General features: G+C 47.7%; 1 protein-coding gene across 4 annotated transcripts; it reads right to left on the bottom strand.

Moving 5' to 3' along the window:
- Positions 1–3724: 3724 nt before the first annotated feature.
- On the bottom strand, positions 3725–221113 carry ANK1 (ankyrin 1). Of its 4 annotated transcripts, XM_042983382.1 has the most exons (45): positions 220908–221113; positions 102003–102104; positions 81238–81336; positions 76701–76799; positions 75522–75620; positions 74390–74575; positions 73236–73334; positions 72439–72537; positions 72046–72144; positions 68392–68589; positions 66900–66998; positions 66395–66493; positions 65763–65861; positions 64046–64243; positions 63390–63488; positions 62803–62904; positions 62236–62280; positions 58936–59133; positions 56562–56660; positions 56340–56438; positions 55996–56094; positions 54776–54868; positions 54269–54341; positions 53192–53215; positions 52230–52323; positions 50725–50803; positions 48622–48719; positions 48297–48521; positions 46864–47018; positions 46351–46562; positions 45563–45767; positions 45144–45240; positions 44661–44889; positions 43358–43483; positions 43119–43238; positions 41776–41854; positions 41422–41496; positions 39552–39683; positions 38587–38733; positions 19846–20404; positions 16589–16886; positions 12421–12504; positions 11341–11406; positions 10873–11006; positions 3725–4809 (listed from the first exon to the last, which is right to left on the bottom strand). In XM_042983382.1, exons 1-44 carry the CDS (start codon positions 221031–221033, stop codon positions 10908–10910), a joined length of 5811 nt encoding a protein of 1936 aa, XP_042839316.1. In that variant the 5' UTR covers positions 221034–221113; the 3' UTR covers positions 3725–4809; positions 10873–10907. The 4 variants fall into 4 exon arrangements, with proteins under 4 accessions (XP_042839316.1, XP_042839317.1, XP_007097109.1 ...); XM_042983383.1 differs by lacking the exons at positions 10873–11006; positions 62236–62280 and having other exon boundaries at positions 62803–62901; XM_007097047.3 differs by lacking the exons at positions 16589–16886; positions 19846–20404; positions 38587–38733; ... (36 more) ...; positions 102003–102104; positions 220908–221113 and adding an exon at positions 13077–13295.
- Between the last annotated feature and the right edge of the window lie 22084 nt (positions 221114–243197).

The raw sequence follows: 243197 nt of genomic DNA, 5'->3' as shown, positions 1-243197 counted from the left end.
CGAAACCCACACGGGCCTCACATTGGCTTTTCCAAGACAAATTGCACTTTGAAAGATTGACTGTAAAATCAGCCAGGGTGTGTGTGTGTGTGTGTGTGTGTGAGAGAGAGAGAGAGAGAGAGAGAGATTGAGAGAGAGAATGAGCTCTGGAAGCTCTGTTCATTCTCAGAGGGTCTTTCTGCTCCTGATCCCCCAAGTCAGCTCCTGGTCCCCCAAGTCCAGCTTCTAGGAAAAAGTGGCTGTGGGGGGCCTGGGGCTCCTGAGGCAGCTGGAAATCCCAGTTCCAGCAGCTGCTCCCCTGAGGGTGAGGAGGCCAGGCTCAGGGGTCGCTGTCCTGGGGTACACGAGCCCCTTTACATGCAGATGCCCAAGCCACTGTGGAGTGTGGAGTCTGAGTGTGGATGCTTCTCTTCCCTCCTCCGAGCTGGAACGGGTAAGTGGGGAGGCTGGGCTTTGGGGTGGTGGGGGGTGGGGGTGTGAAGTTCTGTGGCCCGCCTGAGAGCCTGGCAGTGGGGGTCTGCCAGGCAGATTGGGGCAGGCGGTGGGAGTGGAGCAGCACTGCATGTGTACCTCTGCCTCCGAGCAGCCTTCCCTGATTCCCTCTGTCATCCCATCTTCCTCCTCCAAGGAATCACCTGTGCATCTGCTGGAGCTATGGCCATGTTCTGTCTGGCTTGGCACCTGGGTTGGAAAGCTTTGGTGGCTGAGATGGCTGTTGATTCAGTGGCGGGTCTCCGTTGCAGGCACTTTGTTAGTGCTCAGTCACTATTGGATGGATGGGACTAGGCTGAGTTGCAGAGCACCCATATGTCTTTTATTCTAATGAATTTTTATAACACACAAGGCTCTACTGGGGGCTACCATCCATTGTACAAACAGGGAAACCAAGGTAAATACCCAGTTGTTTCTGTATGGGGCAGCATCCTTTCTTGTGGTCCTTGTGGTGGTGGTTGTTTTGTTTTTTGTTTGTTTTTAGTAGAAACTAACATGCCACTGGTCTGAACATTTAAAATGACAGGAAAATAGTGATTGCCAGATAGATTAGATAGACTTCTGTCCCTTCTCTGCCTGGCAGTTCCAAATCCTTTCCTGATCAGGCCGTGGGCTCCTTGGTTCTCTCACCACCCCCTGGTCCCACTTTGGCAGGTGGGACCTGCCTATGAGGGCCTTTTCCTGGACCCAGAACTCCGGGTGGTGGTGTTCTCCTCTCACACAGAGCCACACTCTCCCTGAGCTGCTGTTATCTGCTCCGGTAGAACTGGCTGCTCTGGGCCATGTTCTCTGTAGTGTAAATGATGTAGGTTAATTCGAGAAAGATCTCACACAGGCTATGGAGGTTATTTCTCTGGAAGTTTAGACTAAAAACAAGAAACAAAGTTCTTATTCATCTGAGTTGGCTGTGTTACCAAGCTGCCTGGAGTTCAAGGAAACTTTAATTCCCATTCCCAGCGTTGCTGCCTGGCCCCACCCAGACAACTGTGATCCTGAAAATGTGATTTTGAAAACCCTCTGGATGATGCGGTGGCACAGTCGGCTGGTCCCTTGGCCTGGGTGGCTTTTCTGATACTGAGAGAGAAGCTACAGATTCAGAGCGAGGGCTGGCAGTGCTCCTAGGACCCTGTGACCGTGACTTGGTCACCCCCTAATGATGGGAACGTATGAGGAAGAAAAGCTACAGCAAACGATTTGATCCTTATTTACTGCCAAGCTTGCCAAAGGCTTCGTGTTTGGGAATCCCAGGATGACAAAATGAAGAGACTTTAGCAATTTTTTTAATCCATTCCCCCATTTGACAGATGAGAAAACTGAGGCCAGCTTGGTGACCAGCCTTGCTTGAAGTGTTAGGAACTAGTTAGGAACAGGACGATTTTCTTAAAAGCTCTTGAACTTTGGTGGCATTGAGTGCAGGGGCCAGATCCCTTCACAGGGGGGTCCTGGGGGAGTCCCCCTTAGTGCATGCCAGCTGTGGGGTCAGCCATGCACCCTGGGAGTTTGTGGTACCCGCCTCCATCTACCTTGGACTTGCCCCCATCTCAGGGTAATGCTTAGGAGACAGAATTCTGTTCTTTCAGCCCCAGGGGTTTGAAGCCTCTGGGCTTCTCCCAGAGTGGGCGGTTCTGATGGAGGAGCTGCCCAGGTATCCGGGGAGTGGGCACCTCCCCGAGATGCAGGTCTCTCTGATGACTGATCCCACCCCCAGACTCCTTCGGGGCCCCAACCCAGGCTTCACTCCTGTCCCAGCACCTCAAATTCCCCCAGGACGAGCCGGGAAGGAGAGATAGAGCCCTGTGCCATGAGTCAATTTCTTTATTAATTTTGACATTTGTTCAGCTGGTGTAGGGAGAATGGTCTATACATCAGAGTGGGGGGGGGGGGGGTTCTCTCCCCATAACAGAGCATTTGGGAGGGAGTCAAGAAAAGAGTCATTTTCATAACAATTAAAAAAATCAAGGTAATTCCAAAACTTCTAAAAAGCGTCTAATGTGCAGACTGCAGCATTCTCTAGGCATCGTGTGGAGACCCCAAACTCCTCCCCTAACAGCTCCTACTAGCAACTGGAGCGCGCAGCCATGCCGCCGAGGGCCTGGGGCCGGCGGGCCAAGCAGCCATGCCAGACGCAGCGGAAGGTGCCAAAGCATAGCCTGGAGCCGCGGGGCCCACGCTGGGCTCTACGAGGGGCCACGGGGGGCGGGGGACGGGGACGACGGCCTGCGGGGGACGGCGCGGGATCGAGGACTGGAGGCGAGCCCTGCGCCTGTCTTCCCGGGGCGAGCGGGCGCCCGGCCGACGCGGAGAAGCGCCGCGCTCCTGCGCCCCGCCGCGGGGTCGAAGGCGTGGGGCGCCGGGGCCGCGCCTCCCGGGACACAGCCCTCGGCGCACGCTTGGCGCCCCCTGCGCCCGGGCCGCCCCTCCGAAAGCAAAACGCAAGCCGCCCGGTCCAAGCGGAGCGCCTCGGCCGGCCCCGGGCGCGTGGGGCCTGCGGCCTCCGCCGGGAGACCTGTGCGCTGGTGACAGGCACCAGGGCCGTGGGAGCTCGGTCGTGAGGGAGCTTCTGTGCTACTTGGAAGGTTTGATGTGTCTGAGGACACCTCAGAGGAGAGGCAGGGAGGAAGGTGACAGGACGTCCACAAACAAAGGCTCTTGTGAGCGAGAAGAGCCTGCCAGTCTCTCTCCGGGCCCTAGAGGGCGCCCGCCGCGCAGGGCGGGGCGGATTGTGCTGATTCGGGCCTCGCTCTGCCAGAGGCTCTAGTGTATCTTTAAGGCTCTTCCCTGGTGGCACCGAGGCGAGGAACAGCCAGCTGTCTGCTTCCTTCCTGCTCTGACCGAGGGCCTGGCCTAGGAGGAGCTCCGTCCTAGCCCGGGGCCTCCAGGTGGCCAGCTGCTCTCTCCTCCTCCGGCTCTCCTCCCCCTGGGCCCGTGGTCAGGAGTGGGCCCCTCGCCCACCTCTCCGAGTGGGGCAGAGGGGCTTGGTCAGAGTGGGGGCACTGAGGCTGTCCGGCCTAGGCCCCCCATCCTGTGGGCTGCCTGGACTTAGAGCACCAAGTTGGCTCTGGGAGACCTTGGGGGTGGTGGCTGACTTCTAAGAACTGGCAGATACATTCAACTAGCCCTACTCCCTTCCTCTTTCACTGAAAGACAGGCTGTAGCTCCTTCTCCTGCAGCCTGGAGAAGTCCTCAGGAGCTGAGCTGTTAGTGCTTTGTACATACTGCTAAAGTGTTTCTATTGGTTTGCATAGTATTTATTGTTTTTCATATACACAAGGCTGATTACTGTACAGTTTACACTTTGAACACAGACTATGATATAAGTGCTTGAAGATATAGAAAACCTCCTCTCTATTGAACATGCTGGTGCAATCCTGGGACAGCCACCGGCCCGCCCCCAGCTGAGAGAGAAGACCCTTGCAGATGGGGCACTGGCTCCCTTTGAGCCCTACAGCTAAGCCTGGGGGTCCTCGCCTCTGATTCTTAAGTCCCTAACACAAGGAACCCTGAATGCACTCTAAAAGTAATGATTTTCCATTGGAAGATGATTAATACTGAGACTGGCAGAGAGAGAGAGAGAGAGAGAGAGAGAGAGAGAGACAACATAAAAAAAAATTCCAGTTTATCCACAGGAGAGTCTATACAGCTTCGGACGTCACAGTAAAATCTGTGTGTACACTGAGGAGAGGGAAGAGGTGCTTGTGTGTGTGTGTGTGTGCGTGTGCCTATGTGTGTGTCCTGAATGTCATATAGAGCTTTCTGGGAGGAGCGGCCCCCTGGGGAGGCGGAGGGGACATCACAAATGGAATGGAGGTGTGTGGCGGTGGGGAAGGCTGGCAGGTGGGGACATGGGATTAAGGTGCCAAACTGATTTTGTGCCTTTTTTTTTCTTTCCAGGAAGCCCACATGGATTTCCTACAGATAAGGTTGAAAAAAAAAGTACCCTGTAACAAGTCAAAATTAAAATGATTTAAAAAAATATATCATCCCCAGCCACAAAAGAGCCCTTGTTCACTTTTGCGTTCATGTGCTCTCTCGAGCTTGTTTTCTATCACTCTCTCTCTCTCCCCCCCCTTCTTGAGGCATTTGTCCTGATTCCCAACAGAGATCCATCGTTGCTAGAGGCAGGATTGAGGACTGTAGGTCATGCGTCTACAGTCGGCCGTTCATGCGAATAGGAGACTAAAGGAAGTCCCTTACAGAGATCATGCCGTTAGCCTAGAGGAACAGTGCGCCACTCCTGCAGCCCTCTGCTCCAGCTCTCCTCCTGTGTGCATGGCAGAGTGTGTGTGAAGTTCAAGGGTTGGGTGTCGAGGTGTGATCCTGAGGGACACAAAGAGAGAAAGAGTTACTTAGAATGTAAAGATGCAGCTCCCAGCAAAACCCCCAAATGCTGAATATTGTGCTGGCTGCTTAGGCAGGGTCAGATTCAGGAGAAGCGGCCAGCCGCCCCCAGCAAGGCAATGCGGTGAAAGGCGTTGAGCTCAGAGCCCCTGACCTTCCTGAAATACCAGCCTGCCTACTCTCACTCCCCAGTCCAGAGGCTGCCTCTTAGGCGTGGTTGCCCAAGCCTGCCCTGGTCCCCTGCCAAGTGGGCGAGCTCCCCAGAAAGCCCTCCTGTGTGTGTGCTCTGTGCCTCGGAGAGGAGGCAGAAGGCTCCCATGCCCACAGTCGCCTGGGGAGAAATCCCCATGAGTAGATCCTTGTCCCTAGGAAAGGGGCCAAATTCATAAGCCAGGGCTTCTGCTAAAGAGGGTAGCGAGCCGTGCCCTCCATATTTTCAGTTCAGTTCAGCCAACACGCATTGATGTCTGTAAGTGCCAGTCCTGGGGACCCAGAGATGGAGCAGACATGAGCCTCAGGAGCTCATGGCCCCAAGGGATGACAGTCTACAAGCTTTCACTGTCAAGTGCCTCTGGCTCCACTCCCCATGCCCCTCGGATGGACCAGCTCTGCAGCGGCAAAAGAGATCTTTGAAAAAACAGGTGCGTTCTCCCTAGGATATCATGTATCTTAGGCTGGTGGACAGCAGCTCTGCCTGCAGAGTGAAGTCCCAATTCTGCAGCCCAGGATTCACAAGGAGACACCACTCCTGCCACCCCATGGCGCCTCCTCTTCCAACCTGGGGTGAGAACTCTGTGTTTCCAAGACTGGCCACTCAGGATTCTGTCTGCGGGACCTTGGGATGGATGGCGAAAAGGAGCACACATAAATAAGGCGGAGCTGACCATCTCCTGGGCAGGGTAGGAAGTGACAGAGAAAGGCAGAAACTCATTCTGCGGCAGAGCTGTCCCCAGACAGGGAGCTGCCCTGGACGCTACAGGTGATGTGGTTAGGGAGGAAGCTGGAGGCGGTCAAGGTGAACTCAACCCTGAGTGGTTCTCCAGGGATGGGAGGGTGGTGCTAGGTTCCATGCCAGAGGCTGCTACAAAGCAGAACAGCAGGCCTTCTAACGCTGTGGCTCAAAAGCACTGTCACCCTGGAGGGCAAGACTCTTCCATCACTGCCTGGGCTTCCCTGTCGGCCAAGCTGGTCTCCTCGGAGCCCTCCAAACCTACAGTGCCCTGCAGCTTCCTGCCTAGTTCGAGGCTCATGGATGCCATCCAGTTCCCTCTCTGCTGAAGCTCTGCTCACCGCCTTCAAGACCTCTCCTCCAGGGAGCCTCCCTGATAACTCCAGCACCTTCTCATTTCTCTCCCCTCAGCTCTGGAAGCTCCCCGCTGCCTCTGCTACCTTTTATTCAGAGAGATCACAGGGTGTAGTGGTTAAGAGCAGGAACTTTGAAGCCAGCCAGGTTGCCTGAGTTCATATCCTGTCTCTGCCAATTTCCTTGGTCATGTTACTTGCACTCTCTGTGACTCAGTTTCCTCTGCTATAAAATGAGGGCAATAATAGAATGTACCTCATTAGATTGTGGTGATGTTTCAAAGAGCTACAAAATGCTTGGGACAGTGTATGTGGATGTCAACCCTGACTAGGCTCTCTGGAAATGCCGCTGTCTTCGTGCTCTTTCCTGGGTCACAACTGCAGCATCTCCCTGGCTGGGGTAGAAACACTCTTAGGATAAAGGCCAGGCCATACCCTTCCCAGTGGTTTGTCCCCTAGCATCACCCCAGTGCTAAGCACGCCTCAAACAAGAGACATTTTAAAGTCTTGAGCCTAGGGAAAACAGCTTACTACTTCCACTTTTCTGCCCAGACACAGAGCAGAGGAGACAGGTGAGGCCTTAGAGATGATTCTATGGCAAATGCTTATCTAGTCTTTGGGTAAACTGAGACTCCGGGAGGAGCAGTGAGGGGGCAAGCAGGAGTACCCAGTGGTGGCAGGCGGTAGGACTGGAAGGCAAGTCTCCTGGCTGTGCCCTGGACCTTCCACTGCCCTGCACCTCTTGTTCCAGGGGTGCCCGAGGGAAAGGTCTCACCTTCTAGAGCGCAGAAAACAGCCCCCGCCCACTCCCAGTGACAGTGCTGCTCAGTGCCTGTCCCAGTCCATCTGCCCCCACCCTACCCAGTGTCTGTGGCCCTCCCCTCCAGCTTCCCCAGCCCCAGACTCATACCCCTGCAATGGCTAGGGAGTAGGGTGGACTGTAACTTAAAACAGCAAAATGAAACATGACCCTTTGCCTTCCTGCCCCTTTGGCCATTGAGATTGCTAATTGCTTAACTTTTAAACTTCCTAAAACACTCCACTGTCAGAACTAACACAAGTTCTTGCAACCACAGTGTCTGAATGGAAAGCGTCTCTTAAAAAAAAAAGACAAGAGGGGAGCCTGGGTGGCTCAGCCTGTGAAGCATCCAACTCTTGATTTCCGCTCTGGTCATGATCTGTTTGTGGGTTCGAGCCCTGCATCGGGCTCTGTGCTGACAGTGCAGAGCCTGCCTGGGATTCTCTCTCTCTCCCTTTCTCTCTGCCCCTTCCCTGCTGACTCTCTCAAAATGAATAAACTTAAAAAAAAAAAAAAAAAGGAAAACAAGAAAAAGCAGCAGTCGTGTGCCACAGCTTCCTGAGAGTCCCAGAAGCCAGAGCCACACAGACACAGAGGAATGCCAAGCCCCGGTGCCTGCCCAGGATGCGGGCAGCCCAGAGTGTTACGGGCTGCCCCCGCACAGCCTTCCAGCCACCCATGCCACACTGTTGCTCTCGCACAACTGACACCCAATTCTTGGACCTACATACTTGGGCACAAAGCAAAACCCACTAGCTGCTACTGTCACGCACAGTCAGGCCTTAACTCTACAGCAGTTCTGTGGCTTCTTACCCACCTCCAGGAAGCAGCCCCCTCCACCTGCCAGGCCTTAGATACAGAATCCTTCTCAAGATGGGAGTGACTGGGGGGAATCAGACGGGTAAGGGGGGGTTGATTCAGGTCTCACCTGGAATGGGGGTGTTCTGCTATCTTTGAACAAACTATAAACCATCATTCCTTTTGGCCCATTTTTCAATATCATACCTACAACTGTGCTGCATCACCTCTAGGAGATTTGGAAGGAAAACCAAAACTGGTCAGATCTCATTCTTCCATACACATAAAAATTACTTGAGAAGTTTGACACAGAATCCTGAGTTCCAGGATTTTAATTCAGTAGGTCAGGGGCAGGACTGGGAATGCACGTTTTAACCTGCCTCTCAGATAATGGTGACGCAGGATGTCGGTGACACTTTGAGACACGGTTGGGTGTACATTTGACAATGTATATGGCCTTTCACAAACATGAAAGGCCCCCTCCATCATGGTCACCATCCTACGAGAGAAGAGTGGCATCACTACTATGCTGTGGCTAAGGAAGCCAAGGTGTGGCGAGACCGGCTGACCTGCTACGTCATGCTACGGTCCCGTCTGCGCTGACTGAGCGCAGGTGTCCTTCACCCTTCACGACAGCCTGCCCAGTTGCCATGACTATTTCTAAACCTTTCTACTGAGGTGAAAGGGACTATGTGCAATCTCCCTCATGGGGGTGGAGGCTCAGGACAGTCAAATGACTAATGCAAGGCATCGGACCTGGAGAAACAGGATGAGTCAGGCCGTGAATCTAGACTCCTAAGTCCCAGCTTTCACTCTCTCTGAAACAAAGAGTCAGTTCTTGCCATTTGCAGTGGTCATGTTCCAGAAAGTTGCCAATACTGATCCACCGCTCTCAAGGAAAATGCCTAGTTAGGTTCCTGTGAACCTCTAGTGGCCACATCTTTGTTAGAAAATGAATACGTAACCTTGATTTATGCTTCTGTATAGGCACCTTATTTAATACATATTGTTGATTCCTTAACGTTGAACTCACCACCAAAACAGTGCTCTAACTCACGGCCAGTGAATCCTATCTAACGTACGTCTTTGTCCCTGTAGGGCACATCACAGCCTTCTTGCTCTTAGGAAGACCATTTTAAACAGCAAAATCAACAACAAGCACAAAAATGCAAAAAACATGGCACTCAACAACAGCCTGCAAAAAGGACACCCGTTCATAGCATGAGAGCTCCATTAGGGGGGCAGACTGGCGTCTTGTTCGCCCTCAGCTGGGAACGTGCGCCAGGGCGACTCCAATTTCTTGCCACGGTGTGTGTGTCTGTGAGCGACCGTGAAAGCACCGTGAGTGTGGGTTTGGGGGTTGCCATAAATATTCGCCAGTAGGCAAATTTGCCAGTGTGGAATCCACGAGTCCCAAGGGCTGACGGTACATGCATGTGAGTGGGTGGCAGTAAGTACTGAGGGTCAGCAGACCGTCTGCCCTTCAACGTCTGCTCTGCAGTCCTAGTCTTGCTGGGGCCGGGTGGAGGGGCACTGCAGGCCACTTGGGACCTGGGCAGGAGCCTGACTCCACACCGGCTCCCTCCCCACTGTCCCCACCCAAACTTCCCTTGCCGGTTCTTAGCAGAGGCCCCGGCACTGTGCTGGAGCCAGGCTGCCCGGGTCTCCTGACACCCACGTGCAGTGGTACAGAACCGTATCTCCTTTGGGAGTTTCAGCCACCCTTGCAGATCATGTACAGAAAATTAAAATGAAGAAATCTTAGGCTCCTCCCCTCCCCCTAAAAACCGGAGCCAAACAGAAGCTGAAAGGTAAGGCCACTGCTGCCGCCACTACCATAGAGAAAACAAGGCGCAAGAGGACACTTTTCCTTCCACTCTCCGCTCCTTCAAATTATTTGTACTTTTGTATCCTTTCCGGGGCTCATCACGGCTAATCCACTAAGCCAGCAGCCTGGTGGGACCCCCTCGGCAGTGCCAGGGTTAACACTGTGACCTCCTTAAGCTGCTGAGGAGTCAGGTCTAATTTTATCCTATAACTGGATCTGTAGTCCTCTTTTTTTGCCCAAGTGCTGAGGTGTGTTGGGAAGCCCAGAGCCAGCACTTCTGGCAGCTTGGGAGGCAGTGGCCCTGCTTTTTGCTGAATGCAGAAAGCCAGAGCCTGCTTTCCTCTTGGCCCAGAGCCACCACACCCTGGGGGTTGAAATGGCAAGAGGCTGGTTAGTGCTGTGCTGGGGCCAGAACGCTTCCTTGCTTCCTGCCGACTCCCACCCCGATGCATCCTGTACTGAGCTGCCCCGAGCTGGGCACAGCAAACGGCCTCGGGGCAGCTCAGTACAGGATCCCTCAGGGAGGACGGAGGTCAGAGCTGGCCGCTGAAGCCCCCAGCACCGCACGGGCCCACTGGAGAGCCTTCGCTGCAGTGTCTTCACGGCCCTCCCTCATTGCAAATCACCGCACACCCCTGCTCCTCGGCCACACATGCTCACGCACGCCATGCACCCATCCCTGACAACCCTCCTAACTGGCTGGGAGATCGCCATCCACCCCCCGGGCCTGTTTGCTTCACCCTTTCCTAGAAAGCAACAGAGCGACGTGTCTCAAGAAACATCACAGAGAACTGGTGCCTTGGGTTCACAGGATTTTTGACGGGTTCCAGGTTCAAGAGTCAGTGTTGTTCTAGGTCTATCACTGCTGGAGTTCTTCCTGCAGACTTGCGTTGAAATGGCATAGCCTAGGCAGACTCTGCTGTGCTCCCCGAGACCTGTCCCCCCTCCTCCAGATCCCCATAGCTTGGCTTTCAGGATAATATCAGCTACTGAGATTTACTGAGTGCTTTCACTCATCAAGGCATTTTTTCAAATCTGTATTTTTTGCACCCCCAGAGAGGTAATCAGCAGATGGTATTGTTTGCTGTTTTCTTGAGGAGGACAGGGATTCAGAGACACAGTTAGTAGGTTGGGAAACGAGAATCTGTGTCTCGAGGCCACAGCACCACTGTTCCTCCTGCATCATGCTGGGGGTGGCGGAGGGGTGAGCTCCCCTGCTGAAGGGGGAGACATGAGCAAGTGAGCAGCCATTCTCAGGACCAGCCACTCCACGAGGACCAGGCCATGCAGAAAGGATGCAGAAAGACAGTGTTACCTCCAAAGAGGCCATTTGAGGGGAGGGGCTAGAGATCACTGCTTGCCCCTTTTCAGGCTGGCCCGCTTCACTATCTGAGCCCCCTTCCTGCTCTCTATCAGGTCCGGCTGCAGGCTACTCCCTCTCAGCTCCACCTGGAGACAGCAGCAGAGACAGAACGCAGGACAGATCACACAGAGAGACAGGCAGAAAGTAGGCATGAGAACGACAGCACTTCCGGCAGCCGTGGAAACCCTGCCTGCCATGGAGGACAGAGGCACAGGGGAGACCAGAGGAGGTGAGCATGGTGCAGACTGGAGCCCAGACAGGGTGGGTGCACAGGTGAGCAGTTGGGAGAGGTGACAGGCACTCAGAAGGGCGAGAGCCTCCGGGAGGCTGCAGCCGCCACAGTACCTTGGCATGTGTCATAAAGTAATCAATATCAGCTTCCATCTCACTAGGGTCCTCCAGGGGCCCCTCAGCAATCACCTCCTCATGCTCCTGGGTGTCATCAGCACCAGATGAGTCTATCTGCCGAACAACTTTGCGAATGATCTGGAAGAGAGAGGGAAGGGAGAAAAGGCCCGTGAAGCCATTGAAACAGAGGATGAGAAGAGCAGGTCCCCGGGAGTGAGATCTGGGGGACAGGCAGCCTTTGTCCTTTGTCCTAAGGTGCCCTGCCATGAGTGGCCAAGAATGGGGACTGGTCTGTGACCACCACCCCCACCCCCATCACTGTGTGGAAAACAGGCTCTGGGCAGCCTCAGAGGGGCTAGAATTTGCAAATGGGTCTTAGCCGATTTCATTAATGATCAGTTTGCCTCTTCATATTGTTGGAAGTCACGCTGTCTTCCGTGCATTGTGAGCTCCTGAGGGCAAAGTGTATTTCCTTTTCATCTATGGTATTCCATGCAATTATGTTCCCTTATTCAGTCACCTGAATATTCCAACACTGTTTCCTCTGCACCTCCCATGTACTGGGACTGGGAGATGAAAACAAAATAAGACACAGTTCCTGTCTGCCTGAAGCACACTTTGTAAGAGGAAAGATGGCCACCTGAGTGGTCTTGCTTCAATAGCAGGAGCAGCACCACAGTGGAAACCCATACAAGGTCTTCCCTTTGCTCCTCCTCTCCCTTCTGCCCATGCCTATTACGGTGCCCAAAACCTGACAGGCAAAATCAGGTCTACTGAACTAAAATCTGCTACCCATTCAATGCACCTCCACAGCCCTTTTGGTTTCGCAGGCCCATGGTAGTTCGGGGCCACCACCTTTCTGTCTTACAGCTGTTTTCAGGGCTAGACGTTGCTGGACTAGGTTTGGGCTGTTCCATGGAGCCTGGTCCTTCTGGAACACAGTAGCAGGAGCTGAATTCAGGCTGAATCAGTAAAGTACCTTTGAGGAATGTCATGCCGGACCTCAGAAGACCAGAGCTCCCGGCACCTGAACCTGTCTCTTTGGAGCCATGTTTACCCTCTGTTAGGGCAGCAGCGAGAAGCTGGGAGGTGAGTCCAGCACCATCTAGCCCCCCTGTGTCTCTCCAGCTCAGGAGGACTCTGTGCACCCACCTTCTTGGTGACAATGTTGCCCTGCTCATCTGTGAACTGTTCCTCTGTCACCTGCTCCCCTGGAATACTCTGAAACTCATTCCCCTAGGATTGGAGAAAAGGAGAAAATTCAGTATTCGTAAGCGGGTAGTCTGGGAAAGAGGTGGCGGATGAAGAAAAGAGTGGGAGCCAGCAGCCACAGGCGGACAAATCCCCACTGCGGCAGGAAACTCCAGCTCAGCAAGTGGTGGCACACAAACCGAGAGCTCCAAGCGCGAGCAGTGCCCCTGGGGGCCGTGGGGCCCGAAGATGGGATGGAGCCCCAAGCTTGCAAGATTGATACCCTCAACAGGGAGCAGGCAAAACCAGGCTGATTACATAAGTTTTACAGAGGAGGCCCTGAGGCAGGAAGCGAGGCACCTAATTTCGATTTCGACAGCACTTTCCGGTGTAGAAAGCCCTTCCACAGACACTGAGGCCGGGAGTGTGGCCTCCCAAGTCCCGGAGCTGAGCCTCCGGTGCAACCGCGGCGCAGTGGGCTGTGCAGAATCCACACCCAGACCCGCTCCTGCGGCAGCGCCCAGCCCCTGACGTGGGGTCCCGCACCGCCCCCCCAGCTGCTGCCCGCGCACATGGCAGTGCCGTGCCCTCAGCCCTGCCTCCTGCCTGGTGGTTACCTTCAGGAAAACCCGACGCCGGACCACCCTCGTGGAGATGGTCTCCTCGTCGTCACTCACGCCCTCGCTCTCCCCCAGCTCCTTGTCCAGCTCCTGGTGGATGTGCTTCAGCACAAAGCACAGGGAGCCCTTGACAATGTGCATCACGTTCTGACAGCTGACCAGAAAGAAGCCCAGGAGCACTAGGGTGACCAGGAGCTGGGTGATGAAAGTCCACATCCTCACCTCCTCAGCAGCTGGGCCCTCCAGGGACTAGCAGGACTAGGGGTCCGGCCACTGTGGGGGTCCAGTCTCTCATTCTCCTCTGGGACTCCTGAGTGCCCCTGGGGCCCCTTCCATTCTCTCTCCGCAGGAGACTGGACAGCCCCTCACCACAACTGCCCCGCTGAGTGCCCTCCTGCTGAGCTGCCCTAGGCTCTGCCCTCACGCCTGGGTGACATCAGGCCTCGATAATTTTAGCTCCCCAAACCAGCTGCTGGGGCTGTCCAACTGGGCTAGAAGGGAGCTGGCAGGTGCGCCTGTCCTGGGCACTGAAAGCGCATGTCAAAGTCACTCTGTGAGTGGCTGGTGCCCCACCCTGTGCTCTTGCCCTCCAGGCCTATGTGAACTACAGGCAGTGCTGCCCAGGAACATGTTCCCTTTCGGGGACTCCAGGAAAGCTGTTTGAGAACGTGGCTACTTGTGTGTTTCCCTGGTCTGTTACTGCCGTGATGAGAATGGAGTTCACCCCCATGTGCAGGGATGGGACTGGCTAATACCCTGGACAGACAGTTAGGGGTTTCTTTCAAAAATAGCCCTGGGACGAGTGATTTGCTCAGGCCTAGCCAAATTAGCCCAGTGGGGTCCACACTGGTGGTGGGGCCCCCTGGAAGCCCTTGCAGTTCCCATCAGCCCCGAGGGCCCTCTGCACTCCCCGCCCCCTTTACCGGGCACAGCAACCCTAAACGTAAGCGTGTAACTGGTGTGTCTATTTAAGGCCTGTCCTCAAAGGCTCTTCCCATGCCGGGCTGTCAACGCCCACGAGCAGGAACCATGCGCTTTAAGCTTGTCTTTACAGAGCTGATTCACAAATGCAGAGGGCAGCAGCTGCCGCAGAGAGGAATTTCACTTTCGGGATCAAGCTGTTCCTCTTTGAGTAACAGGGAACAAAGATCTGGGACACAGCCAGCTGACCCTGCAACTCACTCACTGTAAGGGCTTGGGAAACCTGGGTACCTTCTCTGGGCCTCAGTTTCCTCCTTCTGTAAAACAGGGACGACTAGGAGTGAGTACTGCTGGCAGGCAGGATTCTACGTGCATTTCATACACTAACCCAGTTAAGCCTTCCGACGACCCTGCCATTTTTCCATTTTACACAGAGGAAATAGAGGCACAGAGAGGTTAAATAACTTGCCTGGTCAAAGAGTAAGGAAATGACTCAAGTTTCAAACTCCCATCACTACACAATACTGCCTTGTTTCAACAAGGAAGCACCTGGAAAAAATAAAAGCCCATGGCACATGCAAAGGAGCTGGGCACTGGAGGGCATTCATTGTTAGCCCAGATAAGAGTCCAACTTCAGATATTTCCATCTGGGGTCTCAGAGGAGAATGTCCTACAGTCATCTCAGGCTTGCCTTCCTGGCTCCAAATTGGAGGGCATCTCTCTGTCAGTGTTTCCAGAGACTTACTGGAAATACTAGTAAATGGGCTCTTTGGAAACCCTTGCCTTCAATGGGCCTCATTATCATCTCTGGGGTCCCATCAGATGACGAGGACAACAGCTCACCCACAACATCCAATCCTGTCCTAGATTTGGAAGGCATCAGGCCTGGGGGCCCTTCATAGCCACTCATTCCGACTGGGAAACGGGATCCGGACTCCCCTGGCCCTGACACTGGTTCACTGTGTGACCCTGGAGAAGCTTCTCTGGAACCTCAGTTTCCTCAATGATAAATGAGGCAGTTGGACCCTATGACCTAGAAGGTTTCTCTCATGATCCCCTAGAGTGCCCTTGCTTTTTCCCCAGTCCTCCCATGACCAAAGGCTGACTGCAGAGGGGCCATGCATAAGAAGGCTCCTGGTGTCCTTCTCTTTCCCAAGGATTCAGGATCATAGACCCAGTTAAGAGCACCCATGCTCTCAGCCCAGTGCTTGCTATTAGGAGCAGTAGAAGTGCCAAAGGCTAGCCTGATGGCCAAGAATGCACATGGTGGTCTGGGGTTAAAAATGGACACAGCTGCCTATCTTGTCCAAGTCACATACTTGGAGGGAAGTATCTAAATAAAACCATATTGGATTCCTAGCAGTTCTTTGCAGCCAGCAGCCCAGCATTATTGTGCAGCTAACCTGGTCGTGGGGGCCCCAAGGTGCCTGCTAGGGCTCAGGTTCAGGTAGGGCAGAGAGAGAAGAGAAAGCAGCAGAGGGGAGAGAGAAGAGGAAAGGGCTCCCAAATGAGGAAACAGTGCTGACTGAACCATAAGAAACCAAATGAGACGCAGAACACATCATTTATGCACACGCTAAAAATGCATATGCACGGAATGGCCATGCAGATTTTATAAAAGAGCATACATTAAAAAGACACAGCTTAATAAGGTATCTGGGATTTGTTTCAAAATAATATGTTGGGGGAGAGAAAAGTGGAGAAGGTATAGATGAAACAAGATTGGCCATAACTGGGTAACTGTACAGCCTGGGTGGAGTGTGCATGCAAATTAATATGCTATTCTGTTTTTGTATTTATTTGCGATTTTTCAAAATAAAAAATTTTTCCAAAAACACATTAAAATGGATGTCTACGGGGTGGGAATGTTTGGGGGCAAGAGAATGTGAAAGGGGAGTGAAGCTAAAGCAAACAGATAATAAGTACAGCCGGGCAAACTCAAACAGAGGAGGGAGGCCTGAGGTAGGCAGAGACCAGAAGTCAGGAGCGAGGCCAGCAGGCCTCTCCTGGTCCACCTGAGGAGCCCCCCACAGGATCACAGAACTCCTGAGCCAGTGCACCTTGGTGGTAATCCATTCATTCCTCCTTTACCAATGAGGAAACCCAGATGCCGAGAAGAGAGTGGCTTGTCCGTGGCCACACTGACCATGGTGGGACCAGGATCAGTCTAACACTCAGGTCTCTCTGCTCTACACCCTTCCTAAAACACACCACGGAAAAAGAAAACAAACAAAAACCATGGCTTGGGAATCAGCCAGACCTAACTGCAAAGCCTGCCTCTCATCCTGTGACCTTGGACAAGCGGCTCGACTGTCAGCTGCCACATGGGAATGACAACAGAGACCCGAGGCAGTGTGAGCATGACATCATAGGCCGTGTGCCTGGGATGCCCCGTGAATGTTACTTCCTTCCCTCAGCAGAGACCGGGGCTTTGTATCCTTGCTTCTAGAGAAAGTGAAGTCACAGCCACAACTTTTAAAGAAAGGAAGCATGCTTGGCCTAGGGCTTGATAGAATGAGAGGCTACCCTGGGCCTCAGGCCCCTCCAGTGCTGGCAGGCATCAGCAGGTGCCTCTGTGGGCGTCTCACCTCTGCCATCTGGGAGAAAGTGCTCCGAGCCTCCTGCACCCACTCCTGGTGGCTTTGTCGTCTCCGTTCCCTGTCGGCCTGCAGGCTCTCAGCCTCTGGTTGCTCCTCCCAAATGTGCTCAGTTGCAGACATCAGGACCTTCTCATACTCCTGAGATCCACTGGGCTCCAGCTCTTTGATGGTGGTGACCGTACTCTGGAATGAGTGTGGGCCACGTACGACCTCCTCTTGCCAGGAACTTTGTGCAGCATCTTGTAGGTATGAGACAATGGAGCCTTCTTCCTCCCAGTCCTGCAATCTGGGGTCCAGGAAGAGAGAAAGGGCACTGGGTCGCCCTTCAGTCTCTGGCCGCTCAGATACCCTCCCCCTCCAGAGCGCTGGCTCCACGTCCCATACTGCACACCCGAGGGACGGGACTGCATGAGCAATTACACATGGTCAGCACATAGCTGACTGCCCTGTCCAGAGAGGCACAAGTGGCCCATTCCTGCTGTCCAGGTGGAGAGGGCCACGGGTACCAGTGCCACTGGCCCATCCCTTTAAGTGGCTGGCTTTTCACCCTGGGCTCCTGAGGCACTTGGCTCACACTGATGGCTGTCACCCAGGTCTCCATGCCCATCACCTCCTCTGCCTCCCTCCAGCCCTCCAGGCCACCTGCACTCCACAGTCCTTATCCCAGTGCTCATCCAATAAGGCGACCACTCTCTCCCTGTGGAAACACAATCTTCTATGGCTTCTGGATACCACATTTGCCTGGTTTTCCCCCCTCTCTCTGGCTACCACTTCTCAGTGTCCTTTGTCAGTTTCTCCTAATTTCTCTGACTTCTGAGCACTGGGCCACCCCAGGGCTCAGTTCTCAGACCTCATCTCTACCTACATCTACCTCCTAAGTGAGCTCGTTCAATCCATGGCTTCACATCCCACCTGTGTCCTCATGATGCCCAGGTGTGCACACAGAATCTCTTCCTCAAGCTGCAGATGTATATGCCCAGCTGCCTCCTGAATGTCTTTGCTCTGGGGGGCTCTAACAGGCATCTCAGGGATAGCACGATCAAATCCATACTCCTGACTTCCCCCCCCCCCTCCCTGTTCTGCCCAGTCTTCCCCACCCTGCACTACATAGCCTCTTCATCCTTCCAGTTGTCAGGTCAAGGACACTAGGGAACTCTTAGACTTCTCTCTCTCACACTCCATGTCTTATTTGTCAGCAAACCTCGTTTGTTCAACTTTCAAGCATATAACCTGAACACAATCATTTCTTACCACCAGCACTGCCGCCATCTTGGTCCATACTAGTAGCAACTCTTACCTCCTGGCTCATCTCCCTGCCTCTGCCTGACCCCTGGCCCTGTCAGGCTGTTCTCAAGGCAGCTGCCACATCACCTCACTCCCTCTGCTCAAAACCCTCCAGTGGCTCACCATCCTACCCAATGAATGCCAAAGTCTTTCTAGGAACTCAAGGCTGGATGTGTCTGGCCCCATTAGCTCCTTCCATCACTCTGCTGTGATCAGTGACCTTCTCACTGGTCCTTGACTAGGCCATGCATGTTCTACCACAAGACCTTTGCACTGGCTGGGTCTTCTGCTGGATATGTCCCCTCTGGTATTCATACGATTCACCCCTTAATTCCTTCTGGTCTTCACTCCAACGTCACAGACTCAGGCCTCCCCTGCTACCCAATCCCTCATTTTGGCCATCCCCTCTCCACACAGGTATGTGCATCCCATCCTCTTCCCTCCTTTATTTTCCTTTTTAGCACTATCATCTAACTTTCCCCTTTTAAATACTTCCCATTTATTTGGCTTTATCTCATTTATTGTCCATTTCCTCACTAGATCACACACTCTCTGCAGATGGGAGACTTTTCTGTGTTTGGTTCAATGCCACATCTCCAGCACCGAGGCACGTTTATAGGTGCCTGGCACACAGTAGGCACGCAATACATACTGTTGGGTGAGTGAACGACATTCATCTGTCCCCACCGGAGGGCTGACCAAGGATAGAGAGCCAAGCTGTACCACATCCCGCACTGTCACCAGGCCTTCCGGTTCCCCATTTGGTGGCCCTGCTGGGATAGTGGTGCAGGGGCTGGCACATAGTGTGCCCTCAATGCCTGCTGAATGAATGGTTACCACAGGTTGTTGGGTGATGGCCTCTGTCACAGGCATGCCAGTATTTCACTCTACTCAGTCTGTCCAATTCTCCCCACTAAACAAAGGATTCGTTTAGGAAACCAAACCAAACCAAAATAAATCCCTGCTGTCTCCTCTTGTAAATGGCTTTCTCTTCCCTCCTACATCGGTACTTGGGTCACACTGAGTGGACCCGGTCAGACTGGGCTTCTGAGAGGGTCTGAAGGGGGATGTGGGTGGGAAGAGGAAGTGGCCAGACCTGAGCAACCTGGGTGTGCTGGCTGTGCACAGCCTTCAGGGAGCATGTAAACTCTCTCCTTGCGTTAGGGAAAATATGGAAGAAAGGGCCACTGTGCCCCAGTTCCTATGCCAGTCCAGGAAGGCCAAAGTGACCCTCCACATTCTGCCCAGCCCTAGGGTATGGTGGGCCCACTGCCATGGACGTGAGTCGAGCCTGTGGCTTCTACAGCATCTGCAGAAGGCCCTTCTGCCTGAACCATCCAAGCTGCTGTCCCGCTACAGGCACAGGAGCAGCCCAGGAGAATCACCCGTCTCTCAGTAGATGAAAGCTCTGTCCTGCCCCAATAAGCCCACCAGCCTCACACTTTCAAAGGGGGACAGTTTCAAAGGGGGCGCCATTATCAGCTCGGTCACACTCAAGGTGTGAGACTGCCTGAATAACTTCCCTGGGCCCTGCTGCTTCTGCGTTTCTAAATATGGTCTTCAACAGCAAGCACCCAACAGAAAGGGCCCAGAGCACCTACCCTCAGCTGCACTTTGGAGAGGTAGCTCTACCAAGCCTTACAATCTCTCTCTCCTAGCGCCCTTCCCTGTCCCAACGACCCGGCCTCTCCCCTGCTGGCCACACCCAGGGGCATCCTGGGCGAGGACTGGCCTTTACAGATCACTGTTCCACTCCTACAGGACAGAGGGCTGAGCGAGGGCTGGGTGACTTCACAGGCCAGCTGGCGCCACACTGAGCTGCTTTGCTCCTGGGCAGTTAGAGCGCAGGGTCAAGGTCAGCGGCAGCACCTAAGCATTCCCTCTGTACTCACTGTCAGGCACCATCTCACCCGAAGCCCAGGAAGACGAAACGTATCCTGTCATGGCAGCCCGGCCCTTACCTGTCCTGGCTGGTCTCCATCACCCGACTCACGCTGGGGGATTCTGTGATGTGGGCTTGCACCCTCTGCTGGCCTGAAACAAGAGACACTTCATTCTCTGAGTCCTGACCTACACCTGTGGAGTCCTCCTGACTCTTATGACCTGGCAGCTTCTCTTCTGACCTCTGACCTTCTTCCTGGTCAAGCAAATCGATAAGGCCATTTGTGGCATCTGAATCCACTGTGTCATCCTCCACAAGGTCCAGAGAGCCCAGCGTGGGGCCCTGGGGTCCCTCGGAGAGCACCCCTTCCAGCTTCCACTCATGGCCGGTGGCGTCAGAGTCCTCGGCCTTGCTGCACTCCAGAGAGGAGTCCTCAGCAGTGACCAGGGAGGGTGTGAGGCCTGCGGACCACACCTGCATGTCAGACATCTCCAGCATGGTGTCATGCTCCGTGGCCGCCAATGGGATGGCATCTATGACGGCCACCTCGTTCCAGTACTGGTCTGCACGCAGCGGAGAGGGAAGTGCGTACTGCAGGGAGGCAGGGGACAGCAGCTCGTCCTGCAGCGAGGAGTAACCTGGATGGGCAGACAGAGGGCAACATGCTCCAGAAGCGATTTTTGTCACACACACTTACGTGCAAATCCACACACACGCACACGCCTGTGCGTGCACGCACACGCAAACACACACACACACACACACACACACACACACACACACACAGAGGCACAGCCATTGAAAATGCATGCACATTCCGGGGAGGGGGCTTTCCAAGCTCCGTGTCCAATGCTCAGGCTTGTGGCTGCTGCCCGGGGCACCAGGGCAGGAGAAACAAGGCTCTGTGGGGGACAGCCAGGAAGTAGGGGGTGGAGACGAGGGATCCTTTGCTGAATGGCAAAGAGAAGAGATTGGAATTCTTTCTTGTCCAGTTCAGAGCGCTAGATCAAGAAGCCTTGAGTCAAAGGATTTGTGCTCCAATCTGTCTAACCAGAGGAAAGCCCACTTCTTGATGTCTGGGCAGAAAGAAATGTTGCTCTTTCTTTGCTTGAAACATTCCTTTAGCACAGTCCTTGGGGTATCAGTCAGGAATGTACCTTCAAGGGAGGGTACTGCCCACCCAGGTCTGGGGGCAATAACCAAGCTGCCTTGGAGGGGTCTAACGGGGTGCACCGAACACCCACCCTCCGAGCGCTGGTCAAATGGCAAACCATTTGGTGCCAGATGAAGTAACTTTTCCTCAAGTTGCAGACTGGTTCTGGAAATGCTGAGTGCTCTAAAGTGGCACAAGGGAGAGTTCTAAGCATTCAAAATAGGAGGCCAGGTCAGAGGGCAGCAGGAGGCCCCGGCACATCTGCCCTGACGCTCCTGGCCCTGCTCAGTTCACACCAGCTCCAGGTCAGCAGTCAGCCAGCTCAGGCCGCTGCATGCATAGCCCGAGGGTCACCACAGCCTGTTCCTCTGGCTACTCCTTGAGACTGGCTCAGACAAGAGGCCCTGCTAGCCTTCTGGTTGGCTCCGGCACTGGCTCCCTGACGTTCAGCAGCAACTAGGAGCCTGGGTGAGTGGCACGTGCACGTGTATGAGGAATCTGAGTGCGAGCTGAAAGGGCACGTTCTGTCAGTTGGCCCCTCTGCTCTCCTCCAGCCAGGAGTGGGGGTCCATGGATAGGGCAAAGAGGGCCTCTGCCTCCCCTTCAGAGCTGGTACCCATCTGTGGGTGGGAGAAGGGACCGGAACACAAGCTTCTCCAGTCAGCTCAGCTCGTCTGGGGAACTGGGGTTTAGAGCAGGACCCCTGGGGATGGGCGAGGCCGCCCCTACAGCGTCTCTAAGGACCTCCCTGTGCCAGAGAGGCCCCTAACCTAGCGTTCAGACTCTCCATCCCGCCGTTCACCCCTCACCACCCCACATCCAGCTCTTCCCAGGGCCTGGCCTTTCTTCCGGCCACATGGACCCTCCTATCCCAAGTCTGGAACTCAGCTCCTGCTCTCCCAGTTCTTCTCTACTTGACACAATACCATCTGCTGCTCTCCTCATTAACTCACTTGTTCAACCAAAAGGTGTGAACTGAGGCCCGCTTACGTGCCAGGTACCGTGTGAAGGGCTGAGGATTACAAACACACCAACGCACACAAACAAGACAGGTTCCCGTCATCCTCTTTTTTCATGACGTTTTCCCTGAGACTTGAGCTCACCTTGTTTTGGCAATCTCTGAGCCCATCCTATGTTCTCTCACTGAGCTGGCTCATGGGACTGTACACCCTTTGAGGGCAGGGGTGGTGTCTCCCTCCTCCTCCCACTTTCTTAGAACAGGATTGGGAATCCGTTGGCCAGAGCGCTCCAGAGTGTGAGGAGGGTACAGGAGCCAGAGTGGATGACCTCAGCCATATTTAGCCAAACCACAACTGCTGACTTAAAGATGTGTTCCAGGAGCCAGGAGCCATGCTGTGTGATTGACATACAGCCTCCCTTAATCTTCCCAGGAGAGTTCTCTCGCTGACCGATCTCTACAAGTCTATGTGATTCCAGGTCCCAAAATGAGAAGGAGGACGCAGAGACCATCAGGTGGTGGGGTGGCTGGGAGGGCAGGGCTGCGTTTGCCAAGACTAAAGGACTCCCCTTTCAGCTCTGGCCAAAAGAGGAGGAACAAAGAGGAGGTGGGAAAGTAGGAAAAATGGGCAGAACAAATCTTCCCATGTTAAATCAAAGTGACTGTATGTGAAACCATGACCCATTGGGAAACCAGGGCCAAGGGCCTTCAAACCATCCACAGTAATCTCTCTGGAATATATGTGAGCCGAACATTTTAGAGTCAAGTGATTATTCTCTTCTTATTCTTGAAGGCATTATCGTATTATTGCAGTTACTAATTGAGCATCCATTTTGTATAGAACATACCAAATATGTTATTTTTAATTGTCACAACAACCCTGTGAGTAAGGCAATATCACTCCTACTTTATAGATTAGGGAACTAGAGGTACAGCAACTAGCTCAGGGCACATAGTAAGAGTGGTCTGGTCTACTAGATTTTGCCATTAGCATCTTTTAAAATTGCTTTATTGAGGTATAGTTGACATACAGTAAGTGCGCATATTTAAAGCAGATAATTTGATGAGTTTCATGAAACCATCACCACAATGAAAAGAGGGATATTCATCACCCTTGAAAGGTGTCTTCATGCTTTATAATCCTTCCTTCTGTGTCCGTGTTCCCAGGTAGCCACTGATCTGCTTTCTGACACTATACATTAGTTTGCATTTCCCAGAACTTTATATAAATGGAATTAGACAGTATGTACTTTTTTTTTTAATCTGGCTTCTTTCACTTGGCCTATTTGGGTAACATCCTTGCTGTTGGATGTATTGATGATTTATCCATTGTTACTGCTGAGCTGTATTCCATTAGATGCACCACAGTTTATCCATTTACCTGTTAATCGACATTTGAGTTGCTTCCAGTCCGGGGCTGTTACAAATAAAGCTGCTTGTCTATATGAACATATGCTTTGTTTCTTTAGGATACACACCTAGGAGTAGCGTGGCTGGATCATATGATAGGTGTACTTTAACGTCTTAAGAAACAAAAGTGCTTTCCAAATTGGCTGTTTCATTTTACATTCCCACCAGCAATGTTATGAGAGTGCCAATTCCTCCCTATCCTCAGTAACACCTGGTATGATCAACCTTTTTCATTTTAGCCATTCTGACAGGGGTGTAGTGGTATCTCCTTGTATTTCCCTAATGGGTATTAGTGTTGAACACCTTTTTATGTGTTTCTTTGCCATCTTTGTATCTTCGGGGTTAACTGTTCAAATCTGCTCTGCTAAAAACTGGGTTGTTTGTTTTCTTATTATTGAGTTTTGAGAGTTCTTTACATATTCTGGATACAAGTCTTATATCAGATGATTATTTCCAATATTTCTTCCCAAACTGTAGCTCATCTTTTCACTTTCATAATAGTGTATTTTGAAAAGCAGGTTTTTGTTTCTGAAGAAGCCCAATTTACCAATTTGTTCTTTGACAGATTGTGCTCATGGAGTTGGGGCTAAGAAATCTTTGCCTTACCCGAGATTTCTAAGGTTTTCTTTCATGTTTTCTTCTAGAAGTTTTAAGGTTCTATGTTTATTTCTAGAAGTTTTTATGTTCAGTTTTACATTTAGTCTACCATCCCTTTTGAGTTAAGTTTTGTATATGCTGATGCAAGGTAGGAATCCAAGTTCATTTTTGCTTATGAATATCCAATTGTTCCAGCCCCACTTGTAAAAATTATCCTTTATCCACCAAACTGCCTTTGTACTTTTGTTGAAAATCAGTTGTTCATATATATATATGGATCTGTTTCTGGACTCCATTCTGTTCCACTAATTCATTCATCTTTATGACAGTACCACAACTGTAATAATTACTGTAGCTTTGTAACGAGTCTTGAAGTCAGGTAGTGTGAGTCCTCCAATTTTGTTCATTTTCAAAGTTGCCTTGGATATTCTAGGTCCTTTACATACGAATTTTAGAATGACTTTGTTTACAAAAAAAGCCTATTGGGGTTTTGATCAGGATTGCATCAAACATACAGATCCTTTAAAGGACAACTGACAATATCAAGTCTTCTGACCCATTAACAAGGTGCACCTCTACATGTATTTAGGTCTTCTTCAACTGCTTTCAGTAATGTTTTGTAGTTTCCAATGCATAAGTCTTTCATTTTATCAGATTTTTCTCCAAGTATTTCAATGTTTTCAATGTTATTGTAAACGATATTCTTTTCAAAATTTCAATTTAAAATTGTTCACTGCTAGGATAAAGAATATAGAAATTCAATTGATTTTAGATACTGAACTTGTATCCTGCAACCTTACTAAACACACTTATTAATCACTTTTTGTAGATTCCATTAGATTTTTTATATTGGTGATCTTATTGTCTGTGAATAGAGACAGTTTACTTCTATCTTTCCAATCTGGTTGCTTTGTATTTCTCTTGCTTATTGTACTGGCTAGCATCTGTATTTTTTTTTTTTTAATTTTACTTAAATCCAAGTTAGTTAACATATAGTGCAATAGTGGTTTCAGGAGTAGAATTTAGTGATTCATTGCTTGCATATAATACCCAGTGCTCATCCCAACAAATGCCCTCCTTAATGTCCATCACCCATTTATCCCATCCCCTCACCCAACACCCCTCAAGCAACCCTCAGTTTGTTCTTTGTATTTTAAGAGTCTCCTATGGTTTGCCTCCTTGTTTTTATATTATTTTTCCTTTCCTTCCCCTATGTTCATCTATTTTGTTTCTTAAATTCCACACATATTTATTTTTGTCTGAAAAATATAATTTCTCTGAACCATATATTTATCTTTCTCTGATTTGTTTTGTTTAACATAATACATTCTAGCTCCATCCACCTTGTTGCAAATGGCAAGATTTCATTTTTTTTATCACCGAATAATATTCCTGTGTGTGTGTGTGTGTGTGTGTGTGTGTGTGTGTATACCACATCTTCTTTATCCATTCATCAGTCGATGGAAATTTGGGCTGTTTCCATAATTTGGCTATTGTTGATGGTACTGCTATAAACATTGGGATGCATATGACCCTTCAATTCAGCATTTTTGTATCTTTTGGATAAAAACCCGGTAGTGCAATTGCTGAGTCATAGGGAAGCTCTATTTTTAATTTTTTGAGAAACCTCCATACCGTTTTCCAGAGTGGCTGCACCAGATTGCATTCCCACCAGCAGTGCAAAAGTGTTCCTCTTTCTCTGCATCCTTGCCAACATCTGTTGTTTCCTGAGTTGTTAATTTTAGCCATTCTGACAGGTGTGAGGTGGTATCTCATTGTGGTTTTGATTTGTATTTTCCTGATGATGAGTGATGTTGAGCATCTTTTCATGTATCTGTGAGCCATCTGGATGTCTTCTTTGGAAAAGTGTTCACGTCTTTTGCTCATTTCTTCATTGGATTATTTGTTTTTTCAGGTGTGAGTTTGATAAGTTCTATATAGATTTTGGATACTAACCCTTTATCTGATATGTCATTTGCAAATATCATCTCCCATTTCCATTTGGTTGCCTTTTAGCTCTGTTGGTTATTTCCTTTGCTATGCAGAAGTTTTTATCTTGAGGAGGTCCCAATAGTCCGTATTTGCTTTTATTTCCCTTGCCTCTGGAGACATATCTAGTAAGAAGTTGCTGTGGCTGAGGCCAAAGAGGTTAGCATCCCTAATGTTGAACAAAAGCAGTGAGAGTAGGCATCATTGTCTTGTTACTATGTAACATTCAGTTCATCAATTCATAAGCATTGAGTCTCTTACCATTAATGTAATGTTAGCTTTAGGTTTTTTACAGATATGCTTTATCAGGTTGAATGAATTCCTTTCTATTCCTACTTTGCTAGGAGCTTTTTGTTTGTTTTCTAACAAGGAATGGATGTTGGAATTGTTAAATACTTTTTCTGCATCTATTGTGGTAATCATATGCTTTTTCTTTTTTAGTTTATTAATCTGATGACTTACATTGATTTGTCATTTATATTCTTTTAAATTTGTTAAGGTGTGTTTTATGGCCCAGATTATGGCCTACTTTGGTGAATGCACCATGTGAACTTGAGGAGAATGTGTATTCTGCTGTTGTTGGATGAAGTAGTCTATAGATGCCAGTTACATCCAGTTGATGATGGTAGTGTTGACCAATTCTCTGCCTACTGGGTCTGTCCATTTCTGATACAGGGTTGCTGAAGTTTCCAACTCTGATAGTGGATTCATCTATTTCTCCTTGCTGCTCAGTTTTTGCCTCTCATAGTTTGATGCTCTGTTGTTAGGTACATACATGTTAAGGATTATTAGGTCTTCTTGGAGAATTGATCCCTTTATCATTATGTAATGCTCTTCATTATCTCTGATAATTTTCTTTGCTTTGAAGTCTGCTCTGTATGAAATTAATCTAGCTTCTTCTACACTCTTTTGATTAGTGTTAACATGATGTATTTTTGTCCATGTATTTACTTTTAATCTACATGTGTCTTTATATTTAAAGTGGGTTTCATGTAGACAAGATGTATTTTTTGATCCATTCTGACAGTCTTTTAATTGGTACACTTAGACCACTGACACTCAAAGTGTTTACTGATAGTTGGATTAATATCTATCATATTACTGTTTTCTATTTGTTGCCCTTGTTCTTTGTTCCTATTTTTATCTTCTACTCTTTTTCTGCCTTTTGTGGTTTTAATTGAGCATTTTATATTATTCTATCTTTTCTCCTTTCTTAGCATATTATTTATGCTTCTTTAAAAATTTTTTTTAGTGGTTGTCCTAGAATTTGCAATATACACTTCTATAGTCCACTTTCAAATAGCACCATAGCACAGGTAGTGTGAGTTCCTTACAACAAAATTATCTTAATTCCTCCCTCTCATCCCTTCTACCATTGCTGTGCTATCACTTGTTCATTTCACTTATGTATAAGCACATATATATGTGTGTGTGTATGTGTACATGCATAAGATATGTACAGAAGCATACATAATTGAATACATTATTGCTATTAAACAAACTGTAGATCAACTAAGAGCAAGAAAACTTAAATTTTTATTTAATTTTCACAATCTTTCTTTGATGCTCTTCCTAACTTTATGTACGTTCAGGTTTCTCACCTATATTGTTTTCCTTCTCTCTAAAGAACTTCTTTTAATACTTTTTGCAAGGCAGGTCTGCTGGCAACAAATTCCCTCAATTTTTGGTTGTCTGGGAAGTCTATTTCTCTTTCACTTTTGAAGTATAATTTTATAGGATACAGAATTCTATGTTGGTGTTTTTTCCTCTCAACACTAAATATTTCACTCTACTGTCTTCTTGTCTGCATGGCTTCTAGGAGAAGTCAGATGTAATATTATCTTTGTTCCTTTATGGGTAAAGTGGTTTTTTTCACTATCCCCACCCCCCCCCACCCCAGAATTTTTTTCCTTTCTCTTTGACTTTGTGTGATTTGAAAATGATATGGAAAAGTATAGTTTTGGGCATTTATCCTACTGTATTCTCTGAGCTTTCTGGATCTGTGGGTTGGTGTCTGATACTAATTTGGGGTAAATTCTCAGTCATTATTATTTTTTCAAATATTTATTCATTCCTTTCTTTCTTCCCCATCTGGTATTGCCATTATATGTATGTTATACCTTCTGTAGTTGCCCCAAACTCCTTGTATATTCTATTCTTTTTTTTTTTTTTTTTTTTTGGTCTTCGTTCTTTACTTTTTGGTTTTGGAGGTTCCTGTTGACAGAGCCTCAAGCTCGGAGATCCTTTCCTCAGCTGTGTCCAGTGCACTAGTAAGCCCATCAAAGGCATTCTTCATTTCTGTTACAGTGCTATCGCTAGTATTTCTTGCTGGTTCTTTTTTAGGATTTCCATCATTCAGCCAATCTGTTCTTACATGCTGTCTACCCATTAGAGCTTTAGCATATTCATCACAGGGGTTTTTCCTATTTTTTAAAATGTTTAGTTACTTTTTTTGAGAGAGAGATAGAGCATGAGCAGGGGAGGGCAGAGAGAAAGGGAGACACAGAATGTGAAGAAGATTCCTAGCTCTGAGCTGTCTGCCCAGAGCCTGACACAGGGTTTGAACTCACGTACCATAAGATCATGACCTGAGCCAAAGTCAGACACTTAATCGACTGAGCCACCCAGGCACCCCAATCATAGTTGTTTTAAATTCCCAGTCTGGTAATTCCAACACCCCTTGCCATGTCTGGTTCTAACGCTTGCTCTGTCTCTTCAAACTGTGTTTTTTTGCCTTTTAGTACATCTGACACCTTTTCCTTGAAATCCAGATATGATATCCTGGATAAAGGAACTGCTGTAAATAGGCCTTTAGTAATGCAGTGGTGAAGTGTGGGGGAAGGGGAAGCATTCTATAGTCCTATGATTAAGTCTCAGACCTTTAGTAAGCCTATGCCTCTGGACTGTGAACTTGACAAGTATTACAAAAATTTCCCCTTTACTTTAGATGGGAAAAGATGGCTAGCATGGGCTGGAGTTAGGTATTTTATTTTCTTTCTCCCAAGAGGAAGGCTAGGTGACCGGAGTTGGGTAGTTCCCTCCCCCAGATCAGTTAGGCTCTGATAGTAACCCCAGGGTGTTAAGCTCTCCTTAAGTAGTTTCCCCTGAAGGCAGGCCTTGTTAAGAACAACAGTGCTCTGGCATAATTAAAAATAGTTCCTTTTCTCCTCCCCCTGCTGGAAGCACAAGGGGATTTTCCTGATAATTTACTGTGGGAAACTGGTTGAACCTCCTGGAGGTAAATCTCACAAAATTATGCACCGCCCCCCTCCCCAGACCAAGTCCCCCTGAAGTTTTTAAACTCTCAGAGTTGTCTACACTGAGCCTCCAGCAATTTGTCAGTTACAGTTCTGGTTTTCCTACTCCAGCATGGGCTCCTGAGGTGGTTTCCACTCATGAGTCTCTGCTCTGGTAAATTCATATTCTCCATATCCCCCCGTCAGACTCCAGTTTTGGGGGCAGCAAATTTGCCTTGTGCCCTTACCTCTCTTACAGATCCTAGAAGAATTGATGTTTCAGTCTATTCAGCTTCTTACTTGTTGGCACATACAGAGTGGCAGCTTCCAAGCTCATTACATGGAGAAGCAGATATTGATATATCTTAGAATGTTAAACCACCCTTGCATTCCTTGGATAAACCCCACTTGGTCATAATGTATTATCCTTTTACATATCCTGTTGGATTTGACTTGATAAAATTTAAATTTTTTGCATAAATGTTCATGAAGCATATTGGTCTATAGCTTTCTAATAATATTTCCCCCCCTAATATCAGGGTAATGCTGGCTTCATAGAATGAGTGGGCAAGTATTATATTCTTTTACATTTTCTACATGAAATATTTCTTCCTTAGATGTTTGGTGGATTTTACCAGTGATGCCATCTAGGCTTGCTGTTTTCTTTGTAGAAATTTTAAGTATTAATTTAGTTTAATATATATAGGGCTATTAGGGTCACGTATTTCTTTCTATGAGCTTTGATAACATATCTTTCAAAGATGTCAATTTCATCTATGCTTTCAGTTATTGGCATAAAACTGTCATAACCATCCCTTATCATCTTTTTACTATCTATAGAATTTGTAGTGACATGACCTCTCTTATTCCTGATACTGGTAATTTTTGTCTTCTCTTTTTCTTAACCAGTTTGGCTAAAGGTCTGTCAATTTTATCAATCTTTTCAAAGAACCAAAGTTTGATTTTATTGATTTCTCTAGTTTTTTGTTTGTTTTCTTATTATTTCCTTTCTTCTGGTCATTTTGGGTTTAATTTGTTCTTCTCTTTCTAATATCTTAAGGTAGAAGCTGAGGTCATTGATTTGAGAATGTTTCTCCTTTCTCATGTGGACAGTTAGTGACATAAATTCCCCCCTAAGTACTGCCTTACTGGTGTAGGATAAGCCCTGACTGGTGGGTTTTGTTTCCCTTTTTTTTCCTTTTCCTTTTTGTAATGCAAGTGTCTGACCTAAGCTTTGATTGCCTATATTTCCATTTCAAAGATGGCTATCTCAAATAAACACATTGCCAACCACATGACTAGATAAAGGGCCAGGCCACCCTTCCCCACTGAATCTCCCTTGTTATGGAGACCTCAGTTGATTTCAATGACTGACCATTTGGGCCACTTGATTTTTCTTTTCTCATGCTTTAAATTCCCACTCTTAGGTTTTAAATTTACCAATAAAGAGTGAGTCCATGAAACTCTAGGCCTCCACTTTCAACCCCCAACATAGCAGAACCCTAGCCCTGAGCTTGTTCTCTTCTCTCTTTTTTTCCCCTGACAACCGTGCTGTGTGGCCCTAAGTATGCTGTGTAATTTTCAGGTTCTGTAACTAATAAATTTTTTCCCCCTGAAGTTTCTTGGTGGTTATTGCTAACGGGCATCTTGCAGTCATAACAAGAACCACATGGGCTGGTCCAGCCACAATATTAGCTATTGATAGGCTGAGTCCAACACACAAGAACTGGAATCCTATAAATTTTGATATCTTTTGTTTTTCTTTACATTCATTTCAGAATATGTTCTAATTTCTCTTTTACTCTCTTGTTTGACCCATGAGTTATTTAGAAGTGTATTATTTGGTTTCCAAATATTTAAGATTTTCCAGATTTTTGTTATTGTTTTCTAATTTAATTTCACTGTGGTCAGAGAACATGCTTTGTATATCTCAAATGCTTTTAAATCTAAGACTTACTTTATGGTCTATAATATGGTCCATGTTAGTGTAAGTTCCAGATGCAACTGAAAAGAATATGCATGCTACTGTTATGGAGTGGAATATTTATAACTGTCAACAATAAAGGTCATGCTGGATGGTAGTGTTTTTCAAATCTTCTATATGTTTACTGATTTTTCTACTTGTTCTATCCATTATTAAGACAGGGGTACTAAAGTCTCCATTATAACTGTGGTTTTGTCTACTTGTCATTGCAGTTTTCCCAGATTTTGCTTCATGTATTTGAAAGCTATCTTACTAGGTGCATAAGTATTTAGGATTGTTATGTGCTTGAACTACTTATGAAATTATTTTCTTCATCTCTGGTAATACTCTTTGTTCTAAAACCCACTTGTTTGATATTAATACAGCCATTCCAGTTGTCTTTTGATTAGTGTTAGCACAGTTTATCTTTTCTCATCCTTTTAAGGACTTTGTGTTTGAAGAGGATAGTTGAGACTTACCTATATATTCATTATGACTATCTCTGCCTTTTCATTGGGGTATTCAGACCATTTACATTTAATGAGATTGTTAGTATGGTTAGGTTTAGGGGTGCCTGGGTGACTCAGTTGGTTATGCATCCAACTCTTGATTGTGGCTCAGGTTGTAATCTTGAGGTTCATGAGATTAAGCCCCATGTCGGGCTCTACGCTGACAGTGTGGAGCCTGCTTGGGATTCTCTTTCTCCCCCTCTCTCTGCCCCTCCCTCACCTGTGTGCACATGTTCTCTCTCTCAAAATAAATAAATAAACTTTATTTAAAAATGTGTTTAGGTTTAAATCTATTACTTGCTAATTTCTACTTTCTTTGTCCCATCTTTTCTTCTTTTTTCTTCCTTTATGTCTTTTGAATTAATTGAAATTTATTATGACTCCATTTGATCTATTTGGATGAATTATTAGGTACAATTCTTTGTTTTATTATTTCAATAGTTGCTTTAAGGCTTATAATATACATCCTTGACCTATCACAGTCTACTTTGAAGTGAAATTATACCACTTGGTATATAGTATTAGCACCTTACAATAGTACACTTCTATTTTTCCCCTCTTGACTTTTTGACTTTTGTACTATTGTCATACATTTCACTTTCACATGTGTTATGAACCCAACATTATATTATTGTTATTTTTGTTTACACAGTTATCTTTTAAAGAGATTTCAATAATGAGGAAATAATGTAACTAATTAGAAAATTATGTATTTATCCTTGCAGTTAATGTTTTTGGCATTGTTAATTCCTTCTTGGAGATCCATATTTCTGTCTGATATCATTTTCCTTCGGCCTGAAAGACTTTTATTATTTTATTTATTTATTTGTTTGTTTATTTATTTTTAAAGTAGTCTTCATGTCCAGGGTGGAGCCCAATGTGGGGCTCAAACTCACGACCCTGAGCTCAAGACCTGAGCTAAGATCAAGAGCTGGATGGATGCTTAACTGACTGAGCCACCCACATGCCCCTATTGTTTCTTTTTTAATATTGCTTGAAGCATGGGTCTCCTGGGGATGAATTTGCTTTCATTTTTGAAAGCTACTTTTGCTAGGCATAGAGTTATAGGTCAGAGATGCTCTTTAAAGATTTAGTCTACTTTAAAGATGTTTCTCCACTGTCTTTGGACTTGCATTGTTTCCAACAAGAAGTTTGATGTCATTCTTATCTTTTTAAAAAGTCTTTTTTACGTTTATTTATTGAGAGAGAGACAGAGTGAGAGCAGTGAAAGGGCAGAGAGAGAGGGAGGGAGAGAATCCCAAGCAGGCTCTAGGCCATCAGCATGAAGTCCAACACAGGTCTCAATCCCACGAACATGAGATCATGACCTGGGTCAAAATCAAGAGTCAGATGCTCAACTGACTGAGCCACCCAGGCACCACTGATGTCATCCTTACCTTTTGTTCTTTCATACATAATATGTCCCTTTTTCTTTGGCTGCTTTCAAGACTTTACCACTAGTTTGACCAATTTGCTTAAAATATGCCTTGGCATCATTGTGTCCATTTTTCTTGTACATGTGGTTCACTGAACTTCTTGGATTTGTGTAATCTTCTTGGATTAGTTTTTGACAAATTTGGACATTTTTCAACCCTTATTTATTCAAATGTTTTTTCACCCATTCTCTGTTGGAAACTATTTCCACATATATAAGGCCACTTGAAATTGTCCCATAGCTGATTGATGCTTTAAAATTTTTTTCTTGGGGCACTTGGGTGGCTCAGTTGGTTGAGCATCCAGCTTCGGCTCGGATCATGATCTCATGGTTCGTGGGTTTGAGGCCCACATCGGGCTCTGTGCTGAAAGCTCAGAGCCTGGAGCTGCTTTGGATTCTGTGTCTCCCTCTCTCTCCGCCCCTCCCCTGCTCATGCTCTGTCTCTTTCTCTCAAAAATAAAGATTAAAAAAAAAACTCTTTTCTTTCTGTGTTTCATTTTGAAGAGTTTTTATTGCTATGTTGTCAAATTCCTTAATCTTTTCTTCTGTGATGTCAAATCTCATTCAGTGTATTTTTCATCCTACACATTATAGTTTCATCTCTAGAAGACTGGTTTGAGTCTTTTAAAAATATTTTCTATGTCTCTCCTTAACTTTTTGGACACCTTAAATACAGTTATAATAACTGTTTTAACATTCTTGTATGCTAATTCTAACATCTGTTTCAGTTTAGAGTTAGTGTTGATTGATTTTTCTCTTTATTACGGGTCACACTTTCCTGTCTCTCTGTATGTCTGGTAATCTTTAACTGGATGTCAGACATTGTAAATTTTACCTTGGTGGGTGTTGGATATTTCTGTATTCCTATAAACATTCTTGAGCTTTGTTCTGTTATGCAGTTAAGTAACTTGGAAACAGTCTGATCCTTTTGAGGTTTGCTTTCAAGGTTGATTAGATAGGGCTGGAGCATTGATCAATGTAGGACTAGTTACTCTCCATTTCCAGGTAAGGCCCTTTTTTGTTTCCTCTGCAATGTTTCTGAATGATCCATCTGACTGTCGGGAATAGCTGATTAATACTCAACCAAAACTTGCAGGGGACCCTCTGAAGAGCTCCAGGATTCTTCAAGCAGCTATGTTTTCTCTGGCACTGTATATCTTGGCAACTCTAGCTGCTCCTTTCTCTCTGGATTCTCAACGTCTCCTCAACCCAGGGAAACTTCTTGGATTTCTCTGCCCTATGTCATGACCTAGAAACTAGCAATTACAGAGTTTCCCTCAATTATTTCCTAGGTCCCATAGATCACTGCCTTTTGTTCACTGTGTCTAAAGTCTTGAAAACCATTATTTCCTATATTTGGCCCATTTTTTTTTTTTGGCTTTTTTAAGCAGGAGGGTATATTCAGTCCTTAATACCTCATTTTGGCCAGCAGTGGAATGCATCCTCTTTTTTAAAAATTCATTTAAGTAACCTCAGCACCCTCGGTGGGGCTTGAAATCATGACCCCGAGATCAAGAGTCACACACTCCACTGATGGAGCCAGCCAGGTACCCCAGAAGTGGAATGCATCTTAAATAGCCCCTCAAATAATAGCCAAGTGAGTATTCTGTAACTTTTGGGAATCTCAGTAAGACCTGATAAGGACCAGGAGAGGGTAGCTCTACTGGCCACAGAATACTGGAGGCTCTTTCTTGGGTATCCTTTGGGACTTATCCTCCTTAAAACTTCCATGGTGGTCACTTCATGGAATGTCACACAAATGAAATGTGTCCACGAAGAAAACGCATGCACATCCTCTCCCAGGACTTCCTGCCTTTTCTTTATTCTGGGGCCTCTCCTCTAGTAATAATGTTTAGGGTGTATGCCTTGCTTCTCCCTCTCAGTCTCCAGAGGACACCCACTGACCTATCCACATCCTCACAAGCTTGGATCTGAGACCATAGATGGTCATACTCAGTGCCAGTGGTGATTACTATTAAGTCAGAACAATGTTCATAAGGCCTGAGCACATCGTCATGAGGATTATCTCACAAGATCTGGGATGGATCAGACTATAATAAGGTCTGCTGTGTCCCCTAGTTGAATTTTAGAAGTGCCTGTCTTTCTCACAGTCACACGTGGCTCTGCCACATGGGAGCCACCAGCCCACCCTTCAGTCTAGAGGTCTCCTCTCCAGAGTTGCATTTTGGGGAAATCAGGTAAGAGGCAACTATACATACTGCTTTGGGGCAGAGCACAGACCAGCAGTTCCTCCCTAAGTCTCCATCTCAGGTTATCCTGCTGGGTCTCTGCTAACCAAGACATAATGATCACCCTCATAGTTTAATGTTAGTAGCCAGCTAGACAAGGAAGGGCAGCCAACCTGGCCTCAGACAAAAGCCATACTCACTAGTTGTGATCAGGAGCTGACAGAAGTAAAACACATTTTCTTTCTAAGAAGACATTACTATGTGTCCAATTTATCAAACCAATGGACCTGACAAGTGTGGATGTGAGATGTCCATTTTTTTTCCTTTTATATGAGAAATCTGATTTCTCTTTTAGAAACATGTTTTTCATTCATTCATTCTTTCTTTCTTTTTTTTTTTTTTTTTTTTTTTTGCTTTATAGGCAATTTTTTTCTTTATGTATATTACCCAAGGGCCCAGGGCAGTTCCCTCTTGTGTAGGGGAAGAAAACTGGCCTTTGAACTTAAGCCCCCTTATGCTCTGACCAGGCCAGCCAGGTGTATATGGCAGGAAGAGTCAAGAAGGAAGGAAAACAGACCTCAAGTTTCTGTTTCCCTGACAGCACAGAGCACTCAAGCACTGTCCTTTGTCCCCATGGCTTCATCAGGAGGCTCAGAGAAGCAGAGAAGCGAGGTCAGGTGCAGAGAAGGCCACGTACAGCTGTGACATCAGTGCAGAGGGCCGGGCAGGCACCCAGACAAGCCAGCATGGGCCCCTGCCCAGGAGGACACTGGAGGAACCATGGAAGGCTACTGCCTCCCTACCCTTCTATCTTTCATCCCTCCTGCTCCTTCTTTCCAGGCCAGAACCGTCTTCCCAGGACAGAGAAGAGGGCAGGATAAACACATAGAAGCCAATTCTAGTGCCAGAAAAGGAAGAGTAGACCGAGCTGGGCATCTGCTAATGAGTGTCTGCTTGGGCCATGGTGGGGAGCATGCACGCAGGGCACACAGCCTGTGTTCATCAGCAGACCTGTTGGAGGGGGGTCTCTGAAGGGGTGACAGGGCCACACAGAGAAGCCAGGAAGCACAGAAGCATTCAGTTTGTGATGGTCTAAAAATCAACAAAGCAGGGAGAGGAATCCTTTGAAAACTTAAGTTACATTATGTTACTCTTTCCCTCCAGAGCCTCCAGTGGCTCTCCCGCTTGCTACCAGTAAACCCAATATCCTTAGGGTAGCCTGTAAGAACTGGCCTCCTGTTGCCCTCTGACCTCTGCTCCTGCTCCCTCCCCCTGTTAGCACTTTAGATGCTTCCCTCACAAGTTATGCAGTTGTTTGACTCTCCAAACAGAAGGTAAGTTCCACGAGGGCAGGGCAGGGCGTTAAGGGAGATTTGTGTGTGTGTGCTTGAGAACTGATTTATCTCCCCTGCCTAGACCAGCGCCTGGCCTGTGGTAGGTGTTCAAAAAGTACTTGCTAAATGAGCAGACCAACTAAAACAGAGCCCATTTCACCTGTCACAGAGCATGTAGAGACCCAGTCAGTCCCACAGAGGGATTCTGAACTCTGGTTAGGCGTTGGGCTCTCTAGGCTTGACTGTAGTTGTAAGTCCTGTGGCCAGTGGGAGATTCTTTTTTTTAACTGCAGTAAGAACACTTAACAGGGGATCCACCTTCTTAACTTATTTTTAACGGTCATAACTTCCTTGTTTATACTCGTGTAATTCTACGGGCCTGTGTCGTCTAGGTACATGACTGGGGCACAGAGAAACAAAAACTTGCAGATTTGACTTGATAGAAACAGCACTGGGAATATTAAGAAACCCAACCAAGTGATCAGATATCACAGAGAAAAGGAGATGCATTTTGTCACTTGGATTTCCTGAAGCTTTCAGCATTTCCTCAACTGTCCTCCCTTTCTCCCTCTGTGAAAGGGAGCTGGTCTACTCAGCAGTCCCCGCAATGCTCCGGCCAGGTCCCCAAGGGACATGGGAGGGGACCACGGCCTTGAAGCCTTTATGCCGGGCCTGAAGAGTGAGAGACAACTCCTCAGGCACTCGCAGGCCCTCGTGCATGCGCACACACACGCCCTCGCACACGGCCATGAGACTGGTGGGGAGGAAGGGCTAGAAGTCTTTCACGACATGCATCTGTGGAGGCAGACGGCTCCTGAACACCCGGCCGAGGTGGAGACAGTGGAGATAGGCAGTGCGAGAGAATGAGCGGACTAGAGGTCCAGGTGAGGTCAGAGGCAGAAGAGAAAGATGACAGGACGTGATCAACAGAGGAGCCCTGCACCCAGCATGTTTCAGGAGACACAAGACACGGGAGAGAGAAACGTGTAAGGGGCTTGGCATGCACAGGCCCCACCTGGCAAAAGGAGGCCCCGTGCCCAGACTGACTTAGAACTTACCGGCTCATGGCAGGTCCCCCCCGTGCCACGGGCACCTGCCCAGCATGCACGTGAGTGTGTGGCCAGGGATGGCCAGTAAACTAGCCGCTTGGGAAGCACAGACAGCGCGATGTCGCCGCCTAGGGTGACATATTTAGGCACCACAAGAAGATAGTTCATAGACTTAAAATTGTTTCTTCAAGGTCTGTAAGGAATCTTGGGAATCTGATCTAACCTGCTGACTCTAAAGAAGAGGAGATAGTTCCAAAGAGCGGGGCCTCTGCTGTTTCTGTGCCCAGTGGCTGGAGAGAGGGCAGGTGAGGGGGAAGGGGTGGGGGACCCCCAATCCCCTCTCCTTCATGCAGGTGGCTAATTTCACTGCTGCTGCAACGACACTGGTGCACAGGAGGCTGCTGTGTGGGTACTGGGGGCAAAGGTCAGGGGCCTCCGGGCTTCCTCCCCTAGGGCCTGGTCACACTGGGGGTCTGTGCCATGCTGAAGCACATTAAAAAGGATGAGAGGAAAGAGATGGAGTGAGAAAAAAGGGAGGGAGAGAAACAGAGAGACTAGACTCAAAGGAAAGAAGCCCACTTAGCCTCATAGGACTTCTAAAACACCTGCCAGCTTCACCACATCAGATCTTGGGCCAGAATCTCCATGCCCTTTGCTTCTCTACCACTGACTGTTTTACAGATGGGGACACAGGCCCCAAGAGGTAGGGCCACTGGTGGCACAGAACCATGGAGAGCCTCTGCAACATGCAGGGGTGACTCCAGCTGTTCCCTGGACTGCAGCAGGAGCCTGGAGCCTAGGGGAGCATCCGGGAGCCCCGCTGCACAGGAGTGCTCCCCTGTCTCTTTTGCTTGTCTCTGCTCTCAGCACCACCAGGGAGGGAGTTCGAGGAGACCAAACCTCCCACCAGAGGGAAAGATGGTTTCACGAAGTGTCCTGTGCTGGTGCCTGGAAGGTGGCGCTCAGCGCAGCCCCACCTCCTTCCAGGAGACACTCACCATTCATCTGGGAGGGTGACGAAGAGTAGTCCCGGTCCCTGTGTCTCCGGTCGGGTTTCAGATTGCGGCTCTGTCTGCCCGAGCCCTCCAGCATGTTCACGATCTCACTCCGGTCAATGTTGCGCAGGGCTGCGTACAGATTGTCCACTGCAGGGGGAGAAGGGAAGAAGGGGCGCTGGCCAAGGGGGCTCCAATCCTCATAGACAGTGTGGGAATGTTGTGGGGTGTGGAGAAGGGAGGGAAGTGGGGGATGATTTGTTTTCTCAGCACCCCTCCTTTGTCAGAATCAAAACTACCTGCCTCTGGGGGGTGGGGGGGAAGCTTTTGTTACCCTTTGACAGATCTTTTCCAAACCCTAAGGGTAGTCAACTGCAAAGCATGGGAAGACTGTTTTTTTTGTAATCTGAGAGGAATTCTGCAAGAAATGAGAGTGAGGAGAAGAGGATACTGTCCTTTTGAGATCCTTGGTCCTCACCAGTTGATTTGAGATCCAAATGCAGACACCCAATTTCCTCTCAGTGTTTCTGAGTATGGGAATTTAGTTGAGAAAGGGCTGAAAACAGGGCGACGGATCTTCCCTCCAGGTTGGAGGAAAAGATGTTCCTGTATCAGGCAGGATTTGCTCTGTTCTGAGAGGACAGTCCTCATTTGTTTGAGAAACTCAGTGAAAAGTCACATACCCTACACCTGTGCTGTCATCTCGTTCTGGTGTGGCTCTTGTCTTATTCGGGGGATGGGAAAAAGGCCAAGGCCAAGACCATCCTATCCTCTTATGATAGGACTCCCCGAGGACCCCAGGACCCTGACAGGTGTGTGTGTGAGGGGCAGAGAGACAGAGACAGCAAAAGGGATTGGCTCCAAGGCAAAGACGGCAACTGGAGCTAGAAGGCAGAAAGGCTCCGGTGAAGGGGAGGTCCTGCACGGGCTTTGGACAGAGGACGCTTCCTTAGCTTAACGGTACTGACTCTTTGCGTTTTTGCCTTCGCGGGTGACCCAGAGATTCAACAAGGCTGCACTCTGCTCCAGCAAGGAGTTGGGGTTTTCCACACGGATCCTGTTGATGTCTTCCACGCTGAACTGAAGCTCCCGAGCCAGCTCTGCAGGCAGAGAAGCAAGACTGGATGTGAGCCCACCTCCGGTCCCCCCAGCAGGTGCTGTGCCTTGCATCTGGCAGGGAGTACCGGGAATCAAGGAACAGTGCCCCCTGGGTTTTGGTATTCCTTCTTACCAGGAAGCAACTAGGGGAACACAGACACCTACATCTTCCGACATCCAGAAAATAGGGCAGGGATAGGAATGCTCAAAAAATCGGTATTGAATGAACGAATGAAGGAATATCTTTTCTTTCTTTCATCAATTCACATATTATTAGATGACAAGGCTGAGCCTCTCAGCAAGGTTAATGCTTATGCAAGGTCGTGGCACAAGCTAAGGCCAGAGCCAGGAGTAGGCTGAGCCTGCGGACGCCCACTCCAGTGCCGTCTGTGCCACTAACTTTCCACCAGGAAGCAGTTATCACGGGAATGCTTTTCTGTATTTACGTTTCTTCAGGGAAAGGCACTAATTACATTTAAAATGAAAATATAAGCTCCCATTTAAATGCAAGGCAATAACACAGAATGTTAGCTTTCTCCCTCCCGTTATTATTATTTTTTTAATGTTTATTTATTTCTGAGACAGACAGAGCATGAATGGGGGAGGGGCAGAGAGAGGGAGACACAGAATCCGAAGCAGGCTCCAGGCTCAGAACTGTCAGCACAGAGCCTGACACAGGGCTTGAACCCATGGACCATGAGGTCATGACCTGAGCTGAAGTCGGACGCTCAACCGACTGAGTCACCCAGGCGCCCCACCCTCCCATTATTTTTATTGTTATTTCTCACAGGTGCTTTGGAAGGGAGAACAGCCTCAGAGTCTAATTTCAAGGATGAGGAAGACCAGAGGGAACAGTGATGGTAAGGATCAGAATGCACAGGTACACACACACACACACCAAGAAGCAGCAGTAGGCGTTCTTTTTTGGCTTAAGAACGAACAGCTCCTGAATTTCTGTCGTAAATTTCTGTCACAGAGCCTTTCAGTAAGCCTTATTGCTAAGGCTTCTGAGTTTCTCTGAAGTCCTCTCCACAGGGTGACTGAGTAAAGGCAGTCCATTCATATAAAAGCTAACATAACAAGGCGGTGGCGGGGGGGTGGTTAAGTTATAGGTCCTGTGACTGAATAAAACGCATTTTGAGCTTTCACTTGTATTTTCCCACACACAGTGTCACTTCAGATGTGATCTACCCTTTTGTTGTGGGACTTCTGGCAGACCTCAGGTACAGCCAGAGATTACAAGTGAACAAAATGAGCCATCTCCTTTTCTTCCTTCCTTTCCTTCAACAAAGTCAGCCTTTGAGAAAGGGCAACGTGAGTACAGGGAGGAAGAGAAAGGCAGTCATAGAGACATAGTTTTTTGTTTCTGTGCTTATTTGTTGGCTGGTTTTCCAGGGCTCTGTCACTAATTAGAGCCACTCTATTCAGCTGGATCTCAATTTTCCCATCTGTAAAATGAGGTGAACCAGATCAATTCTAAGGTCTCTCGTAATCTCAAAAGTTAATTCTTTCTTATAAAGTAAACCCAGGCAGAAAAAAAAAGAAAAACCGGGCAGGAATGGAGGAGGGTGGGAGCTTACTTTCCATGGGTATACCCAAAGGCACTGCTTGGGCAACAGACTTGCACAAGACAATCACACATCAGATGCACCGAGGACAGTAGGAAGAGGTAGAGGCAAGAAGCCGGAGGGGTACGTGTAGACTGGCAAGGTGCCTTTTGCCCCCGAGTCCCCGACTTACCCGCCCAGCTGAGGCCAAGGTGCTCTGATATAATAGCCATCTTCATATCTGCTCGGTCGGTCCCACTGAGAAAACCTAGGGAGAAGCATTGGGTTTCATTTAGCAGCCTTGGCAGGACACAGAATGGGCAGGTGTGGGTAAATGACCTCAGATGGATGTTCTGGCCCCCGGCGGACCTCTGTATGCTGGCCTGCAAGCATTCCGTGGGGAGCAGGGCCAAAGGCTCTGCATGCTGTGCTCATAACGAGTTAAGGAAATCGCATCAACGCAGAGCTCTTGAAGGAGTGAGGGGGAGTGATGTGACCCACAACCTCCTGGGAAGGCAGTGAGCACATATCACAAAGGGGTTCATACCCAGTGACGATTCGCTGAGAATGCTGTATCTCAGGGCCAGGGGAGTCAACGTCCTCTTCCTGTCATCAGCTCCGCTCCCCTGCAGAAGAAAGATGAGGAAAGGGTGCTTTGGGCTTGGGGTTACCCCCTTGGTGGGAAGGTGCTCGGAGCCCGGGGGCTATGGGGTGGGCATGACGCCAATCCCGGCCAACAATAAGTAGGTCTGTGTCTCTGGAGCCGCAACACAAAGAGCAGATGTGTGCGAAGAGGTGGGGGTCCAGAGGGAGTGATGAGAGTCACACACTTTATCACTAATAGTAATGGCAAGCTCACATGGCCTTTACCACGTGACAGGCCCTGTTTGATGCACACAACAGCCCCTGGGCAGGTACAATTACTATTCCCATCTCATCCATGAGGACACTGAGGCCTAGAGGGGTTAAGTAACTTGCCCAAGGCAGCTCAGCTAATGAGTGGCAGAGCTGGGGTTTGAACTTAAAAACCAGTGTTTCTTTCTGGGTTCCTTTATACTCAAAAGACCTATTTTTGGCACCAGTCCGAGGCTTAGCACTCCAGCCCTACAGAGAAGCACCCAGATGCTAGCTCTGGGTGCAGGAAATCCTCTTTTGAAAGAGAAGTGCACTCATACTCTCCCCAGACAGTAAAGAGAAATCGAGCCACGACATATGGATGTAACCTTGCTTTCTCCCTAGTTGGGCACGGAAGGCTGACAATTACAACGATGGCAGCAGCCAAACGACACCAACAAGAACATGGAGACATATGATCCCTCCAAAGTCCCTTGCGCAGTGGTGACTCGGATGCTCTTACAGGTATGGATAAATCAACATACTTGGTCAAGACGCTTTTGCTGAGCTCAAAAATCTGGGTGTTTGCAGTGGCTGAGACACCAGGGCTCCCTTCTCTGAGGGCCTGGCACCCTGGGGAAGATAAGCAAGTATATGAAAAGGAGGCCTGAAAAAGCCTATCAAACAGCTGGGTCACCTTGAGCAATGTGACACCCAGTTCTAAGCCTCAGAGAGCCCAGACGAGGGGTGCTCAGGTAGACATCTTTTGGGCTCCTTCTAGCCTTCGAAAAGGAATATCCTAGAGGGCTCAAGGCCCACAGTGAGAACATGCAGACCACTGTCTGACACTGGCATCTGGTCCTAGCTTTGCAGAAAGGGCCAGGGCACACTCTCCCTGCCAGGCCACCGTCAACTGTCCAGAAGACGGCAAAGAGCCTTCAAAGGCTGCTTTGTGACGGTAAGAGGTCCTTGGGAAGCACGCGCCCTTGCGTCTGTTTCGGGACCTCCTCAGGGAACCCCATCTCTGGTGAGGGTCCTCATCGGAGGGCAGCTCACCTTGGTACAGGGGGGCATGGTGATGTTCAGGTGACAGAGAATGTGCTGGGTGTCCTCATACTTCATCGCCTTGCGCAGAAATGACAAGGACCCTGCTGGTTCTCGACTGCTGTCCCTCACCTAAATTCAATCACACAAAAGCAAGATTCGGGGGGGTGCTGTTCCAGAGGCCACCAGGCTGGTTGGCTTAGAGACTTCTGCCTCCCAGAACCTTGTAGACCCAGAGGAGAGATTGGCACCTTTACAGGTATGGCCAAACGGTTCTCCCGAAATGACTGGAAGAGGAAACTCCGTTGCTGGGCAGCTTTTTTGACGGGCACCAGGTTCCCAAAGAGTTCCGCGAAAAGGGGCATTCCTTCCAAAACCTGTAGGAGAAAAGCAAATGTCATGTCCTGCCTTCAGCTTTGGTCATCTCTTTGCCAGATCATACTCATTCTACAGCATGAGACACAACCCGCCATTTGTTTTGAAAAAGGTTTTGTTCCCAAGGCTGAAATGAGGGAGGCATGCTTCCTTACATCAGAGGAATTTTTTTCAATGTTTATTTATTTTTGAGAGAGAGAGAGAGAGAGAGAGAGAGAGAGGCAGAGCATGAGCGGGGGAGGGGCAGAGGGGCAGAGAGACACAGAATCTGAAGCAGGGTCCAGGCTCTGAGCTGTCAGCACAGAGCCCGACGTGGGGATCGAACTCATGGACTGCGAGATCATGACCTGACCCAAAGTTGGACACTCAACCAACTGAGCCACCTAGGTGCCCCCTTACTTCAGAGGATTTTACAACAAGCAGGAATCTTTACCTATCCCTGGGTGGCTGATCAGGGTTGATATCAGAGTACTCTAGAACTCCACTGAAGTATCAAAATATGGCTTCCCCCCAAAAGCTGGATCTCTTTTCACACTTGTTCTGCAATGTTTAGTTTATGAGAAGTGTTGGAAGGACCATGTTATAGCATAATCTCACCCATTATTATAAGAATCCCTATTGTGTATATAATGCTTTCGACTGAGAAGTTATCATGACCCCATTTGATAGGTAAGGAAATTGAGGCCCAGAGAGAGTCAGTCCTTTGTCTAGTTTGTCCTTGAATCAGGATTAGGGGTAGGGCTCCATAGTTCCGGCCTTGTGCTTTTCCTTCTGGGCCCTCAGCCCCCCAAGAAGGCTCAGAACAGACTCCAAGGCCAGACTTTTGGAAAGGTCCTCGCTTCTTACTTGTCTTAACATGATGAGTCTCCTAGGGTCAGTAATAGGTTCAAATCTAGTCCCTGTTCCTTACCTCCTTTGTCCAGCTGCCCTCCCTGCCGCATTGGGGCGTTCCCAGAACCCTGGCATAGTGGGTAAAACTGTGGGCTCTGGTGTCAGACTACTTGGACAAATCTTTTCTCTACCCTCTACTTAGTCATGTGACCTTGGGCAGGCTACTTAACCTCTCTCAGCCTCAGTGCCCACATCTGTAAACTGGGGATGATAAAAGCACACACGGGTATGAGGATCAAGGGAGATGATGCTAGTCAAGCACTTTCACAGTACGTCCAGCCATGGTACCTCTATGTCCCTGCTCCGAGCCACCTCAATGAAGTTCTCATGCTGCTCCAGGGTCTTGTCCACTTTATCGTCTGTCATGCAGTAGCAGCGCAGACGCCCTTCCCGGGGGTCATTCATCTTGGCAAAAATGACGAACTTGGCCATGTAGGGCACTGCGGTGAGCTCCTTGTACAGCAGGGTGGCGAAGTTCACGGCTTCAGCAGTGCGAGGACAGTCTGACAGCCAAAACCTAAAAAGAGAGGGCTGATTATAAGCACGTTTCTATGGGCCAGATGGAGCACTTCATGTCCGTGCAAACAGAAGGAGCCCATAAGCCATGGGGACGGCTGCTCTAGAAAGCCTGGTGGTCAGGGTGGGGGCTTCTGTGTGGAAAGGGGAAACGGGGGGCCCTAAGCACGGGGTGGGCGGGTCAAGGCCTGGGGATAAGCCATGATCAGGGCAGCGCTGACCGCTCGGTGCAGGGCCCAGGGTTTCTGGGCTCACCTGGCAGAGACGTTGGTGGTGAAGGCGGCACACTCGTTGGCATACACGAGCTTGGTCGTCCCCGTTATGTCTTCCCACTGGGCTTGGTCTGTTCCTCCTGCAACAGGAACAGAGGTGGGCTGGGGGACAGTGTTCAGGTGGCACACACACGGCTTGCCGAGCTGCCAAGGGCTGGGCATGAAAGGGCAGAGATGGGCACATCTGTGTGGCCCTGAGCACATCTCTTCTCTCACACCCTCCCCCTCCTCGAGCTATTCCATGGAGGCTCTAGTCAGACGGACTGCCCCTCCCTCCCTTCAAAGAGCACATCGCCTAGGGAAGCCGAAGCAAGGTGATGGCCGGCTTCCCCTTCTGTCTCTCCTTCATGTGGCCAGAAGGAGCTGCTGCTGCCCAGAAGATGGGACAGGGGCACCTCTCACCAGTGACACTGCAGAGTAGGCGCAGGCTGGTGGTGTCCCCCTCCCCGCTGTCCCTCGGGTTGTCTGTCCAGGAAGGAGGGAGTGGGATCCGAAGGCCAATGGGGCGATAGAACTTCCGGCGCCGTGGCTCCACGGTGACGATGGGGCTGAACGTGGCCTGGTTGCCCAGGAGTTTGGTGACAAGCTCATCTGGTACAGGCTGGGCCTGCAAGGTAGCAAAGGCAGGCACTGAGCCTCCAGCAGCAGGGGGGGCTTGTTCATGAGGGCCAGCACATCCCCAGAGGGAGAGCAGGCTGTTTATACAGAAGGCAAAGGCTCCCAGGGGGTGCAGCGGTCCTTCCACTGTTGCACCACACAGATCTGTTTTGCTGGGCATGGAGCCCATCCTGGGGCTGATATCACTGCTCAGCTCTCTTTCCGGAGCCCTTTCTCCCCATCTCCTGCTGCTCCCATTCCGTGGATGGCACCACCCTTGCTCACCATTAGTTACCTCTCCAGGATGCCCCGTGGAATTCTCTCACATCGAGCATGCGAGCATGCTGGCGTTGTGGTTTAATGCGTAATCTGGGGCTTTCTGCAACTTACCAGGGAGCGCGCCTGCCCTACCCCATTCACCCGACTTCTGAGCTTTAAGGTCACATCTCTAACTGGGATTTTAAGGCATTGGACAAAAGTGGGGGATGTGCTGGGGAAGTCTTCCTGGGGGCCTTGAATTCCTCCCACCTTCCATAAACTGAGTTGGACGGTGGGGGGGGGGAGCAACTGGTGAGGAGGGAGGGCTGTGTCACCTGCAGAGCCAGCTTCACTCTCTTGGTGACAGCGTTTTCTGGGAACGTTGCCTGCACCAGGGGGACCAGCTTGCTCTTCAGAAAGCCCCCTTCAGGGCCGATGGTGTCGTAGTCCTGGCAGAGCCGTGACATGATCACGAAGTACAAGGGGAAGTCGGTGGTGATGATGCGGCAGACCCTCTTCTTCTCCAGCTCCTCCAGACTCCCCAGCTCTGTAATCACATGGCACGATGCCACCCACCCCAGTCATGCTGTCGTGCCAGATGCAGGCTCAACCACTGTGTCCCCAGAACCTCCTCATCGCTGGCTCCTGATGTTTGTCCCCTCCCCAGGCACCTAGCAGCACCCCTCAGGTGCCCCAGGCACCTGGGACTGGACCTGATGGGGCCATCCCCGGTCTCTCTGGCTTTCCCAAACTCCAGGCGGTCCTAACAACCCACCCAAAATTGCAAGTTCAAGTCCCACCTTCCAGAAGGAGGGCACCCTGCTCTGGGATCCCTGGGGCTCAGTTACCTTCATCCATCCCGTTGAGGATCTGATCCAGGTAGCTTTCTCCATAGCGGCTCTTGTGTTCCTTCCACACGGAGCCGTTTTCACTGCGCAGCACCACGAGTTCACGGTCTCCACGGCCTTGGGAGGCAAAGTGGGGGATCTCCACGATCACAGGGCTGAGGGGACAGAGCAGATGGTGGGCAAGGTGTGTAGATGTGGGCGTGGGTGCCTGTGGGCGGGTGGCTGTGCACGGGGAGGAAAGAACAGGGAAAGGGGGGGCAGTCGGTCCCTGCTGGGAGAAAGATGGGATCCTGTAGCCAGAGCGAGGCCCCACCTTGGGGCAGGTCCGGATGGGGAACAGACCCTCCTTGAGTTCCTGAGATGCTCTGAGGGTCCCTCACTCACTGCCAGGCCCCGGAGGAACAGTAAGCACAGGACCCAATCTCACCTCACAGGGGGATCTCCTGCCATGGCCATGTAGTGGACGCTCAGCTGAGTAACCCAGCCCTTGGACCTGATCCCGAGAACCTGCCAGCCATTCCTAGATATCCCTAGGCAGGGGACCAAGCCTTAGCTTTCTCCTCTATCCAATGATGATAAAGCCACTTCCTTCAGAGGGAGGCTTTGATGACTACATTTAAAAAGGAAAATCGGGGCGCCTGGGTGGCTCAGTCGGTTGAGCGTCCGACTTTGGCTCAGGTCATGATCTTGCGGTTCATGAGTTCAAGCCCCGCATTGGGCTCTGTGCTGACAGCTCAGAGCCTGGAGCCTGCTTCGGATTCTGTCTTCCTCTCTCTCTGCCCCTCCCCCACTCATGCTCCATCTCTCTCTGTCTCTCAAAAATGAATAAACATTAAAAAATTAAAAAAAAAAAAAAAGGAAAATCAACACAAAAGCACTCTGCAGGCTGCTTTCCAGGGGTGGATGGAAGCTCAGAGGTGGGGACAGGCAGGGGACAAAGGCAAGAAGGCCGGGCCTCCCTGGACACACCTGTCCCAACAAAGCTCAGGTAGAACCCCACTCTGCTTCAGTCTCAAGCCCACTAATCTTGTCCTTGGGGGCAATGCTGTAGGGCTGTCTTTTAGAAATACCATTTTAAAGCTTAAATAATTCAGCCCTTGAAGGCCCCAAGGTAGCCAGCCCAGTCTTTTCAGTCCCCTTCTCTAGTATCATACAAGATTTGAGAGGAGTAAGCTCCACCCTGGGGCTGTGGACTCCTTAGTGTATCTGGGAGACAGGGACTAAAAGTTCCTGGTTCTGTTACTCTGTCAGGACAGCAGACAAACAAGATTGCATGGGGCTCTGGGACTTGGCATTTCCTCTTCCCTGTGGCTGGGGTGGTTCTGGGTAGTTGCTGCTGAGGTGGCAGCGATGGACCATCAGGGGCAGAGGCAGGGGCAGGGGCAGAGGCAGGTTAAGGACACGTGTCGCATCCCATGTGAGTGACTTCTCACCTTAAGAACTGGGCCCCAGCGGGTCCCAGAGCGATGATCCTGCTGGCAAGGCCCTCCTCCTCGGCCAGTGGGGGCGGCGTGCTCAGCTTCTGGGGCTTGACCAGGCGGCAGGTGATACGAGTAGGGGCGGCACATGTCCGGGGCGGGATCACCACCCTCAGGCCATTGTGACGGCTCCCCCTCATGGAGCCTCCCCGGGCATCCACCATGAAGCTCACCAAAAACCTAAGGCACAGGCAGATCCATGTTGGGCTTCTATACGCCTTCTCTGAGACAGGGAGAGTGAGACTCACGCCCATAACCCGTGAGTCACGGGGTCACTCACCCTGTGTGGACGGGGCTGGCCACTGGGCTGATGTTGTCTGAGGTCTCTGTGGCCGGGCTGCTGGGGATGAGTGAGTCTTCATCATACTCCTTAGACGCCTGAGGAGGAGAGAAAGGCCAATTGTCCCAGCACTTCCTGGGCCACAGGAGCTAGTCTTGGCCAGGTTGGTGTCGTTCTGGGCTGGGGAGGCTCAGGAGCGTCTCGTTGCCAGAAAGCAAGTGACCCAAATCCTGCACACTCACTACTGACCCTTTCTGGACAAGGCTTTTCTGGAGTCTAAAAGGAGGCATAGACTTCTTCCTACCATCATGGCTGCTCCTTGGCTCCTTTTAGGTCCAACATCCACCGCACAAACTGCAGACCTACCCGCTCTTTCCTCCAGCCCTTCTCCAGTGTGAAACCTCTGCTCTAGGGAGCTCAGTTTTCGCAGACTTGGTACTGGAACCCTGCACCATCACCTACTAGCTGCTTAGCTCTGGGCCAGCGACTCATCCTGTGGGTATCTGAGGTACAGGAGGTGAACGGGGCACACCCTAACCTTGGGGGACTTCCTTCCTCATCTGCAAAAGGGATGGTCCTTGCCCCTCAATGACACTATAGCTGCGGAGCCATGGGGCTGCCTCCCATGGGGCGTTGCATATCACAAGCACTCATGAAAGCCAGCAGGGTCTGAATCTGGGTTTACTCCCAAGTCCCCTCTTGCTCCCATGGGTCCTGACACCCCTGTCCTTCTCCTTCACTGGCCTGCTCCACCCACCGTCACACCTTGCCTCCTACATGAAGCTTTCCCACTACTCTAATCCAGAAGGCTTCACACAACATGATCTGGGGGGGACATTGATTCTTTCCGCAATCTGTGAGAACTGGCTTCACATATCTGAGCCCACCCTTCCCAGCTGGCCCGTCTGCTCTTAGGGGTCAGGCTTGGGTCTCACAGTCCTCCTACAGGGCTCACAGTAAGAACCCAGGAATGCCCACTGTCTTGAGTGCATGACTTAAGCAAGGAGCTGAAGAGAATGGGTTGGTCAAGGAACAACAGGACACAGGTTGACGCAGTGACTTTCTCATTGTTGTTGGCAGCATCCAGGGAATATGCCACATCTGTACCAGGACCATATTTCACCATATCTCCCAAAGGCCTCCCAGTGAGTGACTCCAGTATCACAGCACTAGCATGGATGGCTAATTGGACAACTTCACAGCTGGCTTGTCCCTGCATGCCACCCTTGGGGTCCAGGGCTATGGCTGCTGCTTTCAGACATCTAGCCCTTTGGTGGAAGAGGAAAAGACCAGCCTTAGCTGGAAAACAGGCCAGGCCCAGTTCAGTTATCAGGCCTCAGGGCAATCATTTCCAACCTCCAAACATCACACTGCTTTTTATCCTAGAAAATCTCATTCCCTTGGTGGCGGTAGTGGTGGTGGTGGGGGGGGGGGGGGTGTGCCAGATAGCATAAAATTAAATTAAGGAGAATTAACTTGTTTGAAACTATCCCACCATTTTTTGGGACAAATTCAGATGGCACCCAGGGAAGCCACAAAATAGGGGACTATGATGAACAAGAGTACCGCCTGGGAACAGCTCTCTCTGACATCCCTTTCTGTGTTGGTATTTTAACTTCTTGATAATCCCTTGAGGAAGGGGAGGCAGAAACTGTCCCCATCTCTAACGGATGTGAAATAAAGGAGTTCGGTGACTGGGCCCGCAGCTCAACCTCAGCTCCCTCTCCAGCACTGTGACCCACTGTCCCGGGCACGCAGAGAGCCTGTGCACAGGGAGTGTGGCCATGAGGACATGGACTTTGGAGCCAGAATTTCTGGCGTCAGGTCTCAGCCTCATTTGTGACTGGACGGACTAGCATAATGGTATTTCACACACCCTTGGGCTCTCTGAGACTTGTATCATTAATATCTGGGATAATAAGAACTCTGGCAGCACAGGGGACTGCAAAGTGCATGTGGAAGCCTGGATTGAAGGGCTTGGTAAATGCTACAGGCATTTAATTCTTAGTTCCTATCATACTGTGGATCATTTCAAAACCATCGTTGTCCCAGGGGTACCCACTCGCTGCAGATGGGAACAAAAAAACAAAAGGTGCTTCTTACCTGTTCTGGCTCCTCAGATCTAATCACCACTGTCTCAGGTGTGACACATGGGATCCTGGGGATGGCTGGAGATTCCACCCTAGACACCCAGAACATGGGGAAATCAGAGGGATGATCCTTCTAAATAGCCCCTGGCTGCCATGGGAGGCCTAATGAAACACCTCCGTACCCCCATAATAACCTAACCTACCTGCCCCCCTTGCCACAACCCGACATGCACATCACACAAGCAATACAACTCAGCGTCACACACTGACCAGCCTCTTCCCCTCACCTCAAAGCCTTTCCTCGGGTCCAGCTGTCCTTCACAAGCCAGGTGAAGGGGCTGCCTCCCACATGAAGCCTTCCCTCACACTTACCACCCGCTTCTCAGCCTCGGAGCCCTTGTTGATCGGATCCTCGCTCTGGCCTTAACACCTTATCCTGTACTGCTCTGTGACCTCTTGGGGTGTGTGTGTGTGTGTTTTAATTTTTTTAAATGTTTATGTATCTTTGAGACAGAGATACAGAGAGAGACATAGAGAGTATGAGGTGGGGAGGGGCAGAGAGAGAGAGAGAGAGAGAGAGAGAGAGAGAGAGAGAGACATAGAAGGGAGACATAGAATCTGAAACAGGCTCCAGGCTCTGAGTTGTCAGCACAGAGCCCTACGCGGGGCTCAAACTCAGGAACGATGAGATCATGACCTGAGCCAAAGTTGGATGCTAACTGACTGAGCCACCCAGGCACCCCCTGGAGTGTATTTTGATCCCACCAAATAAATTGGTAGGTTCTTTATGAGGGGCCAAGTCTTGTACTTCTTTCTAACTGATATGCAGTAAATAGTAATGATTTTGAGTTTGGAGATTCATATCTTATACAGTGAATACTCACTGGTGAAATACCCTTGGGCCTTCACTTCCTGCTGTTCCACTGCCCTGTTTTGAATGAGCCCTGGGACTAAGATGGCACATGTTTGTCTTTTCAGAAACCCTGAGGACTAGGTGTTTCTACAAAGTTGTCACGTTTAGATTTATTCACCAAATCTCTCTGTGTGCTGATGTACCCACATGGGAATAATTCACAGCACCCCAAGGTGGTGGGGGGAGGAATGTGTTGCAGGCAGACACAAACCCTTTGTGGGTTTCTCTAAGGTGCCGTGCTGGCAGACAGCCATGGTCAGTGCATGAGCTCAGCTTGGCAACAGTCGTTAATGTGAATCTTCCTCAGTGGACTTTTCTGGTGAGAAGCTGGGAGTGCAGGAGAGGGAGGGGCTGTGAGGAGGAGACAGAGAGGGAGCAGGGACACTGGCAGAGGCAGAGAGAGGCCCCTGTGACCCCGCCTGGCGGTCAGGGGACAGGGCTCACTGATCCTAAAGTGCCGGGCCCACAGTCCAGCCAACCAGCACTCTCTCCCTGTCCGCAGCACACGCTCTGCCTGGCCTTCTTGTGACTTTTCCCTGCTGGGGAACCCCTCCACCCCGAGCTCCGGGGCCCGCCTGCCCATCCACGGTGTGCACGCTCCTTACACTTGGTCTAGCTTCGGCACAAAATCCAGCAGCTCCTTCTCTTCATCGATATCCCTGGAATCCTGTTTCTCAGCCTTGGAGACGAGTTCTTCCCCTGAAACCACACAAGTCTACATGAGTGACAGGATGGAGGTTTCCTCTTTCTATTTAAGAAGTGCTTTCCTGCTCCTCCTCTCAATGCTGGCCCCCGAGGGGCAGAGCAAGGCCCTTGCTGCTCCAAGGGGACCACTAACAATGTCTTGGGCCAGCCCCGTTCCGTTCCTCCAGCCCGGTGGCACAGAGCAAGCCAGCCAGCTCCCAACAGCTTAGTCTATACCAGCCTTTGCAGAAGACAAAAAATACAGCCAGAAGAGACTTCTTTGGCCTGAACAAGCTCCACTTCAAAACAGCTCTTGCTGGGGACACAGACGCCAAAGAAAAGAGTTATTTCTGTCCTTTGCCACACCACACACTATGGAAGAGTAAACTATAATGGGACTGAGCCCATTCATTTTGAAGGGCTCTAGCGTTTTTTTATAATCATTGCAGCTGAAACCTTATTATTTCCTAAGTCCATTACAAAGTGGTTCAAACTGTCTGCAGCCCCGACTGCCTCTTTGTTTCTCTTTCCTTGCTTGAACTGAGCGGGAGCCCTCGACCTTGCGGTGTCATTTACTGTCACTTAGCAGTGAGCATCCTGGCTCTGTGATCTGGAGCTGACAGAATGGAATAACAACAGCTCATGCAGTTATGATCACAAACACAGTGGCATGGGCACAGACACGGAAATGGACAGGCAGGAGCTACCTGCCCAGGCGTGGATCTTATGGGTGTAAATCTCCTGTTATAGTGAAGCTCCTGGCTCCAGATTGTTAGCCATTGGAGGAGGGTGGAAAGCAGGAATGGATTAGTGAGAGCTGGGATTGCTTAGGGTGAAATGCACTCGTGAGAAAGGACCACAGGGAACAGAAAGTGTTTCATACCCATGATAGTTATATGAGCAGTTCCTGGAAAGCAAAGAAGAGCCAAGTTTAAGAAAGGGCAGGATAAATTTAAAGAAAAAAACCAAACACTTATTTAGGGGCACCTGGGTGGCTCAGTCGGTTGAGCATCTGACTTAGGCTCAGGTCATGTTCTCACAGCTCGTGAGTTTGAGCCCCACATTGGGCTCTGTGCTGACAGCTCAGAGCCTGGAGCCTGCTTCGGATTCTGTGTCTTCCTCTCTCTCTGCCCCTAACCCACTCGCATTCTGTCTCTGTCTCTCTCAAAAATAAATAAACATTTAAAAAAATTAAAAAAAAAAAAAGAAAGGGCAGGACTGAAGTCAGTTAATGCAAGAGGCATATTATTAACGGGGACACAAAGGAGCTTTAATCACCTTGCTGCCATGGTTAAGACACCAGGGACTAGAGAGATAATCCAGAACAATCCCATGATTTTACATCACAAGGGCTCCCCTCAGACCTAAGTGAGGAGATAGGCTTATGTGGGGCAGGAAATATACTACAAACACTCCCTGGCTCACAGAAGTTGAAACTATAGTGATTTCATAATAATGGTTGCACCCCAAAACTTACTGACCCACTATGTGGTCAGAAGAGTAGCTTAATTAAAAAAAAAAATTCTTACAGATTTTAAATAAACAGCTTGTTATTTGTTCAAAGCACAGGAAAGTATCAGGCAGAATTTTATTGCAGTTCTCAACAGCTCTGAGAGTTGATCTGAGTAGAATCATACTCCATGTATAATGGACAAACACACATATATTTAGGAAAGTTCAAGGCATTTTGTATTTTAACTCTGAGAAGTAGGTTTTTTTCCTGTTCCTAAAATTACACTAAAGGAATATTTTTGATAATGGAAAACATCATTAAAAAGCAGTTCTCTCTGACTTTGATACAGCCCTGCAGAACACGTGTGTGCATGTGTGTGTCTGTGTGCAAGAAGGGCCCTTGAATGCACTATGGCAGGTGCCAGGAGGCACCCAGGGACAGAGGGCTCCTAGGTGTGCTCCCTTCGGACTGACTTTCCCCAGACTTTTTGTTAATCCCAGACGTTACCTTCATCTTCAGAGACATCCAGGATCTCATCTACCGTCTCAGGGAAACTCAACCGGTGCTTGTCACTGGCTAACTAAAAGAAAAAGCAGAGAATTCAACTCAAATAGAACAGTAGGCCCTTTCACAGATTCAGCAGGAAGGAGGTGGGAAAGAAGGTTTGTCTTAAAGGAAGAGAATCAAAGCTGAGAGGCCCTTCTGCCTGAAAGCTGTCTGGCAAGGGGATAAACAGGAAATGCCAGCTTCCTATTGCCATGTCTCCGCCCCCCACCCAGCTTGCTATTTGCCCCCTTAGGTCTGGGCACAGCCCTAACTCTTTTCACCACTAGGTGGCAGTACAACTCCGCCTGATAGAGGAGAACACCCTCTTCCTGTGGCCCCAGCCGGCCACGGGTGCTGTGCTTCCTATCCCGTCCCAGAATGTGCTCCTCTTCCCATAGTAACCCATAGGGGCGCCCTGTCAGGCTGTGTGTATCTGGAGTGGATGGTGCAGCAGAGAAGCCGACATACCACAAAACTGGTTTCATCCGTGACAACCTTGAGCACGTCTGTTACAGAGATGTAGCCTAAGCGCTTGGCTATTGCCAGAGGTGTGGTTCCATTCTGGGAAAATTAGCAGAGACAGAGTGAGATCAGATAAGGGAATGGCATCTGGGGGGAAAGCACTGCCCCCTTTACGTAGACCAAGCTCACATTCTAATTGTTTAGAAGAGTGTAGGTGGGCACACTGCACCTCAGAGCCCAGAGCAAAACCCCCGCACACTTGTGAGCCCAGACAGGTGTTAGGAACAATGCTTGCAAAGATGGGGTATGGGAGAGAGAAGGGCAGTGATACTTTAAGTCTGTAGCACCGAATGTGGGAGTTTTGAAATGAGAACAGGGGAAATCTTGCCAGGACAAGTCAAGAACTGCCAAGAGGGAACCAAACCAACTGGAAGGAATGGGTCAGGAAGGCACCATATGCAATTTTGGAATAGGAAAGTGGAGGGCAGTGCTGCTCACAACACCAGTTCTTTGGGTATCCGTGACTGAGTGCTAAAATAATCAAAATAATGTATACATACTTCAGTTAACTGTTTAGGCCAATTAGAAATCACAAATCACCACCAGAAACAGGGGAGGGGCATATTTTCTACTCTGAAGAGACAGAGCTAAGTGGAAGTAGAGTGATATTGAGGCTTTATTTTCTTTTAAGTTCTCCAGTCCCAGGGATGTGTTCTGGGCCCCATACACATTCAGCTCCAACCAGTTATAGGTTTAGCAGCCACATCTACAAAGGTCCAGATGCCTTCAGAGCTGGAAGCAGCCATGGAGAAAATCTAGGAAAACCTGCCCATCGTCAAATGAGGAAGCCCCTACTCAGGATTGAGCATATTGCTCAAGACAACCCCGAAGCCCTGAAACATCATGAACCACCCAAGACATTTGGTTTTTCTACTTGTACTATTACTAAAAGTGGCATCACACATGCACAGAGAGAGTTTCAACAGCACTATTTAAACGAAGGTAAAGAGGGAGGGTAAATGATATTTAGAGGATAACCTAGAGTTCACCAGAAAGAGAAATCAATCACAGCACCCATGCCCTGGGCTACTGATGCAGCTGTGACTTTATGGTCCAGGCCCCGGATGTGCAGCAAGGGTAGACCGAGCCTCTGTGGTGAATAGGGGTCTCACGGGACTGCCCATCGGGACCACTTCTCCAAAATTGGGAAACTGATGGGTACTTACCGAGCTGACCTCGTTTGGGGAAGCACCATTTTTGAGAAGCAGTGTCACGATGTCTGTATGTCCCTGTTGGGCCGCCTGGTGCAAGGGACTGTATCCTTGCTGTAAAGCAAGGTAACATTTTGGCAGGATTAACTAGCTATGAGAGAGAGAGAGAACTGCCCACATATTATAGAGCCTGGCTTCTATGTGCAAGACAAAAAAGGCATTTTCCCCATTTCCGCCTCTAGGGTCAAAGCTTAAAATTGTGGCACAGCCCCAAGTGCCCCAGGGTTAACTCTGACTGCACCCTAATTTGGCACCTAAGAAGTGATAGTATAGAAGTCAGCTCTCAAGTGTTTCTGTACCTTCGTCTTGGCATTGACGTCTGCCTGGTGCTGTAGCAGAAACTTTACCAGCTTGATATTTCCATAATGACTGGCCACGTGGAGTGGGGTATAACCCATCTGAAAAGCAAGAGGTGAGAATGGGTAAGCAGCAGGGCTTCGGGGCAGGGCTAAGGGTGCACATAGGGGAGAAGGGTGGGGAAGCCCACATGGGCAGAAGCACAAACTAACTGCCTGCCTTACCCGGGTGGTGGCATCCACCATGACACCGTGTTTGATCAGCACATCTGCCACTGGAACGTGGCCTTCTTGTGCTACCAGATGGAGGGGGGTGAGTCCGCTCTGGAAGGAAACAGAAGTTCATCATCTTGTAGCCAATAAAGATTTTCAAGCCACAGAGAAAGAGCACTGGGGTTTGGGAGCCCAACCTAGCTGTGTAGCCACCGAACAGGTGTGTGACCTTGGACAAAGCTCTTCCAGCTCTGGGCCTCTATCCTTATCTGAAAAATGAGGTGGCTTAACTAAAGTAGAGGTTAACAATGTTTTCTGCTAAGGGCCAGATGGTCAGTATTTTAGGCTTATGTCTCTGTCACAGCTTCCCAACTCTGCCAGTTATAGTGAGAAAGCAACTATGGCCAACATGGAAACAAACGGACATGGCTGTGTTCCAATAAAACTTAATTTACACCAACAAGTGGTGGGCCGGTTTTGGCCCATGGGCCGTAGTTTGCTGACCTGTGAACTAGAGAAACTTTATGGAACTTTCCACTTATAACATCCCCTATTTCCATAATTTGGGACAAGCTTCAGAGTCCTTATCTAGACCTATCTAGACCCTAAACCTATCTGGTTTCCTTATCTGGAAAATAGGGGTTATCACTGACATATCTTGAGGGCAAAGTAAGGTTGAGAAAACACTGATGAAAACATGCTGGAAAGCATGACGTGCCACTTCAGTGTAGCATGTTATTAGCACCTCACAGCCCGTGCCGCACTGTCGAAGGATGGATGATCCTACAGGGACCGAAAGCACCATATTCTTGGAGTTCTCAGCACAGCTTTCTCAGGACAGTGATGCGCTGGAGGGGTCATCTCATATGCGCACACTCACACAAAAATGCCAGGAAAGTCTTCTCTCCCCTCTCCCCTACTCAATATGCTTTGCTAACTGTGGGACCCACAGAGCTGTGATTCCTCTGCAGCCAGAGGCAGGGGGGCAGGGCCTGTCCCCTCTCCAGGGACTCCACTTGTCCTCCTCTGCCTTCTGCACTTCCCGGCAGGCTGCCCAGAGGCCCAGGAGCAGTAACCCTCCCAGCAAGGCCTGAGCAGGTGGGCGGGTGGGGCGGTGGCGAGTACAGGCTGTGACATGGAGAGGTCCTACGTCCGTCACAAGCCTCCAGGCGCTCGCCTGATTCTTAGGATAACACAGTAATTTGCCCCATGTAGTGCCATGTGGATGAGTGAGGATGACTCCAGTACTGAGAATCACCACCACCCTATGGCTCCTCACAGAGCCTGCTTGAAATGGCACAAGGCAGAAACCAAGAATCCACTCAGTATAATGGTCCTGCCCTAACAGGTCCCTCCTGGGGATCACTTGTCCACACCTGTGCAAAAAAGAACCAATGGATCTTTTAACAAATCTGTTTATCCTTAAAATGCTTGCCTTTCTGAAACTGTTCCTTTATCATCTAAAGGAGTAGCTCTTTGTATTGATTTCACTATATGAAACATCCAGAATATGCAAATTCAGAGACCGTAGATTAGTGATTGCCGGGGACTGAGATATTTGGGGGAAATGGGAAGTGGCCACTAATAGGTATAAGGCTTCTTTTGGGGTGATGAGAATGTTCTGGAAATTAGATAGTGGTGATGGTGGCCCAATTCTGTACATATACTAAAAACCACTGAATAGTACAGTTCAAAAGGCTGAATTTTATTGTATGTAAATTGTATTTCAATAAAACTACGATTTTTAAAAAATAAGTGATTCTTGGTCTTTCTTGGGTCATGTGTTCCTTTGAGAAGCTCCTTTGAGAACTACGAAGACTTCACCTAGAAATACACTCATATGCCCATCCTCTCAAAATGCTGTCTACAATCTTGGAAGGACCCAGATTCTTCCATCAATAGCCTGGATGGAGAACTGCTAGTTTAACGTACGGGTGGGCATTTAAAAATATTCTCCCACAGAAAACGAATGTTTAGTACCAAATTACTTACTACATTCCTGAATGTAGACACTGGCCTATATTTGGGAAAGTGTACTGTGGATTTTAATATTGATCTTTTTGCAGATTCTTGAGTTAATCTATCTAGAAAAGGCTTTGGTGTCAGGGAGGCTCAGGGTCATGCAACCCTGGGAACAAGCAACTTTTCTGAATCTGTTTATTCATTTATAAAACTGAGATAAAACCTACACAGGGCTGTGGCAAGGATTACATGCTCATGCATGGGCACGTGCACACACACACACACACACACACACACACAGACACACACCTAAACTCAGTGCCTGAGCACCCAGCAAGTACTCCATATTCAGAAAGAATATCTACGTAGTTACCACTAAAACATTACCGCGACTACAGGGTAAATCTGGAGAAGCCATATTTACCTTGTTCCCCAGATTGCCATTGGCTTGTTTCGAAAGTAGCAGAGCCACCATCTCTGCGTGACCCTCTTGGGCGGCCAGGTGAAGGGGTGTCACACCTTGCACCGACTCTGCATTTGCTGACCCCCCATACTGCAGCAGGCTGCGGGCCACCTCAATCTGGTTCTGCTTGGCAGCAATGTGCAGAGGGGTGTAGCCATTCTGAAACAGAAGAAGCCACCCGGAGCCCGGTTACAAGAATGCTGAGTTGACAATATGAACACATGCCTTAGATTTTAAATCCTCTGAGGGAGAGTTAGGCCAGGTTCTTGGCCTGCCGGACACTCAGCGACACTCAGGGAGCAGAGCTGGTGTCACCAAGGAGAGTGATTTAAGTCAACAAACAAACCAACCAAATCCCTTTGGTTTGGAGCCCCCCCACCCCCACCCCCAGCCAGCATGACAAAGTGCTCTGCTGGAGGTGCTCTGTCACCACAAAAGCCAGCAGCTCACAGAAGAACTAGAAAGCTAGGTAAATAAATGAAAGGCTCCTGTCTGTTACCCCCACCCTCCCCGGGCTTGTGGGCTGAGGCAGGGGGTGGAAGAAGGGTCAAGCCCAGCAAGGAACTTGTGGACAGGGAGGCAAGTCCTCTTTCCACGTGAACTAGCTGTGTGACTGGGGGCAAGATATTCAATGTCTGTGAGACATCCTTTTATATTTTTTGAAGCCGTTTAAAGTGGATAATAACATCTAACTTGTTCTTTTCTCACAGCTGTTGGATGGAGCAAGTGCCTTATCCTGCTGCAGACAGCTGACAGCCTACTTTGGTCATCACTGTTATAAACCACTTTCACCTACATTATCCTTTGTACAGCAAACAAGGCAGGCATTTTTATTATTGTCTCATTTTGTGGCTTAAAGAAGTTAATTCTCGGCAAGGTTAAGGGCCTTATCTAATGTCACCTAGTAAATGAACAACAGATAACCCAAGCTGGCCTTCAGACTCCAGATCCCAGGTCCTTTCATCTGGAACATTGCTTCTCAAACCACAGTGTGTACACAAAGCACTCGGGATCTTGTTAAAATGTATACTCTGACTCAGAAGTTCTTGGCAGGCCCCAAATTCTGCATTTCTAACAAGTTTCCAGATGATGCTGATGCTGCTGGTCCAGGGACCACACTTTGAGTAGCAAGGCCTCCACACATTCAGGACTAAAAGAGATGCCAGGCCTCAGGGCCTCTGAGCAGGACCCATGACTTCCTAGCACATGCCCGCCAGTCCCGGAGCAGATGGCATAAGACATACGGTTTCCCCACCTTGGCCAGCATTCCTCTGTCTCTCCCAGAGATCTGAACCTCCCCGCCAGCCACTGCCTTACTGTGGAAACCAACATTTCTGATTCTGCCAGGATCACTGATCAGGAAAAGGAAAGAGGAAAAAAGGGGGCTGACAATATAGTAACATTCCAGGGTCCTAACATTGGAGGACAAGGAAAGAGCCATTAGGAAGGTGGATATCGTGGGGAAAATGAGAAGTTGTAATTTACCCAGAGAATTAAATTGAATAAAAAGATTCAATTCAATTGAATAATTATGTAAGATAATTCACTTCTGGGTTCCTTTTTAAAAAAATATGTTATGAGAATACATCCGCTTTAGGTTGTGTTCCCACAACAAGATCAACACTTTGATTATAATATTAATTAAACGAAACTCTTTTTGTGTTGTATCAACAGAAAGCAAAGAAAGAGGTGTGGTTTGCTAGATGGAGCTTGGGATCTGGAGCCATCCCACAGGAGATGGCTCTCTGTAAGGAGAGCCTCAGAGAACATCTGCTTCTCAGTGCCGTCCCCAGGATGGGTGGGATGACCTAACTGAGCACCCAGCCAGGGCCCGGACCATAGCAGGTATTCACAGCAGGAAAGCAACGATTATTAGGAATTCCAATAGGTAAAGGACAGTAACAGGGAAGTCGAAGTATACTCATGGCAGTCTAATCAGGAGTACGGGTCACCTGGGCAGCTGGGCACATCCATACTGGCAAACACAGCACCCTGTCCTCGCAAAGGGCACATGTACTTTGGCAGCAACTCAGGCCAGGTGATCCCTGGTTAAACCCGACGTACAAGGGCAGCTGGCAGTCTCGGAACAGAGACTACCCCTCTGGGCTTCCCAGAAAGCAGGACTAAGGGGGATGAATTACCTTCTGTAGGTGACAAGGACAAGGGGCAGCTAGGTGGAGTGTTTAGGGAGGGGTATGTGCTACGGAAAGGTCTTTTTTTCCCAAGGAAATGAGCTCATCCAAAAGAATGCACACTGGAGAGAAATCTGCCTAAATGTTAAAACAACATTAGCATCAAAATGAGAAGGGGGAGGGTTTGGTTTGGGTGCAGAGAGATTTGCATGTGAAATTCTACAAAATTGCCAGACTACTTGGGAAACTATTTTTTGCCATGGAAACAAACCCCATCTGTACAAGGTTTGTGCTTGGATAAGGCTCTCTTTAAATACCATGAACCTGGCTCCAATTTCTTTTATATAAGGAGGGGAGTGAGGAGGCGGGGAGTCCAGCTTTTTATTTTTAGAGGCAGGAGTAAGTCACATCTTAGCGGGGCCGCATGCTCTGTCTGCACAGTGACGTGGGCTCGCTACAACAGCGGCAGGGACAGGAGCCCAAGGAGACAGAGGTGTCTGGGAGACGCTGTGTCTCCAGGGAAGGGAGGCTGTAAAATTCAGATGAGCATCCATTCTGAGGAGGGAAGACAAACTGAGGCCTGCACGGATTTTCCCGGACTTGGCTCTGTTCCCGCTGCAGTCAGCAGGTGTCAGCTATAATCACACACCAACCCGCCCTGGTGGCTCCCTCTGCCGTGGCTCCCTCCACCGTGGCAGCGCTGAGCCTCCTGCCGCGTGGCTGAGCATCGGGCGGGGCGTGCTCTCTCAGAAACGGTCCTGTTTTCCGAGTCCTGGCTGCCCTATCAGTGAGCAACCTGATAGGTTTGTTTGTCCTTTGTAGCAGAGCCCTGCCCCTCCCCCCACTCATCTCCCCTCCTCCCCTGCGTGGCCATCAGCCCCCTCCCCTCACAGACAAACACTGTGCACCCTCTGGTCCCACACCAGGCAGCCTGTCCCCGAAAATGATCCTCACTTCCAGCTTTATCCCTCCACCTTGCACTGCCTGCCCCCACCCCCAGTCTGATCTTACATAAGCGAGCCGGCTCAGCTTCCCTCACTTGGTTCCCTCGAGAGGCCGTGAACCTGCCACTCTGAGCAGCATGTTTCAGGGGCCGGCACTCTGGACTTATGTCCACCATGTAACATACCTGGGTGTGCCTTGTTAAAACACTGCCATCTCCAAGTCTGAACTCCTGAGAGAAATACATTTGGGGGTGACTATTCACGTCCAAAACAGGTCCCTTCCTTCAAGGTTATGACAGCTTCACCCTCAGCCCTAAATATTTTGCCAGGTGTGGCCATTGTGCTGCCAGCACCAAATGGAGTGAGAACCTGACAAGGCTCACCGCTCCTGGAGATTCCTGGACATGCTGACTTGTGACCACCAGCTGACAAAACTCAGTTGACACACAGCACTTTGGGGAACACATTTGTTGTGTAAAACGAATCCCACCTCTGTGAGGGAACCTGTGGCTGAGAAGTGTTACCCATTTTCCACCCCACTCCTGATCTCCAAATAGTAGCAATTACCGCAGGTAACATTTGTGTAAGTGAGGTGAGATTTCAGAGGTAAAAATAAAAGCAAAACACGAAAACCCTCCAGCTGCTCCTGGAACAGCCCTTCCTGAAGGAGAGGCAGGCAGCCTGCCTTCTAGAGGCCCAGGCTCTGAGGTCTGGGGCCAGGGCTCCCAGTATATGGACCCAGGCAGGCTTACCCAAGCGGGGCTGTGTGGGGAGCCGCCCCGGGGAAGCAGCAGCCTGACGATGTCCAGGTGGTTGTGATGGACGGCCACGTGCAGAGGGGTCAAGCCATTCTGCTGGGGGCAAGATGGACAAAGAGAACAGCCTTCACTCAACTGGCTTTCTACTAGTGATCCCTTTAGCTACAAGAGGTGCCATTTTGGGATGTGTATCACTTCTTTTACAGAGTTACAATCTGGTTAAAAGGTCATTCCAAAGCCAGTCTTGATCTGAAGTCACCCGAGAGCATAACCAGCCAGACCCGGGGCTACCCCTACCTCCCTCCTACTCTCCCCCCGTTCCTGCAGGGCCTGGTGGACAGTACAATTAACGCACTCGCTCAGAGGAGGCCACCAGGTTTTCCTGAGGGGACAAGGCCTTTGTCAGAAAGACAGTCTTTCCAAAACCCCTTCCCCCAAGATGGCGGCCCATTCAAAAGATGGACACAATAGGCATGGGTAAGAGAGGTCATTCCCAAGTAGCAAAGTTTATCCTTTGCTCTGGCCTCTCAGGTGAGAGAGGGGCGGGGGGGGAGGGGCGCGGTGGTGGAGTTCAAACTCACTTTTCCAGCAGCATTTGGATGTGCGTCCCGTTCCAGCAGCACCTCGGCCACCCTAACCTTCCCATACTTGGCAGCCACATGGAGAGGGGTAAATCCTTTCTGAGGAGAAACACAGGCTGTCCGAACCAGGGGGCATCAGAGCTGTCTCCCCCCCACCCTCCAGAGAAAGGGCCCATGGCAAAGGAGGTATCCTGCCTTAACTGGAAACGCTGATCAAATAAAGGACACAGCAATTTCTGATCCTTTCAAGAGGCCAAGGCCCCAGAAATTAGCAGGCTTCCTCTGATTGCACCTGCACCTCTCGTGATGGAGCATAAAACCACCTTGTGCTGTTATTCGACTACTAGCAAGTTGAGGGCAGGGGTTGAGCCTTAGCCCTTCTTGTATTCCAGAACCAGATTTGTCCAGACCAAACAGCTATTTCATGATAAAGGGATGAAGGCTGGGTGGGTGGATGAGAAACTACAGTTTACCACCTTTCTGGGGAAGGATGACACATCAGGCTCACAGATGGCAGCCAGGCTGGGGGTGCTGGTCCTCCCGGCTGCTTTCAGCATCATCAAGGCAACACAGAGGAACAGGAGGGAACGCCCAGCCCACACCCCAGGCCCGCTGTAGCCAGCTGCCTCCAGAGAACAGGAGGAGGAAGGCTGTACCTTGGTCATGCATGCCTGGGATGCTTCCTTTTCCAGGAGGGCCAGGACCGTCTCCACATGGCCCTCTCGGGCTGCAATGTGCAGGGGGGTGTGCCCAGCGGTCGTGGCCAGGTTGGGATTGGCGTTATTTTCCAGCAGGAGCTTCACCATGTTTGTGTGGCCAATGCGAGCTGCACAGTGAAGTGGGGTCTGGTCATCCTGGAACCCAAAGTGAAACCAAAGAACAGGGAAGTCTTCTTAATCCAACTTCTCACTTTACAGAGAAGGAAGGTGAGACTCAGAGGGGGTAAGTGACTTTCTCAAGGCCACACAGCTAGTATGATGAAGAGCTGGGATTCAAATCAACTCTCTGAGTTACAGAAATAAATATGCTCTCTTGTGGACTCCTCACAACTACCCTTCAACTTAGCTGTTATTTCTATTGAATTGCCCAAAGGCTCAGCCTTCCCATCTCTAAAATGGGAACAGTAATATCTACCTCTTGGGCTATGGCGAGGATCAAGCAGGTAGTGCCTAGAAAATGTTTTGCACAGTGTTTGGCACAAAACACGCACTCAGTATGTTGTATTTGTTCTTACCGTCTTCCAAGTCATGTCTGAGTGGATGTTTGCCTTTCTGTTTGAAAGGGGTCATGGGAAAGTCTAAATGGCTGAAGGGGAAAGATGACTTTCTTTTCCCACCCCTGTTCCTCCTCCTCCCCTGATACTGAAGGGGTTCAAGGGTGAGGTCTCTGTGCTCTTGGGCCCATTTGGGAGACTCCTCGTGTGGCCCAAGCACAAACCACTGTTCCAACTGTAAACACAGCCGCTGTCTTCTGGGATGTAGGCAAGCCCCATCTCGGTCAAAGCCAATCACCTTGCAAATTCAGTAGCAATTCTTTCTCTCATTCAGCTGATTCCTTGAGAATACCTTTTACAACAAGGAGGAATCTTCCATTTTTAGATCAAGTAATTCGGACTGATTCTTATTGGCAACATAGTCTCCAAAAAGTTGCTTCTCGGGGTGCCTGGGTGGTTCAGTCGGTTAAGTGTCCGACTTCAGCTCAGGTCATGATCTCACGGTTTGGGAGAGTTTGAGTTGGGCTCTGCGCTGACAGCTTGGAGCCTGGAGCCTGATTCAGATTCCGTGTCTCCCTCTCTCTCTGCCCCTCCCCCACTTGTGCTCTCTCTCTCTCTCTCTCTCTCTCTCAAAATTAAATAAGTAAACATTTTTAAAAAGTTGTTTCTTTTCTTACGCCACAACTGTCACCAACATGAAACTCTTTCAGCCCAAAAAACTCTGCAACCTAGCCATGTTCTTTAGACTTTCATTATCCTAAAGAAACATAGATCTGGTTCAGTCGGTTGAGAGTCTGATTCTTGATTTCAGCTCAGGTCATGATCTCACAGTTTGTGGGATCGAGCTCCATGTCGGGCTCTGTGTGTAGACCCTGCTTGGGATTCTCTCTCCCTCTCTCTCTGCTCCTCCATGCACTCCCTCTCTTTCTCTCTCTCAAAATAAATAAATAAACATTTTTTTAAAAAGAAAAAGAAACATAGGTCTGGTCTTCTCAGAACCCCTGCAAAGCAGAATCTGAGCAGTTAGCACAGACAATGTGGGAATGACAAGGAGTCTTTGTGCCACAAGCAGTACAGCCAGGCCTCTAACAAGGATGGATTTCTCTTCAATGCGCTTGAATTACTTACATTCCAGAATCCTTCCCACCTCCAAAACTCACCTTGGCCTTGGCATTGACTTTGGCTTTGTTCTGGAGCAAATATTTGGCCACTTCCGTGTGCCCGGCTCTGGCTGCCATGTGCAGTGGGGTCTCCACTTTCTGTAAAATAACAGAGTTATAGAAATGTTCACACGTGCTGAGTTTCCAAAAGGACACATGCACGGTTCCAAAATGACAGCCTGGAGTAACTTGGTGGCCTTTTGTCCAAAGGTGGAGTTGCCCCAGCAAGCAGCTCCGTTGGCCTTTAGCCTGCTGATGACTGGTATCTGTGTGTGTGTGTGTGTGTGTGTGTGTGTGTGTGTGTGTGTGTATGTATGTATATGTGTGTTTTCTAGGTATAATTGAAGGTAAACCCCAGAGCTAATGAATGTTAAAAATTATAAATGTATTTCCAGATAACACAGAAGTTCCCAAATTACTGCCTAACATAAAATTCCTAGGACTTACAGATGTGTGATAAATTTAATTGGGAACGCATCAATATACACACATGTTCTTCCCAAATCTAAAGTCTCTCCTATTCTGAGAATTCTAGCTCTGTTCCCAGAGAGGAGATCTTAGGATCACTAGCTAAGCTCCTCTCTGAGCTCTCGGTCCAGAGGAAAGAACCCTTGCCCTCCCCATGGGCTTACCACGTTGGAGACGTTGGGTGATGCCCCCCGCTGCAAGAGGTTCTTCACGATGGGCAGGTGCCCCATGAAGGAGGCCACATGGAGAGGTGTCAAGCCAGACTGGAACACACAAGAGAGGAATGAGAACAGAGGAGCCTTTTCTGCTCCTACAAAGAAGAGAGCCAGATGAATCTAATGCTTTCTTGCTTCTAGGTGCTCCAGAATGGTTTTCCAAGAAAGGGGAGTTAAATGAGATGGGTTTGCTTCCAGGAAAATGACTGGCAGAAGAAAAAAATCACTGCAGGGTCATTCTGTCTGCTTTACAACTCAAAAAAAAAAAAAATTGTATCTGATCTTGGAAAGGTCCCTGAAATTCTACACATGTTCTCTTATTTGGTCACCCAACTGATCCCTTCAAGAAGCCCAGGCTTGTACACACATGTGGCTAAGAACAACGAGTCTCAAGACAGCTTCTGGATGAAGACCAGGGGCAGAGACCATGTGCCCATCTGCAGAATTCTCCTACCTCGGTGACAGCATCAATGGAAGCTCCCGTCTTCAGCAGCAGCTCCATGACACGGATGTGGTTCTTCTTGCAGGCGATATGCAAGGGGGTAAAGCCATTCTGCAGCCCCGCACATAGGGAGACAGACAAGCAGGAACTTACAACACTGGCCCAAGGAGCACCCAGACCACCCATCAGTGATTCCCAGTGGCCGGACCATCAGTGACTGTGAACCACGCAAGAGGCAGGCGTCTCTCGCCTTCTGCACCATGTATGTTCCTGAACAAGTTGTCTATCAACCCTTTTAAAAATTTTAATCATATTTTTGAATGCACAAAAAGAGCCTGCTGTTTAACGTTTCCTTAAGGGGAGACTGACAATAAAGAGTACTTTTGTGAAACAAATCATGTTCCCTCTCCCCTGAAACCACCAATCATTTTTAGTAAAGTGGATCTCCATATAGCAACTCTGCTGTAGATGTAAATTCCACAAGGGCATGGATTTTTATTGTTTGTTTTTGTTTGTTTTTTCAGTGCTTTATTCTATTAGGCAGTGGTTCTCAAAGTTAGGGGAGGGGAGGGGACTTTGTCCCACCCACCCCAGGGACACTTGGCAACATCTGGAGACACTGCTGTTGTCACAACCAGAGGAGGAGGATATTAACATGTAGAGGGTGGGGGCCAAGGACACTGCCAAACATCCTACCAGGCACAAGCCAGCCCCCCACAACAAGGAGTATCAGACCCAGAATGTCAATAGTGCTGAAACACAGAAATCCCCCAAGTACCCCCAAATAGTCCCTGGCATGTGGTAAAAGCTCCGTGACAGCTTTCTGAATGAATGAAGGGGCCATCCTTGTCAGACTGGAAGCTCTCCTGCCTTCTAAATTCTCCCCTCTGGGAGTGGGCAGAGAGGACATGGTGGTCAAGGCCATGCTCTGTGCAGAGTTCTGGCCCCACCAGATCCCTGATGCTGTGTCCTCAAAGTGCCAGGCCTGGGGAAAGAGGAAGAGGAGCCATAGTCCCAGGGGACAATTGGCTTTAGGCGAGAACTTTCACCAGCACTGTGAAAACTCTAAGTCCGTCAGCAGAGGAAGGATGTTTAGCTCAGCCCATTGCACTCACCCCGCCAAAGCAGGCAGTCTATAGGCAGTCTATTCCTCAGCATTGGGCTGTCTCAGATGGAGTGGCTCCCCCAACCCACATACATACCACGGACACGGCTTCTTAGCCAGATCTCCGGGGCTCAAACCCACCCCTGACCTCAGCCCGTCACCAGGGCCATGGTCATCAGGGTGCAGAAGGCGATACCCAGCTGAATGTGGCAGGGAGTGTGGGGGTTACCATCCTGCCTCCTGGGCCCTAGAAGGCACTGCCACTATCCAGACCCCAAATCTCAGGGGTACCTCCAGGCACCAACAGGTGCCCTTCTCACCAAGCTCAGCCACACAGCTCAGTCCCACCTGCCTCAGCCTTTGACCCTCTGGCACCCTCTCCAATAGCCTCCCACTCACCAGGGCTCTGGAATTTGGTTTGGCTCCTTTATCCAAAAGGACCTTGGCTACTCTGTGATGGCCGCAGTGGGCTGCCACATGGAGTGGGGTCAGGTGGTCCAGGGTGATGTCGTCTATCTCCGCGTTGTATTGCAACAGAAGTCGGACACAGTCAAGGTGGTCTCCCTGAGCCGCCATGTGAATTGGAGACAGGCCATTCTGGGAGAAGAGGGAAGAGAAGCAGTTGTAAGGGAAATGAACACAGAAATTCAAGGAGATAATTCCAACCTCATTCCTACTTCTTCCCTACACGATGCTTCCAGGCAGCTCCTAAGTGAGTTTGGTTCACTCTGGCCCCTGTGGTCATGCTGGTCTCTGACTACACTCTCCTTTCTACCTCATCAAATCCTCCAAGCCAGCTCCAGCCAGGCCCACCTCTCCCAGGAAGCCTTCCTTGACCACCCTAGACTTCTGTGGGCTTTTCTTACCTGTCACTCAGACCTTACTCATAGATTTGCTGAATTGTATCTATAACTAACTTACCAGGTGTGTGTATCTTCACTCCTTACTTATCAGCCTCTTAAGACCAGTGACTATGCTTCATATCTCTCATATGCCCCACAATCCTCATATATGCATGTAACACACATAGTGATCCTTAATTCAGGTGGTTAGGAACGAATGAATGAATGAATGAATGAGCACAACATGGAACTCGCATCTAAATCCCTCTGTTCTTTGCCCCTAACAAATCTGTATCACTTAAAAAACTTTGTTAAAGACTCTCATGGTTTCTTAGGTGGCAATCTATTTTAAAAAACATTAAAGACAGAGGAGCCTCTTCACTCATTCATTCACAGATTAATTCAACAAATATTTATTAAGGGATTAATGAGCACCAGGTATGGGTTAAGCGCCAAGGAAACAAAAGAGAACAGATATAATCCCTGGCCTAAAGAATTTTATAGTCTGTCAGGTAAAAGAGTGGAAACAGATACATTGTTGCTGTTCAGTGTGGTAACATCAGGAAAGGCAAGATCAAAGCACAGAGGTCCACAGCAGGGAGGATGGGGAGAGACGGCTTTCAGGAGGAGGTGGTCCTGAGCTAGGACTTGGCCAGGAAGACAAAAGGGGAAGAATCTGCCAGCGAAGGGAGCAGTGTGTGCTATACCACAGAGGCAGCCATCCTTGGGGAACTCAGGGAGCTCAATGCAGTTAAATCCCAAAGGAGGGCAAAGTGTGATGGGGGCTTGGAGCTGGGTGGGGGGCAGGCAGGAGTTGGATCATGACAATCCATGAGCTCAGGAGCTGGGATGTGAGCTCTAAGAAGAGGATTTTCAGCAAGGGAGATACACAATCAGGCTGCAGGACAGCTTGTATTTGTGTACTAGGTTGCCCTGTGTCACCTCAAAATCCACATGTTGGTGGCGCCAGGGTGGCTCAGTTGGTTGAATGGCCAACTCTTGATTTCAGCTCAGGTCATGATATCACATTTGTGAGATTGAGTTCTGTGTTGGACCCTGTGCTGAGCATGGAATCGGCTTGGGATTCTCTCTCTCTCTCTCTCAAAACAAATAAACTGAAAGAAAGAAAGAAAGAAAGAAAGAAAGAAAGAAAGAAAGAAAGAAAGAAAGAAAGAAAGAAAAGAAAAGAAAAGAAAAGAAAAGAAAAGAAAAGAAAAGAAAAGAAAAGAAAAGAAAAGAAAAGAAAAGAAAAGAAAAGAAAAGAAAAGGAAAATCCACATGTTGAAGTCCTAACCCCAGGAGCTCAGAACATGATCTTATTTGGAAATTGGGTCATTGCAGATGTAGTTAGTTAAGATGAGGTCGTTAGTGTGGGCCCTGATCCAGTATGACTGGTGTCCTCCTAAAAGGGGGAAATTTGCACACAGCCCCTCACACAGAGAGAGAATGCCTCTGAAGGCAGAGGTCAGGGCAATGCATCTACAAGCCAAGGAATGCCAAAGACTGTGAGCAACCACGGGAAACCAGGAGACAGGCTTGGAACAGATTCCCCTTCACAGCTCCCAAAGGTACCAGCCCTGCTGACACTGATCTCAGATTTCCAGCCTCCAGAACTGTCAGGCGATGGGCCTCTGTTGTTTAGGCCACCTAGCGTGTGGCACTTTGTGACAGCAAACCAACACAGCTCGTTGCCACTTAGTGAGTTTTACGGAGGTCCTAACTTATTTCCCAGTTGAAGAGTCGGAAGTTCTCAGTGAAGAATTTTCATGACTGCCTTTTTAAGCCCCATCCCCATAATCTGGGTAATATAAAATCATTACCAACTTAGGAACCTTTATGTAAGTTTAAACACAGGACCCCTGTGGGAAAACGCTGAGAATTTCCTGATCTGACAACAGAAGGTAGCAGTTCTACCTTCACTTATCCGAGGATTTTTACTTTTATATTATCTCATGTGATCATCCCAACAACTCTAGAGACGGGTAGAGCTCTACAGATGAGGAAACAGAGGCAGAGACAGAGTAAGGGACACACTCAAAGTCACACAGCAACTCAGCCGTGGATGGAGGTTTAAACGAGAAATAAACTGGCTTAGGAGAGGATACATCCTGCCTCACCCCCAGCCCCCGACCAATCACACACGGACACACACAAAGCCAGCTTGGTGCTGTGAGTCATGACCCAAATTACAGGTAGCTGTGTAGAAAGACTCCCATGATGATCTGTCACGGAACGGACGGCTTTCATGGTTATGGGCTATCTGCAACTGCCCACACAAGACCTCTGGGGAGGCTGTGAATGGGCCTGGTTTCTCCCTTGTTCTATTCTCACACCCTTCCAAATTCACCCCAACGAAGTGGGCAGAAGGCCTAGGGGAGGTGTAAGCAGTACGAGGTGGTCTGACAGCTTTAGCCCCAGGAAGACTCAGGAGCTGAAGGAGGGGCCTTTGCTCTGGCCCTTCATGGACCTTGAGAGGAGCTATTCTGTTTTCTTTTTTAACTTCACTTCAGTCTGGCCCAGGCTCTAAAGACTTCTTGGGGTGCTTAGAGTCTGTCTTTTCTTGGAGCCAAGATAAAAGACACAAGGGTTAATCTAGAGCTGTAGCAGGCAAATGACAGTCTGTGGGTCAAATCTGGTCTGCTGCCTGTCTTTGTAAATAAAGTTTTATTGGAACATGACTGCTAGTTTGCATATTATCCATGGCTGCTTTCCTACAACAATGGCGGAGTGGAATCATTGCAACAGAGATCATGGCTTGCAAAGTCTATCTGGCCCTTTAGGGAAAAAGTTTGCCGTGCCTGAGATAGATAATAGTTAGAGCTATACTGGGGCTCCTGGGTGGCTCAGTCACTTAAGCGTCCGATTCTTGATTTCGGCTCAGGTTATGATCTCAACAGTTGTGAGTTCCACCCCCACATCGGGCTCTGTGCTGGTGATGTGGAGTGTGCTTGGGATTCCCTCTGTCTTTCCCCCCTGCCCCTCCCTGGCTCATGCTTTCTCTCTCAAAAATAAAATCAAATAAACATTAAAAAAATAATTAGAGCTATACTGAGTGTCTCCTGTGTGACAGGCATCAGGGTACACATCACTGGTTCTGCGAGTAGTATTAGCATCTCTGTTTTTCAGAAGTGGGATTTGATCCTGGGTCCCCCTGACCTGGACCCCTGGGGAAAAGATGTTCCTCACAGGAGGGAAGCAGGGAAGCACAAACCTTGGTTTTAGCTTGGATGGGTGCCCCGTGGTCCAGCAGGATCTCTGAGATTCGCACGTGCCCATTCCGAGCTGCACAGTGGAGAGGTGTCAATTCATCCTTTAAAAGACAGGGTCCAAAAGAGAAAGCCCCAAAGGCACCTATCAGAGCCACTGGAGGGAAGACTGCCCGCAGTATCACTGCAGCCACAGAAGCGGGGATGCTTCCTGGAAGACCACCTCAACTTCAGCACATCTCACTATGTCTCCTGCTGCATCCTGGCTCCCACTGCGAGCTAGTCCAGGATGATGGAGGCCCATCACTAGCTGGTCCCTGAGAGCCACCACTCCAGCTGTGGCTCTGGAAGGCAGAACTCCCTCCCTGGGCCTTGCCACGGAGCTCGCTGGCACCCACCTTGGTCCTTGTTTCTATCTGGGCCCCGCGGTCTAGCAGGAGCCGCACCATGATCACGTTCCCCCTGCGGGAGGCGATGTGCAGTGGCGTGATGCCGTTCTGGAAGGGAGGAACAGGAACCAGTGAGGGTTTGGCACCTCCCCCTCCAATGCCGCTGCTATGCTCCCCACTCCCCCTGGCTCCCAGCCTCAGCCTGACAGCGGCAGCAACATAAGAGGCCACGCTAAGCCTACCATTAGTCCATTTCTCACTAAGAAAGGTTTCAAAATCTATGAGGATGTGACAGCATGGTGGTTAATCTCACCAATCTGACCGAGCCATGTCTCCCAGAGTCATCGTAACAGATTGGAAGAAAGCCCTGCCCTCCAGGCTTGCCACCTCGAGAATGGGCAAACAGAAACTGATATGCAGGTGATCAGAAACCCATCCATGAGGGGCACCTGGGTGACTCAGTGGGTTAAGCGTCCGACTCTGGATTTCAGCTCAGGTCCTGATCTCACAGTTTGTGAGATCAAGCCGTGCAATGGGCTCCGTGCTGACAGTGGGGAGCTTGCCTGGGATCCTTCGTCTCTCCCCCTCTCTGCCTCTCTTTCTCTCTCAAAAATAAATAAATAAATGTTAAAAAAAAAAAAAAGAAACCCATCAATGAGCAGCCTCAATAAACACCAGGCGGTCCTACCCATGGTCACTTGTGCCATAAGGAGGAAATTCATGGTGTTAAAGCAAGAGGCAGAAGCCCAGAGGCCAGACAAGCCCAAACCCCTGGCCTGAGTGCGGGGTCTGCCAGAGCACCTTACCTGTGGCGTGAAGTTGACACTGGCGCCCCTGTTGAGGAGTAGCTGGGCCACGTTGAGGTTCTCGTAGTGAGCTGCGATGTGGAGGGGGGTGAATCCCGTCTGAAGCACGACAGAGGGGGAAACAACTTGTCACAAGCCTCGCACTGTCATTTTCCATCTCAGAATCAGCACAGGGATTCTGGAAATGTTGGCAGGGCCAGAGGACCCGATGTGGAAAGATTTTGACTGATGAGAACATTTGCTGAAGGGATCAAGGAATGCTTTCTGGCAAGTCATATTCAAAGCTAGGTCCTACCTCTGAGGGACCCACGTTCTTTGTACTGTGGTTCACGTGGACAAACCATGCACTAGCATGACCTCCAACTCTGCAGGGCCCACTCACATGAATGGTTATTTACAAAGCGATTTGAATGAATGAATGAAAAGTGCTTTGGGGTCCACGATCTGAGCTCTAGAGATTGTTTCAGCCCTCTAAAGGGGTGTTGTGACTCAGCTGCTGGCCAAAGGCAGCCCTTGGACCCTTCCGGGTCATTGTCATTATTCTGTCCTATAACCTGAGACCATGCCTAATCTGGTCAGCAGTTTTCAGACAAAACTCAGCGACCGTGGGCTGGAGGGACCGTGTGAATAGCTCAGTGCAATCCATTCCCACTGCAAGAGAAGTAATTAACTTATAGATAGTGGATCAGTAGTGCCTCAAAACATCAGACAGCTAGCTGTCCAGGCCCCTGGGGAGCCCTCCCAGTCTTCATCTCCCCATGTGGGGACACTTCCCTTCCTCCACTAGGGGCCAACCAGGAAAAGAGGGGTATAATTCTAGAACACCACCCGCTAGATTCTCAAGTTTCACTCCGGCCAGAGACCCAAGCTGCCCTGGACACTCCTCTGGATGACCTAGAGCAACAAGAACCATTCCTGCTCCACACCAAGCATATCTCTCCTGGTGTTCACCAGGGGTTTAAAGTGAGGCTGTCCACTGTAACTCCTACGGGTCCCAGCAGGAATCTGAAGGCCCTGTGGGAGCTGGTGTTCAGTGTGCATGGCTGGTACCACCTCTGGCCTCGGCTCATTCTTGGGGAGCCTCTGTAACCCATACGGCTCCGTGGTCCAGGTACTAGCCTTCTCCTGGTCCTCCTGGGCCTGGCTGCTCTCACCTTGGAAAGCACGTCCGGGTTGGGGTCATTCTGCAGAAGCACCGCAGCTGTCCGGGTGTCATCATTACGGGCTGCGATGTGCAGGGCAGGGAGGCGCACCTTGCCCTTTGTCCCGTAGTTGATGAGGTGTGCCACCACGTTTTCATGGCCCTGCTGCAGAGCCACGGCTAGAGGAGTGAAGCCGTCCTGGCCAGAGGAAAGGAGGAAAGATGCATTTGCTCTGACCGTATCTGACCACTTGCTGTCCTCAAGCCAGGACCCACGCTTTCACACCTCAGGGCTCTTGCTCATGACGGGCCCTCAGCCTGAAACGACTTTCTTACAACCCAAAGCCCTCTTCATCTGTCAAGCTCAGTTTAAATGCCACCTGGTCCCTAAAGCCTTTCTTGGCCCCACTTTCTTTCTCCGTAATCCCACAGAGCCTACAGCCACTAATTTTCCTTTGTAACTCGCTCCCAGTCTCACTGCGTGCTCTGAGGGCTTTTCACTGCCCTCTGTTTCTCTGCCTACCCTTTCTGTCACCCGATCCACTGGTGCCAGGCCAGTGCCTTCAACATGGCAGAAGATCACTCATTTATTCATTTCATGAGTATTATTAACACCTACCAAATGCTAGAAACTATGCCAGGCACTGAGGATTTGATTGTGAGCTACTGTCATTAATCCCCTCAGTTGTGTGCTAAGGGGAACAGGACCCCGTGGACTGGCAAAGCAGAATGAGAACAAAGTCATGTAATTGTTGGCTCTATCTAGTTCAATTTCATCACTTCATCAATGACAAAACTCAGGATCAGAGCTGAAATGACTCATGGTTTATGGCAGGATCCTTTCTCATTAAGGTCCAGCCTTCAGTGGTGCTTAATGTGGGAAGGACAAGCTTGACTCTGATGTCATTTCTCTGGTATGTGTCTGGGCATTCCTCAAGACCCATGACTTTGTCCCTCACTCCCTTGAAGAGCCCGATGGCACCCAGGATGAGTGCAGTGATCAGAAGGTAGAGAGCACTCTGTGACACTTTACGCGGATCGTGACTGAGGAAGCATCTTAAGCCTTGTCCCAGGAATGCACGCCCCTGGCAACGTCCTGTCTCTGGAGATGTCCCACAGTGAGGCCACTTGCCCAAGGTACTTACTTCTGTGGCTACATTCTGATTAGCTCCATTTTCCAGTAAAAACTTAACCACTTCCAAGTGATTCTCTTGTGCTGCCATGTACAAGGGTGTAAAGCCTTTCTGTAAACCAAGAGAAAACGTCATTAAAATTTACCCACAAAATTAGGGAGACATGCTAAAACCGGGGCAAAATCCTCATAACTGGAGGACAACTCTCTCTTCGTTGTATTTTCAGCTAGCCCACAGGGCCATGTCCCCACCAGTATCTCCTGTTGTAAAAACTCATGGACACTTTGAAACGACTTAGTTGGGGGGAAGGGGGGCATTGAGCCTGGGTGGCTCACTTAGTCAAGCAACCGACCTCGGCTCAGGTCATGATATCACGGTTCTTGATTCAAGGCCCACATCAGGCTCTGTGCTGACAGCTTGGAGCCTGGAGCCTGCTTCAGATTCTGTGTCTCCCTCTCTCTCTGCCCACACCCTGCTCATGTTCTGTCTGTCTGTCTCTCTCTCTCTCTCTCAAAAATAAACATTTATGGGGTGCCTGGGTGGCTCAGTAGGCTAAGTGTCCGACTTCCGCTCAGGTCATGATCTCGAGGTTCCTGAGTTCAAGCCCTGCGTCAGGCTCTGTGCTGACAGCTCAGAGCCTGGAGCCTGCTTCCCATCCTGTGTCTTCCTCTCTCTCTGCCCCTCCCCACTCATGCTCTGTCTGTCTCTGTCTCTCAAAAATAAAAAATAAAAATGTTTTTAAAATAAACAAACATTTAAAAAATTAAAAAAAAAAATAAAAAGAAATGGCTTAGCGGGACTTATTACAAAAGGGCACCAAACTGCGGGTTGACACTCTATGGAAGTCAGCCTCTTACAAACACACTCCCCCTCTATTTTCACTCCCTTCTTTGTGAACCCCCTATGTCCCATGTCCTACCCACCCCTAAACACAGTCTCTCTCCCCAAAGGAGCCATAGCTAGATATATTATTTGGCTGGTTTCACTGAACAGAGATGGGGTCCACAATGATCAACCACATCGTGCTTAGAATGCATAACAGAAGCATGAACAAATAGTAAGGGATGCCTTTGTTATTGCTTGGAGACACATTGCTGATTAAGCTATTCAGTGCACCCACTACATAACAGAAATACAGGTGGAAAAGAAGGGCAATGCCCTCTGGCCCAGGACCCGGGAGAGAGCCGTCACCTGTGACTGGGCGTTGACATTGGCGCCATAGTTGACCAGCTCCCGGACCACCTCATCCTGACCTGCGAGGGCGGCGATGTGCAGAGCTGTGTTCCCTTTCTGAAACACACGGGGAGAGGAAGCAAAGATTTCCCACCAGGCTGCCAACAATATTGTGACCATCAAAGGTAAAGTCGCTGTTAAAGGTATACTAACAAGGGTGCTGGTTGGGGTGGGGGACAGTGGGCTTTCTTTAGACCCAAAATGGGTAGACAACACACATGAGTGTGCCTGACCCATTATACACCTTGAAATGGTACTGAAAGCCCAAGGAGGAAAATTCTTGCTCTCCAAAAACAAAAGCAAAAAACAAAAAAAAAAACACCTCACGCTAATGGATAAAAAAAACACTTCTCAACACCTAATCTGCTGCATGCAGACATAGCATTCTGTCATCGGCTGACAGGCCCGTCAGCATTCCTCAGGACACACACTGAAAGATTTGCCAGGCGAGCCGGCCTCCTCAGACTTCCAGCTCCTCACATCCAGCTGTAACTCTGCAGGGTGACACAGAGCCCCCTGCCGTGAGGCCTGGAGCTCTGGGGAAGGAGGCCGGCAGGACCTGTGGACTCAGCACCCTTAACCTGGGGACAGAGGGAGGAAAGGCAAAGAGATTTAAGGGTAGCAATATGTAAAGGGGGGGGGGTAATAAAATGAACTATATAATGCATCTAGGGAAGGGAAGAAGAATATGGAACTAAAAGGGGGAAAATAAATAGGAATGAATTCTTACTACAAAAAAACAAAAACAAAAAAAGACTATTTGACATATTAATCAGTAAAATACATATAATGAGCCAGGGCTTCTCCAGATTAGAGAGGAGACAAAAGTGAGAGAGAATAGTGCACAATTGTTTTAAAGTCAACTTTTTTGGGCACCTGGATGGCTCAGTCGGTTAAGCATTCGACTTTGGCCCAAGTCATGATCTTAGGGTTCGTGAGTTTGAGCCCCATGTCGGGCTCTGTGCTGACAGCTCAGAGCCTGGAGCCTGCCTCAGATTCTGTCTTCCTCTCTCTCTGCCCCTTCCCTGCTCGTGTTCTGTCTCTCTCTCTCAATAAAAATAAACATTAAAAAAATTGTAAACTTTTTCAAAGCTAAAACCCTTAACAGGGACTAAGAAACCAGGCAGGTTGTGAGGAGGTGACTGGAATACTGAGATTTCTTTGTCCGGATTCATCCCACGTATTTAATAATTGCTAGATGGGGTTCAGGTCTAGCAGGCTTCTTCTGTTCAGGATGCCGGCCTTCCTGCCAGGCTCCTTCCTGCCTCCCGGATATCCTGGGGCTGGAACACAGGCACATTCTCTGACTCACCTACGTGACCCCACTGGCCCCCCAGCTCAGTGAGTGGCAGGCAGGACAGGCCTCACCTGCCAGCTTCAGTCAAATAGGGCAGGTGGGAGAAAACAGGACCCATGTGGGCCCATCTGTCCCCCCTGCTACTTAAGGAGCAGAGACCTCAAATGAACTCAGTATTTTTGCAGTTCATATGGTATATAATTTACCTAAACTACAGAAACACTTGCTAATCCATCTCAGACAACTCAAGCCCCAACAAGTCAGGACTTCAAACTCCATCTATGCACCGGGGCCATCTGTCACTGGGAGAAAAGTGTCCTCACCCAGGCGGAACTGAGTAGCACGGACACCGAGCTCTGGGCCCCCCAGCCACCACTGTCCCAAGCACCCACAGGTGGGTGAAGAAGCCCCACTGAAAGCTCCTGGGGGCTTCAGGGGCTCAGGTCTCTGTTTCCAAAGTGTGGCCTGTATCAGGCAGGAGTAACCTGCTTCTTGCCTCCCAAGTTGTCTTTTTGATTTCTCCTGAAGTCCCATTTGATAAACAAAAGGGTTCTTCCTCCAATATCCATCAGAGAATAAGTGCCAGAAATGAATGTATAGAGGCTAATTAATCATTTTTCATAGAAGTCCAAAGAGCTTACATTTAGAGGCCTTGGCACCTGGGTCCGACTCACTCACTGTACTAAGTGGAACATGGCTGTTGGCAACAGAACCTTCTCTAGAAATCAGACTCAGAACTCCAAGTCTCCCTATTTAGAAGCAAGTGTGCTGTGCCCATTCATGCGTTTGTTTGTTATACACTGAGCACATGTGTGTCAGGCACCGGTCCCGGCACGGGAGTACAGAGATGATTGAGACTCGGGCTCCTTGACCTCAAGAAGCAACATCAACTGTTTCTTTCCATCTGCCTCTTTCTGCTCGAAATCACAGTCCATCAGAGCTCTCCCCCATAGAAATGCATCGGGGGGCAGCTGGACCCGTGCGGAACCCTGGCTGTGGATCCTGGCCCATGCCACCTTCTGGATCTGGGCTGAGGGCAGCACTGATGAGGGGTAAGAGCAAAGGGGAGACCCTGGTAGCCAGACCGCTCCCCCCCAACACACACACCTAGACACACGTGCACACACTGCGAACTTCAAGGCCTCTGGCCTTGGGTCAGGGGCACAGGGCAAGGAGCTGGGGCCTCTATTTTTTCTACCCCTCCCTCTGCATGAAAGAACATGGCCTGAAAGAAGCAAGAAAAATTTCTTAGCTACATCTGATCCACAAAGACCCACCTTCTCCAATTTGCAGGGAGTCCTAGAGCTCCTGGAAGGGGGGTGGGGAGGGAGGGGGCTTCATTGAAGCAGGAGCCCGGTAGATGCAAGCAGAGAGATTAGGGCTTTCTCCCTCACTACCTGCGTTGATGCTGAGCACAGGCCTCTAAGAGGCAGAGAAGGGAGGATGGGGACAGATGCTTTTGTTTTGTGCTTTAAAAACATTTAAGCACATTTAGGAAACTCTACTGGTTTTGGCTTTTTACTCTTTTCTTTTTTTAATCTTTCTCATGCTCGCAAGACCCATTATAATTCCCCAATCTGCTATGACTGTTGCTCAGCCCACGGTTTCTGCTTCACCTTTTTTCCTCCCTCTGTACAGCATTCAGGAACCACGCTGGCTTATAAAACATCTATAAATAACAAAGACACACCAAGCATTCGCTTGCAAAATAACAATCAAAGGGGGAAATGCGGAGAGTGCAAAAATGCTGAAGCGTCATGTTTGCACAGCTCTTGAGGACGCGCCAGGGGAAGAAAAGCCACCCCAGCCCACATGGAGCCTGTCAGATGGCGCACTGCTTGCAGCCAGGTATGTGAGAGCACAAGAAGGAAAAATAATTGCATCCCCTTCATCCACAAAGAAGGGTGGAAACCACTGGTACTCGTCATGGGGTTGGGGAAAAAAATGCCCCACATACATTCAGAAAGAGCAACTCAGTCTATTTTACCAGCAAGATCTTTTCACCTTCGGGAGGTGACATGAAAATTACAGAATTTTACCTCAAGGGATGATTGTCCCTTCATAATATTTTGGTAATGCACTTCACAACTACATATTATATCTCTACTTATTGTTCTTCTGGTTCTCCGCTGGAGAGGAGGCCCAATGTTTGCAGCACAGAACTGAAATCGAGGCTGGGTATAAGACCATGCTGAATACACAGCAAACAAAAAGAAAGAGGCCGGAGAGACAGAGCCAAGAGGAAAACCATGGGAAGTAACCAGGAAGGAAGAGAAGAGAACGCTGTGCTCAAGTTAGTAGAGAGAGGTGAGTTTTTTGGTTTAGTTTTGTTTTGAAATGCTGGCAACACCTTGTTCAATAAATAAACAAGGCGGATGCATGTGAGAATTAAAATTGATTTTACAACCTACAGATGCATAATTTCATGACTGTGGTTTCTGGACTTAAGTCACTGGCACTTCTAATCTATGGCTATGGGAAGAGCATGCTGGCGTGGGAGGTGTGACGTCAGCCTTGGCCAAATGCCTCCTCGGAGAAGAGAAGGCTGTTCAAGGTAATTGGTAAGGAGAGGAGGTAAGTGTGCGGCTGACCAAGGAAGACTCACTGGGGAAGGATAAATGAGAGGGGTCTGGCTCTCTTCTCTACGCCTCAATAGCAACACAGTCACCGACATTTACCGATTCCTTCCTTCGCACCAGGCATTTGACACACACGATCTCAGTTTGTTTTCATACGAATCCTGAAACCAAGTATTACAGTCCCCATTTTATAGATGAGGAAATGGAGAGTTATCACCAACTAACTTGTTCAGAAACGGAGTGCATTGCCTCCGCTGGGAGCCGGACCCAAGGCACCTGACTGTAGAACTGCTAGAGCTCTCAGACCCTGCACTCAAGTCAAGGACCCTAAGAAAACATAAAGCCATAGCGAAAAGGGTTCTCTTTCTAGATTTATAACCTAATCATGAGAATAAAGTAAAAGCCCACTGACTTTTATGGAAACAGGGTCCTCTGCCTTTCAGGTGACTTTGGGGACGCAGAGAACTAGGAAGTGATTGGAAACACAAGAGAAATTCAGAAACACACTTGGCTTTCTCTCACGAAGGGCTGGTTTCCATGTCAGGGTCTGGAATGATACACGAGGGACCTGAACACTTGAATTATCAATGAAAAGCTCCCCATTCCCTAAGAGACGTACCTTGGTTGTCGTTTCTAGAATGATTTCTTTGTGCAGAAGTTCAACCACCATCTTCACATGGCCTTCTTTAGAGGCCAGGTGCAAGCCGTTCAGCCCATTCTGTAAAGAGCAGAGAGGCAGGAAGAGTGTGGTTAGGAGACTATGCATTCTGTTCCACACACCCCTTCCCTGTGAAGAGATGTGTGAAGAGCCAGACGGGAAGAACAGGGGGGGCCCTGAGCGGGGCCGGCCCAGCCTCTCCGGGCACTTTTCTATAGAAGCATCAGATGACAGAACAACAGGGCAAGAGCGAGACCACCACTCCCCAGATTCATATCCATATTAAGTGTGGAGACGCTCTCACAGAGCCAGTGGGTGACCTTACTTGGAAGTTTAGATCTTGGCCAGGCTTTAGGCAATCACTTCCTTGAAGTGATATAGCTTCAACTCCCAATGCAGCTAATTTTCATGGCAGCAATCAGTAAAGGCAAAGAGGCAACACCAGTACATCCTAGACATTTGTAAGGATAGACACATATTTGGTAGAATAACAAACTCTGAAATGAGGTCTTCTGAGAACTAAATACTGCCAGTCACCCAGCTAGAAGATTTCGACATCAGAATCAGTAAAATAGCCCCATGGCCACCTTGCCATTTCAAATGTGGCCAAAGCTGGTCTGACAGTTCAATTGCAGGGGGAAAAAAAAATAAAAGAACCAACACTGTCCATGCCCAATCGTCCATCCACGGAAGCAGATCTCTCACCAACCACAGAAAGTTTACGCTGTACTTGGTGAGGTTTGAGAGAAAGCTGCCTAGCTCAGGTTTTACTTTGTATTCTTGCACGTCCTGTCTTCCGATCCTTGCACTTGGATGCCTGAGTACTTTTTGGCAAAAGCTGACTTCAAAGAGCGCTACTTAGAACCACAAATAATTCTGACAATATGATGGAACTCATTTCACTTCTGGTGATGAGCAGATCTTGGCTCCATATGGAAAATGATGTTAGTCAATCAGCACTCCCCATGCCCTACTTTTGTGTTCTCTTTCTCTCTTCCTCCTTGCCCACCCGCAACCCCTCCCTCTTGTCCCATTCCTTCCTATCTCCTGTTTCAGTCAACTCTGTTCTAGCATGTTCCCTTTCAGGGGATGCCCCAGAGCCACTGCAGACTTTAGCTAATAAAAAAAGACCCTTGCCACCGTGATGGAGGCACTTGGCCCCTGAAGGTGTGACTTCTCCCCAAACACCTCTACAGCTCCACCATGGGTCTCCAAAACCCCCACTCTCCCTGTGTGTCAGGGCATCCAGGACCAGCGAATGTTCACGGAAAAGACACAGCTGCTCACGTTAGCACCAGAGTCCCCGCAGTCAGTATCAGGAGATTCCAATCAAAAATACAAATATCCCATCTGGGAGTGGTAGCACATTAATCCTTAACAGGTGAGTTCTGTTGGCGTTGCTCAAACCAGCAGAAGCAGTAGGCAGAAACACTGGAATAATGAGACATAAGACAGGTATCTCATGATGGGAGAATGGAAGGTATCTAAAACTTTACATCAGAGCCTTGAACAGGGAAAATACAACAGGTACCCGAGGCCTCAGAAAAAAAAGAGAAAGTGGGCTCCAAAGGGAACTTTGCCTAATCTCCATTCAATCAGGCCCTCCCCGCACCCCAGACATGCAGAGCAAAGTAGGCCAAATCTTTGCACGTTAGCACTGCCAGCCTTGGCAAGCTGTGTGTGTGGGTGGGGGGTGATGGGAGGGCCCTTTCACGCAACATTTCCCCCATGCAAATGCCTAGAAATCACCATTGGATGCTTTCCTCTTGCAGATTTTGTACACCATTAAATGCAGAGTCCAGAGTGGTGTTAATTATTCACACCCCGGTGTGAATGGGCTTATCAGATAAAGACTGGGTCCCAGTCAGTTTTGATAACAGAAAGGGAGAAAGCAATCTGTTGGAACAGGAACCTGGGGGAGGGAGAAGAACACTGGATGGCAGTAAACCAGTTCCCCTCAAATCAATGTACAAAACACAAATTCACTAAAAAGCAATTCGTCCAGTGACTGGGGCTCTGGAAGCCTGGAGCCACGCCCTTCAGCTCTGTGTCCTCAGCTCTGCCCTGGGGCAGGTCTGCACCCTCCTCCCTCCCAGAGCACTGGGGTCTGCAATCCCCTCCCAAAAACCCAGCAGTGTCTGGAAGATTCCCTGAGTGATCACTCGGGAACCGTGATGGTGTTTGCGGCTGTGGGAATCTCAGCAGCTGCTGCAGTCAGCTTTCCTCAGGGGACTCAGCTGTGGCAGCAGCCAGGGTAGCACGGTGCTGATCGCTGTGGTTTTAGTTCTGACTTGGGCAGCAAAGTACCTTTCCGTGAGCATTCATTGATCCTGAACACCTCAAAGCTGGGAAGTTGGCAAGTCTACAAGGAAAACACGTAAGTTTACTGCTAATGCTCTGGGGTGGCTGTCCCTGCCCTTTGGACCCAGTGTCAGGATCGCAATCCAGAGAGATTCTAGAAGTACTGTCTGCCCGGGGAATGCTGGAGTGGAAAAGGATGTCAGAGATCCCCGAATGCTGAGGAAATCAAGGTCCAGAGTAGTCAAATGACTAGCTAGAGTCACACAACCTTTCTAGGGCATAGCCACATATAGAACAAATCTGGATTCCTCCCTTGCCCCCACCACCAAAAAAGGATTTGGGTTTTGTTTTGTTCTTTTTGCCCCTAGGAACTAGTATGTTTCTTTTTATCAGATGATAAAGTACATTTCTCCTTTTTAAAAAAAATTTTGTTTATTTATTTTGAGAGAGAGAGAAAGAGCATGAGCAGGGGAGGGGCAGAGAGAGAGAGAGAGAGAAAGAATCCCAAGCAGGCTCCATACTGTCAGCACAGAACCCAGTGTGGGGCTCAATCCCATGAACCATGAGATCATAACCTGAGCCAAAATCAAGAGCAGGACACTTAACAGCTGTCCCCATTTCCCCCTTTTTTTTTGATTACCGGGCAGCTTAGAGCTAATAGTCACAATCACCCATAAGGGTCTGGTCATGGCCACTATATTTTGATATCCAGGATTTTATTCATTGCCCTGGTCCATACAAAGTCCCTCTGCTTCCCTCCCTGCATCATAGCCACCCCCCCCCTCCAAAAGCTACACTCTTGGCAGAAGGTGACCACATAAAAGGGATCATCTGAATAGATCTGTATCTTGAATTGGTTTACTTAGATTCTACCCCAGATCCTGGTTCGATGTTCTCTTTCTTCTTTATGGCTTTGTAGCTTTCTGACTCTATTTTTACTTTGTTTGTTTGCTTTCAACATAATCACCCTAAGTTATGTCCAAGTCTATCATTGTGGTGATCTGAACTCAAAGCCCTCATCAGAGCCACAGAACCTAGCCCCACTTGGCCTAGCTGTCATGTGCAAGGTGCCTACGGCATGCACATATGATGTGCAAGAAGGCCCAGCATTGATCGCAGAACAAGATCACATATGGAACATGGCTGGACCAAACATTTGTCTCAACTACACATAAGAGTCACGGCAGTTACCTAATGCAAGCATTGACTTAATCCAATTGGGAAAAATTTACTGGGAACCTATTCTGTACCTGGCACCACACTAGAGATGAATAAGACACAGACACTTATCCTTGAAGATCTCAATTTACTAGAGGAAATAGATGCCTAAAAAATAAATGCAAAATAATGTGAAAATGCCCCCAACGGCAGGCATGAGATTAGAAGTAGCGCAGAGGAGAAAGGAGTTGCTCTGCCGAGAGGGTCATGAAGCCTTCCCAAAGGCCTTTGCAAGGCAGCCTGTGCACAGGCAGGGTGACAAGTTCATTGACAATGGCAAGATGAGAAGCTGTCTCTGAATTTAAATTTTAAACACAGGAGCTAACATTTTAGAGACTATGCTCCCAGCCCTTCTCATCAAGCGCCTTCCTCCATCTTCCAGGAAGCACTGAATTCAAGAGATGCACAAACACCCAGACCCACAGAGGCAAGCTTTCTCCAGCAACTGGCCTTAGCAGGTGGATAGCTGGTCACCATCTAGCAGCTGAAGTCACTGAATGCCTGAAAACTAAATTATGGCACATAAACACTAAGGAATTGTACAACTGTCTAATTAAATACATTACTAGCCAATATAGGAGATCAATTCCAGTATTTCAAAAGAGTGTTTCCTGGATAAATACTATATTTAACACTTTTTTTTCTTTTTTTTTAGCTTTATTTATTTTGATAGAGAGCTCATGCAAGTGGGGAGGGCAGAGAGAGAGGGAAAGAGAGAATCCCAAGCAGACTCTGTGCTGTCAGTACACACCCTGACTCAGGTTTGAACCCACAAACTGTGAGATCATGACCTGAGCCTAAATCAAGAGTCGGATGCTTAGCTGACTGAGTCACCAGGCACCTCAACACACTCTTTTTCTTTAAAGAGATTTATTTTTATTGCTCAAATGCAAAAGGGGTAGGGGTACAAATTATGTGAGCTATTTGTTCGTAGCTATAACTATGGATAGAGATGAGCCATAATCTACCAGCTCTTCAAAACCAAGATCCATGTGTTTTATTTTAGTTACATCAAGTTTAAGTTGTTTCCTAAAAGGAAAAGGCAGGCTGCTATATCTTGCCTTGCATCTTTTCACTACTTTAGCTAACTTTCCCAGCCCCTCCTCTTGACGCAGAATGGCAGACAGACTGCTGAGGGGGATGATGGAGAAAAACGTGTATCTCATACTCCAAGTAACTGAGTGTAGAAGATAAGCAAGAAGGGGGTAGAAGAGTATGAGAATAAATGCCTCAATTAAATTAGAAGCTGGATTGCAAAAGCAGTAACTTCTTGTGGCCATTAAAAAAATTTTTTTTTAATGTTTATTTATTTTTGACAGAGAAAGAGAGAGCATGAGTGGAGGAGGGGCAGAGAGAGAGTGAGACACAGAATCCAAAGCAGCCTCCAGGCTCTAAGCTGTCAGCGCAGAGCCCAACAGGGGGCTTGAACTCACAAACTGTGAGATCATGACCTGTGCCAAAGTCGGATGCTCAACCGACTGAGCCACCCAGGCGCCCCATCTTGTGGCCATTTTTGAACCACATGCCTTCCTTGGGAAAACACCAGCTTGCCATACTCCTCTTCTTAGATTTCTCCTTCTTGGTCTCCAATTACATGTACATTCGATTAACTGAGATTCTCCCACAGCTCTTGGCTGCTCAGTTCTTTTTTTCCTTTGCCTATTCTTTTTTCTCTGTGTCTATTTTGATCATTTCTATGGACTTATCTTCAAGTTCTTTGATTCCTTCCTCATCTGTGCCCAATCTACTGACGACTCTATTAAAGAAATGCCTTACTGCCAAAAACACTGGGGCTTTTAAAATTTCTAGCATTTCATTTGATTCTTTCTTATAGTTTCCATCTCTCTAATTCCTCATCTTTTCATGAATGCTATCCATTTTCCCTACGAGATCCTTTAACACATTAATCACAGTTATTGTAAAGGCCATCTGATCATCTCTGAGTCTGGTTCTGTTTATTGCTTTGCCTCTTGACAATGGCTTTGTTTCTTTCGTGTGTGTGTGTGTGTGTGTGTGTGTGTGTGTGTGTGTTGCAATTTTTAATCGAATGCCAGACATTATGTGTAGAAAGGCAATAGAGGCTGAAGTAAATAGCATTTATGCCTCAAGTGGACCTACCTCTACTGTGAAGTTGTTAGTATGGGGTGGGGAGATCTGAGCCAATCAGTCAGAAACTGACTTAGGTCTGAGTCTTGTTACCTTCAGGGCACCACAGCCTTCAAATTCCTCTAGATGGAGGCTGCTGTCACCTTAAGCTTAGAGTAGAAGCTGGGTGTTGGAGGGATTCCTGAGTTCCTGATTTCCCTTCAGCTCTCAGCCAGCCCTGCATGCCTGCACCTCAGCTGGGGTCTCTCTCCATGCTCCTGCCCCCCTCCCAGCAATAATATGCTTGTCCTTGTCATGGGGGAGGGAGGCAGCAGGGAAGTTCTCCTTCGTCTTGGCCCAGCTCCAGTCTTATAACCAATACCTCAAAAGCTCTTGCACCTGGATCTCAAAGGTAGGATTCTTGTTTTAAGTAAGTACTCTTTCCCCTCCTGTCTGTGGCAGCAAGACACACCATATCTTTATACTTGGGCTTGGGTGGGAGTCTCTTGCTCCTCCTTCAGCAGTAATAGACCTCTCTGTTCATTATTGGCACATGACAGTTACTGGGCCAGGACGATGGTCTCCTGCCCTCCCCCCAGGAGTACAGGGGTTTGGGCTCTACCTTTCCTGTGGCACCACTGGGTCTGTGATGTAGGAAATATTCTTACCTCTCCCCAGGAGCAGAGGTAGTTTGTTTCAATTCCTCTGCACAAAGAATGGATTTTTGCCCATTATCTGAAGATGAGAGGGTCTGTTTTTGCTTCACCTGAGGGAAGGTGTCTGTTCCTGCCTCTACCCCTGCCTGTCTGTTCCTGCCTCTACCTGTCTGTTCCTGCCTCTACCCCTGCCTCCAGAGCCACCTAGTGTCTCCTGTATTCCTGTGTCACCGAGGGAGACTCTCTCTGGTCTCCTGACTTTCCCCAATATTTCTCATGGGCACCCATTGGAGGCATGTGGTTCCAGACCCACTGCAGTTCACACTGACCTTTAAGAATTTGTTAACATTTGGCTTGCACAGTGCTGCTTCTTTCTCCCGTACTCTGCCGCAGCTAAAATGGTGGCCCTTTCCTTGGAGGGGCTTATCCCTCTTTGGAATTCAGTTAACTTGGTTGCACAGTGTGGTCTCAGCCCTCTGATGGGCTCAGGACAAATTACAATTTTGTAGATTATCCAGGCTTATCTCATTGTAGGAATAGGAACAATGTTTTTTGAAGCTTTTTACATCCTACATACTCCCTTTACTAAGTCTCTAAGACTACCCAGCCCCATATGATCTCATTTCACATGGTCTTAATAGAGCAGACAACCCTTTTATGATCCTGTTTGGTAAAAAATATTCATGCCAAGCACACACACCTGGAGTTTTTCATGTGCCTTTGCTCTTTTTCAGGTAAAATGTCAACTTAGAGGATTTTTCTGAGAGGCAATCTGTCCAACAGGAGGGAGAGGAGATCTCAGCCAGGCTGTGTTTCTTTTAACATTTTTAACAAGAAGAAAAAGGGAAAAAAAAGTCACATTGAGCTTGAATGATTTAATTTGGAGTATTTTTCTTTTACCAACTGTGAGAAATTCCATTGGCAAAATACACAATTCCAGACATTTGTTCTCAGTAAATTGTTCCTCTGTTTAGCATCTCTGATTGCCCCAATTACACTAATTGATTTCTAAATGTACAAATACAGTAGACATGTCACAAGAAATTTAACTCTTATCCTGTCCAATGCAGAAGGTGGTTTCAAATAGAAAAGCTATGGGGTCCTGAGATCTTGTATCTCTTTAAAACTGCAAGAACATCTCAAAAGTGGCTGCTTACTATCCCATGTGGACACACACAACCCTTCTATCTCCTTTTCTCACAGCTGTTTATTTTACCCACAGAGATAGCTAGACCCTGCCCCTCCAGAGCAGGCAGCCCCAAGTTGTGTCCTGAGGACTTTGAGGCCCACCTCCCCCCCACACCCCACCATGTGTTCTGAAACTTACTGTTTCAGTCCCCCATCCTCTTTCTTTGAGCCAAGCAGTGTGTTTCTAGAGGACTTAAGCTAACATGCTAATGTATAGTATCCAGGAAGCATGATTTTTTAAAAATTCATGAACACCTACTAGTTCAGCTCATCAGATTACTTAGCTACCATCCAGCCAGGCCCAGAGGCAATGGAGCGCTGGCCAGGAAAAGTTTTGATGGTGAAGGAAAGGACTGGAATCTTGGGAAGAACAAGCCAAGAGCAGTGGCAGAGAAAGGCAAGAAGTCTGAGGGCCCCAGAACAAAAAGAGAGGTAGGCGAGAGGGGCTTCTATGTAACATTGCCTTCCTGTAACACTCCACTTTACTCTTGTGGTCAGTGAAGAACTAATCAGAAGATCTTGCCCATAAGGACAAGGATGTATACGTAGAAGGTCATACACTTAGGTTTTTATACTTAATGTCCCACTGTCCTATTCAGTCTGGGTTCTCTATGATTTTGCTACATCTGTCCAGAGATTAGGATCAGACTCTATGTCACAGAAGTTTAAATCTCCAAATAACACCAAGCCTGTACTCTTTGCTCTATTATTGGTCCCCATTTGTGGAGCAAGATAACTGACATTATATATTTGCAAGTCTGCCGCCCTGAAACAGAACAGGAAATAAGAATCTAAACAGGGCTTGTGGAAAGAAAAAAAGATTGAAATGGTTGCCATTTCTACTCCAAATCCTGAGACTGACAAGAAAGCAAGTAAGGGAAGAAAGAAAGGCAGACTATGGAGACCAAAGGCAGAGACAATGAGGACCAAAAAGAGGTGGTAGAACGGGAAAGAGGGAGTGACTATTGCTATAGTCTGACTATATGAGGAAAGGAATTAAGCTGCTGGCAAAAAAAGATCACTAGAACACTATAAATTTTGATTCCTTTCCCCAAAGTTCCTGCATTAAATTTTCAGCCAAAACAGAAATGAGATCAAAAGTGAATGGGAGTTTTCTTACCTTCCCTTCTCTTCCTCTTCCCTTCCCTCCCCTCCCAGCTCAGAGATGCCATTGTCTGAGGAAGCAGGGCAGTGAACCAGAAGGGTGCCTTACAGATGTGCTGATAGCAGCATGTCTGCTCTGAGAAAGAGGAGGGGGCTGCTAGAGTGATTGGAAGATTGTTACACTGAGCAAACAAGTGAACAGACTGAGGATGATGGAAATTAGTGGCAGTCATGTTCCTGACTGTCTGAAGAGATTTACAAACATGGGAAGAGGAAGGGCTAGATAGAAGTCTGAGGTGTTGGACTAAACCTAGAAGTACTGACGTGATCTCATGGATTTAAAAATATATATACATAAACAGATGCAGAACTAGATATAGATGTATAGATACAGACACATGACAACCAGTAGCAATGAATGCATCAAGTGACCAGATTTTGGTGTCTAAATACCATCCTCCACTAAAAGGAACCTTGGAAAAATGGCTGATCCAAGGTTGGGGCAAGGGAAGTACAAAATCACCCTGGGACAAACAGGTGCCAGAAAGGAAGGACATGATGAGGACATGTTAAAGAACAAAGAAGCCAGCCTATTGAAAGCACTCCTACTGGCCTCATTTAGATTTGAACATCAAAGTAAACCATGAGAGTATCGGCATATAACCCATCAAATAAAATAGGAGCCCATGAGTATGAACAGGTATAAACAAAGAACGGAAAGAATCAGTGAGGGAGTAGAGGAGGAGGAAAAGCTTAACCTTTAGTAGAATACCAGCTAATCAATGTAGAAGAAATGATAGAGATGGAGAAGCACTCTCTGGAATCATCATAGTGGTAGCTGATACAAGTAGAAGGTATCAATGTATGCCAAGGTTGGTGGCTGGAAGTTTGATGAAGAACAGGATATTGGCATTATATCAGAATATCCCTCCCCCCACCCCACACACAAAATACTGATCAACTGCAAACAGAAAAATCAATGACACCAAGAGATGACCAAGGTTAACATCACCAGGGATGGAAAGGGAGGATGATTTCTATGGTACTCCTGCCAACAATGCGTCACCCTGGTCTTGCCATAAGGAAGCACCAGCAGACACAGGTTCAAACTACAGAACGGAAACTGTCAAAAACATGCAAGACAGGCAAGGACTTGAGAAGCATTCCAGACTGAAGAAGGCTGGTGAGAAATGACATCTAAATACAGTCTGGAAAGACTCTTAGAGAAAGAGAAAGAAAGAGAAGGGGAAGACTGGGGGCAGGTGGGAAGGGAAGGAGAGAAAGAAGACTGGGGGAAAGTCAGGAAGGAAGGCAGGAGGGAAGAGGGTGAGAAAAAGAGTGAGGGAAAGGGAAAACAATTTCTCCTTACCAGGGCAGTCAGCAAAATTTTAATGGAGTCTGTAGATGGTTGTGTGGCATCCATGCTGATTTCATGATTTGAAGGCCTGGAGGGTGGTTATGTGGGAAAGTGTCCTTACTATTGGGTGGCACACACCCAGTGTATGTTTAGGATGATGGAGAATTATGTCATATATAGTAGATACTATAGATAGACACAGACAAGAAGAACAAATGCAGTAAAATGGTAACAGAGAGTCTAGGTGAGAGAGATGTGAGAGTTCTTTGTATTGTTCTTGTAACTTTTTTTTACAGGTTCAAAAGTATTTAAAATTTCAGAAAGAAAAGCAAGAGATAGGGGGGAGTAGTGGTAGAAAAAAAGGCTGTGGGAGGAGGGACCAGCGCAGTGGGAACTCTGGGCTCTGGCCATGGTGGGAGGAGGGTGGCGGGTGCATTAGAAGCTGAGCGCACACACCCTCCTGTTTCTAAAGAACCCGAGAGGTGCAAGTTTTACCGGAGGTCTGAGATTACTCCAAGATGGAAGTCCCAGAGTGCTGCCAAACCATGGCAACCCCACATGGGAACCAGCTGATGGGGAAGCCTCTTCCGGAGGGCAGGCATCACCTCTGGCAGGGCCACCCCACCTGATGCCTCTGTCTAACCCAGATATTGAATGGCTCCCAAGAGACTGCTTGGTGGGAAAGGTCTGCTAAAAATACAGGATCCTGGAATGTAATCAATCAGAAGCCAAAGAGGGCTGAAGCAACTGCCATAAGCCTGGTAGAAAATCACTCCCATGTCCTTTGTCAACCTGTCCTTGTCCCGGGACAGGGAAGATAGACTAGGAGTAGAAACTGAGGGCTGGTGCACACTCAGAAAGAGGTGGCACAGATGGAAAGGAACAAGACTGGCTCTGAGCACTTTCCCCTCCTCTGCTTCATTACAGCCTAGATTTAGCTCTCCTCCCAGGTAGCTGTGATCCAGTGAAATAGGTATTCATGAGGAAGGAAAACACTTGAATGGTTTTCATTATCTTAAAAAAAATGGAAAGAAAAAGAAAAGAAAGAAACCCACACTACTCAGAGCCTTGCAAGGAGATGAGTCAACCCGGATCACCTTCTCTCTACTCCCGGGACACAAGGCGAACAGCCCCCGCGCTGAGCAGCCCTGTGGCTCCGCAGCAGATCCGCTGCAGGGGCTGAAGGCCCTCTGGGAGCCTGGAGGAGGAAGTGTGAGCTCAAGTTAATGAGAAAAAGGGACTCTGTAATTCGGCTCAGTAGCTAAGAATATCTACTGTGGACTAGAAAGAATTTCTATGCCAGAGACCTTGGCATTCCTTTAAAAAGTTAAAAAGAGCCAGACTTTCCAAAGAAGGGCAGTGGGGGGGGGGGGGGGGGGGAGAGGCAGGTGGGAAGGTCAGAGGACAGAGCACTGAAGAAGGAGTTGAAGCCCTAAACTGTCCTCCTGATGTGTCACCTCACTTCTCAGGCCTCAGTATACATATTTTCAAAATGGTAGAATTGCTCTGATGCCCTGGCTTCCTCTTAACTCGCAATTCTGCAGTAAAACAATGTAACAGCTCTCAGAAAACAGTTAAGATATGCATGTAGGGAGATGCACAGAGAAAGGAATGACAGGATTCACACCTAATTGTTCACAGTGATTGGGGGGGAGGTGGGGAAATGGGGGGGGAGCCTCACAGAAGGCTTTACATATTTCTGTATAGCATAAATTTTGAAACAGCTACCCTGAACTCATTGTATTGCTAAATTAAAAATCACACCACAACGAAAATCAGGGATATGAGTTGTCAAAAACAACATAAACATTTATAGTAAAAAGTTCATAATCAAAGGAGAATAATTCCAGGCAAATTCACATGCATAGTCTATTCCAATGAGAAAGAACTGGGATTGTATTTAGCATTTCCTGTAATAACCAGAGAGGCAAATCCTCCTTCGAGGCCCAGATCAAATGTCATTTTTCTCTGTGACTTACCCTGTCCCTTTCTCTTTGCCACACCATGCCCTGTTTCCAACCCTTCAGAAGTGAATTGTTCAATAAGCCATGTTCCCAAGGCACTGGACAATAATCTATCAAAGCCCTCATCCCATGGAATTGCCTTTATCTGCTCTTGTGTCTGTGTCTCTCAAAGTGGGACATTCTGAGGTCTGATGTTTCCCTGCCTTTGGATCACAGGTCCCAGCATGGGGCCTTGGCCATTGCGTGTGCTCCGTAGGGTTTGTGGAATCGAACGCCCCTTCATGCAACCTCACACACACACAGAGCTGTCATTTTTCTCTCAGTTTCTCAAGACTAAGAATATCGCAACTGTTTTTCACGTCATAAATCTACGGCAATCAAAGCCTAAAGTGGAGCTTGGGGGTGTACTTTCCTTAAAATACGTTCTAGATCATTCTTAATGATGCCATTCACCTTTTTCCTAGTCTCTAGGATCCCAGAGATATACCTGTTAATGTCACTGGTCGGGTTAACTCTTCCTTAACTAAAGGGAAACTAAAAATGAAACCAGCACAAGGAAGGTCTCCCCAGAGGAGTAACCAGCCCTGCTGAACGGCTCAGCTCCACATGGGGAGTGCAAGGGCAGATACCGGGGCTGGGAGCTGGGAGATCCTGGCCCTAGTCCAGGAAGACTCTCCACCTCTTTGTCTCTCTGCCCACCCCACAAGGGAGAAGTGAGGTCATGGGTTGGAAAGGGCTAAGGAAAGCAAAGACACAGCAGAGCTGGGATCTGGGATTATTAAACACTGTAGGTCACTCTGACTCATGACAGATAATCAACTGACTTTAAAACTACAAATTAGTCATTAGAATTACCCAGATGCACATCAAATAGCTTCTTTCTGCTGAGATGCAAAGGGAATTTATCTGTTTAAATTAACTCAGAGAGTGGGGTTTTCAAGTCCTGTCTTTCACGAATGCCTTTTCTAGAAGGAATAGGGGAATCAGGTTACTTCTCTTGCTCAACCACATACTGCGGAACACCACTTCCCCATGTGAGGGCTGTGATCATATATTCTCTTCCTTTCTTCATTGCTATTCCAGAGCCGCAACCTGGCAGCAAGTTTTAAGAGGCTGGATATTCCCATACCATCATATGGGAAGGCTCTCTGTGTGAACTGGGGGTGATTACTCGTAGCATTAGGGGGACTGTGGAGTTGAATGCAAGAAAAAGATGACAGAGAAAAGTAACAGACTCTGTATCTACACTGATCTAGATGTAACCCCCTTGGCCTGATCGACCACCACCCTCACCTTCTTTCATTTCATTTACCCCAACATCACCGATCTCCCTGCTGCCCTGTGCCCCCCACTGCTCCTGCCTCTGCCTGGCTGTTCCTTCACACTGCAACTGCCTGTTACACTTCTCTACCTGGCAAACTCCTACTCTTTCTTCGAAGCCTTTCTTTCACTCATTGGTCTTAAGTTTATTTATTTATTTTGAGAAAAAGTGAGAAAGTATAAGTGGGGAAGGGGCAGAGAGAGAGGGAGAGGGAGTCCCAAGCAGGCTCTGCACAGTCAGTGCACAGCCTGACTTGGGGCTTGATCTCACAAACCTGTGAGATCATGGCCTGAGACGAAATCAAGAGTTGGACACAACCGACTGAGCTACCCAGGCGCCCCAACTCATTGGCACTTTAGTCTCTGCCCCAGACCAGAGGCAACAATGACAGCAGTCACAGGGACTCACTCACCTTTGAGAAGCCAGCACCTGGCATGTTAGAGAAGCTCAATAAAGGTTTGCTCAGTGCATGAATAACAATGAAAACATCCTGTGCTTGTTCTGGCTGGCACCTAGGACCCTGAATTCATAACCTTCTATTTACAAGCTAGACTTCTTTACCTGCCTCTGAGTTCTTCGACAGAAGGGGATGAATGAATTTAGCCTCCAGCAAGGAACTTGGCTCATTGTAAGTGCTCAATACATGTTTGTGGAATCAATGAAGTTGCAGAGAAACTTCAGGTTGTCTTCTTACCACCAACTCACCGAATCGAAACTCATAAAGCCCAGAAGATGTTCCAGGTAACCTCTGGACCCCAGTTTTCTGAGTTACAAAATGAGAGCTGAATGCCATGACCTCCTTCTAGCTCTAAGGCCCTTTAATTTAGAAAGGTAATAATCACCACGATCACCAGAGTCCAACAAATCCTGATCAAAAGACTTGGCATGTGGCTACTGTAGAAACGATCACTCTGTAGCAGAAACTATTGGTATAGGTGCTCCATTTATTTGAAACGCCTAAAACCCTTTACCTTCATGATAAACCAGTACCCGGCAGCGATGGGACATCGCTTTGTACATGTGGAAGGTACATGTGGAAATTCAGAGAACACCAATGGAACTAGCATGATTTCACATGCTTTTGTTGGCTGTGTTTGGGAACTAGAACTTGTTTATGTTTTCGTGATCATTCAGACGGTCTTGCTTCTGATCCTTCAGCAAATATTGCCACATACTTAACTGTTGAGGCTGGTGCCAGCATCTGAACCATCATCGTGCAAGAGAGTCATTATCCCTAAGAACGACTATTTCACAATGCTCTTAAAAGTGACAGCAGTCAGATGGGCTAAGTGTCAAATATATAGGTTGAATCATTGCTGGATACAGCACATTTAACATCTACTGGCTGTATTTATAGAACACATACTATACTCCAGGCAGAATCTTGATAAGGAGCACCAAGTAAATCAAAGTCCTCTCCCCTCGAGTACCTACATTTTAGTGGAGAAAACAGGGAAAAGTGAAGAGACATGTAGATGCACAGTAAGTCTGGTGCTACTAAGTACCACAGGGATAAATGAAACAGGTCAAGGGGACAGAGGCTGTCTCTAATGCTCCCGGAAACTTCTCTTCGCTGCCTTATGCCAGTGCTGTGGACAACAAGGCTTCTCTTTTGGGTGTGAAACTTTCTCCTGTGGTCTCAAGTAACTTTCTCTCCTATCAGGAAGGCCAACAGAGCAGTGTTTGTTAGAGTTATAAGAACAGAAGAGAAAACAAACAGTGAGGCTGTTTGCCTATGGAATTACAGCTTGTGGTTCCCAGTGGTACATCTATGTTCACCCAACAATTCTAGGAATTCAGGAGAACACAGACTCTGACTCGCTCTCCTCTTGTTTTCTTTTTATTTGGCTAACTGGTAAATATGTAAAGTCAATTAGTTCATTCCAGAAAATATGTTTTGTAATTGCTATGGCCTCTATAATAAAATGTTTTGACTTGCTGTAAGTAATAATTCTGGAAATTGGACATATGAAACTGACATTGGCACGTGATCCTAGGCTGAGCAGGTGGGCCCTGGCTCTTACAGGCCCCTGTGCTGATGCGTTGAGACCACAAACCAGGGCAACCACACTCCACAAGGCTAGGGAGGCAAGTCCTCTGGCTTCAACACCTCCCCTGTCTTTCCCTTATTCCAAGCCACCATGTGGATTCACCTGGTCCATTGCATGGGACTCCCGGCCAGCCTCCCTGCTTTGGTCTCTGTGCCTCAAGTCTATTCTCCACCCAGGAGCCAGGGTGATCATTTAAAAACCTAAACTGGATTGAGGGTCTCTCGTGTAATAGCTTCCAATGGCTTCCCATCATCTTTGGAGGAAAATCCAAGTCCTCACGATGGCCTCAAGCCCTTCAAGATTCAGTCTTTGCTATTCCCCAGACACCAAGCTTACTCTTGCCCCCAGGGCCTTTGTACCTCTCTGCCCCTCTTCCAGGATTGCTCTTCCCAGAAACCACGTGACTCTTTCCTCCTTTTAAATCTCTCAAAAATAATCTCCTCAGCGAGGCCTTCCTTAACGACCCCATCTAAAACAGGCACCTTTACTTTTCTCCTCCATGGTACCTCTCATTAGCAGACATTCTACATTTGTTCATTTTCTTGCTTAGTGACTCTTTTTAACCAGCATATAAATGTCACAGGAGCACAGACTTTGTCTAGTTTGTCTATCGTGTTCAAGTGCCTAGAATAGCACCTGGAACAAAGTAGGTGTTTAACAAACACACATGGAATAACCCCCACAAAGACTCTGGTGGGATTATATTCAACATGTCTCCTGTCCCTGTTTACATCAGCCAACGCCAGAATTTGACTTCCTCGAAGGCTGAATGACTTCCAAATATCTATCTTTGGGTTGGATCTCTTATCTGAGCTCCAGGCTTAAATATCCAATTGCTTACTATATATCTTCACTCAGATTCCTTAAAGACTCCTCAGCGGGATCTCCGCACAGCCCTGACCTTGTGTCCTCGCCCTATTTCCATGCACTGAGGCCACGCTAGTGTTCCTGGTCTCCGTGAGCGGGGCCGCCCTTCAGCCCCCGCACAAGGCAGACATCTGAGGGTCATTCTCCAAGTCTCCTTCCCTGCTTTCGCCCACACCATTCACTGCCCAGGCCTGCTCACTTTGTTCCGTCTCCGCAGCCCTGACTCTTATCGCAGCTACTCACATTTCTCTCCCAGAAGGGTGTGACAGTCTCATGACCTGCCTCCCCACTCCATCCCTGGGCCCTTCCATCTGTCTTCTGTACAGTAGCCAATGTAATCCTTCAAAGCACACCTCTGATCACGTCACCCCTGTGCTTGAATCTGTGGCTCGCTTCCCTCTGCTCTTGGGATAAATATCAGAATCCTTAACATGGCTTCTGTAAGCAGGGTGGACATTCTCCTGGGACGTGCAGAAACAGCTGTCCGGGTTGTTAAAAAGCTGAAATACCTCCATCCCTCTCAACTGGCTGAAATACCTCCACTAGCCATTGTCTCAAGCTCTTAAGTACCTCCCACCACTGCTGCTCTGGCCACTCTGTCCCTTTCCCCAGATTCTTCTCCTCAATCAGCAACTATAGCATGGCACAGCAGGCTAACACACACACACACACACACACACACACACACACACACACACACACACTGCTCCGGCCCTGGGACCCGCTGTCCCAGTTGTTGGCTATTATGATTATTACCCCTGCCTATAAGGTCCACCACAATCCCAACGTCACCTCTCCAGCCTCATCTGGACCCTCCTGCCTCTGCGCTGCAGCCACTCTGGCCTTCCTTAAACTTTCCACGTTTTTTCCTGCCTCAGGGACTTTGCACAGGCTGTTCTCTCCAGAGGAGCACTACGATCCTTCACATCATTAACTTCTACTCATCCCTTAGCTCAACTTTCTCTTCCTCATGGTAGTCTTCTCTGACTTCCAACTTTAGGTCTAGTCTCATATATTCTCAAAAAAATCCTATTCCTCCACAGTTCTGAACACACCTGTCTATTTATGTGATTGTTTGATTAATAGCTCTCGCTACCAGTAGACTACAGTTCAGAGAAAATGAGGACTAGGGCTTTTTTTTTTTTTTTTTGTACTATTAAATCTCTAAAGCCTGGCACTCCTGTACACATGTAGAGAGGTACAGGAAGACACTGGCCACATGGGTCTAAATGCTTGGATAAGTGAAAGAATCAGGCCTTCATCTCAAGATACTGGTGTGTGTGTGCACACATGAGTGCCCTTACGTGTGAATTTGTTCTTTTCTAGAAATATAATGATGATGATGATACAAATTAGGAGATGTAATCCATGCATTAAGGAAACTGCCCTGAATACTCAGATGTCTCTTACATAAGCCAGTTCCTCTTTTTACACTACTTAGCGTAATTACTTCCTATTATGGCGAGCAGCACTTCTTTCCACAAAACATACTGTTTGAAAGTGTGTTACTTATGTAAGAATTAGCATTGGATGAATTACTGCTATCACAGTCCACCGGCTCAAAAGATTCAAGCAAAAGCATATCCTCAAGCCATGACCCCAGGACAAGAGCCTGTTTCTATCATCTCAAAACAATGAATGCATGTTTCGAGGAGAAGAATGCTCTAGTCCCATCACGATGCTGTCCCTGTGCACAATATAAAGCAACAGCACTGTCCCCATAGCTGTACTAATGTGTTTAATGAGGGTGGCAGTTCGGCCACTATTATCCTTCCCCCGCTCCCTGTCCGTTACTCAGGAGCACAGGCTGAACTGCCTGCTAAAGCCAGAACGAGGCTGGCAGCACAGGCACTTCCCAGAGACCACTGTCTGCACCTCCTGCCTCTGCGGCAGCCACACAGCAGGAGACAAAGACCTACTGGGTCCAGGATGTGGGCAGCGAGGAAAGGAGCCCTGGGGACAAGCCAGCCAAGAGGGGCTTTGCAGGACCACGAATCCTCCCCTTTTCTCCTCTCTGACATTCACTTCCATGCCTGCAGCTGGTTCCTCTTTGAAACAGGGAGGCTGGGCACAGCCAGGACTGCAGACACCAGTCTGAGACTAGACCTTCTCTTCAGTCCTCACGGGGCTAAGCGCTACCTGTCACTGGCACTGAGCCCATCTGAAATAGTGTCCGTAAAGTGCAATAATGCCTCAGGGCCGGCTGCTCTCCGAGCCCAAGATGAACCCAGGAGGCACTCTGAGAAGAGACAGCAGGGGCACAGGCCAGTTACACCCAGGGCCTCACCAGCAGGAGACCAATCAGGACAAAGCCATTTCCTGGGTGTCATCAAAATCTTCCAATTTCACACCGAAAATGAGCCCTGGCTCAAGGCTGATGAGCATCCAGTTGTCCCCATTTCTGCTAGCTAGATTCCTCTGAGAGCTGGCATCTTAACCCTTGGAAGGTCTCTGAAGGTTTGGTGCTCCTCAGGCAGGACTGCACTGCGGAGAAACCCTCCTCTGTGTTTCTGCTGCTGCAGCCAGAACAGAGAAAGCCTCAGAACTTTCCAGGTGGGGAGAGAGAGCAATCCCCTCGGCCATGGGAGGGGAGGGGAGGGGCTGGGACAACACAGCTACAGCTGTTTCCAGGGTGCGGTGTTGAAACAGGGGCCCCCTCTCCTGAGCCACTCTGATCCCAGGATGTGCTCCCTGCCCCCACACTTTTCTACCTACATCCTCTTCCCTTGAAAGAAATGGGTTCACAGTTTCAGTCTGTTTTCCAAAGGCCAAGCCTGGGCTCTGTGTGTTTGGTTAGAGTCACCGCCGATGTCCTCAGTGTGTGCCAGTACACTCTGGTGGAGGGATGGGAGAAAAGGGGGAGGGCTTGCTGCCCCTCCCCCATCCACAGACTCAAGTCCAGGGCACATGCTCCTCTCCCCTCTGAAGTTCACTGCCATGGGCTTCATATCACACCCACTGTTTTGTTTGTTTGCTTATTTATTTTGAGATAGAGAGAGAACTAGCGGGGAAAGGGTGGGGGACAGAGGATCCAAAGTGGGGTCTGTGCTGACAGCAGAGAGCCCAATGTGGGGCTTGAACTCATGAACAGTGAGGTCATGACCTGAACCAAAGTCTGCCACTCATCCGATCGAGCCACCCAGGCGCCCCATATCACACCTATTTTTACTTCCCATCACACACCACCTGCTGCATCCCCTCCGATCTTGTGGCTAATGAATTTATACCACAGAAAACCAACTGAATCCAAATGGGGTCTTGCCCTGAGAGAAAGAGCAAGGGGTACATGGCATTTTAAGCAGGGTGGAGGGGACAGGGAAGAGCGGCTGAGAAGGCAGGGGGAGAGGGGCATGTTGCCTGGGAAAGTTAACCTGCCTCCCGGGAATTGGCCCTGCTGGCCTGTAAAAGCCATCTAGCCCCCTACAACACGATGAGCCTCGAAGACGCTAACCAAACGAGCCAGTCATGAAAGGAGAAATACCGCATGATGCCACTTCCATGGGGGACCTAGAGCAGTCAAATTCACAGAGACAGAAGGTAGATTCATGGCTGTGAGGGTCTGGGGGAGGCAGGGATGGGAAGCTACTGTTTAACAGATACAGAGTTTCTGTTCTGCAAGATGAAGAGAGTTCTGGGGATGGATGGTGGTCATGGTTGTACCACAAGGTGAACGCACTCAGTTCCACTGAACTGTACATTTAAAAATGGTTAAGATGGTCAATTCTATGTTATGTGTATTTCACCACAATTAAAAACAATTTAATGGTTAAAATGGTAGTATATATATATATATATATATATATATATATACATATATATATATGTATATATATATATATAACTGATATATTTATTCTACATCAGAAACTGAATTAGCACACGTACCCCAACAACTTAATTGGCTGGCCAAACCAGACAAACCACACCAAAGTCATCCAATCCACACTCCCGAGCTGTACCCCTGTTCTCTTTCTAGACCATACTTTCTTCTCTGTTCAGTCAATTCCTAAATATTTGGCCCAAAACCTGATTTTTGGCCCTCCAATCTGTCCTGAACACATTAAGTTTCCATACTACCCCGTCCTGAAACTGAACCCATCGCATAGCACTGGGAACCTCCAGAGAATCCATTCAAGCCACGTTGGCTCTCAGCCTGAGCCAGACTCGCTTTTATCAACACCTGACAGAGCAAGGGAGGCGTCATCACTATTTCCTTCTAAGCTCAGCGAGAACCCACAAAGGCCGCTAGTGGACAAAGGAGATTGAATGTCACCACTGATACAACATCCTTCAAAGGCCCTTCCTCCTGCCCCTTTTCAAAGGCCATATATTCTAAGACCACAGCAGGGACCAAGGCAACTTCTGAGGGAAGAGGCAGCAGGGGATGGAGGCTGGGCCCGGCCCACACTGTTCAGGCATCAGGTCCTTCTCTGCAGGGCCCTGGACTGCATCTGGGATGTGAACACCAAGGTCAGGGCCTTCAGCAGGCGAAGCCCTTGGGGAATTTTATGGCCACTGGGAAAAGGTTAATAGAGGCAGATTAAAGCTGTCAGAAAATGGCATCAGACAAGAGCCTCTCTCCAGAGACCACGTGCTTGCCCCCATCCCAGTTACCTGGTTACAGGTGTTAATGTCTACGCCATTCCGCAGGTGATCCAAAGCTTTGTCCAAGTTACCCGATCTTGCTGCTCTCAGAAAGCTGGTAGCCGCATCGGCCTGTGAGGAAAAACAGCCGGCTGTGAGCGTGCTCTGTGGTAACAACCTGAAGATCCCATTCAAGCCCAGGGCTGCGAGAAAGGGCCAAGGTCACTGCACCCTCCTGTTACGGCACCCTGGTGCCCACCATGGCACCCAGCTGTAAGATGGGCCTAGAGTCCCTGTCTGGAATGCTCTCAGATCTGGAACGTGAGGCTGCCTTTGAGGCGACCGTCCCTTCTCTTTGGTATCCTTACAAGCAAGCACTCCTGGCTAGGACCTAGGACAGACCAGTCTTTGAGAGAGACCCGGTTCCAACATCGAAGGCTCAGCACTGCCTGTGTCAGTGTTCCCAAGGGCTCCTTGTCCTCACAGAGGAACCTGTATCACATAGCGCCTGACCCCAGGGAGCCACAGATGCTGGCATCACAGGAACCCAACACATGCATTTCAGCACTCTTCTGTGGTTTTGGTTAAGTATACAGCACATAGCACTTACTTACTATGCACTAAGAACCACTCCCAGCACTTCACACTTAATATATGTTTACATACCCACATCGACATGCATTTAATCATCATTTTTGAAAACCCCAAGAAGTAACGGGTATTGTGGTCCCCATTTTACAGACGAGGAACCGAGGCACAGAGAGCAGAAGTGACTTGGGCCAAGTCACACGACAGGTAAGAAGCACAGCCCGGCTCTGAAATCTATCAGCTCGACCTCCTTTTCTGCTGTCAACTTAACGTGGGCTTTAGCTGTCAGGTGTCTCTCTCAGGAGCTCTCCTGCGTGAGAGTACAGCAGTTCCCTGCCATAGTCGTCGCCCGGCCACCTACCCCACACACATCAAGACCCCGCCACCAGAACATTTGCTTGTGTTAAAGATGAATGACAGCCAGAGAGCATGAGAGGTGAGGACAATCAAATAAAGTCAGCGAGTGCAGACAAATGCAGAGCAAGAGCTCTGTCGGGGTGAGGGGCTGGCTCAGAGCAAGAGCCCAACAGCCTCTCTCATACCTTTGCTGTGAAGCTGAAAGGAAATAATATGGATTATTATAGATTATTATAATTATCCCATCAGCACAAGTGCTGAGCTCTGTGCTTGGCACATGGTGCACACTCAGGTCGAGTTTATTGTGTAAGTATTTTCACATGACAGGCCATCCATGAAGCATGTGGTGCCAGTCCTCCAGAAGACCCACCCATACCTCATGGTTTCCTCTCCATTTGGGGATACTCTGTCTCCTTCCTTCATGCTCCCTCCTCAGAGCACATGCTGTAGTGGATTGAACGGTGGCCCCAACAGATATGTCTGTGCCCTAATCCCTGGAACCTGGCAATGTCACCTTATTTGGAAAAAGAGGCTATGAAGATGCAATGAAGTTATGGGTCTTGAGATAAGACTGTTCTAGATTACCTAGGTTGGCCCTAAATCTACTGACAAGTATCCTTCTAAAAGATACAAGAGGAGACGCACACGCCCACAAGAAAACTTGACGGAAAGACTGAAGCAGATGTCAGAATGGTGTGGCCACAAGCCAAGGAAGCCACCAACGGGCAGAAGCTGGAAGAGGCAATTTCCCCCGAAAGTTTCCAGAATGAGGATGGCCTTGTGTCAGCTTGACTTCAGACTTCTCGCTTCCAGAGAAGAAATACCTGTCTCAAGCCAGCAAGTCTATGGTGATTTGTTACAGCAGCCACAGCGCACTGATACACACACTACTGAAGCTCACCCTAAATACGATCTCACACAATATTCTACAATGAAACCTTGATCCTCTCCCCAAATCAGGGCTCTATGTCTTAGCCAATTAAACAGTTCACCCATGGCAGAAAAGACTCTCCACCCTTACAGACACTACCTTCACCATACGTCTGGTCCTCCACCCTGGGGGACTGTCCCTGTCCCTCCCATCTTGCCTCCTCAGGCCTCCAGGACTTGCTTCCTTTCTCTGACCCTCAGCCAACCCCACTCCACCCCTGCCTCGCCATTTCCTGCCAATCCTCCCACATTCCAGGACCCCACATGCCCCCACCCTACTCCCTTATATAAGCTCAAACCCAAGTTCTGTGTTCACCTACTCACAACATACACACACTTGGATTTCACAGTCCCCCAACATAGCCAGCAGAAGAGCCCCTTGCTCTTCTCTCCTCTGTCTTCCCATGGCATTCCCAGGCCGTCAGCTTCCAGGCCCACACCCAGATTATTCGTGGGACCCTGAAGCCCTTTGACACTCTCGTTTGCTAATTCCAATTCAGGTCCAAATCAGCTCCTATCTCCTCTAAGATGCTGTCCTTGGATACTCAATATTTACCATCTTTAAATCTAGAACTAGAAGCTTGATTTTAAAAAAAATTTGTTTATTTATTTTTGAGAGAGAGAGAGAGACGGGGGGATGGGGGCAGTGGTGGGCAGAGGATCTGAGGCGGGCTCTGTGCTGACAGCAGATAGCCCGATGTGGGGCTCAAACTCACAAACTGAGATCGTGATGTGAGCTGAGGTCAGACATTTAACCAACTGGGCCACCCAAGTGCCGCAGGAGTTTGGTTTTTTATTTTAAAAATGTATTTTAAATATATCTTTCTCTGTCTCCCCAGCCAAATTTTTTGCTTCTTGGGGACAGGGACCAAATCTTATACCTCTTTGGAAATCCTTCAAAGCATGGTCTACTAGGCCAAGATCTCCCTTGGCCTAAAACACAAGGCACCTAATGTCCCCAGGGTTCCTCGGCTAGGCATCTGTGGTAGGGGAAATATTTCAGAAGTGAGGATCGTTCTGTTGGTTCCCCATAAGCTGGATTCCCAGAGAAATCAGACTCAAGGTTTAATAGCTCAGAGAGAAGTCTACTTGTGCCTGCTGAATCAGAAAGTCTGTCTGGATTCAACTATTAGGAAAAATACTAAATTACTCCCTAAGAATGAGAATGTTTGAGAGACACGTCTCCCACCTAGCCCACCTCCCCAAACTATCTTCTGCAGCAGAATAACAGGACTTTGGATGAAAACCTGAGCATGATGGGTAAGAGAAATGCAATATCACTAATGACACTGTTTGTTCAGAGTACTGACTCTGGGAAGTGAGGCAGAATATTTATTACAGACAGAGAAGCAGATAAATAGAGGGGAAGGGAAGCCCAATCCAGACGAGGCTGAGGAAGGTGAAGTAGTTTGTATAGCTTGTGTGACATAATAATGAAATTATAGCATTAACACCAGTCATTGAGCTGGCGTCTTATCAACAGGGTATCTTTCCATCCTTATCACAACCGGTGAGGTATGTATAATTATCATCCCCATTTAAGAGGTAATGAAGCTGAGGTTTGGAAAGGTTAATAACTTGCCCAAGTTCTGCAATTAACTGTCGGGGATTCAGCCCAGGACTCCCTGATGAAAGCCCACACCCTTCCACTGCCCTTGATCCCGAGATGCACTCTCAGCAATCTCAAGCCTGAGGGGTGTCCAGGCAGCCCTGACAGATTGTAGGGGCTGGAAGGAACCACATGCCTTGACCAATCAAACAGTTAATCCATGGCAGGGGAAGGGTCCCAGGCAGGCCCCAGCTCTAACCCTGAAGGCTGTGTTAAGGCCAAGACAGGCCTCTAGGATGGGATCATCTAGTCCCACTCCTTCCTTTTGGGGATAATAAAACCAAAGGTGAGAATAAAGTGACTGGCTAAAGTCACCTATACAGTTAGAGGTGAAGTTCAATTGCTAAGGCCTTTTCATTTTGTTTGGTCTTCTCTGGCATAGAGTAGTCAGGACATTAGCAGGATCCTCAGGGTATCTTACAGGTGAATTATAGATAATGGTGTCACTCCCTCTGTGTATCACTCAGTTTAATTGTACAATATATTTGCTGAGGTCCTATTTCAAGTCCAGGATTCTGCTAGGGCAAAGAGAAATAGAATAAAAAATAAGAATATAGGTCCCTGCCCTCATGATTTGAAAAACAAATGACAGAGTTATAAAGGGGTCATTCATGCATGCACGCACGTACTCACTAATTCACTCCACTAGCATTCAGTGAACACTTCCCAGGTGCCAGAGAACATTTAACCTATAGAGCAAATGACCCTGGGTTGGAATATGAGGCCCATTCTCACCATTTTGTTCTTCTGAGCCCATGCTGCTCATCCATCTAATTCAATTACCTCCAATTCAATGACCTGTCCCAGGTGCAATTTCCTGGTGCATCCAGGAACAGTGTGTGTAATCCAATAGGGCAGAAAAGAGAGTCAAATGAATCCAACATGATCCATTTAGAATGTTTACCAGTGTAAATACTAACCAGGAAAATAATGATGGCAATAATGACCAAATACTAACCAGACTGTCTCTGAGCTCTGATAAATTGGAGCACAATTCCTGGCTCTCCCCAAGTCCCACCTGTCCCTGGGATGTGGGGCAGCCTCGGAGAGACCTCTCTGTTTGAGGGAACTAGATAAAGGACCTAGCAGAAGCTGTTCACCGTGTTCCAGAAAACCAGTCCACAAGGGCCCTGAACCCAGCATCACCACCGAGGAACTCTGGGCACCCCGCTAAACCTGCCTGCTTGTGTCTTCGCCCCTTCCTCATCTTGAGTTTCATTTCAAGCTAATTTCACCTGTGAGAAAATTGCTCATGCCTGCATTGAGGGCAGGAAGGGGTTTTTGTTGTGCCCTCAGCCCACATCCATGCTGGTTAATCCATGTGATGTCCCTGAACTTCCTTTCATAACAAAGTAAGTTTACCTTTCTAAAGGCCTTACTACATTTTAGACACTTTACATAAACTAATTCATTTGCTCCTCCCAATAATCCCATGAGGCAGGTATACTTATTGTCTCCTTTGCACAGGTGAGGTGATTGAGTCACAGAGAAGTTAAGTAACTTATCCAGAGTCACACAGCTAATACATGGCTTGGCCAGGGGCTGAATCCAAGTAGCCACACTCTAAGGTCTTTCTCTTCACTCCTGTGCTATACTGCCTCTTGGGCCAATCATTTTTAGTGCTCATAATGTTCCTCTCAAGTTCAGCTTTGGAGGAGAGAAGCTTCCACCTGCACTCAGAGCCCACTTTGGCCCTCACTTCAGAGGAAGTAATGGAGGGGAAAGGAAAGGACTCGAGTTCTCATCAAGGGCTGCTCGGAAAAGGGAGGTGAACCCTTGGTTACCTGAGACACCCAGACTATTATTAAACTTGCACTTCCTGAGTGGGGTGATACGAATATAGCAATAGATAAGTAGCCGAGGGGGCTCCAGTGTCCTGGGAGGGAGAGGCCGGAAGCACACTGCTAAATGTCAGCATGCCTGTAACACATGAGCAGTGAGGGCTTCAAAAACACCAGAGGCCAAGCAAAGTAGAGTTTCAGGTTAAGTAAGAGAGTCCCAGGGCCTCTTTATACCTTCCCTGGGGCTGGAGATGGCCCAAGGTTCCCCAAAACAAATCATGAATTACTTTCTCAAGGCCTTTTAAGTGCAACATTCATGTCTAAAAAGATGAATGGAAACTGAGCTACTATCAGTAAACATTGATAAGATAATATAGATAACGGATTGTTCCCCAGGGATTTTGTTTGAGCAAAATGCAGTTTCTTTAACAAGGCCACTGTCAGGACTCCTGGGAACAGATTCTAGATTCTTTCCTGGGGTTGCTGCAGCACATCCAGAAGACTAAGGGAGGCCAAGTTCCAGATGCAGAGCTGTCTGCTCGTATTCAGGGATTGCCCTCCACATCTGACAGTTCTTTCTTACTCAGCACCTGGCTAGTCCTAGGCCCCTGTTAGGCCTCTCAGGAAGAAAACGCAGCACCAGCCAGTGTGCACACCTGTGTGGCCCCTGCCTTTATCCCACTGACTACAGAGCATCAGATGTAAACCCTGGGCCTGACTAGGAGCATCAGAAGTGAACCCTGGACCACAGTGCGTGTTTTCATTAAGTTTTTCATTTTTCTTTCCAAAAAGTTGTGCTGGTAAAGCCTCACAAACTGTCTCCAGGAGCCCCAGTCAGATAGACTGCCATTGGCAAAGATAGAATGAACATATTAAAGGTGTCATTAAGGAAATAAAATATGCAAGCAGGGGCTCCTGGTTCCCTTATAATCTCCCAACACAACCGCCAGGCCTTGGGAAGAACCCTGCCCATTCCTGGGCACTTCCTAAGGCCGACCTTACAGCCTGGGTGATGCAGTGATGTGTGAGCAGCCAGAGTGGACCCTGATGTTGGGAAGACCTGGCCAGAGCCCCACTCTGCCACTTGATGCTATGCCTCACACAAGTTCCCAGACCTCAATTTCCCCATTGCCAAAACAAGGATGTTACACAGCCACCCGGGAGGCCGGAGGATGACAGGGTACAGGGAAAGCAGGGGCTCCCCAGCACACAACATTGCTCTCATCCCCATTCATTTCCCGCTGGCTCTGGACCTCCGGGCACTAGTGTTTCTAAGGTTGAGGGGTCAGATGTGTGGAGGGCGATGGGGCCGCTTCTCCGGCTGAGGCCAGGGCCGTGGCATCCCCGCGGGTGCGGGTGGGTCCCCGCGAGGGGCAGCGAGGCGCCCCCCGCAGCAGAACCCGCTGGGCAGGACTGTCCTCCGGGGCGAGGGGACACGGCCTCGGCGAGGGCCCCGCGCGCCCCGGTCTCCTCCCCGCGCTCCCGCGTGCGCCGCCTCGCCCTGGCCGGCCACAGGTCGGGGCCGCCTCCCGCCACCGGCCCCTGCGCGGCGGTAGCCTCCAGGCCAAAGGAATTTTCCTCTGGATCCTGCTAGAAGCCTCGGCGCCCGGCTGGCGTGAGGCAGCAGAAGGGCCACCGGGGCGCGTCCCCGCACCCGCCCGAAAGTTGGCGCCCGCCGAGCCGGGCAGGACCCGCAGCCGGCGGCCAGGGGCGCTGCGGCCCGGACCCCGCACGGCGGCCGCCCAACGCGCGCCGAGCTCCCCGCCCGAGCGGCCGCGAGCAGGCCGTCCACTCACCGCAGAGTCTGGACCGGACCTGCCCTGTCTCGCTGCCATCGTCCGGCGCCCGCGCTGAAATCCGAGCCCGGCTCCCTGCTCCCCCTCCCCCGTTATCTGCTCGGCGGCGCTGGGAGCGCCAGCAAGTTACGCGGCATCTGGCTAAAAATACAGGCTCCCTCCGCTCGGTTCGGGTTCGGGCTCGGGCTCGGGCTCGGGCGCCCGGACCCTGCGCCCGGCCGCCCGGCCGCCCTCCAGCCAGCCAGCCAGCCAGCCGCTAATAGGATCTCTTCATTTTCTCTCCATTATTATGTCCGGTGGGAAAGTTAATGCGAAGCGATCTCCGGAGAGAAGGCACCTGCTGCCAAGCCCGGAGGAGGGGGTGCGTGGAGGGCGCGGGTGGGGGTGCGGCCCGAGCTGCAGGTGCCGGCCGGCCGGGCGAGGAGCGAGCGTCCTGCCGCTGCAGAAGGGAGGCACACACGTCCAATGGAGGTGAGGAGCTCCAAGCTGCATGGCGCTCCCGCCCTGCCTCCTGCCGCCCCGACTGCCCTAGTGAACGGGCCCCGGAGCCTGCAAAGACGGCCAGGGTGAGCTCAGCAAAGTCTATTTATGCCCCATAACCAATTTGCATGTTTTGAGCTCTTACATCGTGTCCTGAGATACCAGCTAATCAGCCTATTCCAGATTCTGCCAGAGAGCCGCGATGCGAAATGAAGCTGAGAGGCAGTACACAGATCTGTTATTACTATCTCCCTCATCCCTCAAGTCTGCTGGTGTTAATGAAACATCGGCTGGAGTAAGCTCCCAGTTTTCTGTTCCGGGACCATCTTCACCTTCTCCTGAGGTCATTTCAGGGGCAGATGTCAAAAACATCTGTGGGGGGGGGGGGCGTGGAGGGGAGGTGGCCAAGCCTTGGGGGCTATGTGAGATTATTAAGAACAGGTGACTAGAAGTGGTCAGCAAAAGCAATGCCAGGTAATTGCCCCCCCCCGGGGGGCAAGATTGCTTGTTCAGAATATGGATGTTATATCATGAGCCCGGCTTCATGTTCTCTTCAAATAACACTAAATGCTCTTTTTCCACCCCTCCTGCCCTGACACATAGGTATGGCCGAGCTGTGTGTGTGTTGGCGAGGAATTAACACACTGAGCACCTATTAGGTGATGGACATATTGCCTTACCTTAATTAATCCTCACAGCCACCCCATAAGGTAGACGATGCTTTTAGCTTGTAAAGGAACTGAGCCCAGACAGGTAGAGTCAGGACCATGGTCCCCACCAGTAAATGGAGGGTACAGCTGACCCAAAGCCCTTCCATTAACAGCACTGGCAAGATTCCTAACAAAAGTGTACTCAGGGCCAGGAATAGATAATGTGCAGCATGCTCCTGAAGGTTAGAAAAAAACTCTGAGAGTGTTTTCCAAAGTAAAGTGCTCTTCAAAGCCATTCAACAATTAAAGAAAAGTCCCAAACAAGTGGGATAAATAAAGATCAAGAGAAAAGGTCCATATGTTGTCAAAACAGAGAGGATCTGAAGTGTATAATGCAACCAAATCCTCTCCATGTGAGTGGAAAAAAAAAAAAAACTGGTATTTGAAGACTGCAGCATCAGAACTTTCTAGGTCTGAGACCCTCAACATCATTAGAGGATGAACTTCAGGATAGGCCACCTCTGAAAGGGGGGTGGAAAACACCTGCACTGCTGTACCAAAGGGCAAGGTCTGAGTATAGAAGTCACCCCAGCCCTTCTCTCCCCATGCACACGTTGTTAACACACAGGTCCCTACAGGTCTCTTGTCCCATGCCTCTTAAAACTGTCTCTCAGATATGCTAAAATCCTCTACATAGAGAGCTTCAATTAATAAATTATGGTTACTGGAACAGCCCTGATCATAGCCCAGTGTAGTATCTCAAGGGATTCTAAAGCACCACTCAACATTAATATTTAGAGAGAGAGAAAACGCCCTACTCAAATGGAAGATAAAGAATATGCAGACTACTTTCAAAAACCGATACAACTGACTGCACCATGAAACACAGACCACTTTTTTAGCAGCTACATTAAGGTTTGATTGCCATACCATAAACAGTGTATTTAAAATGTAACAATTTGGTAAGTTTTGGTATATGTATACCCCCATAAAACCATCATGATACAGTCATGATAATGAACCTCCAGAATCACCTCCAAAAATTTCCTCCTACATCATGATCCCTCCCTTGTGCCAGTAGGTCCACATCCCTGCCAATACTTGGTATGGCCAATCTTAATTTAGAAATACTAGTAGATGTGCAGTAGTATTTCACTGTGGCTTTCATTTGCACTCGTCTAATAGCTAATGGTGTTAAACATCTTTTCAGAGGATTATTTGCCATCCACATATCTTCTTTGGTATCATATTTGTTCAAACCTTTTGCCCACTTCTAAGTCAGGTTGTTTGTTTTATTATTGAGTTTTGACAGTTCTTTATATACAGAGTAACTGTTTATTTTATTTTTTTTTATTTCTGAGTGAGCACAAGTGGGGGAGGAGCAAAGAGAGAGGGAGACACAAAATTGGAAGCAGGCTCCAGGCTCTGAGCTGTCAGCGCAGAGCCTGACATGGGGTTCAAACCCACAAACTGTGAGATCATGACCTGAGTTGAAGTTGCACGCTTAACCGACTGAGCCACCCAGGCACTCCCAGAATATCTGTTTTAAAAGTGAGATAAACTAAGACCTTGCAAGTAAAGTGAAATATTCAAAGTTAAAATAGGAAAACATCCCCAGTCTAATTTTGGTACCTAGATATTAAAGCTCCTAAGTCCAGTGTTCCTTGTACCGTCCAATGCTATGGGTTTTACACAACCAAAAAGAAAAAGGACGAGATAGTTATAGTGGACCAGAAGCTGAATACAACCCATAGCATTGTGAGAGTAATGGGAAAGATGCTGAGGTACTATCAGAGGAACTGACCAGGACTGGCAAGAATTCTTTAAAAAAATTTTTTTTTAATGTTTATTTAATTTTGAGAGAGAGAGACAGAGTGCGAGCAGGGGAGGGGCAGAGAGAGAAGGAGACACAAATCGGAAGTAGGCTCCAGGCTCTGAGCTATCAGCACAGAGCCCCATGCAGCATTCGAACTCATGGACGGCAAGATTGTGACCTGAGCCAAAGTCGGACGCTCAACCGACTGAGCCATCCAGGTGCCCCAGGATTGTTACAAATTCTTGATGTTACCCATGACCTCATTAAGGTTGAGGCTTTACAACTTAAATATGCAAAGAGGCAAGGCCCAAGAGGAGAAGAAAGGAAACAGTGTCAGACATGAAGGAGCTGAGGTGACTGGCACTAAGGAGAATAAAGGATTTGGCCCTTCAGATGTAAAGTCCTCCTTCTGGCACTAGAACCCCAGCACAGGCCTAATGATATGGTGCCTCTCTCAAGTGTGGTAGCCAGGTGACCATGATTCCATTATAAGCTTCTCACAGGCAGAGGCAGCTTGGTTCAAATGTTCTGTATTCCCAATCCCTCCCCCTCGCCTTCCCCATCTGCTCCCCTGTGTGATTAGCACAGTGCTGGGCAGTGGTGCCCAATAAATGCTTGCTTACCAATGTTTGAAAAGGGCAAACCCACCGTCATAAGGAAAGGGTAAGTCATGGGGTTGAAAACTGAGGTAGAGAAGATTTACATTAGGCATTAGACAGGAAGAACTTTCCAGCTGTTGGGGATATGACTTAATAGAACTCATTATTCAGAAAGGGCTGAATCTTTGCTGGGAATCCTTCAGGATAGCAGAGACAGATAACTCACCATTTGATATGGCATATAGAAGCAGGATAAACTAAATGACTTGTCATGGTGTCTTTGGGCTCTAGGCATTCAGAAAGATAAGGGATTATTATTTTCTCCATGAGCTGACTGTCCCTTCTCCACCCTCCATCACCACCACACCTTTAGATGACAAATAACCATCCTGCTCCCTGCCAGTTTCCTTTTTTTTCCATACCTGAAGGCTGCACTTTTTTTTTTAATTCTTTTTAACGTTTCTATTCATTTTTGAGAGACAGAGAGAGACAGGACATGAGCGGGGGAGGGGCAAAGAGAGAGGGAGACACAGAATCGAAAGCAGGAAGCAGGCTCCAGGCTCTGAGCTGTCAGCACAGAGCCCAATGCGGGGCTCGAACCCATGAACCATGAGATCATGACCTGAGCCGAAGTCAGACGCTTAACTGACCGAGCCACCCCAAGGCTGCACTTTTTATTGCAGGTATTGAATGTATCAGGAGATCTGCCAGTGACAGTCACTGAAACCCAAGTAAAGCAACAGAAAGGAACTGATTAGCTAAAGAAAAAACCAGAGGTTCTCAGGAAGGACACAAGACCCCTTGTTCCATCCTATAGGTTCATAGGGTCTACAGGTTTTTCCCAATCTTGCTAAATACTTTACCAACTGTCTCTGCAGTTCCCTAGGCTGATGAGCATAATGAGATGCTAGAGGCTTCCGCTGTGGAGCCTGTCCTCTAGGCCACATCCAGCTATGTCAGGAGGAGACAGTGCAGGAGGAGAAAGGGAAGCAATTCATTGTATAATACAGAAAATCCGTGAGTGGAGTGGGAGCCCAGGACAATCTATGGGGACCCTGCAGTGAATTCCTCCAAGAATCTAGCTCTTCCACAAACTGGGAGAACACGTCTCTTTGCTCAAAAGCCTGGAGCAAAGGATCCCAGGTGCATGGGATTCTCAGATGACTGTGCCTCCCGCAGAATGTTTTGGGGGGACAGGAACAGGCAGCTGCAGGCAGCGGCCAGCCAGGACACAAGCTGGCTCCCGTCTAAAGGAATGTGAGAGCTGACATTCAGGGCAGACCCGGGATTCCAGAGAAAGGCCTCCTGTCACCTCCCGCCCTGGACAGCAGCTACTGCTCTCCCCCTTCAATTAACTCAAGGACAGATGTGCCCCTCCTGCTCCTCTGGTCTAATCCCCCTCCAACTCAGACATGGAACTAACTTAGTAACAATGGCACTATTTGCTTCTCTGGGCAGCCTTCAAACACTCAAAGTTAGTAGAACCGCTGCTCTGCAGTTGCACTGTGTAAATTTTGATAAGGGCAGTAACTTTTCTGAGTATTGGTTTCTTCATCAGTAAAATAAAAATAACTTGACTCACGTCTCCAGGTATTATGAAAATAATGTAGGGGCACCTGGGTGGCTCAGTTGGTTAAACGTCCAAGTCTTGACTTCAGCTCAGGGCATGATCCCAGGGTCATGGGATCAAGCCCCACATCAAGCTCTGAGCTGAGGATGAAGCCTGCTTAAGATTCTCTCCCTCCCTGTCCCTCTGCCCCTCCCCTGCTTGCATGTACTCTCTCTCTCTCTCTCTCTCAAAATAAAAAATAACAATAATATAATATAATAAAATAATAATGTAAATGCCTAGCACCACTAAGGACACACAGCAGGTACTCAATAAGTGACAACTAACATCTCTTCTTTTCCTCCTCTCCTCCCCTTCTTCTCAACTAAAGCTTCCGTCAATGGTTAACCCTTCCCACCGCCCAGAGTGTTGCTGATCTTGTTTCTATTCTGGAAAATTAGGGCCTTGTTACAGCTTAGCCAAGGTCAAACATTCACAGCTGTGAACAGGACCCCAAGAGCCCCCAGCACTCTGCTACAACGACTGGAGTTGGGCTTCTGATGCACCATTTCAATGCAGTGAAGAAACAAGTCTCGAGTCGTGTGTACAGCCGAGCCTCAGGTCTGACAGCTCCCCCTGCGGCTTCCCGGCTGCTGGCTGCAGCACGGCCTGCTGACAAGTACAACTCTGCTCTCGACCATTCTTCTATCTGTCCAGCCCCTCATGCACGCAGGGAGGTGCCCCAGCTCCTGGAGACTCTGGGCACAGAGGATAAGGGTGCCTAGCAGGAGCTCCACCCTTTACTGAGAAAGGCAGGCTCGTTTATCGCTGCTGGAGCCAGCCATCAACCACCCCGGGGACTGTGTAAACCATTAAGAGCATCACTGCTGGGAAAATGTTATTCCTCATCCAGACACTGTTGCACCCCCCTGCACTAGCCCCACCCCCTCCACCTACTGATTAATTGGGAAGGAACTTTACAGAATATGGGCTGCAGCTATTACACTGGGTGGACTGAGAAGTCCAGTCTGACTCCCCTCAGACCTTGTAATTCCTTCTTAAGCTTTTCAATAGTGAGAGAAGAAAGGGAAAGGAGAAAAGACAGTCTGGGTTGTTTTGCTATTTAATTTTGTGTGGAGAGCACCCAGTGGCCAGCTGGATAGCCCTGGGCGCCCCCCCTCACTGGAGCAAGGGATCCCAAGTGTGGGGTCTATTTAGGGAGGTGATCAGAGCTGGGTATCAGGTCCCATAGCACTGGCACTGATCTCTATCATGTTCCTTTTAAGAGGGTTGGCAGCCCCGGAGTCTATTTTTAAACCCATGAGAAAGGTGCTACAGGGAATCCAGAGAGGGCCAGCATTAAACCCGAGATCACTGCAGGGGAGGCGGGGGACAGCAAAGCTGAATCTAGGATTTTCTCTTCATATACCCACAGGGGTTCCCCTCATTCCTGGGACTGGATAATGGCTGTCCTTCCAAAGGGATCTTTTTTAGCTGTAAGCCCACTCTGACACAGCCTCAGTGGAACCGGACTCCTCACAAACCCTCAACTTGGAAAACGGTTTTACACTCTGGGTTGCTTTTTCAGTATTGAGATTTTTCGGGTATATCCCCACTCCTGGTGTGAAAAAAAAACCAACATGCTTTTGAGTATATTTGTTATCTCCCTCTCTGATTTTCAAATCATGTGCTCTGGAGCACTCCTCCCCCCCCCCCAACATGGACAAGCTCAAAGCCAAGTTTGCCAAAGGGAAGGACCAACAAAGCCCGACCTCCCCAGTGGTCTCTGTGCCCAGTGCCCCAGAAACCCTGCCCCTGTGCTGGAGGGAAAAGAGGGGAGCGAACCCAGTGGCAAGTCTATAAGGGACAGGATTATTTTCCCAATAGTAAGAAGCAAACAGGCATCCAAACGTCACTGTCTCTCAGCCAATAACCAGATGAAGAGAGCAGAATGTTTTATGTACAATAACAAATTTCAACTTCAGTATCCATTTCTGTCTTTGGATAAGAAATAGAACTGGAATTCCTAAACAACTCGATGCCTCAAAAATAAGCAAATGGCTTTTGTCTGCTGAGCAGTTCTGGACCCACTCAGGGCTACCCAGGCAGGGAAAAAAGTATGAGATGAGGGGTCCCCTCATATTTGTTCATCTCAGCATCTCTACACCCAGCACAAAGCAGCACGAATACATGTCTCTCGAGTGGAACAGGATTTTGTTCCTCAAGTAGGCCAAATGGCTGGGTCAAAACAACATACATGAGTGTTAGCATGATACAGACCACACACCAGAGGTTCAGGAAACATTGGCTCAACTGGAATCCAAAGAAATTCATTCAATTCAGATTTTAAAATGAGTCACATCCATGAAAAAAAAAAATCAGATGTTCTAAGCTGTTGGCCAAATTGTTCATTTCGCCACATGCTGTCATGGCCCCTGTGGAAACGGCCTTGGAACCAGTCACTTCATAGGCGGGGAAGAGCCCTGGGCTGTGCAGGAGGAAAGGATCCTGCACCCCAGTGTGCACCTCCAGGCTTTTCCCCACAATTTCCATTAGCACAAAACTACCAGCTCAGGCCGAACAAGCGAGTTGGCTTCCTCACTCCCAAGGCGGTCATGCAGATAGGTCCTTAACAGATCCCATCTCTCTGCTGTGGGTGAGAGGGTGTTGACAGGTCATGGGGTGCATGAATATAATTCTAAAGGCATCGCCCTCATCAAGTGTGCTGGCCCATGTCCCGTTGCCATGTTTCATTTTTGCCACCGTGCGGGGCTCTGGCTGTGCTCAGAACCGACACTTCAGAACATATTGCCTGGCTGCTGACTGGGGAGCCCAGAATCAGGGCGGAAATTACACACATTTTGGAAAACATGTACGAGACACGCTGCCAGAATGGCCTGGTTTACTACACTCTGTCCAGTGCTCCCACACATTATGGAAACCTTCCTCTGCAGCCCGCTGCTTAGGAGAAGAAACTCACTTCACATTTGGACGTGCTCACATGGGCTTGGCTATTGGCAGCGAACCCCATGGCTCAGTTTCCAAAGGATGTCCAAGTGCCCGTTCAGAGAGCCCTACATGGCTGACTAGTAGATCTGCTCAGGCCTTTCCCTTATTTGAAAAATTCTCCCTAAGGAGAGAAAGCCAGAATGGGTAGCCTGTCACCAGCCTGACCTGCCTAAAGAATTCCAGAGGGGCCTGTGCTCCCCAAACTTTGCCTGGCCTCTGGAGCAAGGATTCCTCAGCTTGGGGGAGGCAGAGTTGATTCCACTAGGAATTGGAGCCTGGGAAGATCATGCCCTGTGACCCCGCTTCCCTGCCCTCTGGCCCATCATACTTCACTCTAGTGACAATGAGGTACAGAGAAAAGAGCAGGAGGGGGAAAGAATCTGAAAATAATAACAGTTCAGATTTAAGAGCTAGGTGCTGTTCTAAGTATTTTAGATGTCTACACATTGAATCCTCACAACTACCCTAGAAAGAAGCTGCCATGGAAGTATTCCCATCTCACAGAAGGCAAGGTATGGCACAAAAACATTTAGTAATTTGCCCAAAGTCACCCAAGAGCACTACATGCTTTGGGCCATGCGTGAAGCAGAGGGAAGAGAGTCACTCTGGTTTTTGCTTGATTATATGAGCTAAGGGATTTTTAGGGTAGATAAAAAAGTGAAATTCAGTATTCTCCAGGAAGAATGGCTCAGTCTTGGAAATTTGAGTGCAAGCAAGGGCCTCTTTATTATTTTGGCCATTCCCGCTGGTCAGAAGGGAGCCCAGCCACGGATCAGAGGCACGTTCAATGCAGAAATGTTTATAGGACCTAGGCCCTAAAGGGATTAATGACAGGTGACTGAGCCAAGATGGTCTCTCCCATAAGGTTGGGGAAGTGGAGAGTCTTGAAACAATCCCAGTCTACTCCCACCGAGTTCTCTAGAATTATCACAGTAACTTCAGGAATACCCCCTTTGGAACCAGGTGCAAGCAGCACCAGGAAGCAGGTGCAAACAGCCTCTGCAGCTAGCCCTGGGGAGGGATAATGAGCTGGTGGAGTCCTTAGGGACGCCCTGCTGTAGCACTGACTTCTTTCCCCGTCCTTGGGGCGCTGATGGTCAGGGGCAGACCCAGCAGGCCAAATGCTGACTGAAGAAGTTTCTTCTCTCTTCCTGGAGCCAAAACACTTCAAAGCAATTAAGCCCAATTAAACCAGTACCTGGCCTGCCTACCATCCCCTGAATTTTGCCATTCCTCACAACCCGACAGCTTCCTGCAAGATCTTCTTAAGCTCCTTTCACAACAGGACACTTAGAAGTTAACACTGAAGAACACCTTGGTATCTGCCTTCTACTTCCCGGGGCCTCTTTTCTCTCTCCTACCAAGGCAATAAGAGCAGGTGTCACACATAATATTTCACACGGGGCTCATCATATTATTCTTAATAATTGAATAGAGACCATTATCTTTCTATTTAATCCTCTTGTGAATTCTGGCTGGCTTCTCTGGGAGATATATTTTCATACAGTATTTATATCACCCCTTTTATAATTACTTAAATAAAAGGGGAGGAAATAAGTTATAAATCATCAGCCACATCTGCATTTCTCTCTGTCTCTCTTATCTGCAGAAATCCCCACCTACAGTAGGTGAATCCCAAGGTAGGTCACTCATTTGGACATTTCTAATCTGTACAGTGATGAAGCATGTCTAGATGGTCCCTTTTCTAAACTTTGGCTTCATATCTTTTTAAAGAAATAAAATGTTATAGAAGCATTACTGTGCTTTCCATATCTAAAATTTTATGACTTTATGAATACCCTACTTCTAGTCTAAAATCAACCTTGACTTCTTCTTCTATAAACTGCTTTTCAAGATGACCTTTCTCAGCACCCCTGACCTTGAACTGCTAAATAAAGGTACATTAGGTATTGGAGAAAGAATAAGAGAAATGGGCAGTGAACCAAGTATCACTAAAAAACCCATTATCATTTCTGTAATGACTGAGCTAGTTCTTAGCCTCTTAGAGAAAGAAAGAGAGAGAGAGACATTTCCAGGATTTCTGAAATGAGATACAAAGATGACAATCAACACATCCAGAGGAAAATCATTGCCAATATCCATATCAGCCTTTGGTCCCTAAAATGCTTTTAGGGTGAGGCTAACAGAGATAAATGATCAACAAAAGACTTGGTGGTGCTGATAGGTCTGCTTCTCATTCCTTTATTCTTCCATTCAGATATGAAATGTTGAATTGCCACGTGCAATCCAAGAACCCAATGGAAGACATACATTAAGTATATTCCATGGTTGCTACCCTTGGGAAGATGGCAAACTAGTAGAGATAAAGATATAGTTATATAGAAAATAAATAGAACAACAAAAGGGGTAAAGATTCAGTAAGTGATGCCCCCATGGCACGGTTAAAACCAAACAAGAGGTTCCAACAAGAAGTGCCAGGAGTTTAAAGGAGAGGCTGAGGTCAGAGGATGCCACAGCACTCAGGGCAACCTTTTGTCCAGCAGTGAGACTTGAACCAACCATAAGGACAGCCGGTTTTTAGAAAGTCATGGGGATCAATTTCAATTTGGAGCCTGTGCCCCAGGTGTTTGGTTATAGAAGACAGAACACACGGATCCAGAAACAAACATTTGTAAATATAAATATATAAGTAAGGCAACAAAATAAATATGCCTACTCTGGGGAACTCTATGAATACTACGTAAAAGAATAATTAATTCCAAATGATAGTACAGCTTTTAACGTTTTACACGTCTCTTGTCACGAGGTTGAAGGGAGCTGCCATCTCTCACAAAGGTTTTATGCAAACATGAAAATGAGATGATGGTTATTGGACTCATTCATTTGTTTAAAAAACATCTAGGGGCACCTGGGTGACTCATTCAGTTAAGCATCCGACTTTGGCTCAGGTCATGATCTCATGGTTTGTGAGTTTGAACCCTACATCGGGTTCTGCACTGGTGGTGCAGAATTTGCTTGGGTTCTCTCTCTCCCTCTCTCTCTGCCTCTTCCCCACTTGTGCTCTCTCTCTCCCTCTCAAAATGAATAAATAAACTTAAAAAAAATTTTTTTAAATATCTGTATCGGGGTACCTGACTGGCTCAGTCAGTAGAGTACGTGACTCTTGATCTCGGAGTTGTGAGTTCAAGCCCCACATTGGGTGTAGAGCTTAAGGAAATGTATATATCTGTTTGATTGTTAGATGCCAGACACTCTTTAGGATACAGCACTGAACAGAGAGACAAATGTCCTGCCCTCAACGAGCTTACTTTCTAACTGGAGAGAGAGCAAGTGGATGGACAAGCAATAAGACATTGATCCTACAGGGAAGTGATAAGGGCCACAAAGGACAATCACACAAGGAAACGGACAGAGAGTAAGATGGGATACAGTGTTAGACACAGGAGGCCTCTCTGAGAAGGTGATGCTGGAGCAGAGGCCTGAATGCAGACAGAGATGGAGTGTGTGGCATCTGGAAATGCAAAGGTTGTGACAGGTCCACTTGACACAGTCAAGGAATATTCTAGTGCTCTACCCGAGTCTCTGCCACCACCGAGGCACGCCTCTTGCTGGGTCTGGAGTGCCCTGTTCTATACCAACAGATTCTATGCATCTTTTGACACCCATGGGACAAGAAGTTCAAAGCACTCACTAGTAGAGGAACCAAAAGAAAGAAACAGTAACAGGTAACATTTGGGGGTGCTTACTATGTGGTAAGCATCGCTCTAAGCATCTTACAAGTGCTAGCTCATTTAATCCTCACGGCAATTTTAGAAGATATATATATATATATAGATAGATATATAGATATATATAGATAGATAGATAGATAGATATATCTATCTATATATATATAGATATAGATATAGATATATAACTGGCCTTATTTTATGAGTGGAAAACAGAAGCACAGAGAGGTTAACAAACTTGCCCAAGGTCACACAGCATATAAGTGGTAGGGTCAGGATTTGAACTCAGCAATTTGGGGCCAAATCTGTTCTTGCAAGCAATCTGCTTTAGTGGACAATGAGACTGTGGAAGGATAGAAAAGCCCAGGAACTCTGAGGAAGCCATAAATAAACGAGGAGACGTCAGTTCTGGCTGGGAGAGAGAGGAGAGAAAGCCAGGGAAGGTCTCTGTTCTATAATGGCAGCGAGGTGCATTCCACAGCAGTGCTTTGTCCAGGCCACTTACTCTAATTATTATTTAGCATTTGCTAAGTGCCTCCACTGTGCTGAGGCCAATCAGGGAAGCTGAAGCCACAGACAGCTGAAACAGACCCCGGGGGCCTCCCTGGGGATGCCCTGGAATACAGCTGGCTAATCAGACCGGATAGGAGGCCCAAGTTCACCTCCTCTCAATTTTTAACCAGTAACTTTCAATTATTTCCTCTTGGACTCTGACTGAATTCATAAATAGCATTAACATTTTTCAAATGCCTGTAGGAGTTTGTTGAGTTAACCTGAGTGACTCATTATTATAGCATTCAGCTTATTCTCCTCTGTTCCTGGGGGATGAGACATCCTCCTACACCCCACCCAGTGGGGAGGGGAGAGGAGCAAACTCCTCTCCTTCTAGATTCTTACCACCCAAGAGGATTGATGCTTGTCGGGCTCACAGGGCAATGGTTTTCCTGGAGCCCAAAGCCTGCTTGGCTTCAGAACTCGCCCAGGTCACTCTGAGGGAGCCTGTGTGTGTGTGTGCACATAGACAGTCCCTGTGTGGGCAGCTTCAGACACTGAGACAAACAGTGGACACAAGGGCATTAGACTCTGGGGCTGGAGGCAGGGGAGGAGAGAGGATGGTTAGGAGGGCAGGGGACAGCTGAGGGCACTGTTTTTTCTGCAGGATGGTGTATTCTATTTTTTTTGTTGTTGTTTATTTTTCAGAGAGAGAGAGAGAGAGAGAGAGAAAGAGCAGGTGAGAGACAGAGAGAGGAGAACAGAGGATCCCAAGCAGGCTCTGTGTTGACAGCAGAGAGCCTGATGTGGGGCTCAAACTCACGGACTTTGAGATCATGACCTGAGTGGAAGTCAGACACTCAAACAAATGAGCCACCCAGGCACTCCGGCAGGTGCCTTCTAGTTTACCAGACAGAGTACTCAAAGAGGGTGCAGGCAGTTGGGGGAGGGGAGAGAATACGCCACATACAAAAAAAATCCAGAGTGGTTTGACATTGAACTTGCAATCATGCCTCACTAAGAAACTGGTGAAGTCCTTAACCAGAAAGGCTAAAGAGAACTGTCTCTGCCCTCTGCTTCTTGTGGAAAGTCTCCCTCTTTGGGAATAAAAAGTCACCACTTTGGGTCTGAACTGGAGGCTCTATTTGGAAGGCGTGAGACAGGAGGTGAAAACCAGTCAGATGTTTTGTCAGTGACGAGGGGGATTCATCTGCCCTCGTACTTCACCCCTAAATCTCCTCAGCCACCTCAACCTTCCCTGCCGTCTGCAGTTTTCCTAGATGGTCAGCAAGATTTGGACCATCCGCAGACCCCTGCCTCATGGCTCTCCCCTACTTGAAAAGGCACTGTGTTGTGCCATCCGAGGGACCCTTTTCAGATGGATCCCACAGGAGCCACCCCCAGACAGCAGCTGTGCAAGGTGCCTTCTGCTCGGGTGCCACATCCCATGGGTCACAGGTGTGGAGGGCTCAGTAGGGCCCACCTTCCCAGGCTCTCTGAGCCCTGGGTGCTCAGACACTGATCTCACCACCCTTCCTACCTCTCTGTCCACTTCCAATTTCCCCTCATACACTGCTGCTGTCTTCTGCAAAAGAAGAAGCACGCAGTCATTCCCAAACCCAACGGAAATTGAAATCAGAAACTGAACTCAGAGCTGTGTGCTCTGAGTACAGCCAGAAAGGCACAGACTTCAGGGCCTGGGAACAACCCCTCATCTCCAGGTCTGGAAGGATGAAGTGGCTGGCTCAGGGTTACAGGTCATGGCAGAGGTAGAACCACAGACCAGTCCTCTGTCTTCTAGTCCAGCATATTCTGCAAGCTCATCCCTGGAGTCTGCTTGGGTGGCCTCTTCTCCCTGCCCCTACTGGACACAGACGGCAAGAACCAATGGAGGAAGGAGAGTGGAGGGCCAGGGGAAGGCGGAAGGTCTCCAAGGCCATGAGGCAGATGTCAACTTCAAGTCTGACCTCAGAGCCCAGGGTTAGGGAGGTGAGAACAAGTGCTGAGGGTGAAGGAGCTAATTCAGTAGGGGCGGAGGGATCCATGGCTGTTTGCAACTCCCTCCCTGACGCTACCGGCTGGTGGCTGGCTCCATCTAAATTAAGGCCAAGGGCAGAGCAGTCAAAACAACCCCTGGCCAAACTAGGAATACAGCTAGTAAACCCAAGGATTTAAATCAACGGGATTTTAAACGGCTAGGTACAAAACAGGAGCTTAGTAACTACTTGCTGAGACCTTAAACTCTCTGAGTTTAGAGAGATTGGACTGTTCATATGCCTGCCTACCCATCCTTCTCCCCACCCCTCCCCCCAGCACCAGCCTAAGGGTCCAGGAACCCTTCAGCAAGGGGACCTGCCTGTCCTGCCCTCTTCTTTCCGATGTTTTGTCCCCCAGCGCACCCCAGTTCTGGGACTGTGTACCCCTGCTATGGGACTGCCCAACAGAAGAAGGAATATTTCCGTAGACAGCTGTGAAATCAAACATGCAAACTCGCAAAGCCAAGACGTAGGGCCAAAAAGGAATTGGGTGTGTTGTAGGGAAGCTCATCTGTGCCGGCTGAGGATGTGCCCGCCGCGTCTTGGGTAAATTTTTCCAACTAGGAGAAAAAAAGGCTGCTTTTTTCTTCAGGCTTCCTCTGCCAGTCTCTAGCTGTTTGCCACCAACCAGTGAGTGATTGCAAGCAAGTCACCTAACATCCCGTTCACCAGTTTCCACCTCCACAAAATGAGACCGTATATCCAGTGGGGGCATCGTACTGAGTGAGTCAGTTCAGTATCCTGTAGGCCTGTCTCTAAATATCTGTAAGGCCCCACTGCTCCCCAGGTATTTCCTGACACCTATGAGAACCATCTCAGGTGGTCTTGGATTCTTGGTGAGTCAGACAATAAGCCTTTTATTTGAATCAAAATAGAGTACATTGCATATATTAATTCTTATTCCATCTGACACGTTTAGAGTTAGGGCATCTCTAATCACCTATGCAAATCTAAGTAAACAAGATGCAAATCTGGGTCCCAAATTACGAAAGAATTCCATCCTATTCAGCCTATAAAATTTCAAGTATTTCATTGCCTTGACCATTAGACACCAGCTGATCAGAAAGTCCCAAGATTTCTGTTGTATGTACTAAACAGTATAGGCATTCCCAAAATATCCACACCAGAAAAAGCTCCTTTGCTCATCCAGAATCCATTTCGCCTGATTGAATCATTTTCTCATTTCCACAGAGAGCTATTAAACCAACCATGCAAATTATCAAGGCCCCACAGACCCAGGAGGAGAAAGAAACTAGACAACGTTTAGGTAAGTCAACCCTCAGAAAAGTAACTGTGCATCGAAGTGAATACAACACATTCAGTTCACCAAACCCCATTTCCTCTTTGTGTGGTTTGTCTTGCAGTTACATCATTCAAGGCTATCCTTCCCAAGGACATCTAAGCCCTATTCCTGGTCCACACCACTGTCCTTCCTTGGAAAATTTTGACGGGGCTCTGATCACTTCCCTCCCTGGAGAATTCCAACTGTTGGTAAGTCCTTCCTCACGGAAGATTGGAATCTGCTTTCCTGTGGCTCTACCCCACCTTTCACCTGGTAATGACCTTGCAAACACCATGGGGTGAGTCTCTGCTCTTGCCAGTGGCACCCGTGACATTTAGGGACTTTCTTCCAGTCTCTTTGTTCTTTTCTGTTCCTTGTTCCTTCAAGGCTTCCCCCAGACACCATTCCAGACTCTTTTCCTTGGTGATTTCCTGCCTATATAATGTGCTCCAATTACCAAGGGTCTCCCCTAAAATGACAATCTGAACACCACCCTCTCAATGTAGCCTGATTCTACATTTCCCAAAGTGTGTTCCCAGAACCACAGCCCTGTGCAATGTCACCCCCCCCCCCCCACCGCTCCCCATGCAAAGGGTGCTCTGGGCAAGGAAACACAAATTCTATCCTTAGAGGGTTTCAAAACAAGGGATCGTGTTAGAGCTCTGAACAGTCTTGGAGAAAACCTGACCAACTAATATCTGACCCAGTGGTATCTGACCCTAAAATTCGTTATTTTCCCACACAGCACATCAGGACAGGCTGGTCTTTCTCACTCTGACTGCTCTCCAGCTAGTTCAGCCTTCCAGACTTCCTCACAGTTTTCTGCTCCACTCTTTTTCACCCCATGAAGAACTTCAGTGCAATAGCTAACTGTAGTTAGTGAATTCCTTCTTAAAGAAAAATACCTTTTTGGGATATAATTAACCAGTTCCATAATTTTCCTGTTTTGTACATGGGAACTTTGGTATGTTACAGTTTCACCTCTTCAGTAAGACCCGCTTTTTTTTTAAGTTTATTTATTTATTGGGGGGGGGTGGGCAGAGAGAGAGGGTGAGAGAGAGGATCCCAAGCAGGCTCTGCACTGTCAGTGTGGAGCCCGAAGTGGCGCTCGAACCTGCAAGATCAAGACCTGAGCCAAAATCAACAGCCGGACGCTCAACCTACTGAGCCACCCAGGTGCCCCCCAGAACCCAATGGTTTTAATTTTAATTTTGTAAATTAAACATCCTGCAATGCGTCTGTTTTGGGGTCTAGATGTCTGCACACTTACTGACATAGTTCTACTTTGTACTTTTTAAAGTACAAGGGAGAGCCTGAGAACGGTGTGTCCAGTGAGGCTTTGTTGAAGGAATGGGGAAAGTGGTAGAATGATATGAAGGATCGTGGGTCTGCCACGATCCTGCCACAGGGCCAAATACACCCCCGAGTGAAGCATCTGGGGAGTGCGCTCCTGGGAGTCCCACATGAGATGCCACCACGTGGTCAGGGAAGAGAGAAGCCAGCCTCCACTTTTCTTCCTGAGTCTCCTCATATGAGAGCAGAATAAGGGACGGGTTAAGGAGTCAGGATCTGAGGGCCAGCTTTCTTGGCTTCATATCACAGTTCCAACACTTCCCACCTCCATAGCCCTGAGCAAATTAAATCTCTCTGTGCCTCAGTTTCCTGACCTATGACACGCAACAATTCATAGGGGGCCACCACAGTGATTAAATGAGTGAATACCTGTGTGATTCTTAGAACAGGACCCGGCACAGGGCTCAGGAGGCTCTTTTGTTTTCCTTCCCTCAGTTTGCTCTCTCCCATCCATCCATGGCTTTCCATTTTAATAAACTGAGACCAGAACTTCACTACGTCTCACCTGGACGACTCAGCACGCCCCGCCAGGCTCCCTCCCATCTACTTTACACGGTACCGCAAGAGCGAGCTTCCTGAACCACAGCCAGGATCCTGCGGCTCAGAACACTTCCGTTCCTCCCCACTGTTCTCCAGGTCCTTTGAATACCCTGGCGGGCCCTTCTTCATCTACTTTCCAGCTAACTTCCCAGCCTGATCTCATACCTGTCTTCTTTCTCTACCCAGGTTAACAGAAAAACCCACTGACCGCTCAGGATCTTTCCCCACGGTGGCTTCTCCCTCTGGGGCACCCTTCCACGTTCCCCTCTTCCTCCATTCTCCACTGTCTGCATCAAATCTATCCATTACATCCCACTTGAAGGCACTATGTTCATGGACCTCCCCTCGATTGCCTCTGCTTGCAATATTCTCTCCTAGAATGTCCACAGCATTGTACCCCTGGCGGTAGATTCCTTTCTTCCTTGGGATCACAGTGGTTTGTGTCCTACTTCCCAGCTGAGAGGGCTTTAAGGGCAGCCACCACAGCCCATTCATTTCACGTCTGCATCGCCACAGGACCATCCCATCTCAGGTGCTCAGTAATTACTTATCAGCTTGGAGAATGCTCTGGGGCATGACTCTGAAGGAACAGGAGTGAAAGCAAGTCATGACGGGATTAAAGGAATTAGGAACATTTCAGAGGAAGGCCTCCCTGTGTGAAAGGCAAGATGGAAGGGATCTTCAAGCAGCCCTCCTGCTGCCCCTGGGCCCTGAAAGAGCTTCCAGGAACCCGCCCCCAGTTCAGTTATCAGGCGATGGTCCTAATCTGTATGCATTTTTATTGTTATGCAAACAAAATTAGATTCAAACAAAGACTCTTAATTAACAAATTAAAGCTGCACCATGCACTTTTTTTTTTTTCTGCACCATGCACTTCTTGCTCCAAATATCCCATCTATTCAAAGGCTAGAAACAAAATTCCTAACAGCCATGCAGCAAATGAATGGAGTTAGGGAAACAGGACTGGGTACCACAGTTGTCCTAATCCTGGAACACCTGTTTAAATAACAATTCGTGCCTGAGGCATTCAGAACAACCTGCTAATACTAACTCAGCGCCCAACACCAACTCCTTGTGGTCGCCAGTGTTAAGTGCTACTGTCTGCATTTTTTCAGGTAGAGAAGCAAGGGCATTCACAAGTGATTTTTCTTTTTTTTTTAATTTTTTTTAATGTTTATTTATTTTTGAGACAGAGAGAGACAGAGCATGAATGGGGGAGGGGCAGAGAGAGAGGGAGACACAGGATCGGAAGCAGGCTCCGGGCTCTGAGCCATCAGCCCAGAGCCCGACGCGGGGCTCGAACTCACGAACCGTGAGATCATGACCTGAGCTGAAGTCGGACGCTCAACCGACTGAGCCACCCAGGCGCCCCACAAGTGATTTTTCAAAACCCCAAAGGAAGACAATTTAGATGGAGACTGAATGTCCAAACCTCCCAACCAGTCAGCTCATCACTCCATCTGCAAATGTGTTTTAACCAAATCTGAGAAAAACTGCAGTTCTAATAAAAGGCTGTTTCTATAAGGGATTTCATAAGGAAAAGAATAAAGGCAGGGCTGGAGCAGAATCCATTTAACCCATCATTCAAAGCAACAACCTTGCCACATTTCCACGTTTCAACACACACACACACACACACACAAGTCAGAGTTCAATGGTCATTCTTTTTTTTGTTTTAACTCCACAGTATTTATTTAGTGCCAGAGACATTGTGAAAGAGAGATAGACCAACTGCTAGATAAGGCTCATGACTTTAAGGGGTGCCAACGGCAGAGGGAACCGACACATGCAGAGGACAGTGGGCCTTCTCTGGCCCAAAGGAGGGGTGGTGTTTGGATTGGCACAGAGAGATAGGGATGGAGGGGCAGGTCCGGCCTGAGGGGCACACAGTCCTGGTTTGTTGGTGATTCGATTAAAAGCTTGGAGAAGTTGGGCTGGGAAGCTGCAGTCCAACAGGTGATACCGAGTAGCAATTCACACTCATTAGGCCAGGAAAAGAGCAACAATACCTCTGCTTCAGTGTGAGGGGAGGAGCTGCACTGGTCCAAGTCTAGGTCTGAATGTACACACTGCCACTGACCTGAATTTAACCCCCTAGAACCTGAGAGTGGTAGCTAGGAGAGATAGGGAACTTCCTTTTTTTTTTTTTTTTTTTTTTTTTAAGTTTACTTATTTATTTTGAGAGAGAGAGAGAGAGAGAGAGAGAGAGAGAGACAGCACACGCATGCAAGCAGAGGAGGGGCAGAGAGAGGGGAGAGAGAATCTCAAGCAGGTTCCACACTGATGTGGGGCTCGAACTCACAAAGCATGAGATCATGACCTGAGCCAAACTCAAGAGTCACACTTAATCGACTGAGCCACCCAGGCGCCCCAGGAACTTTCTAATATGTGATACTATATTACCTTCTGAGGGATAGCCAGCAAAATCAACACATAATGCAGAGCACTAGTTAGCTTCAGAAGTCTTGAAAGATTGGGTATCCCTCAAATAAATATTAGAACATGGTTTATCTGATTGCAGTTCAAGTGAAAAAAAAGAGAGAGAGAGAGAGACAGAAAGAAGACAAACAATACTGGCTACAATAACACTCCCACTAATTAACCAGCCCTCCCCCCAACTTGGCACCCTGGCAGAGGCTGCTAATGTATCACACTCTTGCCCATCAGCCTACAAGTGGCTTCAGAATCTTTCTGAATACGGCATTTCAGGCAGCTGCTTCCAATCACTGGTGTGTCGACACAGGCAACGAGACTCATTTTCTATTCCTATGTTGTTTAATGAGCAATTTATAACAAACGTGATGCTCTCGGCTGTGGGGTATGAATGGCTCATCAGGCCTTAACACAGTCTTGATGACCTATTCTTCAAGATCATCCCCCCACACCCCACCCCCAGCTGATTTCTCTGATTGGTGCTTACCAAAATACTGTTATAACTGACTTGCCGGGTAGAATTTCTTAATGGGATGGAGTTCACTGACCAGAGAACGCAAAGAAGAACACAAGAACACCAGAGGACCAGAGACGTCATACCTCCCGTTGTGAAGCTGGCAGGCTGACGTCAACACCAGAGTCCTATGAGTCGGACTGGCATTAAGTCAGTTCCCAAACCCGCCTCTCTGTGCCTCAAAGTCAAGTAACCCGGCCTACAAGCTGAGGACCAGATCCCAAACCACAGGGGCACACATATGAGCAGCCTGTCGACACCCCCAGACAACAACCTTATTTCTTCTCCTGACTGCAACAAGACTCAGTTTCCTCATCTGTAACATGGGTGGTAATTCCTACGTGGCTTCTGTGAGCATTAAATGAGCGGAGGGGTGTAAACAATATAGCAGGGTGATTGTTACACAAAAGCTACTCGATAATGTGAATTGTCTGCCACTCCCCTTAATTAGGATGTCATCAATTCTCACCTGGAGAGCAGCAGTATTTTCCTAATTGGTTTCCACTCCCTGCCACTCCAATGACCTGTCTTCCTGAACCCTGCCACAGAGAGTGTTCTGATCATGATACTTTCCTGCTCAAAACCCTTTGCTGATTCCCCAACATCTGCAGAATAAAATCCAAAGTCTCAGGCTGATGTTCAGAAACTCAGTCTAGCCCCTGCCCACCTTTCATCCTCTTCTCCCACCACCCACCTGTCTCTGAACACCTGGACCACGCGACGCACCTTTCCCAGACACACGTGGTACCTCCACATCTTCCATACTTTTGACCATGCTTTCTCTGCAGCCAGCATCCTCCCAAACCCTGCTTTGTGAAATTCTACAGATTCTTCAAGGCCATTCAAAGTCCTCTCCCTCTACGAAGTTTCCCTGACAACCTCCCTTGTTCAACTGACAAACAGAATTAATTCTTCCCCATTCCAGTATCCACTAATGAGCACTTACCCTTTCCTGTTTCCTACTCTGTAAACTCTATTGACCTGAATTGAAGCTGTGTTGAAGGTAGGAAGTTCTTAGCATGTTGCATTAAGGACCATAGCTGGCCTCCTTGGACCAGCTAGAAATATTCAGAGTTTTTAGCATGTTGCATTAGGGTCCATAGCTGGCCTCCTTGGACCAGCTAGAAAGTGGCAGAATAGGGATTCAAACCTAGGTGGTCTGGCTGTAGAGCCCAAAGGCCTTCAGCACTGCTTGAGTGAGTCCACCTGCACCATGCAGGTTGGTCATTGGGAATACAGATTGGGGGGAGGGGGGGAGAAACAGGCACATAAAATAATAATTTCAGTGTGACCAGTCCTTGAGGTGAGAAAGATGTGCACCTGTCAGCATCCACCTACAGAGTGTTAGGGGACAGACAAAAGTTGGGAACCCAGCTGTGACACTTGGACCAGTTAATTTGCTGCTCAGCTTCTGTTTTCTCATCTGGAAAGTGACAATAATAATACCTACTTTGCAGGGTGATTTCAATATCAAATTAAGGGGCACCTGGGTGGCTCAGTCCAACTCTTGATTTCGGTTCAGGTCATGATCTCACGGTTCCCAGGATCAAGCCTCATGTTGAGCCCTCATGCTGCCAGCATGAAGCCTGCTTTAGATTTTCTCTCTCTCTCTCTCTCTATCTCTCTCTCTGCCCCTGCTCTACTCACTAGCAGGTACATGTGCTCTCTCTCTGTCTCTCTCTCTCAAAATGAATAAATAATCTTAAAAATATATATGCGTATCACATTAAGACAAAGTATGTAAAGAAAGTGCTATACTTGGTATATTGTAAAATGATATTATTCTGAGAGAGAAAAGGGACAGGACTCAGGGCCTCTCCCCAAACCCTAATGCAATGCGACTATGGCATAAAGAAAAAACTCCCTTAAAAGTAAACTCGTGAATCTGTGTTTCTTGAGCAATAAATCCTATAGGAATGCAGAAAGCAGGACATCAACTTAAAAGAGGGAGCCAGTTGGGGCGCCTGGGTGGCGCAGTCGGTTAAGCGTCCGACTTCAGCCAGGTCACGATCTCGCGGTCCGTGAGTTTCAGCCCCACGTCAGGCTCTGGGCTGATGGCTCGGAGCCTGGAGCCTGTTTCCGATTCTGTGTCTCCCTCTCTCTCTGCCCCTCCCCCGTTCATGCTCTGTCTCTCTCTGTCCCAAAAATAAATAAAAAACGTTGAAAAAAAAATTAAAAAAAAAAAAAAAAAAGAGGGAGCCAGTCGCCCAAAAGAACTAGTGAGATCCAGATCAAACCAGTCTGCAGCAGATGGACCCCGAAGCTGGCCTTACAGTATGCACAGTGACCGCCAGGAGTACCCTCAAGTTACCTTTCCCTTATTGAAATGCTAAAGTTCATGCCCAGGGTGGAGACTTAACATGCTAACGAGACATACATGGACAAGCATGATCTCTAACATACGCCAGTGCCAAGAAACACCCCACCTCTACATGCTTCAACACCATCCTTTCCCCATCTAAGTTTGTTTAAGAAACTCTCCCTGACCTTGCCTCGGGGAGTCGGCCTGAGGACATTTTGTGTCCCTCCCTTGTGCACAGACCCCGATAAAACCTTGTCTGGAACTCTCCTTTGGCCTCTCGTCGATTTCTATTGCTTAAAGAGCTCACCAGCCACGTTTGGCATCAATTCCACACAGTGTTTGAAAAGTCGAGGGGAAAGGCATAGTTTTATCAGCCCTGGCACCAGTTCCAAGAAGCCTGGCCAGCTCCCAGGCTGACCCCATTGCCACCTGGATGGTGCGTGCACGAGAAAGGTATTCACATCTGGCAACTCCATCACCAGTGCCTACGGCCACTTTCAGCCCAACAGCACTCATCAACTCGCACACTCCACATTGTGACGGGCAGCTTGCCTGGATCCAGATCTTGGGATAGACAAATACCTAGGAAGGAATCTTAGGGCCCAGTCACTGTCCTAGGCAAAAGAGTGAGCTTTTTCTTCCTTCATGCCCCCTCCTCCAGCACCTCACCCCTCTCCAGGCCCCTGTTCCATGAGCCTGCCCTCAATCCCACTCCTTGCTGTTGCCTAAATCCTCAACTAATCCCATGAAAATAAGAATTATTCCCCTGCATCTGTACCATTCAAGATCCTATTACAAAGGCTTAAGTGTATGCAATTAATACAAAAGGTGTAGAGCTCAAAACCCCTTTTAAGAGCCTAACGAATAATCTCCAGTGCTGGAACTTCAGGCTTCACTGCAGACCTGGGGTGATGGTGTTAGAAGACAGGGATTCTGCTGGTACCTTCGGGTCATACCACCAGACAGAAACGTTCACCTGCCCCAAGGTGCAGCTTGCAGGTGACACACCCCTAACCCTCCCCTACCCTTGGAGAAAAGGAAAACCACAGGTGCATGACCCCACCTTACCCCATCCCACTGGGAGGAGAGGTGGCTAGAATGGGCAAGAGAGTGGGGCCCAGGAGGCTTTTCCGAGGAGCTGAAATCCGCTCCATTGTCTGCAAATCATCATCACCCTTGATCAATGGCTGGGCCATCAGAGGACAGGACTGGACCAAAGCCAGTTTCTTTTCAGCTTTTACTTGCAATTTCCCAAAGGAAATTGAAACCAGGTGCTCTCTCTTACAAAATAATGCTTCACAATCCACTCCTGGAAAGGGCTGGGTGGTTTTCCGACCGCGATAGTCCTGGGGAGAGTGAGACCGGCTCCCCCCACCCCCATTCCCCGCCTCCTCCGTGCGCTAGTGACAACTGGTGCCTGCAGCTTTCTCAGGAGAGGGCTCGGGTTCCAGCCCCAGGCGGGAGAGTGGGGTTGTTTACTTGTTCTGTTTGTACTAATCTGTCCTTAAGCAAGTCCTCCCTTCTAGCAATCCCTGCTAGACCTGACCTGACCTTCCCTGACCACTTTCCCTTCCCTGACCACTTTCCACTCCAAGCTCATTTCAGCAGCTGGTTGGCCAGGCCCATTAGCTGTGGGACCGCTTCCGCCCTTAACACGCCTTCCTTCCTGTGCCGTGACAGTCAATTCGGGAGATAAATCAGCCTCTACCCAGAGAGCAAGCCGCAGAGGGGTGGTGTGGTCAAGGGTGAGCGGGAGGCAGGGGAGAAAACAATTCTGTTTCTCACTAGATCTCTAATTGGTTGTCACTGCCTGTCAGAAAATGATGACAAACTCCAAATGTGGCCTGAGCAGATTCACACAGGCCTCCGTCCCCACCGGGCCAGTCCCAGGAAGTGGGACGCTTGGCCAGCTGGGGCATTAGGCTGGGGCTGCCGACTTCTCACAGGGCCTGCTGGAGATTTGTTTTCCAAATAAATGACCCAACATATTCCTAACAGTCGATACTCATGGTTTGGACAAGTTCAGCCCCATGTTCAAGGCCATGGTTGATGCCAGGGAAAGTCGGAGATGTGACTCAAACATGACTCAGCTGGGGCTACTCCTCCTCTCCTGGCAGCCCCACTTGTAGGGGATGAGAGGTAAATAAGCGTAAAGAGAGAGAAAATGAGAAGGGCCTTAAGGGAGGTTCCAAGAAAGTGCAAGGAGAGTTCTGAGGAAGGAGAAACGATCTTGTGAATTTTTTTTAAGGTCAATACAGAAACCACTAGGGCAGTGATTTGGGATTGCAGGTTTGTGACCAACCACACTAGTAGGAAGGGCTCAGCTGTGAGGGGTTTTGCAAGTATTTAAATGTAACCAACATTTAATGAGCACCTACTACTTGCCGGGTGCTATGCAACCTGCCGAGGATGCGACAGTGAACAAGACAAATGCAAGGCCCCTCAGGAGAAGCTTAGGAACATCATGTGAAAATTTCCACGTGCAGCCTGTTTGGTGTGCCTGGAGCAATTCTCATGGAGTCAGAGGTAGGAAGCAGAGTGGCAAAGATGGGCAGGCCAGGACAGGAGGGGTCTCATGAAGGAGTCTGGATTCTATCCCAAAAACCACGAAGCCCCTGAAGATTTAAAGCAGGGGAGTGACACGATGATATTTGCCTTTCTACAAAATCAGCTAGGTTGTGTGTAAAGGGTGGGCCCCGGAAAAATTTTTTTAAAAATTTAAGAAATTAAATTTAAATTTAAAAAAATAAATAAAAACATTTTTTTTAAAAAAATGGTGGGTCCTGGAGGGCAAGACCCCCTGGAGGAAGACCATTTGTACTTTTTTTAATTTTTATTTTTAAAAAAAAATTTTTTTTCTTAATGTTTTTATTTATTTTTGAGACAGAGAGAGAGCATGAGCAGGGAAGGGGCAGAGAGAGAGGGAGACACAGAATCGGAAGCAGGCTCCAGGCTCTGAGCCATCAGCACAGAGCCTGATGCGGGGCTCAAACTCACAGACTGTGAGATCATGACCTGAGCCGAAGTCAGACGCTCACCCGACTGAGCCACCCAGGCGCCCCTAATTTTTATTTTTTAAATGTTTATTTATTTATTTTGATAGAGCGTGTGCGGGTGAGCACCAGCGGGGTAGGGGCAGAGAGAGGGGGAGAGAGAGAATCCCAAGCACTGCTAGTGCAGAGCCCGACTCGGGGCTCCATCTCACAAACCGTGAGATCATGACCTGAGCTGAAATCAAGAGTGAGATGCTTAACCAACTGAGTCACCTAGGCGTCCCTCATTCACACTTCTTAAAACTTAGAGCAAATGCAAACTTCCCCCTCTGTGGCTACTCTGCTTTCAACATGCTCACACCCGATAAGCTTTCCTGACAGCTAGTGTTCCAGAACCACCGTCTGCTTTATCCGTGTGGAGGTCCAAAGGAAACAGGGAAGGATCAGCAGCTGTGATTACAAATTACTGTACTGCATATGAATTGTGATTTTATAGAGGCTTCCATTTTCTATTTAATTTTACCCATGGCAATTTTTTAAGTAAAGAGCATCTGTGGCACTATTTATTTTCTCATTAAATTGGAGAGTGTAAGGGAGAAGGGGATTATCAATACCCAGGTATGGCTATGAAATATATCATGTGTAACTATGTCAACAAGCAGTCCTGTGTATCCCAGAGGAAAAAAGGCTGAGAACAAGTGCACTAGAGGTCAGTGATGACTCCGCTGCCACACTCTAGTTCTGTTTCATAGCCCATTCCTGGGAGTTTGGTTTCAAAGGCGTTAGGAAGTCACAGGTAGGGGAAGAAGTCAAATGATACTGTTTGTCTACCCCCAAGATTGTGTAATGCTTCTTGTCTCAGAGTTAAAATAAGGTCCTTACAATGTATGCAAGACCCTAGGTGTTCTGCACCCCTACCCCCTCACTAATCTCTCCCTCCTATCACCTCTCTGACCTCACTCCTTCAGAGTGCCCTCCTCCCTCTGCCCCAGCCACACTGGTCTCCTTGTTCTTCCCATGGCACATGCCTGCCTCAGGACCTTTGCATTTACTATTTCCCCCAGAGTTGTGAATGGCTCTCTCTCCCCCACCTCCTTCAATTCTTTGGTCAAGTGGCTTTTTTTTTTAAGGGCATACAAAAAACAATATTTTTTTTATTTTCAAGAATGCTGCTAGCCAAGAGTATCATGTTTGTCAGTGCCCATAACACATTTAACTAGCCATTTTACAAAAGTTTCCCCCCCAAATCATAATGGACAAATACAATCATCAGCAGTTTGACACAAGAAATGCTGGCCACACAAACAGCAGAGGCCTGATTCAAATGTCATCAAACCAACTTGGCCAGCCAGAAAGAAAAAGTGTCCAACTCAATACCATAAGAATCTGACACAGATAACTGCATACCCAAGTATCATGAATTCTCTTGGATTCTACAGGTAATCTGTCTCAACAGTGAGAATGTTAACTCAAAAATCTGTAGCTTCTCATAATCAACAAAGTTTAGTATTTAAGATTCTTGACATCAAACTAGAATCCTTATTAATGGTCATGTGGAATCTAAGTTTGAAACATAACAGCCAAAGTGAACCTCACTGAGACTTTCTCTGAGCACCTTATTTACACAGCAGAATTCCCCAGGCTTCCTATCCCCTTGCATGTTCCTGTCCCATGCACTCCTCATCTTTCAGTAAAGGAGTACTCATTTATTTTGTTTTCAGTCTGTCTCCTTGTGCGGCTGGAATGTAAGCTCCACAAGGCAGGGATTTGTGTCTATTCTGTTCCCTGCTATATTCCCAGTGCTGACAACAGCACCTGACAGAAGCAGGTACTTGATGAATGGTTATTAAATGTTGAACAGACCTTGAGGACAAAGATTTTCGGTTACTTTACCTTTAGGAAGCACCCTATTGTCTTTCTTACTTTCTCTTTTATTTTTTTGGTAACAGCAACAACAACAACCAAAAAACAACCCAAAAAACAAAAAAACCCTGCCTTTCTAAATACGCTTCACTTAGATGAAACTCAGAATAAGTCAGCTGATTTTGCAAAGACACTGGCCACATCATTTTGGGGTAAGGGGTGACAACCTGAGTTTAGAAACTAATTGACCACTGAAGTCCAGGGTCCGCTGAGTTTATGTGACCCTGCTTATAAAAACAACCCTCAAGGCTTTTGTTTCCTTTCCTACTGCTTTCACATTCAGCTGCCCAGCCCACCCAGTAGCCAGAAAGAAACTGACACACACAAAAAATGTGGCTCTCCCAAGGCTATTTGGTTGGTGAAAGCAGTCATGCTCCCTTTAAACATTTGTTCATAACCCATTCCTTAATTCTGCAAGACGCCGTGCTCGCATTTGGGTCTGAAGACAGTTCCTGCGGCTCATGTGCCACTCACCGTCACCTCCCTAAGCTCTGAAGTCTGTTATGGAACAGCCTCCAAAACTCACTTTGAAACTGTGGTCTAGGGTTGCCCAGTGAAAGGAAAAGACTCAGATGCACTGAACCTGGCTCCTGCTTGCTGCTGGTGAGGCTAAGTGGGAGTCCCCTGGTTCCCCACAGACCCTCCCCTTCCTGGGGAAGGAAATCTATCATCAGGAAGGCAAATTGTAAAGATGCTCAACCACTAAAAACATATTCCCACTTAATATGGTTTTCCCTGTACCCAAAGACTCTTACACAAGTTAGAAGGGGACATGTTCTCCCAGACGATTATACTGGGCTCCCTCTGAGGATGTGGCCTAGGGTCCAACTCTGGCCTCTGAATCCCCCACTAAAACCAACAACCTCACTGTGACACAGGACACGTTAAAGACAGCAGACCTGCCACGCTGTTAGATGGTGATATGTCCTATCACTACAGGGAGAATTGGAGGTGGGGGGGAATAGCTCCCTGTAATGCTCCGTTGCCGTTTCAAGAATATCTATCAGACCCTAGCTCCCAGAACCACTCTGAAGCCTTTTGCCCCTCTTTCTTAGACTTTTCTCCCTCTAGTAAGTTAACAACACAAATCCAAAGTTCAGTGTTTCAAGAACAATAAAGGTGTGACAATGAGGTGACTGGCTTCTGTGCACACTGAGGAAAACAAGCAAGCCCCTTCCCAAGGAGGGTACCCAACCCCCACCCCACTTCCCTCAGAGCTGCCCACATTCTCAGGTGCCCCTATTGTCCTTCAGGGCCACCAGCCTGTGAAAACACACCTGAAAGATACACTGCTCAGCAGAGTCAAAGGAAAGCTTCTAGAATCTCAATAGACCAAAGAAGGAATATAATCTGAAGATTATTCTTCCCAACCCCTAATGCGGGCAGAACATAATTCAGAGAACCAGGTAGGTGGAACTCAATTTGACAGCAAATCTCGGGCTGTAAAACATATGAACTGGACTAATTGAGTCAAGCAGAGACCACCTGACACCATCAGCAACCAAGCAAATGAGTGCTGACGCCCTTACAAAGCCTGGAGCCCAGGGGGTCCCCGTAGATGAGCACACAGACGGCTCTGCTCTCTGGCACCCCCTGGCCGGCTCCTCGCCCTTCCCGAGCACCACTCCTCCCTTTCGAGCTGCGGCTCAGAACTCACTTTGAGGAAGCCTCTCGTTAAGGACATGCCGGTCCCTAACCAGGATCCCTCCGGGGGTCCGTCGCGGTCTGCTGTGGGAACAGCTGGGGCTTCGGGACGCGCCGTGCCTGTGCCGGGCCTGGGCCGTCTGGAGCCAGGTGGCCGCAGAGCGCGGCCCTCCGACGGCCTTATCGGCAGCAGAGGCTCCCTATCGGGCTGCCCCGGAGCTCAGCTCTCGGGCGGAGGGGAGGAGCCCGCCTGGGGCTCGCAGATTACGGCAGCACCCTCGCCGGCTCCCGCTCCCCCACCCTGGGCGCCGGGCCCAGCTCACCAGGCCGCGAGCGGGGCCGGGCAGCCCCTTCCGAAAGGTGCGCCGGAGGGAGGAGGCGAAGGGAGCATCTGCTCGCCACCTCTCCCTCCTCTCCCTCACGGGCCGGCCGGCGGGCCGCGGATCCTCCAGAGGCAAGGCCTCCCAGAGGAGGCTCCAGGAGACAAAGACCCCAGGAGGGGGCAGCGTTCCGTGCATGGGCAGAGGACTTTGAGGGAGCCGCTGGCCTTCTGTGCTAACCAGCCCCTGGTGGGCAGGGGCCTGCGGCTGTGGCCCTGTTTTTAACATGCTTTCACTGGACGGCCCCTGTGTTCCTGAATTGCTGATTTGCAGGGAATCTGGGCACAACCTTAATAATATCAGGGCCCAAAATAACAAGGTTCCTGGGAACCAGAGGTGAGTCACCACAAACAGCCGCTTAGAGGGAAGGGGGGCCAAGGCAGCTCCCCACACCACAGCTTCCAAGAGGTGGGGGCTGCCCACAGAGCCGGTGCGGGGCCCATCTCAGGCCAAGCTGCTGCAGGCGACGCTTGGGAAGGCTTCTTTTGCAGCATCCGTCCATCACACAGTGGGATGAGGTGGCATCGTCCCAGAGTGGCTTTATTCGTGAGAACACTGTGCCCTGGAGTAGCAGTTGGTGGCTGGCAGAGGGGACAGATGACCCAAAGGATCGGAGCTGAGCTGTAAGGCCTGGAGAATGGCAGTCTCCCTGGGGCCTGGGAGTGGCTTCACCTAGATGGGGCTGCCATGTATGTGAGATGTATCCTGGTTTTCCTCTCAAAAGCATATTGACACCTCTGTGGTCGTCCTGCCCAAGAAGGCTCACTCTGTCCTCGCTCACATGCCTCTCAGCCTCCCACTAGACTGAGGCTGGTCCAGGTCCCCTGACAGGCAACCATCTGGCTTAGGAGCTTTTCTGCAGATCCAAACGGTCCTGTTGTGAGGGCACAGCTGCCGTGGAAAACGTGACCGAGGGCCACTCCATGACCCTCTGTTTTCCACAGCAGCTGGAAAGCACCCCAGTGCAGGCTGGTCTCCAAGCAGACCAGCACCTGACGTGGTGTGGGGAGGGCAGAGCAGGTTCTGGGCCCCATTTTGACTAAAAATAACCACCACAATCATTATAGAACAAGTCCTTACAGATGTCTTTTGAAGCATATAATAAGAAACAATGGCTTTTGTTTTTTAAGGGGCCCAGAAGCCTAAAAGATGTGAAAGACGCCGGTCATATTAGGCATGACTTCAACCAACTCTACCACAGGACAAATGGTCTTACTTGCCAACAAATATTGGGCTAGCCTAGTCTACCATGCAGAGTGTTGCCCCGCACCTCACTTAGGTGTAGGAATGGGTTTGGAATCGATCATGTGTGGATTGGTACATTGCACATTCTCAGTAAAGGTTTCTGGAATTAATGCATGGTTGTCACCAGCAGCATGATAAGAGCAAGAAGCCATTTCACCAACCAGAGAAGAGGAAAGACTGTTTTTCTCTTCAGAGTTTCCAGTCCCTGAGGAAAAAAGGCCAGCAAGGAAGCATGGAGTATAACACAATTTAGAAAATGCCCTGTAAGTAGGAACGAATGTCAAATCTTTGGCAAGGGTAGACCGTCAGGCAGGCTTGATGCTTTGTGTGAGGTCCTCGTGTGGTACTTCCTGTGGCAAGACAGTCCCCCACAGGTCCCTGAGCCCTAGACTCCAGCAGCTGAGTGACTCGGGGAGCTGGGGCACCTCAGAATTTAATCCCAGAACCACATGCCCCCCAGGCAACCCAAGGTTCTTCTCTCGTGGATACATCAAGGCTGGGGGGAAGGCCAGGCACATGTGGGGCAAACTAACAACAGGCTCAAGGGATCAGGACCCGCCACGCCAGCAGCTGGGTCTTAAAGAAGTGGACCCACAACATGCGTGATCCCCCCGAATTCATCCCTGGAGCAGCGTTCCCTGGGTCAGTCAGGCAGGGATGGGTGCTTTTTGTGATATGGGCTGAAGTGACATTGTCACTCCCTTTACAGCAGACTTCTCTCAAGAGCTTTCACAAGCTCTCTGCCATGTAATACCTTTTTCTTTCTTCAGTCTCTCAAAGGGAGCCACAAAGCTGTCCCAGCACGTGATGTGCAAGCCCAGGTTATTTCGAGATTGGGAGGATGCCTTGAAAATTCAGCACCGCCCTCTCCCCCCCCCCCCCCGCCCCCGGTCTTTCACAAGCCCCTCTTCTCTTTGTTTGGTTTATATATTTACATACGACTTTATATCCAGTGCTTACTGTGTGGCAGGCACTGTTCCAAGCACTTGACATTCATTTACATAATTCTTACAATTCATTTGTGAAGAATTATTTACTATCAGTAGGCCCAGTTTATAGATGAGGAAACTGAGGCATGGAGCAATCAAAAAACCCACTTAAGAACAGGCAGAGCCAGCTTCCAGCCCAGGCAGTCTGAATGTAGGGTCTGGAGCCCAACTGGGTTATTGTGCTTTAGGATCAACACTTTAATTTTGTTCATGGTTTGCCAATCCATTTTCCTTCATACTAATCAATATTAATATATTTTGTTCATTAATTATCAATTAATTAATTTTTCTTAATACTAATATATTCATTCCATTACTAATAAGTATATACTATAAGAATTCAACAACTGTTAAATGTTGCAAGTACTGTTGTTTTGGTATTTTTTTTAATGTTTATTATTTTTTTTAATTTTTTAAAAATGTTTATTTATTCTTGAGACAGAGACAGAGCGTGAACAGGGGAGGGGCAGAGAGAGAGGGAGACACAGAATCTGAAACAGGCTCCAGGCTCTGAGCTGTCAGCACAGAGTCCGACGCAGGGCTCTAACCCACGAACTGTGAGATCATGACCTGAGCCGAAGTCGTACGCCCAACCGACTGAGCCACCCAGGCTCCCCTGTAATGTTTATTTTTGAGAGAGAGAGAACGCAAGAGCGGGGCAGGGGCAGAGAGAGACTGAGAAATCCTAAGCAGTCTCTGCGCTGTTAGTGCAAAGCCTGAGGCAGGGCTTGAAAACACGAACCGTGAGCTCACGACCTGAGCCAAACGAAGTAGGATGTTCAACCAACTGAGCGACCCAGGTGTCCTTCTTGTGTTGGAGTTCTATTTTTCAAAGATGATAAGTCAATAGAAAAAGGTTTTAATGGGTTTTTATTATGAAACCAATAAGACATCCTCATTGAAAAACATACAGTCTTTCATCTGGTTCCTTTTATCTCATGTCCCCACCACTCCCCAGACAGTTGTCAACACCATCCCAAACTTTGTGTTCATCAGTCCCTTGCTCCTCTTTCTAGTTTTGCCACCTCTGTATGTATCCTTCTGAACAATGTATTGTTTAATTTTGCATGTTTTCTGACTTTGAATAAGTGGAATTATGGAATAGCTTCTCCAGCTATTTGCATTTCTTATGCAACATGATGTTCCTGAGATTCAGCCAGGAGTGGTTTATAAATTTTCACTGCTGTACAGTATTCCATTGTATGCAAACACCAGGAATTATTTATCCATTTTACTGCTAATGGAATCTGAACTGTCTTCAGCTTTTCTCTATTAAAACATTACCCCACAAGCATCCTTGTAAGAGCTTCGTGCTGCACATGTGCAAGATTTGTCTAGTGCACACATGGGCGGGAGCAGAATCCCTTCCCTGTAATGTACATACATCTTCACTTTTACTGGATAACGCTGAGCTTTTTGAAACTGGCTGCTCAATTTGTACTCCTAATAGCAGGTGGTGCCGTTGCTCCTAAAGTTCGTCGGACTTTTAAACTTTTGTGAAACTGGCAGGTGTAAAATGGTATGGCGTTACAGTTTTAATTTCCATTTCCCTAATTACTAAGGTGGTTGGGCAGCTTTGCACATGTGTATTGGCCACTTATTTTCCTCTTCTGCAAAATTACTGTTAAGCAGCCCTTTGCCCATTTTTCTGTTCTGTTGTTTGTCTTTCTCTTATTGACGTGGAGGAGTTCTTTCTATAGTCTGGATAGGAATCATTTATTAATCACATGCATACAAATATCTTCTCCCAGTGTGTGGCTCATCTTTTTACTTTTTAAAATAGTATCTTTTAATGAACAGAAGTTGTCAATTTTAATGTAGTTAAATATAACAATCATTTCCTTTGTGACTGGTGCTTTTTCTGTCATGTTTAAGAAATCCAACCCTAGGGGCAGCTAAGTGGCTCAGTCATGTTGAGTGTCCGACTTCAGCTCAGGTCACGATCTCACAGTTCGTGAGTTGGAGCCCCGCATCGTGCTCTGCCATCGGCACAGGGCCTGCTTTGGATCTTCTGCCCCCCTCTCTCTCTGCCCCTCCCCTGCTCATGCTCTCTCTCTCAAAAATAAATAAACATTAAAAAAGAGAGAGAGAGAGAGAGAGAGAACTCCATCCCAAACCTGAGCTCATAAGCACATTTTCCTGTATTATAAATATTTTATAGTTTTGATTGTTACATTTAGATCTTTCAATCCACATGGCTTATTTTTTTAAAAAAATTTTTTAACATTTACTTATTTTTGAGAGACAGAGAGAGACAGAGCACGAGCAGGGGAGGGGCCGAGAGAGAGGGAGACACAGAATCCGAACCAGACTCCAGGCTCTGAGCTGTCAGCACAGAGCCCCATGCAGGGCTTGAACTCACAAACCATGAGATCATGGCCTGAGCGGAAGTTGGACACTTAACCAACTGAGCCACCCAGGCGTCCCTCACATGGCTTATTTTTGTGCATAATATGAATTAAGAGTTCTATTTTTTCCCTATAGAGCCTTGATTATCCTAGCACCGTTTATTGAATAACCTGCCCTTTCTCCACTGAAGTGCAGCACCATGCCCATTATGGTGGTGTCTCCACGTACACGGACGGGTCTGTTGGGGGCTCTCTCCTATTACCCTCTGGCCTGTGCATCTATCTCATTGCCAGTATCATGCTGTCTTCATTGCTATTGCCTTATCTTAAGTTTAATATTGTTCGTAATAAGTCTTAATGTCATCTTGCTTTAGTCCTCTTTAAGAGTATCAAAGCTGCTCTTGGCCCTTTGCTCTTCTACATACATTTAGGAAAATGCCACACACACACACACACACACACACACACACACACACACAAACTCTCTAGGGATTTTGACTCCAACTACATAGAATTTGTTTATCAATGTCAAGAGAAGTGACTTTATGATATTGAATCTTTCAATTCTGTATACTGTGTATCTATATACACATTCACGTCTTTAATGTCTTATAATTTTCTCCATAAAATATCTTTCCCATTTTTTTAGGTTTATTCCCTGGGATCTGGTCATTTTAATGCTGTTAAAAGTGAGATCTCTTATTCTATTTTTATTTTATTATTACAGTGTATAGGAATATTATCAATTTGTATCTTGAACTTGTAACCAGCAGTTTTGTTGAGTTCTTTTATTAGTTCTAATAGTTTCTGTCCATAATTCTCTTTGACTTTTCTCTATAGACAGTTATTATTCATAAATGAGGACATTTTGGTCCCTTTTGCTCTTTTTATACCCCTTATTTTCTTTTCTTGTCTTATTACATTGGGTAAGACATCTAGTACACTGTTGAACAGAAGCAGTGATGGCAGCATATTTATCTAGTCACTGACTTAAATGTGGCTGCTTTTAAAGCTTCACCATTAAGCATGATGATGTGTAGGTTTTTGTGGATACCATTTATTAGTTAAGGAGGGTACTTTCTAGTTACAGTTTATTAAAAGCTTTTAATCAGGATTGTGTTGAAATTAAAGTTTTTGTTTTCCTTTTCTGTGAAGGTGTTGCATTGCATTAATAGATTTTTCTAATGCTAAACTATCCTTGTATTCCTGAGTTAAACTCCTCTTGGCCATAATATATTACTTTTAATATAGCACCACTGATTAGAGTTGTGACTTTTATATAGGATTTTTGCATTCATAAATCATACTGGTTGTATTAATTTGGTACTGCTGCATGACAAATTACTCCAATCTTTTAGAAATGTAAAATCACACAAATTTCATACTTCACAGCTTCTGGGGTCAGCAATTCAGGACCAGCTTATCTGAGTCTTTCATGAAATTGCAGTCAACCTGTCAGCTAGGGTTGCGGTCATCTGCTCGCTTCACTGGGACTGCAGACTCCACTTCCACAGTCCTCAGATGGCTCATTCAAATGGCTATTGGCAAAAAGCTTCAATTCCTCATCTCGTGGACCTATCCATAGGGCTACTTACGTGTCTTCATAACATGGCAGCTGGCCTCCCCCAGAGTGATTCAAGAGAGCATGACAGAAGCCACAAGCCTATTGATGATCTAGTCTGGAAGCCATCACACATCATCACTTCTACCATATTCTATTTCCTAGAAGCAAATCACTAAAATCCAGCCCACACTTGAGGGCATGGGCATTGGTCAAAGGAAGTGGATCAAAGAATTTGTGGACGTATTTTAAAACTATGGCATTGGCCTATTATTTTATTTTCTTATATTGTCTTTGGTTGTCTTACCATCTACACTAAACTCATAAATGAGCTGGGGGTGGGGAGCTTTTCTTTCTTTTGTGTCCTCTGCAATGGTTTGTCTAAGAGAGGCGTTCATTGCTGCCTACAAAATCATCTAGTTCTCATGTCTTTTTCAAAGAGATAGTGACTATCGGGGAGGGAGGTTGCTGATTTGCTGGATTTAATGTTATACATGTATTCAGGCTATAAGCTTGTTAAGAGATCAATATCTGGGGAACATATTCCAGACTAGGAAAACTTTGTTCTCACTCTCTTAAACCTCACACATCTTTATGTACTCAGCACTGGCCTAAAGTGCTGAAAATTCTCACATTCAGGCAAAATGTAAAATAGAGAAGCAACCTCATTCTTTTAAACAAGCACTTCAGGATGAAGAGTTGGGGGAATTGAAAGGTGAAAGAGGTTAAATAATAAGCACTTAGTTAATAAAAGATAACCCAATGGTAGATTCCCATCTATTCTGGTAAATTTAGGATAGTAGCTCTCAAACGTTTTGGTCTTAGGAGTCCTTTACCTCTTAAACATAATTGAGTACCCCACAGAGCTTTTTGTAAATGTGGGCTATGTTTATCAATATTTACTATATTAGAAATTAAAATGGGCAGGCAGCTGGCTGGCTCAGTGGGTAGAATATAGGACTCTTGATCTTAGGATAGTGAATTTGAGCCCCATGTGGGGCATGGAGCCTACTTAAAAAAAAAGAACCACTCTTTTGGGGTGCCTGGGTGGCTCAGTGGGTTGAGTGTCTGACTCTGTTTCAGTTCAGGTCGTGATCTCACAGTTCATGGGATCGAGCCCCGTGTCAGACTCTGCACTGTCAGTGCTTGGGATTCTCTCTCCCTCTCTCTCTGCCCCTCCCCTGCCCGCATGTGCATGTGCACTCTCTCTCTCTCTCTCTCAAAATAAACATTACAAAGATATATAGATATAAAGAAGTTAAAATTGAGAGTTTTAAAAACTAATATTTACTAATTCATTTGGACATAGCATTTCACATAGCCCATTTCACATTAACATAGATAAAATTTTTATGAAAAAAACTACATTTTCCAAAGCAAAACAGAAATTTACTAAGAAGGGGATTATTGCTTTACATTTTTGCAAATCTGTTTAATGCCTACCTTAAGAAAAGACAGCTAAATTCTCATATCTGCTTCTGCATTCAAGGTGTTGCGATATGTTGTTTTGGTTGAGGTACCGGAAGGACCTGGCCTCACTCAGATATGTAGTCAGGGAAGGGCAGGGTGTTTTCACAGTGTTTTCTATTAATCGTGTACATTCTTGTTAGTACACCAACACTCAGTCAGTCTTCTCTTAAGGTTAGTTGCAATGTGAATCGCATTGAATATCAATGAACTTTTTTTTAAAGTTTATTTTCAGAGGGAGAGAGAGAGAGTACGTGCGCACACATGCACGCAAATCAGGGGAGGGGCAGAGAAAGAGGGAGAGAGAGAGAATCCCAAGCAGGCTCCATGCTCTCAGCACAGAGACCCACATGGGGCTTGATCTTAGGAACTGTGAGTTCATGACCCGAGCCAAGTTGGGCACTTAACCGACTGAACTTTTTATGTTCTTTCCACCATGAGAGAATGAACAGGAAAGGCCAAATGACATCTTAGTAAGAGTGAGGACAGTCTTAGCCTCAGGACCTCTGGAAAGACCTGGGGGTGCGCCCTGAGTCCTTTGAAACTGCAGATTTCGGCACTCAAATATTCTCTGATGCTGAGACTCACGGACCCAGAGGATGAGAGACTGGACGAGGACTCCTGTGTCCTCATTGTGGAAGGGAAACTGCAGCCCCGACAGAATGGGATTTGTCCAGGGTTTTTCCCTGAGTCCCCTGCTCTTTCCACTACAGGGGGAAAAACCAGAAGGAAGATCAAGAAAAGGAAGAGGAAGAGCAGCAAGTCAATGTTCTAAGGTAGCAGACCACCACCGACTCCACTTCTGATGGTTTTATGTGCTGGTGATCCAACTGATGGCTCTTCCAGGCCCTTCTTTGCCTCAGAAGTCCCTTGTTTATGCCTGCATTTGACCTTTGTCTTAGTCGGACAGTCTCACCACCAAGAGACATGAGAAAAAGCCATCGAATTCAAATCAATAAAACTGTACTTCTTATCCTTTTAAGAGGAGGGCTGGAAGAATTAAATACTTGACCATAATAATAGTAGCATTTATTAAGCACTTACTATGCACTTGTGTATGCATTCATTCATTCACTCTTTATTTCTTTCCTTCTTCCTTCTTTCCTCCTTCCCTCTTTAGTCTCTCTCCTCCTTCTCTCTCTCTCTCCTTCCTTCCTCCCTCCCTTCCTCCCTCTTTCCCTTTCTTTCTTCTTTCTTTCTTTCCTTCACTACTCACCAAGTACCTGTTATGTGCCAGGCATGTTACAACGTACACAATGGTAGAGAAAACAGACACAGTCCAAACACTTCACATCCATTATTCACTTATTAATCCAACAATAGGTGCGGTAGGTACTGTCAGAATGCCCATTTTAGTGATGAAGTCACTGAGGCAGCAGCGGTGCTTACCGAGGTCACAGAGCTAGTGAATGAATCTGGGTCTAACTCTGCAGCTGTTCCCTGTAAGCACAATAGTATATTGCCTCCAGAATGGCTGTGAGCCACTGGTAGTTTGTCTGAATTTATGCCTCCTGGAGTCCAGCATGGAAGATTGGGTCATTATTGCGCCACCCCTTTTGACTCTCTCACCTTCCTTCCCTGAACCCCTAACCCAACACTGTAACCTTACATCCAAGAGCCAGGACGTGGCTACACAACTTGACAGGAATGGCATGTTAGAGCCAGCTGTGTGCTAGACCTGGTCAAGTGGTGATGGTGGCGGTGGTGATGAGGACAATGACAGCCTGGGGGAAGGGGAAGGGCCAGTAACATTTCTGATCATCTCTAAAAGACTCTGAGGTAAGAGGTGGAAATCTAAGGACATCAACTTCCTCTTATATTTAAATTTGAGGGTAAAACACTGGTCTTCCAGGGGCCCTAGCCAAGGAAAGTCAGATTTGCATCATTGGATTTCCTTCTCTACAAGGGGGAGGAGAAAAAAGGGAGCACTGGTTCTCTTTCTAGGAGAAGGTGGGGTGGAGTGAAAGAGGAGAAGGTGGAGAAAGGAGGGGAAAGGAGAGGGGGAGAGAAGAAGGAGGGAGGGGGAATGGAGCCCTTTTCTGGAGAAGGAGTTTGTTGGGGCCACTTCCCAGGTCAGCAGCATCTACCCTGAGGCCAGACCATAAAGGGTTTTCTGCAGGGGAGGATCAGTGCAGGAGAGGATGAGTGCAGGGGAGGATCAGTGCCTGCTCTGAGCACAGTGCTCTGTGGCTCTCTGCTACCCACCCACCCTGAACCCTGCACCTTCCAGTCCCACCCAAACTCCCATGGGGTCGTTTCAGTGCTGGAACAACTTTCCTGAAAGCCCCTTGTCATGAAGAAAACACTGGACTAGGAGTCAGACCATCTCAATTTGAACTGAGCCTTTGTTACCTCAGGCTACAGAACCCGGAACCTGCTGCTTACTCTTTCTGGGCCTCAGTCCTCCTCATCCGTAAAATGGTACAAAAATACCTTCTCTGCCTGCTGCCCAGGATATTTATGAGGCTCTCAATAAGTGATCCATCTAAACGCACTTTATTATCATCATCAACCTACACCATAATCATGCTTCTAGATAATACATGCCAAAAGTGACAAATGACCTAATTTATGTATTCCCTTGTTCCTGACACTTCATAAAGATGGGGGCTTTTCTGGCAGTGTCCAAAATTGCAGTAGCCTCTCATGCCCACTCACCTCCTTGGGCATCCATGGATTTCCCCAGGTTGACTTCCCCACCCTAGCCAACTGGGGGGAACACACTTATTTCTTTAAATACACAGGAAATGGGAATTTTTCATAAGATAAAAGGGTTTGTTTTTTTATAATCAGATAGTTTGGAAAAATGATAAAATAACTCGTCATCTTACTGTCTGAATATAACCACTATTGCAAATGGAAGATTATATCGAAGCAGGGTCATGAACCCAGGCTTTGGAGTCAGACAGACCTGTGTTCTGCCACTCAGCAGCTACATGACCTTGGGGCACCTTACTAATTTCTCTCAGTCCCAGAGAGAGTATGAATGCTCCCTCCAGTGGGAGATGTGGGAGTTGGGGGGGGGCATGGGAGGAGTAACTGGGGGTAACACATGTGTAAAGCCCTGCCCCACAACAAGTGCTCAGGCAGTGTTAGCTGCTGTTATTTTTCTAGTGATTATCCCTGCAGACTTTTAAAAATGCATACATAATACACATAAGAATACCTATGGTTTCAAAAATAGAAGTCATGACATTTTATAACCTGCTTTTGTTAATAGCATATCATGATGTTTTTTCACGTGAGAAAAATTCACATCTGTGACATCTCTTAGTGCCTGCAGAAGGCATCCTAAGGGTGTTTGCTATTTCATTTAACCTGTTCCCTATCACTAAACACTTAGATTCTTCCCAATTTTGGGGGGCTGATTTGAACAATGTTACAGTTAATATTGTAAATATTAATATTGTAATTATTAATATTATTAATAATATTAATGTTATTAATATTGTTATTATTTCCTTAGGTTCTTTCCCAGATACTTTTCTAGACTGGCTAACATCCAAGTTCATAAACATTTTTGAGGTTTCATGGGCACTTCCAATTTTCCTCCAGAAAAATACAACTTCCCGCACCTGGTTAGCCTTGGGTATTTGTTATTATTGTTTTTTTAACTCTTTGATAAGCAGACTTTTTACTGTAGGATTACCATCCCACACCACTCACCCAGCTATGCCTGTCCTGTGAGTCTCCTGCCTTGGCGGTCTGGGGGCCTGACATCAGACCACCTCAATGTGGCTCCATCCAGGGCCTGCACTCCCCTGATGACACCCTTTCAAGAACTGTCCTTAGCTGGACAGTAGTTCTTAGTCCCCACTGTGATCTCCTCCCTTACAGCTTATATCTTCTTTGTGCATATTGAGAGTTAAAGACATGACCACCTGGTTTGGTCGTTCCATATGCTGGCTTAGCAGAGATTTATTTACCTAATTATCCTAGTCCTTCAAGGATCCATAAAACAAACAGTACATTTACACCAAATACGCACCTCGGTAAAAAACCTTCAAACCAGCAGGAGGTTTCCGTCTTATGATAATCATGGTAATAATGTACATTTGTAGAGCAATTTGCAACTTGCAAACATAATGACATACACTATATGTGTAATACTCAAAACAATCCTGGGATTTTTATTATCATTAAAAATTATTATTTCTGGGGTACCTGGGTGGCTCAGTCGGTTAAGCATCCAACTTCAGCTCAGGTCATGATCTCACAGTTCACAGGTTCGAGCCCTGGGTCAGGCTCTGTGCTGACAGCTCAGAGCCTGGAGCCTGCTTCAGATTCTGTATCTCCCTCTCTCTCTGCCCCTCTCCCCACTTGCTCATGCTCTTTCTCTCTCTCTCTCTCTCTCAAAAATGAATAAAATTAAAATATTTATTATTATTTCTGTTTTACAAAGGGAGAAACTGCAACTCAGAAAATTGTACTGAGTTGCCCATGACTAAAGCTGGAGTCTGTTCTTCTGACTAAATCCTAGATTCTCATGCCGCTTTGTGAACATAAATTAACCATGTTATTGAGGGTGAATTGATCACTAGAGTTCTCCTACCGGGTATCCGATGGATGTGTGGGTAGAGGGGTGGTGGTTGGAAGAGAAGAGAAAGAGGGAAACAGAGAGAGGGAGAGGGAGAGAGAATTTTGCTTTGGGTTTCCTAAAATTCTAGCTTTACTGCCTATCTGATAATAATGTTTGGGGCCCCTGGGTGGCTCAGTCGGTTGAGCGTCCGACTTCGGCTCAGGTCAGGATCTCACAGTTTGTGAGTTCGAGCCCTGCGTTGGGCTCTGTGCTGACAGCTCAGGCCCTGGAGCCTGCTTCGGATTCTGTGTCTCCCTCTCTCTCTGCCTCTCCCCCACTTGTGCTCTCTCTCTCTCTAAAATAAATAAAATGTAGAAAAAAATCCCAAAATTTAATGATAATGTTTAAAGTTGAATACTCTGTCTCAGGGTCATTCTGCAGCCCAGAAGGCATTTTAGACTCAAACTCTTCAGCTTATGCTTTCAGATGCGGCACAGATAGTCTGATTATTTATAGTCTGGCATTTCCTAAATGAGGCAGTGTTTGGGGAGGAAGTCAGCCATCCTGACAAATGCTGAATGTTCAAAATTCAGCTGAATAATCAGTGAATCTAAAGTTTCACATTAGAAGGTATGAAGGTGGAAGGCTGGTTTTTATTCTCCTCTGAAAGGTAAGTCCCAGGCTGTAGCCACTCAGACTTGCTCCGCCCTTCCCTCGGGGCGCGGATCTGGCCTCTCTGGAAAGGAACTGGCTTTCCACAGGGAAGCCATCTGTAGCTCCTCCACGGAGGCCACCCTGAAGCCAGATCAGTGTCCCTCTTAATGGCCCTCAAACCCACCGTCTGCATGCAAACGGACTACAGGCCCTTCGTTTCACACAGGATCATAGAACTCAAAGTGGGAACGGACCTCAAAGGTCATCTAGTGCCGGAGTCTTTTCTTCTGACATCCCTGGCGGGTAGTGGGGCTGCCTCCCCTTGACCTTCCAGAACATTGTCCCAGAGGCTCAGAAGTTCCTTCGTTGCACACAAGAGCTCCCTCCCTTTGGTCCCGGTTCTGCCCACCACCACCTTCCTCTCGGCTTCAATCCCCAAAGAGGGCGGTGGCTGCCCCACATCCCTCAGACGGCCTCCCTTCCATACCAAGAGCCCAGGCCCTGCCCAGGGTGGGTATTCCCACCTGGAGGACGAAAGGAGATCGTGCATGGACAGTGCTCACCATGGTGCCTGCACATAGTATGTGCTCAGTAAACCTGGCTGTCTTTATTATCTATTCTCATTTCTCCAAGCAGACTTTTAGCGTGTCCACATTTCTCATGGTCTTTCATCTGGACATCCTGACGCAACACTCCAGATACATGCTAACACCAGATAGATCACAGTTATGATCTCCGTGTCCGAATACATTTAATGTTCCACCCCCACACACATAGTTAAATAAATATGCTGTGTCTGCAAGCAAGCAGTAAACTGGAAGGTTAACTAGTCCATGGCTGCAGAGGGGCCCAGCAGCACATTACTGGAACCCTCTGTGGGTTGATATGCGCCCATGTACCACTGTGGGTATAGGTGTCCAACTAGTTAGTTGTTCAAGTCCCTTAACTATTATCATCCAACCCAAATGTCTTCAACTTCTTTTTCATGTTGTCTACAAAGACATTATGAGAGACACTGCCAATATAAGACATATACAAAATAGAAAAAGTTAATTTTATATTAAAAGATAACTATAAGTAGAGCTCTCGTGTTTTCTTTCCTTGCTAAATGGACGGTAGTGTTGTCAGGAGTCCCTGTCCCTACAGTAGTCTCCTTTTGCTGAATGCTGGGCCATTTGTTTGTAATATAGTCACTCTGTTTATAATATAACCACCATGTGGCACTTAAGAAATACTTTATTTTATTGTTATCTGTGTACATGTTTGTCTCCTTTATTAAAAGGAGAGCTCTTTGGAGACAGAGACTGCGATACGTTCATCGCTGATGTCATCCAAGCACACGGCTCTAAGCATAATAGATCCTCAGTAATTACTGGTCAAGTGGACCATGAATGTATGCATGCACACCCAAAAAATGAATGAATGAATGATTTTTCTCAATAAATTATTGTCGGGCATTATAAAGTAAATGAGTTTATTTTGGCATGACTCATTCCTGGTGAACCCATGCTAGGTGCCAGAGACCATCTGTTTAATAATCCATTCTAAATTTTTGTCAGGAATTTGGCATTGTGAAATCTGCTTTCTTGAAGAGTGAGACACCTAACCTGCTTCCAATCTCCTCAGCGGTTCTTCAGGACTTTGCCAATAGTCCCAAGAGTGTCTCTGTGGCCACGTGCCCAAGTTTACCAGGCACCGGGAAGGACATGGTCTGGACAAGGAGACCTGAGCCCATTCAACACTTGTGTACTAACACAATGGCTGGTCTGAAACAAGGTGGATCAGTTCAGCTGAGCGGAGTCTGCAAAATCTCCAAATTTTTTTTAAACTGCACACTCCCATCAATAAAAATATTTTTGAGCATATACCTTCAATATATGCATTATTTATCTATAAATCATATACAAGTAATACTGTGAACATATTATGTACATTATAAAGCATATGATGAAATAGAAAATCTTAAAAAGATGAGATATCGTCTTGCTACCTCTTCTTGCACACCGCTGGGGTACATGGATCCCACTTTGGAGACCACAGGACCAAAGCTTACCATAAGGGTAATGAGCCAATTCCCCTACAGGGAACCACCATGGGCTTGTATCTTTAGCTCCCCAGACACCTCCCAAATGTGTGCCACTGGTCACACATTTATCAGAAGCACAGAGAAAGAGCATGGGAGGACAGGGCCATCTGGGTGTGAGCCCCTTTCTGCCATAGAATGTGATTGGGGATCCCCCTCCCACGGGCACCCAATCCTGGGCAAGTTGCTGAGCACCGCAGAGCTTCCATTGCTCATATAAAACAGGAAAGCTGATACCTATATCTCAGGCCGTTATGAGGATTTCATGAGGTGATATGTGTAATGAGTGTAATGAGGCACAGAACTGGTGCCCAACCAATGTCCATCTCCTCTCCCGTAGGGTGCCTTCTCTTTTACTTAGAAGATGGTGACTACATGAAATAACGCCACTTGGATCTCAAGAGCCTCCATATTGATGCATGGAAGTATTTTTCTTCTAGCAGGTAGTTGAAGATATAATTACTTAGAAACGCTGGAAGGGACAATCTAGGGAGAGAGAATGGTTGGTATAGATAAGAAAGGGAGTGGGCGTTAATGAGCAAGATGAGAAAAAAAGCATCCAACTTAGGGAAGAAGCAGACATATTAACTCAACTTTTCCGCCCTCCACTTTTTCCTACAGTGAAGCGATCTTTATATTTGAGATATTTTTAAATGTAGTTTTATTTATATTTAACATGTATCATGCAATATTTAAGACATGCAGAAAAGGACAAAGAAAAATACAATACACAGCTATGTAGCTAGCACTCAGCTCAAGAAATAAAACATTGCAAACTGTTAAATCTGCCTTCTGCACCTCCCTCCCCACCCAATTATATTGTGTACTTATCACTCCACACCCTTCTATACACCTTTATAACATATGTATATAATGTATCCCTAAGCAGAATAAAGTATCATTTTGAGTATTTTTTATTAAATTATTTTAATGTTTATTTATTTTTGAGAAAGAGAGACAGAGCATGAGTGGGGGAGGGACAGAGAGAGAGGGAGACATAGAATCTGAAGCAGGACCCAGGCTCTGAGCTGTCAACACAGAGCCCAACACGGCACTCGAACTCACAAACCTCAAGATCATGACTTGAGCTGAAGTCAGACACTTAACTGACTGAGCCACCCAGAAAGCTCTCATTTTGAGTATTTTTAAACTTAAAAACTATGTCACGTTATTACATAACTACTATCACTTTGGTTCATTAACTCATCCATGCAACATATATTTATAAAGCACATACAATGCTTTCTGTGCAGGGATTAATTGTAATATAAAAGAAAATCCCCTCACTTCCCAGTCCTCGAAAGATGTCAGCACAAACTAAATGAAAAATGATTCCTTTGCAGAATTGTTTTCAGACTTGCAAATTCTTACTGCTTTCATTTCACTATTTCCACAGAAAACTCACTGAGCTGTTAGGAGGCACAGCAATGACGGATACTGTGATTCCAGAGTGGGGCATAGTCACGAACGCCTGAGTTCTCCCCAGAGACCGCGGATGGAATGTGTTGGAAAGGCGGGAAGTTCAACACCACCTTCATAGGTCTTATTTTCTAGACAACAGCGTTCAGAACAGAGCCTTTGAGTCCCATCCAAGGGAGTTTAGTTATGGAGGCATCCGCGTAGGAGTTCATGCTAAAGAGACTGCAAGCCTTCACGTTTCTGTCCACACACAGCCGCTGGCAGGGAAGGCTGGCTTCAGACCGCTCCATCTGGCTCCAGGGCCTGCCTTCCCCACACAGGCTGTCTACTCAAGGGTGAGGGCTTCTTGCTGCCCACTGGTTATGGTGGGTGCAGCAAGAAAGTGAGGCAAATTTCACAAATTACAGGCAGAGTAACCCAATGTGACATTTCAGCCATTCCAATTTCCTGTCACACAGGCTTCTGGCTAAAAAGATTTTCCAGTTCACGGTGTTCTTGTCCTTTGGATTAGGTAAATAAAAACACTTCTATGAATATGAATGATCAATACTCCATTATTCTTTCATTGCAGCTGCTGGTAAGTTGTGGAGCTTCCTCAGCCTCTGCCCTTCCCCTAGAATTAGCCTCTGGGTCACGCCTTCCCGTTGATCACGCTCATGGCAGTGATGCTCATTGATCAAGCCTCCATTCTGGGTGGGAGAACCACCCTTCAGCACCCACTGTACATGGGTCAGAGTGATTTTTACCTGTTAAAATGCACTGTTTCATTAGGCCTTTAGATGGATGCATCTTGGTAGAGCAAACGAGTCCCAGTCAGGTGAGCAGTGGTGTTAGTACTGATTCTGTCCCAAGCACAATGTGGCCATGCTACCTCTTTCATACCTGGAAATAGCCATGCGATGCCCAAAAGGGCCCTCTCTGGATGCAGCCCCTATGCCCAGTGTCACGGTGTGGCAGCTGCCCTGAGAACCAGCTCCTGTCGGCCGAGGCAAGCTTCCCAGAGAGCCACTAGGCACACGCTCAGCACTAGAGAACAACCCCACCTTTACAGGTGGAGATTTTGGACAGGGCAATGGGATCTCACGTCCACCTCACCCCTTATCCTATCCACTAGTGAGTATACACAGGAGATCACCAGCTCATCCCTCGAAGTCCCAATCCAAAGAAACCTGCCAACTTGAGAACTGCGTGCTGATGAGGGCATCCAATCCTAGAGATAGGAAAGGTCATTTCAGGGCCTCTCAGGGCCCCTGATATGTCCCTTGGTAGATTCTTTATCCTCCCTTTCCGGCCTGTGAGATTGTCCTAGTTTTCCAGGCAGGTTTCTCTGGCCCATCTCACCATCTGTGACCCTGCTGGGGCCCAGGGTTGGAGCCCCACCCTGGAGTCTGAACCATTCACTCTTGTCAGAGCCTCGGAGCAAGCCCTTTCCTCCCCAGCTCTCCCTGCTCACTAGTGCTGGACAGGGCTCCACCGAGGAACCCACCCGCCCACTGGCCTATCTTCCGGCTGCCTGGAGCTGGCCTTTCCAGGCCCCGAAGTGCCCGGTGCTGGGCTGAGTATCTCCCCAGGCACACCCTCCCCAGGGCGGCTGCGTACTCACTGCTCCACCGGCACCCGAGCCCACCCCTTTCTTAATAATGAGCAATGGCTTTGTTTGTTTGTTTGTTTTTTGTCTTTATACTAATAAATCATTTCACTGGAAACAGAAGATACCAAGCAAAAAGAAAACTGAAAATTACCCGTAAATCCCTCCCATGTGATAAACATTATTTATATTTTGATACATTTGCTTACAGTCTTTTTTCGTGGCATATGAATAAAACATATTTTTTTCAAAATTGGATTTACACCATGTATAATAGTGTGTATTCTGTCATTTTTATCAAGCCTCACTACAACAGTAAACACATCCCTCTTATTCTCGTTTCTGTATCTCAGGCATGCCGTTCTTCTCATATCGTTCCGTCCTCTCTACCACCTAAACCTTCCCCCCACCCTCAATTCCCTGTCCTGATAGCCTTGCTTAATAATCTCAGTCTGTACTAATTTTGTTCCTGTCAATATGTTCAGCCTTCGTTATACAGATTGCATAATTCGGTGCTTGATATATTGTCTTGTCTTTTCTAATAACTTGGAGAATTGGTCTTATGTCCCTAGAATTAATGGAAGCCCCTAAAGGTCAGCAACCATGTCTCACACGGTACTTGCTGATTTCCAGATCATTTCTTATTTTGCAGAGTCCATGACCTCCCCCCGCCCCCACAGCCCTCCACCTCCACACCCCCACCTTTTGGTGTTGGTGTTTCTATGCAAAAGTGGAAATTCTCAGAACCGCCAGAAGCTGGAATAAAGACCAAGCTCATGGTGCACTTTTGTCAAGTGCTTCCTAGAAAAGCATGAGTCTAGAAAAGCATGAGTCTCACATCTTGTAACTTCATAATTCAACCCTTCCCTTGGCTAGCGTAGACATAAGTGCGGTTCCCTAAAGAGCATTGATGGAAGGCCAGAACCGCCCTGGACCCGGGCTGGACTTGTATCACGGCTGAGCCACCCTGGAGCCGAAGGATTCGAGCATCAATAAAAGAAGTAATAAGAGGCAAACTCTCCTCACACCCTTCACAACTTAAAAATAAATAAAATTAAAAGGTCTTTAAAAAAAATGTAGGTTAGAAAGGATTGCAAATTCATGACAGTTATTTTCTAGCATTAAAGTGGCATTTTTCTGGCCCCATTTTACAAAGGCGATTCCCTCTGCTCCCAAATATAAATGCACACACACACACACTCACACACACGCATACACATGCACTCACACACACATACACACAAACCCCCCCACACACACACACACACACCAGCTGGAGTAAGAAAGAGTGGCTTCCTATTATTATTAATAGCTTAGTGAGATCATTCACGAATCCAGTTCAGTCCCAAGGTCCCAGAAACTGAAAAGGACACTTTCTCCCTTGCTTGCTAGGGACATTCCAATCCCAGCCCCTGGCCATCCATTTGGAGTTACCAGTCCTCTGTCACCTCCTGTTTAATGCTTCACTGCGTATCAAAGGCTGTGGTGCTGGAGGAGGAAGAGGGGACAGGAAGTCTGGATGCCTCTCCCTCTCCCTCTTCCTTCCAGAGCCCCCACCATCCCCCCCCCGCCCCCCGCAAACTGCTCCCCAGCCCTGACCCTGCACTTGCTTAGCTGTGTGACTTTGACAAGTCACTTTACCTCTCTGGGCCACTTTTCCTCATTTGCACATGCACTGTGGCCTCCTTTTAGCTCACGGTCCAACATTCTGTGAAATACCTTCTTAACCTTCACCATCTCCATATTCCAAATTTGAAAGTTCCAATCTAAGGTGTGCGATGGGGGTGGGGGATGGCAGGTTCCATCTGTGTGGCCATCAGCCTCTATTTCCTGCCTGACCTCCCTTCTCTTAAACAGCCCTGGCATCACCTCTTCCATGAAGCCTGTCTTTCCTTGTAATTCTCATCAGCATCAGCATCATCAACACCACCAGATAAATGAGTCTTCTTCTCTGTGCTCCAAGTACATTTTGTCTATTCCTCTGTGGTGAGTCTGATACAGAGGGCGCTTGTGTCCTTGAAACAGTAGCACAGTATGCCCTTGTGTGCCACCATTAATTGGATTATTCCTGCTCACACTGCAGTGACAGAGCCGGGGAGAGGGCACTTGTAACAAAAATAGGCATTGTTTCTCCTGCACGCTTCACAGTCCTTTACATCTTTGCTGGGGGAGTTACTTTTCATTTCCCTGAAGTTGTTCCACAGAAGGTTGGAGAAGACCATGCATAAGAGCATCAGTGGACACTATAAAATCAGTGCGGGGGAGGGAAGGTGCTGGCAGGCTGCTAATCCCCTGGGGAACCCTGAAGACAGCAGGCAAGGACAGGCTCCAGCAGAAGCCCCATCGGCTTGGCTACCTGCCGAGACCCACAGGGACACTACTTCCCTTCTCTGGTCCAAGGGCAGAGCCCCCACTCACCCCGACTCCACCTGCCCTCCCCAGAATGCCCCCTGGCAACCACTGGACCATCTGGGTCCCAGTGACCTCAAAGCTGGGGCAACTCAGTGTTTAAAATAAAATAGAATAAATTATATTCTGACCCAAATTTAGAACAGTTAGTGAGGGGTTGTGGTGGGGAGCGAGCCCTGCTCACTGCATAGCTTGCCACTGTCTTGCTGATGTCACCTCCGAACCTTCCTTCACTTTCTATGGAAACCACCGTTTACACATCAGGGGCATTTGAGGAAGCACCTTCCTGGATCTGTGAGTCGGTTTTCAGAAGCTTCCTCCACAAGGCTTCAAGGGAAAACCTCAACTGTCTCATTTCCTAGAAAAATAAATCTGAGGTTTCTTCTTGTGGCTTTGTGATCTTAGCCAATGTTTCTGAGGGGCTACAGATACATCACCTAATCCTCATTACAACCTCATGAGTGAAGCCAGCACTACCCCCATTGGGCAGATGCAGAAACTGAGGCTCAGAGAGGCTAAGTGTTACTTGCTCAAGGTTTCACTGCAGTGACTAGAGCTGGATTTGAACCCTGGCATTTGACTCTGGAGTCCCAATCTTCACCATGAAGCTCTACTTTCTCCTTGTCCACCCCATTCTACAAGATCTGCCACTTCCAGTTCCCTAGGATAGAGTAAAGAGTCTTCCAAAATTCAGATTCTCTTTTTGGATTCTCAGTTCAATGTGCCCTGGAGGACCTGATCATTTAAAAGACTGCCGTTGGGGCGCCTGGGTGGCTCAGTTGGTTGAGCAACCGACTTCAGCTCAGGTCATGATCTCACGGTTTGTGAGTTCGAGCCCCGTGTCGGGCTCTGTGCGGACAGCTCAGAGCCTGGAGCCTGCTTCGGATTCTGTGTCTCCCTCTCTCTCTGCCCCTCCCCCACTCATGCTCTGTCTCTCTCTCTCTCTCTGTGAAAAATAAATAAACATTAAAAAAAATTTAAAAAAAAAAAAATAAAAAAAAAATAAAAGACTGCCGTCGCCTAAGTGGTTTTTTACAAGAAAAATCTGATGTGGCAAATTATTTTGCTTTTATAAGTGAGGTTTCCCTCTCTTTGTCTAGAGATTCCCCAGGCGATATAAATGAAAGTATCTAGTGCATTTTGCCTGGCACACCCTGAGTACTAAATATTTGTTGATTCTAATTTTGTGCCTCTACGAATCCAACCAAAAACATCCACTCAGCCATTGCCCAACTCATCTCCAGTCATGTGCCTGTCAAGCTGGGACAGCCCAATATATGCCCCCGTGCCAGGCATCTAAAGACCCCTCTCTTTTTCTTCAAAATACACAAACTTCTACAAAGTACATAGGTTACCAGATAAGCATGCAGTTCCTCCCTGGGGTCATCTGCTCCTGATGAGGCTTATTAAAATAGGAAACTATTTTAAAGCAAAATCAACAATCAGAAGTATTCTCCATTCTGTATGGCTGCTTTCCACAGATAATAAAACCCCATCGGGGCGCCTGGGTGGCGCAGTCGGTTAAGCGTCCGACTTCAGCCAGGTCACGATCTCGCGGTCCGTGAGTTCGAGCCCCGCGTCGGGCTCTGGGCTGATGGCTCGGAGCCTGGAGCCTGTTTCCGATTCTGTGTCTCCCTCTCTCTCTGCCCCTCCCCCGTTCATGCTCTGTCTCTCTCTGTCCCAAAAATAAATAAAAAACGTTGAAAAAAAAATTAAAAAAAAAAACCCATCAACTGGCTCCAAAGAAAAAGTGACCTACATAACAATGACAACACAAATAACAATCCTCTACTGAAATGCTCAAAAGCTGGGATTGTGGTAAAGCCAAGATTCCCAGGGAGTCTCAGGACCCGGTGTCTTGACTGTAAACTTGGAGCAGATAAAGGAAGGCTTCTCTGAGATCAGAACTTCCAGGGATAGGACAGAAATCCCAAATGGCAGGTGCAAGGCAGTTGTAGTCAGAACTGAACAAGACAATGCAAACAGTATCCGGTGTCCAAGGAAAAACACAGAAAACCAGTGTGTGTCCGTTCTGCTTGAGAAGATCTCAGAAGAATAATTTTGTAGATGAATCAGACAAGAATAAGGTTGCAAACGACTCCATCATGTCAAATAACCAAGGCAAGGCCTGTGTCTAAAGTACTCTCATAACACCTGAAGAGTAATTCAGCTCATCGATGTGGCTGTGCTTACATACTTGTTTTTCTTCACCAAATGGATCAATCCTTTTGGTCACATTCCTCATCAGTGGATGGAGAAGCTCAGTAGTGGTGCCCAGAGTGTCCCAGAAAGGGTCTCCCAAGAAAATAAAGTTGCATCAAAAGCTGCTGAAGGAAATTGTAGGTACAAAACAGGGATCTGAGAGGCAGGACACCCAGGTTCTGGCTTGGGACCTGACATTGACTCTCTTTGAAACTCTGGACAAGTCATTTGGATCTCCATCATCCCTCTGGACCTCCATTTTCCCATCTATAAAAAAAATCCAAACAGCTCTCATCTGAAAAGTGTGGGAGGCTGTGGGAACCCATCAGTTCCCCCTGATAACAGTCAAGCCCAGAGTTTCTTATAACATTTAACATATACTTAGCACACAACCCGGCAATCCCACAGCTCGGTATACAACCAAGATAAATGAAATCTATGTTCGCACAAAAACCTGTATGCAAATATTTATAGCAGCTTATTTATAAATGCCCCAAACTGTAATCAACTCAAATATCCTTGGTGGGTGAGTGAATTAACACTGGCACATCCATACAGTGGGATCACCACTCAGGAACGAACCACTGATACAACAACATGAATGGATTTCTTTTCTTTTAAATTTTTTAATGTTTATTTATTTATGTAGAGAGGGAAAGAGAGAACATGAGCAGAGGAGAGGCAGAGGGAGAGGGAGAGGGAGAGTCCCAAGCAGGCTCCACGCTGTCAGCACAGAACCTGACCTGGGGCTCGAATCATAAACTGTGAGATCATGACCTGAAATCATGATCATGATCATGAGATCATGAGCCAAAATCAAGAGTAGGACACTTAACCGACTGAGCCACCCAGGTGCCCCAACAATATGAATGGCTTTCAAATGCATTATGCTAAACAGAAGCCAGAAACAAAGGCTACATACTGCACGATCCATTAAATGATATTCTGGAAAAGGCAAAACTATAAGGATGGAGAACAGAACTGTAGTTGCAGGGAGGGGGTGGGGGAGAACTTGACTACAAAAGGGCAGAACAAGAGAATTTGGGAGGAGGGTGATAGGACCGTTTTGTATCTTGATTGTGGCAGTACATGATTCTAGGCATTCATCACGATGCACAGGACGGAACAAAATAAGGAGTGAACTTCACTGTAATTAAATTCAAAAAATAAATATTAAAAATCATTTTAAAACTCAAGCCCAGATCCTCCAAGTCTGAAAAGAGAGAAAAACTCCCCAGTGAAGAGACAGAGAGACGGAAAAAGAGAAGTGACCCCAATGTCAACTCCAGTTTCCCAGGAGCCACCTACGCTCTTCCCATTGGCTTTACTGGGCACTGTTGCCCATATACCAACCATGCCCTTGTTTCAATGCTCCAGCCCATCAGACACCAGACCAGAGCATGTCATGTAATTTGTCTAAAGGCTCAGGGCCAAGAAAGGGGAAATAAACCCAGAGAGTAATGCCCAACTCACTGGCTACCTGCCTGGTTCCTGTTCCACGTCACTGAGCCAGAGGCCACTTCTACTACTACCAGGCTGGCCAAAGACCTGTAGACTCAAGAAAGCAAAACCAAGAGGAGCGACGTTGGTACAAAGGCCCAGTTTCCCAGCCCAATCTCTTGAATGAGCACATTCTTCTTGACTGATTGACATCGGAAATGCCCACCTCCTTCAAGGGAGACTTCTCCACCAGGGCTGCCGGAGAAAATATGAGATGCCCAATAAAGTAGAAGACTGTTCTGATAGAAGTACAGTGCAATATTTGTGTGTTATTTTGATTTATTCAATCTGACAATCCTGTCCTCCATCCACTGGGGTGTGGCCTCACCTACCACACATCAGAAGGAAATTTGTTACGCTTCCATCAACTTAGATTCACACACCCATATTGTTCATCTCCTAGCACATCCCCTGGGGATTACAGACCTGGCTCTGTCAGGCAGATCTCTCTAGAAACCTGGCCCCAAAGCAGACAGAGGTGCTAAGGAAGGGGAGGGAAGGCCAGGCAAATAGCACACCCTTTCCAACTTCTACTGCCTCCCAGAAACTGGACCCCAAGGTCAAATGGAAAAAGGCAAACCTAGCCTGAGAATCTATTCATGAGCGGGCTGGAGGGAGGGCACCCAAGCCCTCCCAGGCCTCCCGCCCTGTACACATCAGATCCTCTCAAAGGATATCACAGGTCACCCCCAGAAGACTCCCACAGACGGACTCTGCAAACAGCCCACCTGTGGGTCTTCCGCAGTCACCCCTGGACAACTCACAGCGGTCTTCACACTTTCCAAAGCCCTGCAGTTATAGCAGGTGCCTGGGGGAGGTGCCACCCACAGCTTCCCCCCCCCACCCCCACACCCCACAAAAGCAGGTGGCACTGCCTTTCTGGGAGCACAAAGGAAACATCTTTTCAGAATTTATGTTAGAAGCTCCAGCAGGTGCTCAGCAGCCGCTCTCCAGGTGTGAAGCTGAAGTGCCAGGGCTTTGGGTGAGATCAGCTATCAGGAGGCGAGTCATGAGAAGAAAGACAGCTAAAGGTGGGGCGGATCGTCCCCTGTTCCTGGGTGTCTAAAACATGGGTTAGCATTCTCAGCAGGGGTCCAGATGGTGTCTCAAGTCCTCCTCATCTGGTCCCACCGTCCACCGTCCACACAGTTACCAAACATTTCTTGAACACCTCTGCGTTCCAGGCACTGTGCTAGTGCTGTGGTTACAAAGATACATACAAAACAGTGCTGGCACTCCAGGAGCTCACGTTCTGGGGGCAACTGCCACCACAACAGACCAAGAGGATAATAGAGCTGAGTGTGAGGGTGATGGGGGCACAGAGGGGCTGCTGAGGCCTGTGGGCTGGGTTTTCTGGAGATCAGGTTGGAGCTGGGTCTCAAAAGAGGAGGGGCACAGCTTGGAGACTGGAGAGGGATAGCACTCCAAGCAGAGGCCGGGACAAAGGCACAGAGGCAAGAAGCTGAGAGCACGCAGGGTGTATTCAACAGTATGCTGGGCCAGGAAATCAGGGGCAAGAGATAGGAATGGAGGGCCTGGGGGTGGGGGTGGGGGCATTGGCATGACAAGTTCAGGGGTTTTCACTCTATCCTGAGCAGACATGAGGGCTTTTAACATGTCAGGGGACCATGTCCAAGGAGCATCTCACAAAGGCTACTCCAGGTACATCCAGCGTTGGGGTACCAATGTCTGCAGCAGGCCAGGGCAGTAGGAGTAGAGAGCAGGAGGCAGATTTGAAAAGCACTTAGGAGGCCATATATCAGCAGATGTGGAGATTAATGGGACGTGGGAGGTTGAGGTGGAGGCAGAGGAAGGTGAATTCTGGGTTTCTGGATTCCATGGTTCTTCAGGTTCAAAACACCAGTCACCTGGCGATGATCACTTAAATGACCTGAATTTTGACACCAGGGTGCAGCACTGTGGTTTTGTTCTAGCAAACCAGGCACACCTCCAGGCTCCCTGCTCAGACCAATCAAGCCCCATCCCCAAACCCCATGACACAAGTTCTTACAAACACAGCTCTCCAATCTGCCGCCTATTCCAACCTCTCCCTGACCATTTCAGCCTTAGTTTCATGGATGTGGCTGGGCCCATATCTATCTGCACAAACAGGTTATCAGGGTCCCGTGTGGACTTTTAGTGGCCACCATGATGATGTCCTGAAGGCATCAAAGATGTCAACCAAAGTACAAGAATATGGCTCCATCATAGAGGAAGCAATGAGGGGAATGGAGCCCCTGAGAAGGAGTCTGGAACCTGCCCCCGCCCTCTGGAGCTCCGCATCCTTGCTGTCCAGTAATGAGCATGCAAAGGCCACAGTCCTATTGGGTCTAAGATCCTGCGGAGGTTGAAACTGAGTATATACAGCTCAGTGCTGCCGCCTACTGTTCTCGTCCTGACATTACACTCATTTAGCGCCAGTGAACACCTCCACTCCGCAGAGGACTCTCCCAGGACAGGGCTGGGACCTAGGACCCCCCAGGGCGGGGAGGGGTGCTCATTCCCAACACCCGAACGTCTGAACTGAAGGCAGAGAGAATGCGGTTAGGAATTGGGTCAGCGCAGCCACAGGGGTATTAGCCAGAATGAAGGAGATGCTCTAAAGATTGCAGGGCCCGCTACCAGTGAGTCCGCACGTCCAGTGGCAAGAGTGATGGGTGATGTGCGGTTGCAGAGCTGTTCAGGCTGGGGCCAGAGAACCAGCATGTCATGGGGAGGCTTGGAGGCAAGGGCGGGGAGCACAGACTAGACCCGAAGTGGGCTGCTGTGGCCCGCGAGCCAAATCCAGCCAGACTGTTTATGTACGGCTCACAAGCAAAGAATGATTTTTATATTTTAAAATGGTTGGGAGGGGCGCCTGGGTGGCTCAGTCCGTTAAGCATCCGACTTCGGCTCAGGTCATGATCTCGCGGTCCATGAGTTCGAGCCCCGCGTCGGGCTCTGTGCTGACCGCTCAGAGCCTGGAGCCTGTTTCAGATTCTGTGCCTCCCTCTCTCTGACCCTCCCCCGTTCATGCTCTGTCTCTCTCTGTCTCAAAAATAAATAAACGTTAAAAAAAAATTAAAAAAAAATAAAATGGTTGGGAAAAAATCAAAGGAAGGATAAGAGTTGTGACAGAAACCATATGGTCTGCAAAAATCTAAAATATCCACTATCTGGCCTTTTACAGAAGTTTGGCAACTCCTGGACTGGACAGCAGTGGAAGTCTCTCCACGCTGAGATGCTGATCGGGGGTCACGCCGTCCCCAAGTCCCGCAGACGAAAGCCTCGCCTGCGCCCCCAGGACCCTCACATCCAGCACAAGACCCAGCCGGCCTCCTCATAGCCCCCACCAGGGAGAGAGGACAGGACCCACAGTCTGCCAAGGGTCAGTGAGAGTCAGAAGGAGGCAGAAGGAGAGCAGTTTGGCTCAAATGTGCTGATTCCCAAGGCTCTCTCTGGGCCTGTGCTGGCACAGCTATTTTACAGAGGGGCTGATGCTCCCCCTTGGAACTTTGTCAGGGATTACATGACTCTCTGAGGCCTGAGAAAAATACTTCAGCAGTTCTGGTAGGCCCTGATTTGCCAGAAAGTTCCCCTGTGCCCAGTGCAACTCATAGGACTTGTCAAAATGACCTCCTTTCATGCTGCAAATCCCTTCTCAACAAGGAAAACCTGCTGACGGTTCAGTTCTTTTGTTAACAACCAAAATTAAAAAAAAAAAAAAAAAAAAAAAAACGAAGAAGAAGAAGAAATAAAAAAAAAAAATCCTTAGTTCCTGCTCCTTCTCAGAGGAGAGGAAGTCATTAGTAACATAAATGAAGCAAGATTTTAACCCTCCGGTAATTTCTTGCTCTGTCTCCTGTCTCCAACAGCAGGTACCATGTGACTGAAGAACAAGAATGCCTGATGACAAGAGTCACCACACTGTGAGCACACCTCACATGCCAGGCCCTCTACCGACATTGTGTCAGCAGGGAGGGCAGGGTTGCTGCCTTTACAGCGGTAGCGGTGGTCCTGGGAGCCTGAAGTATCATGGTGTGCTAGGCCAAGCTCTGTTCTCTGTGCCTGGAGACCACTTGGCCTGTTCTAGGGGCCACGAAGGCCGGAGCCTCCAAAAAGGAGAGTAAGAGGTAGCAGGAGCCATGGGTAGTGTGTGGAGGCCACTCACTGTCCTGACTCTGGCTTCAGCAGCTGTGTATCAACTCCTCAAAGACTCTATACACGGATGCAATGAAATAGCCCTGGCAAAATGTCTGCCTGAAGAACGCCCTCAATAAATGTTCATTTTCCTTACATTTCTTTGACCCCCCCAACATGGAGAACACATCACCAACTCCTTTCTCACAGGTTAGTTTCAAGGCTCAGATGAGATAAAGGAGGCAGTGGAGCCATACAGCTATAAATCTCTATGATCATGCAGTCACTCAGCAAACATTTCTTAAACACATTCTAGGTGCTGCTTCGTGGACTAGGTTCAGGGGTGCAGGGGGACAAGAAGCAGTCCTTGCCCTCATGGAGGGTTTTTTTTTTTTTTAATGTTTATTTATTTTTGAGAGAGAGAGATACAGAGTGCAAGACGGGGAGGGGCAGAGAGAGAGGAAGACACAGAATCCGAAGCAGCCTCCAGGCTCTGAGCTGTCAGCACAGAGCCCGACGCAGGGCTTAAACTCACAAACCAGGAGATCATTACCTGAGCCAAAATCGGACGCCCAACCGACTGAGCCACCCAGGTGCCCCAACCCTGATGGAGATTTAAGTAACTTTTCGTTAATAAAGATGACGTGTTTTTATTACTCGAGGCCAGGATCGTTGTGCTGAAGAGGCAGGGAGCAAACATATTAACCCGGGGGCTTCCTATTCCAATGTTAACAGTCTCATGACCTGAGTCATCATTTATTTACCTGGAAAATGGGATAATGTTTGTGAAAATTGAACGAAATAATGTGCATGAAAGAAAGCACTTAGCATGGTCTACGGCAAATGGTAGACCTTAAAAATGTTAATCAGATGACACCCTGATAAACATAGTAAGGAAGCATAAGCACATTCATCTTTAAAAAACGGTAATTTTTTTAAGCTGTAGGGGGCGCCTGGGTGGTTCAGTCAGTTAAGCGTCGGACTTTGACTCAGCTCATGATCTCACAGCTCAACTCGTGGGTTCAAGCCCTGGGTCGGGCTCTGTGCTGACAGCTCAGAGCCTGGAGCCTACTTCTGATCCTGTGTCTCCACTCTCTGCTTCCCGCCCCCCATCTCATGCTCTCTCTCTCTCTAAAGTAAATAAACATTAAAAAAAAAAAAAAAAAAGATTGAGGTTTCAGGGAAAGCTCAGGTAACTTGAGTCCCCAGGGAACAGGTCTGGGAAGTCAGATGTTGACTCCTTCATACATCCACCCCCTTCTGCCATTGGTCCTCCCTGAGCCCCTAAACAATGCCTTCCACAAAGGCAGTGCCCATGGATATGTTAATAACGTTAATCACTCCCCTTGATAGAGCACTTGCTATATGCTGACACCCAGAATCTCACTAAATTCTCACTGCAAGCCTATAGGGAGGCACTATTGTCATCCATCTTACAGATGGGGAAGACGAGGCACAGAAAGTTTTGGTAAATTGCCCAAGATCACACAGCTGGCAGTGAGAGCATCCAGGATTTGAACGCTAGTCCATCTGACTGCAGAGCCCACAGGTTCACCACTGGGTAAATGACCTGAATCTCTAGGGTGGGTCTGGGCAAGGCAGTGAGTGCTGGTGCTACATACGATCCTAATAGCAGCTGCTGTGTGTTACGCACTACGTGCCACACACTTCTGCACTGTGTCTTAAAGCAATCTCAAAAGTATAACAACAACCATCCCACCTGCGTCAGCTAGGAACGGCGCTGTGGCTGAGGAACTCACCTGTCTTCTCTATGTGTCAGTGATTTCCCGAGTTATAATTGTTGCTTTTATATATAATACTAGTGCTGACTCTGGGCCAGGAATGCTCTAAGCACTTTGCAGACATTAATTAAATGGGTACTACTGTTACCCTCACTTGGAGGAAACAGGGTCACTTGGCCGGGGTTACCTGGGCTGTAGGTGGCAGAGCTGGCCGCAAACCCAGGCAGTGGGGTTCCAGAGCCTCTGTGCACAGCCCAGTATGCTCCCTCCTTGAGCTGCGCTGGGACCCTTTTCCCCAGACGACTATTAAGTGAACAGTGCTCAGCAGACAATTGCCTCGGTTCCCCCCTGGCCCCAGAGAAAGCTTTACATCTCTGGTTTGCACAGATGAGTGGAATGAGAATTCTTTGATTAAATATTGCCCAGGAAAGGGGTGTATTTCACCCCATATTCTCATCCACTGCAGGACCTCCCCAACATAATATTTGGGCACCCTTGATCGGGGCCTTGCCTTTGCCAACGACTGATAATATCCAAATTAGCCAAAATGAAACCCTAGAAAACCAGTGGATCCCAGCACTGTCAAGTTCATTGGAAACAGGGGCCTGGGACACTGTCACAGCCAAGAGGAGCCTAAGGTCACATGATGATGAATTGTAGTATGGCATCCTGGATGGCATCCTGGAACAAAGGACATTAGGAACAGACTAAGGAAATCTTAATAAAGTACGAACTTTTAGTTAATAAAACTATCAACACTGGGTCATTAATGTACCATACTAATGTAACATGGTAATTATAGGGGAACCTAGATGTGGGGTATATGGGAACTCTCTATACTATCTCTGCAATTTTTCTATAAATCTAAAACTGTTCTAAAAATAAAAGCGTATCATAAAAAATATATACTCATTAATAATACTACTTAATTTTACAGCTGTGACTACTTTTTCACATTTCAATTTGTCTCGGTCAGCTTGGCTTATAACAAAATCTCATAGATCAGGTGGCTTAAAAAACAGACATTTATTTCTTACAGTTCTAAAGGGTATAAAGTCCAAGATCAAGGTGCCAGCAAATTTGATGGTTGATGAGGACTCTCTTCCTGGCTTTCAGACAGCTACCTTCTTGCTGCTGCATGTTCAATATGACTGATAATCTTTAGTATCCTTTCCTCTGCGTACAAGGGCACGAATCCCATAACGAGAGCCCCACCTGTTCTAAACCTGTTCACCTCCCCAGAGCCTCACTTCCTAACACCATTACAGTAGGGGTTAGGGCTTCAGTATATAGATTCTGGAAGGGCACACTCAGTCCATAACACAGCTGAATTCAACAACAGTGTATGAATGCCCCTCCACCCCCCACAAAAGCAGTCCACTCAAAATTAAAGTATTCCTTCCTATCACCTCGCACTTGTCAGGGTAGCTATCATCAAAAAGCAAAAGCACCAACAGATAGTGGTGAGGATGTGGAATCCTTAGACACTGTTGGTAGGCATGTAAAATGGTACAGCTGCTTTGGAAAACAGTGTGGGGTTTCTTCAAAAAATTAAAAATAGAACTATCTTAGGATCCAGCAATCTACTTCTAGGTATCTCTCTAGAAAAACTGAAACTGGGATCACAGGGAGTTATTGGCACTCCCTTGTTCCTTGCAGCAGTATCCAAAATAGCCAAAGTATGGAAACAGCCTGAAACCCATCGACAGATGAATGGATAGAGAAAATGTGGTGTATACATACAATGAAATATATTCAGCCTTCAAAAAAGATATTCTGCCATTTGTGACCACATGGACAATCCAGAAGACACACTGTTATGTGAAATAAGTCAGTCATAGAAGGACAAATACTGCATGATTCCACTTATATGGAGTATCTGAAACAGTCAAACTTATAGAAGCAGATGCTAGAATGGTAGTTACCAGGGGCTAAGGGGAAAAGGGGAGTGAGCAAGTGTTGTTTGATGGGTATAGAGTTATGGTTATACCAGATAAGTACATTCCAAGGGTCTGCTGTGAAACTTTGAGCCTATAGTTAACAACACAGTACCGTGCACTTAAAAATTTGTTAAAGAACCGGGGCACCTGGGTGACTCATTTGGTTAAGCGTCCTACTTCAGCTCAGGTCATGATCCCGCGGTTCATGGGTTTGAGCCCCGCATCGAGCTCTGTGCTGACATCTCAGAACCTGGAGCCTCTTCAGATTCTGTGTCTTTCTCTCTCTCTCTCTCTCTGCCCCTCCCCTGCCGTGCTCTGTCTCTGTCTCTCTCAAAAATAAAAAAAAGTTAAAAAAATTTTTTTAATTTAAGAAGGTAGATGTCACGTTAATGTTCTTACCACAAAATCAAAACAAACCAAAAAAAAAAAAAAAAAAAAAAAAAAAGAAGCAAAAGCCACAACAACAACAACAAAACCACAAAAGGACACAAGAGAACTTTTGGAGGCAATGGATATGTTTATGGCCATGATTGTAGTGATACTATCATGGGTATATACCTAAGCCTAATTCATCTAATTATATACACCAAACGTGTGTAATGTTTTGTATATTGACTATGCTTCAGTAAAACTGTGAAAGAAAGAAAAAAGGGAGAAAGAGAATGGGATCCTTCCTGCCACACCCAGGGCCCCTGCACCCCACACAGGTACAGGGAGGTCCATCCTGTGAGACAGGGGCAGCACACATCCCTGGACTCAGGACTCCTCCAGTCAGTCCAGCCCTGTCTTACCGGGAGCATCACTTCCAGAAGAAATACCCTTGTGTTCCCAGAGCTGAGGCTACAAGTGGTTTGTTCAAAGCCAGGGATGGTGTTGGACTGGGACAGCCTCCTTTCAGCAGGTAGGAAGCCGTTCTCTGAGCTGGGAGGAAACTAGAAGGCACTGTGCGAGTCACTAGCAAGACTACCCTGGAGGCCAGAGAACGACATTGGGGGTGATGATCTGGTGGGAGGGGGGAGCTCCAGGGGAGGTGGGAGCGGACAAGAACAGCGTCACTTCTTGCACAGAGCTGCAGCTTCCAAGTAAAGTCTGCAGTCAAGCCCAGCTTGACCCTTTCCCAGCTCAAGTGACCCCGGGCAAACCACATGTCCCCTTTAAGACTCAGTTTCTTCAACTGTAAAGTGGACATAATAAGACACCTACCTCCTGTGATTGCTGTCAAGATGAAATGAAAACATGTGTTAATATTTAGATATGAAGGTAACTACTCAAAGACCTAAACGGAGAAACAGCTAAAATAGCTGTGTTTGGGATTGGGGGCAGGGGTTGGAAAGGACGAGGGGAGGGATTGTTGCTTTTATTTAACCATGTGCATCCATTATTTGGATAGAATAACGGAAAACATGTTTAAAAGTGAGATCATGCAGGGCGTGTGACTGGCTCAGTCGGTTAAGCATCTGACTCATGGGTTCAGCTCAGGTCATGATCTCAAGGTTTGTGAGTTTGAGCCCCGCATCTGGCTCTGTACTGACAGTGCAGAGCCGGCTTGGGATTCTTTCTTTCTCTCTCTCTCTCTCTCTCTCTCTCTCTCTGTCTCTTCTCCTCCCCCACTAGAACTCCTCTTTCTCTCTTTCAAAATAAATGTTTATTTCAAATGTTTATTGCGATCGTGCAGGTAAAGCTCTCAGCCCTGTGTCAGCGCGCACAGCAAACAGTGCAAACTGTACACCTGAGAGTCAGAAGATTCTATCTGTCGCTCAAGGCATTCCCTGGGGCTTCCTGGGAAGACTGAAGGGACGATGATGGGAGTCCAGAAAATCTCAACGAGTGAGACTGATGGACACTAATTTTACCAAGCCTTAGCACACCACAGCAAGCAGATGTCTCTTGAAGTTTGCAGGCCATCTGAGAACAAACTGACAGCAGCTTATAAGTGTATGGAGCTTGCTAAGCCAAGATATGGTGCAGCCTAGAAATCATAGCGAGGGAGGTCAGGAAGGGCTGCCATAAATCTCATATCATGAAACCATATATTTGCCACTGAGAGGAGCCCAGGAGGCTTGGGAGCGTCTGAGGCCATTTGAAGTTGAAGCCTTAAAAGGCAGCTGTGCCCTGACCTTGTCAAACCTCTTTCTGCCAGATCTTGGTACCACCTAGGGACAGCCATATGTGACCTGGTCTAATAAGGATGGCCAGACACAGGCACAGCTTTGAAGCTGTACTACACGGGCAGACCCAGGTCAGGAAAGTTGATGGACAGGTCCATAGGCCTCTGCACCTGCCGGCCCAGGACGAGCCGGTACAGGTGACAGTCTCCCCCACCTTCATCAGCAGTGCAACACCCCTTGCCTCACCCCAACACACACAGACACACCCCACTACAAACACCCCGCATCCCACCCCCCCACACACACACGTGCACATACTCCCGTGGAGGGGCAAACACAGAATAATTTAGAGGCTCTGGGCTCCAGCCTCACCAGCTGTCAGTAATGACCCGGCCTCGCTATTTAACATCCCCGATCTGAGGCTTCCACAACAATACGCACAGACCTACCTCCAGAGAGCCATGGCAAAGACAGACAGGAGACAACAAGCCTGTGAAAGAGCTATATAAATTGCAAATCAGTTTATGAAATTGTGAGCTGTTATTGTTATTAATTAAGTGGTCGGTGGTGCTTTAGGTTACAGCTGACCCTTGAACAAGGGGGTTATGGGCACCAACCCTCCTGCACAGTCAAAAATCCACAAATAACTTCTGTCTCCCCCAAATGTAACTACCAATGGCCTTGATTGGAAGTCTTACTGATAAACATAAATAGTCGATGACAACATATTTGTATGTCATATGTCTTACACACTGTATTCTTACAGTAATTGGAGCAAGAGAAAAGAAAATTTTATTAAGAAAAGAAGGAAGAGTGGGGCGCCTGGTGGCTCAGCCAGTTAAGCGTCTGACTTCAGCTCAGGTCATGATCTCACAGCTTGTGGGTTTGAGCCCTGCGTCAGGCTCTGTACTGACAGCTCAGGGCCCGGAGCCTGCTTCAGATTCTGTGTCTCCCTCTCTCTCTGCCCCTTCCCCGCTTGTGCTCTGTCTCTCTCTCTCTCAAAAGTAAATAAACATTAAAAAAAATAAATAAAACAAGGAAGAGAAAATACACTTACAGTGCCGTACCGTATTCATCAAAAAAATCCACGTACAAGCTGACCCGTGCAGGTCAAACCCATGCTGTGCAAGGGTCAGCAGTATATAAAATCTGATTTCCTCATGCAAGGAAATAAGAAGGAGTGATTGGGGGCAAGTCCAGAGTAGGAAGAGAAAAGGTCAGAAGCAAGAGCCTCGACAGTGTTCCCTGGGAAGAACTTTCTGGACCTGCCTCAGGTGGGACTAGAACCCGAAGTTTCAATCTGCACCAGCCACAGGATGCAAGGAAGGAAACAGTTGTCTTTACTCAGCTGACACAGTTGGTTTTTTATTTTTCCAGAGACACCCCACCCCCCAAACAGTTGGGCAGCCGGTGTGGTCCTACAAGGGTGTCATTCCTAAGCCCCTCATTCCCTTCCTCTTTCTTTATTGGCCTCCCAGCTGGTGCCTATGCCTGCAAAGTTCTCTCCAGGAGGCGGAGGGGAAGCTGATGGAAAGGAGTGAGGGCTTTGAGACCTGGGGGTGTTTCGATGGTGAAACAGTGAGTCACTCCCTTCCCGCTATGGGCTATGGACCCACTCATTTCGTGAGTGAGGAAAAGAGATGCATTTAACTCTAGGAAGCAAGCTCATTTGCATGATCATTTACATCCATGTACAGAAGCTATGCCTTCCTATGAAATAATCTGAGTATGCGTAAAGGCAAAAGGAAATGTGCCTTTCTGTTCTTCTTCTCCATCTGTTTTTCTCCTTCCCCTCTCACTACTTTCTTAAACATACTAAACGATTTTAAGCTTTCACAAGCAAAAAATACACGTCACTGCATATATTACACAGAGATTTGCAGAATGCTTACACATGGGGGTCACCCAGAAGTCCTGCTTCCTTTCCCGTTTCCCCCCACCTCATCCACAAAATCATTTTCACTGCCTTCTCTGCAAAATGGAATGCTTCAGATTTCTGTGTTCATTGTCCACAGAATCAAAGAATTTTTGAACCAAAAGGGCATGTGAGTGGTGAAGCAGACTGAGGGTAGCATTATGTGTCTATGGCTGGACAGACAAGATCCCCTTGACCATTGTAGAAAGGAGGAAACTGAGGCGATGGCATGACTGTGGCGTGACTGGGTTCATGCAGCTTGCTATGGATACCACCAAAGCCCTCACCAGAGTCCAGAGCTCCTTCCACAAGACCACGTTGATGCATTATACTGGCAAACTGGCAGATTAGGCAGAGTCACCTTTGTGCCCTAAAAGCCCCTATCTGGCAGTATTCACCCACAGAAGAGGAGCACCAGATGAGCCGGGCCTGGAGCTCGGACAGAGTTCCACCAAGGCCTCCATGGGCCTCGGTGCGAGCAGGCATGTGTCACCTGTCCCCATCTGAGCCTGCTCCTGAAGCCAGCAGCTCCGAAGGCTCTCAGGGACTGGCATTTGTCCCAGGAACAGAGGCCAAGGGCAAATCGCTTCTTAATTACTGCTTACAGTGCAAGTTTTTGCTCTGGCCTGGACAATGGCCAATCCCCCAAAACACATTGAGTCTCTTATCAGCCTGCAGTGAATTGATCCTGGGAATTGATCCTTGTCTGACCCATGGATTCTACTGTAACTGGAGAAGCTGCCACAGCCACCCCCAGCCACAGTCTCCTCTCTGCAGCTGCAAGAGGCCCAAAGGTCCCTCTTCCACCTGCTCTGCCTGGACCCCACTTATCCTAGCCCTTCAGGTGGTCCGAGGCCAGGCCTGCTTTCCTGGGGGCCTCACCCACTAGCCTGGTCTGTGCCACATGTCCAAAGGCTCCAAAACACAACAGCTCCTAAGCCCCCCACCCCCATCTGCCACAGCCCGTTGCAGCCACAGAGCACTTTCACCACCCATCTGTCATCAGGTTTTCTACACACCCTCCGAGGCAGGTGAGAAAGGAAAATAAAAAAGTTACTTTTCCCACCTTACAGTGAAGAAACTGAGATTTAGAGAGTAGAACAGAGTTGCAGATTCAGAACCGAGAGAGAAGATACATTCAGATAATTAGGACACTCAGCGTTGACAACCAATAACCCCTAAATCTCAGTGCCTTGACATGATCACCTCTTGCTCATATCACAGTCTCATGTGAGCTTGGGTGGCTTTCTGGGTGGCTGTCCTCCAAGGGGACACTCAGGGATGGAGATTCCTTCCATCCTGGGACACCTCTGTTTCTACATTTACCTGGGGAGGCAAATGTGAGGAGGAGGACACAGGTGGACCTATGGTGAGGCCAATGATGGTACACGTCACTTTTGCACACAGTTCACTGGCCAGAACTAGCCATGGGACTGCTAACGGTAGGGGAGCCTGGGGAATGTCAGCTTTCTGTGGGTCCAGGAAGAAGAAACGGACAGGGAGCATCGAATCACTTTCTGCCACAGAGGGGACAGTGATGCTAACTCTTATCCACAGAGTTCCATGTGGTGAGCAGTGCACTAGCAGCTATATAATCGTTTCGTTCAATCGCCATGACACAGCTCAATGAATATCACTCATCTTTTTTCGCAGGAGGAGATTCAGAGAATCCAAAGCCCTGAGTCCAAATCCCCTGTTCTGACATATGAATACATTCTCCTTGGACAAAGATGAACATAGAGAAAATTATAACCCCTTTTGGCCATCTTATCTCCCACCCCAGATACCTCCCAAATTCAGCATTGTTATCAGTTTGATGCGCATCCTTCTGGATCTTTTTGTACGTGCATTTATATGCATGTATGTACCCACAGTGATTATCCAATTGACTTATCATTTTCTTTAAAAAGAACTGTATTATATACATAGCAATGCAACAAAATCAAACACATACCTCCTATAAACATCTGGTGTTTTTTCCACCAGATCATACAGCCTCCCAGATTTCCACCAGAGAATAATTCTTTTGGAATATGGTAGTGTCTCTAGAAGGTCTTGGCTAAAATGCAGATACCTCACAAGGCCAGTGTAAATCATGAAGCACTAATGGTCATTTGCACCTCAGATCAACATCGTTGGTCTCTTAGAGCCAGATGCACAAATACTATGCACACGGCTGATGCCTTCTCTTCTCCAACAGCCAGCCCTTGGCCTATTGCCCAGTTTGAGGACATGCTCATCTATACCCTAAGACTCTGTCTGATGTTGACAATTTCTCACCAAATCACCAAGGATATTGGGGGCTGAGGGAATGGATTTCTGAGGGTGAAGAAAAAACCCACCCTTTTTGAAAGTGGGACTAGATGAAAGCAACTTGAAAACAGCCTGAGTCTGGATAGTTGAATATACTGTACCCTAAGGGTATCTCATGTAATCCTGATAATTGATGTATGAGGAATGCTGTGAAGAAATGTTAGTTCCACACTCCGCAGTTGGATACCTCAAGTCCAAAGTGGGGAGGTAGACTGATCAAGGTCGGCATGCAAGCCATTCCTTCACTTGCCCAAGACCCCACTTTCTCAAGTCTAGGGCCATTACCCTGAGTGGGGCCTGTCCTTAAGCCCCTAAAACCCATGATTTTATTTATTAAGCTTCTACTTTCTAGTGCCAGACAGGGCACCAGGGATTTGAACCAAACCTAAAAATGATCCAAAAGTCACTCAACTGTATGAACTTTGAAACAAGCTTCAACATTATTTTATTGATCTCTGAATTACATTTGTAGGGACCTGCTTTATATCTCCTACCCATCCTCAAAGACCTAATGGAAACCCCATCTTCTAAGTGAGGTTGCTCTAATGTCTTCACTTGAAGTGATCTGAACTCTCAAGCACTTAATGTCTGTACAATTAATGGATCAATCAATCAGCTTCACCTTGTGCCAACTCTTCTTTGGCACTGGGCTGTTATTCAAATAATTTGCTTTCATAATTTATCAGGAGCTTCTATCCCATATCCCCAAATAGAGGATAATCTCCTTGAAGGCAAAGGCAGGATCCTGACCATGACCGTGAGCCCCACAGAACTCAGCCAGATGCCTTACACACAGAAAGTGCTCAACACACTCTAGGGGACATATATCATTTCAGCATTTTAATACTTTCACATTCAATACTTTCTTATGTTCACCTAACAGGATAATGTGATTTCTAAATGATCTCATATCCTTTCATTAGCACACATCAATCACAATTTGTTCTTATAGGCTCTTAACTCTTTTTCACCAACTGTGAAACTTATGAGAAACTTACTTCATCACCATCATCATCTTCATCACCATCATCACCATCACCACGACCATCACTACCATCAGCATCATTATCATCATCACATCATCATCTTCATCACCATCACCACCACCACCATCACCTTTATCATCACCACCACCACCATCATCATCATAACCATTACCATTATCACCATCATCATCGTTGTCATTATCATCACCACCACCATCATCATCACCATCATCACCATCATCATCGTCGTCATCTAGCAAGTGTCTACTACTGGCCAGGAACTTGCTATAAGCAGCCAGCATAACAACAATGATCCTCATGTTCCCATCTTACTGTTTCCATCACACCATCACCATCCCACACCAAAGGCTCCCCAGAAATTCTCTCATCGAATCCTCCTAACAGCCCTATGACTGCTCACATGTCTGAGGTCTTCACCATCTTGCGGGCACTGTCTGAAGCACACTACAAGAAGTATATCATTTAATCCTCTATACTGTTCTATAAGGTAAATGCATTGGAAAAATGCATTTTGCAGATGAAGAAACTGAAGCTTAGAGAGGTTGAGTAACTTACTTGAGATCTCACAGCAACTTCTTGAAATGCTTCATAATTATTGAAACTGAGTGATGGTTAAGTTGGGGCTTAGTGGAAACCCTTCTTCTGTGTATATTTGACATGTTTCTTAATAAACATTTAAAATAAACAGTTACTTCAAGCAACAACAACAACAAAACCTTTATCAAAACAGCTTCAGGCTGTAACTCATTCATAGGTAGGTGTTCAATGGCTATTGAATGAAAAACAATAACCATTTTTTATACAGCTAGTAAAGTCAGTGGCTGAACCCAGTATGCCTCAATTCACAGCCCACGCGCCTATGACCATGCCACGTTGCCTTACCCTCTTTCTTAAGGAGGCAAAATGAATCACCACCACAAGGGAATCCCATTAAAGGGATTTCAGTGGTCTCTGGAAGAGACATCCCTCCACAGAAATTTTGCCTGTGTCCTCCCACTAAATGCACTCCAGTATCTGAGCTGGCCAGGACACCTGGTTTCTGACAGTACAATGCCTTCCTATTCAATTTCAGTGCTTAGAGATCAATACTGGGGCTTCAGAGTTCACAGAGAGAAATTGATGAAATCTTGATCAATATGGACAGCACAGCATGGTCATCAGCTTACTCAGCTGCTTCTCTTTCTCTCACTCCCTCTCTCTTCCTTTCTCATTCTCACTCAAAAGTTTCGCCAGGCCCGGGAATAGCAGAGAACATGGGAGCGGTGGAGTCATGGCATACTGCGGGGTCAGCTGGAAAGCCAGAGCCCACCATGCCACCACTGGATGTAGATCTAGACCCAGGGGAACCAGAGGCAGGGAAAGTGTTCTCAACACAAAGGGTCTCGCACAGTGCCTGGCACAGAGTAGGCGCTGGATAACATTCATTCCCTCCTGCCCTCCTGCCTGCCGGCCAGAGCTTTCCTCAGCACTGCTCTGCCTCTGGAGATGCCTCCTTCACATGCAAATACCCAAAACACCTGCTAAACTGCAAATGTGTTAACTGGCTCTGCTATTCCATTCTTCTGCCATTGGCCCCCAATCCTACATTCAAACTTCACAATAATAACCTATGACAAGGGGCTTTCTGCACATTATCCTTGATCGCCAAAACTTTTTCAGTCAGATATCATCATCCCCATTTTATAGCTAAGGAAACAGAGGCTTTAGGATGAAAAGCAGTGTCTAAAGATCATACAGCTAGTAGGTGGTTGAGCCCTGGCCACCTACCTGGGAGCAAAAATTCGGGTGGGGGGAAGGAGAGCAAAGTTAGGGGTTCTGAGCCTTAAAGGGGAAGCAGGAAGGCACAGGGTGCCTTGGAGAGGCTTCTAGGGTAGAAGGGAGGAGGCAGAAGTACACAAGGAGGCCAGGGGCTGTTGAAGTCATTAGCCAAGCTACAGAAAATGGATCAGTACAAGGGAACAGCCCACCCTGAGATTCTCCCCTTGTCTGGGTGTTTGGTGGCAGGTACCATGGGGCAGTAGCTTGGTATGAAAACTAGATGGCAGCTGTGACATTTAGGTGTCACCACTTGCTAATTGGTCATGGTGTTCTCTACAGTTAATTGGAAAAAATATCACCTGTAGTAGTCTATGAGAGCATCCCAATATAGGGTCAGGAATGGGAAACACAGAAAAACCACACACAGGATGTTCCAGTTTGGTCAAAGGGCTCTGCACCAAAAGCCCCCAACCCCACACTGTGGCTACTCTTTATTGAGCAGCTCCCATTTGCCCGGCACAATCTTGTTTCATTCCTCAAGCACTTTCTAGGGGAACAGCCTCAGCCTTATCACAGAGCGGAGGAATGGCTACACGCTGAGGTCCAATGACTTACAGCAGAAGCGTGTCTGGTGGGGGGAGGGAACCGGGAGCCCAACCCAGGTCAGTCTGGGCCCAAAGTATCCATCTTTCCCTTCCTCATGCCCTGGCCATTGCAGCACGTGGATTTTTCCTGCTCCTGAATGTCTATCAAGAAGGACGTTCTAAGGCTTCCCCACACTTGGCCCAAGTCTCAGAAATGTTCTCCCAGCCCTCAGCCTGAACCCTGCAGTCTTTGATCGGGACTAATCTTCCTTCCCTTCTCTTGGTCAGCAGGTGGTCCCTGCTTTAAGCAGACTAAGTATACAAAAATCCAGACTTAGAAAAAAAACTTTAAAATTGTGAAACAGAAGAGAGAGAAAGCATTCGCTTAACCAAAAGTCTTCTTTGTTTTTATGGGATTCCCTTAGTACATTCAAAAATAAGACTCAATTTACAAAATTCATTTGACACTCAACTTTTCAGGAACATGCCTATTGTCAATTTAGAAGAGAACAAAACAGTTCTCTTTCCTGGCTTTCCTCCTGGTACTGACATGCCAAAAAGAGTCAGGGTTTGCTAAAAAATGATTTACTCTACAAAAATGTTCTGGCAACTTTGCTTACAATGTCTCTTTAGTGCAATGTTCAAATAAACTTTTGGAATTTCTGCATCGCAAAGGCAAAATAGGGAGGGAAAACTTAAAAATGCTCTGACAAGATCAATGAAATAGATTTTAGACTTTACCTTCTTTGGGGGACTGCACACTTAATGCTTTTCTTCCCCTGGGTCATTTTTCAACTTGAAATTTTATTATTGATTTTGTTCTAAGTTATATCGATGTACCATTCTTTCTAAAAATCTAATTTATTCTAATTTTTATATCTTAGAGATGGCCAAATGATGAAACTAGAGTAAACTGCTTCTTGTCTTCTCTAAATTCAATCCCCTCTCACCCCACCACCTTGTAATAGTCACTTATAGAGGATGGGCATTCGCGAAATGCAAGGTTACCTTCCCTTGGGTTGCATTGGCCAATTAAAGGCTACTATGCTCATCCCAGGCATAATACACAACATGGCCCTTTCATATAAAGGGAATAAATGCTTTCCCCTTATCAGGTTCATAGTATTTATTTAGAAATTAAGCTTGGGTTAAATACTTGGCTATTTATTATGGCTTCCAATCTTGCCAATTAGTTAAATGGCAAAAACACATCTCCCTACAGAGGGTCACTGCTCCCCCACTGGGCCAGGCCAGGCTCTGAGCAATCTCAGGAGAAAGAGAATATCATTCATAGAAAAGTTCACATGAAATGGAGGGAAAGGAAGGAAGGGAGAGGGCACCTAGCTTAAATAACTGCATGATCTAACTCTGATTCTTCTGGTATCCTTCTAACTCAGCTTGGCCCCCAATTCCACTGATCCACTCAGGAGTCTAAATAACACTCCAGCAGAAACTATCTATGTTACCTAATTGTCTGGAGACCCAGAAAGGATACATTGCAAAAACAAGCATTCTGTGTGACAAGTACCTTCTGCTTTCCTAAAGTGTCTTTATATACATTCACCCACTGGATCCTCACAACAATGCTGAGAAGATGGGGACACATGGCAAGGACCTTGGAGTCACTTCCTCCTCAAAGTGTGGTTTTTGGGCCAGCAGCATCAGCACTGCCTGGAGCATTTTGAAAATGGAGAACTCTGAGTCCTACCCTAGACCTACAAGTCAGAATTTGTATTTTAACAAAATCCCCAGGTATCCGTGAGCACATTAACATTGAGGGGCACTGCTCTAATATCTAGAACTCAGAGACTATGGGTTGTCCATCTCTGTATTTCCAAATTGCAGTGCTGGTTAGCAGCTGATACTCAAGAAATGTTAGTTGAACAGATGACAGATGATAGGTGATAGGTAGATACATGATAGATAGATAGATGAATAATTGAACAAATAAATGAGATGCATTGTGATAAAACACAAAAATGTTAAGTGATCAAAGTCACAAAGATATGGACCAACTAGAATCCACATCATCCTTAGGCTCATTCACTTTCCCTTTTTAAATTTCAAGGTGAAGAAAGTGGCTGCAAACCCTGATGAATCCCTTTTAGAATGTACTTGAGTGGAGGAAGATATATAACAGCCCCCCTGCCAACCCCCAGAACAGAAGCCATCCATCCTCCTGTGGTGAACATTTCAAATCACTGGGTCATGTTTTGAGAGTATTTTTCACACTCCAATTCAATGAAGGAAGCTACTTTATGTATGGAGGAGCCAACAGATTACTGTGATGCATTTGTTTTTCAACCATTTGGAAATCAAATCATTCTGAGTTAAGGAAGTCAGAGGAAGATCTCTGCCTACCCAAGATAACCGACTCTCTCTTTTTATAAAAGTGAACACGACAACACTTTGGATTATCTGAATCTAGACTTTGCTGTGAGTGCATTCTGCAGTCTGGACATATCCTTCTCCTCCTTTCCCCTGGCATCAGCAAGAATGCTGGAATGCATTAACCCAAGAGGGCAGAGCTTCACTCAGAACCCGCCCTTGCCAAGTGAAAAGTCCTCCAGCTCCTGGTTCCCGTACCGCCCACCTTCTATCACATCCAATTCATCACCTACTACAGGACAGGCCTGGGGACTGCATTCTCTGTGGATTTAGAGCCAGGACATTCTAAACCTAGAGCTTCAATGGGACTTTGAGACGTCTTTTGACTCTGATTCCCTCCTGAACGCATGTGAAATTCTAATGTCAACAACTCAGGACAAAGCCTCCTCCATGACAAGTCCATGAATGAAATTTCCTATGGGAATCTCTTTTCTGTACCTCTAAATTGAAAGCCCTTAACCTTTTTCAGAGTCAATGGACACCTTTTGGAAACTGATGAAAGCTACAGTCCCTCCCCCCTCCCAGGGAAAACACACATAAACACACTTTTTGCTTTCAATTTCAAGGGAACTTCTTGACAGCTATTCATAGAGTCTCTAAGGTCCAGAAATTCTAGGTTAATAATCTCTGATAAAAATGCCAGCTTTAAGCCTTTTGCTCTGGTCTTCTAAACACGACTGCACCTCATCTAGTGTTACCACCAACAAGAGCTGTTTTCAATCTTTTGCCTAAATGTGCCTTAGAAATCAGAGAAGAGAGGCTTTATGCAGAGTGGAAACCACATGGGTTATGATCAGAAGAACCTGGATTTGTCCCAATTCTTCATTTAATAGCTGTGCCCTTGACAAAGCCACTCAATCTCTCTGAGTACCGTTTTCTTACCTGAGTATCGTTTTCTTACCTGGGAGAATGATAATACTACTTCATGGGGTTTTCAGACAATCAGAAAAGTGATTACTATGTATTATGCCTTATTGTTTAATATTATTTCATTGTCCTTCCCTCTTTTTTCCTTTCCCTTAATGAAAATGGACAGACTCCCCAAGAAAGCTTCTTACCCCACAATACTTTGAATCTCCTCTGTGACTCATTCCTTTGTGCTAAGACACTGATGGGCTCTGTTAAAAGCCCACCTAGCCAACAGGGGTAACACCTACATTATCTGTCAAGGAACATTTGCTTAGCATTTCGTTCCACGTGTGAGCCACCAGGGAGGTACTGGGGGATGTTCCTCAAGTTGTTTGGGGTCCCGCTGGAGAAATGAGTGTAATCCCACAAAAAGACAGTAAGACACAGGTCGTGGATACTGAGTGCCAGGGCAGCCGTTCAGACAATGAGCGTAGACGTTGAGAGTCTGATGATCCAGAGCCCGGGATCAGATGTCAGGCAGATCTAGCTTCAAATTCTGGTCCTTCTATATATCATCTATGAAATACAGGGCAAGTTCATTTAGTTCATCTCTTTGTCTGAAAAAAACAAAAAAACAAAGAACAGCCACAATAAAACCTACTTTATGGGGTTGCTATGCGGATGAAATGACATGCTTATGTAAAATGCCTAGCATAGGATGCAAATTGTAGAGCATTGAATGAATTAAGGCCATTCTCATGACTTGCATGGGGTGTGGGGGCTTCCAGAGGAGGGTGATAATGGGCACTGAAGAATGGAGAGAATTCAGGACAAGAAGGAAGAGAGGGAGGAAGAGCAGAAATAGGAGCAGAGAGGGTCCTATCAACCTCACCCATTGTCATCACTGACACCATGTTCAGAGATGGTGCTCCAGAGGAGAAGGACCTTGAACAGGGAACCAAGGGAATCAATTATCCATCCAAAGAGGGCAGGACTAGGCGGTCCCACATGGAGGTTGCTGAGGGCCCAAAATGCACTGATAGAACCTAGAATCAAGGAGTAGGCATGCGTACACAGCTGGAAAGTAAGCTCCCTGGGGCTGGGCGGTAGGAAGACAATGAATTCCAATAGCACCTACAGGAATTTTCTTGGGGCTTGGCCGTCCGACAAGAGTTGAGTTTCTTAAATCTATATTGCTTTAGTGGCTACTTTTTTGACAGTTACAGACCATGTGCTCGATAAACACGTATTGATTGATTGATTTCTTCCTTGGCTAATGTTGCCAGGAATGAAACTATTTGTGCAGTGTTTCAAGCACAGGGTTATGAACTGCCTGCCTGTCTCCCTACCTCTAAGGGTCTAGAACATCACAAGTCCAAGCAGGGGCTCAGTGGTGGTTGAAACAACAAAAAGGCAGCTTCACAGGTTACTCTGGTGCCAAACAACTAGAAGAATAGATGTGTCCCCAGCCCAGATTCTCTAGAAAACTGCCATGCCTCTGAGTGACCTCTGCCACCAAGGACTTCATCTCATAAACAAGGGGAAATGAGGAGGTAGAGTTGGTCAGACAGAAGGATCTGGAGCAAGGACACCTCCCTCCTGACACCTCCCATCAGAAAATAAGACAAGACAGATACAGACAGAATCTGCTCAAACATTTATGACATAAAAGAGGGAGGAGACAAACTGGGACAGGGGAGGGGGGGAGGAAAGCCTAAATTCTAGATGGATGCTTTAACATTCTGCTAAGTCCAAAGCCCAGAGGAGCCAGATCATTAAAATCTTGTCTTTGTGTGCCAAGAATAGCTCAAGATTTATGCTCCACGCTGGATAGCGCTGCTCTGCCTGGATGCTGTCCCTGAGCGAGCAGTGCACTCTCACAGGGCTTCGACCAGCTCCATTGCTGGGGTTCACAGGAAAAAGCATCCCAATTTATAAAGGGGCCACATCAACCTTATCCAAGGAAATGGGTCAGTCAAGGAAGAGTCAAGGCCAAATCTAACATCGTTTGTGAAAGCGTAGCCAGGACAAAACACTGAACCCCTAAGAGTGCATTCATGAGACACTCAGATGCTAAGGGCCTTATTTAAGGCCACCGGTTGTGGTGGGAACTCTAGCTGTGTGACATGAGTAGGGTTACTTAACTTCTCTGAACCTCAGGTTCCTCATCTGCAAAATGGGAGTAATAAAAGTACCTACCTCATAAGACTGTTGTGAGGATTAATACCGGGAACATTCACAGGACAGTGTCTGGAACTGAATAAGCATTCAAGAGGAATTGTTGCTTTTCAGGTAGGCATGCTCTCCCAAATATGGGGAAAATAAAGGAAGTGGGGGAGTCCACAAGTGAGAACAGTCTCCAGGAGGTGGAGAACCCCTCTTAGGGTTGCTGTGGAAGGGACGGATCAGGCCCCTGGAGCCCCTCTTCTGACGTGCCTAGAGCAACATCGAAGGTCAAAAGAACAGATTTCCAAAACCAGGCTGCAAGGATGCCTACAAAAGCTATGTAAACTGAGGCAAATATTCTCAAGCAGTTTGCAGACAGAGCAAATGCTGATTCCAGAAAACCCCTCTGCCATTTTAACAACCTCCAAATGCTTCATCCTAGAAACACTGTCAGGGGTGACCAAAATACTAGCAAGATCCCTTGAACCACGGCTTAGTGGAAACAACAGCAGGAGCTAGGGTCTTGGGCACGGCCAAGGAAGAGGGTTGTCTGGGCTACTACGTATTCCTGGAAGAGACAGACTGACAGATACCAACCCTCGGCTGGAATTAGTTCTCAAGAAGCACGACAATGATGTGCACTGGATAAAGCTCTCCTTCCAGTGAGGCAGTAACTGACGATCATGTTTTACAGAATGCAGAGTTTGACAGAGCCATTCCCATAATCCTAGAAAGTAGCAATCCCCAAAGCATATTCCGTGGAAACTAGTACTACAACATGCTCCACTATTAAAGGGTTCCATGGTCAAAGTGTTTGGGGCACTGCGGAATATAAACCCTATTGTACATTTGCAATGCACAGAGTAAAGGCACCAAGCCCTGTAGTAAAGAAATGCCAAACCTGTTTGAGCATGGAACTGTTTTGTTTTTTGGTAGAACACCACGGAACGCACTTTGGTAATATCAGTTGAGAGCGCTGCCATAGCAGAAGCCTGGTTGGGAGTCCCCATTCTGCTGCTAACTCAGCTGTTAATTCAGCGCTTTTCTTTTCTGGTCTCCAGGACTCCATGTTCATGGTCTACCATGAGTCTGTTGGAGACAGCCAAGCCTATGCCAGACGCTATGGCACAAAGGAATGCAGAGCCAACCCAAGCCCTCTGGACACATAGCCATGCAGAGGAGACGCTCCAGAACTGGCATTTAGAAGGGCTGGAGGGATATAAGGCTTCTAGCCTCTTCCAGGGTTACTGCTTTCCTTGCTAAATCTTTTTTTTTTTTTAATGTTTATTTATTTTTGGGAGTGAGAGAGACAGAGCACAAGTGCGGGAGGGGCAGAGAGACAGAACATGAGCAGGGGAGGCACAGAAAGAGAGGGAGACACACAGAATCCGAAGCAGGCTCCAGGCTCTGAGCTGTCAGCACAGAGCCCGACGTAGGGCTCAAACTCATGAACTGCGAGATCATGACCTGAGCCGAAGTTGGACACTCAACCGACTGAGCCACCCAGGTGCCCCTCCTTGCTAAATCTTAAAGGAAGCTCGTATTTTACTCTATTAGCAAGGCTTCTTAGAAAAATCATCACAATCTCACCAGCTAAAGGTAATTTCAAAACTATGTACAACTTGGTTACTGTCCTGCCAGGCATTTTTGGTGTGTAAATATTTATTTTCTGATCAAAATGACATGATACAATATATACTGCTTGGTAATTTGTTTTATTAATACATATTAATACATGCATTTTATTATGCATATTAATATAAAATGGACATTAACAGTGGTTGCTTTTGATAATATTCACAGAATCTTAGCTTTTGGGGGTTAAGGCCCTGGCTAGACTAGTTGATAACTATTCTGAACATCACCTTTGTCAATGAAGTATTATTAGCCCATTTTGCAGATAAAGCAATGGAGGTCCAGAAAGGCACCTTACAAATGTCGTACAAGTTGTAAAAAGTGAACTGGGGCCCAGAGCTGAGGCCTCCTACCTCCAGGAATAGCAAATAATCTTTCTTTCAGGCTGTTCCTATGAGTCCTGGGACTGAAGAAGCTCTAAAAGTCAGTTGTATTTGGTTCTTATTACAATAACGTTAGGTACAAAGAATGAGTTGGCTTTGTGTTAAGTGCTTCTTTTAAATGTAAGGATACCATTTCCTCCAGAAGCCAGATGGAACATTATTTCTCCTATTGGATTATGTATGGAAAAACCTATACTAGGGTTTCCTTATTTAAATGCCTGGGACACTTGTCAGTGGCCATATGGGGCCGTGGACAGTCTCTCCAGCAGAGGACAGCTGCGAGTGTCTGTGCAGGGAGATCTATTGGAGCCGGCTAGCTCCAGTGGCTCTGAAGGAACCTGCCTAAGCCTCCACAGCCCTCCTCCACTCATATCTCCCAGCTGCATGTGAGATCGCCCCACATGAGAGCACAGGATTTACCGCCTGGTAACCACGCTCGGCCTGCATTGTAAGCAACAGCAAACCGCAACTGTTTCTGCCACAGTTATCACATCATAAATAACATAAACAGGAGAATTTAAGCAACACAGAGCCCTGAAGAGAGATTAGCACAGAGAAGGTGAAGCAAAAGGGGAAACTGATCCCTCAGACCACCTCATCAGCATAACTATGGTAGGTCAGGGAGCACATGGGTTGAGAAGTGTGTGCAGAACAGTCCAGGTCTGGCAACCTGTGCTCCATCTCTCCGCCTTCTTCCAGGGCCCCACAGCTCCCCTGAGCCCAGCCACGTGCACACCAACCCAATACCTGGAGTTTTAGAAAGTGTTTCTGTGTGAACATTCCACAGCTGCAGCAGCTCGGCTTCTCCTGCCAGGAAAGGTGCATCTCCTGCGTGGAGTGTGAATCAGCGCGGTAACAGGAAGACAGGGAGAGAATCCTCCCTCATCCACAAGCTCTTTTGGAAGGCTTGGCCCCTCAGGGACCCAGAATATCGTCCCACAGCTGCCAACCCAACTGTGGCCAACCCTGAGGTCTCCGAGCATGAGGGGCTGCAATCGTGATCTGTATTCCTAAGATCCTCTGGCCTCCCAAAGACTTCCCAAGTTTGAGACCGATGGGCACAGACAGCCTGATGCATCCAGCACGGCTTCATGTGCACGGACGGCTGAGTTAGCGTTAGCTGCAGCAAACTTTCCATTTTAGTCTTGGCAAAAAGGCCCAACTCACGAGGCAACTGAACGCCACCATGCTTGGAAGGGTTAGCAGATTTCACTCCCGTAGATTAAAACATTACAAACTTGGCCAAGAGCCCCGTAGAATTTTGCTCTTTTGTAGGAAAAATATCGTATATTGTGAAGGAGCCACTAAAGGAGTTGCCATATACCCCACATTTTCAAGGGCTTTGTTGACTCTGCAAGTAGCCCAGGCTTACCTTGTCTGAGCAAGTCTCAGGAAGGACTTTAAGCAACTGTGTCAAGTTGATGGTCTTTTTTTAAAAAAAAAAATTTTAATGTTTATTTTCGTTTGAGAGAGAGACAGAGCGTGAGTGGGGGAGGGGCAGAGAGAGAGGGAGACACAGAATCTGAAGCAGGCTCCAAGCTCCGAGCCGCCAACACAGAGCCTGATGTGGGGCTGGAACCCACAGACTGTGAGATCAGGACCCGAGTCAAAGTCGGACACCCAATTGACTGAGCCACCCAAGCACCCCCAAGTTGATGGTCTTCTTGAAGCAAATTGTGTTTGCAGGGCCTGCTGCGGGCTGAGCCTTCCTCCATTGTTATTCCCAGTGAGGCGCCTGGTCCGTACAAGGCACTCAACAAATCTCATGCGGGCACAAACGAAGTGAAAGTTTGCACCCTGCTGCGCCCAGCATGTGTTCAACTCCGAGTTGGGGCTCAGCAAATTCTTACTGAATGGATAAATGAATGGCTTCCTCATTCCTTACTGCTCCAGCTATTATCTGTGCTTCCATGTCTCCCAAAACCATGTCTCTGGCCAGGTCCTTTCTCCTGGGTGCCAAATCCATACCCTACTGGCTCCCACAGCCAATGACCCGGGCACCTCAGGCTGGATGCGTCTGCAAGGGTCGTTGCAGTAACTCCCCATTCCTCCCTCCCCCCAGCTCCTGGCAACCACCATTCCACTTTCTATGAATTTAACGACTCTAGGTACCTCATATAAGTGGAATCATACAGTATTTGTCCTTTTGTGTCTGGCTTATTTCACTTAACACAATGCCCTCATGTTCATCCAGTTGTAACAATTCTGTAGGGTCAGAATTTCCTTCCTTTTTAAGGCTGAATACAATTCTATTGTATGGATGTACCACATTTCATGTATCCACTCATCCACTGATGAACGCTTGACTTGACTTGTTTTGGCTATGCACATGGGTGGACGGACATCTGCCTGAGTTCCTGTTTTCAATTCTTTTGGGTGTGTACCCAGGAGCAGAAATGCTGGATCCTACAGTAATTCCATTTAATCTTTTTTTTAAGTTTATTTATTTATTTTGAGAGAAAGAGAGAGCAAACAGGGGAAGGGCAGAGCGAGAGGGACAGAGGGAATTCCAAGCAGGCTCCATGCTGTCAGCACAGAACCTAACACAGGGCTTGAACTCATGAACTGTGAGATCATGACCTGAGCCGAAATCAAAAGTCAGACAACCCAACTGAGCCACCCAGGCGCCCCTCTATTTAAGCTTTTGTGGGACCACCATACTGTTTTTCATCCTAATGTCGATTTTACATCCATTTCCACCATTGATTCCAAGCATGAGGGAGGGCAGACCCCAGCCCTGGGAGAGGCAGCTCAGGTGCAAGCTGCTAACAGCTCATTAAGAGGGCCTAGAAAGAGACCTCAGAGGACAAGAGTCTCTGAGAGAAGGGTGAGTGCCAGCCCAGCTCCACACGTCCGATCATGTTCCTCTGTCTTCTTGTCTTATGATGCGCTTGTTCCTGTTGAAGGGGTAGCATCTGGGAGGCGTCCATGAACTACTGCAAAGGGAGAAGACTTTTCTCGTAATAAGCCACTGGAGAGCTGAGTGGAAGCTGTTTGAGCTGTTTTCCCATGGTGTCCAGTTGGTTTCATAACATCCATAAAAATCTCTTGAAATGCTAAAAGCCAGGCCTAAGGAACAAAGCTTCTGAAAAGGGGAGTTCTGGGTGCAGCAACGCCCCACCCCCAGTGCTCCCCATTCCAACCACAGCAACAGCCTTGCAGCCCCCAAACAGGCCCCGCCCTCCCGTCTTTGCATGTGCTGTTCCCCCTTCCTGGGGCACCCACCCACACACACACCCTACAGCCACCCATCAATCTCTTGCTTCTGCTGGAGGATTCCATTCAAGTGCCACTTCCTTAGGGATGCCTTCCTGGCCTTCCTGGCTAGGTTACGGCCTCCTCTAATGCCCCAAGCAGCTCGCCACGTCTGCATCAGGGCGCTGCTTGGTTTTCTTTTTCATCATCCCGCTCTACTGTGTCTGCCTTTATTAAACGCCAGTGTTTGCCATCCCTGTATCCCCAACTCCCAGCCCGGGACCGGGCTCACAGTTGAAGCTCTGCAGGTACTTCCGGACGGGTGAATGGTATTTCTAAAGCAGGTTTTCTTTATATAGTTTTTTTTCAATGTTTGTTTATTTTTGAGAGAGAGACAGGGCATGTGCGCATGAGAGCCAGGGAGAGGCAGAGAGAGAGAGAGGGAGACAGGATCCCAAGCAGGCTTCTCACTAACAGCAGAGAGCCCCAACATGGGGCTAGAACCCACCAACTGGGAGATCATGATCTGAGCCAAAATCAGAAGCTTAACTTCCTGAGCCACCCAGGTGCCCTCTAAAGCACGTTTTGATGGCCACAGCAGTGGCCAGAGTACTGAGAGAGGGCCCCTCAACCTTGCCACTACTCACACTGGGGCCAGCGAAGTCTTCCTCATGGGAACTGGCCTGCACGCTGCAGGAGGCCTAGCGGCCCCCACTCCCACCCACCTCCACCCACCCCCACCCACCGGATGCCAGGAGCAGACCTCCTGCCAGTTGCAACCTAAATGTTTCTAGACTTAGCCAATCAGCCCCTGGTGGGTGGGCAGAGGAAACCCCGTTCAGAGCCACCACACCAAGATGATGCACAATGACTTAGACAAGGTATGTCTGCTCGGGGACCTTTGGAAAGTGCAAGGCCTGAATGCGGATTCCAGACAATGTAAGAAACCTCATCAGAAATATTCACAACATTTATTATCATCTCGTGAATGATTTATAACTTTATACATCTTGTGAATAATTAAGAAATGCACCTGGGAACCTCTTCCACCAGATCATCTGGTAGGAATCTTAAATCACTTGCTATAAGATATCGACCCTGGTCTGATTCATTATTTACAAACCACAAAAGCCTGAGGTGAGGAAATGCAGCATCAAAACCGTTCTGTTGAAAGTAAGTTTTAGATTTTTTTAATGTTTATTTATTATTTTTGAGAGAGAGAGAGCGCGTGAGAAGGAGAGGGGCACAGAGAGAAGGAGACAGAGGATCCCAAGCAGGCTCCCTGCTGACAGCAGAGAGCCCGATGTGGGGCTCGAATATACGAACTGTGAGATCATGACCTGAAGTCAGATGCTTAACCGACTGAGCCACACAGGCACCCCATGTTCAAAATAATTTTTAAAGAGCTTAAGAAGTTTGGCAGGGAGGGGAGCCAAGTCCCTGGAACAAAAGTTGATAACGACCCTTCAAACATTCAGATGGAAGGAATTTCACCCAAGCCCTATTTAACAGAAGGCAGAGGGGTGAGGCAGCTGCAGCTGAGAGAAGGGAGAAAGAACAGGAATGGCCAGGACACTAGCACCCAAGTGAAGCACGTCCTGATCCAAAGGGGCAGGGAGATATTGGCTAAGAGCCTTTCATGTTCTGTAGAGACATTAAACGAGTGACAGGAGCAAAGTACTTAGCAAAGTGCATGGCACACAGGGGAAGCTCCATACCCGATGGTTTCCTTTGTGAGTCTTCCTGTGCTGAGGACGTGGGCAAAGAATCACAGATCCAGAGTGGGAGAGATCAGGAAATGAATTGTTCCTAATCTTGAAAAGTGTGTGGTTGGACAAGACTATTCCCGCAGTCCCTTCCATATCTCAAGAACAGCAGGAGCCTCCAGAACCCCCATGGTATCTTTGAGGTCTCGGGCAGAAGGGTGAAGGCTGTTGTTCTTGAACTTTACTGAGCAGAAGAATCATCAGGGATCTTGCTTAAAATGCAGATCTAAGGACCCCACCCCCAGAGATCGTAATTCAGTCATTCTGAGGCAGGCCCCAGATGCTGCACTGTTTACCAAGGGCCCTGCACACTGACCGAGGTACGAGAAGGCCCCTGCTGAGAGATGCTGCGCTATGTAGGAAAAGCAGCCTGAGAAGTCGCAGAGGCTGCAGCCACAGAGGCCTGGGGGGGGGGGGGGGGACCTTCTAACACCTGAACTGTGTAGGTACCAGGCAGCTCACACAAGATTTCGATTTGGTGACATCATACCCCATAAAAGCTGGTGTTCAGTCAAACTCATAACTAGGAGTTACGTGTATTCTCCATATTGCCACAAGTTCCAATGTTCAATAATCTTGCAATAATGTTGGTCTCCTAGGGCAGTAGCTCCCAAGCTTCAGCATACATAAGACTTACCTAAGAAGAGAGGATCCAAAACACAAAAGTTTCTTGAAGTCTACCCCTAGAGAATCCAACCCGGTTGACTGAGGAGGGCAGGACCCTGCATTTACAGAGCTCTAGACAACTTTGCAGTTGTCCGAAGACCACAGTGTAAGAAATACAGCACAGCCACACGAGAGGGCCATCTCTTTGTGCCCTTTGTGAAAGGGGGAGGCTGAGAAATCCAGCCAGACATGGAGAGTCACCCCAACCCTGTGAGACCAGGTTACCAAATGACACTGAGATTATGTGAATGAAGACGAGGAAGAAGAAAATGTCTGCTAACAAAATAGATTTTGATGGGCACACTCTTTATGGAAATGTGCCCTCAGTCCCTTCCCAAGACTACTCCACCACTGAGTCAGCTTTATTCATTCGAATCACATGTACTGAGTTCCAATTGCATGCCTTGCCCTGTGCTGGGCCCAGGAGACACAAGTGTCATTCCCATCCTGAAGAGTTCCCTGTGCCTTCACTGCTGTTACTCAAGGATTCTTGACCCTACAATATCGGCGGCCTCTCGCTAACCCCTAGCTCCATGGGTCATGGAAAGAGCTGCACAAGAAAGGTCCTCGACAAGGCTGCCGGGGGCCAAAGAAGTATGTGGCCTTGAGCAAAAGCACTGCTTAGAGGCCCATTTCTTGGGATGATGAGCAGACACCAGTTCTAGAGAGAGACAACGAAATAAATAGATTCTGAGCCCACCCTGAGGTGAGCTGGAAGAGGCGGGCAGGGGTGGGCTGGCCACACACACCAGCTGGATCCCCAGGCTCCAGCAGCGGCAGCCCAAGCTCAGACCCACAGAGCTTCTGTTCGTTGGCGATCCGCTGATCTGGGCACCTGTTTCCGCATCCCAGTGAGCACATGGAAATGGGTACAGCTGGGGGCAGTGGGTCAGTGCCTCTGCTTGGTAAAAGCCCCTTTCAGAATCAAGGACAAGCTGCTTCCCTAGCCCTCCTAGCTCTTGTGTGATCATGATTATTTGTCCTTTCCCATCCTTTTCTCTCATTGCCCTCCAAACTCATGTTCCATGTAGTCACTGTCCTCAAGAAGCGGGTCTCTCTGCAGCCTCCCTGGCCATCTCTCTCCTCCCAGAACACACACCCATCAAAGCCAGCCCCTCCCACCAGGCAGGGCATCAGTCTTTGGGGGCCCCCTGCAGACATCACCCTCTCCCCAGGAACCCCCATCGAGCCTACTGCTTGCCCACTCAGACCACTATGGACCTTAACATAACTTTTGTATTGTTCTCGGGTTCACTTATGAATCTGGCTCTGCTCTCCCCAGTGAAACTGGAAGCCACTGAAGGACATGGCTATGGATATGCTTTCTTGACCTCCCCATGGAATGTAGGCACAACTAGGTCCACAGTAGGTACTTCAGCAAATCCTTATTGATTTGACTTGCTCCTCTTCCCCTGTCCAACCAATCATTGGATACAAGCAGTCACTTCTAAGGCAGCACACAGTGGGAAGCGGAAAGAGAGGGAACTTTATGTAGACTGACTGGGGTCCTAAATCCAGCTCTACCACTACCCGTGTGGTGCCATCTTTGACCAGTTACCTGATTTCTCAGAGCCTTGATTTTCTTATCATTAAAATAAGGATGGAAACTCAATAACAAAAAACAAAGAACCCAATTCAAAAATAAGCAAAGGACTTGAATAGACATTTCTCCAAATATGGCCAATAAGCACATGAAAAGATGTTCAACATCAGTAATTATTAGGGAAATGCAAATCGAAAGTACAATGAAATACCACCTCACACCCTTTCAGGTGGCTTCTATCCAAAAAGCAGAAAACAACAAGTATTGGCCAGGATGTGGAAAACTTGGAACCCTTGTGCACTGCTGGCAGGAATGGTGCAGCCACTGTGAAAAACAGCATAGCACTTCCTCAAAAAATTAAGGGGCACCTGGGTGGCCCAGGCGCTTGGCTGAGCTTCCAGCTTCGGCTCAGGCCATGATCTCATGGTTTGTGGGCTCAAGCCCCGAGTCGGGCTCTGTGCTCACAGCTTGGAGCCTGAAGCCTGCCTTGGATTCTGTGTCTCCCACTGTCTCTACCCCTCCCCCACTTGTGTGCACTCTCTTTCTCGTTCAAAAATAAATAAATAAATATTTTTAAAACTTAAGAATAGAACTACCCTATGATTCAGCAATTCCATCTCTGGGTACATAAAGGAATTGAAAGCAAGGACTTGAAAAGGTGTTTGTACACCATTATATAGCAACATTATGTTCGCAACAGCCAAAATGTGGAAGCAACCCACGTGTATTCAACGGAAGAATGAATAAACAAGATGTGGTGGATACATACGATGGATTACTAATCAGCCTTAGAAAGGAAGGAGATTCTGACATATGCTCCAACATGGATGAACCTTGAAGACCTTATACTAAGTGGAATAAGTCAGACACAAAAGACAAATTTAGTGTAGGATTCCACTTCTGAGGTAACTGGAGTAGTCAAGTCCACAGAGAGACAGAAGAATGGTTTTTGTCAGGGGCTGGAAGGAGGATGGGGCATTACTGTTTAATGGCTACAGAGTTCAGCTTTGCAAGATGTCAAGAGTTCTGTGGATGACGGTGGTGATGGCTTCATAACAAGAAGGTACTTAACCTGTACACTTAAAAATTGTGAAGACATGGGGCGGCTGGGTGGCTCAGTTGGTTAAGTGGCCAACTTCAGCTCAGGTCATGATCTCGTGGTTTGTGGGTTCAAGCCCTGCATCAGGCTCTGTGCTGACAGCTCGGAGCCTAGAGCCTGCTTCGGATTTTGTGTCTCCCTCTCTCTCTGCCCCTCACCCTGCTCATGCTCTGTCTCTCTCTGTCTCAAAAATAAATAAACATTCAAAAACAATTTTTTTAATTGTGAAGACAGGGGTACCTGGGTGGCTCAGTTGGTTGAGGGTCTGACTCTTGATTTTAGCTAAGGTCATGATCCCACAGATGGTGCCCCTGCTTGGGATTTTCTCTCTCTCTCTCCCTCTCTCTCTCTCTCTCTCTCTCTCTCTCTCTCTCTCTCCATCTCTCAAAATAAATAAATAAACTTTAAAAAATCATGAAGATAGTAATTTTGATGTTACGTATATTTTACCACAACAAAAAAAAAGAAAAAAACTGGGAATGGTCATATCCAGTATAGATGTTCTCATAAAAATTAAACAAGATGTGACAGTATCTGGCACACACTGAATGTTTCCTTCCCCCTTCCCTTCCCTTCCTTTCCTCTAGTCCGGGAAATACATGGACCCACCCCTAACAGTTCCCGGGGGAGGCACGGAGAGTGAGGGCAAGCACACTGGGCTGGGATTCAGACGGTTTGTGGGCTGCCGCAGGGGCTCCCCCTTTTCAGAGAGTGTTTCCTCCTTGGTGGATGAGAGGAGGTGCCTAACAGCTCTGAGAGTCCAGAGATTCCAGAGCCAGAACCCCACTCTAAGGATGGTCAAGGGTTTCTAGGTGACACTGTCCACGGCTTCTCACCTCCAGGCACACAAGTTCGGCACATCCTACTCATGGGTTTTGGGTTGAATTGTTTGTCCCCCACAAAAAGAAATGTTGGTGTCCTAATCCCCAGTACCATGGAATGTGACCTTATTTGGAAATAGGGTCTTTACAAAGGTAATCAAGTTAAAATGAGGTCATTAGGGTGGGCTCTAACCCAATATGACTGGTGTCCTTACACAAAGGGACACTCAAGACCCAGAGATGCACACAGGGAAAATACCATGTAAACACAAAGGCAGAGATTGGGGTGAAGCGTCTGGAAACCAGGGAACATAAAAGGTTGTAGGAGAAGAAAAAAAAAAAAAAAAACCACCAGAAGCCAGCCAAGAGGACTGGAATAGGAATGGATTATCCCTTGGAGCCCTCATGAGACACACTGATCTCAGACTTCCAGCCCCCAGAACTGCGAGATAATCCATTTCTGTTGTTGAAGCCCCCTGCTCTGGGCAGCCCTCGCAAGCTAACACACCATGCATCCAAGGGCCCTGCTAGAAACGCGTGTTTGAAATCTGAAGTCGCATGGCCCCTGCCATGAAGCCATGGCCCCTGCCGTGGAGCAGAGGGCAGAGGCCTGATAAAGCCAGCACGGGCACCCCAGGAGCCCCTCCCAAGGATCCTGGCTTGGGAGGAGAGGGCCCTGTGCTCCAGACGACAGGGCTGCAGCAGCCCAGGCTGGCTTGATTATTTATAAGCTTCTATCATCACTTTGGTCTAACGCACTTGAAAGAGTTTTTAATATTTCAGAAACAGACAAGCCCAGCATTCATTGCCCAAGCTGATTCGTAGTCTTAGTCATACGAACCCTTCCCCCAAAAGGAGGCTGCAAGATGACTTCCAGCTAAACACGGGGAGGGTGGGGGGAAGCTGACCCCCTGGGGCTTCAGTGCCTCCAAGCAGAGCCCAGACACAGGAGTCAAGAGCAGCATGGCCTCTTTGAGCCCACGCACGGCCCCTCCAGGCCCCGGCCTACACTGCCACTGCTGTTCTGTGCCAGGCACTGGACCAATTCCTCTGTGCGCAGACAGTATCCCATTGACTTCACCAATGCTGCTATTCCCCCATTTCAGACATAAAGAAACTCAGGTCCGAAGAAGTTCAACAACGTGCCACACAGGGAGTGATCTGAAGCCAGGATTCTAATCTACCTCCAATTCCAAACAGATGAATTCTATTTCCCTGCTAACTAAGCCATATTTCTGGAAGTCATTCCAGGTAAAGGGGACAGTGAGCAACAGTCCAAGGTCCAGGGTCCAGAGAGCAACAGACCTGAGAGCATCCAGCTGTGGATGCGTGATCAGTGCAACTGGGATGTGTACCAAGAAGGATGGAGGCACTCGCTTCATAATCCTCAGCCTGGATTAGAAAGGGAGTTTAAGGGGCGCCTGGGTGGCTCAGTCAATTGAGTGTCTGACTCTTTCTGCTCAGGTCATGATTTCACGGTTTGTGGGTTCAAGCCCTGCATCGGGCACTGCACTGACAGTGGGGAGTTCAAGGCTTAAAAAAAAAGGTGAAATGCCTGCAGAAAGGCTTAATAAAAGCCTCTAAGAGACAAGAGGTTTCCCCAGGACTTTCTGTGCAATGTATTTAAGAGACTAGCTGAGGCTCTCCCTTCCTGCAGGGCCCCCCACTATCCTGACCTTAGAAACACCAAGACCCCAAGTCTCAGGGCACGCCTCCCCCATGATCTACCCCCAATAATGGGGGACTCTTAGGGCCCACATCTCTGGTGACAAAGGCAGGGATTTTGTGCCAGAACCACAGGTAACACAAAACTAATCTGTTTCTCCGGAAGAAAGATCCCAAGCGTGCACACTTCCACAGGGTTGAAGCCTGAAGCCATTAATGTGGAAAAGGCTTTGCTTTATGAGACTGTTCATTCTACCTGAGGACTTCCTTACTCTATTGTATTTCATTTCCTTTTGGGGAAAAAAATCACTCTTCTATTTAAAAGAGTTGATTGATTTTGTCTGTAAAGAAAGAATGACTAGGGGCACCTGGCTGGCTCAGGAGAGCATGGGACTCTTGATCTTGGGGTTGACTCTTGATCTCAGGGTCATGAGTTCAAGCCCCACACTGGACACAGAGCTTGGACTACTTAAAGATTTTAAAAAATAATAAAATTTAAAAAGAAATAAATGACTAAGTTTTCTTCCCCGTTGCCTCAAGGTTTCATTTAATATCATTATTTCTGACCATGTTTTGGGCGCCTCCTCATAAGAACAGTTTTTTAAATCATATTTGAGCCATCAGATCCTGGCGATGCCACTTTCTCTTTGGGATAACTTCTCCCTTCGGGGCTCATTTTCCCATTTGTAAAATTAGGATGATAATATCAAGTCCAGGAGTTATACCCTCAGCGTTTTCCACGAACCAGGCATGTTACATTCATGATCTCACTTAATCTCCACAGTAACCCAATAAGACAGGCATTATTAGTCTCATCCCCATTTTGCAGATAAGAAACTGAGGTTTAAAGAGGTTAACTGGCCCGTGGTTACAAGCGGAAGAGCCAGGATTTGTATCCAAGCTAGCCTCACTCCAAAACCCGAGCTGGAATCACAATGCACCGAGAGGGGACTAGATTAAATAAAATAGCTCAGACCTTTGTAAACTGGTAGACATCAGTTGGTTCGTGATAGTTCTAGGGGTGGGGAGGGGCTCCTCCCAGATCAGGCAGCTGTAGAATAGAGCCTTGTGCCTTGCCTGCTGCAAGCTGAGCAGTGCTGGACCTCTGAGGCCCTGGACATGGCAGCCACCTCTTCCTTAAGCACCTCATGTCTTTCTTGGGGAAACAGGCCACCAGCACAGCAGCAACACCTCTGACTCATATGCTGAGCCAAGGGGTGGTGGAAAGAACATGGCCAGAGACCTTGGCTGGACGTGTGCATCCAGGAGCCAAGGAGATCTAGCCAAATTCAACATCATTACCCTCCCCCTACACACACACACACGCACGCACGCACACATACGCACACGCACACACTTGTACATACTAAAAGCTAACCCTTTTGACACAAAGCAGGGAGGAGTGGAGCCTTGAACAGCCCAGATTTTTAGACATCTCTTGCATAAGTGGTAGGGCAGGGGCACGCTCCGGTGGACGAGTCATGGGGACTGCACCCTGAACTGTCAGGGAACACCTTCATTAAACTGCAGCTCCTGCAGAAATACAGCATCTCGTGGCCGCTTTCAGAGAAAGGCCCACTGGCCCTCATCAACGACCAGAAACTTGGAAATGCCACTGTTTCAGGTCTTGTTTTTTCTCACAGCCATCATAATTTGTTTCTCCTAAATTTAATTTGAGAGGCTGCATGGAGCCCAGGAAAAGGCCAACAAGGTAGGGTAAGAATTGTTTAGCAAAGTAATAGTTTCCCAAAGTCCGGCTGCCCACCTCTGCAGCACACTTGGGCCATGGGCCCGCCAGGACTTCTGTGGAGGTGGATGAGTGCCCATCTCTCCCAGACTGTACTGGAGAGGGGTCATGAGGTACGGGGGAGAAGGGGGGTCCCTTTGCCTTTCTCTTTGTCTCTGGGTGTGCTAACAAGGAGGTGACAACAAGGCCTTCAGCCCTCCCTGACTGGTCTATAACCAAGAAAGCCCTAGAGTACCTCTGTCACAGCTGCCCCTCTCTTGAGCCCCAGCAAAGAAAACCAGAATTTTTGGGCACCTGGGTGGCTCAGTCGGTTGAGCATCCAACTCTTGGTTTCAGCTCAGGTCATGATCTCACAGGTTCGTGAATTCAAGCCCTGTGTGGGGCTCTGTGACAGCACAGAGCCTGCTTGGGATTTTCTGTCTCCCTCTCTCTCTGCCTCTCCCCTGCTCACGTCCTCTCTCTCTCTCTCTCTCTGAAAATACATAAATATTTTTGGGGGAAAAAAAGGAAAGAAAAACAGAATTTTGCTTTCTGGCTCTGTTCTCATCCCACTCGGCTTTCCGTTTGCTGTCACGACTTCCTGCTTTTAAACTTCTCATTTCTCGGGGCGCCTGGGTGGCTCAGTCGGTTGAGCGTCCGACTTTGGCTCGGGTCATGATCTCACGGTTTGTGGGTTCAAGCCCCGCATCGGGCTCTGTGCTGACAGCTCAGAGCCTGGAGCCTGTTTTGGATGCTGTGTTTCCCTCTCTCTGCCCTTCCTCCACTCACGCTCTGTCTCCCTCTGTCTCAAAAATAAACAAACGCCTTAGATGCATGGCCTAGGTGCTGACGCTGGAGAACCAACAAAGTGAGAAGAGAAAAGCTACAATGACCTGGGCGGGTGGAGCCTAGCCTGGACTCCAGATCCATCCAACTCCAAAACCCCAGCTCTTTCCAAGGGGCCACTCAGCTTCACACCCAAGGCTCCATAGTCAGACACCTCTGCACACACAGTAGCAGACGCTTCTTGTTCACGTGTTGGGCCAGATCTTCAATAACTGCCGACCATCAGTCCACTGGCCTTGCTTCCTAATCACGTGGGGAGTGCAGCCCGAGGCAGAAAAGCACACACATACCTTCCAGGGTGCCGGGGCTGATTCCCACACATCACCAGCTCGAGGGCGCCCTCTCCCTCAGAGGGACAGCAACATCTTTTTTTGTTCTTTTTGCTGTGCTTTTTGATCAGGTGATAATGCAAGTCCCAGCGGCTGGGAGGCAGCCGGGCAAAGCGAGGCTCAAGCACACCTCCAGGGCATTTTCTCAAAGCTCCCCCAGGGGGCGGGTGCCACCAGGATAGGCCTTTGCAGGCAGGTTCGCTTCCCTGGCCCGCCTGTAGCCCTGGCGCCCTCGGGGGTCTTTCCCACCAGACCGGAACCTCCCCTCCCCACCCCTGCCGCCTCCACCCGCAACAGATGCGGCGCCCAGCGGCCCCAGCCCAGGGCCTCCAACTGTCCGCGGGATCCTGGGGAAGATTCTGGATTCTGATCTCACCCGCAAGGGGCGGGTGCGGCGCTGCATGGCCGGGGGCCTGCCTGTGAGGGTCCTCGACGCCGCTGCCATCAAGGCGGGGACGCTCACCCAAACCCCCCCCCCTCCTTTCCCTGATCCCCCGTCCCCCAACCCCAGCCAGCCGTCCCCATCTTCACTCCATGTTTTGGCTGCGCAGCGCCACCTGTCGCGGCCATGGCCCTCGCCCCACCTGGGAAGGGGGCTGCTGTGGTGCGTGCACCTGGGGAGGGGGCTCATTTAACATTTCCTTTCAACCTGGCTGCCACCCAGAGAGGTGGAAGAGGGACTGGTGAGCAGTGTTACAGGTAAGAAAGCAGGCTCAGATCTGAGCCGAGGCCTAACACCAAAACCTCTGCGCTTTCCTTTACGGGGGAGAAGGTTTGACTCTCCACCTGAACGCTGAAGAATGCAAAGGGAACCTGCTAAAATTCCCTACCCAATTCTCATTGGATTGAGTGATTTTATGACAAAACAAAGATGGCATATTTGTTGGGTGGTGGTAATTCCTCACATTTCTGTACAATTCTTAACCTTTCCAAGTAGTTTTGCACAGGACATCTCATGTTTCTGGTAACAATCTATGGGGGGTTCAGACAAATTTCACGGATTTTTTTCTTTTCAATAAAGGCCACTTGATCGATAAATTTCATAAAACTAAATGTGATTTAATGGAAAGAGTCGTGTTTAAAAATTTGCAAATCAAGGGGGCGCCTAGGTGGCTCACTCAGTTGGTTAAGTGTCCAACTCTTGATTTTGGCTCAGGTCATGATCTCAAGGTTCATGGGTTCAAGCCCCACATTGGGTTCTGTGCTGACAGCGTGGAGCCTGCTTGGGATTCTCACTCCCTCTCTCTCTGTCCCTCCCCTGCTCATGCTGTCTCTCTCTCTCTCTCTCCCTCTCAAAATAAATAAACTTTTTTTAAAAATTGCAAATCAAAATCATTTCTGTGTCGTTTTTAGATAAATGAAGATACTGTGTGGAACTTCACATTATTATAGAAGGACCCCAGGAAAGGAATCACCAGGCACCGGACTGCTGTTCGAAGCACACACACCCTCCTGACCAGTGAACTCCAGGCTGGGGCAAGGAGCAGAGAGGCAGGAGAGGCAGGAGAGTTCCTGGTGGCACACCTACGCTGCAGAGGCAGCAAAATCCCTCCTTGCTAAGCTGCAAGACTTTGGGCAAGTCACTGAATGGCTCTAAGGTCTCAGTCTCCCCATCAATAAGATGAGGCTACCAGTGCCTAGTGTGGTGAGGATGCATCATTTTGTTCAACATATATCTACCAAGCACCCACGGTGTGCCAGGGATTCTTCTAGATGCTGGAAATAGAGTAGTGAGTGAAACAGACAAGGTCCCTGTTCCCATAGATTGTATTTTTTAACACAGACAGGGGGAGATGGGTAATAAACCAGAAATAGGATAGTTCCAGATAATAAAGACAAACAGAATGAGGTGACAGAGTGGTGGGTGGGCAGCTGAATGCAGGGTTATGTAGGTAAAGGGTGAGCAGAGACAGATGAAAAGAAGCTAGCTAGCCCTGGAGAGAGCAGTGAGGACAGCTAACTTGAAGCGCAAGGTCCCTGAGTGAGACAAGTTAGGTGTGTCTGAGGACAGAACACAGGCCAGGCCAGGCCAGCTGCCACAGTCACATGCAGGAGAAGACCAAGACCGGAGAGGCCAGGGCACCCAGCCCTGCAGCCAGCCAGTAGTCAGTGACCCGTGGCTATCAATACTCCTCGTAAAACACAATCCACAAGAAGCACATAAACTAGCATTCTGGAAGATGTGGAGTCCATGGTGGTACCAGACCCCCACTCCCCTCAAACACATTATGAGACCTATAAAATAATCCTGAATGCCATCCACAGCAATGACAAAAACTAATAAAGGATTTAGCCTGCGCTAGACCCAGGGCGTAGGAGTGGCTCTGAATTCTGAATTTTGCTGGGAAAATGCTACCCAAAGACTGATTCTCCATCTAGCCTGGTGTTCCAGCCACAGAATGGCCACAGAATGGCACTTCTTGCCACTTCACCCTCACCTCTGATGTGAGAACCAACCCCGGCATGCACACGTACACACACCTGCCCTGCAGCCCAGAGGCAAAGGTGGAAGGAAGAGGAGCTGGAGGCTGACCTGCTGGCCTTCTCCACAGAGGCCACACAGAATCGCAACTTCAGACAGGTTTGGGGGAGTTATTTATATAAAAAGAAGCACGTCCGGGGTCATCTGGGTGGCTCAGTCCGTTAAGCATCTGACTCTTGATTTGGGCTAAGGTCATGATTTCACGGTTCATGAGACTGAGCCCCGAGTTGGGCTCCAAGCTGATAGCATGGAGCCTGCTTGTGATTCTCTCTCTCCCTCTCTCTGTCTCTCTCTGCCCCTCCTTCACCCATACACATGCGTGCGCATGCCCTCTCTCTCTCTCTCAAAATAAATAAATGTAAAAAGAAAAAAAAATAAAAGCACATCTGGATATCCCAGCTGCCCTGGCCCAGATGAAATCACACCCAAGGTTAATTAGATAGACAAATACAAGTGCTAGCCCTTGAAGACAAACTTATGGCCAGGACTGGCTACGGAATTTGCAGAGCCCACTGCAAAGTGAAAGTGAGGTTAAAAAGTGAACAATTTCAAAATGGCCACAGCAGGGCATTAAAGCAAGCATAGGGCCCTCCTAAGAGCTGAGGCCTGTGCACTACTTACCTGCACAGGAAGAAGCCAGCCTCAAATATACGGCGGGGGAGGGGGTGTACAAAGTTTTTAAGCTATAGCACTAGCAGAATGGAAGCCACCTAGAAGTCAGACCTGCATGTGACCTGGTGTGACCTGGGGAATGGAACCTCACCACCCCGAGCCTCAGCCTCCTTGTCCAGGGGATCGCGTCCTCTGGGGCTGCTGCCCTCCCGGGTCTGCCGTGAGCTACCAAAAGTGGAGACGCAGGGGATGGTGAGACACTTCACGAGCATCAGGAGTATTCACCAAGACCGGCAGAGCACTTGGCTTTCTGAAGAACATTGACATTCCCCAGCAATTAAGTCAAATTAACATAATTCAAACAAAACATCTAATTTTAGCTATGCGTAACAATTCCCCCTCACCAGAACAGACACTGCTGCCTCTCATCCAGGAGCTCAATGCCAGAGAGATGCAGGAAGGAAACCAGAGCATTCTGACACCGGCCTCTTACCCAGGCAGGCACCAGATTGTTTCTATTTTCACAGCCGAAAGACGCGCTCCCGGGTTGGTTTCTGTTGCACCCAGCAGCTGAGCATCCTGCTGGCCCAGCTCCTCAGGCTTCCTTCCCTCGGCAAACAGGCAGGGCTCAGCAGTCAAGGCAGCCCCTCTCCACCAGGACCAAAGACACAGGGATGCCCCTGCGGGAGCGGTTAGCAGAAGCCCTGGGACTCTCCCAGTGCACTGGGTCCCACAGTCTCAGTGGTCCTGCCTGTAAAATAGGAGCGGTAATGCCTGACTGGCCTCCCTCCCTCAAGGAGTTGTCAGAGAAGTTAAGGATTGTTATCCTGTGTGTTTCCTGTACGTCACCAGATTCATTCATTCAACCAGTAGGTTCTGGGGAGGCAGAGATGACCGAGCTACAACTCTGTGCACAGTCTCACAAGGAAAACAAGCATTTAGCTCAGGGGTGGGCAAGCTGTACCCAACGGGCAGTCCAGCCTGCTGCCAGTTTGTGTACAGCCCCACACGCTGAGAATGATTTTTACATTTTTAAATGGTGGGGGAGAGAAAAAGAATGGTATTTTGTAGGGACACGTGGAAATAAAATGACATTCAAATTTCAGTGTCCATAAATCAAGTTTTATTGGAATATAGCCATTGCTTGTCCATTGGTATGTTCGTGCTATGGCTGCTTCTGTGCCACAGTGGCAGAGGTGAATACATGCAAGAGAGACCAAAAAATATTTACTCTCTGGTCTTTTACAGTAAAATTTTGCCCGCCACTGATTTTAACAAACAAAACAATTAGTTAACCTCAGCCACCAGTGGCTGTTACACTGAGATTAGCGTGCTAACAGGACACAAAGGAGGTATTTCTGCTCAGTAAAATCAGAGAAGGCTTCCTGGAAGGGGTGACATTTCTTCTGGGTTTGAAAGATCAATAGGAGTTTATTTTGTAGCCAGGCAGAGAGGAGTCTCAGACTTTGTGTTCAGCATCGCCAGTATGAACAAGGCCTGAGGGGGCCGTGACAGCATGTAGGAAATGACCCACACATTATTTACAGGAGGAGGAGGGGAAAAGATAAAGCTGAAAAGATAGGCTTAGGCCAAGTATCAAGAGCTCAGTGTACCTGCAAAGGAGCTTTACTTATTCTCTCTTTCTTCAAGAAAGAAGCAGTGAAACAGTAGGTAACTAAGGTAGAGGATTCACTGATATAGATAGATAGATAGATAGATAGATACCTAGATATCTAGATACCTAGATAGACAGACACACAGGCAGACTTGGTAACTCAAGAGCAACAAGACCGTGCATCCAAATAGAACTCAGAAGGCTCAGGCTTGGGCCCTGCTCAGCCATGCACCTTGAGGAGGTAACTCCACACAGCCAGGCCTCAAGTCCCATCTGTAGAATGAGCCGGTTGAATTTGATGAATGTGTCTCGAAGGCCGGAGATGCACCGAACAAACCAGGTGTTCCCACCAGACCGTGGCTGCCGGCGCATCAGTCCCTGAACACACCCAGAGCAGCACGTGGCACCAAAGCACGCTAAGTAGGCTAGTGGGACGAGGACCAGTTTGGAATAATCTATCCGGGGCACCCCTCCTTCCACCAGGCCCAGAGAGGGCTCAGGCTTTTGCTCCCAAAGGTGGCTCCCTGCAGCTTCCTCCCGGCAGGGGCATCCAGTGGGTCTTGAATAATGCAGCCCCTCGGCCCACGGTGCCAAAGTGCACATCCAATCTCTGCATGTTCTTGTTGTGCTGCCTTTACTTGTGGGGCCATTTCCACTCGGAACAAGAGTAAGGAGCGGCCGGTCAGAGGGGTCCCTTGCCTTCCCTTCTCTCCTTCAGCAGACAAACACCAGCCACCGATGGCTGGGCCTCACTGTTTTCCTACTGGTAGCTGGGCGGGCAATGGATAGACGGAAAAAAACAGAAAATGACATGACTCGATCCACACGCCCCCACATCTGCTACCGCCTGCTTATTAGGGAAAACCAGGACTTTCAGCCCCAGCCTCAGCACCTACTAGCACTGTGTGACACACGTAATCTTCCTTAGCCTCTCTTTGCTCCCGTGTGAAATGGGAGAACTGCTACCTGCTTCTCCACAAGTGAAATAATGTGCTGGATGCTCTGAGTACTAAGGGCCGCTGTCCCCGAGGCACTGGCTCCCCTGCTCCCAGGGCTCTCAGAGACCTGAATATTGAGGGGCTCATCTCCCAAAAGATGCGACCTCTGCAGAAGGTTCTAGCTCAACAATAGCCTGGACTGGACATCGCCTTCCGGAGACAGTCCTCTCCTGCCTGTCCCCAGCCCCCGCCGAGCAGACACTGAAGAAAATGTGACAAGTTTTCAGTACCGGGGGCTTCCATTAAAACCCATGAGCCCTGCATTCCAGAGAAGGACAGGGCCACTGGGGCACAACCTGAAATCGAAAAAGGACTTCAGTTAGGGCTGAACTGGAGTACTGACCTCTCCTGATAATACTGACTCCTTGGAAACTCAGTCAGTGATGAAGCTGGGATTTTCCAAAAATGTGCAATTCATCTCTAAAAGGGAGTCTCTAAAAAGCCATGATTGTCTGGCAAACCACATGGTGTATCCAACAGCGAACTGCCTGTTCTTCGGACCATGGGTTTGCCTGAGTCTGCTTTCCAGGAAAACACAGGCAGCAAGGCTCCTGGAGCACCCTCCCCCATTGGAGTCAGGGCCTCCTGGGCTCCTCCAAGCTCCACGGGAGGAGGAGGCTCACTTCGCGCATGACCTTGAGAACAACTCGGTGTGTGACAGATCCAGTCACCTTGCACTGAAAATAGAAGGCTCTCTGCCTCCTGAATTCTCTGTTCACCTGCGGTAGGTACTCTCTGCTCTCTCAGAGGTTACTCTTTGTTGCAAACATAGAAGAAGTTACCTTACTGGCCTCAGGGTGAGGTTTATAGAGTCACAGGGGAATCTGATTATACAGGCTCTCCAAAAACATACACCCAAAGGACCAGATCTGTTAACCTTGAGCATGGCGACCTTCCAACAGCCCAAGTGGCTCTCACACTTTATCAGCACACCCTTCTCTCCTTGACCTGCCCACAATAGTGTCAGAAATAGTAGACTGGAAGAGACAAGTATCAACCAGCAGAACAAGAACCCTATGCTGAGTGGTCTTTCACACTTTTGCTAACATTCCTATGCCCTGCAGTCTGGTATCCATTAGAGCTGGACCACAACACAAGACAGCCTCCTCCAGCCAGACTTCTCTGCCAGGACACCTTAGGCCAGGGTAGGCCAGCAGGCATCTAGGAACCATTTTGCCTTGTGGTCTCATAAATTCACATAATCTCTGAATCGCAGATACCCCCTGAAGAGTTTTAGAAGATCTCTAGATCAATCCTCTTATTGTATTGTATTGTATTGTATTGTATTGTATTGTATTGTATTATGTTTATTTAGAGAGAGAGAGCATGCATGAGCAGGGGAGGGCAGAGAGGGTTGGGGGTGGGGGGTGGGGAGTTGGACAAAGAATCCAAAGCCAGCTCTGTGCTGACAGCAGAGAGCCTGATGCAGGGGTTGAACTCACAGGCTGAGCCGTGAGACCATGACCTGAGCCAAAGTCGGATGCCCAACTGACTGAGCCACCCAGGCAGGCACCCCATTTCCCTTATTTTAGAGGAAGGGAAACTGAGACCCAAAGAGGCATCTAAAGCTACATAAGAAAGTGGAAAGAAGTAGAATTCAGCTCTCTTAACTCCAGGGTCTCTTCTTTCCATCCACAGCCACACATAGTTAATGCTCCCAAATCAGAGTCCTGGTATGGAAGGAAGGAGAAATTAATTCTTCGCTTAATTCTCCATTAATTGCGAAATGCAAAGTGATGATTCAGTTTCATTTCCTGCCTGGGTCCATAATCCCATGTTGTCCTAGGATTTAGTTGAAAGTGTCAATAGCTTTAAAAGGCTTGGGAAACTCCCTGGACCCACACATAGTGGCTGAATGGGAAGGGATCCTGGCCACCACCTCAGCAGCCTCCCTTCAGGGCTGGCACCCCTTCCATAGCAACTCTGACCCAGATTCAGGAAAGCTGCCTGCAGGAAGAGAAGCTGGCCCTTGAGGTAGAGTAGGGAGTAGGCTGAGCTCCAGAGAGGGAAGGGCGTGTGAAGGTGCAGGGGCACCACCAGCCCCAGGAGCACAGCATGGGAGGCGATGAGGGATAAGACCCAGTGGCAGGCAGATCAAGAATGGCTTCAGGAGCTCAGGGAAAGAGTTTGACTCTACCCTAATGGCAACAGGAAGTAACTGAAAGGTCCTCATGAAGGGGAGTGCCGGCTAGCAAATGGTCTTTGTAAAAGCATGACTCTTGCTCTAAGGTCAAGACCAGACCAGAAAGGCAAGACTAGAGGAGGTTATTGTAGGAATGATACGTGCTCAAGAGCAGTGGAGATATAGACAGGGTAGAGAAAGGAGGATTCATGGGTAACATCCTTAAAAGTTCATCCTGAAGAATTTAATGATGGTATAGCTTTACCTTGGTACAGAATCATAACGTTTTTTCCAACTGCCTTTTTAAGTTCTGTCGTGTGCAGAGGCGATACTGATGTGGGGTTAAAGTGCTAAGACTCAATCACGTGGCTTGTAGACCGGACGTCCCTCACATGCAGGTCTGCTCAAGAACAACAAGGTCAAAGGCTAAGGCACAGGTGACAAGCAAGAAGATGATGTTAGAAGACAAACTTTGACTTTGATTTGTTCTACCTAAAGAGGATAGTGAAACACACCTGCCCAAGAGCCCTGCCATAGCATCTTGGTGCCAAAGACACTGTTCAATGTCAGTAGATAAGACTAGGTCCCTTCCAGCTGTCCCAAAGCGGAGAAGCCTCAGGGACTGAATCTGTCATGGGCCGGCCCCACCCATGGCACCCCAAGGCAGGGGTAGCTGAGCAAGGAGCCTGCCCTGCCCACCAGCACTACTGCACTGAAGACCAACAGGGCAGCGTGCTGGTTTCCAGAGTGGCAGAGACCCAAGCTGCTCTTTCAAATGGCATTCAAGTGAATTTGCCAAAAATATGTGCCACAGGAGGATCTAGAACATCCATCAGTTCAATACAATTCTACGGACATTGCAGACTTTGAAGCCTTTCTGACTTGAGCTGTTTCTGATTCTTCTTCGCTTTAATTGGAGTTTTTAGATCAGTTTCACATTTCTCCACAGTCTTTCCTAATTCATTTAAGAAATCGGCAGCAATACTAGATGAGTACTACCAACACTGGGATGTAATCTTGACGGCCATCTCTGGAAAGGAACTCACCATATTTATATACAAGGTGAGAATTTTGCTAAGTGGGACCAGACTTTGGAGCAGGCATTTATTACTGAGTCCTTTCTATATCCCAGGGTGCTTTATATATATTAACTCATTCAATCCTCCCAATAAACCCTGCATGGTTTAGTGGTACGTATTATTTTCTCCACCTTATACATGGCAAAAGTGAGACTCAGGGAGTGTAACTGAGCAACTTGCCCAAAGTCACCTAGCCAGTCCACGTCTGAGCCAGAACACCAACCCACGACCTTCAGAATCCATCTCATTCCAGAGCTCACATGTATTCATCACTGCTTCAATATCACCATCAAACATGACTTCCTGACATGCACTGAAGTCCTTTTCATCTTCTGGTCACCCTGCACATGAGCATACTGGAGTACTACCCGGCAGGGTAGCCTAACCTCATCTAGGACTAGGGAGGCAATTCTCACACTGAATTCTAACAGAGGAGCTAGCATTAGTGTGTGGGGCAAATCACTCAGCAGACAGGGGCACCTGGCTGGCTCAGTAGGCAGAGCATGTGATTCTTGATCTTGGGGTCAGGAGTTCAAGCCCCACATTGGGTGTAGAACTGACTTAAAGAAAAAAGACTCAACAGATGGCAAGATCTAAAGGCAGAGAAAGCGCACATATCCAAAGTCCTAGAAGAAGCTCAGAGTCCAGCAGAGTGCAGCATGTAGAAAAAAAAGAGATGAAATGAAAAAGGCAGTGATGGGCTAGATGGAGGGAGGAGGGAGTCTAGGGAGCCCAGAGTAATGAGCCTGGACTTTATGCTAAGGGCAATTAGGAAGCCACTGAAGGACTTAAAGGAGGAGTGTCGAAATCTGATTTGCATTTTTGGAAGATCGCTCTGGCTGCAAAATGGAGTATTAGACCCAACACATACACATTTTCAAGTTGGTTTACAACGGATGGCTTCACATGCCAAGACCCAACTGCCCAGACTTTTGGGACCACACTCCAGCTCCATTTTGAGCCAGTACATTCTGTTACCTACTTGGCTCTAGTCCACATCACCTTGGAATTCTTCATTGGGAGTGTGACGTCATCTATAAATCCCAGCTTTCACCTCCAGACACATGGGCAGAGAAGGCCGGCTACGCTTTCTGACAAGCAGGGCATTCTCTGTCTTTTCTTTTAATTTCATTACATTGCATTTTTAATTACATTACATCTTAAACCTATTCCCACTTTCTTCATTAGAAACATATTCTTAAAAACAAATTCTTTTTAAGCATCATTTTTTAGTGAATGCCTAGCATTTTGCTATATAGGTGATGGTGCTCAAGTCCTTTGTAGAAAAGTACATTAGTGCTGCCTCCCTACAGCCCGCCCCTACCTCTGGGACTTGCTTTTCCCGCCTACCCCACCCCCACCATTAGTACCCACCAGTCAGATCTCTTAGTTTCACATGGCCAGTAGGCTTTGTCACATGCATGTGCCCTGGTTAAAGAAATCACTCAGAAGATCTGCACTCCAGGGCCTTGCTGGAGAGCGCAGATTAGAACTGACACCTCTCTTTTCCACCACCAGCCTGACAGACTCCCTGATATTTAAGAACCTTTTCTATGAGCTCTCTCCTTCTATCATCCAAGAGCTCTAGGAAGCAAGATAGGTCCCCAAAAGGACTCATCATTTTCCTCCTAACCTGTTCCCCTCCTCTTTCCTAGCTCAGTGAAAGGTATCACCAACTGACTACCCCAACATCAAGTCAGAAATGAGGTCTCGTGGACATTTAATCACACACATATGCAAATACGTTAACATATGTCAAAGGAAACCTACTACAGATCATCCTTGACTACGTATTCGCACCCACTCTATTACTCACAAAGGCCAACTTTCTCCACCACTCAAATAGCTCGCTTGCCACATGTTTTCCATCCCTAAGAGCTGCCCCAGCTCCAACCAGCCTGTCCTTCAGCTCAATTATACCTCAGCATGTCACAGAGTTTCTGTGTGAAGGCACAGGAGCCTTTCAGACTTCTGCCTGGAGCCCCTCAGGGTCTCCTCTGCCCTTTGGACATGCTGGGGCCCTGCCTCAGTTTTCTCTACAGCCTCTTCCAGAGCTCCTTCATGCTGCTTTCTCTGCTTCTGCTATTGGGCCCACAGTCCCCAGACCACCTCCCCCTCCAGACTCTCTTGCTCACCTTCCACACTTGCTATCGTCTCACCTGAATGTCCTGCCCCACTGAAGACCCAGCCTCTACCCCTGGAAGCCTCCCAGGCCCCTTCCCCAGGCCATCTCTGGCCCTGGCCAGGTTTACTTCTCCCATCCGACTGGACACAGTGCTAAAGCCAACCTTCTACCTGCCTGCTTCTTATGGGGAACTGGGGACAGATGTGTGTGTGGGGTGGGGCCAGGCTTGACCAGCTGCAAGCCCCGGCTCAGGTGAAGCTTGCCGAAAGCACACCGGAGACCCTTTGTTCTAGGAGAGCTACAGAAACAAGATGATGGTATGTGACAAGACTAAGGGAAGATCAAACCAGGAGATGAAGGAAAGAAGCAAGGAGTGGAGGATTTGAACTGACTTATTATTTTATTCTGTATCTAATTCCCCAAAGGAAGTGGGCAAGTAAAGGGTTGACTTGAGCATGTGGTCAGGGCTGTGGAGAGGTAAGCCTATGGCTCTACCAGAATGAAGGCTCTCTGGGTCTGCTCCACTTGAGCATGAGCATCGAGCATTGTCTGAGGGGAGCTCGCTGGCCACAAGTGCCTGGCCCCGCCCACATCCGGTGTCAGACTCTGCAGGTGGAGACAGGGCAGGTCTGCGTGTAAGAAGGCCTCTCCCCTAGCTGGTTCTGATACTAGCAAAGTTGAGGGGCCACTGGACCCACGATCTCTTCTCTCTTTTCCTGTGGGTCTCACCTTGAGTGTTTGGGGGCTGTCTTTTCAATCTCAGAACTGATTTTAGGAGCGTCTTTCTTTTTCCTGTATTGCTTCCTCTTGCACCACCCTCACCTCTCCCAGTGCTACTTTAATGACACTCGGTGCCTTCTAACCTCCTGTGCCTCTCTTCTTCCTGACTGCATTCTGCTCCCTGGGCCTTACTTAACCCACTTGACTTCTTCAGGGCAGCAAATGAAACCATGGGCATCCTGGTGATGGGTGGATGGGAGAACTCCAGGCAAGAGCCAAGCCATGCTCACCTCCTGTCCCCACTGTGCCTCACACCCCTAACACCAAGTCCAGTTGCTGGCAAGCACTTTATGTGAAGGCCCAGGGCCCCAGAGGTCCAGGGATTCCTCCACACATAACTAGCAAAAGTCCCAGATAGGAAGAAAAGAATAGACGATAATGGCATAAATATGGGCACTCTGTAGCTACACATTATTAGGCCATGATACAGACAAGATGCTGATTATATGATAGGTAGAGAAATCTCCAAAATAGAAAATAAAGGGGAAATAACCATTTTGTGAGGCAGAAGAGCCAGAAATAGAGCAGGTAATCCCCAGGATTCGATTTTCATCCACTCTTTTATTTGGCCTGTTGTCTTAATCCAAATGCCTGGGCAGACTCCTTACCATCACACGCACTGCTCCTGAGACCTACAGAGGGGCCTCCGGACATGCATGTTCCAACTGGAATCCAGCTGCCAGCACTTCCTTCCTAAGCCCAAATCACCTGCCTCCATTCTGCCTGGGCTAACTTCCTCCTCTGGCAGCTTTCCCACTAATTTGCAAGTCCTTCCTGTGAAGGCAGGGGGAATATCATCAGCTCTGCCTCCCCTCTCAGTGCCTCACACCGCCTCAAATTGAATATCCTGAGGGTACATCAAATACCTAAAAAGGCGGTGTAGTGCCGAGGTCTGTGAATAAGCTCTGAAGCCAGGCTGGGTCTGAGCCCCGCTCTGCAAGGCTCCAGTGAGATAACGCCTGTAGGGTGTGCAGGCTCTCAATAAATACAGACCCCTCCTTTGATAAACAAAGCAGCTTGCGTTGCAGTATCAGTGTCAATGATGCTCTGAAATGGACAAAAATGTGCGAACTGAAACAGAAAATGTATTATCACCTTAGCAAAGACACAGAGAAATGTTCTTTGAAGGGAAGCCTCTAGTCACATTTAAGCAAATGAAAAAAAAGTTTGTGTGTGTGTGTGTGTGTGTGTGTGTGTGTGTGTGTGTGTGTGTGTTTTTAATTGGCTGGCCATTAAATCATCTTTGCTTTAGCTGTGAGTGGCCATAATGCAAATTCTCCTTTCTTGGTGGATGTGTTCTGCTCCTAAGATGCAGAGTCCCTCCGGAGGAGTCTGGCCTGCCCGTAACACCATGTGTTCCACCCCAGATTTATCGGCTGTGGCCCTATCAGTGACGGTATTCCCAGAAAATTTAGGAACCACTTTTATGTTCCCCTTTTGATATACAGCTACCATTGCCATGTGGGACTTTAATAAAGCCCATCTCAAAATTTGGGACTGGACCCATGGAGATAACTAAGTCTGCAATAATAAATCTTGTCAAAATAGGAAATTCATTCCTTTCCTGAAAATGAAATGAAGATATGATTTAAAGCACCCTTTTCTCACATACCAGCACTGAAATAATAATGTGCTGGCCTTCCCAGGCACACACGAACTTTCATACCACCACAGGAAGGCCAGGCAAGCTGTGGCATTGGATGCATTAGAAAGAATAATTTAATTAATAATCATTACGTTATTAACTATAACCCTTTAAATATTACGGGAGTTTTAAAGTTCACAAAGCTCACTCACATGATTCTCATCCCTATTTTACAGATGAGCAAACTGAGGCACAGAGAAATTCAGAGGCTTATTCATGCACGTGTAGCTGAAAATAGGAGTCAGGCATCTGACTCCTAGCCTAGCACTCTGTCAGAGGGAGGCTTTTGAGCTGTTTTCGGGAACAGAGATGGAGATACGGAGCCAAGCAAAGCTTATTTGCCTTTTTCAAAAACCAAACATTGATGACTTTGCTTTAGTCAGAATAATTCAGAGAAAAAATAGACTTACTTTGTTCCAATTCTACAGGGCCAACTCTTCCAAAATCAAATAGAAAGACCAAGATACAATATCTGGACCAGTTCAATGTAGCTTCTGAATCAATTCAAGCCATAAATATTTATTGGATGGTTATGTCCAAAGACTCAGGCTTTGGCTTCAAGGAGCTTACAGTTTAGTCGAAAGGCTAAAACAAGAATGCATGCCATACACACGCGCACACACACAACCCAGAACAAAGGCCGACTTAAGGTAGAGAAAGACTAATGGAGGTGAGGTGAGGAGGGGGCATTCAGGAAGGGTTTCTTGAAGAATGCAGTGATGGGCTTTGACATTAAAGGAGGAAGAAATGCATGAGAGGCACACCTGTACAAAGGCATTACAGAGGCAAAGCACGGAGATGAGTTAACATACATGCAAAGTGCCTGGCACATAGTGACCATTTGCTAACGCCTATTCATTTTTATTGGAAGGAAAGGGAAGAAACCTTGGACTGAGTTTAAGAAAAAGCCATACTGAGAGGAGATAAGCAGAAGTAGTGAGCAAGCTATTTGCTAGGGTGAACAAGAGGAGAGACAGGTCGCACGGGCCAACTCATGGTCCCCTTCACAGGGAAGCCATTTGCGTTCAGGCTCTGAATTTCGTCTGCTGCCCCCCCTGCTTTGAGCAGTGGCTGTGAGGAGCAAAAGACGTGCAAAACATAGGGGCACCTGGGTGGCTCAGTCGTTTAAGCAACCGACTTCGGCTCAGGTCATGATCTTGCCATCCATGGGTTCAAGCCCCACATCAGGCTCTGTGCTGACAGCTCAGCGCCTGAAGCCTACTTCTGATTCTGTCTCCCTCTCTCTTTGCCCCTCCCCTGCTCACACTCTGTCTCTCTCCCTCTCTCTCATTAATGTTAATAAATAAACATTAAAAAAATTTTTTAAAGATGTGCAAACCATATAATGCTGGACATAACTGAGGGTGTAGTGTTTGTGCTCACAAAATCCTGCTCTCTTAGTCTAGTACATGGCTGAGGGGTGACAGGACCACACAGGGAACAGCTCCAGCCGCCATCGCCCTTGCAACGGGAGGGAAGCGCTGGGTTGGAGATGAACACAGAGCAGGCTGGGAAAGTTTCCACACCATCAGCCACTGCCAGCACCTCCCAGAGCTCTAGAAGGGCAAGGCTACTTCCATTTTTTTGAGGGTCCTGAGGTACTAAAAGAAGAAAAGTTGCCAAAGCAGGGTTACCAAAGTTGGGGTGTATTTTCAAGCCTCACAACTAATATTCTAGCACGTTTAATAATTAACGTGCAATGTACCATCATTATGCTATTCAAAAGCCAAATAGAGACTTTATAAACAAATACCAATTAATACTGCAACATAGACTAGCGATATGGTGTGGCAACAGAACCTAGGTTTCAAGATAATGTGATGAACACCAGTCTCTTTGGATCCTGTCCGCTCTATCACAGATTGAATGTATAAAGTCACCTGCAGATAACAACAAAAATTTACATTCAAGCCCCTGACAATTAGGAGGCAAGACCTTCCTGCTTACCTTCCTTCCTTTCATCCCACTCTTGCTCACCCCTCCCCCACCTTCCTCACCACTTCAGATTCATGCAGGTCACCCCAAGTGTCCCCTGCAAGTCCCATCGCGGGACCAAACAAAGACACCTCTGCAGTCCAGGAGCTAGGCCTTGCCCTGCTGTGCTAGGGAGGTCAAGCACTCTTCGGGGAGCCTTGCATAGTCTGGAAGGACCGACAGGCCCTGCTGCACAGTGAAGCGGTGAAGGCCACTTTCCACTACTCTGCTTGCTTAGTTTTTCTCTGCCCCCTTCTTCTTGGCTTCTTGAGGCCCTGTGCAAACCACTGTTGTTCCAAATGGCTAAAACCACTTGACATTTAGTGCAGCAGAGACCCTGCAAGGAACTAACTCCATGCTCAGTGGTAGAATTCAATGCACCAAAAAATTAGATCGTTCCACCGCCTGCCTATGACTCTCTATTGCTTTGCAAATGATTAGAAAAAAAAAAAAAAAAGAAAGAAAGAAATAGCAGGCTTTCTTCAGATGCCCCCAAAAGACCGTCAAAGAGTGTAGTGTTCCCCTGAACACATACCTATGACCAAGACAACACCAAGGCAAGCAGAGACAAATGCATTAATCTGCTTGTTCCATCAGTCATCCCATACACATTTACTGCGTGACCATGTGCGTCAGGTACTGGGCACACAGCTAGGAATAAGGTGTGATCTTTTCCTTACCAAAACCAGAGGATGAAGTAAGTGGACAGACCAGGGACAAGGAGAGAGCTCAGTAAACACTATCCCAGCAAACTCGCAGGTATTCGGGTAGCAGGATTAGTGTAACCCCTTATGGTAGGGCTGAGATGCCCACCCCCCTCTCTTCGCATCCATTCCCCAGCCCCCTTCATCCTCTCTTCCTTTATTTCATTCTGACCCGCTTCCTCCTCACCCATCCTGGGCCTCACTCTCTCTCCAACCTCCCTGCCCTCCTCCCCTAACCTCAAGCTCTGGGTAAACATAAAAAGCACACACATTCTTGTGCCAAAGGCGTCCTCAGCCTTAGAAACCTTTCATTCTTAATGCAAATGCCTACTTTACACATGCTTTGTGATTTATTTATTTCCATCCCAACCTTCAGAAGCAGAGGGACTTATCAGTAAATGTCATAAATTCTGGATTTTTTTTTTTAAAGCTGCAGCTCCAACAGCCAGCATCTGACAAGGATGCGTGCTACACAAACAGAAAACTGAATGAAGCCCCAGAAGAATGCAGGCATTTTTAGAGCTCCAGAGTTTTAGCTCAATTCCCTGTGTCGAGGTGGTTTCTATCTGTGTCAGTCAGTGCGTCACAACATCAGCCTCCATCCACCGTTGCACAGCACCCCTCAGCAAGTGCCTTCCCACTCAATATCATCAACTGTAAAAACTGCAACCACTGTTGAAGTTACAACCACAATTATTTCTACAAATGGGGAGGGATTTGGTGCTGCTCAGTCAGTCCCTGCTAAGTAGGTTACCCACTGGACAAACACCTTTCCTTTTAGTAAATTCCGAATGCCCCTGGCTCAGCTTTATATTCATAGGAATTACCAGTTCACGGGAATAAAATGTTCATTTGCATTTATGAAGTTCTCTTTTGGTGCTGATGATAAGGATGGTTCCACAGCAGCCCCAGTCTGTGGTGACCAACTGTAAAGTCCTCAGCTGCTTGGTTTTAAGAATCCCTCCCTTAAAGCGTCACCTCATTTGTAAAAATTGGGCCTAAGTTGGACTTTACCTTATATGAACCTTCAACCCTGGCCATCTGCTTCCCAGCCCCTGCAGGAGCTTCCTCTGCCTTCTCTAAATCTCTCTTTCTGCATCGCCCTGCCTCCCTCACCTTTCCCTTGAGGGCCTTCCACCTTCTTGTGATTTTGTATTTTGCTAGAAATTTTAACTCTATTCTCTGAGATGGCTCTCAAGACCACACCAATAGCTCAGAGTACTCACAATCGTTACGAAATATAAATGAAGCACCCCACAGCTCACCCCATGCCATATCCTCACCCAAAAGACCAGCTCTCAGAGCATATGTCATCACGATCACATTAAATTAAGATTTCCTTATTATTGTTGTATCAATCCTAGCATCCAGGGTGCTGCATACAATAATGAATATCTGTATGGAAGATTTCTGAATGCTCACTGACGCAGTATGCTACAACCAGCTAGTAAAACAACACAACTCAGGAGGAGGGAAATATGCTTTCGTCTAGCACTCAAAATGGACATAAAGGCTATAAGAATATGAAGATTAAGACCAAAGAATTAAAAAGAATATTGACCTTGCCACTTTTATGACAGTGTATTATATACAGTCGGGATTCAGACTTATATTGATGGGAGCTTCACAGGATGGAAAGGAACCAAAGAAGAGAAGAAAGGAGAGTTCTTTTTTGACTACTGCTCAAAAAAAAAAAAAATAGTTAAGGTATCAGGAGCATCAAGGAAGAAGCTCCAGAGGAAGAAGTGAGATAAAAACACTGAGTGAGCAGTTTGGGAGAGGATCGGCTTGGCTCCTAAAGCGATAGGCAGGAGTGGAAATAGAGAGCACGCTTTCCTAACAAGAAGTTTACATTCATGCCAAGAAAGTGGGTGAACACTGTCAGATATAACCAGACTTCCCCCTGCCTGACTCACAGGATGGGCTCTGGTATTTCAGACCCTAGCAGAAGGACTTGAGATTCTCCAAGTGGCACCAACCCAAACTCTGATTCACCATAGGTTTGGGGAAGGCCTCTTTTTCGGTCCTGCTAAAGGGGTGGTGCCTTTGTGAAACTACTATTTACACACACGATGGAAATCCCTTGAGGGAAGAGGGGCTGGCTTTTGAAGGGGTGCAGGGACGCCTAGAGTGGGATGGTTACTTTGGTTACAATCAAGAACATCTCTGGCCCTGTGTCTCATCTCTAGGAAAAGGCTGCATGTTCGTCTTGCTGACCAACTGGTAAGCGGAGTGTGACCCACAAGCAGTCTGTTCTCCACACTCTGCTGTCAACCAAGGCTCCAAACTTCTTTCTCAGAGTGAGACAATTTCAGAAAGAAAGAAAAAAAATATGTTTCCTTCTCAACCAAGACCAATGCCTCTGCCCCCGGAACCCTGGGGGCCCCATTCCCTGGTGAGGAGGCTTGTAGGCTGTGCCCCACATCAACTCCTTCGGGTTAAAATGGCTCTCCTGACACTGGAGTTCAGCCCTACTTCCAGTTCCCAGAACTGCATCCGTGTACTCTGGGCCTCCTCTATGGGGGGCTCTAAAACACCTCTCAGGGGGTCCAGAGCCCTCTGCCCAGTTAAATGCACCCTCTCTTCACAATCAAAGGTGTTTCAGACTAAGAGGTGTTTCTCACCAAAGGTGTTTCTAAAGGTGCTTTGAGTCAGGGGTAGGGAGACCCCAGACCCAGAAGGGAAGTGCTCAACGCACGCAAGGACAGTTGACCTAAGGGGTCTGGGTCATGGAGATATCTTGTGTGGCACTCCTTCACAAAAGGCAGACCTGTTCTCTGACCAGGCCCTTGGGCCAAGCTGGACAGCACCCGTGTCTGGCTTCCAAAGGAACTTCCCCTCCTGGCCATCAGTCGCTCATCTTGAGTGACCAGAACACAAGATGTTGCCAAATGCCCCGGGGACATGCCTTCAGCCGCCGGACCTAGAGGGTTAGGAAAGGCGCTTCCTAGCCTCGAGAAGGGTCGAGGAAGGACTGGAATACCCCTCGTTCAGAGATCTGGGAACGAAGCTCTCCTTGTCAGAGTGTGGATCACCGGGGAAGGCGCCGGGCAGGGCAGCCTCCGGAGCCCAGAGCCGCATTTCCCCACACCAGCTTCCTTGCAAAACCAGGAGAGGCGGCGAGACGGAGCGGAGCAGCCAGTCACCCTCGCCCGCCGCCGGGAGGCCGGAAAAGTTCCTCCCAGAGCGCGGCGAGCTTGCCGGCATCTGTCCAAGGTGCTGAAAGGTCTCCGCGGCCGGCGGGAGGGCCGGCTTCTGCGCGCCCTCAGCCTCCTGGCCGCCCGCTCTGCCCTTCCAGCCTCTTGCCCTGTCCTCTGCCCCGCCGCACCGAAGCCTCTTCCCTCCTCCTCTCCCACCCCGCGCCCTCCACTCTCGAGCGGCATCAACTCCGCCGGCGCCCGGGCCCCCGGGCCCCCACCATGTTCTTAGGTCTGCCGAGCCCCTTCCCGCAGCGGCCACCTCCAGGGCGCCTCTGCCGCTGGGCTGTCGCCGCCGCCCCCCTCTTACCTTCTTCTTTCGGTCACGGGAGCGGTTCCTCCGCTTCCTGTTGGATTCTTCCTTCTCCTTCTGCTCCTGGAGGGCCTGCGCCTCGATGTCTTTGATTTTCTTCAGCTGTTTAGCCGCTTGAGCCATGGCGGGTCACGGTGCTCCGGTCCCCGCCTCCCGGACCCCTCACACTTGGCAATCCAGGTGGCGACAGCCTCCCGAGGAGGAAAAAAAAAATGAGTCTCTGCTCCGCGGAGGGTGGGGGGGGGGGGGAGCTTCTTTCCCCACCGCGGGAAGGATGCGGCCGGGTCGGCGGGGGAGGCAGCTGCGAGACGATCAGAGGGCGAGGCGCGCCGCGGCTGCCCGGCGTCCCCCGTATGGCGCCTCCCGCCGCGGCCGGAGCTCGCTTACCAGCGCCCGGGACGGGCTCTGGGCTCGGCCCCGCCGCCTCCTTCCCTCCCTCCCTCTCTCCGTCCCTCCCTCCCTCTCCTGCGGCGGCGGCGGCGGCGGCGCGGGGGGCGGGGGCGGGGAGGCGGCTTGTACTGCGGCGAGCGGCGAGCGGGCCGGGGAGGAGGCGGACTCCAGCAGTTAACGCAGGAGGGCGCGGGGGACGCTCTCGGCCAGGGGGCCTGGCCGGCCCGACGAGGCTCCGCGCGCTCGGCGCCCGCGCTGGTGCATTGCGAGCGCCCGGCTCCGGGCGGGCGGGCCGGCGGGGCTTCCACCACTGCAGTGCCGCCGCCGCGGCCGCCAGACGCACGGGCCCCCGTGCCGTCGGGTCTCAGGGAACAAAGCCAGCCGCTCTACCCCGACCTACTGGGGCGCCGTGGGGGACACTACTGCGGGCCACCTCGCAGCGCCAGGGGACTAAGGGAGGCTGCGGCGGGCGGCGGGCCCCGCTCGGAGGAGACCCCGCAGACTAGCGCGCCTGGAGGCGGCGGCGGAAGAGGCAGCACCCTGGGTCGCTGAGGCCCCGACCGCACGGCAGGGGTGGGGGTGGAGCGGGGGCGGGGCGGGGGCCGGGCCTCGGGGTGTCCCCGGGCGGTGGCCGCGGCCGGGCCGGGACGCACCGGCGCCCAGCCTCCGCTGCCTTTCCTCCGAGGGCGTCCACTTAAGGGCGCGCGCGGTGCCAAGGCTCCCCGGGGGAGAGCCCCGTTTCCCCATGTCCCTCGCTTATAGCGATTTGCCCCTTTCAGACCGTGTGGGCCCTTCATTTGCATATTTCCCAATTATAGCTGGAAAACATGTCCAAGATGAAGTGAGCAGTTTTCCCTTGAGTTTCCTTTTGACGGGAGTGGAACTGGGTTTTTGCACCAGGCACCGCCCACCCCCACCCTCACCCCCATTCTCAACACTCTCACACACACAACCTCACTCGGCAACGCCGCCTTTCCCCGTGTTCAGCTGTAAAGAACCACACACCTAGCTGTTTAGGTCACGCAGCCGCAAACCCAGGCTGCGGGAGGGGGAGGGGCCTTAAACTCACCTACCCACTCGTCGCGTGATGGGCGCGAAAACTAAGACCACAACTTCGAAACCACTGCCTGGTCGGTCTGGTGCCGCTCCTTCCCCATCAGGTGGGACGGACCTTTTTGCCCACATAAAGATAAAGGTGGATTTGTGGGAAATAATATTTAAGAATTAGTCAAGTTATTATGAAATAGTCTGCTTCCTTCGGCCCTAAGCTGAGAGCTTGATGCAGACATTTAACCAAGCACAGAGCCGAGCCTGGCAAGTAGGAATCTCGTCTGTACTACGGCAAAATGTCTCTCAAACGGCTTTGTGCTGAGCCACCTCATAGGGTACAAACTTGGGGAGTGGTTGAATCACCCACCTGCTCTCCAGACTCCATGCTTTTTCCCCTTACTGGAACCTTTCCTCCCTCGACCTCCTACTCCCCCTCCATTTCCCTATCTGCCCCCAGTCCCCCTGCAATCCGCTCCACCTAGGTGTGGTCAATAATTAAGGGGCTGGCTGACCATCCTCTTTGCCTGGGACTGGGTTCTGGACCTTCTTCCCTTCTGACTCTACATCGACATTGTCCAACTGAAGCTTACTGGGAACCACAAACTCCCCCTTACTAGGAACCACAAGTCCCCTATGTCATTTTCAAGTAGCTACATAAAAAAAAGTTAAAAGACACTGGTAAAATTACTTTTAATTATTTATTTTATTTTATTCAATGTATCCAAAATATTACCATTTCAACATGCAACCGATAGAAAATTATTAATGAGGTATTTCACATTATTTTATACTTCAAAATTCAGTGTGTATTTTATACTTACAGCACATGTCAATTCAGACCAGGCACATTTTAGTGGTTTAAGAGGTGTATGTGACTCGTGGTTCCTGTATCGGAAGGCACAGCTCTAGACTGTCTCCCCACCCCCCCCCAGGCCAGCTCACCCATAGCCATGGCTATAATCAGACTGCCAAGGAGACACACATTTTACCTCTGGCACAGACCTCTCCTCTGCGTGCGGGCCCATGTCCCTGTCACCCGAGGCCTCCTACCTATCATGCCTGCATCCCTTCTTGCCACAGGCCAATCTATATCCCCACTCTGCAGTCATACTAATCTTTTCAAAACACAGATCTGATCATTGTCACTTCTCAGCTTACCATCCTTCTTTTTGGCTTCTAGGACAAAGATCAGAATCTTCTACATGGCCTACGAGGACCCAAATGATCAGGCTTTTCCTACTACCTGCTGGCCTTACCCCGGGTGTGCCCTGGTTCAGTGCTCCAGCTCAGCGTGTCAGTGCTGTCCCTCCACTTTGTCCTCACTGCCCCTGCCCAGACTGCACTGCTCCATTCTAACTGTCCTCTCAACCAGCCCCCAATCTGGCTAATTCCAACTCACTCATCCACATCAAGGTGGTCTTCACTTCGTCAAGGAGGTCCTTCTGGAGCCCCAGATGAGCTCTACCATCTCATTATAACACCATCTGTGCCTCCTTCACAGCCACCTGCTGTCAGTACAATTTTACATTAGTGTGTTCGTTTTGATTGATGCATGTCTCCCTTACTAGACTTTAAACTCCATAAGGGAAGGGATAGTGTCTGGTTCGGCTCACCCTTGTATCTTCGGTACCTTTCACGGTGACTGGCACATAGCAGGGGATCAGTAAAACGCATGGAAGAACCAACTAGTCTGCTGTGTACTGGCTTGGGGAATGACAATAAGACTAGCTGACACGTATCCAGCATTGCCATTGCACCAGGCACTGTCTCCACTTTACAGATGGGGAACATGGGGCACAAGGAAGTTACGTAACTTCCTCAAGGTCACAAAGCTAGTCAACAGTGGAGCCAGAATTTGACCCTGCCCATCTGGCTCAGGAGCACATACTCATGCCATTATGCTGTACTAAATTATGTAATTTCCTTACCTACAAACAAGGATACTGGTAATACCTCCCTTAAAGGATTTTTGGGAGGAACTGGGGAGAGAGTGAATGTGAAATGATTCGGTAAAACATAAAGTGCTGTATCGAGCTTCAGTTTCTTTTTTTTTTTAATTGAAGTATAGTTGACACACAACATTAATGCACAACATGGTGATTCAGCAGCCCTATAGGTTATGCTGTGCTCACCACAAGCATAGCTACCATCTATCACCATACAGCGCTTTACAACACCACTGGCTGTCCTCTACTGTGCCTTTCAGCCTTGGTGATTATTCCTTCCTTATCTGGAAGCCTGTGTCTCCCACTCCCCTTCATCCATTTTGCCCATCTCCCCCTGCCCCTCAACCACCAGTTTGTTCTCTGCATTTATGAGTCTGTTTCTGTTTGTTTATTCATTTGTTTCCATTTATGGATTCCACATATAAGTGAAATCATATGGTATTTGTCTTTCTCTGCCTGACTTATTTCACTTAGCATAGCACCCTCTCCATCTATCCACATTGTTTCAAATGATAGGATCTCATTCTTCTTTATGGCTAATATTCCCTTGTATGTATACACCACATCTTCTTTATCCATTCATCTGTGGATGGGCACTTGGGCTGCTACCATATCTTGGCAATAAACAATGCTGCAATAAACATGAGAGTGCATCTATCTTTCCAAATTCGTGTTTTCATTTTCTCTGGGTAAATAACCAGTAGTGAAATTGCTAGATCATACGGTATTTTTATTTTTAATTTTTTGTGAGATTTAGTTTTCTTAAAGCAAGGAATGCAAGACTGGACAAGTTGGTGTCCAAGCTACCTCTCAGCTCCAGAATCCCAACTTCTCTTATATATCAAAATCCTCATGGGAAGCTTTTGAAGATCAAAAAAAAAAAAAAAAAAAAAGAAAAGAAAAGAAAAGAAATTCTGAGACACAAAGGGGAAACCTTATCATTAATGAACAGTGAGTGGTGAGTACAAAGGCCCTGGCCCAAATCACCCCTAATGGTGGCAGTCCTGGCCCTGAATTTCCAAAAACCCATTAGGGAGAAAGATGTGTCCGTGTCAGGGTTCACTTGTAAGGTAGTCCCCTTGGATCCTAGTATATGTTAGGCGACTGCAGACTAAGAAGGAGAAAATGGGACTGTGCCATCTGAAGGCATTTGCTCCCACAGGCTGATCTGGATGAGGGCAGAGGGGTGAGGGGGCCACAACCACACTGCGCTCCTACAGCAGATGACATGGGACAGAACATCTGATCAGCTGGAGGGCCTTCCTTCCTCCCAGTCAGAGGACAGACAATGTTGGGCATCTACGGACCTCACGTCATAGACAATAATAATGATCACCATTTATGGACAGGTTGCTATGCCCAAGGCACTGCTAGTCGTTTACATAATATTTCTTTCTCATAACAAAAACCTTGTCACCCTTACTTCCCACAGGAGGAAGCGGAGGCTGAATGTGTTTACCTGACTCCCCACCCCACCCCACTCCCAGGTCACACGTCTAATGGGGCGGAGTCAGAATTCAGACCCAAGCTAACTCCAAGTCTGACCTTAAGGAAACCATCAGGTGACTGGTTTTGCCAGTGACTCAGCGGGGTCTCCTGAAGTGCAGAAGTAATAGTAATTACTTGAGTTAGATGCATGCAATAATATCCCCAGGCAGGCAACCGAAGGGCCAACCTATTCCTGATGTTGTAGAAACAAAATGCTCTGGGCAGCAACCAGAGACTGCCCCTCTGTGGTCACTGACACAACTGCTGATGACAGAGCTGTGACCCCTCCTCAGGCCCTTCTTGCCTTTTCTTCTGGCGCCCCAGCATCCCGCGTGCACTCACACTGAGGACCGGCTGCTCACTCAGCTGTATGGGAAAGCAGCCGAGGGAAAACCAGGCGTCTGTGGGGCTCAGAGGTGGCTGTGGGAAGTGAGCAGAAACCCTAGCACAGGAGACAATCTCTAGAAGCTCCTCTTCTTTCTTTCTCTCTGGTGACGAGTATTACTCCTTTCAGCTGTTAAGTAAAAGGAGAGGGATCCATTTTTATATTTTTGCTTTCTTCCCTGAGATTTCCAACTGGTTCCCTCAACCCAATTCTGTTATTATGTGTTTATGCAACTAGACTGATTTGTGTTCTTAAAAGAAACATTATTAATAATTAATAAAGCTTCCCAAGATAAAAGCTGCCTCCTGCACTAAATAATATAAATAGCTAAAAGACACTGAATGCACCAGACATTCTTCTGAGCTTATTTAACCCTAATAACAACTTTATGAGTTAGATGCCATTATCATTATCACTATTTTATAGATGAAGAAACCGAGGTGCTGAGAGAAAAAAAATAACTTCTTCAAGACTTACTAGCCATGGGACATAGGATTGAACCAAAAAGTGAATCTCAGAGTCTCTGCTTTTACTACACTGCTAGAGCTCCCATCCTAGGTTGAGGTTGGGCCTTGAAGGCCCCTCCTATTCTGTCTCTGCACCCATAATTCCTTTTAGGAAAGAAGGAGCCAGTAAGTGTCTACCAAGACCTGAGCCCTCTGTGGACAGAGGCTATCCCATTCACCTGTGGGTCCCAACCACCAGCACAATGCCATTGCAGGCATTCAACTCAAGGTTGAACCAGAAGATGTCATCCATGAGGCATGGATGTTGAAGGTGGAACAAAGAGGCAAGTGGAAGATATGAGAATCTCAGGATCTGAAGGAATGGTGTTTCCATTGCCCAGCCAATGGGAGAACTGGATTCCTCTGGCTGCTCTCACACTCCCAGACCAAATCACTCCCCAGGCAGCCTGCCCCAAAGGGCTGCTTCTCTGCTCCACATGGGGAGTCCAAACCATGTTCCCAGAACGTATAGACATTAGCCTCTGCTCTGCCCTCTGTCAAGACGCAGAAATTATTTAAACCTTTCTTCTGTGTGATATCCCTTCAAATATTTGAGGAGAGCTTTCACTTCTTCCCTATAATACTTGTCCAAAATAATGTCAGGAGTTCATAGCAAAGGTGAACATTGAGCTCAAGAATTCCTATTTCCTGTCCAAAATTTACAAATAAAGGCAACATATTGTTTTAATCATTGCATTTTCAAAGGTGGAATTTGAAAAGATGAAAGAGCCTCTAAGCCAAGGTGTTCAGAGAAAACGGAAAAATAGGAAGATATTTTACATTTGGATTCTTGGAAAATGCTGGAATAAACTTCATTTATCCACTCAACCTGACCTGGGCCCTCAGTCTCATTCAGTAACCCCATCTGCTATTCTCCTGTCTGCTTTACTACACCTCAAACACGACCCCCTCATCTGTCCTTTGTCACTCTCAACAGAGGCCGTTGTCTTCCACTTCCCAGAAGAAACGGAAGCAACCAGGCTGACTGTCCTTAGCTTCCTCCCCATCCTCATCATTCGTACCTGTCTACACCAACCCTCTTGACAATGCTTTTCCTTTGGTTTATCCTCTGGATCTCATCCTCCCTCACCTCTTCAGAAAATGTGGCCATGAATTATCCCTTCCCTCCCAAATCTTCATTACATGTCTCTCCACCAGCTCCTTCCACTCGGCCCGTGGACTCTCCACAAACCATGACTATGTAATGACCCTCTCCCTTCCCTCCACAGCCAGGATGCCAGAAGGAGACATCAGTGCTTCCCCTCTACCCCACTCACTCCTCACCCTGAATTCTGTCCCCACATTGCAGAACCCATAGTCTCATTCCCATCTTGAATTTAACTCCCTGGAGCATTTGATCTGGTTGCATACTTCCCTAGTTTCTGGGACCCTGCCCCTCGTTTTCCTATCTCCTGAACGTTCTTTTCAGGACTCATTAATAAACATTTACAGCCTGGCCCTTTTTCCATTTATCACTTCTCCTTCCATGGTCTCAGCTTGGCTTCAACTAGCACCCACCTGACAATGATGCCAAACCTCTAACCCAGCTTTGACCTCTCTCCTATGACTGAGACACAAGGCCTCCTAGACAGCACCATCAGATGTCACAGCCATCATCACCCCTCTTGGCATCTCTATTCCCAGTTATTGGCATTACCGTTCACCCGTTCTCCTGAGCCAGAATCCCAGGGTCCCATGAAGCTCCCCCCTTCCTTCCCTTTACACACCCAACCCACTGGATTCCAGAGTCTTTCTCAAAGACTACTGCTCAATTTGAATGTGCATTCAAATCACCTAGAGATCTTATTAAAATGCAGATTTTTGTACAGTAAGTATGGATGGCTCGCAACTATGGCCCCTATTCTCTGCCCCACCCTGCACACAGCAACTTCAATATATACACCCTGTGTATCACCACTTACACCGAGACAGGCAATGCTTTCGGCCCCCAGTGTGCTCCCTCTTGCCTCCTCCCTCTCAGTGCCCACCCCCCTCCTCCCAGAGTTAGGCACTTTTCTGACCTCTGTCACCTTAGACTAACTTTGCCTGGATTAACTTCATATGGATGGAATCATACAACACATACCCCTCTATATAAGGCTTCTTTCACTCAACATTATGTCTATGAGATTTACCCATGGTGTTGTGTATTTCAGCAGTTTGTTCTTTTCTGTTACTGAAAACTGTTCAGTAACACAGTTACTGCATATCTCTTCTCATGTTGATGGACGTGGCTTGTTTCCACTCTGAGGCTACCATGAATAAAGCCAGTGTGCATGTAGCACCCATCATATTTCTTCTGGGAGACGGAAGCCCTCGTCTGCATTGGGTATATACCCAGGAGTGAAGTTGCTGGGTCAGTCGGCATACGTATACTTTGCTTCTCCAGAGTAGATATACCAATGTACGTTCCCACCAGCAACGTAAGAGAATTGTGGTTGGTCCACATACTCACCAGCACTTGGGGTTGTCATGGGTTTTGGGTGTAACCTTTCCAGTGAGAGAGCAGAGCACCTCCTCACATATGCTGGTGTTTCTGAGGGCTTCTGGAACAAGGTGCTGTGGACAGGGCCACCTACACCACAGAGATGTATCACTGGAGGTCTGAGATGAAGGTGCCCACCGGGGTGCTTCCTTCTGAGGACCGTTCGAGAGAAGTGTTCCAGGCTTGTCTCCTGTTCTTGAAGCTCATGCATTGCCCGGCCTGGAGATGGCGATCTCCTTGTGTCTTCCCCTGTGCTCCCACTGTCTTTCCACTGTGCCCCAATTTCCTCTTTTCATAAAGATACTAGTCATATCAGATTAGGGTCCACCCTAATGACCTCATCTTTTTTTAAATGATAAATGCGCATAGCATTTGGGGGCTTTCATGTGGAAGGGAGAACAAATCTATTTAGAACAGTTTAGAGGACAGAACAAAGGTCATCCTTCCCTCTTCTTCTTTTAACAGTTTAACCCATGCTTATGCTTCAGATATTAGATCAAATGTCATATCTTGCCAGTATGGCTTGCTTGCTTTCTTCCTTTTTAAAATTGAAATACACTTGACATAAAGGTAATATTAGTTTCAGGTGTACAGCATACTGATTTGACAAGTCTATACACTGCACATGCTCACCATGTAAGTGTGGTCACCATCTGCCACCACACTTTATTACGATATTATTGACTATATTTTCTATGCTGTACTTTTCTAATGATCTCATCTTAACTCAATCATTGGCAACCACCATTTTTTCCAAATAACATAGTCACATGTTACACACACAGCTAAGTGACTAGCCTCAAGGTCCCATTCACGGGTACTGAGCATTAGGACTGCAACATTTTTTAGGAAACACAATTCAACCCATAACACTCGGTTCGTTCCTTTATTAAAAATCTTTAGCAGCTGCCTTCCTATCACCTGCCAAATAAAGAAAAGACTCCCTCAGGATGACTCTCAGAGCTCCCCTTGGCTTGGTCCCTCCTTGGCATCCAGTCCATTCTTCCACATCCCTTCATTCTGACCCCAGCAGAGGAAAGTATCCCCTAATCTCACAGCTCTGTGTTGGCACTAATTGACTTCCCTCTGCCTGGATGGTCCTGCCCTTCTATTCCTTTCTGGCGTTCCCTCTGTTCACACAATTCCAGCCATCCATCCAGGTGTGGGCCTGGAAGAGCCTTCCCAGAAGGCTCCATCAGGTTCTATGCACACTGCTGTTAAGACTCATCACAAAACTTTGTCCCTACCTGTTCATGTCCCTCCATCCTACTGGCCACTCTCAGTTCAGCTCAAGTACACCTTCACCCCATCCTATTCACCCTCAAGCAAAGACTAACCACCTGCTGGGCACCGGCCACTGTGCTGAGCCATGTTCATTGTCTCACTGGATCCTCACAGCCACTCCGGGGTGTTGTGGTGTAGAGCACAGATAGACTGGTCCCTGCCTCATCCTGAGTGACACCAGGACTGGACCCTGGTGGTTTGTCTGTGTCACTACAAATCTTTTTGTATACAATTGCAGGGGGTGTTAAGAGACTGGTGTGAGAGAGGGAGAAGATCCTGGAGATACAGGGAGATGGATAGAGGGAGATGAGTCAGCAAAAGAGATAAGAAAGAATGGCCCTGAGGAGCGAAGGTGACCCGATCACCGGAACTAGGTCCAGTGGCTCAGTAGAAGGTGAGGGACGTTGGGCTGGGAATCAGGAGGGACTGCCAGTGCGCCTTGTTCATGCACACAACCCGAGCACCTCGCACGGTGTTGGGCTGAAACCCATGTCAGTGTCTGCTGAATGAAGACAGATGAAGCAGGGAGTGAAGGAGAGAAAGAAGCCAAGCTCTTTACCGCCACTCACATCTAGGGCCCCTCCTTATTTTAAGACCTTTGCAGATTTTCGACATTCCTTGCACTAATTTTCAGCCTTTGCCATCTGCAGCTCCTCTCCCCTTCTCTCTCCTGACCTTCATCCCACCACCACCCCCCCCAACCCCTGCTCCAGAGCAGCCCTTGGTCTCACCTGACCTTCCCCAGCAGGGATACTCCCCACAGCTGATCTCTCCTGCCTCCGCAGGCACGGAATACCCTTGGCTCCCGGGGCACCTGCCGGCCACCTCCCCGCTGACCTTTCTGGCCACTCCCTCTTGCCTCCCTGCCTTTGCTTATTGGATGGCCCGGGACTCTCTCCATCGGCCACTCTGCTCCCTCTGCCCACATTCTGGCGCCCGATGGTCTCGTGGGTTTAGCCACCTGCATCTGCCAATGACTCCCACTCCTACTTCTTCAGGCTGCACCCTCTCCTGAATGCAGGTCTGGCGTCCAGCTTTGGACGCGACATCTCCTTTTGGATTTCTAACATGATGCTCTGAGCCCAGAGGCTTCTAACATGCTCAGAGTGGAACCCCTGACATTTCCCCCACTCCCTGCTCCTCCTACTGGCTTGCTCGTCCCACTTCATGGCAACTCCATTCCTCCAGACGCTCAGAACAAAAACACTGGAGTTCTCTTGACTCCTCTTTCTATAACATTCCACATATGATTTGTCAGCTGTTCCTACCAGCTCTGCCTTCAAAAGACATCCAGGATTCAACCACGTTTTATCCACTCCTCTGCCTCACCCTTGTTCAAGTCGCCATCAGCTCTCATCTGAAGCACTACCCAAGTCTCTCCACTGGTTTCCCTGCTCCCTTGTCTGACATCTATTTTCAAGTCAGCAGCCAGAATGCTTCTGTCAAAATATAGGTCAGACCGTGTCACACTTCTCTGTTCAAAACCCTCTAACAGTTTCCCATCTCAGAGGAAAAGCCAACACCACCCCCCATTTTCTCACACACTCTGTCACCTCCCTGACCTCCCATTACTCTGTTCCAGACACACAGGGCACATCGCTGCATCAGGGCTTCTGTACCCACTGTCCACGTCATCCCCTTAACACCTACCTGCTTGGCTCATCCTTTGGCTCACTTCTGATCTCTACTCAAAAGTTCTTTTCAGTCGGGTGCCTGGGTGACTCGGTTGAGTGTCCTACTCTCAATTTTGGCTCAGGTCGTGATCCCACAGCCATGGAATCCAGCCCCCCCATCCAGCCCATGCTGAGCATGGAGTCTGCTTAAGATTCTCTCTCTCTCTCTCTCTCTCTCTCTCTCTCCCTCTGCCCCTGTCCCTTGCTTCCACTCTTTCTCTAAAATTAAAAAAATAAAAAGTGAGGGGTGCCTGGGTGGCTCAGACGGTTGAGTGGCCGACTTCGGCTCAGGTCATGATCTCGCAGTTCGTGAGTTCAAGCCCCACGTCGGGCTCTGTGCTGACAGCTCAGAGCCTGGAGCCTGTTTCAGATTCTGTGTCTCCCTCTCTCTGACCCTCCCTTGTTCATGCTCTGTCTCTCTCTGTCCCAAAAATAAATAAACGTTAAAAAAAATTTTTTTTAATAAAAATAAAAAAATAAAATAAAAAGTGAGGTCTTTGTGTTAGCTAAGATGGCCATAACAAAGTACCAAGACTGGGTGACTCCAACAATAGAAATTTATTTTCTGGAGAAATATACTTCTGGAGGCTGGAAGTCCAAGAATAAGGTGTCTGCAGGGCTGGCTCCTTCTGAGTCCTCTCTCCTAGGCTTGTAGATGGCCTTCCCTCTGCCTGTGTCCTAATCTCTTCTTTAAGGTCACCAGTCCTATGGGATCAGGGCCCACCATAATCATCTCATTTTAACTTAATGACCTCTTTTTTTTTAATGTTTATTTATTCTTTGAGAGAGAGACAGAGACAGAGACAGAGACAGAGAGACAGCATGACTGGGGGAGGTGCAGAGAGAAAGGGAGACACAGAATCCGAGGCAGGCTCCAGGCTCCGAGCTGTCAGCACAGAGCCCAACACAGGGCTCGAACTCAGGAACTGTGATATCATGACCTGAGCCGAAGTCAGATGTTCAACCGACTGAGCCACCCAGGCGCCCCTAACTTAATGACCTGTTAATTAAAGACCCAATCTCCAAATATAGTCATACTCTGAGGTGCTGAGGGTTAAAATGTCGACATATGAAGGGGGTGGGGATGATGCAAAATTCAGCCTGTAACAGTCTTCCCCAACCATTTTACCTAAAATTTTGTCCCCTTCCACCCCACACCTTACATTTCTCCTGTTTGTATTTTGCTCATCAGCACTTACCACTATCTGTCACACTATGTGTTGTAATGGTGTGTTCTCATCTCTCGCCTCCACTCGGGTATGAGCTTCGAGTGGGGCAGGGGACTTTGTTTTGTTCACTGCATTATCTGCAGTGCCTCTCACAGAGCCTGGTATACAGCAAGTACTATGCTAGTACAACATAATTCACATATTTAATTCACTAAAGCCACAACTGTTTTTGCAAGGTCTCTAGAGCATCCTGGCGCTCGTATTTCTTTCTTTGATTATTTTTATTAAAGATTTTTAAATGAGCTTTGAAAATGGACTCTCATCTAAAACATTTGCCATCATCATTAATGACATGCTCTTGCCCATTTATTAGCAGACTGTTTTCTCCCTGGTACCATTTCCCTCAATCCAACTGTAAAAAGCCTTTTTGGTTCTTAACCTCTTTTTGGAACCAGAAAGCATATAATTTTGTTCCCTCTTGCCCTTCTGTTTGGTATTTAAAAACGCACTCTGAGAGGCATAAATGCAGCTTTTTTTCCTTCAGTGAATTTTCTGTAATTGCGGGCCCTGCTTTAAGAAGACCCAATATACGAAAAGTTTAAGATGCCAAAACTTAAGGAGGGGGCAATGCCTTAGTAAAAGATTCTTTTTTAAAAAATTATTTTCCTTTTAAGGATTCAGTTTGCATGCCCTTAATGATGGTTCTTCTCTGGTGCTTTGCAAACGTGGATAGGCTTACACATTTTCTTTCCTACAGAACGAGTTTGAGCACCAGTACAGCATCGAGTTAGATATAGCTGTCCTGCCATTTTGGGGGTAAAGACCTTTTCTTAACTTTTTTATTCCTTCTCCCTAGAATTTCTAAATGGCTGCTCTGGGCTCCCAGTGTTGGGATCAGGGCTTGTGTGAGAACAGGGCAGCAGGAGGGTGATATGGGGCCATGTGGAGGAGTCTGGGCAGGGAAACCAGCTTCACACGACTGCTCCCAGCCCGGGTGTCCCTCACAGCCTCCTCTGATATCACCTATGACCCAGGGGAAAGGCAATCACAGACTGGGATTTCAAGATTTCAGAGACAGTCTCCCTTATCCATCAGGTTTTCAAAGTTATGAAGGAGGGCCACCTCCAGAACCCCTGATGGCATCACTGGATGTCAGAGCCAAAAGGCACCTCTCAGGTCCTCCCACCCTCATCCTGCAGAGGAGGAAACGAGGCACAGGGAGGGGGTGTGACTTGCCCAAGGCTACCAGGGGATGCCCTGAGGGACCAGGAGGGAAGGCCAGGTTTCCCTGAGACATCCTGGGCTGGCGTCTCCAGAGAGTGGCACTCAAGGGAGGAGACAGACCTCTGGATGCAGCCCAGAGTGTGTGTTGTTTGATGGCTGACAGGCACTTTTAGCTCAGCTGGGGTGCACCTCACAAGGTGCCCCAGCACAAGGCCTGGCCTGAAACAGAGAAGGACAGAGGTTGCAAGGGGGCCTGGTCAAGGGCGCTAGAGATGGCCCCAGCACGGGGGAGGGATGAGGAGTGAAAGCACTGGCACAGTGAGTGAGCAGAGGGGAGCACCCTGCCCAGGTCAGGCTGAGTCCCGAGGGAGAGGCTGTGACCCTGCGTGGGGGGCTTGGAGCTGGTGTAATAAATTAAGAACATGCAGATAATGCGAGCACCTGGGTGGCTCAGTTGGTGAAGCATCTGACTCCTGATTTCGGCTCAGGTCATGATCTCACGGTTCCTGGGATCGAGCCCCAAGTCGGGCTCTGTGCTGACAATGCAGAGCCTGTTTGGGATCCTCTCTCTCGCTCTCTAGCTGCCCCTTCCCCCACTTGTGCTCTCTCTCTCTCTCAAATAAATAAACATTTTTTTAAGTTAAAAAAAAAAAGAACATGCAGATTATAATCTGCTGCCTGCAGGCATGAGCCACCCCCGTAGGGTCAGATGGTAAGCCCCCTCAGCATCTGAGCTCCCACTTTGGGGAAGTGAAAACCCCAGGGTCATTTCGATTAAAGGCACAGTTCCAATTCACTCCCACAAAGGAAGTCGAGTCCCAGATTTATGGCGAACAAATTCTAGAAACCTGGCAGGGTGGGTGGGCCGTGAGCAGGGGTAGGCCAGTCCTCCGTCCTGGGTCACCAGCGAGCAAGGGACAGAGAGCAGAGAAGCAAGCACCCACTACTTAAGAGGTGGTTGGGGCAAAGGTCACTAACTTTTCATGGGTTCAACTCTAAGTGGTTATTGTAAAGGTGGCCCCGGGAAAAGCAAAGGGGGAACTTGGGGGTGAATCCTGAGCCTAGGTCCCATCTAAATGTCCAGACTCGGAAGGTCAGCAGGGCTGTCACACTGTCAAGTGCCAAGGCAGCAACTCAGAATAGCTGTTTCTTCATCACACTGCCCAAGGACCTGCTCTGTGACTCACTGAGGCTCAGCAAGTGTGAGTGTGGCTCATTCTGTCTCTCTGGTCCCTTCACTGCTCTGCCTTCAGCCTAATCTGGTGTCTGGCATAGAACTTAGTAAATGCTTATTGAGTAAAGGAGTGAGACGTATTTCCCTATGCACAATCCCACAAAGCCTCAAAATGACAATCAGGTTGTGTGACCACAGGCAAACCCCCTAACCTCTCTGGGTTTTAGCATCCTCATCTCTAAAACAAGACGCTCTGCAAGGTCCCTTCCACCTCGAACGTTCTCAGATTCCAGAAAGTTGTACAAATGAAAAATCACTTTCTCATCTACTAGGACCAAATGTAGCTGCCCAGTACTTTAAAAGTAGACATCTATAGAAACATATGTATCAACATGAAGAGTTTCAAAGATGTCTAAACACAAGCTGCTGAGGATTCTTTTTAACCTCTAAACACAGGTTTGATTTTGTTTTGAATCCAGCAAAAGGTGCAAGGCCCTTGGGGTGCATAGGCAGCAGAGTAGGGTGAAAGAAAGAGAAAATGAACAAGAGGAAAAACACAAGTGAGAAGGAGCAGAATGAAAGCAAAAGTGAAGGGCAGGGAGGTTTTCAGGGCCCAAGAATTTAAGAGATTTCACACACAGAGGTCCCTTCATTCAAGTTCCTACTGAGCATGTCTGTGGCACAGCCCCGTGCAGAGGAAATATCTGTGGCATTGAGCACTTGTACTCCAGCTGGACCACTGAGTAGGAAAACCCTACAGGCCACAGGAAAAAGTGAGAAGCAGTGTGAGTTAGCCCATAGGTGTAATGGAACGTTGCTACACAATGGAAAACTATGCAGCCACTAAAAAGGAGGAGGTCATTCCAGGTAGTGAATTATACACAAAAATCTCTCCAAGATACAGCAAGTGAAATAAAAATAAGATGAAAAACAGCAGTGGTGGTAGCATTTTACTTGGATAATAAAATAAGAAGAGTAGAGCTATTTGAGAGAGCCCCATGCTTATTTGCAGACAAATATATCTATCTATGCTTAGACGTGCAGAGAAAGTGTCTTGAAAGACACAGGGGAATTCTTCACGAGGCTGCCTTAGGGGAAGGGAACAAGAAATTGGGGAGGAGAAGGGGGTTTAGCTTTTCACTGCATGGATACCCTTTTATGCAGTTTTAATTCTTTAACGTGTGGATGTCTTGCTTTCTTTACTATTAATTAGTAGTTAATTGCTGCTAAGACCAGCATTTTTGGGCTGTTCTTTGGTTGCTCTGGATTTTCCCTGCATCTGTCTCCTCAGTCATCTCCTGGCAGATGAAGTCCAGATGAAGGACTTATGTCTGGGCCAGCGTAAATCTGGTTAAGATGGCTCTATTTCTTTCTCGTTGTTCCATATTTATCTTTCCCGTGAGCCTGTCAGTGGCTTCCCAACTCTTCTCCCGTCCATCATTTGGTACCACTGTGCCAGGTGGTGGACCCTCCTTCCTGCTGGCACACAGGTCCTTGTGACAGCCCCAGACCTACACTCAAGGCAATCTCTCAGAAGACCCATGAAGAAAAATTGGTCCCTAGCTCTCCTTTGTTGGCTCTTTCCTTTCTCCCTCTCTTTTTAAATTGTGATAACATATCTATAACAGAATTTTACCATGTTAAGCATTTTAAATATACAGTGGCATTAAGTATACTCACACTGTTGTGAAGCTATCACCATCATCCATCTCCAGAACGTTTTCATCTGCACCCATTAAACAATAACGTCCCATTCCCCGGTCCCCCCAGCCTCTGGTAGTCTCCATTCTACTCTTTGTCTCTATGAATTTGGCCACTAGAAGTACCTCATTTGAGTGGAATCATATAATATTCGTCCTTTTGTGTTTGGCTTATTTCACTCAGGGTAATGTCCTCACGTTTTCTCCGTGTTGTAGCAGTTTCTTCCTTCTTAAGGCTGAGCAGTTTTACATTGTGTGTGTGTGTGTAGCACACTTGTTTATCCATTCATCCATCAATGGGCACTTGGGTTGCTTGAACTTTTTAGCTATTGTGAATAATGCTGCTATAAACATACATGTACAAATACCTTTTGTTTTTAAATCAGATTTAATCAGGTATAATTTATATACAACAAAATTTATCCATTTTACACGTGCAGTTTGATCAGTGCTGTCTAGATATGGAACATTTCCATCACCTCAAGAAGTCCCTTGTGACTCTGGGCAGTCAGTCCCTCCCCCACCCGTAGGCAACCACTGATCTGCTTTCTGTCACTATAGGTTAGTTTTTTACTTTTATTTATACATGGAATGATACAAAAAGCACTCTTTTGAATCTGGCTTCTTTTGCTCAGCATCGTGTTTTTGAGATTCATCTATGTTATCAATAATATGTCACTAGTTTTTCCCTTATTGCAAAACAAGTATCCCATTGAATAGCTATACTAAGTTTGTTCACCCATTCAGCAGTTGATGAACACTGGGTTCTTTCCAGTATTGGGCACTCGTGATTTAAGCTGCTCCAAATAGTTATGTACAGATCCCTGGGGGGACAGAAGCTTCCATTTCTCTTGGGTAAATACCTAGTGTGTTTGTGGGGGAAGTATGTGGTAAGTTTGTGTTTAACTTTATAAGAAACTGTCATACTGTTTTTTCAAAGTGGTTGTATCATTTTCCATTCCCACTAGCAGGGTACAAGAGCTCAAATCACTGCACAACTTTATCAACACGTGGTAAGGTCATTCTAGTGGTGAGGTCCATTCTAGTTGTGTGAGGTGGTATCTCACTGTGGTTTCAATTTACATCTCCTTGATGACTAACAATGTTGAACATCTCTATTCACACATTATTGGTCATTTGTATATCTTCTTTGTTGAAGTGTTTCTTCAAGTATCTTGCCTAGTTTTTAAGAATTGGGTTGCTTATTATTGACTTGTAAGTATTGTTTATATATTCTGGGTACAAATCCTTTGTCAGGTATATGCATTGCAAATAGATATATCTCCTGACCTGTGACCAAACTTCAATGGTGTCTTTTTTTTTTTTTTTTTTTTGAGAGAGAGAGAGAGAGAGAGAGCACATATGAGCAGGGGAGGGGCAGGGGGTGACAGAGAATCTCAAGCAGGCTCCGTGCTGAGATCATGACCTGAGATGAAATCAAGAGCTGGATGCTCAACCAACTGAGCCATCCAGGAGTCCCTTAATGGTGTCTTTTGAAGAGAAGATTTTTATTTTGATAAAATCCAATTTATCAATTATTTTATTTTATGGTTCATGTCTTTGTGGTCCTAAGTATTTTTTTGTTTGCCTTCCTTTGGTCATCATTACTCTTAAGATTCATTCACTGCATGTAACTGTAGTCCTTTCATTTTCAGTAGTGTATAGAATTCCTTTGTAGGCACATACTTCAAAATATGTCCATCTTATGCCCACTCTCACCGCTGTTGTTTAACATAGTGTTGGAAGATCTAGCATCAGCAATCAGACAACAAAAGGAAATCAAAGGCATCAAAATTGGCAAAGATGAAGTCAAGCTTTCACTTTTTGCAGATGACATGATATTATACATGGAAAATCCGATAGACTCCACCAAAAGTCTGCTAGAACTGATACATGAATTCAGCAAAGTTGCAGGATACAAAATCAATGTACAGAAATCAGTTGCATTCTTATACACTAACAATGAAGCAACAGAAAGACAAATAAAGAAACTGATCCCATTCACAATTGCACCAAGAAGCATAAAATACCTAGGGATAAATCTAACCAAAGATGTAAAAGATCTGTATGCTGAAAACTATAGAAAGCTTATGAAGGTAATTGAAGAAGATATAAAGAAATGGAAAGACATTCCCTACTCATGGATTGGAAGAATAAATATTGTCAAAATGTCAATACTACCCAAAGCTATCTCCACATTCAATGCAATCCCAATCAAAATTGCACCAGCAGTCTAAAATTCAATTCTAAATTCATATGGAATTTAGCAATTCTAAAATTCATATGGAACCACAAAAGGCCCTGAATAGCTAAAGTAATTTTGAAGAAGAAGACCAAAGCAGGAGGCATCACAAACCCAGACTTTAGCCTCTACTACAAAGCTGTCATCATCAAGACAGCATGGTATTGGCACAAAAACAGACACATAGACCAATGGAATAGAATAGAAACCCCAGAACTAGACCCACAAACGTATGGCCAACTAATCTTTGACAAAGCAGGAAAGAACATCCAATGGAAAAAAGACAGTCTCTTTAGCAAATGGTGCTGGGAGAACTGGACAGCAACATGCAGAAGGTTGAAACTAGACCACTTTCTCACACCATTCACAAAAATAAACTCAAAATGGATAAAGGACCTGAATGTGAGGCAGGAAACCATCAAAACCCTAGAGGAGAAAGCAGGAAAAGACCTCTCTGACCTCAGCCGTAGCAATCTCTTACTCGACACATCCCCAAAGGCAGGGGAATTAAAAGCAAAAATGAATTACTGGGACCTTATGAAGATAAAAAGCTTCTGCACAGCAAAGGAAACAACCAACAAAACTAAAAGGCAACCAACGGAATGGGAAAAGATATTTGCAAATGACATATGGGACAAAGGGCTAGTATCCAAAATCTATAAAGAGCTCACCAAACTCCACATCCGAAAAACAAATAACCCAGTGAAGAAATGGGCAGAAAACATGAATAGACACTTCTCTAAAGAAGACATCCAGATGACCAACAGGCACATGAAAAGATGCTCAACGTCGCTCCTCATCAGGGAAATACAAATCAAAACCACACTCAGATATCACCTCACGCCAGTCAGAGTGGCCAAAATGAACAAATCAGGAGACTATAGATGCTGGAGAGGATGTGGAGAAATGGGAACCCTCTTGCACTGTTGGTGGGAATGGAAATTGGTGCAGCCACTCTGGAAAGCAGTGTGGAGGTTCCTCAGAAAATTAAAAATAGACCTACCCTATGACCCAGCAATAGCACTGCTAGGAATTTATCCAAGGGATACAGGAGTACTGATGCATAGGGGCACTTGTACCCCAATGTTTATAGCAGCACTCTCAACAATAGCCAAATTATGGAAAGAGCCTAAATGTCCATCAACTGATGAATGGATAAAGAAATTGTGGTTTATATACACAATGGAGTACTACATGGCAATGAAAAAGAACAAAATATGGCCCTTTGTAGCAACGTGGATGGAACTGGAGAGTGTGATGCTAAGTGAAATAAGCCATACAGAGAAAGACAGATACCATATGTTTTCACTCTTATGTGGATCCTGAGAAACTTAACAGAAACCCATGGAGGAGGGGAAGGAAAAAAAAAAGAAAAAGAGGTTAGAGTGGGAGAGAGCCAAAGCATAAGAGACTGTTAAAAACTGAGAACAAACTGAGGGTTGATGGGGGATGGGAGGGAGGGGAGGGTGGGTGATGGGTATTGAGGAGGGCACCTTTTGGGATGAGGACTGGGTGTTGTATGGAAACCAATTTGACAATAAATTTCATATATTGGGAAAAAAAATGTCCATCTTATTGTTGAGGAAATGTGGATTGTTCTTGGCCATTACAAATTTTACTGCTGTGAATACTCTTGTATGTGTATCCCAGCGCATAGGTGCATGTACTTGTCTAGGTTTACAACAGAATGGAATTGCTGGGTGAGAGGATCTATATAAATTCAACTGTACTACAAAATACCAAGATGTTTCTAAAAGTAGTTGAACTAATTTACACTCCCACCTGTGGTTTATGAGTTCCAGGTACTTCACATTCTCATCAATAGTTTATATATATTTTTTATCCTTTTCATGTTTACCAATCTGGTGAGTACATAGTGATCATTCATTTTTAGCCTTTCTTTTTTTTTCTTTTTTTAAATTTATTTACTTTTTATTATTTATCTCTTCCCAGTAACAGCCTATTTATGTAAATAGGCTCCATAAGGGCAATGGTCCTGTCTTCCTTTCTCACCACTGTATCCTCAGCATCCAGAACAATATTAATATGTAGGACAACAAATAATTATTTGTTGAGTGAATAAAAGGACATATGAAGACAAATAATAATAGAACACTTTTTTTTCTTTCCTTTTTTTTTTAAGTAGCTTCACACCCAGTGCAGAGCCCAACGCAGGGCTTGAACTCATGACCCTGAGATCGGAGGCTTCACAGACTGTGCCACCCAGGCACCCCAACAATAGAACACTTTAATTTTGCACTCTCCTGAAACTTTATGCAATCTAAAGTAAAAAAAAATTTTTTTTTCAAAAGAGAGAACAATTCTCAAAGAAAATGAGGCAAAAAGACAACTTCCTAACCCCCAACTCTCCCTCTTAGCAGAATATTAGAATACTTTTCTCTACAAAATATGACAAACCCTCATGAGAATAATTAAAAAATTATATTTTGATTTCTCTCAATAAATGCCTCAGTCAGTTTACTTATGGTCCATTTTTACTATATAGTAAATCTCAAGTTGACAAGCATCACCCAAATGACAAGTTTTTAAAATGTTTTAACCTCTCATTTGAAAATATAAGCAAATAAAACCAATATTGCACTGTATGTTAACTAACTCAAATTTAAGTAAAAATTTGAGAAAAAAAGTATCATAGCCAAGAATTATCAAATATCAAGAAAATCCTTAAAGACAAAAGATAAAGACAAAAATAAACACAGAGAAAAACAACTGGAATAAACATGATCATGTGCTGTAAAAAAAAAAAAAGTTAAAAAGAGAAAGAGAGCTCTTGTAGTTAAAAGAATGAGAAGGGCGATGGAAAATTCTTTATATCACTTGGACAATGAAGTTGAGGGCAAATTCCAAAAAGTAGAGAAAAAGACAAGACAGAGAGATTAAAAATAGGAGAGGTAATATAGGAAATTTAAAAGACCACTCTAATGTTCAATATTTGAACAACAGGTCTTCCAAAAAAAAAGGAGGAGAGAGAAAATGTGGGGGGGGGGGGGAGGGAGAGAGATCATTCACAAAATAACCAAAAACCAGGTACAGAAGGACATGAATTTGCAGGTTTAAAGGGTTATCAAACCTCCAGCAAGACGAGTGAAAAAAGATCCACAACACGGAACTGACAGTGAAATTTTAGGTTACAAGCTTCTGGGAGTAGCTACAGACAGGAACATAAAAAAGACTCAGTGATTAGAATGAGAATTTTTAAATATATGTATTTCAATTAAGGCCATACATTGCTCACAAAATACTTCTTTATTTGCATGTGGTGATTTTTAAAAACACTTTTATCATGAAAAATTTTAAATGTATTCAAATGTGGAGAGTATCATGAACTTCCGTGTACTCATTAGCCAGTTTCAACAATTGTCAGCTCATTGCTAATATTATTTTATTCACATTAGTGCTGGATTGTTTTGAAGCAAATTCCAAACAGCATATCCTTTCATCTATACATATTTTAACATTTAACTCTAGAAGAAAATGATCTTCAAAAATTTTTTTTAACATTTATTTAATTTCAGAGACAGAGATGGAGAGCAAGTGGGGGAGGGGCAGA

This window comes from Panthera tigris, chromosome B1 (assembly GCF_018350195.1).
Source record: "Panthera tigris isolate Pti1 chromosome B1, P.tigris_Pti1_mat1.1, whole genome shotgun sequence".
Lineage (NCBI taxonomy): Eukaryota > Metazoa > Chordata > Mammalia > Carnivora > Felidae > Panthera > Panthera tigris.
Note: the sequence above shows the minus strand (reverse complement) of the source record. Positions and strands in the feature narration are given on the sequence as shown.

Bases quoted from the DNA above. Each gene is read 5' to 3' on its own strand.
- ANK1 (XM_042983382.1), bottom strand. From the start codon at position 221,033: ATGGCTCAAGCGGCTAAACAGCTGAAGAAAATCAAAGACATCGAGGCG. The intron at 102,105-220,907 runs GTAAGAGGGGGG...TTTTCCTCACAG, and splicing joins CCCGTGACCGAAAGAAGAAG to GCCGATGCGGCTACCAGCTT. The intron at 43,484-44,660 runs GTACCATGGCTG...TTTCTCCTACAG, and splicing joins CTCGGAGCAGGGACATAGAG to GTTTTGGAAGGAATGCCCCT.